The sequence below is a fragment of the Thunnus thynnus genome, chromosome 20 (genome assembly GCF_963924715.1).
Source record: "Thunnus thynnus chromosome 20, fThuThy2.1, whole genome shotgun sequence".
In the NCBI taxonomy this organism is placed as follows: Eukaryota; Metazoa; Chordata; class Actinopteri; order Scombriformes; family Scombridae; genus Thunnus; species Thunnus thynnus.
In genome coordinates, this window is record NC_089536.1 from 15539038 (window position 1) to 15824094 (window position 285057).

At 39.2% G+C, this 285057-nt stretch overlaps 19 protein-coding genes and 1 long non-coding RNA gene across 28 annotated transcripts in view; 15 read left to right on the top strand and 5 right to left on the bottom strand.

Moving 5' to 3' along the window:
- Window positions 1–10994: 10994 nt before the first annotated feature.
- Window positions 10995–19653, bottom strand: mazb (MYC-associated zinc finger protein b (purine-binding transcription factor)). 2 transcript variants are annotated; one of them, XM_067575885.1, is made up of 7 exons: window positions 18553–19653; window positions 18231–18381; window positions 16546–16976; window positions 15734–15981; window positions 14699–14762; window positions 13895–14066; window positions 10995–13299 (listed from the first exon to the last, which is right to left on the bottom strand). In XM_067575885.1, the coding sequence occupies exons 1-7, from the start codon at window positions 18592–18594 to the stop codon at window positions 12956–12958; spliced, it is 1452 nt and encodes a 483-aa protein (XP_067431986.1). In that variant the 5' UTR covers window positions 18595–19653; the 3' UTR covers window positions 10995–12955. The 2 variants fall into 2 exon arrangements, with proteins under 2 accessions (XP_067431986.1, XP_067431987.1); XM_067575886.1 differs by having other exon boundaries at window positions 18562–19647.
- Window positions 19654–20692: 1039 nt separating this feature from the next.
- On the bottom strand, window positions 20693–50684 carry taok2b (TAO kinase 2b). Of its 2 annotated transcripts, XM_067575481.1 has the most exons (20): window positions 50123–50684; window positions 45158–45298; window positions 43691–43762; window positions 43506–43607; window positions 42539–42584; window positions 42297–42393; window positions 41873–41986; window positions 40539–40630; window positions 40258–40351; window positions 39443–39524; window positions 38004–38171; window positions 37202–37408; window positions 36490–36734; window positions 35820–35997; window positions 35570–35698; window positions 35235–35438; window positions 33851–34090; window positions 28512–28724; window positions 25915–26097; window positions 20693–24404 (listed from the first exon to the last, which is right to left on the bottom strand). In XM_067575481.1, exons 2-20 carry the CDS (start codon window positions 45287–45289, stop codon window positions 23469–23471), a joined length of 3534 nt encoding a protein of 1177 aa, XP_067431582.1. In that variant the 5' UTR covers window positions 45290–45298; window positions 50123–50684; the 3' UTR covers window positions 20693–23468. The 2 variants fall into 2 exon arrangements, with proteins under 2 accessions (XP_067431582.1, XP_067431581.1); XM_067575480.1 differs by lacking the exons at window positions 20693–24404; window positions 25915–26097; window positions 28512–28724 and having other exon boundaries at window positions 30531–34090; window positions 50123–50682.
- A 7526-nt stretch (window positions 50685–58210) lies between these two features.
- On the top strand, window positions 58211–61160 carry cabp5a (calcium binding protein 5a). Its single transcript, XM_067575993.1, has 7 exons — window positions 58211–58476; window positions 58932–58981; window positions 59373–59403; window positions 59578–59721; window positions 59925–60034; window positions 60172–60319; window positions 60503–61160. The coding sequence occupies exons 1-7, from the start codon at window positions 58437–58439 to the stop codon at window positions 60529–60531; spliced, it is 552 nt and encodes a 183-aa protein (XP_067432094.1). The 5' UTR covers window positions 58211–58436; the 3' UTR covers window positions 60532–61160.
- Window positions 61161–64174: 3014 nt separating this feature from the next.
- nif3l1 (NIF3 NGG1 interacting factor 3-like 1 (S. cerevisiae)) lies at window positions 64175–68756 on the top strand. Of its 4 annotated transcripts, none has more exons than XM_067576362.1 (7): window positions 64175–64265; window positions 65398–65999; window positions 66175–66331; window positions 67091–67214; window positions 67533–67671; window positions 68010–68093; window positions 68199–68756. In XM_067576362.1, the coding sequence occupies exons 2-7, from the start codon at window positions 65408–65410 to the stop codon at window positions 68381–68383; spliced, it is 1281 nt and encodes a 426-aa protein (XP_067432463.1). In that variant the 5' UTR covers window positions 64175–64265; window positions 65398–65407; the 3' UTR covers window positions 68384–68756. The 4 variants fall into 4 exon arrangements, with proteins under 4 accessions (XP_067432463.1, XP_067432461.1, XP_067432460.1 ...); XM_067576360.1 differs by having other exon boundaries at window positions 64208–64334; XM_067576359.1 differs by having other exon boundaries at window positions 64248–64344.
- Window positions 68757–71966: 3210 nt separating this feature from the next.
- On the top strand, window positions 71967–76638 carry tbx6 (T-box transcription factor 6). Its single transcript, XM_067576033.1, has 8 exons — window positions 71967–72212; window positions 72729–72927; window positions 73018–73285; window positions 73383–73526; window positions 73712–73782; window positions 73876–73934; window positions 74053–74329; window positions 75155–76638. The coding sequence occupies exons 1-8, from the start codon at window positions 72143–72145 to the stop codon at window positions 76410–76412; spliced, it is 2346 nt and encodes a 781-aa protein (XP_067432134.1). The 5' UTR covers window positions 71967–72142; the 3' UTR covers window positions 76413–76638.
- Window positions 76639–77928: 1290 nt separating this feature from the next.
- prodh2 (proline dehydrogenase 2) lies at window positions 77929–83956 on the top strand. 2 transcript variants are annotated; one of them, XM_067575623.1, is made up of 11 exons: window positions 77929–78083; window positions 78528–78763; window positions 78993–79183; window positions 80461–80587; window positions 81113–81184; window positions 81325–81405; window positions 81511–81654; window positions 81794–81960; window positions 82319–82429; window positions 82784–82872; window positions 83389–83956. In XM_067575623.1, exons 2-11 carry the CDS (start codon window positions 78530–78532, stop codon window positions 83568–83570), a joined length of 1398 nt encoding a protein of 465 aa, XP_067431724.1. In that variant the 5' UTR covers window positions 77929–78083; window positions 78528–78529; the 3' UTR covers window positions 83571–83956. The 2 variants fall into 2 exon arrangements, with proteins under 2 accessions (XP_067431724.1, XP_067431723.1); XM_067575622.1 differs by having other exon boundaries at window positions 77930–78083; window positions 78313–78763.
- Window positions 83957–85206: 1250 nt separating this feature from the next.
- eif3c (eukaryotic translation initiation factor 3, subunit C) lies at window positions 85207–95452 on the bottom strand. The gene is made up of 23 exons (XM_067575621.1): window positions 95295–95452; window positions 94228–94341; window positions 94076–94141; window positions 93765–93954; window positions 93463–93588; window positions 93106–93157; window positions 92439–92563; window positions 92104–92234; window positions 91693–91843; window positions 91255–91358; window positions 90764–90905; window positions 90514–90639; window positions 90127–90220; window positions 89568–89755; window positions 89108–89332; window positions 88822–89013; window positions 88236–88407; window positions 87987–88146; window positions 86788–86853; window positions 86588–86675; window positions 86255–86420; window positions 85977–86018; window positions 85207–85647 (listed from the first exon to the last, which is right to left on the bottom strand). The coding sequence occupies exons 2-23, from the start codon at window positions 94323–94325 to the stop codon at window positions 85568–85570; spliced, it is 2784 nt and encodes a 927-aa protein (XP_067431722.1). The 5' UTR covers window positions 94326–94341; window positions 95295–95452; the 3' UTR covers window positions 85207–85567.
- Window positions 95453–99192: 3740 nt separating this feature from the next.
- On the top strand, window positions 99193–109567 carry si:ch211-180a12.2 (uncharacterized). The gene is made up of 13 exons (XM_067576061.1): window positions 99193–99329; window positions 101947–102261; window positions 102394–102687; window positions 102877–103182; window positions 103537–103647; window positions 104388–104549; window positions 106093–106323; window positions 106418–106468; window positions 106578–106832; window positions 106915–107262; window positions 107395–107667; window positions 108708–108983; window positions 109242–109567. The coding sequence occupies exons 1-13, from the start codon at window positions 99278–99280 to the stop codon at window positions 109268–109270; spliced, it is 2703 nt and encodes a 900-aa protein (XP_067432162.1). The 5' UTR covers window positions 99193–99277; the 3' UTR covers window positions 109271–109567.
- A 1353-nt stretch (window positions 109568–110920) lies between these two features.
- On the top strand, window positions 110921–117472 carry si:ch211-136m16.8 (enolase-phosphatase E1). Its single transcript, XM_067576060.1, has 6 exons — window positions 110921–111262; window positions 112815–116504; window positions 116600–116795; window positions 116892–116971; window positions 117051–117142; window positions 117253–117472. Exons 1-6 carry the CDS (start codon window positions 111203–111205, stop codon window positions 117311–117313), a joined length of 4179 nt encoding a protein of 1392 aa, XP_067432161.1. The 5' UTR covers window positions 110921–111202; the 3' UTR covers window positions 117314–117472.
- A 1563-nt stretch (window positions 117473–119035) lies between these two features.
- Window positions 119036–127141, top strand: LOC137172102 (serine-rich adhesin for platelets-like). Of its 3 annotated transcripts, none has more exons than XM_067576366.1 (10): window positions 119036–119232; window positions 119865–122441; window positions 122614–122656; window positions 122912–123061; window positions 123711–123800; window positions 124086–124211; window positions 124333–124446; window positions 125153–125203; window positions 125677–125757; window positions 126400–127141. In XM_067576366.1, exons 2-9 carry the CDS (start codon window positions 119994–119996, stop codon window positions 125712–125714), a joined length of 3060 nt encoding a protein of 1019 aa, XP_067432467.1. In that variant the 5' UTR covers window positions 119036–119232; window positions 119865–119993; the 3' UTR covers window positions 125715–125757; window positions 126400–127141. The 3 variants fall into 3 exon arrangements, with proteins under 3 accessions (XP_067432467.1, XP_067432468.1, XP_067432466.1); XM_067576367.1 differs by having other exon boundaries at window positions 126403–127141; XM_067576365.1 differs by lacking the exon at window positions 126400–127141 and having other exon boundaries at window positions 125677–126018.
- Window positions 127142–129994: 2853 nt separating this feature from the next.
- Window positions 129995–135619, top strand: zgc:123217 (uncharacterized protein LOC641414 homolog). Its single transcript, XM_067576782.1, has 6 exons — window positions 129995–130099; window positions 130790–130804; window positions 130995–131163; window positions 133162–133430; window positions 134421–134569; window positions 134894–135619. The coding sequence occupies exons 1-6, from the start codon at window positions 130045–130047 to the stop codon at window positions 135230–135232; spliced, it is 996 nt and encodes a 331-aa protein (XP_067432883.1). The 5' UTR covers window positions 129995–130044; the 3' UTR covers window positions 135233–135619.
- Window positions 135620–146450: 10831 nt separating this feature from the next.
- aldoab (aldolase a, fructose-bisphosphate, b) lies at window positions 146451–150813 on the bottom strand. Its single transcript, XM_067575542.1, has 7 exons — window positions 150655–150813; window positions 149205–149323; window positions 148527–148793; window positions 148274–148434; window positions 147388–147646; window positions 147045–147244; window positions 146451–146890 (listed from the first exon to the last, which is right to left on the bottom strand). Exons 2-7 carry the CDS (start codon window positions 149314–149316, stop codon window positions 146798–146800), a joined length of 1092 nt encoding a protein of 363 aa, XP_067431643.1. The 5' UTR covers window positions 149317–149323; window positions 150655–150813; the 3' UTR covers window positions 146451–146797.
- A 1973-nt stretch (window positions 150814–152786) lies between these two features.
- On the top strand, window positions 152787–166953 carry LOC137171619 (integrin alpha-M-like). The gene is made up of 30 exons (XM_067575650.1): window positions 152787–152926; window positions 156386–156488; window positions 156696–156793; window positions 157243–157313; window positions 157478–157589; window positions 157928–158052; window positions 158173–158315; window positions 159117–159267; window positions 159758–159908; window positions 160199–160272; window positions 160547–160667; window positions 161339–161475; window positions 161580–161726; window positions 161814–162035; window positions 162152–162285; window positions 162560–162702; window positions 162803–162954; window positions 163087–163212; window positions 164013–164086; window positions 164355–164496; window positions 164606–164704; window positions 164793–164872; window positions 164978–165061; window positions 165165–165234; window positions 165341–165439; window positions 165565–165645; window positions 165796–165906; window positions 166007–166102; window positions 166184–166294; window positions 166538–166953. Exons 1-30 carry the CDS (start codon window positions 152890–152892, stop codon window positions 166628–166630), a joined length of 3387 nt encoding a protein of 1128 aa, XP_067431751.1. The 5' UTR covers window positions 152787–152889; the 3' UTR covers window positions 166631–166953.
- An 868-nt stretch (window positions 166954–167821) lies between these two features.
- Window positions 167822–169318, bottom strand: LOC137171632 (uncharacterized). The gene is made up of 3 exons (XR_010924798.1): window positions 168295–169318; window positions 168077–168186; window positions 167822–167950 (listed from the first exon to the last, which is right to left on the bottom strand). It is a non-coding gene; the product is annotated as an uncharacterized lncRNA (long non-coding RNA).
- A 1469-nt stretch (window positions 169319–170787) lies between these two features.
- Window positions 170788–189157, top strand: LOC137171626 (integrin alpha-M-like). Its single transcript, XM_067575659.1, has 30 exons — window positions 170788–170971; window positions 172748–172850; window positions 173920–174017; window positions 174463–174533; window positions 174687–174801; window positions 175140–175267; window positions 175387–175529; window positions 176315–176465; window positions 176905–177055; window positions 177348–177421; window positions 177668–177782; window positions 183200–183336; window positions 183444–183590; window positions 183679–183894; window positions 184011–184144; window positions 184419–184561; window positions 184666–184817; window positions 184950–185075; window positions 185845–185918; window positions 186213–186354; window positions 186464–186562; window positions 186651–186730; window positions 186836–186919; window positions 187005–187074; window positions 187184–187282; window positions 187408–187488; window positions 187636–187746; window positions 187847–187960; window positions 188046–188156; window positions 188400–189157. Exons 1-30 carry the CDS (start codon window positions 170935–170937, stop codon window positions 188490–188492), a joined length of 3399 nt encoding a protein of 1132 aa, XP_067431760.1. The 5' UTR covers window positions 170788–170934; the 3' UTR covers window positions 188493–189157.
- Window positions 189158–194054: 4897 nt separating this feature from the next.
- Window positions 194055–207775, top strand: LOC137171623 (integrin alpha-M-like). Its single transcript, XM_067575655.1, has 30 exons — window positions 194055–194156; window positions 197513–197615; window positions 197823–197920; window positions 198364–198434; window positions 198589–198703; window positions 199042–199169; window positions 199293–199435; window positions 200205–200355; window positions 200799–200949; window positions 201226–201299; window positions 201570–201690; window positions 202165–202301; window positions 202406–202552; window positions 202641–202859; window positions 202976–203109; window positions 203367–203509; window positions 203610–203761; window positions 203891–204016; window positions 204790–204863; window positions 205133–205274; window positions 205384–205482; window positions 205571–205650; window positions 205756–205839; window positions 205943–206012; window positions 206119–206217; window positions 206343–206423; window positions 206571–206681; window positions 206782–206895; window positions 206981–207091; window positions 207335–207775. The coding sequence occupies exons 1-30, from the start codon at window positions 194120–194122 to the stop codon at window positions 207425–207427; spliced, it is 3408 nt and encodes a 1135-aa protein (XP_067431756.1). The 5' UTR covers window positions 194055–194119; the 3' UTR covers window positions 207428–207775.
- A 6037-nt stretch (window positions 207776–213812) lies between these two features.
- Window positions 213813–235497, top strand: LOC137171628 (integrin alpha-M-like). Its single transcript, XM_067575661.1, has 30 exons — window positions 213813–213979; window positions 216212–216314; window positions 216544–216641; window positions 218613–218683; window positions 218865–218979; window positions 222550–222677; window positions 222843–222988; window positions 223554–223704; window positions 227409–227559; window positions 228376–228449; window positions 228616–228736; window positions 229287–229423; window positions 229523–229669; window positions 229758–229976; window positions 230105–230238; window positions 230538–230680; window positions 230963–231114; window positions 231247–231372; window positions 232170–232243; window positions 232537–232678; window positions 232788–232886; window positions 232975–233054; window positions 233160–233243; window positions 233347–233416; window positions 233528–233626; window positions 233752–233832; window positions 233980–234090; window positions 234188–234301; window positions 234387–234497; window positions 234741–235497. Exons 1-30 carry the CDS (start codon window positions 213943–213945, stop codon window positions 234831–234833), a joined length of 3411 nt encoding a protein of 1136 aa, XP_067431762.1. The 5' UTR covers window positions 213813–213942; the 3' UTR covers window positions 234834–235497.
- A 4937-nt stretch (window positions 235498–240434) lies between these two features.
- Window positions 240435–256609, top strand: LOC137171622 (integrin alpha-M-like). The gene is made up of 30 exons (XM_067575654.1): window positions 240435–240522; window positions 243875–243977; window positions 244185–244282; window positions 244725–244795; window positions 244960–245074; window positions 245404–245531; window positions 245653–245795; window positions 246600–246750; window positions 247315–247465; window positions 247751–247824; window positions 248055–248175; window positions 248805–248941; window positions 249046–249192; window positions 249281–249502; window positions 249619–249752; window positions 250010–250152; window positions 250252–250403; window positions 250536–250661; window positions 251469–251542; window positions 251786–251927; window positions 252018–252116; window positions 252205–252284; window positions 252389–252472; window positions 252602–252671; window positions 252778–252876; window positions 253004–253084; window positions 253235–253345; window positions 253443–253556; window positions 253642–253752; window positions 253996–256609. The coding sequence occupies exons 1-30, from the start codon at window positions 240486–240488 to the stop codon at window positions 254086–254088; spliced, it is 3411 nt and encodes a 1136-aa protein (XP_067431755.1). The 5' UTR covers window positions 240435–240485; the 3' UTR covers window positions 254089–256609.
- A 3740-nt stretch (window positions 256610–260349) lies between these two features.
- Window positions 260350–280946, top strand: LOC137171620 (integrin alpha-M-like). The gene is made up of 30 exons (XM_067575651.1): window positions 260350–260507; window positions 262748–262850; window positions 263080–263177; window positions 265150–265220; window positions 265402–265516; window positions 268039–268166; window positions 268334–268479; window positions 269058–269208; window positions 272974–273124; window positions 274247–274320; window positions 274487–274607; window positions 275158–275294; window positions 275396–275542; window positions 275631–275849; window positions 275978–276111; window positions 276500–276642; window positions 276747–276898; window positions 277031–277156; window positions 277953–278026; window positions 278320–278461; window positions 278571–278669; window positions 278758–278837; window positions 278943–279026; window positions 279130–279199; window positions 279310–279408; window positions 279534–279614; window positions 279762–279872; window positions 279970–280083; window positions 280169–280279; window positions 280523–280946. The coding sequence occupies exons 1-30, from the start codon at window positions 260471–260473 to the stop codon at window positions 280613–280615; spliced, it is 3411 nt and encodes a 1136-aa protein (XP_067431752.1). The 5' UTR covers window positions 260350–260470; the 3' UTR covers window positions 280616–280946.
- A 3848-nt stretch (window positions 280947–284794) lies between these two features.
- Window positions 284795–285057, top strand: part of LOC137171627 (integrin alpha-M-like) — a 13718-nt gene continuing 13455 nt past the window's right edge. Inside the window, exon 1 of the mRNA XM_067575660.1 lies at window positions 284795–284896. Coding sequence (XP_067431761.1) covers window positions 284860–284896 — 37 coding nt within the window. The 5' untranslated portion in view covers window positions 284795–284859. The remainder of the gene's footprint in view (window positions 284897–285057) is intronic.

Sequence of the window (285057 nt, forward strand, 5' to 3'; positions counted from 1 at the left end):
TAGCTTTGATGACATTCAGCACTGCACCCCACTCAAATTCTAATATGTTTACCACACTCCTCGCCTATAAAGAGTATGTACACTTTGTAACTGACATCAGTCTGCAGTTACACTCTGTTGTGACTGTATGCTGATCCCTTGTAAGGTTATTCATTAAAGGACAAAAAGACAACTTGGTCATTGTCAGCTTTTTCCACCACAATCTGTTGTCAGAAGTGGGATCGCTCGACTGAGGGTGTCTGTACCCGGAGTCAAAGGCGACTATAGATCCTGAAGCCAAATCCTCAGCCTCAACCTCCCCACAAAGACGGGTGAGACGGAGGGCCCAAGACCCAAGGCTGGATCACTCAGTGCTGCGATCAACAATCCTAACTGGTGAGAATCTGAAAATTGACTCAGGGAAAAAAAAAAAAGGGTACTAAAAAGATTGAAAATATTAATGGTGAAATAAGAAAGAGATTTTGATCCACCGATCGGGAAAGAGTCCCAACAGTTTTTTTTAACCAAGGTTTAGTAGAAACCTGGAGGTGCACTGATGAGTCCACCTTAAAGAGATTTCACTGTAATCACAATAGTGTGTGGAAGAATTACTACTGGGTAATAAGTTCTGATCACTTTGAAAAAATTGAGAATTTGACAGTAATAAGACACCACACTGAAATTGGTCACATTATTTTGGGTATACTAACATTGCTAGTCAACTGATATTCTTAACAGGTGTACTTTGGAGATTAGTTGAAGACATAACTTAAATCTCTTACTAAATTTTTTTCTTTTAATCTGCCAAAATGGGTAGTGTTAACGGAAAAAATCAAACAAAGGTTAAATATGATAATGTGGACCTGTCCGGTCCAAAAATAAATTTTATGAGAGTAAACTATGGTGATTCATCTGTGAAACAAATAAAAATCTGGATTACTGAATGAGGCTTCCCGAGTACAGCAAGATTCAGCATCAGACGGCTAAATCAGCTGAGAGAAAGACTGCAGGAGAAGGAAAAAGAGACTGAGGATAAAAATGGCAAGAGTAAGTTCACAGCAGATTGGAAAGCTTTTAGTTTATGAATGAAAAGAGCACAAAACAGGGACAGGAGAAAACAGGCAAGGATTCTGAACTCGACTGGATGCCGCCCAGGAGACGCATCAACCTGCCACCACAACAAGATGAACCAGCAGCCCAAGCTCGTCAGACGCCTGATCCACGGCCAAGAGCACCACCGCCATATAACTCTGACTTTCCCCCATCTCCGGTTCCTCTCATCTACCCTGATACATCTGGCTTATGACAACTTTTGGATGAGGACACAGCAACAAAGAATCAACAGGACAAAGCTGCCTCTCCCTCTCATACCAGGTCTGGTCTGGTATTCAAAGGATCTCAAAATCCATTCATCATCCCTATGAATCCATTCATCACCCCCCCCGCCCCCCCCCCCCCATCTCCAGTGAGACCTGGCAGAGGGAAACATGCACCGGATCCTGAATCTCCCCATGATGGAGGTAGCAGGTGCAGATGGACATGCGATGTTAATTCACAGACCATGTAGTATGGAGGATGTTAAACAGGCCATGACTCAACTTTCATCACTATCAGATGGAGGTGGCGCGAAATTTGCCGCTGAACTGATTGTGTTTTGCAGAGAGTTCCGCCCAGCAACCTCTGAACTGAGACGGCTCCTGATGGTAAAGATGGGCAATAATTGGGCCAAGATCTCAGCGGGATATCCAGAGAATGATGTGAGACTGGCTCACCCCGACTGGGCTCATAACGACAATGCAGTCTATAGAGTACACATCAAAGATCTCTGTGAGCGCATCGAAGCAGCATTCCCTGTGAGATTGGACATGAGCAAAATATCATCATGTAAACAAGAAGATGATGAGAGCATTCACAACTACCTGACTGGTCTGACAGAAGTTCACAACACACACAGCGGCCTGACACCACCAGCTGACCTAAATAATAATGCTGTTACAGCATGGGAAGCACATTTGAGAAAAAGCTTCATGAATGGACTGAAACCTCATATTTCCAATATGGTGAAACGTATATGCATCACCTGGGACTCAGGCAAATTAAGCCTCATTGAAGCACATGCTGTGCACGCTGTGAAAATCCTCAAAGAAAGCCAGAAGAGGAAAGGAGAAAAGAAAGAGAACGAGATGCACATAGCTGCATTGACTATGTTCCAAGGACATGCCAGAGGGTGCGGACGTGGCCGTGGCAGAGGTGGACCTAGAGGGGGAGGACAACGCATGACTGATCCAGATGCTTGTTTTCACTGTGGCGAGAGAGGACACTGGGCCAAAGACTGCCCAAAGAAAAATCCAACTTACAAGCACAAGGCCGATTGGGGCGGCAGATCAGGAGGGGGAGGAATCAGCACCTTTGACCACACCGACGCACGATGAGAGACAACCTACACATCAGGAGAGTGATTGCACCACACACACACACATACACACACGTATGCACGCACTGATTGATGATGCTATAGCTCAGTTAGAGAAGAAGCAGGAAACAGCAAACACACAGCCTGCAGGCACATATGCTAAATACTCAACTGATGCTTATGCAGGCATGCCGACACACACACTCCTTATACATGGTAAGCATGTAACATTTCTTGTTGATTCTGAAGCAACACACTCTGTTATTAGAGCTGACAGTTTTTCAACATTTCCAGAGATGAGCGGAAGATGCATGAAGTCTGTAGGGGCATCAGGTGACACAGTTCTGGAAAAATACACAACTCCATTATCATGCACTGATGATGTTACTTGCTCTTCAAACGACTCCGACTCTTCGATTACCTGATCCAAGCCGACCTTTCACCCAGACTGTTGACAAAAAGGGAGGATGCATGACTTCAGTGCTGCTCCAAGACCATGGAGACAGACAGAGACCTGTAGCTTACTTCTCAACTAAACTAAACCCTGTAGCTGCAGGACTTCCTACATGTCTGAGAGCTGTTGCGGCTGCAGAAAAAGCTGTGATGGCTTCCAGAGACATAGTGGGGTATTCTGACCTAACTTTGCTCGTTCCACATGCTGTTTCACTGATTTTGCTCGAACAGAAAACATCTCATCTTTCTGCAGCAAGATGGCTGCGTTACAACACTGTGTTGTTTGAAATGCCTAACATCACTGTGAAAAGATGTAATGTTCTTAATCTTGTGACTCTTCTCCCCACAGAAGGTGATGGAGAAAAACACAACTGTATTGCCACAATAACTGAAATTTGTTCCCCCAGACCAGATTTGTAAGAAACACCTTTCCAGATGTTGAACTGTTCGTGGATGGATCAGCATCACGCAATCCTGACACAGGAAGAAATCAAGTTGGTTACTCTGTGGTAACTGCATATGACACACTCAACCATTTCCTGCTTCACTGTCTGCATAGGCAGCAGAGTTAATAGCTCTCATTGAGGCATGTAAACTGACAAAGGACAAATGAGTGAATATCTATACAGACAGCAGATATGCTTTTGGCATTGTGCATGATTTTGGCACAATTTGGAAACACAGAAACTTTTTGACATCATCTGGCAAACCTATTGCACACCACACTCTTGTGTCACAATTGCTGGATGCTACTGGATTCTACTCCCAAAACAGGTTGCTGTGTGTAAATGTGAAGCTCACATTTCTAACACTGACCCAGTTTCACAGGGCAACGCCAGAGCAGACGCAGCTGCGAAGGCCACGGCACGGCAAGAATTTACAATGTGTGAATTTTTTCTGCAGGATGACTCTGACACAGCCTGAGACTCAGACTGAGAAGACTCAGTGGAGAAACAGTGACTGTGTTTTCAAAGATGGGGTGTGGTACGGCCCCAATGACAAACCATGTTTGCCAACGTATTTGTTTCCTCACTATGCAAAGTTGAGTCATGGGTTGGACCATGCCTCAAGAGGAGGGATGATGGATGCTATATCTCAACACTGGTTCACAAAAGGTTTTACTAAATATGCCCAAAAATGTTGTCAATCATGTGTTATCTGTGCCACAAACAACATTGGCAGAGGTATTCAAACACCACAAGCTGCACGCCCTCCACCAGTAAAACCATTTGATCACTTACAGATCGATTTCATTGAACTAACACCCAGTGAAGGAAAGAAATATTGTTTGGTAATTGTTGACATGTTTTCCAAGTGGATTGAAGTTTTTTCCTACAGCAAAACAAGTGAAAGAAGCAGTACCAACTCAAGCCTCAGGACCTCTTCTGTCCTGCAGGCTGGTGACTGGATAGTGGTGAAAGACTTTAGAAGAAAGCCTTGGCACTCTAAGCAGTGGACGGGCCCATTCCAGGTGCTGTTGACCACACAGACAACAGTAAAGGTCGCTGAAAGAGTCACCTGGATCCATGCCAGCCACTGCAAAAGAGTTCCACCTCCACCAGAGACGGATCGCTGATCTCAGGTGACCAACACAAAGACATCCACTCATAGACCAGGAAGAGAAGTAGAAGTGAGAGTATTGGCATACTGTCCAACAAGAGCAGGCCAGGCTCCAACTAAGTGACATGCTTAGTGAATCTCAGTGTCACCATTGTGGGATCAACGATGGAACCCGAATGACGGCCATGGCATCAATTCAGACATCCTGGATGGTGTGGTTTGTGCGGTTCAATGTGTTTGTATTTTGTGGCTGTTGTTTAATCCTATGTAACAGAAGTTTGATTGTCCGCACGGTTGAAAAATCTGTCTCTCATCAAATGACTCGGCTAACTACTCCTGATTGGATTCCCCCATACCATAATGTTTTAAATCTTGACTGAGGTAACATTACAGATTTTTTTTTATCACTCTATTATGTTTCCTTATTATGTTGCCATATGTAAGGATGATTGTTTATTAATCTTGTGTAATTTTTCCTTAATAAGTGATGAGGTATGATCAAAAGGAGGAAAATGTAATGGAAAAACCACACTTTGTATCCTCTGCATCACACAAACAGTTATTGCATTTTTCATCAACTCATATTGTTTAACCTTGGAACATGTAACCATCTTTGCTCATTATTTTTGACATGGGATCAGAGTAGGGAGTAGCCTCATCTTGGACATGCTACAGTTCTTTTTTAATGAGTTGGTAGCTTTGATGACATCCAGCACTGCACCCCACTCAAATTCTAATATGTTTACCACACTCCTCGCCTATAAAGAGTATGTACACTTTGTAACTGACATCAGTCTGCAGTTACACTCTGTTGTGACTGTATGCTGATCCCTTGCAAGGTTCTTCATTAAAGGACAAAAAGACAATTTGGTCATTGTCAGCTTTGTGTTTTCAGATTTCCACCACAGGTGTTAATCGAAAAATGGCTAAAATGAGTGTGTGTGTGTGGGGGGGGGGGGGGGGGGGCAGACTAACAAATTACCTGTGTAAACGGGGGTGTATTCAAAATACTCCTGTTGTTTTCATAACTTTGAACTCCCCAACCAAATGGAGACTGCTGGGTCTAACTGTATTCAATGTTTACTGAACGTTTACTGAACACACTGAATGTTTACTGAATCAGTGTTTCTCTTATGATTATAACAATGAGAACCCCCGCCAGGCCAAAAAATATTCTTTAATTCCAAAAATAAAAACAAATCAATAGCTGAAAAATCAATTGCTAGGTTACAAGTGCATTATCAGGAGATTTTTGCACTCATTATATAGCTCAGCTAATCATAAAACAAGGTCTGAACTAACGATCATATAATTTATGTTAGCATGCAGTTAAATGTATGCCATGTACTGTCTGTTATGAGGTTTTACTTGTCAATGAATAAATAGTTTTTGGTCTGTGTCTCACCCCCGCCACGCCACGCCATACCACACCTGTTGTCTGTCCATCTTTTGCTTTTACTGTTTGTGAACTGTACCAGTGTTATTGACTTTGAACACTAGCATAACATTAGTTTTCTGGCTCATAACTGAGCCATAGGCTTCTATGAGCTGAGCGAACTAGAAATAGTTCGCGTTTCCGAGTCGTATCTAAGGTTCGTCCTATTTCCTGGAGTAGTGAACATTTCTATTGTGTAAGAACTTTATGGGATGGTAATAATTGTTCCAGGTATTAGTCAAACCCTCAGGCGTCCCCAGAGAAACGGAGTTATGGCTTGTGAAAAATTTTAGATTTTGATTGCAAAACATATGAAAATATAAATTAATGGTCTTAATTTTTTTTTTTGGGGGGGGGGGGGGGGGGGGGGGTGACCATGGCATAAGCGGGATAATGCCCATTATAAAGTAATTTTCTATATTAATGTTTTTTATCGTAATGAGTGAATTGGTAGTAATGTAACATAAAAAATTAGACCTTCCCCAACTTTCTCGGTTGTCTGTAACAGCCTGTGGACTGATTTTTATGTGAAGGACCATAATGAGCACACATTTCACAACAAAACCACAGCATGTTGCTCCCCAGCCACAACCTACTGCTCCCCAGCCGCAGCGCGTTGATCCCCAGCCACAGCTCACTGAGCCTACCGGTGTTTAGAAAACATGGTTGGTAAAAAAAAGTAGGTTTGCAGGTGAAGTCAGGTTTTGGTGGTTGATTAACGCATATTTGCATGTGTTGGGCAGTGTGGTTTTGCTCTCACTGGTCAACGGCCACAGTGCAGCAGAAGCCTCTGTGTGTGTGTCTGTGTGAGTGAGCAAGCGTAGGTACACAGCTTTGCTGAAACACGGTGCAAAAAACAACGTTAGAGATCTTTTATGTAATTATAAGAAGTGTAAGTGAGGAAAAAGACATCACCTGCATTAGTCTCACGCTGCAAGCATGCAAGCGCGAGCACCAGGATGTTGACTGCACCACATTTAATGGCCACAGATGTCACTAATGAGAAGGAATTTCTGATTCCTACATACAGAACCTTTAATGGACTCCCTGTCATCCACTAATCCCTGAAAATGGACACCTTGTCTCTTACATATTTGCACAGCCCTATCATGTGTCATTGACATCAAAGCAAATTCATAGTGCACTTCTTTCTGTTCATCACTGCAGTCAAACAGATTATTAATATTAAATCAATATGAAGTTGCAAATAACTTGGTATATCTCACAGGCCGATGAAGCAGTGTGATGTACAGGTTGTCCTCTTGATCCGTGTATGCATCAAGGGCGTGGAAGTCAAAACCTCCCCAGGTGTAATGGCCAACCACTGAGTTGTTGATTGGACACTGTAAGCATGCAGTCTTCCACACAATTTCCACTGACTGCAGTACTTCACAATATGTATAACTTTAAAAAAAACTGTGATTTCCTCAGCATGCACAAGGTCAAGGATTAAGTCTCCAGTGGTGTATTTGACTCTGTCGTACAGCAGTTGTGTAGTTTTTCAAAGTGTCTCACTCAATTCAGCTGTGTCCTCTGCAATAATCTTTCTAAGCTCAGAGGCTAGTGCACGCAAAGGTATCTATTAAAGAGTATGGGACATCTTCTGAACCAAGGTTTCCAGTTGATTGTGCTTCCCAGCACTGGTGCATTTGATAGCGCCTTGACAGAGTCTTTGCAATATTCTGGTAATTGTTTACAATTGATGAAAGGTGTTTAAAGTACAGGTGTTTGGCCTCGTATCTGAGACACCAATGTGCTCTCAGTGGACCGTGCTGTTTGATTAATCGAGGATAGTGAACCAGAAAGTGAATTTTCGGAGTGAAGTTGTCAGGGAAAAGCTTCTGAAAACTCTTCAGAAATTCTGTGATGAGAGCAGACAGTGGACTCAGCCAACTTGTTTTGATCACAGATGCAAGAACTATGTCACATATAGATCTAAACAGCAAATAGAGACCCCAGTAAGTGTTTTCCTGAGGGACGAAGCTTCTAATAAAAAAAGGTTGAAAAAGGGTCAGTTTTTCAATTGCTTTCCCTGGGATGACACCTTGCTGCAGAGTTGATGGCTTCAGCAAAACAGGCCTGTGAGTGACATCATTTTGTCCAAAGGGGAACTGTTGTAGCTGGTCATTAAACTGTTGCAGTGTTACCAGTCTTTCATGGCTAAGCTTTGGCAAGACTAATTTCAGGATCTGTGGGATGACCCCTTCAAGAATATCATGCATCAAGTCAGGCAGAAAGGATTCAGTAATCTCAAAATGAGGCAGTTTATCAAAAGGGCAGCATCCAGTAATGCCATACAAAGATCTACCATCTGGCACTTGTAAATGTCTATGGTGTCTGTCAGGAGTCGGAGACTGTCAGAGAATACACTCACTTTCCTCAGTTTTGTTACCAATGTCACTGTGGTGGCACAGACAGTAATGGCAGATCTGCCCCCAACTAAAACAAGTATTGAAGCTGGCCAAAGAATGGATTGATAAATCATCAGCACAAATGGAAATCATAGGGCGTTTGAGAACATGGGACTGGTCTTCAAAGTCAACTGATACACCATGGCATTGAAGTTCACAAAGGTCATGAAGAAGGATGCAAAATTGGCTCATAACCATACTTCTGAAGCCATTGGTTTCTGACAAGTACAGCCACATGTATAGTTTGAAGACTGGAACGATACTTCAGAGGAATATTTCCAAGAACAAAGTAGACACTTGAAATTTTGTGAATCTGCTTTTTGGATCCCAAACAATTTACAATTTCAAATTCATCAGTATATAACAGGAGCCTCAACTTTGTCTCAGAGCCATTAAAAAAGGCATGCTGTTGAAATATTAATCCATCTGTGAAGTCTTGAAGTGTTTCTTCGTCAAAAACTGTCCTCCACAACATAATGAAAAACATCATCTCTTTTGAGAATATTTTTCAAAACTTCCAGAATGGGAATGTACTGAGTACATAAATAACTCATAACATTTAATATATGAATATAATCATAGCCTTTTTATTGAATTTTGAGACATAATTTTGGGGAGAAGAGCTTGAGTATTCAACTGACTTCCTAAACACCTACTGTCCAGTAGGCACCCCAAAGAACCACTAAAAAACCGCTGACGAACCACCATTTTTTGTGTGTACTTACACAGAATAACAACTAAACAATCTTCGGAAATATACACAATGAATGACGATATACAGGTGAAACCATTTCTGTGAATTGCTAACAGGATACAAATAGTGCGAAGAAGTGAAGAGATCTGAGATAAATATTAAATGGTAAAAAAAAGACATGTTACTTTATATACAGTACATATAGTAGGTGGTTATATACAGTATAACCCGTTCAAATATACAATAAGGAGTGAAATGTTTTGAACACTTTGTATTTTAACTAAATAAATATGTATAATTTGTGGGTGCAGTGGGTATTATAGTGTTACAGGGTTATTGCACAGTGCCTGAGTTATAATGATTTCATTCTTTTGTAACTTAAATGTGGAACATGGGTCAGTAGAATATCTCCTTTTGTTTAGCTATGTTCAGACAAATTGTATATTGTTCATATCTAGTAGTTTACTCAAACTTTGTGCAGGGAAGCAATAAGAACATAAATCAGCATATATACTAAAGCAAAAATCTTCTAAGTGCATAAACTTGAGCAAGTGAGTCAGCTTCACAGTGGGAGATATACCCTTTCAAGTTATATATTTAATAGACGTGGCACTAATAAAAAATATACCGAAGCAAAGCCAAGGATTCACCATTGGACCATTTATGACTGGTCAGCAATTTTGATCAAGATCATACAAATTTTTGTAACTTTTAATGATGTCATTTAATATTTAGGGAGTGTAGTATAAAAGTCAAACTACATTTCAGTAAGACGAAATTATAAGTATAATTTTCCAGTTTTGGTCAGCAGACATGCAGCTTAGAGGTTGAAAAAGGAGCAGCCTCGTCTCTGGACTGTAAGATGGAATGAAACACTTGGTACATTTGCCATAAATTAGAAGACTATGAAAAGAGTTTTACAACAACTGAAGAGAACATTTGTCTCTAAAAGATGGAGAGTCGATATAAAAGGAAAATCTGCCCAGCTTTGTAACATAATTATTTGACTTATTTTGTGATCAAGTGTTAGAATCAACTCTATTTTGGTGTACCTACTTTAACTTAAGTTAGTGTTTTCTTATATTTCCCAACGTTACCTTCAACAATCTGTAGAGCAATCTGTGCCTGAACCTTTTATGTTCAGTTGTCCTATATAGTAAGAGCAAGATAACTAGTCTGACAAGTAAAGAAATAGTGAGAGTTGTGCTCCTTAACCCGACACTTAGTATGTGTTTCTTTGCAGTCTATTTAGGCTACTGTAGTTAGAGAGAATTAGTTTGTATGATCGTTAAACAGTGGAGCAAAATGATGTATGTAGAAAGACTTCATACTGGGAAAGAGATCTCTGCACACCTTTATTCAGACCGGTGCTTAAGGGAATAAGTAATGACTCATTACTAATGAGTCAACATAAAAAGCAGATCCTGCACACTGTTGATACATGGAAAATTAAAAAACTAAAACTAAAGGCATTTCTTCACTGAAACATAACTATTCAATTAATTCACCACAACTGTTCAAAACGTGAATACATTTACCAAAAGTTTGACAGTGTGGGAGCTGATTTTTTCTCTGATATTAAAAGGCTGACATGAAAACCTTACTCTATGCTTACCATTGATTTCTGTTTAATTGTTGGAAAACTTTCTTGTAACTTTTCTTTCAGCTGTGTCAGGCTTATCTTGATGTGAAGTCACATTGTTCATATTTGGCCAGTTATCAGTGGAGACATTTTTTTTTTTCACAAACAGTGTTCATGTGTTTAAGGATGGATTTGTTTTTCATCTTTTGTCCGGTTGGTCCAAAGGTGCACCTGAGACAAAAACAACTGTGTAACAGAATCACTACATGCAGGTAAAACAACTGGCTACATCCTGAATAACCAGCTGTTTGTGTCGGTACCAATCACTTGGAGTTGCGGATGTGTCAATGACGAAACCGTGGCGTAAACGTAAAGGTGAACAAATCAGCACACAACACAATTCCTGTTTACTCATTTTACTTTAAATTGTCCAAATTACAAAATAATAACATGATCTCTACTTCATCTACAAAATAACATAATATTTATGACTGTAGTAAGCATCATTGATTTTTTTTTTTTTTGCTTTAACAACCTTTTGGACATGCATACTGTTGAGAAATATAAAAATATAAATATAAATACATCCCATTAATATTGTTAATGAATCCATGACTAAGATTTGAAATATTTCATCATAAAAGAATTAAAATGCAGTTGAGTACGATAAGGCATTAAGATGTATCACAAGAGCTGTACAGAATCCTAGAGTAGAGAGGTATTATTTTTTTCTTAGTGTAATGGAGGAAACCTAAAATTAATTTTTAATAATCACTACTTTTCTCAACAGGAAGAACACATTTCCAACGAAAAAAAAAAGGAAGAAAGAAACAACTCTACAGATTTCAAGGTAACATATTAACACAAAACTGAAAAAAGCACTCCAGTACAGATTTGTTTACAGCATACCAAGTGGTGCAGTCAAACTCCCATTGTACTTATTTGCCCGACTTATGACATGATAAGCCCCTCCTCGACACCACGTCACTCACAATATAACTCAAAGCAACCAAAAATATCCAATGGACAAGTGACCATTCTTCACGTGATTAATGTAGAACGATAATGACTTGCGTTCAGAACATTATGTGCTATACAGAGTGTTAAATGACTAAATCTAATGCATAAGTTTCACTCATTGGACTGGTACGTAGAGAAAACAAAAAAGAACTATGGCAATGACAGTTACAATCAAATGAATGGCCAACAATGTTAATTTTTTTTTTTTTGAATAAAATCAACTCTTTTATAAATATTATCGTTTACAGCCAACTAACTTAGTGGAACCGCTTAAAGTTTCTTTTGTCATGACAGCTCCCTAACAATAAGCATGACTGAGCTAGCTTGTTTTCATGCAAAAGGTAGTTTTTCAGGTGCAAGAATTGCCATGTCAGAAGCTGAAGTGTTGATTAGCTGTTGCTGTATGTATGCTGTTGTTTTTTTTTTTTAATGGCCAGACCCAGAGAGGAAGACTCAGAGCAAGAAAATCCAAGAAATTTCAAACCCATTTTGATTTCCATTTTGATCCTCACTGAATCAAACAATTTAAGGTGCTTGACACTCCTGAACGCAACTTTATCCTTATCTTATCTCTGTACCTTTAGGAAATAAATGAACAAGTACATCCCACGACTCCGTACGTCTTTCCTGATCTAGAAACAGCCCTCTAGAAACTTAATAAACTAGCATTACAGCTTCGCAAAATCAAATGTTGATTTTACTTTTGTGAACAAACAAGCTAACATGCTAGAGAAGCCCTGACTTGCGCACACCCAAACACACACACACACACACACAACGTCCCTTCTAATGTATTTTTAGTTTTTATACACTCTCCCCCTTTGTTAGGTTTTCTGAGAGCTATTCTCACTTTACTACTTCATAACGCAAGCCATTAGGATTCTTAGTAAGTGAGCTGCAAAATGGAGGTAAGATCAGAGCTGGTGTGAGATATACAGTACTTGGTGCACTTGCAGAGAGCAGCCAATGCCAGGGAAGAGGGGAGGGGCAGAGAGAGAGGGCAGAGAGGGGAGAGTAATACAGTAGATGCTCACAATACCACAGTTTCATTGGAGTCTTAAATGCACGAGAGCATTCAGGAATATTGAGACGACACATCCATGTTTGTCGTTAGTGTCAATGAACCTACTGCAGCCACACCCGTCCCTCTTTCCACGACTTGAATGTCATCAAGCAAAGTCATTGCACTTCCTTTTTTCTCCTTTTTTTCTGATGCTCCAGCTCTGCAGCTCTGAGGTGATACTGCCCTTGAGTGCTGACTGGTGTTAATCCCCCCACCCCCACCCCCCGCCACCACCACCAATCCTAACCTAACTGAAACCAGATCAGCATCTACACGTACCTTCAACCTTCTCTAACCTTGCCCTCTGTTAAGGGACTGAGGTTATTATTGCTGAGCTCTCTAATGCTAACTGTGGGGCTGTGGCGCTGCAATGCTAGAGCAGTCTGTGACAAGCAGGTCCACCACCGTATTACCAGCGACATAGACAGTGGGCGCTGTCACCATGTTGCTAAGGGAGACAGAGCTGCTGGCACCCACGTTAGAGGTGACGGGACTCGGGGCGCCCTGGCTGTTGGTGTGGGTGCCCATGTGCCCCTGGAGCTGGGTAGGTGTCTTGCAATGGACGCCGCATAAGTGGCAGACGAGTACGCCGCCGGAGGCTGTGCCGCCGAAACCCCCCGGGCTGTCCTTCCACTCCTGGCCATGGTGCTTCTGGGCATGGACACGAAGGTATGTCAGTGTGGTGAAGCCTGAGGTATGAAAGGAAGAAAGAGCGCAAGTGACATTGAGTTATTTCAGCAAGTTAGAGAGATGTCATAACAAAGGTTCATTCAGCCCTAAATCAAAGCTCCAAACTAATTTGAAACCACACAATCAACAATAAAACAAGAAGTGACACACTGACGTCTGAAAGGTAACAAGACAGTTCGACCCCATTTACTGCCAGTATTAACACGTGATCTGTATCTGGATGACGACCCTGATAATGATACCTGACAGAGATCTATTCACAATGCAAGCCACAACACTTCCAGATGTGAATGATCAGATCATGATTCTGATCGCAATGCGTTCTGAGTGCTTTACACCTTACACTAACATGCTTTTTTCCCTTATCCATGTGTTAATATCCGGTGTAAATGAGGTCTCAAAGGCAGAGGATTGAGTCATAAAAACTGGCCACTAAAGGACAAAAATAAAATCTCAAAATGTTTATGTAATGATTTTACACAAAGCTACTGTGCGACAAGACATTGAAATTACAGGTGGATCACAGCATTACTTTCATAATATACTATATATGCTTTTAATGTAAACTAGCAAAAGCAAAGCATCTGTACTTACTGCGGTTACAGAGATGGCAGGCATGGTGTTGCGACTGGTTGTGCACCCTCATGTGATCTGTGATGTAAGCAGCTGACAGGAGCTTGCCACAGATGTGACATGGGACCTTCTCCTCATGGCGAATCATATGCGCACGCAAACGATCCTTCGTAGCGAAGCTGGACTCACAGGTCTGAAGGAAGAAGAGGGAATCAATGAGTGATTATGGAGAAATATATAAAAGTAAAACCCTATGCACACTTATGTGTTCTTTAACAGTTTGAAAAGCTGGAAAATGTGTTAGATAAGTGTCAGATTTATATTATTTTCAGTTTCACACCTTCTCATCTTGTAGTTATTACACTTATTAAGTAGCATCAGCCAGTTTTTAAGACCCAATTTAAGATAACCAATGCTCTGCCACTTTTTTGTGGAAAATAACCACATATGTATGTAATACGCACACATAATGTGCAGTATGTGATGAAGTATATTTGTCATGCTCGTGTAAATATCAGGCTTTGAGCTGATTCATGTCAACATAACAATAACAATGAGATACCTCCTGATTCAAAAAGACATGTACTTCATCCATATCAGTTTCCATGGTAATATTCTCAATGTTCATTTATTCATGTGAACAGATATTTGCATGAGGCAGGTGAATATACAGATGTGAGAGCCATAATGTATAAGACTGTAACCTTGAGTCATCAGGAACACTGTGTGCATGTAAACACGGTCATTGTTAACATGAATGGACTGAAAACAGAAGCTGTGGGGAGCTGCTAAGTGAAGATATTACACAGGGTAAACATTAGGTACCGGGCATTTGAAGGGTCGCTCCGAGGAGTGCACCTGTCTGACATGACTGTTGAGATGGTCGGGCCTGGGGAGAGAAAGAGAGTAAACATATTAGAACAGCATAAAGGATATAGGACTCTGTATTGCTATACAGATTATAAAGCCACCTGAGGCAAATTTGTGATTTGTGATATTGGGCAACACAAATCAAATTGACTTGACTTGAGACCAGGCAATGCTTCAAGTTTTCACACTTAAATTATGTTAAGTGTTAATTAAAAGTCCCTGTCTGATTGTTGGGAACGTGGCTGTACTTGTGTTACGAACCTCTGGAAATGTCGCATTACTTCATCTATCTTTGGCCAGTAATCAGATGAATAAATAAAATATATCACAATAAAAATGGCTGCAGAAATGTAATGTACATAGCCAATGGGTGTTTTTTTTAATGGTTGAAGTGTTAAAAGAGGGTTTTTTGTCTCCTTTAATGCTTTGGATTGAAAGTCGAAGGAGCAGTTCAAAAGAATTGACACGTACACTTATTTGCTTTCTTGCAGAGAGTTAGATGACAAGCAGTAAATATGAAGCAGCTAGCTTAGTTCAGCATAAAAACTAGAAACAGGGGGAAACAGCTAGCTTGGCTCTGTCCAAATGTAACAAAATCTACCCACCATCACCTTTCAAGCTCACAAATTAAAGCTTACGCACGTTTGTTTAATACGTACAAAAACCATAGTGTAAAAACAACAAGTTGTGGTTGTACCAGGGGTTTATGTGCAGGACTGGTGACTTCCTGAAGTCTTGTTGTTACAATGACGCTGCCTGACAACCAGCAGAGACTTCAGGACAGACATGAGACTCGTATCAATTTTAAAACAAGTTTCCTTGTAATTCTGCTTGACACATTTGGTATCTTGGAAAACTTTATGACCTGCAATACTTAAAGTTAAGAAACTCACATGTGCTCGTAACGGCAGACAGAGTGTTGTGTCTGCATTGAGCTTAAATCGATCCTGACAGTAACGTTATTAGACTTGAACCTTTCCATAGTATCACCTTGAGAAAGCCTTGCCACAGTGGGGGCAGACGTAGGGTTTCTCCACCCCACCCTGGTGGGAGCGCACGTGGTGGCTCATGCGGTCCTTCCTTTTGAAACGCTGCTGGCAGATGGGACAGGAGAACGGCTTCTCGTCTGAGTGGGACAGGCGGTGGCGGTTGAGATGGTAGACATCACGGAAGGCCTTCCCACATGTCTCGCAGGCGTGGTTCTTCCTCACCGGGTTGGGGTTGGGGTTTGCGGGCCGCTGAGGAAAAACAGACGAGCGGATAAAACACACTAAAGGGTTTAGATGGAAAATATTTCCAACACAGGATCACACACAGGGGAAATTACACTTATTGTCAACTATTTCAGTATCTTTTGTTGAAACCATGCAAAAATCAGTTTTTACCAATGAAATAAGTGATTTGTACCACAAAGTTGCATTTCGTCCCTTGTTGCCAAATATTCCTAACAGTTGGTTTGCATGTTACTTCTCGCTGAAGTTTTTATCTGCTCTTGCGGTGCTTGTGTTACAGAGAACATGCAGGGGAGCGTGGGGGGCTTCTAGCACGTGTTTTTCAAACTTAAGTCAGGGGACCAGCGCCAAACACTGGGATGGATTTAACTGGTCCCTGAGCTGATTACTGTACACAGACATTTAGTCATTTAACAAAAATAGGAATCAAGTGATGTACAGTAACTGCTTGCATGTTCCAAACAGTAAAAGAAGATGGCTCAACCATCCCTGTGGCCAGGCAGCTTAAGAAACAACATGCTTGAAGGTTTTGGGGTTGACGACAGCCATCTCCACACGGCCCTGACCCACCTGTACTGTCGCCCCTGTGGCCATGACGACAGCAGCAGGAGGCGGAGCATGGGGGTTAACACTAGCCATTACGTTTGGCATGGCTACCCCTTCACCATCCTGACTACCCAGGTGAGGCTGCTGGGCCCCCGCCAGCACGCCGGGAGGGGCGAGAGGGGGAGGTGCGGAGAGGTGTAGCAGGGAGAGGGGAACAGTGGGCCTCTCCGCCCTCCCTCCGGCCCCCACCGCCATCACCGACGGGGCCGCCACCGCCATCGCCACCTGGCCGGCTGCTCCCTCCTTTGCCCCCTCCGCCTGCTCTCTGGCCCTGTCCTTCATGCGTACCCCAGTGTGGACCGACTGGTGCCGCCGCAGGTTGTAGTTGTTCTTGAACTGCTTGTTGCAGATGGCACAGATGTGGGGCACGCGGGCCGGCCGAGACACTGGCTTCACTGGACCAGAGCGAGGCAGGAGAACAGACAGAAAGAGAGAGAACGGTTAGTTTCAATTTCAATCATTTTATAATAAGGACCTATAATATGACATGATTAGAAAAAGAGGTTTATATAATAAATGTTTGGTCATCTAGTGCTGATATTAAAGTATCATGTGACTATTACATGTTAGTCTGAGATGGTCAAGAGATCTTCATACCAGTCAACTTTGTTTTGGTAAATTGCAGGTGAAAACACATCTAAATGTTGGTGCTGAAAGATTAGTTGATTAACAGAAAATTAATCAACAGTTTTTGATAATCGATTTAATCAAAATGCCAAAGATTTACTGTCTTCAGCTTCTGAAAAAAGTTGCCGCTTCTGTCTGTTTTGCATCACTGTGAATCAAATATCTTTCAGTCAGACAAAGCAAGCCTATCTGGGTTCTGGGAACTTGTGATGGAATTTTTTCACAATTTTTTGACATTCAATAGATTAAACACTAACTGATTAATTGCTAAATAATCAAAAATAAACACAAGGAGAGCTGCAACTAACGATTATCCTCATTAGTGATAAATCTGCAGATTATTTTCTTGATTAATCTATGGATTGTGTGGTTTATAAAATGACAGATAACAGTGAGAAATGTCATAATTTTCCAGAGGCCAAGGTGACATCTTCTTCATTTTGCTGTCTTTGCCTGAAAAACACTCAGAAACCCAAATATATTCAGTTGATTAACATTGAGGGTTAAGAAAACCAGCTAATATTCACATTTGAGAGGCTGAAAGCGATACATTTTTGGCGTTTTTGTTTTAAAAATGATTTAAATCACTTATCAAAGTAGTTGCTCATTTATATTCTGTTGATCGTCTAATTGACTAATCAGCTTTTATCCTGAATTATTGCTCATAGTTTCATCTAGTTTGGTTGAGTTTCTTGGATGTCAGTAGGTTATATGTAACTGTGGTTTTTAAATCATTTCAAAAGTGACTGTTCTGAGTGTGGCGACATAAAACTGGTCACATTACCTTTATTAAGCTTTAATAAAGGTAATTACAACTTGTTTTTTCAACAAATAACTACTCAAAGATATTGAGATGCTGCTGAACTATCTCTCACAATCGTTAACCCTCACAAATGTTTCGACTGGGTTTGCATCACCTGACTGACTTTACTGTGGGTCACTGGATTATCTCAATTAGACTTGTGTATCATTTTTTCCATCTCCACAGGTGAGTGTGATGAGTGCAGTGCAGTGTCCCTCACCAGGCAGGGGTTCCTCACTGAGAGCAGCAGTGTCCACAGTTGAAGGAGGCTGTGCTATGTGCTCTGTGGGTGGGGTTTGGGGAGAACTCGTATGCACTGGCATGAGCTCTGATTGGAGGCTCCCCTCCACTTGGTTTTGGGTGGGAGTATTCTGGAGAAGCAAGTAGAAAGGCCATCACCAAATGTAAACACAAGTCACAGCATTATCTTGAGGTGCTACGTTGTAATACAAGATGTGACTGGACACACATGAGAGAGAGGCCTGTGTGTGAGGAGAAATGCGCGCAGTAACATTAAGAGCTGAAAATAAGAGGCTGCTCACCAAGCCTACCTGGAAGAGAAAATTGCTCCAAGCAGCATCCATTTTGCGCCACGACGATGGAGATTATAAAGTCAGCTGCTGATTGAGATCGAGGAGAGCAGCCTTTGCATGGTTTTGATCGGCACACCGATGATTGAGGCGCGCACAGTCGCCTGTCCTGCAGCAGAGACGACGAGCGTCTGGATATTCTTGAAACAAACAAAAAAAAAACGCGAACAAAGTCGGCTGCAAAAACGGTTTTTTTTCTTCTCTCATTGAGGTAGCATAATGCTGTCAATTAAAATGCACGCAGCTGTTGACTAACGCAGGCTGCGGTACACAGGCAGGAGTGGAGCAGGCCAGCTCCAAATAATGGCCTGTTTTTCTTTGACTTTGGTTTCTAAGTTTAATTACTTAAACATTAATCTAACTAAAACGCAACATCACACAACAAACTGCTTTTAAAAAAACAACCCAAAAACCCGCATATTACAGTATTACACTTTAGCAATAAACATTAACCATTCTACGTGAAATAAATGCGTTTTTACGCACGAGAACAAATATGGGTTATAACACGCGTATCTGGTAGCACAGCAGGTCATGCTTTGTTTTTAATTTATGAATCTATTTTTCCGATTTCCCCCAATAGGCCAATCGGGTGTTTGTCGAAGCCTCGTTGTTGGATTCAAGCCCTGACCCCGGCGAGCGGCGCTCTCGCCGGGCCGCAGCCTATCGCTCCACCTCGGCCGTTCAGCTGCGAGGATGTCATCTTTCTTTTTTTATCGCCCGCTCTCCCTCCTCCCTCCCTGTCTCTTTCTTCCTTTTCTTTTTTAATTCCTCTTTCTTCTCCCCCTCCTCTCCTTTTCTCGCACCGCTATGTCCCACTTGCTCTTAAAGGGATAGGGTTTCCTCTTTGGACACCCCCCTCTCATTTCCGTCTCCCTCGGCGGAGCCTGTCCTCTCCCCTTCCTTCCTGGGCGTTTCGGCCGACAGAAAATGCACTTGTGTGTGTATGTGTGTGTGTGTGTGTGTGTGTGTGTGTGTGTGTGTGTGTGTGTGTGTGTGTGTGAGTGTGTGTGTGTTTTCTTTTCTCTTCAGGCCAGCTGGAACAGATCTCCTGCAGCGCAGAAAACAGCCAGAATGACTTTCTATTAACGGCGAAATGACAGACGATTCTTAAAGGGCAGTGCGCACAGATCCTCCCAGTCAGCCTATAATAATGATGTCAGAGTCAGATATAGTACACAGGACGGATAGCAGCTCAGGATGCACAGAACAGATGAGACATAGGTGAGAATAGCTGTTGGCATTGCATATGTGCAGTTAAAAAAACATAAATACACACACACACACACACACACATGTTGTTCTAGGTCACTTTTGGAGCGATTACATAGACTTACATTCATTTCCTGAAGACTTAATCTAACCACAAACATAACCTTAACCACTGACCCAAAAATCAGCGTTTAACCAATTAGGGACACGGTTTTTGTCCCCAGTTGGACAAGCCGTCTCCAATTAACTGGTCTTGAGTCTGAAATTTTGTCCCTGAAAATATATATATATACAGAATATATATATATAGGCTAGTGTTCTTAACCTATTTATACATCCAAATAGTGAGAATTAATGTCAATTAATTGACGAGTCGATTGACTTAAAATTAATTGGCAACTATTTTGATAATCAGTTAATCATTTTTTAAATAAACAAAATCCATAAAATTCACTGCTTACAGCTTCTCAAGTCTTCTATGATTGGAAACTGAATATTTTTGGGTTTATGACTATAAGTGGGACAAATTAAGACATTTTAATATGTCAGTTTGGGCTTTGGGAATATGCATTCCTACAATGAATTGTTTTGTGAAATATCAACAAAAATGCCCCTTAAAACTGACATTATTTTGTCCAACCAATAGTCCAAAACCCAAAGATATTCAATTTAGGATGATTGAAAAAAACAGAGAAAAGCAGCAAATTGCCTCATGAAACAAAGAAATTTTGGGCATTTTTTCGCTATTATTGCTTGAAAATGACTGAAACGACTAATCGATAATCAAAATAGTTGTAAGTTGTTTTTTCTGTTGATAATAAACATCATATTAATTATAAAAATAATGTCATCTGAGTAAAGTACATCAAATCAAGACGAGTTAATGTGTTAATATCAATTTATTATCTTTTTTTTAAATTACTTTTTAAAGCACCCCATTTCTTTTCCAATACATGGTAAGACCCTTCGTCCTTCTCCTCCTCAAGCTTGTAATTGCTTGATTTGAATATTTAATAAGGATTTCAACACCCTGTCCCCCTCCCACCCCCACACACCTCCCCCCACCACAAAAAACTCTGCAAAACACAGATGAGCCTGTTTTGCTTCTTCTTCTTCTTCTTCTTCTTCATCCTTCATCTGGGCGTGATGCAGGGATTGAGACCCCCCCTGCTCTTGCTGACCTCTGACACTTGACAACAACCCGTCTACAAACACTACCACACTGATTTCCCCAACACAAAAACGAGCATGTTGCCACGGTGAGGTCGCCCCGAACCCCGCCAGTCATAGTTTATATAAGGAGTTTATGCATGCACTGAGATTCCAACCAAGCATAAAGTAGTAGGTTATACAGGGAATTGGCTTGAGCTGGTGTTTCTGAGTCATACAAACAGCAGGGTGATTATCTTTTTTCCTTTTTTTTTCCTTTTTAGTAAAATAATAAAAACAACAACAACAAAAAAAAGTCCAGTCTGATCTCCTTCAATTAATCGGCAGCCCACAAGAAGGGAGACAGAAGCTTTTGGGCCTCAGCAGCAACATGTGCACCACGCTCATGAAACACTGATCGGTCTCTCAGTCTGTGAGGACGGGCTGCTCCGGTCACTGCTGCTGTGCCAGCACAAGAGGGTGCACAATCACAGCAGCTCAGTCGAGGCCCATCCTTTTGCTTCTTCTTCTTCTTCTTCTTCTTCTTCTTCTTCTTCTTCTTCTTCATCACACACCTCCAGCTTGCTGCACCCCATCAGCAGTACGATTATCAGGATTGTGCGCATCTCGCTTCTTTTTGTGTGTGTGTGTGTGTGTGTGTGCGTGTGGAAACATATTCCTGAACTGAAAACAAAGAAGTAAAAAGGAAAACCAGCATTTACATTCCAGTGGCCAATTTTAAAAATCAAAGTTTCTTTCTCTCTCTCTTTTTTTTTTGTTTGTTTTTTTACAATACGAGTCCAGAGGAGGAGGTCAGAGTTCACATGAATCAGTGTTGCTTCTTTTTTCCGGTCCCCCTCTCTTCAGTGGGGTGTTTGCTGTTGTAGGAGTGTCTTTTTAAAATTCAGTTGTTTTGTTGTCTAAAAAAAAAAAGTGGCAATATAACTAGACTTTACCACTCGACACACACATACATAAATCATTAACAATTCTTTTTTTTTTTTCTTTTTTTTTTTAACAGCTTTCCAACACCCTCTTCCCTCCCCCTTCCCGCGGTCAAAAGTGGGCCCTTTTCTTCTTCTCGCAAGAAAAATGTGAACATGATTACAACAACAATTACATCAGGATTAGTTATGGTAATATTGACACCTATAGAAAATGCAGTCGGAGTTGTTGCTCTAAATCTTGAATTCAATACTCATTTGAATATATCAAAATTACTATCATTATCTTTGTTACTCTATAAAACCAATGACTCGTTGTGTTTTTAATATTCCCATAAATATGTACAATAAAGATCAAAAACGTGGGACGAGTGACCTTAAATGCCAGTGAAACTTGGACAGGTACGGTACATTTCAAATGTGTTTGGTCATGTTTACAAATGTTTCTATCTCATGCATTGGAGTGACTCCCGTAGACACCTATGTTGTTTAGATACTCAATATGTCATGGATGCCAGAAAGCTTTTTTTTTTTTTTTTTTCCTTTTGAATTTGTACACGTCCACGCAAATATTTCTCCTCATCTCAGCTGCATTTCAGAACAGAGTCTCTCGTCTTTACAAACATTCTGTGTATTCATACTCGGTTTAAATCATCTCGCAGTCATCAAATTAAAAAAAAAAAAAAATTGATGGCACGACATCCCTTTAAGAACCCCTTAAAGGCATTGGTGACGTTCCAAGCAACTTGTTTTTGTGTTTTTTTTTTTCATACACTTAATACAAAAAATATCAACAAAACATCAACAAATATCAGTTGTAAATCAATAAAAAGTGTTTTTCAGTCTCCAGCAGGCCGGAGACTAAAGCAAACCATCTTTTGTGATTCTCCCCCCCCTTTTCCCTTTCTGAAACCCGAGTTACAAGTGCTTGCTAGATATATCTGGACACTACAGACTACATACAAGTACGTACACAATGCAAAAAAAACGTAATTTCCCTTTTTTCCTCCCCCTGTCCTCTCTCTTTCTCCATTCCAGCACAGAACATCATAGAAGAAGACATGGCTGCCGGAGGGAAAAAAGGCTAAATATCCCTTCCTTTCACGCTTCCTATCTCACTTTTATACAGGCGGTAACAAAGATAAAAACATTAAACACAAATCTCCTCCTTTTTTTTAAATCTAAGCTCACCTTAATCCAGTGGTATTACAGGTGGTTACATTCCTCCCTCCTCTTTTATACCTGTGAGAATGGGAGAAAACCTCTCTACCCACCCTGAGTCTAAAGAAGCAGGATGCAACTCAATAACGTGTCAGTTTGTCCTCTCTTTGCCTCTGATGTCGACTGATATCTTTGACTTTCTGTGCATTAAGAGGACAGGGTGATATCCCTAAATCCTCTGCATTTCAGCTACTCTGAAAGTTGAGATTAGCATCAGTCCGAGAAAGGATACAAGGCAAGGTGGCAAACTGAGAGTATTGAGATGCAACCTGTGATAGCTACCTTCCTAAATCACTCCCACCCTTCCTGTTACCACCACATCCGCGCTCTTCCTCCTGCTGTCTAAGAGTAGGAGAGGTGGGAGCCGTTAGAAATGTGAGAAGTGACTGAGGTGCTTCGGCTCAAGACGCCGTCGCTGCCTCCGGCCCCTCCGGGCCCCCCGCCAGACGCCGTCCTCCTCAGAGGCTGGGGGCTGTTTCTCAGGGCCATCAGGCTGGGGGCACCGCGCACACCCAGCCCGCCTCCACCGTATATCCCCCCCTGCGAAGAGGAGGAGGAGGAGGAAGAGGAGGACGGGCCGGAGATGGAAGGAGGGGCAGGGGGCGGGGGAGGTAGCATGGCCAGGGACTGAGAGGAGGAGCGTGAGGGCAGGTGATGGGAGAAGGGCAGGGGGTGTGGGTGGGCCAGGTCGCCGCCGGAGCCTCGCACTCCAGCCCACTCCCGCTCCCTCTCCTTCTCCCGCTCCCGATCCCTATCCCTCTCCCGCTCGCGGTAGAGCTGCGGCGTGCTCTGGTGGTGGTAGTTGTGGGGCAGGTGGTGGCGTTGGTGGTGGGAGGAAGATGAAGAGGAGGAGGAGGAGGAAGAGGAGGCAGAGGAGCGGGACGAGTGGTGCATCTCCCTCCCATCCCGCCCAAGCCCCAGGGCCATTCCCAGGGCGTGGGAGGAAGAGGAGTCACTCCTGCGCTCCCCTGCTCCGCTGCCGCTACTGATGCCGCTGCTGCTGCTGTTGTGGCTGCGGCGGGAGTGCTGCTGCGACGGGGCGTTCTGCGGGTGCATGCCGTGGCTCCAGTGGCCGGCAGAGCGGGAACTGGAGGGTGGGGCATTGGAGTAGCCCTGCTTAGAGTAGGCCTCACTAGGGATGCCTGTCAGCGCCATGTTGCTGAAGCCCAGACGCAGGCTCTCCGAGTCAAAGGCCTCGATCTCGCTGGCCTGCCGCTCCAGGAGGGTGCGGATGCGTTCTGAGCGTTCATTCTGCAGGGACAGCATCTCCTCTTCGATCTAGGACAAACAGGATAACACATATGAAAACACATCTTTTTATTTTGGGGAATTTCCGTGATGTTTAAAAGGTAGTATATAATCAAAAATCAGAAAGGAAATATTGGGAGAGAGGAAGGGATGATGTACAACAAAGGCCCTGGGGGCGTTGCGTTTTATCGACAAGGCAACTATGACAACCCATTAAAAACCATTTTTCCTTTATTTTTAAATTGTGCCAATTTTAAATCCATTTTGGTCGGTATTCTTTAAACCTTCTAAGGACTTTGAACATTTACCAAATCCATTAAGATTTACCATTTGCAAACTCATTAAAGAACCCATTTAATTACTGTAAATAATGAGATTGAAAGTTTACTCCTGATCGTGTGATACGATTGAAAGCTCCAGAACGGCTAATTAGTGAAACTTGTGGTGAGATGTTTTTGTCATCTGCTGTTTCCAGGGTAGAGAATGAACTTTCAGTCTCAACTTACAAAGAGGACATATCAGGCACATTTACAGGTCCATATTTATATATTCTGGGCCTCTACTAGTTTATCTTTGCATGATTTACAGTAAAAAAACAACAACTCCCTATTTATCTTATCCTGGCTCTTTACACAGCCCCTCAGTTCAGCCTCTGTCTGAAACAGGTTGTTTTAGCTCCTGACTCTTTAAGGCCCCCCTCCCGATGAGCCCACTCTGTTCTGATTGGTCAGCTCCCACAAGCTGTGTCTCGGCTGACTTCCCCTGGCTCCGGAGGCTACATAAACAAACAGTAGCAGTCGGATTTCACTTCTTTTTCTCATTCTTTACTCAATATATCAACCTCTCAAACACATCCTTACACTTTCGAGCCTGAATACGATCAGAAATATGCATGTCCAATATGCGATTGGACAACGCAAATGGCCTGTGGAACAACCTTAGTTACAAAGATGGCCATTTGAGGGCATGCACAAACAATCTGATGTCAGTTTGATGGGGAAGTACAGGTAACATTGCAAATGAAGTGTTCAGAGTGGGCTGAAGCTTGGGCTTTTGACTTGCAGGGAGCATTTTTGCATATGTTCACCTCAAGTTTTGGACTTTTGACCCTGTGTTACATAGACTTTCAACATTATAACAGTATATAAATGACAAAATCACAAAAAGCATGATATGTCATGTCCTTTAAACTAACATGGACGAGAAGTCTGCCGGGGAAGATCATGTCATATGATCATAAGCTCCAGAACAGTTACTGAGTGGACCTGGTGGTGAGATTGTTTTAGTCAACTACGGTAAATTATGAACAAAATAGCAGCAGGTTATGCAGAAATTTGAAAGTAAATTGTTGAAGGATCAACATCCAGTGACGTAGGACAGCAAAAAGTTAAGTCAACTGTTACCTTGCTTTGAAAATGAATGACTTCCGTTTTGCAATCTTCTTTGTAAGCCTAAACAGATTCCTAAAACTCACCAAATGCTTTCAGTACACTCTTAAAGAGATTGGCTTTTATAGAGGTGATTGCCAAAGGACTCTAACCCTCTGCTCCAGCAGGGCGCGGCGGATGGACACCCTTTGTTCCAGGTCTTTGACCTCTCTCTCGTGCTGCGTGTCGGTGTGGATCTTGATCTTGCTCTGGTAGGCGTTGAGCAGCTCCAGCTCCTGCTGCAGCTGCATCCGCAACACCTTGTATTCCGCTTCCTGGGTCTCATCCAACCGCAGCTAAGAGATGGAAAAAAAAAGGAGGAAGTGTGATTTTAAAAAATTGGAGGTGGCACAAATGTAAAGGCAACAATTCTGCTTTAGTGTTGACAAGGGCAGAGGAGGAGAAGTTTGGAGAGTTTGACAAAGAAAAGAGAGAGGGTGAGGATCAGGAGTGTGAACTTCAGTTTGGTCAGAGTTTTGTTAAATTAGGGTGAAGTTTTTTATCTGGATATCACAAGTTTGATCAGTCTATGCCTGCATTTATTGTATGTCATATTCAAGAAGATAAAGTTGAGTGAAACATAAACGTGTGTGTATATGTGAAAAATTGTCAAAACTAAAATGTAATTCCTTTCCAGCTTCAGTGCATATTCTGATAAATAATAGGATATGAGAAACTCAAATAATAAAGATATATGGAATAAGTCTGGATAAAACAGTGTAATATTGCATAATGTTGCATAGCAGTTGAACTACTCTGTGACCCGTGTGTGTATGTGTGTGATGAATGTCTTAAAGCTTGTCTCCAGGAAACAGATACAATCTTATTCCAAAAGAAATTCTTCATTTAAATTTTGTTTATACACTTTTTTTTTCTTTGGCTTCAGGACTGAGTTTAATCAGTACCTGGGAAACCTTCCCAAAGAGTCTTTAACCATAGCCTGAGTAGATGTGCGGGCAAACAAGGGCAGCAGGGATTTGGCTTACCGGGCTTACGTAGCACGCTACCATGTGTGGTAATTAAAGTAGCACAGGGCGTTATGTCATTGGAGGGAACAAGACATTTTGTTACGTCCTAGCCTCTTCCTACTATGTTTCATTCATTTAAAAGCCTGGGATTTGTGTGTGTATGAATGAATCCCATGTTATGAGGACAGTGGATGATTTTAAGCTTCAGGGAGTGTATGAAAATTACTGGGGTGGGGAGAGAGGCTGAACTTTATATTTGGCTAGTTAAAAAACAAAACTCAGATTTCAAGCTTAATATGTTTTGCATTGCCCAAATTGTACACTAGAAATTGAATTGCCAAAATTATGGGAAACATAAGAAATGTGCATCCTGTTAAGGAAGCTTTCCAGCTGCTAAACTGAAAACTACAGTCCATCTATACTTTGTCATGCTGTCTGTCCGTACTGTATTTCTGTAATTTTGCTTTCTTGGTCTGTTCCGTACACACAAGATATATTGCATGTCTGTCCTGGCAGAGGGATCCCTCCTCTGTTGCTCTGTGAGGTTTTTTTTCCATTTTCCCTCTGTTTTTTAGGGAGTTTTTCCATATTGGCAACATATCCATGTTGTATTACTGTACAGATTGTAAAACCCCCTTGAGGTAAATCTGTGATTTGTGATAGTGGACTATACCAATAAAAATTGACTGACTGTCTTCTTTGTTGCTCTGTTGCAGTGTGTAACTTTATTTGCCACTTTGTTACCTATGTAAAGTGACTTTGAGTGCCTTTAAAAGCGCTGTATAAATCAAACGTATTATTATAAAAGGGGCATAAGCTTCAGCACTGTAATATTTTCACTTCCTTAGTAGAACATGTAGGGTTGAGGTGAACATTATATTGTAGCCCCAATGACATGATTGTTGTCTTTTGCATATGGCAAAATGCACCTTTTTGGCGCAAACAGAACAAAATCTTTTTTGGACATACATGTAACTATTGATTTTACTGTTAAGTTTCAGTAAATCTTACAAGAAAAATATAAAATAAAATATAACTCTGAGGCAAGAAAAAACCCAAAATACCCTCCCCTGTTCTCTTCACAAAATCAGATTATTCTCCCTTCAGTAAAATGAAAAAATACATAACTCTTTATCCCTTTATGTGACACCACCTCCCACCGTTAATAACTTGTGTACAGTCCCTAAAAGGAAAAGAAATATGCTTATCTTAGGTTACTGCTATCTTCATATCAAACTGTGTGACACTCACAAGGACTGTAGGCCATGTAACATGCCATGAATAATTGGAAAGATAACCTCTGTGCTATTTAAAGATAAAAGGGACTGTTTATAGTCTTATTATGTGGCTCTAGGGCCTGATGTTAAGACTGAACCTCAAACATGTTTTCTTTCTTTTCAGTATTTTAACAGATTGTCATCTGAACTAAGATGTTGAATTTCATTACAGCTGTCATCACTGCTTAGTTTTTCCTCTCCAGACCACATGATAGTGATTTGTCCCACAGATTCAAGGGGAAAGGGGATATTTTGGAAGAGGACTTTGATGATGGTTTTGGTCAAAACTGGGAAATGTGGGTTAAGGTGAACATTAACACTCAGGGACCAGGAGGAGGCTGGTTGGCGGGCAGACAGGAAGGTAGGCAGGCAGGCAGGTGGGCAGGAGGGCCCCGGGCCAGGCACAGCAGTCAGTGGTGGTGTGGTGCGAGTGTGAAGTGAACGACTTCTCCTTGCCTTACTCACAGCCTGTGTGGACAGCATATCATTGATGGAGTGGTCATACTGCTCGGCCAGGATGGCCAGCTTACGAGTCTGCTCATCCTTCAGCCGCTTCAGCACGGCCTTGTGGTCCGACTTGGGCGTGTTCTCCAGCAGGTGGTTGCGCAGGGCCTTGTACTGACGGGTTTGGATCTTACAGGTGTCCTGGAACTGACGCTTAATCTGTAGCTCTTTGGACTGGAGGAGAGAGAAGAAAGATGGAACCAGCTGGGCTAAAGAGCTCCTGTGGTTGAATATGTGAACATGGTGGACACACTGAAGTGTAAAAATCAGGAAAAAACATGTTGACTTTTTACACATTATGCATTTTACACAGTAATTACTCAAATTTAAATTAAATATAAAAAATAATATTAAATGTAATTAAATAAACATTGTTTTTAGAAATTTTGTATTGAGCTGCTATCAGTTTTGTTGGCAAAATATGGAGTGATTCTGATCAGTATAATTACAACTTAAAGTGTAAATACAATTACACCAATTTCACTATTTTATACATAAATCATTTTGTTTTAAATGCATATTTGTGTTGCCTTGTTGCACATTTTACAGAAAGTCAAAGGATGTATACATTTGTAAACTGAATGGAAGTATAAAGCTTTAAGTTGCAACAATAATGCTTCTGATGCTTTCAGATTCTTTCAGTAGCAACTAATAAATTATACTGTATACTTGATTTTAATTCAATGGGACCAAGTCTAAAATGTGTGGTGATTCAGTGTGTTTGATTATTGTGGATTTCTGTAACAAAAAGTGTTAGTAAAATGGGTAAAAACCCAATTATTTATTTTATTGCAATGCAATTTGTTCTTAATAAATACCTTTAAGACAATTTTTAATCATATGGGTACAGGAGTTGAAAATATAACATTACAATTAAATTATGTTTAATGTTTTAATTCCCAATCAACAGTTTTTAACTCTAAATTTAAGAGGTTGAAATAACAGGCCTGTAAGCCTACTTTTAACAAGCATTACTAACTCTTATTTTGCAAGTTTTAAGTACCTTTCTTTTAATATAGTCAAACATTTCTGTGTAATGAGGAGTGAACTTTTTGACTGTAAAAGCTTGAAACAAAAACTTGTCCAGAAGAAAAAATATAGGGATGATTAAAAATTCCTGTTCTTTACTTTAATGAACTCAATGTTAAGCTTGCGATTTGGCAAACAGGAGCAGTATTTAAATAACACAGCCCACTTGTGAGGCCTGTGAATGAATACATACCCATCAGTTCACACCCTGATACATATTTCCACATCATGTATTCTGATATACTGTAGTACCAAAGTCACAGGACCCGCCGGCATCACTTTTGGTGGATGTTAGACGAGGGAGGGGCACGACAGACACAAAAGTGTGTGATGACACAGGAGGAATGATGATGAAATAAAGGATATTGAAATGAATTTTGTATAAAACACTGTAAGACTTTCTGTAAATAAATAAATTGGGGAGAAAGTAAACAAATGAAGACATGGTAATAATGGAAACTCAAATCATAAAAACAAACAAGACAATGATTTTAACACAAAAGAATTTATTTCTGTGTTAAGAAAAATCTTGAAGTAAGACAAAATATGTTTCTATGCTTGTGGAGCACACAGCCATACAGTACGCCAACACTCATGCAGCTAGAATGAGAATAAAAGGACAACAAAATGGCCGCCAAACAGAATGCAGTACTAGTCTTATAAATACTGCATAAATTAAATAGAAAACTCAAGGTGACATAACTCTGTGGAAACACTCAGATGGTGTCACAAAAAAAAACAAACACAAAAAAAAACCCAGAATACAAACATGTAAACATACACAGAGGAACAGGAAAAAACTGGAACACAAATGTAAATCAATGGCAAATAAGTTACATTCAAATAAAACAATAAATGTTGTGAAATGTCTCTTTTAAAGCTAGACTCCCCAAATGCAGGTCACAAAAAAAAATAAAATAAAAAAAATAAAGCAGTGCTCTACTTTTTATCCCCCCCTGGGTCAAAAATACAGTTAAGATTGAGCTTTCCTCTTTTCACTGTATCACAGCCTCCTCTGTAATCCTCTTTAACATCGATGGCTCAAATGTCCTTCTGTGACATGCAGGGCTCTTTATATATATATATATATAAAATCAGACTTCCCTTACAAATGTACACATCTTTAAATCTCTACATATATGTAGGTCACAACTGCAAATTTCTACCTTCATTTGGTTCATTTGACCTCATTTGTTTTCAGTCATCAAATTCACATCGACTTGAGATGCTGCAGTTTTCAACCTGCATCTTTAAAATGTCAAGTTTCTTTCTTGGTCCGACTGATCTGTTCTCCCATATTTGTTTTTTCTTTTTTTGTTGTTTTTTTTTTTTTTTTAAAGGGTCGCTTTGTGACAGTGCAAAATTAAACAGATGTCTGCTCTTAAATCTATCTTCTCTTCATTTGATTGTGAATCTTTCAATCTTTACTTTCACATTCAGTAGTTTTGTCAATCTTTGGACTTTATAAATTTTAGAATTGTCTCAAAAGATTGTCTATATGGCTTCATATAAATTACAATGAAATATTAAATAGGTTTATTATATCATACTTTTACTATTCAAAGTATATCCTGTTTTCTTATGTTTCTACTATAAATTTAAGATATGTTGCCACACAACTGATGATTAACATTCGTGCAAACGGTTGTTGTAACTAGGCACTCAACTGGCTGTAGATTATATGATTATTAATAAGAAAATATCTAAATGTTTACATGGTAAATCATAACTAATTATCACATAAAGCACGATAAAAATAGTTTATCTAGCTAGAATATGAAAGATGATTTCCCAAGCTGTAAATTAAAAAAATTTACAGCAGGTATCATTAGTCTAGATTATCTGTATAGGCTTTATAATCAACCTACATGGCCCCACACTTTATTATTTTGAGTCCTATAAAGTAAGACCTTATTTCAACTCCCACCTCTAAACACAGAAACCATTATTAAATGATATTGCTTGTCCTACAGTGGTCCCACATATTTCTGCACAGCTGTTTATTGCACTTTTATACTGATTGAGAGCTAGTGTTCAGGGTGTTGTTAGTGAAATTATTGGGGGTTTTTCACAGTATTGAGGTTTGGGGAGTGAAATTATAGCCGTGAAGCTATGCAACACTGTAATATTTGTTCTCGGCACTGACGTCACAGTGCAGCCTATGAAATAAGAACAGAAAAACAAACGATTGCACAAACATGGTCTTAAAAATAACCATAAAAATATTTGTCTTACAAATTAAGAGCAAAATAATAAAATTAAAGAAATTTTAAGGAACTTTTACAAAAAGCACAATAATTAAATGTTAAAGCTTCACTGGGTTTGGTACAGTAACCGTGGGTTTAGCTGCATGTTTACGTCCGCAGACCCCCACTGATTCAACAGTATTTTTGGAAAAGCTTCAACAGCCAAAATTCCTTTCAGCCAGAGCACACAGACGTACAGATGTATGTGTGCGGGGTAAAATACACCTCATCTTTAAGAAATGTGACCAAAAACCAGTTTGGGAATTATGTAACAAGAGAGACACGTGGGCCCAAATCAAAAAGACACACAAACAAATGGTTGACAAATGGAACATAAGAACGTGAGCACGATCACGCTCAGACACATAAACCGCCAGCATACTTTTCTCGCTCTTTCTTTCAATTTGTCTCACACTCTTGCTATCTCCATGGCCGAATTTTCCCCCTGACAAACCTTCCTGATGAAGTTCGCCTCAAACCGCACTCCCACCTCGCCTCCTCACGAAAAATCCTCTCCCTCTCCTCCCTCTTCTGTCTCTCCCTCTCTCTCCTCCTCCTCTCCTTCAGTCTCCTCTCTCTGACCTCCCTCGGCAGCAGTCGGGGCAGCCTGCTTGGGAACTCCTTCTTCAAGAGGCCCAGGGTTCTTAATTTGATCCGGACACTGGGCGGCAGCTTTTTAACCACCTGTCTAGCTAGTTTTAACACAATGGAGTTAGCCAGGTCTGCCAGGACCCCAAGGGGCCGTCTACTGAAACGCCTCGCCCAGAGGAGGCCCTTGGCCAAGGGAGAGGTGTTAGTGCAGCGAGCCTGATTCTCTAAAGGCAAGCTCTTAAGGGAGACAGGGATTTTGGACTGGCGTACACCCCAGTTGCGCCCTGCTTTGGGAAACATCTCATAAAGGTTACGCTCTGCCATACCGCCCAGGACTGACTGACACATGGCAAAGAGGGGCCGGGGCAGGCGGAAAAGGAAACGCATGCACAGGCGGTTGACTTTGCGGGGTGCGCGCTGGAGGAAGTCGCGGGCCGGCCTGACAATCAGCACCACCACCAAGTAGAGGGAGAGGAAGAGCGAGGGAGAGCTGAGGAAGGAGGCTGAGATCAAAATCATGGGGATGTAATAAATCCCCAGACTAAGGGAGAGTCCTAGACTGAAGAGGCCGCTGGCCCAAAGGCTGAGCGACAGGTAGGTGGAGAGAGACAGAGAGCAGCAGGAGCGAAGGAAGAGGTAGGAGAAGAAGAGCGCCAAGAGGGCGAGTTCAGCAGAGAGAACAACAGAGGCCACTGAGGGCAGGGGCGGCGAGCGACGGAGGGAGAGGAGGAAGATGGTGAGCAGCAGCAAAGTGAGGTTGGAGGGCTGGGCAGCAGCTGAGAGGGAGAGGAGGAGGCAGATGGCGTGAGAGAAGAGTGACGGGAAAGACGTTTGGGGAGGGGGGGGTGGAGGAGTTGGAAGGGCGGGTATGGGCTCCAGCTCCTCTGGAGTGTCGGGGAAGTAAAACTCAGATAACTCATCGGTGTCTCGCTCGCGGACTCGTCTCTTTTCTGGAGACAGAGAGGAGAAGAGCTCTGACGGACAACCATCGGCTACACCCCTGCCCTCTTCCTCTTCTTCGTCATCATCGGTGTCTAGATGTGCAGTTTTACTATGACCGTCATCATACTCCCACTGAACTCCCTCTACTTCCCTCACCTCTGTCTCTCCTTCCCTGATTTTCCACTCCTCTTTCTCATCCTCTCTGTCTTCTTGTCCCTTCAGTTTACTGTCGTCCTTGTCTACCTCGTCGTTCCTCTCAACCACTGGGACGCTCACACCCTCTTCCTTTTCTACTCTTGTAAAAACCTGTGTTCCTCCATTAAGCTCATCCTCAGCATCAAATATCTCTTTGGCCTTCCTCTGCTTTTCTAACTCGCCATCCACCTCATCCTCCCCTGCGTCCCCCACCCAGCTGCCGCTCAGCCCCTCTGTTGTCTGGCTCTCTCCCTCCTCAGGAGAACCCTGGCTCTGGGTGCTGGTGCTCTCACTCACTTTGAGGCTCTTGGGCTGTTGGCGGACCTCCACGGCATGTTTCTGACGCAGCTCCTGCTCACGCCTCTTGTTATACTCCATCTGGTTGGTGAGCTCTGTCTGGTGTTGCGTGCGGATCAGCTCAGCCCGCGTATGCTGCACCAAACCTAGCTGGCGGAACTCCAGCTCCTGAGTGGACTCGTGGTGGCGCAGCAGCATGGCACACTCCAAGTCCTTCAGAGTCTGCTTCTTGTTCAGTTCCTGGTTCAGAAAAGAAAAGGAAATGAGAAAGAGGCAGGAAGGCTGTTGTAATATTGTGAGGAGAGGAAATTCATCACTGAACAAATTTAAAGATAAATGTGAGGTTTTCACACACAGACTATAATTGGGCTGCCAGCCAACGAATGAGAGGTGTTAATTAAACTCTGTGGTCATTTTTGAGGATGTAGTTGTTGTATTAGAGCGCCTTACATTGAAAGATGTTTATAATTTTTTGCCATTCCCAAAATAAGATTGTCAAGTATTTGTTTCTGCAACAAAGTATAGTTTTGATCCATGAGAAACACTGAAAACTAATTCCACCTTTCTGTCAAACTCTTATTAAAAAGAGCTAAATGCTAATATGAGCACACTAATATGCTCACAACGTCAATGCTAACATGCCAATGTTTAGCAGGTCTAATGTATATATTGTTCAACACCTTATTTTATGGTGTTAGCATGCTAACATTCATTAATTAGCACTAAACATAAAGTACAGCTGAGGCTGATGAGAATGAATTAAACCATATTATTGGACAGCAGTGCATGAATGTCTGAACCAAATTTGATGGTATTCCAATTAATAGTTGTTGAGACATTTCACTCAGAACCATAAATGTTAACCTTGTGGTGGCGCAACAGAAAAACTCAAGGGATCACTAAACTGAGGTAGCAGCTACAGACAAGAACATACAGTATTTATGACAACCTGAAGCAGGTCTCACTCTGTTGGAAAGGCCCAATAACAAGCATATGTTTTTTATTTTACTATGTAATAATATTGTTAACTGAGACTGAAAGAGTGTCTCTGCCTGTGTTGTCAACCATGTGAATCTGCATCACATATCAAACTCCACATTGCTAAAAAGAAAAACTCTAACAGGAGGACAATAACTATACAATACTCAACATGCTTACAAAGACCCTCTATGGTTTGTATCATAAAGATGGAAACTTGACATAAGAGGAAACTTGGAACAGTTATTTAAGTGGCTCTAGGAATCTGGCTGCACATTTCTATGTATTATACAACATCAATTACAGGTTCATTGATTTCTACTGAACTGCCTGCTTAAAATGCATTTTAGGAGAACTGAACTGTTGATCTGATGTTGATATACCCCTCAAAATAAAGGAATGATACCTCTCGGAGCAGATCCTGCTCCAGGTTGTGGCGTGCCAGCAACATCTTCCTCTTGTACTGGCGACACTGCAGCTCATAATACTGCCTCTGCCTCCGCAGCAGGCCTGACTCTTCCTCTGCTTGCAGCTGCTGCAGACACTCCTTCTGGTGCACCAACCACTCCTGTTTCTCCCGCTTTGGCGTTGACTGGTTCTCGTTCAGTTCCTTGAGTGAGAGAAACATGAAAAAATTGCACAATGGTATTAGATGATTTGATATGTCATCAAGCTTAAAGATCAACATTGTCTGTAAAATGTGTAATGGAGCAGAGATGCAAAACAGGAACATATAAGCACCTCTTTGAGCTGCTCCTTGCGCTGTCGATACTGTCGTTTCTGGGACTCCAGCAGACTGGTCAACTCCTTCTTTTGCTGGGCCAGTATGTGCTGCTGGAACTTCTTCTCCTCAGTCATGACTCCTTTAGTCTGGAAAGAAAAACAAAAGAAAGAGCACTTTACCATTTACTGTGAACCACACTTGACTATTCGGGTAAATTTCACATATATTCCTATCTCTTATTCATCCATCCCTCCTCCACTAGCTCACCTCCTTCTCCAGGATAACCTGATGCTTCTTATTGAGCTTTTCTCCCTCCATAGAGAAGCTGTTCCTCTGATTCTCCAGCTCTTTGTCCAGTCTCAGCTGGTGCTCGTCCATCTCTGACTTCAGCTTGTTCTCCAAACCCATCAGCTGCTTCTGGTGCTGTCGCCGCATGCGCTTGTACCTGTGAAGAGAAGCAGGACAGGAAGTTGGATAGAAAGAAGACACCGACACTATTTGACTGAAATATCACTGAGGTAAATCATGAGATGTCTTGTTTATTCACAGCTTTATAAAATGGGTACTGTAAAGCCTTTCCAAACTATGATCACATTCTACACAAATAAACCTGACTGGCTGATTTCTCTTCCTTTTAAAGCAACATTTACTTTTCTATATGTTTATTATACAACATTTTTATACTGTGAACTCTTACACATTCCTGGTCAATATCTTGTACAATTCCATAGCTCTTTTCACTTAGAATATATTTTTTAATGTATTCATGATATTTCACATTTTAACCGTAAATTTGTATTTATATAGTTATATTAAACCTATCTTTTGTGGTATTTTCCTCTTACTTAAGCAAATTTCTTGTATGTGTAAACCTACTTGGCAATAAACCTGTTTCCCATTTCTGACTCTGAACATAAGTCATACACTGCAGCCTTACCCAGACATCTGCTCTCTCAGGGCCGAGCCCTGCTCATGTTCCTGGATCTGACGAGTGACAAGTGAGGCTGTCCTGATGGTGGCAAAGTGGTCTCGGCCTCGACGACGCCTACCCCCTCCCCCTCCCCCTCCGCCCCCTCCCCCTCCTCCTCCTCCACCACCACCACCGCCGCCGCCAGCAGATGAAGCTTCTCGTTGTGAGTCAACCTCTGGCTGATAGGGGTCATCATAGATATTGTCATGGCTCTGTAGAAAAGGTGGAGGAGAAAATAGAAGAGAGAATGTGAGTTTTTAGACGACTAACAAGTAAACTGGGGTTTTGGCAAAGTTTTGCTTCAAAGCACTCAACAAACAAGATTAATGGATCCACTTGTGCAGTTAAACTACAAAAACTTAAATTTTGACACTTTTGTCAGGTGTAGTGTATGTGAACGTGCCACCATGCTTTGTAGCAACACGGTTATATCTACTGTTCATCTGCAAGTCTAAACTGCTGCTGCAATTACTTCGCTTTTCCTGTAGGTGACGCAGATGTGCGTGTGTAGAACTGGTCTGACAATGACAGAACCGCTTCCCCTGCAGTCTGCAGCCAATATATGGTAAAATAACTCCAGTATTGAAGAAAGGTAAGTGTAAAAAAACTTCTAAAAATAAAGAGAAAAGACCAAAGCAAGAGTGCATTGAAACAAGAGACAGAATACATTTGGACTGACCAGGGGCTTGTGTAGGACAGAGCTGTTAGAGGTGACGGTGTGCTCTCCCTCCTGCATCATGGCCATCTCCCCGCTGTCATCTGAGCCGTCTGCCAGGCTGTTGACCGAGCTGCTCTGGGAGCTGGCGCTGATTGACATGGATGGCAGAGAATGGGAGCTTTCCATGCTGTTGACTGTGCCTGTTCGCAACATATACTGCTCCACATCCTGGTTGAGAGGAAAAAGAGGCACTTTAGTCGAATAGGTTACTGGGAACAGTTCTGGGGAAAGATGGTGATTGAGGTTTAGTGTTTAGTTCGGTGTGTGTATTAGCGGTTTTCAAAGTACAAAAATGCTATGAAACACCTTTCTATGCAGACAAACTGTACACTCTAGAAATGTGCAGCCCAACATTTTCTAAATTCCTTCATTTCCTTTTGGGGGGGAACAGCCAACTGGAATTAGATGCTGATGGGAACAAAGCCCTTTGTATGGAGAGGAAGAGGTCCTACGTTCAGAATATTTATCGAGCAATACAATACAAAGGCAGGATGGATTCAATTACCAGCTGTTTTTTTTCTGTGCTGAGCTTCTGAAGGTTTTAGAACCTGCATTTCCAAATTCTCTTCTACGAGAAAAGGGTGAAGTAATGAACAAAACATGACTATATACAGTCTTTTCATTGATGCAAAGGGTTCTTGTTGCACGCTTGTGTCTAGCAGGAAATGCAATACATGGTGACACATTGCACCACTTTGAGGCAATGCAAAACCAACTCTCCCTGCAGCTCTTTCAGCCTCTTCCTCCTCTGATCCATTCTTACCTCTTCCTCATCACCTCCTTCTGGAGCGGGACCGTTGTGGGCCTCATGGAAGAGAATTTTCTTCATTTTCCGATACTGAAGGTTATCCAGCTCGCGGACAGCGTCCTTGGTGCGTGCAATGAGGTCCATCACAACTGTCATGGGACGCTCTCTGCATAGGAAATGGTGCTGGGGAGATGGATGGGTTAAGAGAAGGGGGACAGAAATGGACATAGACAGGGTGAACGATTCAATTATGACAAGACTCTGAAGGTCTGAGCTCAACATCCCCGTATGTTAAGATTAACAAATGTGAAACCTACACAAGAGTTGGGGTGCTAGTTTTGAAGCTGGCTGAATATAGACAAGATGTTGATGCTGAATATTATAATTAGTTTAAAAGAATTTATAGTGACAGGAAGGTGACATTGCTCGCATGCGTTAACTTCAGGCCTATTTTACTGAACTGAGGGGAGTGTGCAGTCTTGTCTCAGCTCAGGAACATTTTTAATTACTCAACTGATAAGAGGGAAAAATAACACTTCCAGAAATTTTCACCAAGCAACTGTGCAATTCTGGAAAATCTGAAAAGTTTATTAAGAATTGTCTATTTGGTGGAGGTGTCTCAGCTGCAAGTCAGTACAACAAATACACACAATACAAATCAGACATTGATAAGATAATAAAATGCATCTTTCTTTCTTTGTTTTTACTCAACTCAACTGACAAAAACATAATATATTAGAGCCTTTAGTTCCTATGATGCTTATGGTAATTATTGTTAGCTTCAGGTGGCTGTCCTGGCTTTTCTAATACAAAGTGACACATCAACTAAATTACTTTGCCTTGCTTGACTTTGAAAGCTCCTTGTTGACAACTACTGTTTATACCTCACACTTGCACCACCACTGACTACTTTGCTGTATCAAAGCAGGAAAATCTGCTTTAAAGTTGAAGAGTAGGCAAATTATTTGTTTTTTCCCCAAACAAAAACAAGCTGATCTGCTTGTTATGTCAGTGCATGCTTGAGCCAAAAGACAAATATAAACTAAGACTTTATAGTGTATTTAAACATCCAACAGTTGATTGTAGCTGGAGAGAAAGGGGAACACTTACATTTTAAAAACAACTGAATTAATTTAGAACATCTAGTGTCAAAACAGAATAAAACTTTATTTTTGAAAACTTTTGAACCTGATTATTGGTCATGAAAACTACACAGTAATATATGACTGTGTATGCAGCCATGTAGATGACTGTTTGTAGAACACAATTTGTGCCCTACACCAAATGTACATTACATTATTTTATTAGAAGATACAAATTATATTTTATTTGCGCAATTTAAACAAATTTCACAGCTCTTCTTACACAAGATTCCCTTTTGTTTGACCATGAAGCCAACGCCATTAACAATGTGAGAATCTACAACATCAAACACTTCTTTTGACGTCTTGTACCTTGAGCAGCACATCAGAGGTAGGTCTGTCCTGGGCGATCTTCTGCAAACAGGAGTCCACAAAATTGCGGAAATAATCCGACCTGAAAATGATAAAAATGTCATTATAAAGGCATCATTGACACTGTCAAATGAAAGCTGCTTGGAAGGGTTGTTCATTTGCAACAAAGATGTATAATTTATAATTTTATAATCTTCTTAAAGCTACATGATTTCTCATGGTAGAATATTCATTTTTGCTGTTATTACAGGATGTCAAAGCATTTCGCTCCACTTAAGACCCTTCAGATCTGTCTATTCTAATTTATGGTGTACTGGAACACAAACTGGTGTGAAACAGTGGTGCGACAGAGGAAGTGTTGTGGGTTTTGTTTACAATGAACTGAAATTATAAAACCCATGTTGTTACCATTCAGTGTGGGCTTTCATGATTCAATAGCACGCTATTGTTTCTTGTCTTCTAGGTGCAACACACTGCAGCTGCAAACTCTGGCATTCATTTCCCAGAGTTTCTTAATTTGTCAGCCAGTTTTCCTAAAAATCCATAAAATTCACCTCCCCCTCCTCGTAAACTCACTGATAATTGTATGTAGAATCATAAGATCAATTCTCCATTCTTTCACAAACATTATGTAGAGAGAGCCTCAATAATATTAGAAGCTCTTTGATAAAAAACAAAAAACAACATTTATAAAACAATCTCAAGCAACATAAAAATGGTCCACACTGCACATAAAATCCTAACTGCAAAATCAGTGTCCAACAAAAGTCTTATTAGCCTAAAAGGAGCATTTAGGAAGTTTCACCATCTCTCACCAGTGATTAGACTGCAACACAGGGCTCTCATTCTGGGCGATGTGGTATAAGGCACTCATAGCATTCATGTTGAACAGAGGAGGCTTCCTTTCCGCTACAGTGTGACAAAGCACAACATAGCGTGACAGAGACAGCGAGTGGCAGATAAAGAGCAAGGAAAAAAAAAAAAGAAGAAGAAGAAGAAGAAGAGAGAGGAGAGAGCAAACAAAGGGGTTGGATGCTTTCAGCTTTGTGAACACAAAAAAAACGCACTTGTGGAGCATTTTATGACCATCTCTTACCCAGCTCTATGCAGGTAATGCCAAGTGACCACACATCCACCTTCCCATCGTACTGACCCTCGTCCATGGCCAGGATCACCTCGGGGGCCATCCTGCATGGAGGAAACAACAAAGCATTCAGCCATTTCCAGCTCTTGTCCTTTGATGCGGGACCAACAGAGAACACCACCTCTGGGTCATTTCCAACGTTTACACCACATGAATAGACATGAACATTACAAGAAGGGTCAGGCTGCCTCATGTACAACGACAACAGTAACCAGCAGCTGCTTATAGTGAAATCTGATGCCCTCCTACACTTGACTGATGACCTGAAACATGTCCGGGTGATGCTGAAATGATTAACTGATTGGCAGTAAAATAATAACATTTATTGGTTCCAGCTCCAACGATGTGAGGATTTGCTGTTTTTCTGTTTCATATATTTGTGAGTAAATATGTGTCAATTAAAACATCACTTTGGGTTCTTATAACTTGAAATGAAATACTTGGGTACCTTGCAGGTCTAAGTCTGAACTCCATTCTGCATGCTTTGAATAAATCTGACTCTCAGGCAGCCGCCCCTTGTTGGGACCCTTTTTCACCTCAGAAGTGTGACGATAAATGAAGTCACAATCAGACACACAGAAGTGAGTAGTTGGATATTTTGAGAGCAGCTGGCTCTTGGGGAAGCTTTTGAATTCTGGCTAAAGAGTGTGATGGTGTTGATGCTGATTTAAGAGACATTTCACAACAAGGTCTGTGGATTATTCCATGTAAACAGAACACTGATTTTAACTTGATACTAAGTATTAGAAATTTAATTTTTAGATGGTTTGAGCAACACAAACATTCACCTCCAATATGTTTGGGTGCAAGCAAACATCTCAGCAGTCGAAATTGCAAAATCTTGGCATAAAAAACAACCTGCATGCTTATAAGCCATTAGTGGTATGAGCGGATTTGTGATTTGGGTTTAAAGGTAATCAATGACATAAGGTTTTCTGGGAAGTCAAAGTATTGATAAAGGAGGAAATAAAAAATAGCACATTTTTAAACTAAGAAAATTGCAAAAGGTGTTAAGTTGTTTTTCCTTTCAATGTGACTTTAAAAAAGCTCCTAGTTTAAGAATATTGTGATATATAGCCAGATTATACTTTAAATTGGTCTTGGTGCATCTTAAGGATATATAGATGATAGACATTTTTTAAAGCGGAAACTATTTGTAACTGATGAATATGGACATGAAGAAGGCGTCACAGTTTGGTGTAATTCCTACAGATTTACAAAGAGCGACTGGTCTCAAACTTATGATGAGGATGATTCTGTTATGGCTGAAAAGCTTGATGTCTTACCAGTAAGGCGTTCCCACGAAGGAGTTGGCTGGTGCAACAATGGAGGCAGAGCCAAAGTCTCCCAGTTTGACCTGGCCTGGCTCTGTTAGCAAGATGTTTCCTGCCTTCACATCCCTGAGAGAGAAAGAGAGAAGTCAGATAATAATAAAGAGAGAGAAAATGATGAGTCAGGAATGTTGTGAGGATGACAAAAACAAACTGGGAGATATATGTATTGTTAGAGGCTTGGGAGTAGCGAGATGAACTCAGATGTGTTGCTGCACAGTAAGTGAGCACAAACACTATTGCATAAGCTTACTGCATCTTAGGCAGCACACTTTGCGCTTTTTCTCCCCCATATTCGTTTTGTCTGTTGTCTGAAGTGTGGGGGAGGAGAGTCGAAAAGATAGTGAGATAAGGAACGGGGGGGGGGGGGGGGGCTTACCTATGAATCATGTTGTGAGAGTGAAGATACACCAGTCCCTGCAATGCACCATGGGTTATGGCAGCTATTTCCACTTCCTGGAGGGGTTTCTTGTGGACTGGGTGAAGACAGATATCAGAGGAGATCAGGCTTTGGGTGTTAGATGACTGCATCTATGCCAACAACCGATCAAGACGTGTAACTCACTCGTGTTTCTTTATTATTCATTTCTCATTTTTGACAAATACTTCTTTCCTACTTACCTTCTAAAAGGTCAGAAGCTGAGCCCAAGCAGTACTCCATCACCAGCTAGGAGAGAGACACAGTGAGTGTTTAACTGTAGGCTATTTTAGGGAGCCTCACCCCAAGAGCACACACGCCGTTAAGGACTTTTTCACACTCGCCCCGTATGGAGAGATTTTTTTTTGGGACCTGAGGTAGTTTTCCCTGAGAGTTCAGTACATTTATATAAGTGTAAAAACTTGTCGAACTGAGGAACAGCACAGAAAAGCGTTCTCATGTCCGCATCAAAATGGAGGTCTGAGGTTTGCTCCAAGTGAGCACTGGAGCATCTGCGGGAGTCTGCAGCAAACTGCTCCACACACTAGAAGTTGATCAACATGACTGGCTGAATATGTCCTGTTAGGGTCATCTGTCATTATGTATAGTAAAAAAACTGTACTGTACATATCAGTGTATGAACACACTTTGATTGGAGCGATTACTTCAATCATTGTGGTGCGAATGTAAGCTCTGACAATGTTTGTTGGGTGAAAACCATCTTATTATGAATCCTTTCTAACAAGTAATGCACCTAGTTTGAAGGTGCTACCAAATGATGTCACTCCCAGACATGTGCCAAGATGGACGCCTCCAGGCAGAAGACAACCTGGAAGACCAAAAATGACCTTGCACAGAGACGTGATGGACAAGCTAGCCACGATTAACTTAACATGTTGCCAAAAATAGTAAACGATACAGAGCTCATTGTAGCTTTATGTCCCACAAGGGATGAAGAGGATTAAGTAAGGAAGTACACTCCCAGGCTAGACTTAAAAAGAAAGTGTACTACTAGGACTTAAGTAACAGCATCAATGAGAAGCATCCTCTGTGCTTACAAAATAATGCATTTCACAAATGTGACATAAATGGCCTGCAGAGCTGCTGTAGATGTTTACTGCACAATCTATTTATAATTAGGATGTGAACCATGTCTGAAAACACTCTCACCCATGCTGTGTGCTCTCTCAGGTAGCAGCCGCGGTACTCCACAGTGTTGGGGTGGCGCAGTTTCTGGAGGAACTTCACTTCCTTGATGATATCCTGCCATTTCTGAAACGTGAGCAGGGTCACGATGATTAACGAGCAAACATGACAATCAATAGATGAAGCATTTAAGAGGTGCCGGCTCCTACCTCATTGGACTGTTTGCCACTATAGGACATCTTCTTGATGGCCACCACCTCATTGGTGCGGATGTCGTGAGCCTAATGTGGAAAGGTTGGGGAAAACAGATGATTAAATTACTTCAAACAGCCTTTAGTTTTCTTTATACAGAAGAAATGTTGCCTTGTACTTTTAAAAAAAATATTTTTTTTTTTTGCAAGTAGCTCATTCCAGTTTAGTTTAAGCATCACTGACAACGCCAATGCAACATATTCTCAAAAGATCCTTGTAGCGCTGAGCTTTATCAGCCATTTTAACATCAGAAATCACCGTTATATAAAACAAAGATTTCTGCTGAGCCTCCTTCCACTCCTGCCCTCTCCCGTCCCTTCATCCATGACTAGCTCCTGTTCACCCTTCATTAAACAGGGCTTTTCATCCACCACTTGTGAGTTGTCCTTTGTCCATGTTTTTTCTCTTCCCTGCCACATTTCCTCTTCAGCTGATAGGTTAATCCACCTTGTGTTCTTATTGGTAGTACCATCATTATCATCTTCCCTCCTGTCTATCAAGAGACATCATCACGCTCCCCCTCGTCTGTCGGGCCTTCTCCTTTGCTGTGCTTACTTTTTTTTTTTTTTTTTTTTGCAAATCAACCTCTTTGCCTCTGGCTACATTCATTACAGTGAGTACATTTCAGTGATGGGATCTCAAGTTAAATGTGCAGCTTTTTCGCATGGATAGTGATATATTCATTACATCTATGGTGTTTTTTTAATTTTTTTAACCACATCAGTAGAGCAGAGTATTGTGACATCAATCTTACAGCGTTAGAGCTGCTGCAACTATCAATCAATATCAGGGCTGCAATCAACAACTATTTCCATCATTGGTTGTGTTTTCATTGAATCAGATATGTTGATTTTTTGAGAAGATACAGTATGTGAGGAACTGACTAATCAGTTTAGCACCAAACGTCTTACAGCGGCTCCGGCTCAAGGGCTTGTGTTCCTTATCACGTACTAGTGGTGTGGAATATGGACGAAAAGCAATACTGCAAAAATCTGAAATCACTAAAGAGTAGAAAGTACCAAAAGTTGGAGAAAATCTTTCAAAACACTTTCAAGATCTTGTCTGCGAATGTATGTTACTGAACAACAACCATTTTTTGTCCTTACTCCAGAATTCAAGAACAAGATCAGCAGAGTTAATTATCAGACACTCATATCCATATTTACAGATGTATTGTCAGCAAAGTTTTAGCTGATAACTAAACTTTACTGACATATTAAAATGACCTGATTGTAATCATTGGTCAGTCACCAAATTTCCATGCCTAATAAATATTAACATTTCATTTTCTTAAATGTTTAGTGTGTCCATATCATTCGGCAAGCTGACAGAGATGAAAGACATATAATTTAGACCTACAGGAGTCGATCAGCATCTTAATTTAAGTTAAGTTAGAGGCTATAAGGCCAAGGAAAGTAACTCACAAAGTAGACTGCTCCGAAGCTCCCATGTCCAATCTCCCTCAGGTCTGTGAAGAGCTTCTCAGGATCCTCCCTGCAGAACAGCTCAGCCACCTCCGGGTCCTTCAGGCTCCCGGCCCGCACACTCGACGGCATGGCCAGCGCCTGGTGAGCACGGAAAGGGACACACTGTGTGAGCGCCTGTTATTTGGAGAGATTACCAACGTCCATGTTGTGTTGGAAACATGAACTGCCCTGGGTATATGGTCCAGTCTGTCACATATTGCAGTCCCAGCGTCTCTCTGACAGTCAGAGAGGTCTTTTCTAACATCACTGATATGTTATTTGGATTTTTAACACCGAGTTACATGCTGTAATGTCAAAGGGCTGCTTGTACTGCTGATCCCACCAAAAATCAACACACCGATCTGCAGCTCAAGGCAGCGCTCACTTTTCCAGCCTATAACGTCGAGCCACTTTGGTTCATGTGTAAAAAAGAGAATCCTGTGCTACATCTGTAATTAAACTGTAAGAACACAAAAATGCAAATGTGATTTGGCAGATGTAGATGAAAAATATCAGCTTCAAATGGCCACCCACCCATTCATCCATCCATCTGTCTCCCTAACAGACATGTAAGGCTGAAGAAGAATACTGGCAAAAAATAAGCTAGTTTTTACAATATATAATGCGTTTAATCTAGAAAGGTCAATACCATTATTTCACCAGATACAGTTTATGTATCTACTAACTTCTATAGCTCCTAATGGAAAGGAGAAGCTGTTTTTGAATACTATTGTCTTTATAGAGAACAGCAGATGTAGATTTCTTTCCTCCAGAAATTCTTTTCTCTTCCTCATTTTAAAGTAAGATTTAAAAATTCTACACAAACTCTTATATTGTACATGTAGTTTGCTCCTGTTGTTTTTTTTATTGTAATCCCCTAATAAAATAGCGTCTGTGCTAGTATCCTGGTGTGTGCTGAAATACTTTTTTGATTTTCTGTAATTTGCCCTGCGTCAGCAGGCACCCAGGAGAGAGGCACTGCTGTGCACAGGGTATCTTCATTTTTTTGTATAAAATGTAATAAAATGTATATAAAATATAAAATGTAATAAAATGTCAATAAATAGTAAAAAAAAAAAGAAGAAAAAAGCCTGTTATAATTTCTCACTGTCAAAGATGATGTCTTCAAATGTCTTCGTTTGTCTGCCCAACAGTCCAAAACCCCAAAATATTCAGTTTGCTACAATGTATGACAAAGAAAATCATCTAATGTTCACATTTGAGAAACTGAAACCAGCAAATCAAAATAGTTGATTAATTTTTCTGTCAATTGACTGATAGACTCATCAAATAATCACTGAAGCTCTAAATGTCATTATATACTAAACAGAACACCTCTCTATCGATGACTGTGATGGGTCCTTCAGGCTCCCTGCACACACATTCAAGACATGGCCACCGACAGTGTGCGCGCACGTGTGTGTGTGTGTGTGTGTGTGTGTAACCATAGGAACTAAATGTAAAATCTCAGATGGACTAATCTGTTTGTCTTTAAACTTAGTTATGACAGCACAACCTGTGCTTGTTTTAATTTTCTAAGAAGCAGCGGAGTGGTTTATATAGTTAACCATGGTCAGTGTTTCCCCTATAATAGTACAGGCCTGGCGGGCCGCCAGGTCAACGAGAACCCCCACCAGGCCAAAAAATATCTTTTTAAATGCCAAATATCCATTCATTTGAAAATCAATAGCGTTTGGGAGCCTCTGAGCAGCACTGTTTCGAAACGCCAGTCAACATCTGCGTCACTGCTCGGGAAACTGCAGGTAGCGTAGCTCTTTTTAAGGAATAGAACAGCGAGTGAGTGGTTAAGCAAGACAGCGGACATCAGAAAAGTGACGGTGAATGTGAGCAGAGCAGACGAAAAGTTTAGCAGTAAGGCCGTATTCAGACCAAATCAGGCGGTGCGGCGTTCAGCCGCAGGGTCAAGCGCAGGTGTGTGGGGGTGTGGGCGTGTTTATTTGTCCTCCAGAACGTAACCGCTGTGAAACAATCAGAAAATAACTTTTTTTGATCTGATTCATTGGCATTCTCTCTACCAGCGCTCCCTCTCTTCATTCGCTCTCTAGCTCACTCGACCACTGCTGCTCTCTCTCTCTTTCTCTCATCTTTTTTTACAGTACAGACTACAGTGTGTCAGTTAATAAATGCTGCGGGGGGGTTAGCTCTGAAGTTAGCAACAATGGGTTAGCCTAACCTGACGACGCTAAACAGGGAAGTAGAGAACGGAGAAACGTGTGGCTGCAAATTTGATGGCTCCAGGTTCTCAAATGTCAGAATTTGCTGCTTTTCATGGTACTTTCATTACAGTAAATAAAAATTTTGGACTGTTTGTCAGACAAAAAAAGAAGAACACTGCGATGGATATTTTTTGCCGTTTTCTGACGTTTTATAGACCAAATTATTGATAGAGAAAATAATTAGCAGATTAGTACACAGGGTGCAAAATTAACTTTTTTTTTCCACTGGTCAAATGGCGAAGTGAATGTTCAAATTTGACCAGCCACTCAATAGATTACCATTCTTTTTTTGGCTGGTGAGTGAAGCAAATCTACCAGCCCCTTGCATATTTTACCAGCTTTTGGCCGGTAGCTGGTGCTAATTGTGCTCTGTTAGTACATAATAAAAAATAATCGTTAGTTCTAGTCCTAGTTGACAATAAAACAAAATATTGTTCAGCCCAAGAGAAATATACCAATGAAAAGTTAGATCATGGTCATGAGGAGAAATCATGAATCCAGCACTAAAGGCTTAAAGAAAGACATCTCTCTGAAAAACAGCAGGAAAAACTTCACAAGATAAAAGTAAACTGCCAACAGGTTTAGCAGGCTCATATGTGCAAACAGAGTGACCAAAATGTTAAACCTTTGTTTCTAAACCACAAGAACCTGTAACCACTACAGAGTTGGATGTCTTTCTGAAAAGCTAATCAGATGTTCCTGACCAACAATGAGTCTTAAATGGAAAAAACAGAGCCAAAGGAGCGGTGTGTGTAATGGGAAGAAGCCATGAGGGCTAACTTAAATACCACTTTAAATTTCTGTAACAAATATGTGGCTAGTGGAAACTCAGATCAGGCTTTTAAAGACCCATCACTGAATTTAATATCATAAAAAGTGATATTCCGATAAAGTACCCCCACCCCCCGCCACTCTCACCCAGTGAGGATCATTTAATATTAACTATCCACCTTATACCATATCTGGTCTGTTATTTTTCCAACATGATACCCTTACAGAGTACACAGCTGTATTCAAGGCTTCCTTAAAATTAATAGAGCCAGCCTGTTCAGCAATGACATTAGACAAGTGATTAGCTCTGCATTAAGAATATATAACCTGCATCATAGCTGTGCTTTAATGGTTTCATGTGGTGTTTTGTTTAGCGTCCTACATGAAGTACATGAAATACACCATGAGACAATTGAAACTTGTCAACTTCCACAATCGACAAGAACAAGTTGACTTCATCTATTACATCAAAATGGCTTGGTTATAGTATTTTGTTTCTAAACTGGTTTATATGACATTTCCATTTCATCCCCATTACAAATCCCTATTAAATACAGTATAAACTTTATTTGGGATTATTAATTTATTGTCCTGGAAAGTCCACACAATATGTTTGCTGTTACCAAAGGCCTGTACAAAACACATACAATTTTACTCATAGTAAGAGCCTTTTAAACCCTATTCCCCATTATTTTGGATGCAAATTCAACCAGCAACATTAAGAAAATACTTATTTGCAAACTATATATATATATGTTTGTTAAATTTAGTAGATTACCATTACAGTCTCCCATTTTAAAAGGAGGGGACAGATACTTAAACTACTCCAAAATATAAATATAGTAATTATACACAGTGTAGCTTGAAAGTGTGGCTGTGCTGCAGACTATGAATATGCTCATTTATGTGATGCATTGACCAGCCTGGCAGGCGATATCAGTATATCATGGAGTCATTGGGATTTTGAAAAAAAAAAGGGGGTGGGGGGTTAATGTGGAAATGCAACACATGCTCCATATCTTAAAGTGGTCTGTATCTACACAGCTTGGCATTCATGTCCTTATTCACAAACACTACAAAATGAAAATACACGTGATGAGACGTTTCTTTCATGGTCAGTTTTGCTGCCGTTAAAGAGGAAGCAATGTGGTTCCTTTTGAAAAATGAGAAGTTCTTTAAATATTGCAACCAAGCCTGAAGCGAGCTTTCAATCCACTTATTACAGGAACCCGATCCATGTCATAAGTCATTCAAGACAAGCAACAAATGCCGTTATGTGGTTTTCGCCAAGATATTAACTAAACTCAATTTTATAGGGCATATTAATGAAAACAAAATACACATTGTCCTCAGCTGGTGAGACAGAGGAGTAACTGTTACAGTTTTGACCAATGTGCAATATAATGTATATTTGTACATGTTGTGGTATATAATGCACACTGTATATATTTTAACTTTAATTCGTCTCTCTCTCCCTCCTCTCTCTTATTATAGACTCTAATTGGAACTAGAGCTTGAAGAAGCCAAATTTTACTGCCTTCAATGTTGCCATCTTCTGTGCATGTGAAAAAAAAGCTGAAAAAAGCTGAATCTTGAATCTTATCTGATGTATGTTTGCTATGAGTATCATGTACAGTGTGCATCTCAGCTGAGCAAGCCGGATGGCTTTTGCACTTGGCTGGTCAATTAGGCTAATCTTTGCTCTGGCTCACCAAAGAAATGCATTCAACAGTAGTCAACAACAACTCCCAAGGCTGACTGGGTGTTCAGGGTGCAGGCCAATGACAATGTCAACGTCTCCAACATCTGCAAATGATGTAGTCCATTATTGCAGCTGGGCTTTTGCCTGCAGAGGAGGATAAGAGAGGCGCACTCGGCTGCTTTAGCACACTGAATGATTTATAACATGTCTTACCGTGGCTTTTGGGATCCACTGTAGCTAGCTGTAGAGCTAGCTGACTGGCCTGGCTGGAAATTATTGGTCTCACTCCTCTTTCCTCGGCTCTGGTGTCTATTCAACACGAATAAACCACATTCTGTCTGTCGATGGTTTTACTCGGACTCCTCTCCATCCTTACGCTCCCAGTTAGTATGGACAGCTAGCACGTCTGCACGACATGACACGAGTAAAAGTGCCAGTCAATTAAAGTGACAGCTAGCTGACTGCCGCCTGCCAGCCAGCAGAGAGAGAGAGTCTCCCACAGAAACCCACAGGCTGGCTTTAGCTGCTGTTAGCAACACCGCTAACTAAATAACGTCACGCCAGGAGCTGCCTGCGACGTTTTCAGTGGGGACTTGATTCATTAATTTCAACTGGTCCGCTCCGTGCTCCACTTTGCGCTGTCATTACGTTAGTGTTGTCGGCGTATTTCATCTCCAGTTCGTGTTATCCCCCATTTTTACTCGACTCTCGTCCGTTTTTTTGTTCAGGACTTCATGATGGCGGAGCGGGGCGGGGAGCCGAAAGGAAAACGGAAGTGCTCTTCTTCGACGTTTCAGAAAGCGGGCAGGCGAACAGCGACAGCGCGCCAAGCTGCTGGTGCAGCAGAAAGCCCCAACAAATACATTACAAAATTGTGCAATTGTGCAATTAATTATTTTATTTGTTTACGATGCAATACAAGTGACAAACATGCAAACCAACAAAAACAAACAAACAAACAAAAACTTATGACACAGCACAAGTCAAGAGGGAGAACTAGACTCAAACAAACCGAAACAAAACAGAAAAAACCATCAGCGAAAAAAAAGAAGGCATGATGTTTGGCTTAGATGTAGGGTAGGTGTGTGTGCTTGTGTGGGTGGGTGAGAAGGTTTGTGGATATCAATAACTAATGTGATTTTTGTAAAAATGGGGAACTAAACATTTATTTCATGAATGTCAGTATACATGAAAAAATTAAGCTGGAAGCCAAACATGTAATACTATGCTATGAAAACAAAACCAGAAAGTTCAATGAACTGTCAATTTATTAACTTTACTGGGGAAATTTCACATCCATAAATCCAAGTTGAGGTCTCACCCATTGTTTGAACCTTTCATGATTAAATTTAGAAAGTATTTTGAGTCTATCCAACTTATAAACAGTAAGAAATGTGCACATGCAGTTAGTATGCTCCAAGTTTATTTTTCAAAGAAATCTGATTTTTATTGCCCACCTTTTCTGTTATTTTATATATATATATATATTTTAAATTTATTTCTATTATTATTACTTTTACCCTATGTCCTGCATGTTGAAAGTATCAACCAACTGAAAGTGAAGTCATTCCTGTTATGTTATTTTTATTTCATTATGATGCCTAATTGTGTTCTGTTATCGTCTTAATGTCACATGCTGTAAGTGATGGTTTCTATAAATAAAGAGATGGGAACAAAATAAAAATAAGTTACAAAAGACAGAATGAGAAACAAGCATACATCATTAACCTTATAATTATCTAAGCTAAGTTTCATATTCATAAGTGTAATGTTGACAACAAAAAAAACTCTCTTCTCAGTTTTCATAAAGAATGTGAGCAGAACTTACAGACCATCTTGCACTGATAAGAAGGCTGTAAAAACAGTTAATGAGCGTATTGTTTTTAATGACTTTATTTAACTATATTCTGCTGTCATATCTATTTTATGTATTTTTGTTTATTCAATATTTTCATTCTTTATTATTATTATTTTAATATTTTCTATTTCTTATGTGTTGTTTGTGAACCCAACTGGCGTTTATTCCCAAGAATGTGCCTCATGTTCATTCATGTACTCAATAAAGTGGAGAGAAAAAAAAAAAAAAAACATCCCCCTGCACTCAAAAATGTGTTTTGTTTATTCTTCCTACAGTTGGATGTTTGAGCTTCACTGTGCAGAATGATGTATGTGCAGAGTTAGTCCGTTGCTGCCAAATCTCTGCAGACTAGCCTGCCAGGGCCAACTTCCAGCTGGAGCATCTTCACCTCCAACTATCCTGGCGTTCAGTGGAGCAATGCCACATACTGGAAAAGAGATCAGTAAGGCCAGACTTCAGAAGAACACATAAAACACATTCCAAAAAGTAAAAACACTTTGTCACTGAAACAGCAGATCAAAATTGTTTTAAGGCTAATAAATCTCATTACTCATTAACAGTTGCACATAGAAAACTTTAGTGAAATGCAGATGAAATGTAGAATCTGAAGTGGAAACTTACCATCAAGCTGAGCATGTGATTCTGGGAAAAAGACAACACAAATGGGTCGTATTAATCTGAGTGGACCATTTTCAAGCAAATACCAAACAAAAACACACTATGTTCAGCTTGTGTTCTCTTACACAGAGAGTAAGTGTGCCACCTTAATAAAAAAAAGTCCTCCTCCACTCAAAAATATGTTTTTCTTCTTGTTCCTTCAGTTGGATGTTTGAGCTTCACTGTGCAGAATGATGTATGTGCAGAGTGTGAGACTAAAAGGCTGTTTTCAAATTCATCTGCTGAAGGTGGAAATTTTCTCTGTGCTTGTTGAAAAACAATTTTAAGTTGCGGGCCTACGAGCATGATTTGTGACATCACAAATGGTTTGGAAGCCAATCCTAAACCAATATTCAACTAGTGACGTGAAAACTTGAAGCCTCCAGTGCACAAACACTGAAAATGGACTTTACAGTGAAGTAGGAGACATCTTATGTCCAGTAGTTAAACTTTTGAGATGAAATATATTTACATATTCATAGATTCTGGGATTTTTAATGAGGGAGAAGATGTAGACGTCATTTTAAGGATTTAAACATGGTAATAACACTTTTTTTGTGGATAAATCCAAATTAGACACAAATGATTATTCAAAGTAGAGTGTTTTATATACAGCTTAAAACATGTCTGGAGGGAATCTTTAAACTCAGCAGTAGCCTCAGTGTTGAATGAAAATAAACAGCTATGGCCACATTTTTAGTAGAATACAATTTGGCAGTGAACAACTTATCACTATCTATCCATGTTCTTTGTTTCAGGGTTTGTCATTTTCACTTTGATGCTTGACTTGAATAAAATTTAAAACACTCAAGGAGAAAAATGTCCCCATGTGAGATATTTTAACTGATTTATATTCTGTTGGGTAGATTAGTCTATATTAAAGCATCATATTTGGTAAATGATCATATCCTTTGTATATAAAAACTGCATCTGCAAAATAAGAAGTCACCGAAACTGTTAGATAAAGAAATGTATCATTTTGACATCTTAAATATAGAAGAGCTCAAGTATAAAGTGGTATAAAATGGGAAATCATTAAGTGGAGTACAAGTACCTCCAAATTGTATTTATAAGTACAGTTATATAAATAAAATAAATACATTTACTCTTCACCACTGATAATCATCTTTCTGCTGAACAAATGAGTTGAACGATGAGTCTGCTTATAGCATGGATGTATAAAGAGAACTGTAAAGAATGTAGTTCTCTTTATACATCCATGGCCTATCAACCTATCAACGACCTCCCCTCCTTGGGCTCTGTGTGTTTGGCTCCACCCCCCATAGCCATATTAAATTAATTTAATTGATATACACTCAAATAGATATAAATTGATATAAATTAATATAAATAGCTAATTATTTAACCCATTTTGCTGTTATTGTGGCTGCCTCTACGGCTACCGCCGCCACAGCATACTATCAAACAAGACTATTATCATTATTACATTATATTATTGTATTGTTATTATTATCATTATTATTATAATAATTATTGACGCCCTGGCTTTTTCTTTCTCCCCTTCCTGTCTCTCTCTTCTTTTCTCACTTTCATTCACTCACCCCCCCTTCCCCTTTCCCACAATCAATCCATATTGCTTAGTTGCTTTCTACATTTAATATCTTTTTCATTGTAATATGATGTTGTCATTGCTGTTGTTTGTCATTATTTTTGTTTGTTTGTTTATTTGCTTGATTTGTTGTTGTTTTTTCCTTTCCACTATGTCTTGTCAACAGTATCACCAATAAAAAAACAAACAAACCTATCAACGACCTGATACTCAACACCTCTGAAACAAAGGAACTGATCATCAGCTTCAGGAAACAGAAAAAGGAACCTGCCCCCTCACACATCAGAGGAGACAAAGTGGAAAGAGTGACTAGCTTCAAATTCTTAGGCACACACATCTCCCACGACCTCACATAGACTATAAACACAACCTCTCTGGTGAAGAAGGCACAGAAACAGATCTACTTCCCAAGGACACTGAGGAGAGCTAACCTGTCCTTCTATCACTGCTCTGTTGAAAGCATACTAACTTATAGCATCTTGCACAGCTGCACTGTGTCTGACAAAAAAAACTCTTCAGAGAGTCATCAAATCAGTACAGAAATCACCAGCACTCAGCTACCTTCACTTGAGGACATATACAGAACCCCATGTCTACATGGGGCCACAAACATTGTCAAGGACTCATGTCACCCAGAAGACCACCTTTTCTCTCTGCTGCCCTCTGGAGGGGGCTACAGGTCTACCAAGACCCACAATTCCAGACTTCTAAAAAATGTTTACCTGTTTTTGCCATCAAAGAACTGAACTGTTGAATAACTCAGTGAAGGACTGTCTAATATCTCCCGGACTAAGTACAACAATAGAATATACCACTGAGCTGAACTCTGTCCATATTTCTGGAACTAAATGCAATATATAGACTATTTTATCAATTCACATTTTTTAAATATATTCATACTTTTTTTTTTTTTTATAGTTATTTATGTGTGTAGTCTTAAATATGCAGTGCATATGTGTGTGTTGATCTGCTGGAGATTCTGCTGCTTGTGTTTTGTTTTTATATATATATATTCTTTATATTGTACAGCTGTGCCATGATAATGAAGGCATTCTATTCTATTCTATTCTATTCTATTCTATTCTATTCTATTCTATTCTATAACTGAATCTAATTTGAATATCACTGTGAAAATGATTTTAAAGGAAAGGTGTTTTCATGATTTGGCTTTCAATATCTTGGCCAAGACATGCTTGAAAAGGAGATATTTAATCTAAACCGGTTAAATAAAGGTTAAATAAAAATATACATACAGCTAGTAGCTATATATCTAAGTTCACTTTCAACACCTGTCCTCCAGAAAGGACCACTAAACTAATACTTTGTCTTTGCACAGATGCACTGGATACGATTGTAATGAAAGTTTTAGGAGTAAATCATGATTGTCTGATACTGATGTAGACCATGTAACTGAAATATAATTGTCAATCTGTGACAAGTTGGGGTGGCTTGTAATGTTTAGGGTAAACTTTATTCAAATAGAGGGCTGGGGTCTGTTCTGTATTCTTCTGTATGAAAGTGAGCAAGACAAGAATTTCTTGAATGAAAAACAAAATTTCTCCAAATTATTAGAAAGTAAACTGTTCTCAATGATGTCATCATAGGAAATGATTTCTACGATGATTCACCGTCTGACAATAAAACACACAACCAGTTCAACTTGACAAAGTGACACTAGAGACGATAGTGACGGAAAATATCTCGACAAATACAAACAAGGCAGGAACCCATCTGTTTTAACAATGTTTGGGATGACAGATTATCATGTAATCCTTGCTCAGAAATAAAGATGCCGTAGATTCCTGTTGACTATTTCATGATGCCTCAAAAAATGAAAACAAACCTGCCTTTTTTTGTAAAATATAAATTCATGATCTAACAGCACTATCAGCTATTTTGCAAACTGCAGTGATTTTGATTTACCAATGTTTATCTACATAGAGATTTGCTTTATCTTTAAAATTGTATATTTGGAAACCAAACAAAGAAATAACCGAGGACTTATCCGACTTATTACTTGCCATAGATGACCAGCATATAATATACAATACAATATACAATTAATCAGTAACTATTTTCAGTTATTTATCAAGCAAAAACTCTGGTTGCAGCTTCTTTAATGTGAGGATTTGCGGCTGTTTTACAGCAGTGTAAATAGAATATATTTGGGTTGTGGTCTGTTGGTCGGACAAAAGAAGACATTTGAAGACATCGCCTTGCACTCTGGGGAATTTACGGATATTTTGTCTTTTTTTGCCATTTTATAGACCAAATGAAAAATAATCTGCAGAATTATCAATAATAATAATCATTAGTTGCAGCCCTAGTGTACTTATTTTGTAACATGCCTTTAATGTAAAAGTATTTTAAAGTTGTTTCATGTCTTTATGTGAGGTTGGTTTGATGGCACACACACATACGTGTCATCACAATCACACATATGTCTTGTTTGGCCCAGCCTTTGCTCTCATAATCCACTCAGTGTAATCTCTATGGTGTGCACTTTTAGCGGACACACCACACACACACACATAACCGATATAATGGCACAACATCGACCACCTTTCTTCTGCACCTTTCTGCACCATCCTCAGTTAATGTTGAAGTTGATGAAGAAAGGACGAGCAGAATCTTAAGCCTTTTACAAAAGGGAGGAGAAAAAAAAAAAGATAATAAAATTGTTACTAGTTCACATTGCATAGCCCAGCGGATTATGCTTCTTATGCAAACAGATTTTTGATGAATTTACATAACAGGGAAGCAGGCAGAGGGGAAAAGGTCAGAGCAGATGATACACACCATACCATCAAGACCCGGGCGCTGAATTGTTTCAGCTCAGCCAGTTAATTCAGACTCAACATTTACATCCTTGTTTCAGGAAGTATAGATTGACCCAACAGAGGACATAATCCTGGACATTGTCAGCAGGTCATTGCATAGAAGATATAATCCTTTTTTTTCACGAAAATGTAACCAATACTCATGCAGATTATCACACACTGGGATATTAGCTGTAATCGGCCTGTGACTCTTTAATACATCAAAAATCTGTTTTATTGCCATGTCTTTGAAAACAATAGGGGCCGAAGCAAAGGACACTTTTGTAGTGTCACTTTCATCTGTTTTGCTATTTGGAGTGCTCAATTTTAATTGTCAATATTAATTTAACGTTAATAACTTGCATAAGCACACTCTTGCTTTTCCCAGTAGGTGTCATTCAGTCGACCCTATAAGAATTTATAAGTGTCCTGATCCAGAAACATTTAACAGGATACAACTGTTAACAGAAATGCAAGAAACACATCTGTTTTATGGGTATTTGTCCAAAGACATGTTTGCATTTCTGCTGCACGTGTGCCTCTACAAAAAGATACATTAAGTGGAATTTTTATCATGACTATAAATACATAAGACTACATATTAACTGTGCTGGAACCTTTTATCATCATTAGGAAACTGTACTTCTGAAGTAGAATATCTGACATTTGAGGAATTGTGAAAGTAAAACATGTCATACTATTATGGTTGGTCGTGTTATTAGATAACTTTGGGGCATTTTTGCATTTATTAGATGGTTGTCAGGTGATGCAGAAAGTGAGAAAAGATTGGGGGAAGCAGAGACATGACAAAATGCAACACAATATTGACTTGGTGTAAAAACCTGGTGAACATATTCAACTGGATTTTAAAAATACTGATTAATGACACTCATTCTGTAAGATGTTGTGCTTTTTAGTGCTAAAACAAAGAGCTGAGGGACAGAAAAGTAACTGTCATCTATTTTAATAATTAGTTATTCAAGGAATCCGTTAAGCAAAAGGTTCCAGCTTCTCAAATGTACAGATTTTGCTGCTTTTCCCTGTTTTTATATCGATGCAACTCAAATTTCTTTGGGTTTTTCAATTGTAAGTCGGTCAAAAAATCTATTTGAAGCAGTCATCTAAGTTTCTAAGAATGTGATGGATTTTTGACAGATTAATTGATGAAGAAAATTGTTGAAGTTGCAGGTGTACAGCTTTTTATACTGTAATTAAAGGGCTGGACTTTCTGCAGTCAACAGGACAAGTAGTTAATTCACAATAAACAAAAGGACAGAAACTTTAAACAAGCAATTCTACCCCGCAACCTGTAAACCAATAGCATCCTATTTCTGTCAGGTTCAGATGGCAGTATAATTTACAATATGATGTCAACACTCACCCTGCTGTCCTCCAGTCACACCACTGACTCCTCCCCGCAAGCAAACAACCCTGGATGCAGCCGCTCCTCCCCTCATACAACCTCTGAGCATCCCGCCCGGCTGGGCACACAGGGTCGCCACACGCTGAGTTGCACGCTGCTGTCCAGACTGAGGAGGGACAAAACTCATAGAGAGGAGAAACAGAGGGAAGAAGAGCTTTTTGCACTGCAAGGTCAACACGTCTCTGCTTCAGAGGTCGTGTATGATGCTATTGGTTGATGACCAGAAATCACCAAACGAAGGTGAGAGCAAACCCCACTTTGTGCTTTTACAATTCTTAATTTAGATAATTCACATAAGAAAATTATGTGAATTACGTGTTCTGTATTTTGCAGATCGCTAATCAGTTTAAATTAGTGGAGAAAAGAATCTTTTTGGAAAAAAATGTTTTAGACTTACAGTTGTTTAATGTAATTGAACTAGTTTATATTTCTAACTGTGCTTCTTAGAAGTGTCATAGTGTCAATTTTCTCCTGAATGCTTCTACAATTTTGAGAAATGTTTTCATAATGTCAGAAAATCAACACACACACACACTGGACATAGTGTTCAACCCCTCAGAGGGAACACAGACGACTCAATCTGTCATAATCCCAATTTTCTGGCTCTGACAAACACCGCCCAGCTCTGTATGGTGTGTTGGAAATGATAAAACTGATGAATTCTTAATACCAAACTCTGTTATTTCCTCTTACAGAAATGAGTTTTGGGGCAGCGTGTATTTTCTTGCGGGGAGGGAAAAACATCGTAAGTACAGCTTTGGTGGCCTTTTCTCATTTTTGATGGGTTTGTGTTGATGTTTGCAAACAGATATGAAGGGCTGATTGGATTATAACCCCGCAGGTAGCAGAATAAAATGAGATACACTACAGAGAGAATGATGCACTGTAGACAAATCTCTCTCTGTGCCTCCAGTTTACTATTGCAATTTTACTATGACATTTTTTACTTGATTGATAGATGAGTTGGTAGCGATTCTTTATATTTTATATTATATGAAAAGCACTACTTTATGTTTTTCATGTTTTTTCCATCTGCTGTTTTTTTTATGATAGCATTGTATTACAGGGCACAATGTGTATTATGAATTTCCATACTACACTGGAGCTGACAAATAGTTTTTTTCTCTTTTGTGCAGTCAAGAGAACTGGCGGATGATGAGATTGACGGTAAGTTAATTGTTTACCTACCTAAACAATCTTACACTTCATCCATTTTATGCACTTGTCCATTCAGCACTAATGTTTCATTTTTAATCCGAATCTTTATATTTTGCATTTTGCCACACAACCTTTATACCGACTGTAGCACCTGACTGTGTGGTCTGCTGTACACTTCTGCAGAGCTACGTGATGCTTTCAATGAGTTTGACAAAGACAAGGATGGGCTGATCAGCTGTAAGGATCTGGGGAACCTGATGAGGACAATGGGTTACATGCCCACTGAGATGGAGCTGATTGAGCTGAGCCAAAACATCAACATGAACCGTGAGTCCTCACTTACACAAAATATATAAAAAGAGTGTTGTTGTTGATTTTTTTTATTCTAACACAGAATGGAATTAATGAAACTCTGAAATCCCACAAACATGAAACTGGGATACACAGGCAGATGATACAGAATCAGCACTAACAAAGAATGATGGATGTTTCTCATTTTCTGTGTCTTTTCTTCTCATTTTTCCTTCCAGTTGGTGGCAGAGTCGACTTTGAGGACTTTGTGGAACTGATGGCCCCGAAGCTTCTGGCAGAAACAGCTGGGATGATTGGCGTGAAGGAGCTCAAAGATGCCTTTAAAGAGGTGAGAGTCAAACATTCAGAAACCAGGATCTTTTTAAAGAAAATGAAGCAGCTATCCAGTCAATGTCAGATTTTACTGACTAGTCCCCCACTCACTATAAAGATAAACAACTTGTTGATTTTTATTTCTCTGGTTAGTTCGACATGGATGGAGATGGAGAAATCACAACAGAGGAGCTGCGTTCAGCCATGACCAAGTTAATGGGAGAGCACATGAGCCGAAGAGAGATAGACACCATCGTGAAAGAAGCAGATGACAACGGTGATGGCACAGTAGACTTCGAAGGTACAAATTGTCTTTCAGCTACAGTGACATAAAGTGCTGCAGGTGAAATTGTCTAATTTATAGAGTTTATGTATCACTTATTGTGATATTCATCAAGTTTAGAACAACTATGATTACAATGATGTTGTTCATACTTTTCACACTGCACAGTTAACTGATTCAACTCTTTTTTCTGCTCTGCAGAGTTTGTCAGAATGATGTCTCATCAATGACGGTCCAGCGGTCCAGGAGAAGTTTGATGGAGAAAGTACCTTTTCACCCCAACAGACATGCAATAATATTAATGCGGTCTTCCTCAAAAGCCCTTTCAACAGATTCACTTGTATATATTTAGCATATACATGTAATATTTTAAAAAAAATTAAAATAAAGTGCTGCAAAGAAGAGTCAAGCAATATAAAGTCATTCTCAAAGAGAATTTTACTGCTATGCAAAGATTAAAAATCTTATAATTTTTGATGTAAGAAAAAGGTTTGTAAACAACTGGAATTATATTGTTTTGTTTGATGATTCGTGTGTAATGTATATACAGGAAGTCATTTGGGATTGTTTTGTTTTTGAGATGTATGAATTGCTAATGGAATATATTTATTCCTAGTTGAATTAATCTGACAGTATTGTATCATTCTTATCACAAATGCAAAATTGGATGTAGAGCTATGAAGCATTTCCTAAAACAGTGACTGTGCACATGTACAGCGCATATACAGTATTTAGCCTGGATTTGCTGTAATATGTTATTCACTGGATCGCATCATTCATTTATGGATGAAAATCCAACATGTTAAATCCTGGTAACCGCCTATCTTTGGCAAAGAGCAAAATAAAAAATATATAAATATGTGTTGGCACAGGAGTTTGTTTTAATAAATGCCAGATGTCCTGTGTGACACCTGAGAGGTAACCAAGGACACTGTTTATCATTCAAAAATCGGTCAGCGTGAATTGGACTTTTGGCTTTGTCACATATGAGATGTAAGACTATGAGGCTGCTTTGTAATTTGGCAAATTCAACAGAAAGTAAAACGACTTAACAATTTACTTATGATACAAAATCTGCAGCAGCACATTTTAATTCAAACCAGAAGTCTTTCTGCTTAAAGAGGTAAACTTATCCAAGTAAAATGCATTTCTCTTTTCAAATGTGGAAGACATTTTCAGCATGACTTCCCTAATAAAACAACTGGTATAATAATACACAACTTGACTGTTGTATAATAACTCAACGCAATGACCTATGCATTTCATCTCTCAAAGAAGGGATTTATGAACCCGAAACATTCTGCTGCATCGTGAGTATAAATGTCAATGATTGAGTAACTTCTCTGCCCTGGCTTTTCGAAGGTTACATCAGGATAAAGAGATTGTGTGACCAAAAGAAGGACCAATGATTTGATAAAACATCATGTCAAAATTCTGACATCACAACTCATGCTTAACAGATTTCTACGTATTAAATGTAAAAAAAAAAAAAAAGGGGGGGGGGGGGGGGGGGTAAAAAGATGTGCTTGTCCCAGAAATCTGCCTTTTAGAGAGCATGGTCTGAGCTGTTCGTTGAAATTTTTGAAATTTTGAACTTCTCTGTACAAGGTGTAAAATGTCAGGATGATTTTAAGAAAATTAGCAGCTTATAAAAAATACGTGACCAGAAACAATCAAAATAATCAGTTAGTCCTGGTTGTTCATTTCCAGATCTGGAAAAGCAGCTTCTGCAAGTTTTACTAGTCAACACAACAACTGAAAAAACAAGTTTGTGTCAAATTTGCACCAGAATTTCTCTTCCCACCCTGATATTTGTCTTCATCTCCAACACTGTGTCGAGCTGATCCAGAGCCAGTAAACAGCTGAGATTAAATACCTGTTTGGATGAGGGAATTTAAGGATGAGGAAAGGAACACGGTGGTGCGTCCTAACAGTTGGGGCACATCAGCCAGACAGATGTTGTTGCATGACAAACCGGGCAGAACTTCAAGCGGACGGACAGATGGGGCACAAGGGCTTATAGTACCAATTAACAAAAGTGAAGCCGTTCTCTCTCTGAACACACAGACCTAATTACTCAAAGCACATCTGTCAATGGCACTCCACAGATTGGATACAACTGTTGCTACAAGGGGTGATAGCTGTGCCAATATGTTTAATGGATACATTTTCTGTTTTTATATGTTGTAAATAACTGCTCTTTTGTTTGGGCAGACAGAAAACAAGAGATGAAAGAGTCATTGATGTTGTTTCTTTGCTCTCATTGCCACATGTTATATATAATGTAAGTGTTATTGGGATGGGCAGGGGTCACATTTAAACTCAGGGGTGTTGTACAGAGAAGTTGATGAAGCTAAAGCAAGAAGCAGATGATGTAATGCTTGTGGCCTGGCCTTTGCCCTGATCCTTTCCTGATCCCTCCAACATCCAGCATCGACCTTTATTGCATTAATCCAGAATAATCTCTCTCTCGGTCGCTCTCTGACTCAATTCCGAGGTAGCCACTCGGCCCAGCAGCTTGCTCATAATGAGAGATGCGGTTTTAACACTTTTTTTTGCAATCATCCCCCACCATTGATAACCCACCACTCTGTTTTTTTCTTCTTCTTTTGTTTGTTTTTGTGTGCGGATTTCATTTATTTATTCCACAAGTCCCAGTAATCCTTCTGAGAAGTGGTGGATGCAAAACCGGGTATCTTCTGTTGAACCACCTGCCCTGCAGGAATAAATACAGCTTATCAAAGTCATTTTGTCTTTTCCTGTTCACATTAATCTCTGTATTTGTTTTATAACATTACATGTGAACAGTGTTATGTAACACCAACAGCTACAGTAATGTTTGCTACCCATTTAAAATGTTTTTTTCTGCTAATTCAGCTTAATACAAAAACTTGTGTCATGTGATTTTTGTCCTGGCACTGTGGGATGCTCGAGTTTTTGTTTTTAAATTATGAGACTACTGACACAATGTTCATCTAAGTTATCAGAAGTGTGAATGAAAGGACTAATCATCTGTTTGAAAGGATTACGGCAATTTTTGATGTATTAGTAACAGTCCAATTACAATTTTAAAAAAACATAATCTAAGAATTTAATTTAATGGAGAATTAAAGTTTATTAATTTGCTCCTGCAAAACATGATTTAAGTGTCAATAGGCAACAGGAAGTGATGGGAATAAGAATTTAGTGTCATTACAGATCACAAAAAAGAGGAGCCTGATCAGAATCAGGGCTCTATATCAAACTACATTGAAACCATTTGGGAAAGTGTGTTTTCTTTCTTTGCATATCTTGTTTATTTGTGATACTGTCCAGTCATGGTTTTGCAGATAAATAGAAAGTAGTATTGTATCTCAGAATGTCATGCATCACAAGTTAGGTGAAGTATATCACTGTGTCATAAAGACGTGCCAATATTTAGCAGTTTCACTAACATGTAATATTTCAGTTGAGACTTGAGACTAATTGCATTTTAATGGGGTTTTATGTTTCCATCCAGTCAAGAATAAAAATGACACAGAACATTTGTAGCTTTTGGCTGGAAAAGAAAAAAAAATATTGTAAAAACCACAAAATATTAGAAATGAGCCGCTTTGATGTAAAAAAATATGGGTGAGGCGGATGAATAACTGGTTTCTATGGTAACCCTGGAATCACTTTTGCCATGGGAACAGTCTCATTATCGTACATACAGATATTTTTTTAATCAAAGTTGTTTGTTTGTGCATTAATTGTTGTTGTTTTTTTTTGTTTGTTTTTTTTACAGCAGTCTTGTAATCTGCAGATTTAAATGAGTCCTTTTAAAATGTTAGTTAAATGTTAAAATGTTAAATGTTAGGTAGATTTTAGTTACATCTGGTGTTTCCGCTAATGATAATGTTACCATAGTGACATTTCAACTGTCCAATCAAAAGCGTGGGAGTGAGAGACGGAAGACGGAAGGGGATTTTTTACAAGTTCTCCAGTAAGTGCAATTCATCCTGTCACACCGGGAGAAATGTGCTCTGAAACATAGCTTTCTCTTAAGTGCAAGGCAAGCGAAAGTATGATAAGTTCACTCATGCAGCTGTTATGATGTTTACAACGTGTTTTTTAAATGGAGCAGTGTCGGTTTAGTGTGTAGCTAACGTTAGCTACAGCTAACGTTAGCTCTGCTGTTAGCTGCGTGTTGCCTGCAGTCAGTGCTTCAACTCTAGTAGGTCATGTTGAACTATAAATAAGGTTTGAAATTACGGCTCAGAACTTCTTTCAGGGTTTCAGGACGTCCAGTTTGGAAAATTCACCAAACCTGAATCAGTTTAAAGGAGACAATTTTTCACCAGTTGGTTTTAATGTTCTGTCTGAGTAGTGATGAAAAGCTTTTTGGAAATATTGATAGTTTGCACTCCTTCTTTAAGGAACAGGTTTCACAATTTACAGATTTATTTAATTATTTTTATTACTGTGTAATCTGTAAAATGCTAACAAAAAACTGTGAATGCATTTTAACAATTTCCAAAAACTCCAATGTGACATCTTCAAATTGCTTGTTTTGTCCAACCAAAACACAAAACAGCAAAACAAAGTCTCACATTTTAGAAGCTAAAATCTGTGAAGTTTTAGGGCTACAACTGATTAATTGATCATTTTTATTATTGATTAATCTTCAGATTATTTTCTTGATTAATTGATCAGTTGTTTGGTCTATAAAACAGCAGAAAACATTGAAAAATGGCCAGCAATGTCATTAAATGTCTTGTTTTGTGAATAACTGAACCGAAATTTACTATATTAAATTATCATATGTTAAGTTAGCCACAATGTAAGACAAGAAAATACAGCAAATTCTCCCATTTGAGAGACTGCAACCATCAATTGTTTAGCTTTTTTGCTTGAAAACTGACCAAAATGGTGAATTGATCAAAATAGTTAATTTTCTGCCGTTGCAGCTCTTATATTTATGCTTTTACATTTCTGACTAACTGATTAATGTTTCAATACCAGTTGCACATAAATGAGACATGAATCTGACACTCATGTAGAATGATGACCTCTGGATGATGTATTATTCAGTACACTTGTCCTCTTCAGTAATTCTTTTTCTTTTGTCCACACAGGTCTCCACTGATGTTGACTGGATGTAGAAACCTTTCTTGGACATTTTTATTTCTCACCTACAGACGTGTTCGTACCAGGAGGAGCTTCATCTCACAGACTTCTCTCTGCTCCTCTACCTCAACAGTTTCGTCCATCCCTCTGACTCAACCTTCACCCACTAACGGTCACAGCTTCTTCCCTCTACATCCACCCGTTCACTTCTTTCCCACCCGCCGCCTCTCTCATTCTGCTCTTTGTCCCGGTCTGATGGAGCTAAAGGAAGTTCTCCAGGTGTTGGAGCAGCTGGCTCCTCTGTCGCTGGCTGAGTCATGGGACAACGTTGGCCTGCTGGTCGAGCCGAGCAAATCTCGACCTGTTAAAACCATCCTGCTAACCAATGACCTCACAGATGCTGTCATGGAGGAAGCAGAGAACATGAGCTGCGATCTTATAATATCATATCACCCTCCGCTTTTTCGGCCAATCAAGCGCCTGGTTCAGAAAGACTGGAAGCAGCGATTGGCCATCCGGGCTGTGGAGGCCGGGATGGCGGTCTTTTCCCCCCATACTTCATGGGATACTGTTAAAGGAGGAGTAAACGACTGGCTGGTCGGCGGACTTGGTAAGAGGTCATTCTGAATGGAAAATGTGTCACATAGACGTACAGTGTGTCGCTTGCATATTTAATGAAGTTACACTCGACACTAAACCACTGGCTGACTATTCTGACCAAATGCCCTCCATCTGGTCCCCTGAGGGTTGTTTTTCCAATTCTGTTTTCTTTCTTTGACTCTCAGGTAGCGGTCAGGTGTCTGTGCTGAATCAGACGCATGGCAGTGCCTCCCACAGTCACAAACTGGAGTTCACAGTCAGGAGTGCCGAAGAATTAAATGGTGTTATGGAGGAACTGAAGGCTTGTGACAGTGGAACAACACTACAGCATTCAGTCAGCAGGTCGTGTTCATGTTTTTATGAACTAACAACATGTTTTAAAGGATTTCTGTATGAATTAGCATGTTGCTTGATGATCATTTCAGCCTCCAACCACAAAGTGTAAACTCTGCTACTCACTACCGACAACATACAATAAGTCTAGATTGATTTTCTTTTTTCTTCCATTAATTTCAGTGCAGCTTGAAGTCAACTTGCAGAGACAATCACAGCGATAGATAGTCTGCCTTCTTTTCTATATGTTTATCATTTTCATAACTTTATATTTTTGTGTGGTTATGCAGCTGTTAGCAGTTAGACTGATGTGAACACTCGTCCTTAGTGTTTGCAAGTGCTTGTGCAAAGGTCAGCTGACAAAAACTTTTAAGAGAAATGACTAGATTAAGAAATGACCCACTGCAAGGTTTGCATTTTTCACAATGTCATGTTTGCTCATTGTCTTCTGCCAACTTTCAAATCTTGGACCCAGTTTCATGAAAGCAGGTTTTTACAACAGTCCCTGTTATCTGCTCCTTTACACCACTGTGATAACATATCTTTGCCAACACACTAAAAGTTGGAAACTCTAATGTATTTATTTATGTATTTAAAGCAAGTTTCAAGTCCTAAAGTTGACTTTTATAACACTCTGAATTAGATAGAACTTAATGGTTTAGGGTAAGTTATGGTATGTATTGGAACATGCTAAGCAGCGAATACACAAGTATGACCGTGATGACCTTGATGCACTGGTGTATAATACTTGATTTGCCCTTGTAACAGACCCAACAGCAGTGGGATCCATGTCAGCTTAACCTGCTGTGACTCAGCACTGACCCCCAGTGTCCAGACTCTGTTACGACACAGCGCCTCCTGCCAGTCCCTCAGTATCCTGAAGTTAGAAAAGGTGCAGCGTCAACACATCACTGTCAGAAGATGAACTGAAACACAAACAATAAATTGTTTAGATTTTATTTTGAGTTTCATTCACTGAAAACCATTTGTAGTTATACATGTATAGTTAAAAGTTACTGTAGAAACACAAGAAGGGCAATAAAAATATTCCTTTAAGGTGGAAAGTTTAGTAGAAAAAAAAAAGAAGTGAAACTATACATTGGTCCCTTTTTAAAAGCTACCCTTTACATTTTTATAAAGCCATGGATAGTAATAGTGAAATATATGCTGACATCCTGTTTTTAAACGTTCCACCTTACTTTTCCCACAGCCCCCTCTCCTGGGACATGGTCAAGGACGACTCAGTGTTTTGGACCAGCCAGTAACTGTGGCAACAGCCATCCAGAAAATGAAGTCCCACTTGGGGTTAAGTCACCTCCGTTTGGCTCTGGGAGTGGGACACACGCAAGGTGAAGATGCACAGAAACACAAACAATAGGCTATTATTATTATTATTGTTATTGTTATTATTATTATTACATATTATCATTATTATTATGGCATTATCAGTTAAAATGTTTTTTCTTCTGAAATACTGGATACTTTCACCTCTTTAGGCCTCTAAAAATCCTGTAAATCCTGTAGTTTGTCTGCTTCTTTCACAAATTAGCACATATAGCAAGTCCAAAGAGAGCTTTGAATGCCCCTTAACTCTTGTTGAAATATTTGTTGAAATGGTCCTGAGATGTAAATGTGTGTGTGTGTGTGTGTGTGTGTGTTAGTAAATTACTATTTTTATATTTGCCAGAGTCCTCTGTGTGCACTGTGGCTGTGTGTGCTGGATCTGGGGCCTCAGTACTGAATGGAATCAGAGCAGACCTCTACATCACAGGTAAAAAGTTCAGTCTTTATACAAAACAATTATATTTACCTGTCATCACTTATTTGTTGCTGTTTGATTACGCATGCAGAGGTCATGATTATATCCGTTGTTTAGGTGAGATGTCCCACCATGAAGTTCTGGACGCTGTGGCGAAGGGAACCAGCGTCCTCCTCAGTGACCATAGCAACAGCGAGCGGGGTTTTCTGGCCATGTTCAGAGAGAGACTGGCAGTGCGTCTTCCCGACAGTGTAACGGTGGTGGTGTCGAAGGCTGACAGAGACCCTCTGGAGGTTGTCTGACCAACTCTGAGCTGCAGTTGCACTCGCTAAAAACAGAGTCTTTTGGATCAGTTTCCAATAACATTACAAAAGTGATGACTGTTTTTCTTACAGAGTGATTCAAATGATTATGTGTATGTGACTGCATAAAGAAACAGATTGTCTGCGCAAGCTCTGTTATATAAAGGTCTGACAGCATCAAACTGCTTCATGCTGTGATGAAAAGTGCTTCCTTGATACAAGCTGTACTATTAATCATGTATTTCTGGCAAGGACTTAATAAAATTGGGTCCTGCTTGATCAAAAAAATGGACTGTATGCATGTTGGGTAAAACAAAATATAATCAGCCCATAAATGCACAGTGAGAGCCAAAAATAAAGCAAGTAATCAGAATGCATGTGGATTTATTTATGGATAACACTTATACCATCTACACTTATAAGCTATCATAACATTAAATTATCATCGCTACTCATCAAAGAGCAAATCAAGTGTTTTCTGACCTTTAGACCTCAGTGAGCAAACATAGGTGCACATCAAACCACTTAACACATACATGTCAAAGAGCAGGGCTGTGGTAATACCTAATGCACTGTCAGTACCTGCCCCCGCTGTAGTAATGGTAAAAAAAACAAAACAAGTAACAATCCTCATTATCGGCTGTTACAGAGTTTGCTGGCTGCAGCGCCTGCCACACACCTGTCAGTTCGTAAAAACATTAAGAGATGTTGCACACACCTCGCTGCCCCTATCAAGGTAATGACCTTTCTCTCGGCATGGTGTTCACACCTCCACTTCCCCTCATTCCCCGCTGGCTTTTATCCCCCGCCATAACACACACACACACACATACACAAATGGAGAAGGAAAACAACAACTAGAACAACATTTATACTTCACTCCTGTTAAATGACTCCAGCTGCCACTATTATACTGGCAACAATGTCTACGAGCAGGTAGATTTGGGTCCTGTTTGTCAGATTTTTGTCAGTTTGAGAGTTCTCTTTCTGAAGTATTGATCCTTCGAAGGAAATTAACCACACAAAGTAAAAGCCATGTGATTGATCCTGTTTGATCATTCAAGTAGTAAAAGCTCTATGATTTAACAGTAATCCACTACAAAAGAGCCTCCATGGTCCTCCAAAAAGCACCATATCATTGTTGCCAGTTCTTGCATATTAAAATCTCTCATGAGGATTTTTTTGCAGCCAACAAGTTCAAGTTTAAGCAGCAGAAGCAGAATGGGGAACCGATTGAGAACAATATGTAAATGAACTGCCTCAAAATTAAGTTTTTGAGAGACAGTAGTGAGGAAGAGCAATGCTGTTTGTCCTGTTCTCTCCCTTTTTAATTATTTAGCTGCTTTAGTTGAAGACATCTCAAACTGTATTGCAACTAGTGGTGGACTGTAAATAAGCACACCTACTTAATAGAAGAACAACTTTGAGTTATTATACTTCAGTTACATATTTCCATTATATACTACTATATACTTCTACTCTACTACATTTCAGTTGTAAATATTGTACTTTTCACTCCACTACATTTATTTAAAAGCTAAATAAGAGTTTTGTAATTAAATGATACATTGCTATAGGTTAACCAGACAGTACATTAAAGGACGGTTCACAATTTTTCAACTCTGTCTTAAAACAATGGTCAGGTGCCCAAATGAACATTGCCACAATTTTTTTTTTGCTGTCATTATTCCTCCTGTTCATACTGACCATTAGAAGATCCCTTCATAATGCACTTACAATGAATCCAATATGAGGCTTCACTTGCCCAGATTAGTCAAATGAAATCAATATCTTTCAAAGTTAGTTTCTTTTTAGTGCCAAAGTCCCTCTTTTTGTTATGATCCTTCCACTACAGCTCAACAGGGAAACACTGTCTATTGAGACACAAAGAGGGATTGTTTTTTACTAAAAAGACTGTAACTGTAGAAGATATCCACTTTGTTTGATTAACTCAGACGGCTGAAGCCTCATATAATTTACAGATAAACTTTTAATTACATTTTTGCTCAGTACAGTGACTGGATTTTGGTCCCCATCACTTACATTGTAAGTGCATTTGGAGGGGATCTAATGGTCAGTATGAACAGAAGGAATGATTACAGTGAGCAAAACCTGTTACAATGTTCATTTGGGAACCTGACTAGTGTTTTAAGACAGACTTGAAAAACTGTGAACCGTCCTTTAAGTCATTAAAATGAGCTCCCTCCAGCTACAATTCATCAATAATCCACTGATATAATAAAAAATGACATAACACTAACATGAGTGCTTCTGCTGCATAATGAATACTTTTACTTTTGATACTTAAGGTACATTTTGTTAATAAAACAAACAATGTACTTTTGCTTAAGTGACATTTTGAATGCAGGTCTTCTGCTTGTAATGGAGTATTCTCACATTATGTTGTTGCTACTTTTACTGAAGTGAAGGATCTGAATGTCCACTGCTCATAGTATCCAACTGACTGTCTGGTACAACCAACAGACGTTTGTCTGTGTGGTCTGAATTCTGTGTTTTATTGTGCTTAAACTATAAATATCCGTCTGCTCACCAAACTCTCTCTCAGACGACAGAAGAAATCTTTGATGAATTGATTCATTTAACAGTTCTGCTCCTAAATATTCCAGAAAATATTGCCCACATTTAACTGTAATACTGAGATTATGTCTTATTTCAAACCTCTGATATAAACTTCTAGATACTCGTGTTTGTTATATTGGCCAAATTGCAGCCATCAGCCAAACTGTCTTCCTCTTCCACCTTCATTCAAGGCCTGACTCCCTGCTGAGAAAGCCTAACAGGCAGACTGCTGAGAGGAAGAAACATGTCATCAAGTCGTCAAACAGCCACAGGGGACCTGCCAATAAACTACTAGATTTACGTGTATGATTATGTAAGAGAATTCAAAGCGGAATAGCATGCATACCAGTTTTACTTTGCTTTTCCTTTACTCAAGCAAAAGTAGCAATGGCACACAATAAAAATGCTCAATTTGAACTGTGTCCTGTATTTAAATTATTAATTAAGTACAAGTACAGAAATATTAGTGAACTTTAAGTATCAATTTTTGATGCATTAATGTGTAAGCAATGTTTTGATGTTGTTGCGGGTTGAGGTGCAGCAGATTTCAACCACTTTTATGGTGGGTTGTTGGTTAGTTTAACTCCTAGAAAGCAAGGTGTCATATTTTATAAGCTGATCATATGTTTTATATTTAAAATCTTACTGTATGGAAGTAAAAAGTGCAATATTTGCCTCTGAAATGTAGTGAAGTAGAAGTATAAAGCAGCATAAAATTAAAATGCTTAAGTACAAATAAGTAAAGGTATTTATTCCACTTCTGCTGACACAAATAGCACAAATCACATCTATGTTCCTTCCAGACACTGAAACAAACCCAGATTTTCTTCTGTCACCTCTTGATATGATTGTTTGTGTTTGTTGAGAAGGCCGTGTAGGGCAGAGAGGGGATAGTGTGGAGAGACAGGGAGGCAAATGAAGAGCTGTGAGAAAATGGGGCCATTTGGCCTTAATGTGTGAACCCTCAACACACCTATTTAACAGAGCAAATCACCACTGTGGGCATTTGGAGCTAAAGACAGCAGAAGGATCGGAGCAGAGATATAGAGGCAAGAAGTCTGCAGTGCAACAGGAGAGTAATATTCAGAGAGAAAGAGACAAAAAGAGTTAAGGAGTGACATGTTACTGTGTTGCAGCAGGTAAAGAGGACGAGTACAGAGACATACACAGATAAGCAGGATGCTTAGCGTGGAGATGTTCCCCAGTTTGGCTCTGGGACCTCAGAGGATCGGAGACTGCTTCTACAGAGGTAAGAGAGTGTGTGCATGCATGTGTGTGAGTGTATGTCGGTGAAAGAAAACATGGGATTTAATGCTTTTAAACATTGTTGCTTTTAAAAGTCTTCCGAGATTTTAATTAATGTTGGACTTTTCAAATGGACTCTAGTTCATTCTTGCTCCTCAAGCTCTCTCTCAGTGCATCTGTAATAGAAGCTAATAACTATCATTTTGCAAAGTCAGGGGGCATGAAGGGTTATTTATAAGCAGCTCTCAGATTAGCGATGCTCTGAGAAAACTTTTGGAGTTAGAGAGTTGTGGCTGGAAAACTTTACACCTTCAGAAATGTCATTCATTTAGGTTGTATGATTCATTTAACAAATAAAAGGCACTGAAATTTTACACAAGTATACTAAAATTTCATTTTGCGCAGCCAAATTATCTTAACTGATTGAACATTGATTGGTTCATTTGTTTGTAGAACTGACTTTTTGCTGTATATCTGCTATTCATGTTAAGTTTTACTTTGGATTTCTCTGCTCCCACAGACCGGGAGCCCCCCTCCCACATGCCGCTGTTCCCTCCCACCTGTGATGTGGCCCAGAGGCTTCTGGCCCCTCCCCCTGTCCCCAACGAGCCCGCCGCCAAAACCCAAAAAGATGAGGTGAAGATGGAGCTGGAGAACGCGTCTTTATGGAAACAGTTCAGCTCAGTGGGCACAGAGATGATCATCACAAAGAAGGGCAGGTGAGGGAATAGAGTGAATAGATATGTATGGCTGCCGACCTTTGACCTTTGATTCCTCGCATACTCACCTCTCAGTTCACCTCCTCTTAGGCGGATGTTTCCTGGGTTGAGGTTGAAGCTGTCGGGCCTGAATCCAACTCTTCGTTACATCCTTCTCCTGGACATCATCCCCGTGGACAACTCACGCTATCGTTTCCAAGGCGGTGGTTGGCAGGCTGTTGGCGGGGCCGAGGCCAGGCTACCAGACCGGGTGTTCATACACCCAGATTCCCCTGCCACTGGTGCTCACTGGCAAAGCCGCACCATTTCCTTTCACTACGCCAAGCTCACCAACAACACACTGGACTCGCAGGGACATGTAAGTACTGCAGACTGATTGACTAATCGTAGAGACAGTACATCACCTCCACTGGTAGACTTCAGCATCAACCTCTTTTTATGTCTGTTATTTGCAGATCATCCTCCACTCGTTGCATCGCTACCAGCCCAGAGTTCATGTGATTGAAGCCAGAGACGTGCTTAGGTGGGGCGGAGGGCAGCACTCCTTCGTTTTCCCTGAGACCCAGTTTATCACTGTCACTGCCTACCAGAACAACAAGGTACCACAATATTACATTTATAAATTAAGAAATAGACTAATCTTTCAGTATGGAATGACTTGCAATGTGTGCAGTTCAAGATTAGACTACATTTCTACATTGTATGCAAGAGATAAAATATAAGAGAAGACAGAAGAAGAAAAATAGTAGATTCCAACTTGAAAATTTTTGTCCTTTGTTTTCAGATCACAGAGCTGAAGATCAACTCTAACCCGTTTGCTAAAGGCTTCAGAGAGGATGGCATGAATAGCAAAAAGTAATTCACGATAAATACGAGCACAGAAACACGCACATTTCACATCAGTGCATACATCATGGGAAGGTTTCTAACATATTTTTCTCTCTGCAGACAAAGAGATGCAAGACAGAAGCGCAAAATCTCTGCCCTGACAGAAACTTTGGATATAGGTAAGTGGGTTTACCAGACTGATGTCACTTTAAATCAGTCGACTGAACAATATATTTGACGTTACTGTTACTTCTTCTTCTCCTAAAACATCTCCACTTCTTTATCCGTCTCCCTCAGTGAACTGTGATCCATGTGACTCCACTCAGCTTTTGCCGCAGCCCGCGGCCAGCACAGACCTCCAGGCCCTCGCTCTGGCCTCTCTGCCGCCACTGCCTGACCCCTCCTGTGGGTATAGACCAGAGGACGCCCCCTACCAGGACACGCTTGTTCCAGAGCAGCCTCTGGTCCTTGGCCAGGCATTCATGCATTCATCCCAGATGCCTGTCAGCATCTCCATGACCAGTGGGATGCAGGACACACCGGGAAGTGAGGTCACAAACAGTATCATTGAAAGGTAGGTGTGCAGAAAAAGGAGAATTTTGTCTTGTCAGCCTAAATTCAATTACTTTTTGGTAGATATACAGAGTGATACATACATACATGACCAGTGTAAATACTGTGACTCACATATTTTATGTCATGCAATTTTATTATTTATGTCAATTTAACACCTTTACAATGCGTATTACTTGCATATTAGCATATAAAAACTGCACATATTACACTCATACCTAATATTAAAGGGAGAGTTTGACATTTTGGAAAAAGCACTTTCTTTCTTGCCAAGAGTTAGATGAATAGATCAGTACCACTCTCATGTCTGTGCACTAAATATGTAGCTATAGCCAGGAGAAGGTAAGCTAAGCTAGCATGGCTTGGCCAATAAAAAGTTCTAGCTTGTAACACCCCGTAAAACCACAATTTGTCATTTTTACAAGGCAGTCTTTGCACAGGTTAAACAAACAAGATATAATGTGAGTTTAAGAGGTGCTGGTGGATGCATTTTGATACCTTTAGACATAGCCAAGCTAGCTGTTTCCCCTCTGTTTCCAGTCTTTATGCTAAGCTAAGCTAATTGCAAGAAAGCAGAGAAGCGTATTTCCCAAAATCTCAAGCTACTGTGAGCTAAAATAGTTGTATTCCATTGAAAACAAAAATTATTATATATTCGCAGCATGTTGTGGATTATTAATCATTTAATCATTTAATCCATAAAATGTCAGTATAGATTAGTATAGGAATGATTCTTTTTTTATGAAAGTTGTTTTTCATTCAACAAATTAATCCATCAACTAGTCATTTAAGTTTAATTATTTATTATTTCTCTTCTCCTTCACAGATCAGACACTATGGGTGACCCTGCTTACACCTCCAGCTTCCCTGCTGCTCCGGCCAACTCCTCCTCCTTCCCTTCAGCATCTCTTCCTCAGTCAGCCTCCTTCTCCTCCCTCCCTGACTCCTCGAATACATCCGATCCTCAGCCCTCCATCCCTCCCATTGACTATCCCTCCACCCTCTCCTCCTCTCCCACGCTCTCCTCCGCCTCCTCCTCTCCCTCGCTGCAGCAGACCTCCTTCACCTTCCCCACCCCGCCCCCTTCCAACTCCTCCTCGCCGCAGCCACTCCTTTCCTCCTCCTCCCCCTCCTCCAACACCTATCACACCATCCCTCCCCCCAACCCAGAGATGATCAGTCCCCACACACCCACTGACACCTCTTTTCCTCCCCCCTCTTCCTCATGTCAGTCAGGGCTGCAGGATCAAATGTCAGCTCATTCTCTGCTCTCCCAAGGCGAACCTATCACTAGTGGAAATAATTCACCCAATGATCAAAGTTCGGCAGCATTTATTTATCCAAACATCCTGCCTGCAAATCCTGATCCCGCTCCAGTTCATGCTCAACCTCTCCCCAACCAAAACCAACCACTGGCTCCCACACTGCCCTGTTCTCTGCCCACTCACGGTGCTTCTACATCTTTCCCCTTCCACTCTGTCCCACCGCACATGCAGAATCTGTCATTTCCAAACGTGTCTCCCAGCTCTGCCCACCCCACCCTACACCTCCCAAATCTGAGCCACCAAGCCCAAGCTCCCGCCCTTGCTGCTGCCTTCCCTCCCCCCTCCTCCTTCACTCATCCTTCATCCTCCCTTCCTCACCCTCCTTTCCAACCCTCCTCTTGCTTGGCTGTCTCCTCTTCTTTCCAGCAGTCCTCTGCTCCCTCGTTGCCACCAGCAACCCACCCTCAAAACCTGCCTAATGCCCCTGCTGCCTCCTCCACCTCCTCCACCTCCTCGTATCCTTCTGTTGAAATAGGCACCATCCCTCAGTTCAACCCCCCTGCACCCTATCGGCCAGAGATGATGCTGCACCACCCGTCCCTTCTCCCTCAGCTTGATCCGTCCCTTCCCTCCTGTCTTCCCTCCTCCGCTGCTCCCCCAACTCTCTACCCTGCCTTTTCATCCTACCCTCTCCGGCTTTGTCAGGACCCTCACTCATCCCTCCCCATCCCACTCAGGCATCTGTACAGGCAACACCAGCATGGCCATGCTCACCCTCAGGGGGCCTACCTGGACATGAGCGCAAGAGCTATGTTTTAAAATAAAGCAATGTTGATGTTGATGAAATTTTTTGGATAGCGCTTTTAGGGGTATTAGCAATGAGTAGCATTAGATCAAGTAGCCCACTGTTCTGTCAGAGTGTGTGTGTGTGTATGTGTGTGCATGCGTCTTCCCAGGAATACAGCAGAGAAACAGACTGATGAAATTGATCTGTATTTGTAAATAGTTGTGGAAGATTTTCTTTTAAAATATCCATTCCAGTGTGAAAAATTAAAAAAAAAGTCTCATCTTTCAGCTTCTGTGATTCAATTCTTTTCAACTGAAATATTAACATTTGTTAAGTGAGTGTTTAACAATGTGACCCTCTGTTTTTGCAGTTTTGTGAGAGGTATGTGCTATGTATGGACTATTTCTTGGCTGATATTGCTCCAAATTCTGGCACCCATTAAACCCATTAAACTGTAACCCCCCCACCACCCCCACACACAGAAATCACAACTTCGGTTTTTGTATGGATTAAACAAACGAGATGTGACTTTACTACACATCTGAGAGTAGTATTAATCTTCTCATCATCTAACTCTCGGCAAGAAAGTGAATCTCCTAAAATGCAGAACTATGCCTTTAAACATCTGGACTAAAAACAGTCAAACTATGACAGAGAGCTGCATCTTCCTTCACCCTTCTCTTCTCATCTCCTTGATGAAAGAAAATACTTTGACTCATTTTCATGTCATTTACCCGTTTTACCTGATGCTGTTTTTGACAGCAGACCACATGAAGTAAAAGCTTTTTTTAAAAGGATTGTTTTGATCGCTTTGGACCTTCATGTCTGCATGACCACTTGAGGATCCTAAGCCCCCCGAAATGAGAAGCAGTTCAGCCTCTGTCAGTTTCAAGGATCAATTTGTGAACAAAAATGAGTATTTCCAGGCCTGGTTGGTTAGCAGTGCCTGCATAGCAAAGGTTTGAGTGGCCTGTGTGTGTTAGAGGACTTTCAGTCTATCAGGTCAGAGATGACAATGATGGTGGCAGGCAGCAGTTAATCATTTCCTTTCCTGCACTGTTTGGTCTTTTTGGTGTAAGACATTTGAACTAAACCCCTCTCAAAATATAACCAACCTCTCCAGAGCATTTATTGTGTGTCTACTTATCTTTCTGGGTCACTGAGGGATTTTTGTATTAAACAAGTACTTTGCTTTAGGTTATGCGATGTTGTATAAGCATTAATAAAACCTTGGATTACAATTCAGCTTTAGCTCTGCTTCAAAATTAATTATAATGAATATAATTATAATAAAGCATAATTGTAACTGTGATTTTAAACACAGTGAGATGAAGACTGATAATTGTATTTGAATGATTTAGATGGGTGTAATATCTGAATCTTTAGGCGCTGGCTAGAATTCCCTTTTACAGCCAGATTTATTTAAATGTGGTGGCAAAAAGCAGATCCAACATAACAAATGATTTTACACATGGTATAGGAAGCTTTTAATGTCCATTTGGTTGATGTCCAAGCAAGGGAACACTTGTGGGTTGATGCTAAGGGTCAACTTGATGTTTACTCAAATCTCAGAGTAGTCACTTATTAACCAGTGAGTAAGCCAAAAGATGATGAATTCTACTGATCCACACACAAACCCTGAAATTACACCTGCTCACCTTTTCATCATATAGGTCATATGAGTGCCATTCTCAGGACGTAAGGTAAGGTGTTACTACTTATTTCAACGACAGAAATGACTAGAATTTGATTTACATTGTCCTGACTTTTACTTATTAATCTCCTTAAAGGTGTTTCGTAATATATTTGTGTTGCTTATCTTTCAAAAAGAAGTTTTTCCTTTAAGTGACACTGTCGTTGTCACTCTTCATTCTTGTCACTTTCACGGGAAGCAGGTAATTGCATGCACACTTATTTCTCCTTTTCCTACAGATTCTGTCTAGAGCTGACACCTCAGGCTATGATAATGGATCGTTGCATTTCTATTTAACACACATGTCAGATATAGCTACCTCAGCAGTCAGCACACACTTAAAAAAAACAACAACAACAACAAAGGAAGATTAACACAGACATTTTGCACAATTCAAACTCCTCCTGCATGCAGAGTCAATAACATACAAGCACTCAAACACACTCTTCTCCAGGGATGATGATGCTGTGCTGTCGTTTGCGTCCCTCACTTCCTCACCTCTTGTCGCTGAGGCTGCTGGGTACAGCGTCCTCCAGGACGGTGGCTGCCAAGGCGCCAGACCTTCTCTCAGCGACTCTGGCCTTTGAGGATCCCAGCGCCTTCAGGGTGAAGAGTTGGGGCGAACTGCTCCGTGCTCTGAGCATCTTCCGCTTCTGCTCCTTCCCTGTGCTGGTTAATCACTGTGGGAAGGTGAGACTTGAATATGTAACTCATGGTCACTGTCTGGAGGAGATGAAGTCAATAAGATTGCTGAGTGAATGGAAAAAAGCCTTAGCGATGCATGGCTGTAATCTTGCACACTTTTTACGTCTGTCCGATTTAAATAATGTATAAAATTAGACCTGACTGTAGGTGTGAAGACCAAGTCACACACCTCACCTCATGAAGCTCCAGCCCCCTTTCCTTCCTCTTCTTTCAGCTGATGTCAGTAGCACGCACTCTACTGGGCAGGAGGGGGTTCTCCTTGCTGCTGCGACCCACGGTGTATGCCCAGTTTGTGGCCGGAGAGAATGAGAGTGAGATCTCTCAGTCCATGGAGAAGATGAGCTTGCTGGGACTGAGGCCCATGCTGGCGGTACCTATCGAGGAGGATCTGGGAGAAAGCATCGGGTATGGCTCATTTTTAAAGCCCCCCTCCACTTAAAAAATGTGTTTTGCTTATTGTTACTTCAGTTGGGTGTTTGAGTAGTCACTGTGCAGATTTTGACACTAGAAAGCTGTTTTCACAATCATCTGCTGAGGAGAGAAAGTTTCTCTGTGCTCTTGTGTACTTTCAAGCATAATTTGTGACATCACAAATAGTTTGCAACCAATCCTTATCCAATATTCAACTTACACAAGTGTGAAACTTGAAGCCTCCAGTGCACTGAGAATGGACTTTTCAGTGAAGTAGGAGACATCTTGTGACCCGTAGTTTCACTTTTGAAATTAAATATATTTGCATATTCAGAGATTCTGGAATTTTAATTAGGGAGAAGAAGTAGATGTCATTTTATGGATTTTGATGAGATAATTAAACTAAAAACCACATTAGAAACAAATGAATATTGAAAATAGAGTATTGTATTTTCATCTTAAAACATGTCTGGAGGGGTCTTTAAAGTCTAACATAGTGTGTGTAGACTCATAATACTTTCTCTGTATTATGATGTTAGAAATAAAAGGTTTTACTGTTGGGTTCTGAACTGCAAAACACAACATTTCAGAGAATAAATCAACAAAATAAAAACATGTAAAAAAATACACACAAAGTAACAGGTGGATGCACAATGATTCCACAAAACAAGTGAGAAACTTCACTATATGAATGAATAAAACAGAAAACATGACAAGAAACAAACAACAACAAAAAAAAATCTAAAATATATTTGCACATCCTAACTTGATGCTGTCAATTTTACTCTCAGAGAACAAGAAGTAGTAACTATGACAGTAATGTGGTTTCACCCTCCTGGGATTTATTGCATTTACCAAACTTTGATGTGTGGTTGTGAAATAATGACAGGATGAAACATACACGTGTCTGCTTGTGTTGTAGCTGTGGCAGCTGCCAGCAGTCCTGTAAGAGGGCAGGAATATGAAATCAGGAATCACCACTAGCAGAAAGACATTCTGCATGCTGTTTCAGCAGTAGCTCAGCTGCTGCTTTCTGAAACTATGTGCAGCCAGGATGTTCTGCACATTGCAGCAAAAAAGTTTGATTTTCTACCAAATGTTTGTGATGTGTTTGGGATTCACCCACAGTGTGTAAGATTTGATGTCTGGCTCTCTATCTCTCTGAACATTTAGCCAAACATTAAAGTACTTCAGCTTCACTGGAAACGTGCAAACTTCAGATTTGATCCAAAAGTGTGTTACAGCCTCGTGTTGCCGTTTGTCACCTCCAGAGAGAAGAGATATGATGACAACATGGAGGCCATGTTGGAATGTGTGCGAATGTCCCACAGCAACGCCTGGAGCAAAGACCCCATGATGCAACTGAAGATCACAGCCCTGCTCAGCCCAGAGCTGTGTGTAAGTGCTTTCTATCTCAGAGTCATCACTCATAATGTCTATAGGAAACAACTCATATATTTACTGTAAATAAGATGTAATTATACAAGAAATGTCAAGAAAGACATTTTAAATTAATTAATTAACTTTGAAATGTAAATTCTTGCCCATCTGGGCTTTAGATTTAGATTTTTTGTGACATTAATGACATTTACCAGGATATTTTATGATATTTTAGAGCATTTTGGTTGTAAGGAAAACAAGTTGTATAAGTTCCAGGTTTCTGGGGCCATGTGAGAACCTGACACATGGTGTACGGCAGCTGAACCAAACAGTGTCTGAATGTGGTTCAAATACATGAGAAAAAAAGATAAGGATACACATCTTGAGCATGTGATGTCACACATGCTGTTGCAGGTTGTTTTTGAGTGCTCTATGTATTGTGTGGTGTACATAGTTTTTCCCCTCACGGCTATTGTGTCTTTTAACTTAGTGCAGATATTGTGTATTTGCTCTCATTGATGAATCTGTCCGTTCTGTATCAAGGTGAAACTCACCACCCTCATTGCAAAACAACCATATGACGTGAATCTCCTTGTCAGAGCTATGGATGGAGAGGTACGTCCACAGTCCAACTCAATAACACAGTTTTTCAAATGAGTTCCTTGCTTGTTGCTCATTTATTAATTTACAATGTGGATGAGGGTGATTCTGATGTGATATGACCTCTGACCTTTGCCTGAAACTTCCTCTTTCAGCCGATAAACTTCCCTGGTTTAAGTGAAAGTGAAGCTGCACACTTCCTGTGTGGCCTGCAGAGACTCAACAGGATAGCAGAGGTACAGGCGTGAAGGAGAACAGCTTCACTGTGATGTTAGTATTTTAGTTCTCAGTTTTGGATTACTTGAATTATTGTCACTAGCTATTTATTTGGTGTTTCTTAGGCCAGTGTCAACAAAGTTCGAGTCCTGGTTGATGCAGAGTACACCTACATGAACCCCGCCCTCTCCCTTGTAACCATGGCGATGATGAAGAAGTTTAACAAAGATGGTGCCTGGATCTGGAACACATACCAGTGTTACCTGAAGGCAGCTGTCTTTATTTCTCTACTCATTTTTTTTAAAAATATCAGAGCAGAATACTGTAATTAGTATTATTAAGTAAATATTTTCTAAAAAAGATAAAGAGGAATGATCAAATACTTCCCTTTCTGTCTGTGTGTGTCAGGAGTCCAGGTCTCTCCTGTTAGAAGCTCTGCATCTGTCTAAGAATGAGGGTTTCTGTTTTGGAGTCAAGTTGGTGCGAGGAGCCTACATGGACAAAGAGAGGAAGCTGGCGGAGAAAGAGGGTCGCCTAGACCCCATCCATAAGTGCTGGGAGGATACCAATGACAGGTGGATAAGTGGCAGGGATCATAACTATCAAATAAAACTAGAAACCAATTTGGACAATTTTACCAGTCCCCTTATATTAAAGTCTTTTTTATCCAGTTTAAAATCCCCCTCTACTCAAAATAAATAAAGTAATAAAGTTGATTTGAATGAGTTAAATTAACTTTTTTGTAGACAAAACATATTCGACACAATTTATAATTCAAAGTAGAGTAAAATGAAATGTCTTAATGCATGACTGGATGGGATCTTTAAAATCAAATCAAGGCTGGTAGCAAATAGTAAACTCGACCCTCTGGAAAACACACAGATCATTTCTGACAGTGAAACCCATTTACTCTGTTCACTTGTGTTTGTGCAGTTATAACGGCTCGCTGGATGTGATGCTGGACGTCATCACCCAGAATCCTGAGCGCTACAGGATCATAGTCGCCACGCACAACGAGGAGTCAGTGAGACGAGCCGCCAAACGGTTAGACCGTGAGAATGTGAAAATGAAAATGAAAATTAATTTAAAAAACATTAAAATTGCTGCTAAAACTATTATAGCCTAAGTGAAAGAGAAGGACCTGATGAGTCATGTAGGTTGTAACTATTCAGCTTCAAGCAACTGAATGCCAAAATAACACCAATAAATAAACAGGCAAACATTGGCTGTAGTCACTGGTAGCAAGTCTCCAGTAATTCATAGTTTTTTCTTTTGTTTTGTTGTCAAAGTGAAATTTGTGTTTATCTATCTATCTATTAATGACCATACCATCATTTCATTGTCACTTGATGATGTATTTAATATGTATCACTATGTATCACTAATATGTATCTTCAGGATAGAAGAACTGGGGATAGACAAAGATGGAGGTTCAGTGTGTTTTGGCCAGCTGCTGGGCATGTGTGACCATGTCTCCCTCACTCTGGGTGAGCTGTGCTTAATTTTTTACATTCTCAGTGTTTAGTTGAAGCCTTTATCCAGAACAAACTACAACACATGATCAATAAGAAGTTCAGTGTCTTATTCCAGGACAGCTTGACATGTGTTGTAACATGCCTGTTGTGGAAAATGAACCTGCAAATGAAAAGTTCCCACCCAAAATCATGAAGTGGAGCTGCACTGAATTGCAAAGCCTTATATTTCCCCTGTTTAATTTGCTCAAAGCTAATTCTGGTGTTAGGTGTGTATGGGTGGGAAACAATGGGCACACATGGGCAGCAACAAAAAAACCTTAAGTAATAAATTAACTGCTGTGTCTTATAAAACAGTAAGGAGTGTGTGGGAAGCTGGACTGAGTGGGCTGGTTTTTAAACATAAATCTGTTTTCTGATGGATCACTGCAAAATGTCTGCATTATATTCAACACTTTTCATAACCTGTCTTTGTCTTCATCTTTTCTCTTTTATTTTGCCTCCTCATGTCACCTCTCCACCTCCCTCCAGCTAAGGAGGGTTATGCCGTGTACAAGTCAGTGCCATACGGCTCAGTGGACGACACCCTCCCCTACCTGGTGCGACGGGCTCAGGAGAATCGCACTGTGTTGCAGGGAATCCGCAAGGAAAGGGATCTACTGAGGCAAGAGCTCCAGAGAAGACTCCATCTGAGGCTGAGAGGAGGCAGCTAATGGGCCACCAGCACAGAGGGGTAACAGAGAAGAGAGATCAGTATGAACTCGCCCGCTGAACAACTGAACACACACAACTTAAGGATCCTAATCAGGACATTAAGTAGAATCAGAAAGCCGCATGGGAATACTGTATCAAAGAAAAGATCAAATCCATGTACACTTGCATAAAAGCTATTGCCTACTGTATACTGATGAAGAACTGAAGCATGAAACTATTCAGTGGTTTGATGACAACTGAGAGCAATAATTGCAACAATATATGCTGTTTGTTGGAAAAGTTGTAGAAAAATGTGCATTTAAATTACTTTCATTATAATTTTTTCTGCTGTACATCACAACTGTCAATATCTTATGTTTTTGTAGTAATAAAATACTTATTTTCATTTTTGCCTGCTGGGCTGAAACAACACTTACTGCAAACAATTAAAAATAGAGGGAAACTGTTAATATTGCAAAGCTGCTCAGACTGATTGTCTGCACTTTAAAAAAAAAAAACTGGATTGAAGTTCTTAATATCTGAGGAAATGACAGTAAAACCTGATATTCATGTTTTTTGCTGTAGCAGGAAGTGTCTCAGTCTGATGGCATGATGACTACATTTTGTCAGTTATCCGTATCACAGCAGCTCTACACAACAGTGAAAGCTGTTTTGACAGTTTTTGGAGAGGTTGAAAGTGGGTCTTTGTTTTAAAATGCAGTTTTAATTGACAGATTCCAATCAGTTGTCAAAAGCAAAAACTTGCCAGAGCTAGTTAAGCTGCTCTGAAGTAACAACTGATTAGTAAAAAGAGGAGAAGAAGAGTCAGTAGTGGTGAAACAGTGACATGTCTGATGGTTGACGGTTAGTCATTCCCTGGGACACACTGATATCTGACCTGTTAATCTTTCAACTCTTCTTGTGTGTTTACTGATATTCAGCAAACTGGTCTTTTTTCCTTTAACATTCTCAGAAATATCACTCAGTTCTCAGGAAGAATGTATTTGTCAAAGCCTTTCTTTGGAGGCTAAAATTTGTCACTTTATTAAAGCACAAACTCTGCTTGATAACCTCACAACGTGTCAGGGAATAATTTCTCTTTAAAGACATCTGCACATTTTATTTCTCCCTTTCTACCAGTGCTCCCCTCAGATCAACCAGTCTGTATGTAATGTTAAATGTAAATGGCAGAGAATGTTTGGTCTCCACATGCTACAGTTTAAATATGAGTAAAGTCCAATAAAACATTATTCAGAACCAGATTGATCACTCTCACCTCTGTAAAAAGTCACAAAATACATGGGAATTACTTCAAATCTGAGTTTAGTTGTGAAAATGCAAAGCTAAGAACTAAATGGCATTCATAAAGAGTTAAGTAAAGACAGATCCTGACCTTTCTTGCTGAGTTTTCTCAGTTCTTTCCCTGTTTTTTGATCTTAATTACTAATTCTGATGGGACATATGAGTAAGAGACCCTCCTACTGTTTCTACATGAATTTACTAGGTCTGTACTTGACATAATGATTTCTGAATGTATAAAAGTTATGCTGGGTGGCTTTTGGGATCTAATGTTTATTTTTCACTGATGTATTAGTTGTTAGTAGAAGAGTGGGGTCTTTTTATCGTCACAATTGTCCAAAAAGAAGGCTCAAAACACACTTTTTATTATTGTTTATTAGATAGATTATTGATAACAATTCTTGACGTGTTTGTCACCTGACCGAACTGCCAAAAGCCCGTTACACCGCAATGCCTTTATTATACCATCTTCTACTAGCAATAACTTTAAAAGTTCTTCACATTTATCCAAAGGAGATGGCAGCACTGAAATGTCACACTATGCAGTTGCAGTGAGCAAGGCTTGTACTGCGATGACTTGCAGCTGAAAACAATTTCGAGTCAAATGAAGCTGACCAGCACACAGCCAAGTGCCAAGCAAAGAAAACCAGGTGGTGGTTGTCGTTATGGAATGAAGACTAGCTCAAATTGGGGGGACTGGGATCCACACGCTCAAAGCTCAGTAGTTGCTTTGGTTTTGATTTCTGTAGCCGCCTCGCTGGTAGCCCCCTTGTTTCTGCTGGTAACCACCTTTCTGATCTGTGGACGTGCAAAGATTGTTCATCAGTATCAACATGGCAACATTTAATCAAATAATAAAAAACATAACTTTACTGAGGATTCTTTTTGAAACTTTCAAATGTAACAATTTAAAAATAACTTGTCCTATATCTAACAATTTTAATACATTAAAAATAAGTAAGTAAATGCAAATAAACTCAGTCAGCATCATCACTACAGCAATGAATACATGACAAAACAGCCTCAGCAGAGGATCAGAGGCATGTTGGCTTGAGAAGGTCATCATGTGGTCAGAAAGGTTTTTTTTTTTTGCATCTGAAGAACAACCTCAGCGTGGCTTTACATACCTCTCTGGTAGGATTGCTTCTGTTGGTAACCGCCTTTCTGATCTGTAATGCAAGGGACAACCAGTCAGCATTGTTTCTAAGAAAGCACAGCTCAGCCTGGAATAGCAACAGAAGCATGTGAGATGTTCCAGGAATACAAGGTGTGGCATTCACAGCTTTAGAGAAGTACTTTAATGTGACCTTCGGTCATTGACAGACAAGGTGAACAACATGCAAACACATGTGGTAAACACAGTATAAGGCATACTGTGAGGGAGAAGCATGAGGTCTTAACTCACCTCTGTTGAAGTAGCCACCATATACGCCCTGCTTAAGGTCAAAGACGCGCTCGTTATTCTCCACCAAGCTGCCCAGTTTCTCAGCCAGCTGCAGGGCCATGTTCTGCAGGGAGGTGGGCTCTGTGCGGTGCATCACCACTGTCTGTGTGGGCTGGTCGAGTGATGCCTGTTAGGAAGAGGACAGAAGTGCATTTAATTAAAAAAAAAAAAAAATACACAAAAAGAAACTAAATGTGTACAAGTGAAAATTTCATTGGGACATTTATTGCTGTTTCATCTACTTATAATTGCAATTTAGTCCTGACAGAGTAGCAGAGAAGCCATGAAACTTACCATCAACTCCTCGTTGATGATCATTTTGCTGATGATGCTGTGAACTGTGGGTATCTCCAACTCAAACATCTCAGATAGTGTCTCCATGCTGGAGGAGAAAAATTGAATTTGAATTAAAACCAGTTGGCAGAGACAACATGACAGATCATCACAGATCGCATGCATAAAATCTCCTTTAAAAACTTCCATCTTGTCCTTACCTGATGGAGTCGTACACACTGCTGTACGTGAACAGGTAGGTTCTCAGTGACTCCTCTTGGATCTTCCTACAGAAGACAACAGCAATTTCAGTCAGACAGTGCATAAATATAGTACTGTGTAAGGCAGTGTTTATAAAGATTTAACTAAATTAATCGAGAAGCTATGATATAACTATAAATATTGCCTCGCGGTTGTATGCCTCCACCAACCAGTCAAGTTGCAGTTTACATCCATGTCTGTCCAGACTCATTACTTGTTGTGAAGACTTGGAGGGAATTTAATAAAAGGCATTAAGTGTATGTTTTGGCAAAATGGAGACTATCACTATATTGACATGCATGATTCCAGTGAATAACTTCCAGTGAGAAACATGCTGTCTTCATTTAGAAACTATATAGGAGTACAGAGGACTGATAAGAGAGCTTCGTCACATAGTGCAACGATAATCACCTGAAGTTTACTATCAGCAAAACCAATGAGCTTGTGGTGGACTACAAGAGGAACAGGAGGCTCCCTGTCCTGGTTGTCATCCAGGGAGAGGAAGTGAAAGAGGTAGACTCATACAAGTATCTTGGGAAAGCAAAATGCGAAGATGCTACAAATACTAAAATGTGAATGCTTCACACACATCTTCAACCCAGCAGCACAGAAGAGCTACACAATCACCACAGTTTCAAGATGGGCACCCAAAATTAGTGTCACTAATTCAGTATCCGACCAAATGTGAAATACGGTCACAATCGTTATGACGTTGAATAATGGCCAGAAAAGTGTTTTTGCAAAACATTATGATGTCACAGTGAAGTTGACCTCTGACCTTTTGGATATTAAATGTCATCACTTTCATTCATCATTTTATCCTATTAGACATTTGTGTGAAACTTTGTCATAATTAGTGTATGAATTCTTGAGTTATGGCCAAAAACGTGTTTTGTGAGGTCACAGTGAACTGGACCTTTGACCACCAAATTCTAATCAATTCATCTTTGAGTCCAAGTGGATGTTTGTGCCAAATTTGGATTCCCTCCAGGCGTTCCTGAGATATCTCATTCATGAGAATGGGATGGAACATAACGCCTACGTGTCGATGGCAGCCGGAGGAGTTATGTTTTCGAGTATCAGGTAAAAATCGATAAGAATGACAAGCATGCACATTTATAATTGAATTACTCAATGAATGATAATGATAAACACTAACCTGACAAGCATCTCGCGTACTCGCTGTGTCTCAGGAAACAGGTCCCAAACCTTACTGTTCATCTTCTCATTGATGATGAATGAGTGGCAGGTACGCCAGTCTCCCATCTTCATGGCCTTGCTGGCCGCCACCACATGCTCCCTCATGCTCTCTGGGGGTCCTGGAGGACAACGAGAAAACGACAGTTATCTCCTCTGGTTTCTTCTTTGGATTGAAGTGTAAAGCATTGTGAGGTAACATGTTGCATACCCAGCAGTGGCTGTCTCTCTCCCACTCTGAGCTGGTGATGGAACTGCTTGCTGATCATCCTGCGGCGGGCATCGAACTCATGGGCGGCCATGTAGGGGATTTCCAGCAGCATTGCGGACACCAAGTACACACACTCCAGCAGCTCCAGGTTGATGTGCATGTGGAATGGCACCTGTGACGGATGTCAAAGCCACGTTTTAATAGCTGCTGTCAACTTCTGTAAAACCTGAATTGAAGTCTGGAGAGTTTAGATCAGACTACTTAAGAACACATCAGGTCCCAACATGTGGTAGCTCTGCTGAGATTTTCATTGTGATAGTTCATAACCAGTTGGTTTGGTGGACAGTTCTTGCAAAGCTATCTTGCACTTACTTGAGCCTAAAGTGCCCTTTCTAACCAATACAACTGATTGTACTGTGATGAAGAAGCTCTACTAAATTCTTTCTGGGTGAGGTCATCTGTCACATCAAACTCGAGTTATTTGGAATGTTTGATGAAACGCAGCTCGTTACCAACATGAAAAACACACCTAACATGATTGTTGTTGATGATGATGATATGAGTTTACTGCTTTTTTAGGACTTACTTGTCTCCTCTTTTCAATCTTCTCCTGCTCAGCGTTCCTCTCCTGCATGTTCCTCATGAGCAAACCCTGACCTAGGAGCTCCTTGGCACGGCCAGAGGACTGGATGTCAAGCAAGGCATTGTGGGCATCTTTAATCATGCCCTGGCGGAAAGCACAGATGCCCAGCTGGACCATGGTTCTGTTGTACAGAATCTAGGAGAAAAAAAAAAGTTCACTTTTGCGTTAATCATTAGAAGTTAATATATTATATTATTTTACTGTGGTGGCTTTGTGTTTGCCTGCCTACCTGCACGGGCGGGTCAGCGTGCTGGATGTTGTCCTGCAGGTGGCTCATCAGCATCAGGTCGCGGGCCTGGTACCAGCGTGAGTGCAGAGCGTGGTGGTAGATGTGGCAGAGGATGGCGCAGGTACGGATACGGTCGGTGCGATCCTTGGCGTAAATGAACTTGCAGAGACGGTCCATGATCACAGCGCTGTCCTCGCCCTCACTCTCCTCCTGGTCCTGCTCGGACTAGAAGGCAATTGGGAGACACGTCACACTCGGCTCATGACATGAAACTGTATGCACATATAAACAAATTCAAAAATAAAATAAAAAAAAAAACGACCAAGTCAAGGAATTATTTATTTAGTTTTAGTTTTATTTAGTTATTTCTGTCAATGTCCACCAATTAAAGAAACTACTTTTTCCTTTTTGCTACTTGAATAAAGTGTCTTTCTCGCTCACAATTCTGTGCTTTTCTTACCTTGGATTCTCCCTGGAGGCCCAGGCTGCGCCGGTGGGCCTTGTAATCAAACTTGTAATAGGTGTGCATGATTCTGCGCAGGTAGACGCGACAAATCTCCTCTGTGCTGCCCTTGTTCTCCAAGTAGTCCAGCAGCCTGTCAATGATGCCACAAACTCGGCCCTCATCTTTCAGATTGTCGACGTATTCTGAAAGGAGAGTGGAGAGGAAAGCAATGAGCTACTAGAAATAATACAGCAACAGAATTATGGGATTCTTGCATTAACAATTTATTTTTCTACTTTTGGGGTGCTATTCTATCCATTATTCAGACATTCATAATTCACTTTCACTGAGAGCCCATGAATGTGAGTGCAGCGGCGGATCAATGAGATCTGCCTACCTCCTCCAGCTCATCTTCAGCGTTCAGCTGCAGCCGGCCCTGTCTGTGTCAAGATGCTTGATGTCTCATAATGACAAATGCCGGTTCACTCGATTTGCATAAAATCAAACCGGCTTAAGCTTGTACCGGAATCCGCCCCAACCCTAGATCCTGAGTCTGTTTTCGGGCATAACTCACCTTGTGAGTGGGGATCTGTGTTTTGCATGATCTTGGTAAACTCTTCATCCATCCTCTCCACCAGCGTTAAGATGCAACCACGCACCCTGAACGGCTGACAAACACACAAAGAAGCAAAGCAATTTATATTTTTGTTATTGAAACTGTACTCCTGGGATTAGAAGACTAAAAATATACAAATGATACTTGCATTGAAGTAAAATAATACAGACATAAAAAATACAGACATTAAGACACTGACAGGGATTCAGTTTTGGGCGAGTCTCCCATCAAACAAGACAAACTGCCACCCAAAAATAAAAGCAATGTAAACTGAAAGCTAAAAAACAAACAACCCCCCCCAAAAGCTAAAAAAGGACATTATGTTAAGAAAATAGGATGGGATACCTGATCTGAGATGGCAAGGTTTTCACTGTCCTCTGCAATGTTCTCCCCGATGAAGATGTTGTTGTTTTCAAAGAGGATGTCCAGCAGCTCGTCGATACAGTCCAGGCACTTCTTCCACATGTCCGCCTGATTGGGACACAAAGTCTGAATGACTCCATTTGAAAACACCAGGATCAGAATCCTGTATATTAATTTCCCAGACTTTCCCAGGTATAAGCCCAGATTTTGTAACATTTAGAAAAACTCCTACCTTCATGAAGGCCGCCAGGTTGGGGTTATAGTCATAGAGGGAGGCGATGATGTTGAACCTAATCTTGACCAGGATTCCTTGGCCCAAGTTATTCTCATTAGCAATGGCCGACAGAGCATGCAGCAGTTCAATCTGGGCAGCTCTGTCATAGAGGTAAAACAAAGGAGGGGGGAGAAACAGTTAAGAGAATGTCATGAATATCTAATATATCTTCTTAAAAATGCCATTTTAAGAACTATAGTTTCTATATTATTGTTATCCTTTAAGAAGTTTGTAACCAATCAGATATTTCCGCACTACATATCATAAGTTTGCTTGAACAAAGCCTTTTCCACATATGTTCTTTTGCAACTTACAACACTTGAGAAAAAATTACAGACATGAGAAGGTACAAAAGGGTGTGTGTGGGACATGAGATGGCAACATGACACATGCTTCACGGATTCATTTCGAGTGGAATGTGCAGTCTTTGCTGAACGATGCTGTGTTACCTGTCTGTGCCCTTTTTGCCTCTTGCCTGCAGGATCTCATTCAGCTTCTTCACCACCACTGCTGTGTTGATCTCTGTGCCCTTTGCAAACATCTTGGGCTTCTCCTGAGAGATTGAATACATGACAAAACAATGTCAAGATTAAACATAATGTGTTGATTCACATTATGTGGTTGTTTCTTTTGAACCAACCTGTTTATAAATATCGTTTGGTGTTACTTTTAATGACTTGCACAAATATATTTGACAATTATATAGCTCATTACACAAATTTAACTTCAATGCCCTGAGAAAAAAAGGCTTTTTTTCTGGGCCTGAAACAGCGTTGTGATAATCACACTCTTGGATGAGGGCACCATCTATGGTTCTATATTTTTTCAGCAAAGACAATCATGACAGCAATAAATCAAAAAGGCTTTCATTATCATCACTTCTTTACCTTGACCAGAGGGACTCCTCCCTTCACCTTCTCCCAGCCTCCCTCAACCTCCTCGCCGCCCTCTTCCTCAGCCTCCTCCTCCAGCCGCTCTTTCTTCTTGGGCTTCTTCTTTTTCCCAACCTTTTCACTGCTCTTCTCGGGCGCCTGGGTTCTGAAGAGAAACACAGAGTGTGTGTTGATATGGTACAATTTACAATTTATTTAATGTACTGTTTAGGGAAAGTAATTGCTTGACTGTCCGTAACTTACTTGCTGCTAGTTAGTCGATCAATTTATTGAATTTCCATAAAACCCCACAGTCTAAGTGATGCCAACAAAGTGCTTATTTTGTCCGACAAACAGTCAAAACCCAGGATTTAGAAATATTCTCTGTTGTAAACAAAAACCAAAGATGTGCAGAGGAAGACTCACTTCTTGAGGAAGACCATGGCCAGAGAAGCGCTCTTTCCTTCTCCTTCATCAGAGCTCTCGCTGCCACTGTCTACGGTGTCTGAGCCCCAGTCTTCGTCATCCTCATCATCATCACTGGAAGACGACTCATCCTGTCAGAGGGAGACAGAACTCCAGCACATTAGCTCCTGCAGTAGTTCATTAATATGAGTATTGGGTCTTTTGTGCAACATTTCTTTCTGTATTTTTATAGACCTGCAGCTAAACAATTTACATTGTCTATTCATTTGCTAGTTATTTTCTCAATGAATCAATCATTTGGTCAATAAAATGCTGTAGTCATGCTGGCCACTTACCCCGGATCCCTTGGCAGACTTGAGGAACTTGCTGGCCTCTGAGGAAGCCTCAGGCTTTTTCTTCAAGAAGGACTTGGCTGACACTCCATCATCACCGCCCTCACCATCGCTATCAGATGAGGAGCCTTGCAGAACAAAAAAATGGGGATGAGATGATGAGCGCATTTATTCAACACAATCATTATTATGTCCCACCTGTGATCTTAACATGAGCATAAAAATACACTTTTATTCAATTGTTTGTGACAGAGTTTAGTCCAGAATGAACAGCTGCTATTTGGAATATAGTATTTAAGTTTTCTTTTAGGGATGTAAATAAATACATTCTTCATGTGATTTTTTGAGATGATAAGTCTAAATGCTGTTACCATCTTTATAAATGCAGCTGCTTTCACAATTTGTAATGTGAACACTTCTCCCATTTGTGAACAAATACAATCTTGATACACAAAGCTGTGCTTAAACTTGTATGATTAATGTATTATAATGTGGTTCAGTGCACTTCAAGATCCTTAATGGCTTTAAGCCTATTCTATACATAAATGTATTTCCTCCATCGACTGGTGTTGGGATGAACATTTGAACTTTGCAGTTTGTTTACTTTCTTGTACACTTTTATTGAGAATGTGGTAATGTAATATTAAACACGTATAAACAGCAAGCTTACCAGAATCCTCGGGCCCCTTCTCCTCCTCTTCATCTGCAGACTCCTGTGGGTTCTAAGACGGAGACAAAGAGAGAGAGAAGACATTGAAAATTTTATTTTAACTTTGTTTTCTCAGGATCCTCTTTTGCAGCAATGCCCTGATGCACTAACAAGTCAACAATTACACCTAAAAGCTGCCCAGTAAAACTCCAATCTTATCCAACGCTACTGGAGAGGTTGTGGGTTAAGATTTATCCTGCAGATGGAAGCAGCTGACTTTTGGTCACAACACTGACTTCAATTCAGAATTGTAATTCATATCTCTCAACCGGCAACTTTTGAAACACAGGGACACAGAGAGGAAATATCCTTGCTTACCTCCTTGTAAGCAGCGATTTCTGTCTCGTAATCCCTGTTGTACTTGCGGATCTTCTGACGCAGTGTACTGAGAGCTTTTGCGTTGTTTTTGTTCATTTTCTTCTTGCCCTCTTTGTCCTCCCAAAGCTGAAAATAAAATATGTGTTAATTGTGTTGCTTTAAAAAAAAGAAGAAAAGTGTTGACTGGGAAATTAGCGTGTCAGACTGCACTCATTAAGATGATCAATATTCTTTTGCTGCAAACCCCCCCCCCCCCCCCACTACATTATGATATTAAAATTCAGTTCATAAAGACTTCTGACCTGGTTCAGATAGTCCTCCAGGTCGGCCAGGAGACGGATATAGAAAGAGGGAACACCCTCTTTATCCACTATATTCTTGCTTTTGAGGAACGCTCGACATAACTGCTCAAACTCCTCCAGACATTTGGCCATATCTCGAATCTTCATGGCATTGCGGATAGTCTTGATGAGATTGGTCAACTCCTCAAACCTAAGATTTAAGAATAAATGCATTCAAAACAAAAACTGACAAGACGATCTGTGCAGTGTTAGTGACATGTTGCTTAAAAGATACCTTGACAAGTTGGCATTCAACAAACAGCCTCACTAACCTTTTGTCTTTGGCGCTGCGCACCACTCTCTTGGTGTCCTCTTCATCATCACTAAGCAGCAATGACCTATGAAAACAATATTGACGTGTGAGATCACTCCAAACAGCAGAATTTCTGATGTAATGATGGTAGTAAGCATAAATGGCACTGACTGCTTGAAAGTTGTCCCGGGTGCTTTAGGGGTGATCTCGTCGGCGGATGAGGACTCCTCTGACTCGCTGTCAGACCCGGTGGCGAAGAAACGAGACATTGCTGTAGCTGTCAATCTGCAAAGATAAAATGACATGAGTTAGGCATTGTATGAAAGAGATGACATAACATCAGTCCACATCTGAGATCTGTGAACATTTGAATCTATAGGAAACTATTTTGCTTACTATTACTAATTGGACATGAACGAAAACTTCATTTTCAACGACCAGAATCACTTGATGATGCTCATGAACGAATGATAAAATGACATGCCTCAATTAAAATAAACCTCCAGTTATAAGGTGGATTTTAACTTTCCCATTCATGGTACTGGTGCTGTGTAATGCATTTGAGAAGCGCCACACAGTGTAATTACCGTCTATCATATGGTTAATGGAGTACGATTGTATGGCACCACCGTGTGTTGCTGATGTGAGAGATATAACGGAGGCATTAACATGACTTCTAGTATTTTGTCTAGCAAGCTTTTATTTAGCTTGCCAGCGTTAGCCTCAATGTCACTATGCACCTAACAGTCAATAATAAACGGGCTACTTCACTCTGCCATGGCAGCGCACACGTTAAAAACTTTTATACAACAATAAACATCGTTTAGCTATGCAAGATGCCAGCGTCCGTGTGTGCTAATCGCTACTTAGCGACACTGTGGAAGTTAGCTTTGACAGATGTAACGACACTGTGGAAGTTAGCTGACAGATGTATAGCAAGTAACGTTAGCCATTAAAACTAAACACCCAACTGTAGCTGCAACTACAACTCTTACAAGTTTTAATTTTCTAGAAATTTAGATAGCGTGGGCACATGCCGTAGCTTATTACTTATCCAGCTATCGCCGAATTAACGTTTTATCTGATAATACAAGGCTAACACTCACTGGCTAACTAACGTGGCGCTGATGCTAAGCTAATGCTAACATGTCGTTTGAGGGGGAGCGCCGGGCCTCCCCGCATGTCTGACCGGTAAATACACGTCGCTGAATAATCGATTATTATTGAAACAGACTCACCTAACGTTACGTCCTTGTGAAGGTTATTCTGTGGTGTGTCTGTCTACTTTGAATCGTTTTAAAATCCAGTTTTGCTGTAACAGCGGCCACGAATAAAGGCGTGCTGCAGCCTTGCCGGGCACTTGCGTCAGGAAAGGAAGTGACGTGTAGATCAACAAAACATAGGATTGTTCCACTTCGCGGTAGATCTGTATACTCAGCAGCGTTGTCCTTCTTCTTTACATTTATTGGCGGATTGCAATACCAAATTATAGGTGCATACCGCCACCTACCGGAGTATGTAGAACTAGATCAGTTTACAATAGCCTACTCAAAAAACAAAACAAAACAAACAAAAGAAAAAACTACTATATTCTGTTAAACAATCCGGTGTTTACTAAGAATTCTCCTAGTATCCCTTCCAATCCCCATCCCAGTTTGGAGTCTCTCACCCTTTCTCCCTAACCCTAACTCTTTCTTCATTATATTTGACACAATGCATTAATACGTGTTCAGCATTTTCAGTTATATTACAACGCGTGCATGCTTGTGAATTTACTTTTCCAAATAGAAATAGTGTCTTATTTAATCAATCTGGATAGCACTACCTCCTCTCTTATATTTCTTCCTTTAACACTCTGTGCTCAAACTGTTTTTTGTGTCCTATAGTATGTTCTGTCCTTACTGTCCTCATCCCACTTTTTCTACCAAAGTTCCAATAATTTCTTTTTAATTAGTGCTTTACCTTCTCCTTTTCCAAATGTCCATTATATGTCTCATATCTGATGCTGTTTTTGCCGTACTATCCGCAAATTCATTACCCTTTAATCGCATATGTGCAGGTACCCAACAAAATTATACCACTATCCTCATTCTCTGAATTCTAAATTGACATTGCAAAATTTCAAACAATAAATCTTCTCTGATTGATTCCATCATCTCAGCTGTATAAACTGATAACTTGTCTGTAATTCTATTTGCTATATGAATCTGAAATTGTGGGATGCAGACTTCTGTTCCCACATGATCTTTCTGGTCTTTTGAGCCATCAGTAAATATCTGTAAGAAATTATAAAAATTATTCCTTATATACTGGTTTGCACAGTATCCTATTTCGTTTCCTACCTGATTGGTCTTTAGCTCCATAATACTAAAATCAATGTTAATCTTCGGAAAGAGCCATGGGGAAACATTACTTACGGGAGTGGGGGAATTAAAAAAAAAACAAAAAAACCTTTCCTTTAAATCTATTATACTCCCAACATTTGTTTAGGATGCCATTCCCACATCCTCTGAGACGAATCTAAAAAGTTAATGCAAGTTTATCTCTTCTGAGCTCTAGAGAGGTTTCTCCCAATTCAGCATTCCTTGGAGTTGACCTCTTTGCACCAATACAAAGTGTCAAAGCTTTGTTTTGCATACAATCAAATTTATTTAGGTGAGAGTTGACTGCTGCCCCATTACAAAACAGCAATAATCGATTGCTAATCTCATTAATGCTTTATGTATATCAAGTAATGCCTGCTTATCTGCTCCCAAGTTGTATCCAGAAATAGCTCTAATTAGATTCATTACTTTTTTACATTTTGTTTCACATAGTAGATCGTGGTATCCTCTAGTGGATTGGCAGGTGTATTACATGATTTGGTGTGGTACTGGGTTGATGAACCGCCAGGTTTACAGCAGTAGATGGCAGAACATACCATAGGTTGAATGCATCCTTTGGTTTTCTTTTGTATTGAGGTTATTCATCTTTGGACTGAAAATGTTGTTCTTTGCATCATGAATAGTTCTAGTGTGAGTAGAACATCTGAGGTTTGATTAACCTGCCAATCTGTAAATGTCCTTTTGAAAAAGACAGTTCTTCACCCAGATTGCAACAACCATGTGTTTTCATCTCTTCAAATACACTACAATGATTTACATTAATTTCCTGCAAACTTACACTAACCCCAACCACTTCTTGCCGAACCCTAACATTAACCTAACCCCACGCCCTTAACTTTGAATCAGGTCTTCACCCTAAAATGTAATGGTTTACATTATGGGAACTTGCTTTTTGTCCCCAAAAGTGAGGCAAGTCACCACAATGTGACATTCAACATGAGTAATACCTGCTCTACTCCTCTTGTTGGCGTCATCATAACTGCATTGGCTGGTAAACAAACCAACAACCAGCATCCACCTCTCTCTGTTACACATCTCTAAGGGAAACACATTCCTCAAATATTGTATGTATATTGTAAATGTATGTACACAACTTTGTAAATCAATACAGCTTTCAACAACTGTTTTTTGTGACATTCAACCCAAAGCACTCCCCAATACTATTGCTTCCTGTTCATATCAAATTTCAGATTATTTTTCTTAATTTGAGTGTAATTATTGAAATGGTTAAAGTGAAGTAAATAGTATAGCTTGGAAACTGTATCAGCCCAACTGTTAAGAAAAGGTTTTTGAGATTTAAGTGTTTTAAAACATATGAGTATGTTTTTTTTTAAGTAGTGGACCTCTAAAGTCTTGATATTTCTTTTAGAAGTGTGCCCATACATAAAGTGAAACTCCCAGGAAGCACAATTATTATTACATTATTCTAATTCATCAATGTAAGCTGTAAATTTCTTTTTGAGAGACAAATGAAAGCTGCCTTTTTGAGTGACATTTCAGATTTACTTGTGATGGAGCAATCGAATCCTTCAGCTGAAGTTAAGTTGTTTAAGTTACATTCAAACCATATAATGATACTCCTTGCTGCAGATGCCCAACCCTGTTAGTCTCATTACTTCTTTACATAAATTTTAATTGAAACATGACAATAAGATGTAGGTCAAAGTGAATTTCAGACTTTAAGGACGTAATCAGTGAACAGAATCAGTTTGTTTAACCAGTTCCTCTCAACTCAGATATATATTGGCATTTTGACATTGATGCCATGATTATACATATTGAGTCAAGGCACCAAGGTCATGAAAAGATCTTCACAACATCAATCCCTCATGTCCCTCCTCTTCTCTGACCCTCCGGAGGTGCACTCAATCTTTCACCCTGATGAAAGGAACAAGAGTGTCAGAAAAAGAAAGAAGAGAAAACAAGGCATTGAATCGGTAAGAGCTGTGTGTGAACACAAAGTACCAAACACAAACAGGGAAATGGAACACATAAATCACTTCTTTTAACCCCTTTTAAGCCTCACCTTTGTTTCTACCTAAAGCAAAGCATAGCAGAGAGGGAACAAGTTAAAGGAAAACTGTCAGATACGACACTTCAACTCCGACAAATGACTGTCAGTGACACAGATACCCTGTGTGATCCCCAAACAAGAACTGAATTTGATGTGTGTTAAGACTAATTAAAGTGCGAAGTCAAACAATCAGCCAATCGAGTTAATGAATATTCAGAGGGGGTTGATACGGACAAAATACCTTTTACTTGAAACATCAAGCACTTGTTCTGGCTAAACATTAACTTCAATCAGAGGGACGATCATAGCAGGAGCTGACTGAGAGATAGTGGGCCTGTTCAGAGGGGGAATAAAAAAAAAAAAAACATTCTCTTGATTTTATCCTCTTTCACTCCAAAATGCAACACCACACTAACTTTTCCCCACATAGAAAAGACTTGTAGTCTTGCCTGAGTGTTTGCCCACATAAGCTCAGCAGGATTGCCCTCGCTGTTTGTTCATGGCAACACTGCACCAATGTAAAGTAGCCCCAAAACGCTGGCCGGAGGCCCATCTGAATTTTAAGTGACCGGTTCCTGCACTTGTGTCCTAACACATCTCCCTCTTCTTTTCCTCTATTTCTCGCTCTATCAGTCCTCTAGGGCTCGCTTATTTAGGAGGACTTACACATATCAAGGGCCTCCTTTCACTCCTGTGAGGCCCAGGGACAATATTTCTTATTTCCCATCTGGCAGGACAAACCCGCCCACTGTCACCTCATAGCTCTATATAAGACAGCAAAAGGGCCTGATGATAAGAACTTGGTCTCAAGACAAGCCTGGCCATGCGGTGTAAAGTCCTCGTCTATGTCGTCCTCCTGACTCTCATAAAGCATGGTGAGTATTGTGTCATTACGCTTACAGGCCAGCTACAAAGGCTGAATTTGCTGTTTCTTCACCTAATGACCAGTTTTGCACAAGTTTGAGCTGAACAGGTGAAATTGCAAATATTGATGCAGAGCTATCTCAGATGGATTTTGAAAGAAGGATGTTTTAGGTAACATTGCAAATCATTAGTTTGTGTTGATCTCATACTGGAGTACTGGGTAGGAGTTAAAAGAATTGTGAAAGTGATCATATTAAGACATGTCAGTAACAACATGCACCTGACCTTCAGAGTGTATATAAGGACCAGTGAGCAGGTATTGCAACATAATGTACACAGTGTGATATGCTTGGCCAACATGATAATGCATACTGTGAGATGTTGGAGATTTCGCTATACCATTTATATTGACATTGTGAGCAATGAGGCAAATCAGTGAACAGGCCTGCTTAATGCCAGTATTGGATTTATAAGATTTTTGCATAATGAAGTGTCTTAATATGTCAGGTATTGATTCAACCAAGACTACATATTCCAGTCAGGTTATTATACAAAATGTCTCTCAATTGAATCTCTAAAGAATGTACTTTATCTCAATATATATGATGACATATGGCACATGATTTTGAAATGTAAATTTATTAGGCTACATATACAGTGATAAAGATTTTATTCATGTCGTCAAACCTCGAGTGCAAACTAATACTCACATGTACTAAGAATAATTACCAAAGCAATTGTTTAGATCACTTTGAGTAACTGTTTAGGAGTGAAGTCATTGTTAAGGTTGTTAAGTTGACACTCTTCTCTATACACTTTACTTTACTTATACTGTGTACATTAGATAACGATAATTACAATTTCACCACCTGTGAAAAGTATATTCAGTCATATCATTCTTTCACTTTTAAATAATTTGGACTCAAATGTTCTGAATGCTTTAAATACTTTATATTAATCACCATCTCGATCAGCTTGGACCACAGTGTGAATTTGAAAAAAAAATTGTTTCCTCTTTTGGATTATTTATACCTTTACAGACGAAACTAGACAGCCACCCCCCAAAGTAGAGCATTAGTCATGTCTCTCATTGTTTTCCTTCCTGTCAACCTGCTATGATCGGCCCATCTATCACTCATAACAATAGGTGCAACACGATAAACACTTGATGAAGAAAGTTTTCCATTGCTTGGCCTTATACCTGCCGAGAAGTATTTATTGTACTAGTTACTAATTAATCTGATTGGCGGACAGACCTGACTGAAAGGCTTCATATTTACTCTGATTCAAGGAGGTAGACTGAGGTTATTGATTTACGATTAGGGGTGAAAAGAAAGAATGTGAGGTGGAAAATTTCATGAAACTCAAAGGCTCTGTCTCAAAATTCCAACATCACTCTTTATTCAGGTTTATGACATGCCCATTTAAACAATACTATTTGCCCACACTGATACAGATATTTGTTATTGCAGTTGTATTGTAGTTTGTTTCTGTAATGTTTTGTTCTAAACAGCATCCCCTGTGGCTACAAGTGGAAATTACATCACAAATCGGCATGTTGTGTTTACTTCTTGTTTTACTTTTCTGATAAAAACCAGTGATATATTTATTTGTGATCTGTTACAGTGTAACAGTAGCTAAAGCAGAGACACAGTTAGCAAAGTGACTCAGTAATGTCAGTTACAGCCATTAGCTTCTGCTCATATCAGACCAAGTAAGGCTGAACCACCGAAACCCCTGTATGCTGTTAATGTTTTGCGCAAAGCTGGGTTTCATTTCTCATGAATTTTTGACATTTTAATTTGAGGAAGATTGAGTCATTTCATCTTTCACAAGATGATATTGTTTGACAAGTGCTACATAATGCTATATATGAGGTTTTGAGAGTACACACATGTGTGTGGACATTTAAACAATACACACATATGTGATTGGCTTTCCACTACATTTCTGAACCTGGCTTAAAGGGTTTTGTGCCAATTCAACCACAACCGCATTAGTGTGGTTTGACACTGATGTTGTGCGATTAGACCTGCATGCAGTCAGCTCTGGTATTATGCGGACTGGCTCACTTGGAAGGCTTACAAGGAAACTTAAAGCTGCTCTAATCAATATTTTCATATTAACTATGGGTCACATGACTAGGCTACATGTAATGTGTAGTGACAAACTGACATTATGAGAGTTAAACAGCAACATCTACCTTACAATAGCTAACATTAGCTACCATTAGCTACTGGTCCTGAGTGTTCCTGCCATGAAAGTTCCTGTTTTGAGCAAAGTGGGGTTTCATTTCTCATGAATTCAAATTTAAATTTGAGAGAGATTGTGTTATTTCTTCTTTCATGAGGAGAAAATGTTTCAAAAGAGCCTCACAATGTTATAGATGGCTTAAACTACATGTTAGCTTGACTCAGCTTATGATATTTGTAAAAAAAGCAAAACTGTTTAAGCCGTCCTTTGTACTGAGAGGACATCTAATATTAAAGGAACATTTCACCAAAAGTTCACACAATCTCGTCACTATAATCTTACCAACGTGCCTGTGTTCACGGAGTGTCAATGACTACTTTTCAGTAAAAGCTATTTATTTCTTCTCCATCTACAACTTTCTTTCTCTGCTTACAGTGTCTCCAACTGAAATACATGCCAGCCCAAATACAAATGCGACCCTCCCCTGCAATGTGACATTACCTCCCTCTGAAATAGACAAGTCTCTCATCGAAGTCAGCTGGATAAGCAACGGCTCTGACATTGCCTCATTCAGAAAAGCAGTGACCCGAATAAAGGAAGGCTTCAGCTGGAACACCAGTGATTTCGTCAATGGGGACTTTTCACTGACCATCCTCAGAGCCAGTCTAAGCCTGCAGGGAGTGTATGAATGCACAGTCAGCGAGAACTCCACAACACTACACTCCAGCAATGTTACATTTAGTATCCTTGGTATGTCTTTGCTCAGTTGTGATTTGATTTGAGCTCTAAGTACTCAGCTGAACCTAAAACGGGCACAAAGCTGGCTTTTTATCTCTCTCTCTCTCTTTTTCCCTCCATTTTCCTGCTTCTCTCCCTCTTTAGCTTCCCCAACTCTCTCAATCCCTGAGCAGTGGGTGGTGTTAGAGACAGAGAGCCAGCTTGAGTGCCATGCAGATGGTTTCTACCCTCCTCCTGTCTCTTTCTCCTGGACCAGAGATGGACAAGTGATTAACCCTGCCTACCAGGTAGACGGTGAACAGACTGCAGTTGGGTACTACAGGGCTGTGGGCAACCTAACTTTCTACCCTTCCCGTGAGGATCAGAATGTGACCTTTGGCTGCAAAGTGTTGCACAGTGGCAGCTATCAAGAGCTGGAGTTTCAAGTCAATATCACCTGTGAGTGACACAAAGACACATTACATCATTTTCTGTGCACAGAAATCATCATCTGTTATGAGTCACATACCCTGCATTTTTCTTCAATTGCAGACCTAGAAGGGGCACTTCAGATAATCACTATGGTACACATTTAATTAATGAAGCTATGACACAAGATTTAATTATTGTTTCCCCGTCTCTCTTCAGATCTCCCTTCTGTTAAACTCTCTACCGTGCCCTCGTCCTCCAACAACATTCCTCTCACACTTTACTGTGACGTGGAAAGTTTCTACCCAGAGGAGGTGTCTGTGTCCTGGTTTCAAAACGGCACGGTCCTCCCCGAACCTCCCGGCACTGAGCAGAACCCTGATGGGACCTACAGAACCAGACGCTATTATACTTTGACTCCTGAGCAGAGGGAGCAAGGTGGGAAGGTGGAGTGTGCAGTAAACCAACCTGGGGTGAAGCAGCCAGCTCGTAGCTCAATGTACCTGAATGAAATGGTTCCCCGAGGTGAGATTTTAATATGATGATTTGACAAGACCCATAAGACAGGATTTGTGACATTCTCATTAGCAGAGACATTTTTCTTGGTACAATTCACAAGATCATATCCATCTGAGACATGCAAACACTTTTGGTTTTTGAATGACAGTTTGATGGATAAGTCAGTAAAATCAGATGCTGGTCTGGAACAGTCTGACAAAAAGTGCCTAATGACCATCTACTGCTGTCCTACTTTTGCAGGCAGTTGCACAATTTTTTGCAACTTGTTCATCTTGTCACAACAGTCTTTTATAGTAAATACCTTGTAGTCAAGTCTAGGACTCCTGCTTATGTGTCTTGTCTCGGTCTGTTCTCCCACAGATGAGGCTCCAGTGTTGACGAAATCAGCCAAAGCATCTGTGGCTATGATGTGTATTTCTCTGGTGCTCGTCTTCCTCCTCTGCTTCGGCTTCTCTTGGAGGAGAAGGGATGGTGAGTTAGAACCTGCTGTGCAAATTAAGGCAGTGGTACAGTTTCTAGCATTTTCGGCTTGTGACCCTTGTGACCCTTGATCACAGGGTATGTCCTTAGAGATGTTTCCTTCTTTGATTGTTTAATTCGGCTTTTTGGAAGCCTAAAAATGAAAAAGTATCCAATATTTCACAAGAAACAAAATGACAGAGAAGCAAGAAAATACAACATATATAATATAATAAATATACTGTAATTTTGTGTGAGAGATTTTGACCTTTCTTAATCATCTTGTGTCACCTCTGATTCAACTTTGGACTCCACGCTGACCCCTGATCCCCGCGTTGATCCCCACTGGTATATGCCAGGAGATCCACTGATATTTAAAGAAATATAAGTAATTCCAAAAAAAGACAGAGGCATTATTGCAGTTTCAAGCTCAGGTTTTACTTTGACGGCGTAAAGTAAAGCCAAAAGCTTGAAACCGCAACAATGCCTCCTTTTTTGAGGTACTTCTGCTCTTAACTGGTACATCACATTTTCCATATACTACCATATTAAGTTCACTAAACTGTAAACACACAGAGTTATACACAATGGGTTTCAGAGCAGGTTATGAGGAATTTGTGCTTTGGATTGGATTTCTCAATTGATCTCAAAACAATGTACCAAACCTTTTATTTATTGCACAATAGCTGCCCCTCTTTCCTCCCACTGACTCTTTTATTTTCTTTATCTCCACTCTTTGTCTCCTCACTCAGAGAAACAGAAATCTCTCAGTGTGTCAGGAATCATCCTCCCTCCACATGTGATTGTCGGTCAAAAGGGCAGGGTGACAGTGAGCATTGAAGGCAGGAGGGTGGACCGAGTCCAGACTGCATGGTTCCTCAATGACACCCCTATCTCCGACACCTCACTCACAGGTAGGAGATCCTTTACACATCCAGATAACTAGACGTTACTGGTGAATAATTATTTAACCTCACTGACCTGGTTCAGTCATTACAAACTCACGCCAAACAATGTTCAAACTCACAGAACATAAAATTTTATTGGAGATCGTCACAGTTAACAGATGTTTCAGGCTGAACTTAGAGGAAACGTGTATCAAATGATGCACAAGACATTTAGAACAAAACTGTTTTGGTTCTGTTTGGTTCTGATTTCTTACTTGTTAGATGAGAAGACTGGTACCACTCTCATGTCTGAATTGTAAGTATGTAGTCAGAGCCAGCAGCCTGTTTGAGGAGTTTGGCTTAGCACAAAGACTGGAAACAGGGGGAAACAGCTAGACAAACTCTGCCCATGACTGTAAAGTTACCAGTCCCAATCAAGAAATGAAAGTGCGGCGCACAACCCCTCATAAAACCACGACTTTTTCATTTTTATGTTTTGGTGTTTGTACAATCTAAAGGATAGGTTCACAGTTTTTCAAATCTGTCTTAAAACAACAGTCAGGTGCTCAAATGAACATGGAAACAGGTTTTGTTGCTGTAATCATCCCTCCTGTTCATACTGACCATTAAAAGATTCCCTCCAAATGTGCTTACCATGTAAATGATGGAGGGACAAAATCCACGGTCAACGTTTTGTGCAAAAATATATATTTAAAAGTTGATCTGAAGATAATATGAAGCTTCAGCTGTCTGAGTTAATCAAAACAAATGGATATCTTCTACAGTTGCAGTCTTGTGTCTCGATGGACAGTGTTTTCCTGTTGAGCTGTGATGGAAAGGTTGTAACAAAAAGTGGGAATTTGGCACTAAGAAGATTGTAACCTTGAAAGATGTCCACTTGATTTGACTAATATGGATGACTGAAGCGTCATATTAGCTTCAAATAAACTTTTAATAAGTTTTTGCACAGAGGGAGGCTTGTGGATTTTGTCCCCCATCACTTACATTGTAAGTGCATTATGAAGGGATCTTCTAATGGTCAGCATGAACAGGAGGAATGATTACAGCAAGAAAAAATGTGTCAATGTTCATTTGGACACCAGACTGTTGTTTTAAGACAGAGCTGAAAATTTGTGAAGTTATCCTTTACACAAATGAGAAATATTGTGTTAAATGTGAGCTTTAGAGGTGCACATTCTCCATAGAGAACTCTCAGCAAGAGCGCGAATAAGTGTATTTCCAAAAACGATTCCATTAAAGCTACTTAAGGGAATGAAAGGGGGAAACTGGATTTAAATGATTAATAAATACAGGGGCTAGGAAATAAAATGTGTTAGAATTTATTTTATAAGAATACAGTGAAATGAATGATGGGTACATTGAATGTTTTTTATTTGTATTGCAGCTACTCCTAAAGTGTATTGTGTTTTCTCTTATACACTTTAATTCTGCTAACAATTTACAACCTTACAAATACCTTACAAAGGAACCTCCAAAGCTAACTTTAACTGCCTCTATAACCCCTTAACTACCATCCATCTGCCCTACGGTCTAACCCTCACCTCCCCAGTATCAGAGAAAGGTCCTCTCCTGCCCTCCAGAGCACAGATGGGTTACTACAAGCTGCACACTGAAGGGCCGCTGCACTCCTCCGGAAGTGGCACTCAACAGCTGATCTCCTCGCTCACCTTCATCCCCCAGATTTCAATCCACAAGGGGGCTGTTTTCAAGTGTCAGGTGTCCTACGCAGGCAAGGAGAAGATTGTGGTTGAGAGGGTCTCTGAGAAGTTTACAATTCTGTGTAAGAAAAGATTTTGTGTTATTCGCGTTGCCTCTATCATTCTATGATTTTAACAAATTCTGCAAGAGACATATTTGTATATTTTCTCTCTCAGCTGCTCCAGAGGTATCAGAAATTCAGCTGGCAGAGACACCAAATGACCCTGGTAAGGTTAACAAAAAAACCCCAAAACAAATTATACTAGATTCCCAGACATACAGATCTGAACATATCTGGCTATAAAAAGCCGCATCCTTGCAATTTCTGTCCTCCAGATGTCATCAGTCTGACTGTCCAGGCGTCCCAGTTCCACCCGGACGTCATCACCTTCCGCTGGTTCTGCCAGGGAGGTGAGCTGAGCCCTGTGGCTTCCCAGGCCTCTTCCTCCCCACGACCAAATTCTGAGGGCTTCTTCTCAGCCTCCAGCCAGTGTAAGCTCCCCCGAAGTGAACTGGAAATGGGGGGCACCAAAGTGTGGGTCAGTGTCCACCACATCGCCCTGAAGCAGCCGGTGACATGTGAGACCAGAGGTAAGAAAGAATAAGGGAAAGAATGAGTATTCCATTTAATACTGAGAAATAAGTGATTAATTCTCCACTTTATTCCAAATAGGCTTCATCAAGAGGCCATGTGTGTCCGAGATTGTCCGCTCCACTTCCTCCCCAGATCAGGCTTTGACCCTGGGATGTGAAATCACAGATTTCTACCCTCCGGACATAACAGTCACCTGGCTGAAGCTGAGAGAGGGAGAGCGAGATGACAGAGAGGAGGAGGTGATCGAGGGAGGGGAGATGTGGGGCCCCATGCAGACACATCCCAGACTCTTCAGGGCTACAGCCATTCTGATGAGGAGGCCAACAATTCAGGAGAAAAAGGAGAGAGGAGGAGGGATTGTTTGTAGAGTGGAGCACTGTTCCCTACAAGAACCTATTGAGAGACACTGGAGAAATGCTGATATTGGTATGAATGATTGTAGGCACTTTTACTGCTAACAGCTAGCTTTCTGTGTTAGATGATAGATAGATAGATAAAATCATACAGGTTCCTACAAGTTTATACTTAATACTTTGTATCTGTGTTTCATTCTCTTAGTTGCTCCCTCCATCCCTGCATCCATTTCGGTGTATTGGAGCAGCGAAGGAGTGGGTGTGTTCTCTCTCCTGTTGAAGGGAGGTCACCCCAAGGTTAAATTACTCTGGGCAGCAGGTGGACCCACCCTCTCACCGCTGGTGTCCAATGAGACGGAGGAGATAGGAGACGATGGGCAGAGGGAGCTGAAAAGTGTGTGTGCCCTGGAGAGGTCTACACGCCCACCAAGTCGGACAGACAAACAGCTGGAGAAACGGAAGAATGGACATGCAATAAGTAACTGTCATTAATATATTCATATGTATGCTTTTAAAGATTGGCAGTTAGTGCTCAGGGCCCATTTTCCAGTCAGCCTCTATTTCACTTGCCTGTTTCACTTGTCTCTCTAAAAACTGAAACATGATGCTGATTTTTCTATACATAGAATGTCTAACATGAACTGGAGTCCTCTGCTATACTGGTGAATATTATTTCAGAAAATCTTAATTTTTAAAAGAAATAAAACAAAAATTGCTCAATAAAACACAGAATTGCTCAAAATACTGTCAAACTCTGAGAAAAATCTTGGCTTGGGTTTGAAGTCTGTATATTTATAACGTGAAGCCTACATTATAAACCGGGGGCATGGTGTTTAAAAGACATGCCTCCAGTTTGTATTGCAGGTAGGGAAAGTCTAATGAAACATGGTGTTCCTGTTGCACTATGGGAAGTGTAGGAAATATTTGACCCATAGGGACTTAAAAGTCAAGATCTCTCAACTTCTGTTGCATCTGTTTTTACAGTTCTTTTGATGAGCTGTCCCTCGCGAGTTTCTTAATTTTATGTAGGTGGAATAGTGAATTGCCAAAGTACCCCTTTACATAATTTTCAAGAGGGTGGAGGACTCATTTACATTCTCCTCCAGCAGTCTTCCGAAATTGTCTGGTGTGCAAAACTGATTGATTGATTTGTAATTGTTAAGAGATGTGGAATATCCTTTGTGCTGAAAGTGGAAACTCAACTCACATCGTCATCCCACTTCCTTCTGAAACATCTTTCTGCAAATTACTGAATTTGGTGTGTTGGTGTTGCACTCCTGCAGACACTCTGACTTCACCGATGAAATATGAAATACTTCAAATGCATACTGTCTGTCGTAGAGGAGGGGTATGATAAGCAGAAAGCCAAATTCAAATCACGCTCTGTAAAGTGTATACATAACATTAATCCTCCTTACTCTGTCTTAAAACGTACACTTCTTTTAGATTTTATTCTGTTCACAACACTGTGCTATTACAGGTGATGTCTTATCATTTTCTTTTGGTGTTTTGTTACAGAAACAAAAGCTGCCGTCACAGACCCCGACACTCAAGGAATAGATTACATCGATGAAAAAGTGGATGGAGAGAATAACAACATCGACAGGGATGAGGAAACAAAGTCAGATTTGTATGAGGACAGTGACGAGGAACGGGAGGAAGACTCGGGTGCACTGCACATCAACCGTGTCAACTTGACCAAAGGTCGCAGAGAGAATGAGAGGACACGTCTGAGAGTGTGTGTAGAGATCACACACCCTGCACTCAAGCTTCCTGTTTACCGAACCTGGACAGGTAAGACACTGCAGCACCATGAGCAACACCCACAACTCACTCCTGTATACAAACAGAGACAAAGATTTTAGGCACTAAATAAATTTAGTGAATATAGCATCTCATCTGCAACTTGAATGCCTTTTTTGCATGCACAAAATGCACACAGTCAGTCTTATTGGTTTTTATAACCAGTGGGGCAGGAATAAAGTAAATCTGCCACTAAACAGGAAGTTTCATGTTAAGTTCTTCAAACTGACCCTCTGTCCTCTCTTTTAGAGCCCAATGAGGAAATTGCATCTACATGAAAACCCTGACGTCCGCCAGAGTGCGTGTCTCTTTGTTTAATACATCTCATTTAATATATCTAATATATATCTTTATAGTAAATATAAAGTAATAGTCATGTTTTAGGCTCTTTTATGTGATCAACAAGTGTGGTTTCGCATGCAACATTTGTGCTCTTTATTTATTACCTCATGTTTTAATGTCATTCTTACTTCTTCTTCCAACCTCTTGATTTTGACAAATGTTCATATTTTTGTATAAAGATGTTTTACAATAATAATCCAGTTATGTGGATCAGCATTTGAAAATAAAATCTAAATACATTTTTTGGGAGTGATGTTTCTTTGGATTTTGTCTTTGTCTTAAATGAAAATGAGTCACTGTGTCAAGGGGAGTTAATGTAGGTGTACTTCTCTTTTGTTAAGTGTTGCGTGCAAAACAGATATGTGTTGCTGGTCAACCACGGGATCTGAAATAAGTTCTCATTTCGAAATATACTTCTGTTTTTGTTTCTTTTTCTTTGCACCCAGACCACAGGATCGTCACCTCATAGTGTTGCATAGAGAAGGTGCTGCATGGTTATACTGAGCAATGAAGATGTTGTTTAGTTTAGAAGTTAAATTCTACTGTGCAGGACGTCTAACACGGCTATGTAATGTTGAAAATTAGAAACAAATTAGAAATTAGATTTGTGTAGGCCTAGCTTGTGTTGCAACTTTAATACATATTTCAAGCAGTGTACTTTCTACCGTATGCTATGATTACACAGTGATGCTGTAAAATCCATACATACTCATCGGCTGTCATGGAGATACAGTTTGTATCAATAATCTTGTAGTAAATATTATGATTTCAGCCAAAATTATAGGTTCAACAATTATGATTCTACATGAATACAAAAATTTGCAACATATCTAAACTACCGCAGTACATATCCAGCTTACTGAACTATTACTCCAGTAGCTATAACACTAAATCATCAGAGAAAATCCTCCTCATGGTCCCAACCACTCGAACAGAGCCGGGTAAATCTGCCTTTTCCTTTCACGCCCTGCAAGCTTGGAATGAGCTGCAAGGCACACTTAACTTGATATCTTTACTGGAATCTTAACCATCTCTTGACTTGTTTAAAAATATCTTAAAATCAGTTTTTACAGAACAATGTTTTTAGCTCCTGATCCCTATATGTTTTGTGTTTTTTTTTTTTTTAATGACTTTAGCTGTCTTCATATGTATTTCTATATAAAACCTTTTTATTTTTTTTCTGCTGCCATCTTGACCAGGCCTCCCTGGCAGAGACACTGTCTCTCAATGGGACCTTTCCGGCTAAATAAAGGATAAATAAATCTAAAAGAAGGGTCTTAACTGACCAATAAAGATTTAAGAGACTTAATTATAAGGGGTTGCCTTGAGGACTGAGATCTGTTTGTGTGTTTGCTTGGGGAAGTTGGTCTAATGACAGCCTCACCATTACAAAATTATTTATGAAGAAATGTTCCAAAATGGGAGCTTTCCACCATGATTGTTACTAATGTGAGGAATATATGCATCAACCCCGTACTGTGAGAAAGCAGATCTATTTTAAAAACAGCGGTTTGTCACCCATCAGCTCAGAAACCAGCACACTGTTGTGGCTTGACTTATAAGAAGCTGTGTGTGCGCACATCCGCAAACTGCAACACACGGATGTAGATGCTCTGGCGACTCATCTGTGTTAATCACCCTCTTCCTCATAATGATGCACCGGGCATTTGTCCGTATAAGGAACTGAACTATGACTATCATCATAAGTGGTGTTGAAACCATTTGTCGCGTTTTGACGCAGATGTCAACTCCCTGGGCGGTTTCAGGTTGATGGTAAATTGGACGCTTGGACTGAGCTGGTCTGATTTGTCAACACATCCAGAGAAAAAGTCAGATGGTCAAAGAGTCAACAAGGAGGAAATCTGACGATGGATCCGGACAGTCCCAGTCCCATTACCAGGGTTGAGAGGACTTTCTGGAGCGTATGGGTGAGCCGCTGTAATATCTGAACCAATGCGTCTAATGAGATAAATGATGTATTAGATTTTAATCAGTGAAATGTGGATGTTAAGTCATCTTTCCCGTCTCCCTCCACCTCTCTCCTACCTCCTCCCCCTGCGCGCGCGCACACACATAGCTACGCACATAGCTAAACACACACACACACACACACACACACACACACACACACACACACGCACACACACACACACACACACACACACTGTACATTGATATTTCTTTCTCAACCAAGTTCAGATTTGCTTCCTTGGCACAAATATAATTAGGTAACTATTTCCAAAGCACGTTACCCAAGGTTTTAAATGTACACAATAGGGCCAAAAGTATGTGGACACTTGAACAATACATATATGACTGGCTTTCCTCTAGATTTTTTAAACTAGCCACAGGGAGACTGATGTTGGCCAATAAGCCTCTGGTATTATGCAGGGTGACTAACTTTGGGGGTTTACTGGGATACTTAAAGCTGCTCTAATCAATTTTTTTGTTAATAATGGGTCATATGACTACATGTAATATGAAAGGTGTCACCAGTAGTGACAAACGAGAATTGCTTTGCTTCCGACAACTTCACTGTTTTGGTTCCCTCTCATTGCTCTCATCAATCCTGTTTCCAAAGAAAAGCTCTCATAAAACCACTGTTAGCTAGCCTGAGGATCAGACTAACAAAATCTGTGACAAGCTGATGAACATAGTAGAGAAATGAGCAGTTTAAGAGCCAGATATTTCCATCAGGAGTTGGTGGAGAAGCAAAACTGAGCAAAAAGGAGAGTGAACTTTGGTCTTACATTGGACAGATGGCTGGAAGACTAATTATAATGAACGCTGGTGTTGCTGCTGAATGTGTAAACAGGGAACTCTTGGATAATACATTCATCATATTAACTTTATAAGTTGATAAACAGTCAGTGTTGTGCATAGACTACAGCTTGTTACTTTGCCCCCAGTTGGTCCAAAAAAATATTAAATGAAACACTGCAGATTACCATCATTAATGTTATTATTTATATCTGCTGTGAAAAACATGTCTCTTCATCCCAGTGGTGTTGGTTGTTGTTGTCAGAGCAAATCTTTCCCGTTTTCTTTGTGGACCTCACTTTGTGCACGGGGACATTGTCATGCTGGAACAGGAAAGGAAACTGTTGCTGCAAAGCTGGAAGCTCTCTATTGTTTAAATAGCCTCATATGCTGTATGCATAAAGATTTTCCTTAAATGGAAGTAAGGGCCCTACCCAAAACCACGAAAATCAGCCTTAGACTGCAGTACAAAATAGTATATGTCCACATACTTCTGACTATATATTGTAAGTATGATAATTAAGAATTTTTCAAGAGAAATACAACAAATAGTATGCACATTAATACGTGATTAACTATAGTGAAATAAAGTAAGAAAGTATATTACACAAGGCACATATTATTTAAAAATTAGAAAAGAGAACATATAAACCAAATGTTGATAATTCGATAACAAATAAATCAAAAGTCTTCTTCTCTCTCTCCCTGTCTCTTTCTCAGTACTATATAACTGGAGCTGTGAACAGATTCCTCAGACCAGAGCCCGTTGACATAGTCAGAAATGACCCAAACTCCTTCCAGGAATCCGCAGTTGACAGTGAGCCTGCTAACTGTTGTCTCACAGAGGGGGACACTTGCAGAGGGGAAGTTGATGAAGAACAGCCTCTTGTGGCAGCGTCTCTGCTCAGCTCATCTCGGCCACTTGTTGCCTGGGAACACTGCACCACAGAAATCGACTTAGGGCCAGATGAAGAAAATATGCAGGATAAAACCCTACTGAGTAGAGGTGCTGAGGGCAAAGCATCTGAGGAAGGTGAGTGCATGAGTAAGGGACAGTTTACCAAAACAGGAAATGATGATGCATGCTCGCTCATTGCTAAAGATGCAGGAACAAGAGAAGACGAACAAGAAGAGAATGAAGATCGGAAATTGGACACTCTTGGGCACGATCGATATGAAAGACATGCAAACACCGTGTCACAAAACCTTACGGATGATGCAATGAGTGAAGACACGGAGGGAAGTGGAAGAAAGGCTGGTGCTGAAGAGGAGACTGATGGGGCAATGACACAACAGGATCAACAAAAAATGGATGAAATGGTGACAAATATCCAAATACAGGAAGAAGACAGTAAAATGCAGGGTGAGGTTGAGCACGATTTCAAATACTCACATGCTGTTTGCAGCATGGAGGCAGAAGAAACTGAGGTAAACTTGAGTCTAGAAGAGGAGGATAACACACACATAGAGGCGGAGACAACGGTGACACCTGAAGAAGTAGAAAACAGTGATGGTGTATTACAGCTGGCCACTGAAAATGAAAACAACAGACAAGCTGAAAATCTGCCCTCTGTCTGTGAAGAGTTGTCAGATGTTGACAGAGATTTTGAAGGAGACACAAGCGTGGTCTCATCAGACACTGCGCTAATGGCTTACGACAAAAGTGGCATTGTGTCAGAGGATGATCAAATAGTTGTTGGACAAGAGCAGATGATGCCTGATAGAGGTGAAGAATATGCATATGATAAAGCTGAGGATCAGAAAGAGGAGGAAGATGAGAGCGCAGTGGATGAAGATGAGCATAGTGCTGTTATTGAGGAAGAAAATGTCAATGAGTTGGCAGAGACGTCAAACAACCAGACAACAGATGAAGTCCCAGAGCAGGAAAATGACGTAGACACAGTAACAGACGACAGTCAAGAAGACATTATAACTGCATGTGTTGGATGCAGTGAGGACCTCACACAGATCACTACAACAGAGCTGCACAAAGCTGAATTCACAGACAGAGAACAAGAGCATGTGGCTGAGGATACTGAAGTGCAAACAAAAACAAGAGAGACAGATGATATGGAAACGAAAAGCCACGAGACAGTGATCGATGGAAAATCTGATGTAGACAGGAATAAAACTGAAGCAGAACAGGAGAGGCGTTTCAGTGCAAGTGACAACAATGAAGGTTGCATGGAAATAGCATGTGCAACCGCCGCAGTTACAGTAAAACCTGATGGTGAGGTTGGACAGGAAATAAGTGGAGAGTTTAAAAATATTCCCCCGGGTATATCTGAAGGCCGGGCTGTTGTGTCGCAGGAGCTAAATTCTATAACATGCGAGGAAACCCAAGAGGGAGTTCCTGAGTACAACAATGAGCCTAGGCCATATGAAAACACAATACAAAGGATCCTGGAAGGAGGAGATGACGAGGAAATTCAGACCACCCAATTACCAGAAGTGGTGGAGAGTGAGGAGCCAGAGATCCTTCAGAACAGTGGCAGCAGCAGTGGGGTTGACTATTTATTGTTGAGGGAGCGTATGGAGGAGGAACACGACTCAAGACTTACAACAACAGAGGAGAGTAAGAATATCTTTGATGAGGATGTTGGGATACTGAGCATTACTGATGCACAAGAATCAGAGAAACCACTTGCTGAACCAGTAATTCAAGAATCAGGGCACTTATTTGTGCAAGAGGAAGCAGAATTATTGGACAGCTCAATGAAGATGGGGATCTCAGAAAAGGAATTTGAGACACACGTTGGCTCAGCAAATGATAGGACGACAAAAGAGCAACAAGATGTGACTGAAGAGTTTTTGGTTGAATTTGAAGTAGATGAAGGTTTATGTGATTCCAGAGAAGCTGACGCTGCTGGAGTTGGTCATGAGACAACAGGAGCAGATGAGGATGTGGCTGATGAAACTTTAAAACTTCTTGATGCTGAAGAACAGAGGATAAGTTTCTATGATGAATCTGTAAATGCTATAAACTCCACCAGCGGGACCTTCAGTTTCCTAGGAGATATTGCTGAATCCGGATTCCTGAAACAGTCAGTTGAGACGGAGCCTAAATTACTTGAGGATTGTACTGCGGAAATACAGGATGCAACAATTGAAATGCAAGATGCAGGGATAGATATGGAAGAAACAAGCTATGGGTTTGAGGCGGAGGTAGCAGAAGATGAAACGCAGAACAAAAATGAGACGGAAATATTAAATCTTCAGGTGGTGGAAATGGCAACTGAGCTAACCACAAACACTGATGAAAAAGAAACTCCTATTGCAGGATTGGAATCATCTACACATATAAAAGCCGAGCTACAAGTTAAGACGTTGGAGACAGAAGTTCAAGTATCAGGTGAAGCACTGGGGGAAGTATTAACAGACACTGAAACAGCTGAAGATTCGATGGGAGCTGAGTTAGGACCAAAACATTTGACTACAATGTCAACAGAAGAACTGGAAAAGCATGAATCAGGTGGGAGTTACGCTGAAGAGACAGGTAGCTCAGTAAGTGGACGTCCAGATGTGATCGATGAGGAAATCCTTGACTTGTGGATACAGACTGCATTGTCAGAGGAGACTGTTGGCACAAAACAACAGGAGCAACAAATGGACACTGAAAGCGAGCCATCAAATGAGGAACAAGAAGAAATGCAGTCAGAGAAGGAGAAGGAGCAGTTGGGGGAGTCAAATTCACTGGGATCTGGATTAGTGGGTGACACAGAAATATCTTCATCAACAGCAGAGTCAGGAATTTTGGACCAATCTCTTGGTGATTTGGGAACAGAAAACAGTGAAACTCAGCTACTGAAATCATCTAGCACTGAATCATTTCAAGGCACAGATGACATGTTGGCTAGTATGTCAGAATCAGCAAACGTCTCTGAACTGTCTATAAAACAACCTGCATCTGAACCCCAGGATTTATTGATAGAAGTAACAGCTGAGGCAGGGCAATCGTATCTGAAAGAGGAGGAATTGATCACTGATCAGGAATCAGATAAATTGCAAGAAAAAACAGTAGAAGAAAGAGTTGAATCAGTTGAGATGGGAGCTGCATCACAGAGAGAGATTGATGCTGAAGTAAGGAACCCTGAAGATGAAGATGATGATGTAGAGCAAACAAACGTTCAAGACGAGCCCCTTGAGACAAACGTGTCAGACTCTCTAAATGAAATCGGTTCAGAACAATCTAGAAATGACTCAGAGGCTTCGTTAGAGGAGGGAATTGTGTCAACAGATTCTGATTTACAAGATGAAACCTGTGTTGAATCAGAGAAAAAGTTAGCAGAGCTGCCCTCACTGGACAAACCACAGGCCCTGTGGTCAGAAGACATCGCTGAATCATCATCTGGGCTGGACGGGGCTGAGGTGGCAGAACAGTCGAGGACAAAGTCTGAGGATCAGATGGAGGTATCATTTCTCAGTTAACATATTTAACCATAAAAATGTCTCAATAAAGTAAATATGACAGTATTCATAACCTACACTTTTTTCCGTCATTGCAGGTAGATGTCCCTGTGTTGGACTTCACCCCTCAAAAGTCAAGGATTGCTGTGAAAAACCCTAACGTGAGACCGCCAAAAGATCCCCGCTCCCTTCTGCATATGCCTTCAGTAGAACCCATGCCTTCTACACGTCTGCCAGTCAAAGTGCCTGCAGGTGTGCCTTTGGGAGGCTTGGGCATTGGAATAAAACTGCCCGGTAGGTCACTTACAACATGTGGAAAGCCACTATCTTGTGTCTTTTATGACCAGTTATTGTTCAAAGTCAGTGAATAATACTCATGTTTGTTTTTAGGGCTTGGCACTGGTTTTCCTGTTTTAAAAAAGACACCAAGGGTTGTGAGAGATGAAAATAACCCTGAAACCTCATCACAGGTACTATTGATAACCTTTGAATGCTACTTTTATCTCGTGTGGAAGTATATGCATCATTAAAATGTCACAATATCTACAGGAATCTGAGACAAAACCAGAGGAGAAGGATGACACTCCCAAACAAGATGAGGCACAACAAAAACCTAAATGGATGCCACCAAGACAACCAGGGTAAAAAAAAGAAGACAGACAAGCTGTCAAAGTATTGACATTGTTTTATTCAGCACAAGAAATGCATCTTGTGTTCAGACATTTCTTCATTCTCTGTGTTTTCTCCGCAGATTTGGAAATCCACTCATGTCTGAGCTCAAGACCAAACTGAAGAAAACCACAAAAGAGTGAGAGGAAGATGAATTGTAATGCTTTGTGTAAATATCTGAATGTATTATTACAAATGATTTCTTTTTGGTGTATTTATCAAACTGAATATAGTAATGAACTGTTTATCATTTCAATATATTGCGCTGTTTAACTTTTGTAATAAACTGTAACTGAAAGCAATGGTGTTGTCATGCTGTGCAAAATGTGGTTATACCTGGCTTCTTTGGGCTTTTAGCACACACAATCATCATTGCATCAAATCTCAAACAGAAAGCAATACACAAGAGGTTAAAAAAAGAGGAAAAGCACAGCTTTTGTTGGTAAAAGTAATTTGCTGTTGAAATGCGAATAGAGCCCGTTAAACCACCACACAGATTGAGGAAATAATTACACTCTATGTTGGTAGATAGACATTATTGAAAAGAGATGCTGACAGATGTTGCTGAATAAATGTCTCAACATAACTGATAATGCTAAAGAAAACTAATCTGATAGAGAGTGAGGTGATTTCTACAGTCTTGGGCCCACATGATTGTACATTAAACTGAAAGGAGATAATGAAATGACATGGAAATAACTAAGTTGAACATTTCTACAGGGACCTGCAATTTATACGTCCTACAAATTGATAACAAATTAAAAGGAGGAATGACCTTGATTCTTCCAAAAGATGCTTGTTCTCCACTCAATTATGTTTTTCCTTTAATTTGCCATCCATACTATAATAATAATCAATATGAATGTAGTTTTACTCTGCTTCACAACATGACCATGTCCAATTGTAACGATTTTTTCAATAAGTAAAACACAAAATTGCGAAACATTTCTATGTTGGTATTAGTATTAATATTTTGATGACAGAGACACTTATTGGTGAATATGTCATCTTCAGTTTATAACCTTCATTTCTAACAGGGAGATCTATGGGATTGGAGCACACAAACAGAATTAACTGAAGTTGGCTGGGTTCATGACTGCATGTGTGTGGAGGAGCTGAAAGCATTGATACTTTGGATGTGCTCAGAGCCTCAAACATACTCCATTATGCAGCCCATGATCAGGGGATGTGTGTGAGCTTCAAAGCTATTTATGTGCATCAGATGGGAATTCAGGGTCATTACATTGAGCAAAAGTGAAGAAAAATTTTTTGAACCGATTTGTGGATTGTGGAAAGTAAATAGATAGTAGAATAAGAGAGAAAAGATTACGATAAATAGTATTTTACAGTTTGCACAGGACAGAAATAACATGATTTTGTTGTGTTGGAAAGACAAAACTACTTCACTTTATTTAATGATCAAATATATTATTCTCTTCCCCTAGAGAAGTTGTCATTGGAAAGCAAAAATTGTGGACATGCTTTGTAAAATTTTTAGTCAGCTTCTATCTCGTATTTGGAAAATGCAAAATGCAAAAAAGAGTTTTTTTTGTTTTTTTTTAAAGCTTTGTTGTAAATTGTTTATAAACGAAGCACTGTTTTCTTTTGTGTGTGTGTGTGTGTGGGGGGGGTGGGGGTATTTTGCTGTTTGTTTGTTTATGGCCTGGGGTGGGGGGGATTGTGATGAAATGTGTGGACTGCATTGCTTATAGTATCTACAGTTTGATGAAATGGAAAATAATAATAGTAATGAAAAATATATTGCAGAAATGATTTTTTCATAACAGTAGGTGGGAGTATTACCACCATATTGCATGGATAAACACACGAAGAAGAAGCTCTCAGCTGTGATTGGTTGGAATTTTCTATCCAATGAGTGAAGAGAGCTGACATTCAAACTAGAACGGCGCTTTGGAGGTGGCGATAGTATGACTTTTCTTGAGGTTATTTTGGCATTTAGTTAACAATAGAGGATGTATCTTTAATTCAACAGAGCCTAAACTCTAAAAAAGCCCGATATAACATAACACAAACCTCCACCAAGCAGTGCCAGTTTGGACGGGTAAGTCAGTGTCAGTGTACCAAACTAGCATTGGAAAAGAGTTAGCAACGTAAGTGACATTGCAGCGAAATGTTTTAATAAGTTTAAATTTCCTTTTCTTTAACCTTTCCAGTCAACGTTGGTTAATGTATTTTTAAACTCCCATGGTGTGTACTGTTGTTCCGTATTGTGTATGTTACCTAGGCCGTCTGCGACACCTCGTTGCTTGCTAAAGTTTATGTTTTCGACCCAACAAAACTCAAAGTGATGTTAGCTACTGTTAATTAACGTTAGTCAAACAGCCAATATACGCAACGGTCTGTTAATGGTTTTAATTCATAGTATACTGAAAGTGCTTAATGTCATGACGTGGTTAGAGGTCATCAGTTGGCTTTATTTTATGATTAGAAACGGTTCGTGTTTTGATTTGTCTACTTGTACCCGCTTGGCATTTTTATAAAGTAGTCCATACATAAAAAGGTAAACAGTAGCGTCAGTTTATGCTTCAAATGCCACTGACATAATACAGTGCTAAAAATATTTTAATCTCAGAGCTGGAAACAAATATGACATATTGGACCAATGTAAGTTTACATGATCTAGTAATGTAAGAGTAAAGATGTTTTGCATTAATTAAATCATTTCATTCACAGGCTGCAGGCACTGAGAATCTGAGAAGATCTGAACAAATATTTGCCAAGGAGTCTGAGTATTGTGCCCTGTCTCAAAAAAAACAAGACACTCCGGTTTATTTTGTGTGAAAGCACAAGAAATAGTCTAGCATGGCCGAAAAGGCAACAGCGCAGACCTCGTGTATTCAGGAAAGTCATGAGGCCGATGAATGCCTTGAAAATATTCCACCCGGAGCCACCGCTGCAGCTCGGACTTCGAAACCCAAGGTCCAAGGAGGAGATGTGGAAGGATATTCCTCTGCACAACCAAGTAGAGAAAACAAGCCTCTCTCTGACATGTGTACCTTTGCAACTCCAGCAAGAAACAAGGGTGGAGTCCAGGCAAATTCACAGATCACTGGTCTTACACCGACTTTAAAATACTTTTATGATATATATAAATTGAATGAAAAACATATTGGCATGAAATGTCCATCTCCAGAACCTTTAAAACACGGAAACAATCCTCGTCAGACTGTGCCTTTTTTTCCCTTTGGCAACACCACAGCAAATTGTCAAAAAACAACCAGAAGTGCCACCCAACATCCTGACTCAGATTTCTCCAGTAGCCATTCTGGGCGGTCAGTTGGTGACACACACCCTCGTGTGCAATGGCTGGATGAGGAATACTTCCCAGAAATTACTCTCCTTGATGTTACATGTGATTCCACAATGGAGCTGACTAGTAATGGACTAGCTTTTCCTGACGGTGTGTCTGTGACACCAGTATCTGCAAGGGAGTTGGTCAGGAGGCCAGAGCAGGTTGCTGATATGAATCCAAACTCTAAGACGAGTTCTACTTTAACCCCAAAGATTGAGATAAGTTCAGTGCTGTTGTCAGGAGGGGAATTATCCTCCTTGGAGGTCACTCAGGATATTTCACCAGTGGATAGTTTGAAAAACAACAAACTGTCCTCAGAGCTCAGTGTACAAATCATGGCAGAGACTAGCAGATTGGACAAGATTCAAATTTCAACTGAAGAGTTGTCAAGCACTCTTAATGGCAATGTCACCCACACCATAAGCTCATTTAGTGAACAATCTGACAAGTGTGCAGAGGGAAACACGGTGAAAGCTTGCTTGGAAGTAACTCGGGATATTTCTATGGAAAGTGTTTTGGAAAACAGCAGGCCTTCACTGGAGCTCAGTGGAAAAGACATGGCAAGGATTCAAACACCGATTGAGGACACACTCACTACCCATCCTGCTAATGTTACTCATGACATAAACTCCTCTCGTGACATGTCTGCTCAGTGTGCTGCGTCACAGTTCTCAACTTCAGGTATGCAGTGTAACACCAGTTCAAAGCTTGTCTCGTCTGAGCTTCCTGTTGAACCTGTTGAGACCACTGATCCTGTGGAAGCTAACAATGAAGAGCTGCTCACCAGCCATGATGCTGAACTAACCAGCAAGGTGGCACAGCCACTCTTAAAAACAACTAGATCTGTGAACAGCACGTTTACCACTCTCCAGCCCTCCCAGCTGAGCACCTCCACCGATTTAAACACTTCTGCTCAAATGTCCTGCCTTCAGAATAAAACATTGGATCTTCCCCCATCAAATGTTAGCAGTCCCACAGTGGAGAGTGAGGCTACAGGTCAGGCATGTTCAGTCCCTAAAAACACAGCTGAACCTTCCTTTGATATGAGCCAGGATTGCGCAGCTGTAAAGGCAAGCAGTTCGAGTGATGTTCAGAATGCCACTTTTGATAGGCATTCTCTTCAAAAATCCAGTGGTAATACCATTTTAGGGGAAAATGGTGCGGCAAGCTTTTCCCTCCAGAACAACACTTTCGACAGTAAACCTCTTCCTAAACAGAATGGCACAATAATTTTGTCAGAAACTAGCTCAAGTGACGGTCACCAGAACACTTTAGATAAGCCCTCTCCTCCCGAGGTCTGTAATGCAACCACTAGTCCAAAGGACAACAAGTCTGAAGTCCACTCTCCTGAACTGTCAAAACATAGTGGGACACCAGCTGGTACAGACACTAATGCCAAGATGGATGACCCTCCTGAGAGTACCTTTGAAACTAATCCTGCAGCAGAGGTAGCCTCTGGAGCTGGTCAATGTGAGACCAAGGATGATTCCTCATCAGGTCTTCCTATGGCAGATGGATTTTCTGACTCTTTGGGTCATCAAAGCATGCATATGGACAACAACAAAGCAAACACATTCAATTTGGATGACACCCTAGATTTGAAGTCAGACTATTTGATTACTTCAACCCCAATGACTAACTGCAAAACTGTCAACTTGAACATTGAACGAGATGAGGGCAAAACAATAGCGGCACAGAAAAAACTGTATGGTCCCAGTAAGCCATTTGGTCAGGTGCCGCCAGACGTGCCATCGAACATTGTGTGTGACCGAAAGACATTCTTGACACAGCCTGCCGCTAAATCCCTATTGCCGTCCTCGAAAACATCGCAGCTGTTGAAATACAAGCCAGCCTCCATACTTCCAGGACGGTTTGAGCTATCAGGTCTGCCCATGACGAGACAAAGAACTAAAGTTGAAGCTTCAAGAAATGCAGCTGCCCCTAATGCACCCCAGCAGGTAGGATTAAAAATGTTTCCTCTTTTCTCTATCTTCTGAGTGTAATGTTCAGAGTATCTGCTAGTTAATGACATAGATTAAATTAACTCTAACCTTTGTAACTGACACAAGTTTTGCCTGAATCTATTGATAACGGCCTATATGTGACCTCATCTGTTTTTGTGTATTTAAGACCACAGGAATATCAAGCTCCTACAACTTACGTGCTGCAACAGGTAGGCAGTGTGTGTTCTTGTTTTTAGAAAAGGGTTGGTAGATTGTGAGGGGAATTGTAAGCATCAGTACACTCTATGAACTAAAGTTAAAAATTAGTTTCATGTAATATTTTTATACAAAGGTTTTAGTTTTGTTTTATTTTACTGAATTTTTTCTGTTCTTAGCTAAAATTAAGACTGAAGTTAAGTATAATGCTGTGTGCGCATAGTATCCACAATACACACAGTCTTGTCTTCCCTCTGTATGAACATTAGAATCCAAGCTGCCCAATTCTGGCTTGCGGAAAACGCAGTTGAGTGGCATACCGTCAGGCATCCAGAGATTTGCACCAGGTCTCAGGCCGCCATCAGCAAGAAGCAACGCCCCAGCTTCCTCAAATATTGACAAACTACGTGGACCTACAGGTACATACACAGTCAGACTTTATGTTTTGACTGTTAACTCTGGTCTTTAGTTGCAAGTATGAAAAATAAATCTGACAATACAGAGTTCAAATTGGGTCTGGCTGTATGTATGTGTGATATTTATATGTAATTGTCTTTTTGAACCCTGAAAATAATCATGAAATGGAAAAGAAACAGCTAGCAAAACACCTTGAGAGTACTGTTGTGTAGCTACATCACCGTTTGTTTACCTGTCTTCTAGTAATATATTATGGTTATTTTGTGAAAAGATTAAAATATTAGTGATTTTACCTTTTTTAACTACAAATGGTTCAAATGAGGACTAAAGATGTTCCATCTTGACCTTGAAAAAAAATCTGATGTAATCTATTTTCAGTTTAAATATGACTAAAAATGTTTATGCTAAGCTAACTGGCTGTATCTTCATGTTTAACAGACATATCAGGATATTGATCTTTTCATGTAACTCGTTAAAAAAAAAAAATCAAATAAATGCTTTAATGAGGACTGGGAGCCCATGTGAGCTGTTGTCCGCACTGTGGAATTAATCACTGATTAGACTGTCTTGTCCGACATGAATACTAATTGAATTGAATATATTGTATCTGCTTTCTTTCTTTCTTTTTTCTTTTGTTAAACACACAAACAGCTACTAACCCTGTGATGAAGACTTCACAAACAAAGAAGCACCTCTTAACCAGAGGTGAAACTCTGCCAACAGCGAAGAAGAAGAAGCTGGGTAAATACTGAGCTTTTTTTTTTACCCCCAAACACTGCAAAGGAACACTGTAATCATTCAGATTGGTTGTTGCCATTGGGCTTTTCTTTTGTTTCTTTTTAAGATGTCTGTGGTTATAATATCCACAAAAGCTAACTGATGACACCTTCAACCAAAACTGTACAAAACCTATTGTAATTGTGTTCAAAATTTGGACTTTTCTAAGCTCATTAAATAGAGATGACTTACCTATTCTTGCACCTTACATCTGAAAATGTCCTCAGGCTCTTTATCTCATCCTTTCAGATGCTCCCTTGTCGTCTGGTTGTGTTGAAGCCTCAACATCTGTGTGTAACGTTGCAAACACAGCCAAAACCCTGAAACTGCCTACAACCGGTCAGAGAACTTTGACATCTAACATCCAAAGAGATGGTAGGTTTGGATTTTATAATATTATTTTGTGATGCCAAAATGTACTTTCTATGCCACTGGAGGGATTTATGGGTCCAGTGAATTCAGTAACATTGACTTTCTGACTTTTCCGATCCTGCAGTGCCAGCCAGCACAGCTGAAAAGTCAACCTCTTGTGATGCTCCTAGTCGAAACAAAAGCCTGAAACAGCCTGCAACTAGCCAGAGAGCTACACTAGCTAAAGCCCAGGGCCATGGTAAGTTGGGAGTGCTGAGATGCCAAAATGGACAGCTGTAATAGGACTTTTATGGTAGGCTCCATGTACAGGCTGACTATCTGCATTTTAAGATCTTGTAGTTAGGTGTCTATCTTTAGACTCTTTAGAGCTCTTTCTTGCTGATATTTAATTTAATCAAACATGTTTTATTTAGCAGCCATTTTACAAGCCATCACAATGTTCAGTGATGGCTCAAGATGTTAAAGTACAGTCCTTGATCCGAATCTAAACAAGAGTAGTCCTGCTTTCACTGCTGCAAATTCTTTTGAGACAAGGACTAACTATAAACAACAACTAAATAAAGGGTTTTCATGTTTTCTGATGCTACAAAACTCTTGTTTACATCAGTTTTGCTTGTCTGTGTTAGAGTGACACAAACATAACATACTCTATATGGCAGTGTCATTTATTTAAATTATGGTAAGATGAACACATCTGAGTCAAACTGCTACAGTATGACACAGTAGAGACCAGTTTAAGATTTAAGATTAAAATAAATTCTGTGGATAATTACAACTGACCAGCATCGCCATCCATGACCACATAGGAAGCAGCATTATACTTATGATAGGGAAGTTATAAATCTGGTAGTTGCCCATGTTAACCCAAGTCGGATGTACAGTAAATGGAAAAAAAGTAATATTTATTTGTCCTCAGTAATGCGATAAATAAAATTGTATTGCAGGTTGTGCCAACTGCATCGTGCTTGAACAGCAAATACAGAGACTGAAAGAAGGTATGACTCGTTCCTATGGATTCATCTTATTTATTGCAAATTATTTGGAAACATGCTGCAATGATCTGGCTTTGAAAAGAATATCATCTGTTCTGTACCACTCATCAAATAGTTACCTCAGTAATGAGTACATAGGGGAATAGTTGGGCTCTGAATGAAAGAATTGGAGGTGTTTACTATAAACTCATGTTTTAGTTGGATTATTAGGTCAGAGTAATGTTGTGTAATGTCTTTCCTAACAATTGTTATGTAATATTGTTTAACATATCAACAGGGATACAGCAGTTTGGCTATGAAGGCAATGTTGCTATAGCTTGAGTCCAGAGTAATTTAACATTGTAAAACAATTCAACCATATTCTAAAAATCACCACCTTTTTCACCTTATGTCAAGATCCTAGTGTAGATTCATTTTGGTGCAAGCTTAAATATTTTAAATCTTTATTAATGCATTTTCCCTTTTTTATTTTCCAGAGCTGCTAAAGCACACTAAACAAGAAGAAGAAGGCTGATGTTAATTATTATATAATCCAAGGAAGAATTTTCAATCCCGGGGTGAATATTTTTATTTATTTTATGATTTTTCATTAATAAAAATCTTAATTTGTTTTTCACTTGTCAATGGATGATATTAAAATGCTAATATGTAACACTGATTTACTGATTGAAGTCAGTTTTTTTAACATGATGTACTATGTTTTGTTATGAGGTTCTTCAGAAAAGAATACTGGCTGTTGTAATTTGGTCCAATGTTATGCGCCCATTTAAAGATTTTATCATATGTCTCAAAAGGCACACAATAAATGAAAAATGGATGATCTTGTATACTGAATTCAATATGATGCCCAGTGGAAAATGGGATAGGGGGAAACCCTCACAAGCCCAATTATTGATTGAACCACAAATACCTTACAATGCTTTAAAAATGTTTCACAGGTTTATGTATTAGTGTCATGTGGAATTATCACTTTGTTATGTTATATGTGCATGTATACATGTCCAGGGACAACAGTTAGAAAAAAGCATTGTTCTATATCTGGTGCAATACAGTTATTGTACACTGTCCCTGTTTTAAATTAACCAATAAATTAAAATGAAATGAGTTACGCTGAAGACACAGGTAGCTCAATCATTGGATGTCCAGATGTGATCAGTGAAGAAATCCTTTACTTATAGATACATTTTCTGCGTTGTCAGCAGACTATTGGCACAAAACAACAGGAACAACAAATGGATGCTGAAATAGAGCCATCAGATGAGGATTTCACACGCAGTTAGAGAAGGAAAAAGAGCAGCTGAACAGAAATATCTTCAACAGCAGAGTTGGCTTCTTTTGACTGATCTCTTGGTGAATGGGGAACACAAAACTGAATGAAACTCAGCTATCGAAATCAGTAAGCACCAAGTTAATATGTACAACATTAAACATTATACTGCTATTACTGCTGCTTTCTGGCACTGCTGTTGGGAGAAGCCTTGCAACATTTAACTGTTCTTGGATATAATGACAAAGATCATTCATTCAACAGTTCATTTGTCATTTCAAGGCATAGATGACATGTTGGCTAGTAGTGATTTAAAAGATGTCACTGATCCTGCAAGCCTTAGATTCTCGGGCAGGGAGTTCCAGAGCTGAGGGGCCCTGACTGCAAAAGCCTGGTCACCTTTAGTCTTAAACTGGGACTTAGGAACAGCCAACATAGCCCTGCCTGAGGATCTGAGGCCACGCTCTGGCTCATATGGGAGCAATGTAGCTGGGAGCTGAACCATGAAGTGCTTTAAATGTGATCAGTAAAATCTTAAAATGAATCCTAAAACTTACTGGTGACCTAAAGGCTAAAACAGGGCTGATGTGATCTTGTCTTCTAGTATTTGTTAAAAGCTCATCAGCTGCACTTTGTACCTGCTGAAGGTGTGAGATCATTTTTTTGGCTTAACCCTGAATACAATGAATTACAGTAAAATAACTGATATGAAATAAAAGCATCTAGAGATTAGACGGAGAAAGAAAAGACCTGATTTTTGAGATGCTCCTTAATTGATAAAAACATGATTGAACAATGATTGTAATTTGTTTTTCAAATTAAAGGTCACTGTGAAAGGTTTCTGGCTGCAGGTTTGATATTTGTAGACAAGGATTGTAGACAAGTGCCAACCCACTTTTGAAGGCCATCCTATAGGATAGAGTGATCACAGTGTTAAATGCAGAGCTCAAATCAAGAAGAATTAATCACCAATCAATCACCAGCATCAGCCGTAAGTAAAAGGGTGTTTGTCACTTTGATGAGAGCAGTTTTGGAACTATGATGTGCATGGAAACCTGATTGAAATTTGTCAAAAATGTCATAATTATTCATAAAAGAAATCAACTGAGTGGACATTCTTCTCTTAAACTTTTGATAAAAATGGTAATTTAGGGTCTAAAAATGGGTCTAAAAAATTTTTAAATTGGTAGGATCAAGGTTAGGTTTCTTGAGCAGTGGGTGCACTGCTGCATGCTTAAGGCAAGAGGGAACACAGCTGGTGAACAGAGAGCTATTTACAATAGATAAAATAATGGGACCAACACTGTTAAAAACCTCTGAGAAATCTGGCAGGCATAAGATCTGAAGGACTCGATGAAGGCTTTAATTTGACCTTAATGACCTTAATTGTGTCCTTTAAAGTGTACAATGAAAGGGCCTCAAAGTTATGGCACAAGGCAGAGGGGTTCCAGTGTGGAGAAGAAGGGTCACTGGTGGCATGACCAATCTAGAGTTTTATTTAATTTATTTTGTTTGTGAAGAGGGATAAAAATTGCTCACAGATCATGGGGGTGGCTACAGTTTGTTGGCTAGGAGGATTAATTACGGATTCAATGGTTTGAAAAGAATTCTGGGGTTATGACGGTTTCCCTCTGTGCTATGCTTTGCTTTAGGTAGAAACAAAAGTGAGACTTAAAGGGGGTTAAAACAGGTGATTTATGTCTTCCATTTCCCTGTTTGTGTTTGGTACTTAGTGTTCACACGCACACTGACAAATTCTCTCATTTTCTCTACCCTACGGTAAAATGTTCAACAATTTGCATTCAAGAACAGATTAAATAAACTGATACTGTTTACAGATTACATCTTTAACGTCTGAAAATCTTTTTGTCATACCTCAGTTAAAACTGACGTAAAGAAGTAATGAGACTAACAAGGTGGGGCATCTGTAGCAAGGAGAGTCATTGGCTTGAATGTAACTTAAACAATTTAACCTCAGCTAACCTCATCAGTTGGGCTGATACAGTTTCCAAGCTGTATTATTTACTTCACTTTAACCATTTCAATAATTACACTCAAATTAAGAATGATCTGAAAATGACATAGACATTTGTCTAAAATTTTGATATGAACAGGAAGCAATAGTATTGGGGAGTGCTTTGGGTTGACTGTAAAAAAAACAGTTATATTCATTTACAATGTTGTGTACATACATTTACAGTATACATACAATATTTGAGGAATGTGTTTCCCTTTAAGATGTGTAATAGAGAGAGGTGGATGCTGGTTGTTGTTAGTTTACCAGGTATTTCAGGTTAGTAGCCAACACAGTTATGACAAAAGGAGTAGAGCAGGAAGTGAGTGTGTGTAAAAGGTATTACTCATATTGCAAGTATGAATGTGTTTATACAGTCACATGGTGGCGACTCAGCTCACTTTTGAGGTCAAAAAGCAAGTTCCCTTAATGTAAACCATTACATTTTAGGGTGAAGACCTGATTCAACGTTAAGGACGTGGGATTAGGTTAATGTTAGGGTTCAGCAAGAAGTGGTTGGGGTTGGTGTAAGTCTGCAGGAAATTAATGTAAGTCAATGTAGTGTATTTGAAGTGATGAAAACACATGGGTGTTGCAATCTGGGTGAAGAACTGTCTTGTTCAAGAGGACATTTACAGATTGGCAGGTTAATCAACCTCAGATGTTCTGCTCACACTAGAACTATTCATGATGCAAAGAACAACATTTTCAGTCCAAAGATGAGTAACCTCAATCCAAAAGAAAACCAAAGGATGCATTCAACCTACAGTATGTCCTGCCATCTGCTACTGTAAACCTGGTGGTTAATGATATGGTCAGGCATTTAAGCAGTGTTAGTTTGATATAATCAAATAGAATTATCTTTATCCAAAGAAAGAAATTCATTAGTCAGAGGTTCACAAAAACACACAGACGCAATACAAAATTACATAAAGTAAAACAACAGAGACAATTCTTAAAAGCAACAATACCAAAAATTGAATAATAAAATAATAAATTAAAATGCATGACAATAAAACTTACACATATTCACCAGTCACAAACGGTGCAATAATGCAGATAGCCATCATTACAGACGACACAAGAATGAGAAGAATGTTTAACAGGAAAGCTGCATCTTATAGTAAAAACTGTTACCAACTGTTTCTTATTCTAAGAGAATAAAGAATAGAATAACTATTGGCTGGTTATGTAAGACAATAAAGAAAGCCATGCACGAATTCTGTTCATTCCACTTTTTCAATGTTTGTTTTTCATCAAATGTATAGAATCTGCTGGAGTCATATAGTAATAAATCCAACAAAAGGCCTGCTGTGCATTGGTATCTAGAAATAAAGATTTTACAATTTCATGCAGACAGATTAATGGCTATTTTGAGACATTACAGTACATGGGGGCTTTAGTGGACTGGGTTGGTTAACATGATGCCTCAGGTATCAAGAAAAACAGGTTTGGAGAGGGAGTGGTAATGGTAGTGGTTTATTAACAGAGCATGTGTCATGGGACATACAGTAAAGCAACACTCTGCACTTGGTGAAGGAAAAAAGCTGGTGACAGAACAGTATGGCACTCTGGACTGCATGGACACTCTTGATGTATACAGTCCTAACTGGGCAGGGTGAGCCTTTACACTGAATCTGTTAGGTACACCTGTACAATCTATCGCAAACCAACACATTAGCCCTGCAATAAATCCTCTGTTTTCAAGCTTTTAGTTTCTGTGTTGGAGCTGTTGATTCAATGTTATGGTCATTTTTGAGGAAGTGGTTAGTGGCGGTGTTGCTCTAGACTGTAATATGTTGAAATGTCTGTCTTACATTTTTCTTTCCTTTTATAACAGTACAGAATATAAGAAACACCTCTAAATATGATGTGAATATAAGCTTTATGAAGCTTATTGAATGGCAGGTGTATTTTACAATTACATATATGTGTGTATTTATGTATTTATATATAAAACTGGAAAACATTAGATTCCCCCTGTTTTCTAAAATGGTTAAATTAGATTATACTATTTTATTATACAAATTTAACAGCTACATTAATTTCGGAGGCTTTTCTTTGACTATTCTATTTTGTAGAAATTTGAACCTATATATCAAGAGATATCTGTATCATTCATTTTTTTTTACAGGAGATTGCCCATCTTCCCCTCTTTATTGATTTATTAAATACGAAAACTGAGAATAACATATTTTTAAAAAAATGGTTAAAGTAATTACACACACACACACACACACACACACACACACACACACAAATTGAGGGATACAGATGAAAGTAAATTTCTCACTTCTCTTTCCTACAGGGTCAGAAGCTCAGGGTAAGTACAGTCACATTTTATATATTTCATACAGTCATGTAAATACTCTTGTTGATCAAGAAATGCACTGAATCTATGACAGAACTAACCCTAACTACAGCTACAAATGAGAAACAGTTTTAGCTGCACACATGAATCATCCTAACTTTACTGTGTATCTACTGACAAACAGTCATCTATGTTCTCTCAGATTGCGGAGTGGCACCTCTGAACACAAAGATAGTGGGTGGTGAGAATGCCACAGCTGGGTCATGGCCCTGGCAGGTCAGTGTGCACCTTACTAATGCGAGGGCTCACATCTGTGGAGGGACACTTATCAGTGACCAGTGGGTACTCACGGCAGCCCACTGCATCATAACGTAAGACAAATTCATAAAACCCTCAAATTCCCTGATATTTTTCTCTTTTGTTCTTGCTTCATTTCCTGTGCTTACACTTCTCTCCTGAACTCACTATGGATCCGTCTGTTTACAAAAATATAGACCTGAATCTGATTGGACTGGACAGAAACCTAAGCCTGAATGAACCAAAGTCCAGAAAAAGTGTAGAACAGTCACCATTTGCATCTGTTGCCTTATAAAGCTCTGTACCAGATGGGAAACCCTATGATTAAGAAAAGATTGCCTCTTTATTGTAGCTAATATTATTATTACCTATATTATTATATTATATAGCATTACAGGAGTCTAACTTTTCTCTCTTAGAACAGTATTGTTTTTTCCATGGTAGCAACACACAAAAAAAGAGCACACAAATATGTAAATGCCTATAATGAAATTTGCAGGTATATTCTTACAGAAAGAAAATCTATAGCCAGCATGTCTTCAATGCTTTTAAAATAACATTCAAGTCACTAATTTGTTGCATTTTTACTGTTGTCTGTCCTCGTAAGGCCTGCGCAGGGGGCTAAATGTACTCCTAATTAAGATTGAGGACAGCAGATGGCCAGAACTAGAAAACAAATTCAATAAAAAAGTAGATATTACAGAAAGATTACAATCACAAAAAGATGATACCACAAAAACAGTTAGAGCAAGGGCATTGGAAAATTAATTAGCTTAGCTGGCACAGTAACAAGGAAACTGGGTTCACAAAAATATAGACAATCAGTCAGATTAGTCCCTACAGGAAATACAGCATGGTATTTTCTTTAGTAAACATACACTGAGTCCACAAGAGTAAAAGTAAAAACAGTAAAATACATAACAGGTTAGCCCAACAATAATTGACAGTTACCTTGGTTAACATTAATTCTTCTGGTGTTACATCAACAGTCACAGAACAGCAATAACCAAAAGAGGACATATTTGAATAACTAACACTGACACTTGGGGGATGGAAAACAGATACTTGTCAGTATTTGCTTGGTCAAATATCTGACAAAATTAACTGGCAATGAACTGTGTCAGTTAGGGTAGCTACAAGCAACAGGGGACCTAACCGAAACCAACTGCTGGTGGAGGAATACACTGCATGACTGAACACACAATGCTACTCTGACTTTTTCTTGCGTTGAGCTCAGTATCTGTTGATTTTGTTCCAAATTTTGCATAGACCCACAACTGGTAGCAATTTGAGTCTGACCTAACCTGAAATGAATGAGAACTTGAATAAGTGCACTTGAGACATGTTTCAGGACAGCTCAGATCATGTGTGTTTCTTGTTTTGGGTTAGGGCTCAGACTGTGGGTGTGGCTTAGACTCTTGCATTTTGTCTTCTTGTACTTAATTGAGGAACTGAAATTTAACAGCCAAACCACCAGTCTGCAGATTTAAACTTAACCATATATAGTCTGAATAACTTGAAAACAATACACAGCGCGACAGCTAAAACAAACGCCCCCTTTGTGTATAGCTGCCAAAGACACAGCCACACTGAATCACCCTCACATATATGACTAATACCTCATCTCACTTCTGTGCTGTGTCTGAGCAGGCACTTCTGAATTTCAAAGTTACCCAATACAACTGGAGTCTACAAATTACTCAACATACTGTCTCTACATCTCACGCTCTTTGATGCATGGCCAAGCATGGCCAACTAAACTCAAGCTTGTTCTGATTGACATATAATGGTTTGGCGGGAAGTTCAACTGAATTCTCAGCTATTCAGCCACATTCATTGTTTATCTAACTCAGTGAGAATGTGATCATTGAATTGTCCTTGCCCCTGAACACACACTAGTTGACTGGACCACAGTGTTCTTCATCAAAAAGCATTTTTTTCAATTGTGCTCATATAGGGACCATTGGATAAATACAGAAAATATGATATTATTTATATCATAAATTAGGCAAAAGATGTAATCAGCATTCACTGACTGATTTAATAAATTAGAGTCTTTTTTTTAAATCTAGAATCTCTCCTGGTTCATGGACTCTTTACTTCGGAAGACTGACTCAGACTGGCACTAATGTTCATGAGGAATCCCGCACTTTGACCCAGATTATAGTCCATCCTGACTACAACAACACCTTGTATAACAATGACATTGCCCTGATGAAGCTGAGCAACCCTGTCACTTTCACTGACTACATCAGACCTGTCTGCCTAGCAAGTAACTCCAGCCAGTTCCACAACTCTACCCCATGCTGGGCCACTGGCTGGGGCAGACTTGGAAAGGATGGTGAGTATCCTGTCAAGTTAGCTTTTAATGTCTCCCTTTAAAATGTGTTGTTGTTTAGCTGATTTGTTGAATTAAGTTTCTTCTTGACAGTTAATCCTCCACAACCAAACCCATCTTTCTCTACTGAATTTTTGCCAGGTCAGCACGGGCTGTACTGTCAGATAAACACATCAGTATTAATTTATGGTGCAGGAACTACCGTACTGCATTGTTCTTGTTTTGTTTACCTCAGGGCAGATATGAAACAAGTTTAAGAGTTTACAAATGTAATTACAATCTTTCTCATTACTGTATTTCATTACATTTTTTTTTATTTATTTCATTGTCAATTTATTAAGTGATTTATTTATCTAGTTGCCTATTTTATTTATGTATGACCATCTAGTCTTCGATACCATTCTGCTAGCGTGATGAAAAATCATCAATTAACAATAAAGTAATAAAAGTTACTTTTTTGAGAAAAAGTAAAACCATCATTTTTATTTATTTTCAGCCAATGGAGCGTTTCTGGAGCAGGGAAGACACCTGTTTTTGTTTTTTGTAAATTAAATTTTTTGTCATTTTGGAAACACAGTACATTTATGAAACTGTACTGATGATGTTTGAATTCTTCTTTCCATAGTCTCATTGCAAGTTGTTGTCAGTGCACTAATACCTTCTGCAGTATACCAAAAGATTCTCACAGATGCAGAACAATCAGACATTATCTCTTTGAGTGATTCATTAGGTTTTCTGTTGAGAGAAAATTCACTCAAATCCAGCCTTCCCCAAAAAAGATATCCCCTCAAAACTGTGCAAAAAAAGGAGGAAATAAATAGTGTGTTGCCTCTGCAACACGTGTTGCTGTTAAAAAAAGAAGAGCTATGGAACCAATTTTGTCATAATTTTGTGTTTTTATCATTTTATTTGTAAGACATAAATCTTGTGATAAATAATATTTCGGAATTTCTGAACCTGAATGATTAAAGGATTTCCCTCTCTCTCCCACAGAGCCGATGGGAGCCTTTGAGAGACTGCAGGAGGTTCAGATTCCTGTGATTGGAAACAAGCAGTGCAGTTGCAACTATGTCCAAGTACCATCTGCAAACATCACTAACAACATGATTTGTGCGGGTCAAGAGAACAAAGGAACATGTCAGGTTAAATAATAACCTATTGTTGTAATTTCTGAAGTAGCAGGACCGACTTTTTTTAAAAGTTTTTTCCTTACTTGACAGTCCCAGAACATGAGAAGAAACTCCTAACACATGCAGTTAAAATACTTCTCTGGTCTTATGTTCTGGTCTGTTCTTCATTGATAGTTTTAGCACCACAATGTATGCGTTGGAGATAACAAAACTAAAACTTTTATATTTTGCTATTAAAATGTTATTGTAAGTGAGATTGTGTGGTTTGCAAGTCTTATTCGGTGCATGTTACCAGTATTATCAATCAACAGTTCGTGTTTTGCCTTTCCATTTCAGGGGGACTCAGGTGGACCTTTGCAATGCAAACAAGGCTCAGTATGGATCCAGGCGGGCATTACCAGTTTTGGAGTACCTTGTGCCCTGGCTGCTTTCCCTGAGGTCTACGCTCGAGTGTCCAAGTACCAGACTTGGGTCACAGATCAAGTGGCAGGGGCAAAGGTTAACTTTGTGACATTCAACTCCAGTGGTGCCGACCAAGACAGCAGCTTTGTTTGTCTCAGCACTGCAAACACAACGGCTCCAACCCCGTCCAACACAGCATCAGCCATTGCCACTGAACTGTCATTTGTTGTCATCTTGCTGACTTTGTTCCTACAGCACATTTTAGCTCTGTAGCACAGTTTTGCACTAACAACTTGTACAAGCTGCACTATTAACTTAACATTACTGTTGCAAAAAATCTTTTCTGTAAGGAGTAGCTAGGGGCGAAGTACAAGTGTGGTGAAGTACAAGTATTAAGTAGCACAAAATGGAAAGCACAAGCACCTTAAAATTGCACCTGCTAAAAAAGTTTCTCCTACTACCTACTAGGCAACATGGAGACACTCAGCAGGTCAAGGTTATGGGTATATTGTGGTAGATCTGTGATGTTGTGTCAACCTATCTGGTGGGGGAAGGAGAAGTATAGACCAGAATATCTTCTAATAAGTACCTTACAAGTCCACCCTTTCCTGCAAACACTGTTCTCATATGATTTTTCAGACTTCCAAGATGAAAATGAAAGATAGCAGTGCAGCAAGGTTCATCAGTTGCGTAATATGTCTGAGATGTTTACTTTTTGTGGGATGATGATGTTATTTTGACTTTTATAATACAAATTATACATTCAACATTATAAGATGGAGATTATCTTTATGGATCCCTGGGGGAATTGAGTCACTGGAGAACATGACATGCATAACATAAAGTTCATACTGTGTAATAGGGATGTGCAGAGAGCCCAGTGTTTGTATTTGTATCTGTACTTGTTGAGGCAGCAAAATTATTTGTATTTGTATTTGTATTTGAATAAAAGTGGAAAGAAGGTTAAAAATCCCATTTTTGTTTTTATTATGCTTTTAATTTTAGAAAATGAAAGTGTTACAATAAGTGTTCATGAATAAACTACCTTACAAAGAAGGTCTCCACACTGGGTCTCGAACTGGAGTCTCCCAGATCATCGATGACTGCGCTGACTACTGAGCTAACACTTTACTTTTCTTCCCAAAAACAAAAATTTTAAAAATATTTGTAGGAAACAAATATTCGTATAAAACTCATTATTTGTGCTTTGCCGAATAATGTATTTGTATTCAGGCACACCCCTACTGTGTAATAAACTGATATTAATGTAGGCCTAGTTAAAACACTACAAACATCCAATAGAATACTTCAGCTTGGCTTTACATTCATGAAAACATATCTATGTAGCATCAAGAATTTAAAGTCAGTTATCGAGATGGTGACTACAAGTTACTAGGTCTGAGAGTTTTCATAATGTTAATTAGGCTTTCAAAGGACAAGAAACACAGTCTTACTGAATAAGGCCCACAGGCATACCATCATAATGTTGGGTCTCACTAGCTGACCACATGTTTCAAGACTAAGAAACAGCAGGAGTCCTCAAGAAACTCCACCCATGGATCCAGGTTATCAAAACTAGAGATCCCCCTCTTATCTCTCTCTTTCACCTCCAGCTGCTGAAGGAGCAGCTCTCAGCTCCTCTTTTCTCCTCACAGCTCTCTGCTCTCTTGTGTGGCCTACTCACAGCAGACACACACAGAACTCTTTCTTTACGGCAGAAGATGTGAGAGCCTGCCTAAGACTCAGAAACTAAGTTTTCTAGTGCCTGCAGCTACCACACAAGTCTGCTGGCTGGTTTACAAGAGTTAGTTGCCACTAACTCTACACAAAGGACTGGACCTGGGACCTCTGACCTGCACGACTGGAGCACCAGACCTACAAAGCAAATTCTGCATCCTTTCAGCTTTGGAGCCAAATTCTTCTCAGCCTGTCTCTTCCATGGATTCACCAGCTAAGAAGCAGAGCACCACAAAGCATCTCTTTCTTCATTGACTGGTAAAATTTGGGCATAGCCTAGCAACATAGTGAAGCATAGCACAGCTAAGCAAGAGTGTCTAACTTAATCAATATACTGTATATGTATTGAATTGGCTAAGGTTATTCATTGAGCTATCGTTGTGATGTCCTTGTTGTTGCATAGTCAGGTTATTGCATAGCCACACCACTAGGTTAATGTTAGCATGCTTAACACATGTTACATCCAGTAACTAGGCCTTGCATGCAACTAACCTCTTCCTAACCTGACACCTCGATCCTACACCAATTGGCCTTGAACAGAGAACCACACAGTTAAGAGGTTTAAACCTACTTTTGCAAACTTTGGTTCAGGCAGCACATGTGGTTCAAGACACCACATGGTCTGGCCTTTTGTCCCTCTGGTTCTCTTTGTCAGCCCTATTGTCTGCATGCCATGTGCTCAGTCACCAAGTGACTGCAGCCATCTTGCCATTGACTTTTCCACACACACTCACACACACATACACACTCACACACATACACTTGTATATAGGTACACTTAGCTACCTTAAAATTGTGTGTTTTGCTGTTTTACCTTTTGTTAAATAAATGCTTTTGGATATACCTGTTGTCTGTTTTCATGTTGCACAAGAATGAGTTTTGCCAACCTCTGCTCTGCAAAGAACTCCAAAATCCTTCAACCTTAACCAGCTATTGATACGGTAATTTTGTTTATAGTTATTAAGTTAATTGTTAATAAAAGTTTCAAATTGATAGATTAGGACACTTTGAGACTGAATTGGCTATCTTTTTCTCTGACTCCAGGGTGGTGCCCCGTTATTATTAATTCTTATTAATAATTTTATTGATTTTAATAATTAATGATTATCTTTGATAAGTTAGTGCATGTTAAAATCTGTTAGTGCATGTTAAAATCTGTTGTGCACACTAGAGCCACTAGACGGTGCCGTAGCTACCACTCTTCTACAAGAAGCTACCCCCCATAGTGTAGGCCACCTCATTATTTGGTTAGGCTAGTGTACTGCCCAAACTACACTACAAAGTGTCTGCCATGCAACACCATAGCCAACCACATTGTTTTGTTGTAATAGTCAACTGTTTAATCTAACCCTCCATTCCAGGGACAACAATGGAGAACCCCTGAGTAGAGCAGTTTATTTCTTCCCTAGCACAGAGCCTAGAACCTGGCTACCCAGAATTCATCAGCAGGTTGAATTTCAGTGAGTGTAGGAAAGAGATAGACTCACTACTCAAAGATAGGAATGATGCACAGACCGCATCCAAAGACCCATTATTATGCTTGCCTCTGAACTTCCTCAGGCAAACCAGCCTTGCCTGTCAGAGCAAAGCAGCCCTAGAAAAGAAGATAGATTTCCTTAGAGCGCAAAATGCTTGCCTCCTCGACCAGGTTCAGACGACCAATAAGAAATCCATGCGCTATTTAGAAGACCTGCACTCAGTTAGATCTCTGCTCACACAAGGAGGGATTGTTAAGGCTTAGGTCAGAACGTCCTGCCCCACTACAGTCATTCAGCCAATGTGATTCCAGTTACTCCAATTCACACTCCTCCCATAATGAAAGGTTAACTCCCTCTCCACTCAGTAGATGGGAACAATTCCCAACCGACCCTAAGTTCTTGGGAATTAAGTCAGCTTCTCAACCTCCACTGAGAGACAGAGCTAACAGCCACCTGACTTCCCATCTCTCTGAAACAGACACTGAAGAGAGATGTAGTTTATCCTCTAGAAGATATTCTGCCCAGTGTTTTTCTCAGCCACCACTATTCATTCATCCGTGCTCATCCTTCTGAAGGGGGGACTATAACATCCCAGAACTGTTCAGCCTCTCCTCTGCACTCATTCTATGGAAAGTGATAACAGTTGTTCAGCCCCTGCCCTTCAATCGGAGAGAATTGTAGCACGTGATGCACATGTCCATGATAGTGCTAGTTTAGTCTTGTCTTCATCAGAGATGAATTCACAGTGTCCCCGCCTTAAAGTGCTTGAGCTTATAGCTAAGGACATTGATCATTTTGACCCAGACAGCTGTAATCACCACACTGAAGATTACTTTAGAGAACTAGAGTACAATCTAGTTGACCTGCCCCATGCAACCCAAAGTGAGAAAGTTAAACTTGTGTGGAAAACCAGCTCTAAAGCTGTACACAAGTTTATACAATCACAACCTTCCAGAGTCAGAAATGACTACCAAGAGCTCCGTCAAGCACTAGTAGAAGAATTCTCTTTTCCTGCTGACGAGACCACATCAATGGTTGCAGCCCTCCAAATTAAAGATTCCCGTTGTGAGCATCCCAGGGATTATTACCAACATTTGAGGCATGCGTACTTCCAGGGCAAGAATGCACCAGGCTTAGAAGAAAACCCCACCTTCAAGTCCTTATTCTATCTATCTTATTGCAGAACCTTCATCCATGCGTACGCACTCACGTTGTATTTATGACGCACCAAGGTAACCCCTCACTGCGTGAGATAAGAAAGATGACACAGGTGGCTTGGGAAACTGCTGTCACTTACAAAACAGGAGGGAAAACAATTGAGCCTGCCAGCTCAAACACTGAAGCGTCATACAGGTCTGCTGCCTCAAAAGATCACCCTTATAACAGTCCAAAGGGGGTTGACAAAAGGCAGCATAGGGACACTGAGCATAACCGCCATGTCCACCAACTGTGTTGAGATTCAGCATTCACACAGTAGAAGCTTTAGAAGGCCATACGCAGAGATTCTGGCCCAGAAGTGTGACCAGACAATGGACAGATCAGATGATGACCACAGCATCTCTGACCACAGTTCAGTACATGGTCACCATCTATCAGACAGTGACAGTGCCTCTGACTGTCTCTCTCCCTCTGGCTACACGGAGCATTACAGCCCTGAGCCACAAGTTAAAAACTTAAGGCACAAGAGCTCTAGAGCTCACTTCTCACGATTCTAGATAACAACACAGTCCACCCCTGTGCTGACAGTAAGCCAGATACCAGTGTCTTACTTTTCCTGCAGTTACATAAGCAAACTTGGGTTTGTTAGCAACAGTAGCAACCTCAGTAATTCTGAACTCAGTAATAGCCAGACAGCCTGCTATTAGTTGAGAAAAGCCTAAATTATAATTCAGCTCAGACACCACTGGACAATTGGATCAACTCCTTGGTAGTATTTTGTCGATAGGACTATGCAAAACTTTGCAAAACACTAGCTCAAGAAACTTATTATGTACTTTCAGAAGTAGTCATACACATGTCCTCACCCACCACAAGTTTAGGACATTAACATAGTGCCAAACAAAATGATACAGCCATTAAGACTTTGGGATTTTTGGAAATGCGATGACATCCTTCTGCAGCAACACCTGCCTGAAGGACAAAATTGTAAAGTCTGCCAAGATCAGACTACTACACTGAGTACTCAGTATTGTCATCAGATCCAATGAGTGAAACAACAAACACTCTTGGACACTCCAGAAATGGCTTTATCATTTTAGGTGTCACTCTCTCTGCATCTCATAACAAATTTACACCACTAACATTCCTGTTCTCACTAACCCCAAGGAGTAATGAGAAACAGATTGTGTATTTAGGACTATGCCTTTGATGTTTTCTGTCATATTTTTGTTTTGTAACTCTGACTGTTCTTGCTTAGCCAAGATTGATAGTGTCGACCACTGCCCAGACATTACAAACTTGAATGAACTGACAAATGAACTATTTCAACTGTGGACATACAGTACATGTATGTTTGTGCTCCCAGGATCACACGTCAGGTGCAATCCTGGGACCAAAGGGGGGATGTGGAACTGGTCAGCCAATACCTGGCTGTGTTTCATTCTATGGTTACCTAAGAGGTTGGTTGAATCATAGATAACCTGGGGCAAAGATGAGTGTCTACGACCCATGATCAGAATGTTTTGGTTAATTGGCTCAGAATCTGCGATGTCTGAGGAAAGGTATCCTAATGGCTTTGAGTTTAAGGATGCCTTCCACTTCTGTTCACAGTGCAGACAACAGTCTCTGTCTCAGTCTGCTCTTTGAGTATGACTATAAGGGCAGTTTTGATTGATTTGACCACTCTTTCCCAAACCCCACTGAAATGGGGTGTGCTGGACCTAGGTGAAGGAGAGTAGCGTCATGGTCCTGGATGATGTGTTTAGTCAGTGCATGATGTGTGTCCAATCCGGTGGGATGGATGGCATTGATATCTAGCTGTTCCGCCTGACGTAGTCTTCCTCCTACTTTAATAAGACCAGTGGTTTCCTCATATTCAGGAGCCAGTGATGCCAGACGACTGTTGGAGGGCACAGTCTGTTGGATTTAAGACATTAAAACTCTTTTGGGAAGGATTCATGTTCATGCCAAAAGGAGGTTCTCTGCAGCTATAGAAACTGCTACATATGGTGCTGTACTGACTGAGTGAGGGCCCAACCCCATGCAGGTATCTAGCTGTTGCACTGACAAGCTCCCTCCAGGTGGTGAACTTACTGATGTCTGGAAGCTTGGGCATGGGACCGATAGTTATCTGACTGCAAAAGGCAGATTTTTTTTAGCTCCATGCAGTCTTGCTCAGAAGCAGAGACTCTTTTTTTGGGGCCACTCTGGACGTGGTATGCACACAGGAGATTAACACCTGCTTGGTGCTGTTCTCCATCCTTAAGTAGATTATAGAGCCATATGCGTGTTCGGAGGCTTCGCAGAATATGTGGAGGCTGAAGGTATTATGTGATCCATCGATACTATAACACTTGAAGATTTCAATGTGTTCAACAGTTGGTAGTTCTTGCTCCCAGGAGTGCCATTTCTCTAGCAGCTCAGGTGGATGGATCACATTGTCCCAGCTGGTATTCCCTATCCAAAGGTCTTGAATGAGTACCTAAGGGGTTGAAGAGGCAGGCAAGGACCTTGTACACATTCCACATTGTTAGTTAATATCTCTCTATCTTCTGAGGTCGGTAGCTCAGGGAGTCTTGGAGACAATTCCAATGCAGCCCCAGTGTTAACTCCTGGAGGTCTGTGCTATGCTGTGATAGCCACAGCTTGGTGCTAAAAGATCGGGCCTCGGGTGGGAGATGCTCAAGGACCTTTGGTACAATGGAGGCCCACTGGCAGATTTCCAATCCTCCCATGGATAACAAATGGCATAGAACATTGATGAGATGTTTTGCTTCCTCAACTGAATGGGTGAAGGCAATTGTCCACATAGAACAACTACTCCACAGATTTCTCCAATAGGGAGTCACAGTGTATATTGTGCAACAGGGGTTGCAAGTAGTACCAAATGGCAACACCTGCAATTAGTAGATGGTTGGTTCCTCACTCTACTGCATATCTCTCCACAGGAAACGAGGCATGGGATTTTCAGCTGGCAAAAAGCAGATTTGATGGAACATGCCTTTTATGTCACAGCTGATGGTGACAGCATGCTAGCGGAATCTAGACACCGAGGAGTGATGGCCCTAATGTAGATCCTGGCAGAAGTAGATTGTTGAGTGACTGTCCCTTGTGTTGGAATGAGCAGTTAAATACAGTCTGGTCCTTGTTGTTATGTGACACCACATAGTGAGTTATATACCAGGATTAAACAGACTGTTCTGCTTCTTCAGGTGTCACGCGTGCTGCATACCCTGCCTGTTCTGGCTTCCTCATCTAATTGTAATACCGATCAGCACATCGGGGATCCTTGGCCAAATTCCTTTCTATGTTGCGGAGGCTATGCATTACTGCATCCTTCTGAGCCTGAGGGGAAGTGCTTCAGCATGTCAAAGCAAAGTGGCAGCATAATGATGCACACCATTAACTTCAATCAGAGAGGTGGAGGTTTCCAGGAGTAGCAGAGCTTTCTGGTCTTACTTTGATCATGTGGTGAGCTTCTTGTTGATGTAGGGGTGTAGGGGAGATTGTCTACCTGCCAGAACCGTTCTACATGCTAGAGCAGCTCTACCGAGGGAGAGATGGTGGAGATGTGCATACATTGATGCTGTGAATGTAAGGGATCATCAAGGATTGTTGGGCCTTGGAGAGTCCAGCCAAGTCTGGTGCATATGATGACAGGACTTCCCTGAGGTCCAGTCTGCACAGATTGGATAGAGGTGATCGGATGAGGCAGATCTGAGCCTATCAGCAAGTGGTTGTGCGTGGTCAATCTGTGGAAAGGGTAGTTGAATGAGGTACTTGTATCAGGTTTGCATGGAAGCCACAGGATAAGTGTGTTCAGCAATGCCCTAGCTTTTTGCAGTGAATGCCCTGTATATCTGATATTTCTTAGCTGGTCTCTGTATGGAAGACACCACCAGACTAACAGCAGCTCCATCAAGTTGCACAACCTCTTGATGCATAGTTTGGACTGCAAGAGTTTCTGTGGAAGGTTCAGTTGTTTGATGGCTTGAGGCAGGATGATACTCCTCCCTGACCCATCATCTAGAACCACATAGATCTCAAGTCTTGAGCATGACCTTGGTTGAATGGTTTGGTCTGTCCAGATATACCTTTGTGGTAGGTGCAGAGACCCTGAGTATGCTCCTCTGCTTATGCTGAGCTACCTCATAGGGTGGTGAGATGTTGCTCTTTACATACCTTTCAGGGTTATTTGAGTGTACATGCATCTGATGCATGGGTCCAACCACACCTCAAACAAAGCTGTCCGTCCTGGATCCACTTAAGCACCTGCTCTGTGGTTAACTTCTTGAACTCATCATATGCATTCAGGAAATGGTCTTTCTTATTACAATACGCTTTCAGCTTAAGAGTGGACCTAGTTTGGCCCGTAGGTTCTGAGTTGCAGGGTCCGTCTCCAATGCTATAGAGGAAGGTAGAAGGCTTCTCCTTTGGCCTGGTAGATGGATCTTGGTCTTTTCTGCACCTCACTGTGATAAAGTGCAGCTGCCCTGCTGGGTATATGTTTAGCCTGTGATTTCATCTGCAACCATGCATCCAGATCAGGTAAGGTGTATGTCTGGTCTGTGCTGCTCTGAAGGATACCACGGTTCAGGCAGTATTCAACAAAGCCTTCTCAGTAAGTGGGTGGCATCTTGCTAAACAGCCGGTCTGCATGGGATCCACATCTTAGTTCATAGCTATTTTGTCTTTAAATGGATTTCAACATTCCCACAGAGTGTACAAAGAGAGGGCAAATGTGTCAAAGGCTTCTGCATCACCAAATTTCAGAGCAGGGGAGTTGAGGATTATACCAAGCTCATATTTCACAAGCTGGCGTGGTTGTCCATATTTATCCTTATTTATCCTTTATTATTTGTCCTAGAAGAACCTGATACTTATATTGCTCAGTGAGATGACTATGTTGGTTCAATAAATTGTCTAGACCCATTTTTAGGATAGCAAAGTCACTCTAACAGCCACTATCAAAGTAGGGCAAACTTAGTTTCAGAATCCTATTGTGCCTTGGTTACAGGTTTGGCTATGAGCAATAATGTTTAATGTTCAATCTCTGACTCATAAAGGTGGTTGGGGGGGCTCTGTGTCATTAGGGTCCATATCTTCGGTTGGTAACTCAATCGGGCTCAAAGGACCATATAATGAAGGATGAGGGATCCTCCAATGAGGTTACTGGTTCGAATAGATGAAGATTATGGGTGTACGAATCCAGGCAGAGAATCACAGGAACAGGCCTACAGTTTAGCCCTTTGTTGGTCAACCAATTTCCACTCTTGCTGTATCACTGTTACATTTACATGTAACCAGGTGCAGGACTTTACACATGTGGTTGTGGTTCTGGAAACAATAACGATAAATGATAACTAGTAAGTCTGTATCCAACAAGTAAACTTACTCAGTACGGGTATAAACTACCATAAAGCAAACACAAATTATTATCAATAAGGCCATTAATAGAGCTTGTCCATGTGCTACTGCTATACAGATGACCTCAACTCAAAATGGAAAATTTGGTAGATTATTGCTTCAGTAAATGACAGATTGATAAAGGGATTATTAACATAATGTCTAGCATACCTACTAACAATATCCTAACTCAGTTAGCTTAGATGAACAGAACAATCAGTAATTCACTAGTAGAGAAATCTAGAAACATCAATTATTTACAGTTTAGTCAGTCCAGTGCTACATATAGCTTTTAGATATGAGGTAAACAGGAATTGTTGTCCAATACTGACTTTCTGGCATTCATGCATGATGTTTCAGAAGCAAAGTCAGCGAGAGCATATGTCCCTGGCCAAAGCTAGCTCCTCCATAGCACTAATTATGATGTGGTTACCACCCTGACTCAGCACTGTGTGACCAGTAGAGGGCAGCATAAGTCTACCAGTGTCTATATTCAAGGGGCTTTCTCACAGACTAATTGTTGCATCTTTAGACACAACAGCTGTATGCCTCCTTATGGTGAAATTTCCCATCCTGTGGAACACATTGCTGCTGAGAACAGCCAGCAGCACTTAAATATACATTATTTAATAAAAAATCATTAAATAAAATATAAGCATTCAGCACATGACACTGAATTAACTTAATACATGCATGGCTGTAACTGCATAAAAGAACACGTGCAATGGATGTGTGATGAATAAAACATAAGAGACCTGTTTATCCATATTTCGCCACAAATATTACGGTTTTATTATGTACATAACACTACTGGATTGACATCTGAGTAGTGCATTAAGTGGATTAATGCACAATGAATTTACGATTATTGAAATCCATTGTGCATGACAGCTGACCAAAGCTGTTTTCCATTCACAACTTTTTACAATGAACTAACGTTAACGTATATGTTAGCTACCTTTTAAGCCAACCGTAGATGAGTGTTTCATATTCTTCATTCTGGGTGGTGTATTGACAAGCAGACGTTAGCATGCAGTTACTTTAGCTAATGTTAGTTTTAGAGTGTTGGATAAAGTTTAACCTGTTAGGGACACTAGATGAAAAGTCAGGGGCCCATTAAAGCCATCATGATTCATCCTCTGGGGACATTGAATAAAAATACAAGGCAATAATCCACTCTACATGTCAAGTAATGCTATCTCAAAGTCAAAGATCATCTACCTGACATTGCTATCCCTAACCCCACTGCTAGCATGACTTAATATATGTTTTCTTTTAACATAACCCCATGTTTTCCAAAATAATTAATAGTATACTATTCTATGCTCAGTGAGGGGCACAGGGCAGCTGTTTTCATTTTTAATTTTTTCATCTCACTGTAACAAAAAGTCTAATTTTAAAGTTGAGAATCATCTATATACTTTATTTACTAAAGGAAAAAAGGAAGGAAAAGGAACTTATAACAACACATTTTGAGAAACAGCTAACTATAATTTAAGTTCCTCATAGTGTCTACGTTGTCCTTGTTCTTTAGTCAAGTAATATTGTTTTACTTTTAATGTATTCATGAGGGGAAAAAGTACCTCTGTTTTATACGTAAGTTTTTGTATTTTTCTTTTGCTGGTACTTCTCTCAGAGTATTATGTTTTCAGGCTAGAATGGCTGTGGCTTGTTACTGTTGCAATGACACAAAAAGGACATAAACCAACATGTTAGGGTAAATACTTTATTCCATGGTATCAGCATATATCATATACTGCATTTGGTGGAGTCAGACCAAGGAAAAAAAGTAAAAGTTGTCTAAAAACAGTGTGGGAAACAGGTGTTTAAAAATAAAAGGTAAGGGAATGGAGGCAGAACATTTTCAGTTTCATGTTGCTGTGGCAACAACCGAAAAGAAGACTTTTTTAATCTCCATCTCTCTCCTTCACTTTCTACCAAGATGCTGTTTAAGTGCTGATGTTCAATAGCAGTAAGACAGTTTCACAGGCATAACCTTTCCATACTGATGTAATAATATTGGGGAGGTGATGGAAAGGAAAATGGTGAGTCTCCATGCTTAATAAGCGTGGTTAGCCACGAACAGTGACTCTCCACCAGCAGCGCTGGCTCCAGAGGACACATATTTGCCCTCGCTGGCCTGGTGGTTGGCCTGTAAGAGGAAAAAAGGCCAGTATTATTGAATGCACAATTCAATACTGTACCACTTACTTTGAGACTAACAGTTACAGAAATCTCAGCTGCATTGCCATATATTAACACACTTTACTTTGTTATATTAACATTTTAATTACATTCACACGTACCAGAGCTCTCTTAATGAACTCTTCCTGGCATGCCTTTCCATTCTCCTTCTTGCCACCCCAGGCTTTGAGGGCAGAGGCCTGCAGGGCACGACCGTATGAGAAGGTCAGGGCCCAGGGCCTGTGCAGAGGGCACTGGTTCATGAGGTTCAGGTTGACGGAGGCCTCCTCCTCACTCTGGCCACCAGACAGGAAGGTGACACCTGCAAAGGAAGAGTGTAAGAGTTTAGCAATGCCCCACTTTAGGCATTTGAGTAAATGTCATACACAATGAAGAATTCAGCATTTTATAACGTTAGTGTACATGTCAACAAGAGAATATTATCATTATGTGCATCCAGCTCACCAGGGACTGCAGGGGGCACAGTGCGGCGCAGGGCAGTAACAGTTGCCATGGCAATCTCCTGGCCGGTGTACTTGTGTGAGCAGGAGTGTCCGGCGGTAACCATGTTGGGCTTGAGCAGGGTGCCCTCCAGGTAGACATGGTGGTCGGACAGGGCCTTGTAGACAGCAGCCAGCACCTTCTCAGTGATGTACTGGCAGCGCTTCAGGTCGTGGTCACCATCGGGGAGGATCTCAGGCTCAACAATGGGGACAATGCCATGCTGAGGAAGGCAAGGATTGTGTTAGCAACACAGGCAAGTTGATAAGAAGGAGGCTTAAAATAAGAATCACAGTGAGGACATACTGTATATATTACTTAATATGTCTTCATTGTTTCAGTGTTTTCTAAACTGTGTCCACATTTGAAAACAGACAAGAGGTTTCATGCTCCCTAATCAGCATTATTATCTACAGTATACTGAACTTTCTATGCAAAAATAACAGAAAAATAACTTTTCTTTCAATAGTGCAAAACATTAAAATGTGGTGGCTTGTTTTGAAAGTTCAAATGGTTTAAATAACTTATTATGACCCCTCAAAACCCATGCAGCAAGTGAGTGACATAATATATGCCACATGAAACAAAAAACACCATTGATGCTGCTTTTTTCATGATATACTAAGTGGATGTAATAGAAGGTGATATAGCTTTTGGGAATATCAACAAATCATTTGAAGTGTCTTTTGAACTGACATTTCTGTGTTTCACATTTGCAAAGCAAACAGATACATGGACTGTTAAAGCGACATTTTTTTCTACTCATAATTTACACAGGTCTGTGTTTGCCATGTAGTCCTTTAAAGTTACAAAACTATACACTACACTCATTTGGTCTGTTGGTTCTTACCATCTGGCAGATGCTGGCATAGCGGGCCAGGACATTGGCATTCTCCAGGATGGCCAGTTTTGAGGGAGTGTGGGAGGTGATCTTCAGCACACAGCGCCACTTGGCAAAGTCAGCACCATCCTTCTTGTACTGGGCGCAGCGCTCATACAGTCCATCGAGACCTGTGCAAAAAAGGGAAGGACACATTGGATAAGTTAGGTACAGGTAATCAAAAATGTTGCTCTCTTTGTGTCTAAATCTGCTCTTGTCTCACCCTGGGTTGTTGTCTCGCCGTTGGTTCCGGCCAGAGGGACAACACCTTTGTCAACCTTGATGCCCACCACCATGCCTCTCTCTTTGAGGTATGCGGGGAAGGTCTTGCCACTATCGGTCTTCTGGTACATGGTCTCGTGGAAGAGGATGACGCCACCAATGCATGGCTTGACGCGGTCATCAGCGGTGAAGAGGAGCTGGCGGTACAGCCTCCTGTTCTCCTCAGTGTTCTCAGCGTTGATGCTCTGGAAGCGCTTGGCCACGCTGCCTGCAGGTTGTGGAGACAGATAAGATAGATGAAATCTGGATCCAATTGTGGACTGACGTGGTGTGTTTGTGCGAGGATTTGCAGATGGTTTCAAAGTTTTAAGTCTGACCAACCTCTGCAATTAGGCTATGACATTAACAACACATATCAAGATAGTAATTTCTCATCAATATGATAACACTGTGCCTAAAGAAATTGTTCTGAGAAATGTACATTTTAGCCACTCATAGTCATAATCTAACTGTATTCATTATTTCACACAGATTTTGAATAAATCATCATTAGGACACTATATACTGACTCTGTTGATGTGTTTTTAGACTTTTAACCTGTTACAATCTGTTACACTTCCTTTTCAGATGAATGACCGAGTAATGATTTTTTCTACCTACAGAAAAATAATTAATTTACCGGTGGACTCATCTGCGGCGAGGATTCCCTTGCCGGGAGCCACAATCTTGTGAGCGATATCGCTGAGCTCCTTCTTCTGCTCAGGAGTGAGGAAGGGGAATGCGTGAGGCATCTTGACACTGTGTAGAAGGAGGAGGAAGACAAAGGATGAGATAAATAGGTAACATTTTCATAGGGAATACTCAGGGTCAAAATTATACAGAGGTGCAAGGGCAAAAGTTCAACAACATTCAGGTTGCAAAGTTTGACATTTGAGAATGTGGTCTTCTGAATACGTGAGAACCTGACTGATGGAAGTAGGACAGAACATTAGTTTGACTCTGTGGGAGAAGTGGTTAAACGAGATCCTGTTTGTATGGTTTGACTCTTTCCTGTCTGTCTGTATGTATGTCTGTCAGCCTAAAAAAAATCATATGAGCTGGTGTCCTGATAGTGTGACTGCAGTTGTTGCAGCTATAACTGTTGCAGCGACATAAGGCACTTTATGTGCTGGGGTTGCACATTATCCCCCAGGCACAATATGCAGTGGCATAGCGGATCCAGTGTCAGAGACCCTTCCACCCTCCTCTGCCCCACCCTGCATATATCTGACCCCCTTAAAAAATCATGACAAGCATGTGGTTGACCTATTCCATTTTCTAGCCTCTTATCCCCGACCCTTCCCTTCCTCTTCACAGCCCCCTTCCCTCCCCATTCCTCTTCCCTGCTCTTCTATTGCATTCCTCTTTCACCCTCCCCCCCACCCCATGTCCCCTGGCTGTGCCTCCCCTATCAACAGGCTGAACTAAATATACACAGTGTACTACTGTAAAGCAATGGGAGCACTATGGCTCAGTAAGAAGGCGTTATATAAAAGAGAATTGTGCAATTCACACCCTACTGTTCAGAAGTCATGTATTCTACAGCAATATTAATAACCAGCAAGCCTGGACCAATTTAGACACATGGTTTTAGTAAGAACAAACCACTGAGTCAACACCGCCTACTCAGAGACAGTGCAATGGAAACTTGCATTAGAAAAAAGAGGGTCAATGCAACCGCCAGTGATGCACTGATAGCAGATGAGCTAAAGTATTCAGTCATGGAAATAAGTGCGTTGTGTAAATACATAATGCAGAGGGAGAATTGTCATGCATAGCGTGGATGAGAAGTGCAAATAGTGAATAGTGAATGTAGTAGGGAAAATATTTTGTAATGTCTATTTTAGTGTATCAGAAGTAAATGAGAGGAAATGTGTCTTTGGGTGAAATGTTTCACTCATATGTGTCTCATGACACTCTAGCTGTCACAGTAACCACAACTTTGCTCGAGCTATGAGAATAGGTGAAGATTTTCACCTCTAGTGTGTGAGGAAAGCCATGCACCTCTTGCTATGAACAAAATATTCAAAAGGTAGCACAAAAGTCAACTGAAGTCATGTATTTGTCAATCGAGTTTTCAGTTCTTTTACCTTTGAGGTTAGGAGGAGTGCTGGGAGAAGAGAGAGGGATGGTAGAGATCCGGCCTTCGTCTGCGACACCCCTTCAGCCCGCTGGCCCTTGTATTTATCCTCCCATTGTGACCCCTCACATTTCAGCTGCCCAGCTATAAAAAGAACAGGACGCAACCAGAGACAGCTCGTGACATTCAGAGAGACTGGAGCTGGAGTAACGTGGTGGTGAGCAGCCAGTGAAAGGGCAAAGAGTGTTTCAGTGACTAGTAGAGAAAGCAACAGAGTGAGGGACAGAGAAGATGGGAGGTATAGGGAAAAGACAAGAAATATGAAGATGAGAGTGAAGTAGATGAGAATGAAGTATAGCACAAAATAGATAGATAGATAGATAGAAAGACAGATAGATAGATAGATAGATAGATAGATAGATAGATAGATAGATAGATAGAGAACATTTCCCAGAAATATTTGAATGAGGGAATTAGCTTCACTTTGACGTCAGCGTCCGCTATAAAATTATGCATATTCCATTCACATACTGGCACCCTGTAGATTCTAGTTTTAAGCATTTTTTCAGCTTTGTATTGTGACAAATAGAAGCATAGATCTTATAGATAGCATAGCATAGATAGCATAGATCTTAGATATTGAAGTGTCAGTTAATTTTGCTGAATTTGCTGTCTCAACAGTAAAGAGCATCTCAGCACCCAGAGGTCATTTGAAAACGTATCTAGAGGAAGATAACTCTGAAGTGCGGTGTATATAGTATGTACTAACAGCACGCACACACGCACACACTCTCACACAGGGGCTTGCAGAGCATGTGACAACACTGCTAACCTGCCCTTAGAAATCCAATCCAGACATCAACACAGTGTGCTGATCCTTGACCTTTTGATGACCTTTCTCAATCCTCTTTGCTTGGCATTAAAGGGTCAACTGGCAAGCTTTGCAAAGGTTGCACAAGCACACTGTCAAGTTGCACAACGCCTTATATATCAGTTTAATTTTCTTACTCAGATTGCTCACCAGAAAACAGAAGACACACCGTGTGAAAGGATGTGAAATTTTGCACCATACATGGTCAGAGCATTGGGTTTTTAGGGTTGAGGTAATTCACTGGTATGCAGTAGCAGCAAAAGAGGCTCACTTCCTTAAGTGGCCTCAGTGAGACAATGTGCATAGTTGTGATAAGAAGAAGAAGAAAAAAACTTTTTTCCAGATGAAGTTGTGATGAAACTAATTAATGAAGAAGAATGAGATTCTGATATAGCAGACTTTTATTTGTTTCCTTAGATAGGTGAAATACCTGTGGCACCGTAACACAAAACTTTAGAGTCATTGTACATATAGTAGGTACCTCCAAAAAACATCTATAATGTTTTTAAATGTCAAAAATACAAATAAACAGCCAACAATAGAGACAAAGTTATTTATCAGATATTGAATCCAATTATGATCCACCAACTCATGCTGTCTGCCTCTATATGGCACACTACGCCGATGCACGCAGATGGGATGAGAGCACAGAGGAAGTCCAGCAGGAAAGGAGAAATGGACCTTTTTTAGATTTTTTCCTTCATGAGAAGGATTGTCTAAACAGTGCCTTTGAAGGTGTTTATCTGCCCATGGTGAAGTTGGACCACATAGTAAAACTTGGTGTGTTTGTAATATGAAATTTAAACTTCCTCTCTCCTTGGCTGATGTCAGAAGGAAATCAAAGACATCAACAGCACTGTTGGAGAAGGGAACCATAAAAATATCTCAAGAAAAACGTGCCATTTGCGTTGGCATTTTCCATCACTTTAAAGTGATGAGAACTTGTTCAAGTCTGAAAACACTTTCGTGGTCTGAATAAAACCTCCTCACACTGGTATCTGACATCCTCTTGTTTTTTCTCAGTGACAAATGTAGTGCAATGCCTGCCAACAAGAGCTGTGGTTTGTGGTAAAGTTTTTTTTTGCTATTTATCATTTTAATCATTATTCATCAGACTTACATCAGAATGAGCATCAGTACCCAAAACATCATTCTGGATTTAATCTAGTTTGTGTATAATATATATATATGTATGTATGTATATGTGTATATACAATGTGCTCACATACAACAGAAAGTGTTTGTCGACATTGTAACCCCTCCTACCCCCAAAGTTTTGGTTACCTTGGCTTTGAACACCTTATTGTTTCTGCATTTTACTTTCGACATCTCCCTCCAAGTCATACTTTTAGTGGTTTTCATGGGAGTAACACAATGGACTGGAAAATATCTACAACATTATTCTTCTCAGGTGAGACAAAATGTGTGTGTGTGTGCAGGGGGGGGGGGGGGGGGGGGGGGGGGGACTGCACAGATTTGTCTTTGTCTCAATCTACAAAATACAACTTTACTTAACTTTTAGGTCTCAGGGTTCAGGAGCTCAGACAAAGTGCTTCATATGGCGTTAATTACACCTAAAACTTATACTAGTTCCTTTTCCCCCCACACACATTTCTTATCAAATCCATTCTTTTCTTATATATACCTACTCATCCTGTGCAGGCTTGCAAGGCGGACTGAAGGTGGTGTTTTTCAGAGGGCTGACACATAAAGACAGACACCCTAAATTATTATGTTTGAATTCAAATTGAATTGTTAATACTGCAACAGACATTACTCAGCTCTCGAACGTTAACATGATAGCATTTGCTGAATGTATACAACTTGTGAAACATATCAGACACCAACGCAACACATCCTACTTATCTATCTCACTCATCAGAAGGAAGCTGATGCCAATTTTCAACAGTTTTTATAGTACACTGTATCTAATGTGACAAGTTGCCATGTAGGAGGGCAGTAACAAACTTCCTGCAAACCCCTTGGTGATATATATAATACATATATATGCTATATATATATTACAATATGATCAAGGCTTGTAAAAACACAACAGAATTGGATGACATGAACTAAATGATAGGTAACTATGAACAGGTAACAGGTTAACACTAACAAATAAAATCTACAATATAGTATTTTCTGTAATTGTCTTCCTGAATCCATAAAGGCCACAGTAGAAAAAGCAGAACTTGAGGGTGATGATAAAATTATTATTATTTTTTTATGCATTTACTGGGTTTTTTTGTTTTATTTTTGAAAGACTGTAACATTAAAAGTATGACATGATGTCATTTTAGAACATTTTGAAATTTAATGGCTACCAAAATTAATTCATATGCATCTGCAAGTGTCTGCCTGAGGTTCAACAGATCCATTAAAGGAAGTTAACCATTTTAAAGCTGTTGGCCATGAGTATATATTTTGTCAGATGGTCAAAGAGTTTATACAACTTTGACCAAAGAGTTTATACAACTTTGACCATCTTAGAAAAAAAGGTGAAAAGAAAGACCTTATTTTTGCAACATTTATAAAAATATATCACTCAATGACAGGATAACCCTTGATAAGGCAAATATAGATGCTGTGTGAAGTAGTGCACTGTGTCTTTATATTCAAGTCTTAGTATTTATCATGTATAGTAATTGAGTCACTATGTTTAGAATTTAACTAGACTAGGTCAAAACCTAGTATATGGCTGGTGTATGGGTGTGCAAAATTGTGGCCAGTTTGTTACAGGGATAATCAGTGGTAGTGTCTGTAATGTGAATTCCTGGATATTATATATTCATCTGGAGGCTGTGGTGGAAATTATAAATGACATTTTTGGCAGCATTGGGTTCAAATGGTATTTTAATGCTGTTGTTCATCGTTTGTGGTGCGAAAACGTCAGAGAAATAAAACGTGTGCGTCCTGGTATTAGTTCAATTAATTCAATTATAAAATCTAAAAAAGCACTGCTGGGCGTCTCTCCTGCCAGCTACGCAGCTCCACCGTCAGCAAGAGAGTCGATCACACTGGCGGTAGAGGAGGAGACGCTGTTATGTGTCTGTTATGACTGACACATACAGCAGAAGTTCAGCCGACTTTTCTGTATTTCATGCCGCAGCTAGGGGCTCAGAGCAGGAAGCAGTCGCTCTGCGTCACGCTGCAGAAATGTCATTATTCCAGTAAAACACAGACGGAGGAGGGGAAGGGGCGGGAGCAGGGCGGCCGGTTGGGGGAGGGGGGCATATAAACTGAAAGACACATGGTGTACATTTTGATTTATGGTATAAAGCTGCCATGTATTGTATTATGGAAGATAAACTGCCATCCAGACATACAGAGCTGATACAGATAATTATATGTATTGTATGTTTAAAACTGTGGAAAACAATTTTGTACTGTGATACAACAAACTGTAATCGAAAGCATCACAGTAATTAAACAGATACTTGCTGACCTCAGGAGGAGGAGGAGTCTGGATAAATCTCAGCGCTTCCCCTGGATCATTTTGGATTTATGAACTGACAGCACTGAACTCTATGCACCTTATGGATGTTTTGCACTTTGGCACTGGTTGCACTTTGTGTACTCTATATGTAATTGTTACTTATTCTGAATTTAATACAGATCTTTTAAAAATGTAATACTACTCCTGTGCGTGGGCGTGAGTGGAACAAGTAGGTCTATCTACAGACTGGCAGTATCTTACACAACACACCCACTTTACTACATGACACACCCACTTGGTTAGGTTTAGGCATGAAGAGTGAGATGTTTAGGGTTAGGCCATGTTTGCACCTGGCATTAACATGTGTCTTGGGTGATCTGATCACAAGTGGACAGCTCTAAGCACAGGTGTGAACTCACCCAAGACGCATTGAGGATGCACTGAGATCTGATGGCTTAGAGATCAGGGGGGCATGTCATGTAGTGAAGTGGGTGTGTTGTGTAGGTCAGCAAGACTGCAGATAAACCATCGATGTAATATAAGAGCTGGACACCGGACTAAAAATGGCATCCATTCAGTCCTATAGGAACTGCTCGGCTGGTGCATATGCCAAAAAAAGTTTCTAGCTTCTGGGTTTGCTTCTGTGTTGTGTGGCTCACTGAATATGTGCAGAAGTGTTTCCCCCACTGACCCTGCCCACGAGTTCCCGCTCGGCCCATAGACTTTACATTGTGATGATGTCACAAATCATTTAAATTGCTTTTCTTGCCATGAGGAAAGTTCATAATAGAAAGAGTCATAATTGACCTTCTTTGCAGTTTAAGGTGTCCTGTGAACAGTTTTACAGACATCTCTTTTACAAAGGTGGTCTATTGGGAAAATGCTTCTTGGGCCGCAGAGGGATTTTTCACTGCACTACTGCAAGTGGCCACAGGGAAAAATTGGCTGAGACAAGGAGACTGAGCAGCGGTGCCTATCCAGCTCTTTTTGTACATCCATGAGATAGACCCCTCTTCAGTGGAAGCTATAAATTACCTCTAATGATGTAATAGAAAGCTGTTGCGCCGATTCATTTTGAAAAAGCAACAGCCAATGGGGAAACTCCAACACTAGGCCGGTTGACCAATGGTGCAACTCCATCACTCACTCAGTCACTCACTCACTGCATGTGTAGGGCTGTTCAAGCCCTACTGTTGCAGTCCATCCAAAAATTTCTGACTTTTGCACCCTCTAGTGGTAGTAAAAAAACAACTCACACACTACACCTCATATACTGTATAGACTGAAAGTAACACAGACTGTACAGATTTTCACAAGGACTGGCTCCTCTACCTACAAATAAAAACTTGAGATTAATTTGAAAAATACTATAACTGTACACATGGTGGCTTTAAATCAGATAAATTGTGTGGTTCTTCCTTCTTTATTCCTCAGTGTTACAAGCTGCACTTTGTTTCAATGTCGATCCTGTGGCTTGGAAGTCCTTGAGTCACTCTGCTGCAGGTTTTGGATACCAGGTGGTGCAAAGACAATCAGAGTAAGTAGTGTGGTGGAGCATGGGTCTACAGTAACCATATCTGCTGCTTCACATCTGCTATGATAGGGTTTTTTCCAGCTCGCATTGCTGTCATATGTTAGTTTCACAGTAATGAGGTCATAAGCATGCAGCATTTCTTAATAGATAAAATGTGGGATTTATTGAGCTACACTGTACTCACCTGATTTTTGGGTTTTATTTCCTCAGTTTGCTGGTCAGTGCCCCCCTTGCACAAAATTCATCAAGTCAGAGAGGGAAAATATTTAATTGCTCCACCGAATCCTGCAGGGAAGTATCAGTACGAGGTGAGCAACTACTCATTTCAAAATGCTTTATTGATTCTTTAGCTTTTGTCATCTGATAGATATTGTTTCAGGGGATTTATAAGACAGATACCGAGGCATCTTTCTTTATCCTTACTGGCTTACTTGCCAACTGATTGAATGAAAAGTTATTCTACTTGTTCCCATAACAGTTCCTTTTGTTTTTGTTTAGGACTCAATAATTGACAAAATGACATGTTGAGATGGAGATTATATTCCATTTTGTTGGAAAATGGTTATATAAGCATAAAATATGCATAGTTGTGAGACACTGCTGTACAGTCTTGACTGGGTAATGTTGTAATAGTTATCAGATCAGATAGGGAAAGAGAAATATTTTACTAGTGGTGGCTGTGGTTTGGTCACTGAGAATGTAGTTGTGTTGTATCTTGATAATTTTAACATAACTGATGGCTGATGTTTTTATGCAGTGCCAGAATTTGCAGTCAACATGTCCCTTGGTTTGACAATGACAAGTGATCCCACCACACAAAACACTCTGGTAAGTTGGTAAAGTGCAAAGATTTACATGTCATTGATAATAAAAATGCAGAGGTTTGTATCTCTACCAGTAAATCCATTTTTTTCCCCAGCTTGAACATGTATTGTTTAAGAAACAGCAAAATAATCATCTGTCAATCAGGACTTGGTCTTATCTCTTTTCAGGCATGTGGTCCAACCATCCCAAAGGACTGCAAAAGTATCACACTGTATAGTGGTGTATGCTTGCAGTTATCCAGTTATGATCATGTTGAACACCCTATGAATTCTTCTGAAGGTACACAGGTTGAGTTTTTTTTACAGTCTCAAAGGTAGTGATAAAAAAGGTCTGGTGATATTTGAGCACCACTGCACACACTTATCACTTCATACACACAACCCAACATGCATATTGGTAGAAATCTGAGCATTGGATTATTTGTATTATACTGCAACACGTTGCTAAGTGGCTTTTCTGGAGTGATCAGCACAACAGTATGCCTGAGCACTGGAGCAAGCAGACAGATGATATAGCAATGTGTAATGTTCACAACAGAATGACATAAATGTTTTAAATCACTGTGCTTAAGAGGAAACTGTATATAATTATTCAGATGTATTTCTCCTTTTTGACAGAATGTCGAACCCAAGAGATTGCATTTCTGTTGGATGGCTCAGGCAGCGTAGATGCAGAGGATTTTGATAGAATGACGACTTTTGTGAAAAATCTGGTTGGATCATTTCAGGGACAGGATACAAAGGTAGGATTGTACTCAAAATATACCTCAGCCCTCCATGTAACTTGTGTGATTATTTGACTGTTGAATACATATCTCCATTTATATCCATACATATTTCCATTTTTTCTTCTTTTTTTCCAGTTTGCCATTGCCCAGTTCTCCACAAATTCCACCATCCATTACTACTTTGACACTTTTGATACTAATATCTCGGAATCTCAAATTGATGGAATAAGACAGTTAATTGGAGAGACTTACACAGCTAAAGCCATCGAACACGTTGTGTAAGTGCCTTCATGATGCTAATGTGTGACACCATCCTCAGAAGTTAACAATGTGTTTTTCTTTGATTTTAGAGTTTTCCTATCGTGTTATGATATGTTGTTCATATTGATTTTCAACAGTCATGCCAAGTTTGATACAAATCAGCAGCATTACATCTAAACTGGCAAACTTTCAAAACTTTTTCAAAGCATTTCTATAAATAAATACTTCAAAATCTACTGTTACCAATTATACCAATTATAACACAACATATAATAGAGAAATTTTAAATCAGCTCAACACATTATACAGAAAAATAATCATTTAGAAGTACAGTACTTACAGTACTTAAAGTACATCTCACACCACTCACTATTATATTTATTGGTTAATCTGGGAAATATTAAATTGGGGTTTGGACACCTGAGGGATTCTTCTGCCTGCACACTGTTGAGAGGCAACAAGACAGCAATTAAATGGCACAACTAGTGGTATTAAGCCATGAGAGTTTTGGTTTTATTTGTCTGGGATCTGATATTTCTGCCTCAATGGAGAGTGTATGGGATTTTATTTTCTGTGCTCACAGCACTAAAAAGTTAAAAATTCACCAGCAACATGTTTTCAGAAACAATGTCCATGTTACTCAGAAATCTCAGAGAGACATCTCAAAGCTTGTATGAATAAAACCAAAACTATTTGCATGACTTGATGCTACTGAGGTAAGTGACAAGTGATTTCTTAACCTATAAAGGCATTTAATTTTCTTTCATTAAAAATGTACCACAAGAACATGTATTAAAAGTGGATTTTTCTTTTGACAGCAACAATGTCTTCTCGGCAAGCAGAGGCTCCAGGTCAGATGTGAAGAAGATTTTAATAGTCATTACAGATGGAGCATCTAATGACTGGGATGATTTGCCAAATGCAGTAAATTCAGCTGAAAAGAAAAAGATTGTTCGATTTGCTATTGGGGTAAGTTGCATTTATACTGTGTTGTGTTAACATGTTAAAAAGTTAAAGCACATCTGACTAACACATCACATACAGCTCAGGTGACAGCAGCTACCTATACTCTGTTTTCTGTGGGATTTAAGAATGAAATGTCACAAAATGTTATTTGTCCACATTAAAGGCACAATCTTTCTTTTTTTGATCATATAAATTAAAATTGTACTCTCGACCATAATTGAGGAGTTTCAGGTATAGCTGGAAAATTGCCTTTTGTGTTTCTGAAAATAGTTTATACTTTCTACACTCCAAAATTTACAGGCATTATCGATAAACAAACCTTTAACAGCACTGAAAAAACAAATGACTTAATGCTGCATGCTTGCATACTAAAGACATGATGATCAGTTTGAGAGTCAGTAATATAAATGGAGCCAATATTTTACTTTTGTGCATACAAATTGATTTTGTTGTACAGTACAACACCTCAAACATGTTTTCTCAACATCCCTAGGTGGGGGGTGCATTCACAAATTACAGAGCAAAACAGGAACTGGACACCATTGCCTCTAAACCCTCAGCAAACCACGTGTTTCAAGTATCAAACTTTAGCACTCTTGAAAAAATACGGCAGAATTTGCAGGACAAAATCTTCTCTATCGAAGGTACATATGTAACCTTATCATGACAGCTTTACATCTTTTTTGTGTTTTATTGTGATATTACTGTAAAAGTTATAGTTCCAAAGTAAACAATTATTATGTCATTTATTAGGAAGTGCCATTTTAAACTGAACTGCCAGTCATTAGAAGTGACATGGGCAATATTAGAAAATATAGACTTACTGTTTTAATAAAAAAATACATAAATATCTTGGCAAATACTTTTAATTACAACTCAGAGCTATAATCAAATTTCAAATCTGTATACTAACTCATTTATGTTGCTGTTACAGGATCTCAAACTGGTGGAGAGTCACTGAAAATGGAAATGGCTCAAGTGGGATTCAGTGCAGCTTATGTGCCTGGGGTAATTAAAAACACCGGACAGTCACTGGACAGTATAGTCTTAGAAACACAGACACACACAGATACACACACACACACACACACACACACACACACACACACACACACACACACACACACACACACACACACACACGTCTGTGTGTCACTCCTTGTGGCTGAAAAGCATATAGCTATAAAAGGTCCAGATGATGAATGTATGATGCATTTAGCCTTTTCCTTGGCTGATGTTTTGTGCCAAACACATTTTCTATACATTTCTGTCTAAATTGCAGGGGATTCAGATGGGTATTGTTGGTGCCAACCAGTGGAAGGGAGGTTACCAGAAATATACAAGCACAGGCCAGAAGTGGATCTCCTATGAGCCTTCAAATATGGAACCTGACAGTTATCTGGGTAAGAATATTATAGTATATGCAATGGTGTATTTACACTGCTGTACTATAATCCTTCCTCCCATCTTTTGAAAACACAAGAGTTTGGAAAAGGGACAGGAAAAAAGCAAATGAGGAATAAGGAGTGAAAACTTTACAGCAACATATTTGATATCACATATAATGCCAAAAAGGACATTTTTTTATTTTTGATTTTTTTTGCAAAAGAAGATCCCACACTTTAATGTCTTCAAAATAAAGAAAATACATCAATCACCAAGTGATTCCATCAAAGGGGAAATCAAGAACCAAATACCACACCCAGTACTGATCATGTTGATGGATCTTATATGATTCAAAGTTGTGCAGATGCCAGTAAGATATCAACAAATCCTGAAGATGCAGCTTGTATAGATATTGTGATGGTTTTTAAAATGTGTTCAGGGAAGACCAAAGTGAAGGCTCCTCATGGTCTCCAGATTTAAATGCACACAAGAAAAGCAAAGAATATTCTGAACTAGAAGCATCCTGCAAGGAAAAGTGTGTAGGGGGTGACCCAAAGCAAGTTTTTAAATGTTAAATCAAACAAAGAACAAATAATGCTTATTTGTAATTAATAGCTTGCTGAAATGTGTAATTTTAAAGATTGTTCCTAGCCTTTGGATACTAATAAGCTTGACTCTTTAATTCTAGGTTACTCCATGGCAGTCGCCAAAACGTCAGGTGGCACACTGACAATTGTAGGTGCTCCAAGATATCAACACAGAGGAGTTGTGATTTCAGTTTTTGAAGACAGTTATAACCAAACAATTGATCCCGTTGCTTGGCAGGTGTGTGTTCATGATTAAGACAATATAAAGAATTAATTTTTTTAATCTTAAATTAAAGGTTGTTGTTTTTTCACTTTACTAATTGTTTTTTGTTGCTTACACAGTTTCGGATTGGTGAATATTTTGGTGCAGTGGTTTGCGCCATGGATGTGGATCGTGACACGTACACTGACCTAGTCCTCATATCTGCCCCTATGTACATGGACAGTGATAGAGAGGGACGAGTTTATGTTTGCAGCTTATCAAATGAGGTAAATGACCAGATTATCCAGAATCTATTGGATTTTTTCAATGAGAATTCAAACATCGACTCTCATCCTTTTTTCTATTTCCACTAGAGAGTTGAGTGTCGCTTCGATAATCCATTAGTGCTGAGAGGGGATGCATCTGACCAAGGAAGGTTTGGGTCTTCTCTCGCTGTATTGCCTGACCTTAACAGTGATGGTCTCAATGATTTGGCAGTTGGAGCACCTTTGGAGAATGGTGGTCAAGGTAGCATCTACATCTTTCACGGCGAAATAGGAGGAGGAGGAGGAAGAATTCATCCTACTTACTCACAGGTGAGAGAGAGCAAAGATGCAACAAGAGGATTTAAATGATACATATGGCTTCTTGTTTAATATACAATTTAGACAAAATTTATTTTTTATTGATTAAAATGTTTTCATTTACATAGAGAATCGCTTCCTCTGAAGTCCAGCCAGGACTGAAATTCTTTGGCATGTCGATCAGTCAGTCGTCTTTTGACCTTAGTAACGACAGTCTGCCTGATTTAGCAGTGGGTTCAAAGGGAACCGTTGTCTTACTCAGGTAAGATGCTCCTGTCACACATTATTACTCTCAAGTGTAATTCTACCATTTGTGTTCATTTGTGTCAACGTAATCATACAACCATAAGGTTTATAACCATGAAGTCTCCACCTTTCACAATAACACAATTTTAAGTCTCTTGTTACTAATTTAGGACAGAACTGTTCACCAATAGCGGATTGTATCAGGCAGCTAAAATAAGATATACTGGTTGTCATTTTGGTATACTGCTTTACAATTTTCATATGTATTTTCCTACTCTGTCCATATCCAGATCAAAGCCTATAGTAATGGTAGATGCTGCGGTGACGTTCAACCCAAACAAAATCCAAATTCAAAACTCAGACTGCTCAAAACCACTGAACAACACAGCTACAATCTGCTTTACCATGACCAGACGCTCTACAGTAGATAAAGGTCACTGATTCTCTTCGCTGTTTCTAAACCACAGACCCACTGTCCATCCATTTAGATATGTGTGTACATGAGTAACCTTTAAATGAAACTCTAATTCCAGCTACAGCAACGATTAATTATACTTTAAAGCTGGATGCCACACGTAAGGTCCCAAACAACCGAGCTTACATCAGGGAGAAACAACGAGAGGAGACCGGATCAATAACTCTTGGCTTAGAGAAACGATGCTTCGGTGTCAACTTCCACATTAAGGTGAGTTGTTTAAAACCTAATAACATCAGGAAAACCCACTACAATGCACACAGCTTCAATGTGAAAAACATAATTTTTGATATAACCAACCTTCACTACCTTGATATTCATAATAGTACCGTCCTCTCACAGGCCTGTCCAGAAAATGCTCTGAATCAACTTAACAATGAGCTCCGATTCACCTTTGATGGTTTGCCTTCTGACAAAAAACTCAGCCCCAGTCTGACCCAACAGGCTCAGACAACAACCTTTCATCCTGTAAGTAATCTTTAAAGACACCCTCGTTTATCGGTCGGTTTTATTCATACTGAAGGTGTTTTCAAACCTATATTCATTTGCTCTGGTCCAAATCAGTGGATGAGTTGGTAAACTTGGTGTGCTTTCCCGTTGGTTGGATTTCCAACTAAAAAGCATCACTACAAGCCACGAGAGAACGTTCACTCCTCTCATTGCTTACATGTGTCTGGGGTGGGAGCAAGAACATAAACACAGAAGAAACTCCTGAAGAATGTTTGGCAACATCATCATGTTCCCACCAAAAACAAACCACTCCAGAGTTTGTTTGGGACTGGACCAAGACCATATCCTCAAAGGGTCTCGGTATGGTTATTTTGGTCCACACCTGAGTATGATTACTGTGCTCAGATCTGCCCAGAAGAATCACATCAAGGGAGAAAATTTACCAGTTCGATTCATACTATTCACATGTGGTCTTCACTGACTGTCAGAATTTTAACTGAAGTGAAGATTGAACAATAAAGGTCAGGGTTTGTGAAGTTAAGAAAAACAACTTGACTTTCTGATTCATGTTTGTCACATGTTGACAATACTTTTTGTGATTAATTACATGGTTGCCACGTCATGACAGATATCACCACATACTTGAGCATTAGCTGCTATGTGGAGAGCTCTCCAGTACTATGAAATGCTCAGGAATCGTCCGTCAAGCTTTCTGAATAATGTTCAGTTGTAATTCTGATTGTTTGTCATGTCTGTCTTGGCCGTTTGCTCTTACACTTTCTGAACATACATGGTTTACTTCATACTGTCTTCCACAGTTACAGTTTGAAATCAACTGCGGCAATGACAACAACTGTACAGATAACCTGAAAGTGGATTTCAACTTCACCAGGCGAGTCTGAGTTTCAAATGTGAAGCCTGACTTAGGTGTGTGGATCTACTGTTTTATCTGTGGATTTACTATTGGTGGGCAGGTGACATGTTTAACTTTTCTCTTTGCACTCCCAAATTGGTCAGCATGCTCTTTTAATTCTACTCTTTCAGCAGAGCGGTATGTGTGTTACTCTTTTTCTATGTGATGGACTAAAGTTACATGCACCTGTACTCTCCCGTGTTTTTTTTTCCGCCCTTCACTTTTCCATGTTCTCCTAATCTATCAGTTCCTCAGAGGTTAAAGTAGGCATTGATGAATTGCTGGAGGTCACTGTGTCAGTGGAAAACAGGGAGGAAAACTCCTACAACAGCCATGTCATTCTCACGTACCCACCTGGGCTCTCCTACAGGAAGGTTACAGGTCTACAGGTGAGGATCAAGTCTGTTTCAATTCAACTCTGCTCAGCTGCTCTCTGAGGTTATGCAGTGATTGTGGATTATGTTTGCTTTTGTTTAATTAATTTATTTTTTAATAAAGGGAAGAATTGAGTGCAAATCCTTGGACAGTGGAGCTGGCTTATCTCAGGGAAAGACAGACTGCACTATTGACAAGCCTATTTTCAAGAGCAACGCTAAGGTTTGTAGTGTGTACAGAAGCATCTCATCTCACTGCAGCTGAGCCGAGAGAGGAGACAATCTGATCTCTCTCATTCTTTTCATTTTAGGCGCTCTTCATTGTGTCCTATGGGATCGAAAGCAACAGTCAACTTGACAGGAAGTTATTCATCACTGCAAATGCCACCAGGTACTGTTGTGTTCATCTTCCAGCCTATAAGCACATCACTGTACATGTGTGTATGTGACAATTATTATTATTATTCATGTGTACAATTAATTTCACCTCTCTTAGTGGGAACGAGCACTCCAAGTCAAGTGAACTTTACAAAATGAAAGGGATTGATGTGAAGTACAGCATTTTTATGACAATTGAAAGGTTTGTGTTCTATGTGATTTAATAAGTTTAAAAATATTTTAAAATAATTTAAAGTGACATTGTAAAGCTCAATGTCTTTGAAACATTCAATGTTTCTGTTCAGTTCCCTCAGCTACAGCAATTTCACTCACGGCAAGAGTAATTTGCAGAAACCAGTCCAACAATCAATTAAGGTAAAAAATCTTATCCTAACATAATATCCTTTTTAAAAAGGTTAATTAACTTTTTTCAGACTTGACTTTAATGCTCAGTTAGTCTTTTTCTTTTCTCCCCTCTTAGGTTATAAATGACATCAGAGCACTGAATTTCACTGTAGTGATCAGGGTGCCAGTAAAGCTTGGTGATAAAGACATCTGGGTGGATTCGAGCAGTTTGCAGGTAATATGTGGGAACTCATTGTTACTGAAACCCCAGAAGTCTCAAATGTAGCTGTTTTTATGCACCTAAAGCCTTGTGGATGAATTTGTTCTCTGTTAAACTGACATGAATCAGCTCTATTTCAGATTCCAGACTGCCAAAGAGACAAAGATGAAAAACCCACTGTCACAAATTTTGTTGCTCAGATACAAAAAGATAAGTCAGTGGTAAGTATCAGAGGCTCTACCATCTGTACATGGTGGAATTTAATCTAATCATATATAGATTTAGAAATGTATGGTATTTTAGTGCATTACACAACATGAGTTTTCCCTGTTTCCAGCAATAAATTTAGGCCTCCTTTTAATCACCCACAGGACTGCTCTGTAGCCAGTTGCAGAGTGTTCAAGTGCAATCGATTCACGGGAACTCTGGAGAGTAAAAAGTACACAATCTCTGCCAACCTTAGTTCTGAATGGATAAAGCAGGTAACTAATGTGTGTGTATTAAAAATAATAATGTTGTAATGAAAATGAACAACCCTAAAGATTAAATTAAATGTCTGACTCCCTTGTTTTTCTTACACAGATTGGACTTGATTCTGCCAAATTCCTTTTGACCAGCACGGCCAGTCTGGAGTACGACAGAAACCAGTACATCAACAACAATCCTACCATTCACAAGGTACACATTGGATTTGTTTATTTGTGTTTGAAAAGAGCTTGCATGGAGATCTGATCCAAAATCTGTCACTGCACATCTCAGATTGTGGCAGAGGTAGAAGTGTATCCTGAACCAGACTTCACCAAAGAGATTGTTGGAGGATCTCTGGGAGGGTTGGCTCTGCTGGCTTTACTCACTGCTGGCCTGTACAAGGTGAGATACTTTACATGCACTATATCAGTTTATTACACAGCATCATGGAGGCAATACAACAATTTGAGGTCTGGTATTGGGCACCCTTTATCACAAAATACACCCAGTTACAAAACTTGAATGTGGCATATTTATATTTTCATTATTCTCTCATTTGGTTTGGTTCTTTTTATGTTTTTATTGTGCATCTCTAATTCAGGATTGCAGTGTTTTTATATAACTTCCTTTGTTTTGTACTCTCAGGCTGGATTTTTCAAGAGTAAATACAAAGGGATGATTAATAAGGGGGAAACAGCTGATCTGAGGGATGAGGGAGGCGAACCCACACCAGAATAACAAACATAAAGTTAGTTGATGTCCCACAGACAAGCTGATATAAGCCAGAAAACACCAAAACTGTCCCAACATCTACACTGGCTTTGTTATCTTGGATTAGTTCATCTGTACCATAAATTGTTGTGCGTTTTTGTCCTAAATAGAAAATATATAAATATGCTGCCATTATCATGAATACACATTTGAATAGAAAATATATTTGTGTGAAAATTTTCATTTCATTATCCTTAAAAAGAGCTTGTGATCCATACATAGAGCGGCAAGAGTTTTAGAACTTCAAAACTGATTTTGTAAGCCACATTTTGAACTGAATAGCTTACTGTTGGTCTATAATTAAATATTTGCAAACCATGTGTTAATTTGTACATTTTATTTTAAGTGAAAAATTATTCAATACAGTATAATCCTTTGGAGTCTGGGTGTCATCACATGATGTACTGTAAAACTACTGAAATACACAGTGGAACGTTAAGAGTGAGCACCTTACTTGCTTGAGATATATTTTATGTATTTTGATGTATATAGATGTATTTGATATGACTTTCACTGACAATGTGAGATGCCTTGTTTTTAATTACATTTTAAAATGTGCAACGTTGTGTTCTGAATGCATGTAAAAAGATATATTTGATGCTTCATCAATTTTTATTTCATATGTGATTAAAATCACAGTTTTTTTTTGAAAATTGACCTTATACAAAGCTGATCATGACAATTTTACGTAGGAAGAAAACAAAGGTATAAATGAGTATTGAGCATAAATAACATAAAGGTTGTCCTTCATTTAAGCGGATTCAGTGGAACATTTTGGAAATGACATTGTCTTTTAAAATAATTCATCATATTACAGAAAAATATCTTTTATTGTTAAAAAATAAAAAACATCTTTGGCTTTATGATGCAACATTTTCTTCAACATTTTTCTTCTATTTGACCTGCGTTACTGTATGTGCATTTACAGAATTTAAGTGAGTCTTATGAGGAGTGTTTAAAGTGGTCAATCAACTTGACTTTTAAGTGCAATAATGAATTGCTTCAAGCATCCCTTTGACAACAGACCTAATAGCTTGACAACAGGAACATAGAGGTAATGGGTAAAAAGAAGGACAGGAATGAGGACATGGAGAAACCTGCTGCTCCTCCTGTGGCGGCAGGAGAAGGCATGTTGCCCACTGTCTCCTTTAAGAATGACCCGAATCTTGAAGTTTTGGCAAAGATCTGAACATCTGCACAGAGAGATTTGCTTCCACCTGTTGATACAACAGCCACCTGGAACCAAGATGAATCTGACTTGCATAGCAGAGGGCCACCCTGATCACCCTGTAAATGTAAAAACAGATAGAAACATGATCATCGATCATCCAAAGCTGAAAACTAACATCTACAAACTTCTGACACAATGAAAAACAAAATTTAGAAACTGGTGGATGGGAAAAATTATTTTACCTGCTTATTGTCCATGTTATATGTGCAAATGTTCTCTGAGTTAGAAACATTCCCACAATTTGTTACTCGAGTTTCAAGGTCGCGAAGACTTGTGCCAGCTCTGTCAGTGCCTAAAAAAATCCCTTTTACTCATGTGAATACAAACAGTGAACAAAGTACAAAGTAACTCTCAAAGATCTACTGAAATTAAACTTCTCATGCAAGCAATATGAACTTACCTGTGCTCTTGCTCCCCGCCCCCCAGCCTGTCACCCAGCATTGACTTCCAGCAGTGAAAGATCTGGCATTGCTAATGTCCTCTAGGGATGTGCAGAGAGCCCAGTATTTGTATTTGTATCTATATTTGTTGAAGCAGCAAAATTATTTGTATTTGTATTCAAATAAAAGTGGAAAGAGGCTTAAAAATCCCGTTTTTGTTTTTATTATGCTTTTTAATTTTTAGAAAATTAACGTGTTACAATAAGTGTTCATGAATAAACTACCTTACAAAGGAGGGCCCCACGCCGGGTCTCAAACTGGAACTACTGCTCCGCTTAAGCAGCTAGATTATAAAGTAGTAGGAGGGGCTCAGTGAGGCACTCTGATGACATTCATCAGGCTCAGCCTACTGTACTCATAGAGTCCAATAGAGGGTGGAGCCTGTGTGAGATAGAATGAAGGTTACAATGTTGTAACCCTAGTTTTATAAGCACAGGCGGAGCCCTCAACCTATGGACTGCTTATATAGTGTGCAAGACACACATAATCGGCAGGCACGTCCTGATTGGCCGGCTACATACAAGCAAATTTCAGCGGGTGATTGCGTGCGAGTGATAGGAGGAGAGTATTACCCATAGAGTCCATAGAGGGCTCTGCCTGTGCATATAGAACTGGGGTTACAATATCATAACCTTTGTTTCCTGCTCTTGGAGTCGTGAAGGTTAGAGGTGATTCAGCATTCGTTTTCCAATTAAATACAACTGTCTTTAAATTAAAGTAATCACAAAAATGAAACTGAACTTTGATTGATAAATTATGATATGGTATGTGAAAGAAAGATACATAATGACAAAGATTAAATGTCAAAGCCCTCTATAAATGTTCAAATAAATCTCAATGCACCAAGAAAATTAATAAAATAATTTAGTATGTAAAGATGGAATATATTGCCCAGGACAATAACTTCTCTAATAATAGTTTTTCTGAGAGAAAAATCATGTAAATTACAAATATTGATGCTAATTAAAAGGGAAAGCTTTTGGATGCTGATATGTTCATCTATTGGAGGAAAACATTGAAAGTAATAGTAAAAGTAGTGAAGTTTCCATGTTAACCAGTAGCTTACTTTATTATGTTACATAAAAGATCTCCAAATGCGTGATAACTATTAATGAGTTAAAATAGATATTATACAAATAACAAAACCCATATTTAAATCACTGCCACAAAAACAATGAATTATGTGGAGGCTCACACATTTTATTGTAGGTAAATCAATACTGTATATGACATTTAAAAACATATAGGATTAAATAATAGGCTGCTCTTATATATTAAACTACTTTGACAACATCTGCAGCTCAACAAAGAGGTTGGTCCGATCTAAGTGTGACTTTCTTGCAGATAAAAGGCTCGCAGAGTGAACACACAGATCCATTTCCTCAAAGCCATTTTGTGACTCGGCAAAGGTTGCACAAGCACACTGTCATGGTCCATAATGCCTTATAAATCAGCTTCTTACAGAGAGAGGCTCAGAAAATTTGCACTATATATGGTCAGAACATTTGGAGTGAGAAGTAGCAGGAAAAGAGAATGAATTAATTTTCTGAAGACAGGCTGTAGTCTAAATGAGACAGTGTGCAGAGTTGTGATGAGAAGAAGAAGAAGAAGAAAAAAACTTTTTTCCAGGTGAAGTTGTGATGAAACTAATTTAATCAAAAAGAATGAGATTTTAATATGGCAGACTGCTGTTTGTTTCCTTAGATAGGTGAAAAACCTGTGGCACCATAATATAAAACTTTAAAGTCATTGTACATACAGTAAGTACCTCCAAAATACATCTATAATGTTTTAAATGTCAAAACTATGAATAAACAGACAACAATACACACAAAGTTATCTATCAGACATTGAATCCTATTATGTTCTACCAACTCATGGTGTCTGCCTCTATATGACACACTACAAAGATTTCTGACGCACAGATGGGATCAGAGTGCAGAGGAAGTCCAGCAGAAAAGGAGAAATGCATCTTTTTATTTTTAGATTTTTTTCTTCACGAGAAGGCTTGTCTAAACAGTGCCTTTGGGGGCGTTTGTCTGCCTGAACAAACTAATCAAACTAGGTTGTTTGTAATATGAAATTTAACCTCCTCACATTGGTGTCCAACATCGTCTTATTTTTCTCAGTGACAAATGTGTTGCCACACCTGCCAACAAGGGCTGTGGTAATGTTTTATTTTGCCATTTATTATTTTAATCATTATTTATCAGACTTACATCAGAATGAGCATCAGTACCCAAAACATCATTCTGGGTTTAATCTAGTTGCCCTGAAACTAACTTGAAAAAAATTTGCCTCTACTTCTTAGAAGTGTTAGATAGGTGACACACACACACACACACACACCCATATATATATATATATACACACAATGTGCTCATGTACAACAGAAAGTGTATAGTGTAAAGTGTGAATAACCCCTCCTACATAAAAGTTCCTCTAACTGACTTGTCTTGTCAGTCACCATACCATTTCTGCATTTTGCTTTCAACGTCTCCCTCCTTCATAGCTTCATTAGTAGAAATAGTTTTCATAGTTTAATTTGTACAACTCAGAGAATAAGTCATACTTTTAGCATTTTTCATGGGAGTAACACAATGGACTGGATAATATCTACCACATTATTCTTGTCAGGTAAGACAAAATTTGTCCATCCTGATTTTGTTTTTCATTGTCCCTTTATGAGTTTTTGTGCCGGTAGTGAAAATAGGATCCTGCCATTTCATTTAATATCTTATTTTATATACATCTTGAGCAGCTATGTTTCTATAACATACTGTAATCATAATAACTTTTATAATCATAAATTATCGTTTTATTTTAAAAAACACAAAGAATAATAGATCAATAACTGTAATCACTATCTATCACTGTAATCACTATTTCTCCATAATATCTAGAAAAAACATTAAAATGATCATTTTTACATCTATGGTTCATCCTTTGTGAGTCAAACTTCCTGCCTCAGTATGTGACCAACTCAGTCTTAAAAATAGCTTCACCGATACTGCGCAATCATCTAATTTTTTTTTTTTATAAATAGCCACACAGTGCCACTAATTATAAAACTAAATACTGGTTCATTGTCCCCCACCTGTGTCTTGTCTAACTGATTATAAGAGCCTCAATTATTCTAAATTCATCCATTTATTTCTTATATATACCCACTTATCCTGTGCAGGCTTGCAAGGTGGACTGAGGGCATTGTTTTTCAGAGGGCTGACACATAAACACAGACATCCTAAATTATTATTATGTTTGAATTCAAATTGAATTGTTAATACTGCAACAGACATTACTCAGCTCTCGAAAGTTAACATGATCATATCTGCTGAATGTATACAACTTGACGTGAAACATATCAGACACCAACACAACACATCTTACATATATCTCACTTATCAGAAGGAAGCTGATGTAAATGTTCAATAATTTTTATAGTACACCGTATCTAATGTGACAAGTTGCTATGTGGGAGGGCATTAACAAACTTCCTGCTACCCCCTTTATGATATTTTCTGCTAGTGGTGGTTTATTTCAGTTTGATATATATTACAGTACGATTGAGACTGTGTAAAAACACAACAGAATTGGATGACATTAACTAAATGATGGAGCAGGTTAACATTAACAAATAAAATTTACAATATAGTATTTTCTGTAATTGTCTTCCTGAAGCCACAGCAGAAAAAGCAGAACCTGAGGATAAAATTGATGATGATAAAATAATTATTATTGTTTTATGCATTTACTGGGTTTTTTGTTTTATTTTGAAAGACTGTGACATTAAAAGTACATGATGCAATTTTGGAACATTTTGTAATATAATGGCTAACAAAATCTATTCATATCAATCTGCAAGTGTCTGCCGGAGGTTCAACAGATCCATTAAGGGAAGTTAACCATTTTAAAGCTGTTGGCCATGAGTACATATTTTGTCAGGTGGTCAAAGAGTTTATATAACTTGGACCATTCTTAGAAAACCTCATGTTTTTAGAAAACCTCAAAAGGTCAAAAGTAAGATCTTATTTTTGCAGCATTTAAACAAAAGACAGGATATCCCCTGTGATGGCAAATATAGATGCTGTGTAAAGTAGTGTACTGTATTTTTACATTCAAGTCTTAGTATTTGTCATGTAGAGTAATTTGTTCACATCCACTATGTTTAGAATTTAAAAAACAATCTGACTTTGGCACCTGCCAGTGGTTGTATAAAAAAGACAACACTTCATACACTACACCTCATATACTGTATAGACTGAAAGCAACACAGACTGTGCAGATTTTCACCAGGACTGTCTCCTTTTCCTGCACATAAAAACATGAGAATAATTTGAAAGATACTATAACGGTACACATGGTGGCTTTAAATCAGATAAATTGTGTGGTTCTTCCTTCTTTGTTCCTCAGTCTTAAAAGCTGCACTTTGTTTCAATATTGATCCTGTGGCTTGGAAGTCCCTGAGTAACTCTGCTGCAGGTTTTGGATACCAGGTGGTGCAGAGACAATCAGAGTAAGTGTGGTTGATCATGGGTCTACAGTAACTGTATCTGCTGTGTGAAATATATATTTAGATTGAATGCTGGCATACACAGGTCTGGCCTTAGTCTTCTGTCAGAAAAACTGCGGCAATCCAGGAGTTCAGTCAACGATCTTTAATAATGTCCCACATGAGTAAAAGCAGATGTGTACACTGAGTGCTGTATCCAGTATGGATAAACAGCCAATCATCAAGTTTTGAAGTTGTGGTTATCTGAAGGAACATAAGCAACAACAAATATATAATTGGGTTCAAACTGTTCTGGATAATCAAGAAAATAACTACCATAATAGCTTACTCTGCTGCAAACAGTCAGCTTCACCGTTGTATAAGCAGTACTCCAAATGACCACAAGGGGTCTCTCTCGACCGCAACTAGGGATTTACAGCACACTGTTGTATATCGACGCTGAGAGCAGCATAAAGGGAATGCACAACAAGCGACGTTTACATTGAACATTTACTTTACTGGCTAGTCACACCACCTATTTGTGACAATCTACTTGAAATTACATTCAGAACAGAGAATATAAGTTCTTAACTAGAGATCTTAAAACACTAAAACTACTGAAACAGTCTATTAATGAACCGTATATATTTGTAAGCTATTTTTTAACAAGTCTGATATTAACATAATTATCAATAATGTGTAGTGATGCATAAGTTAACACTTACAGTTTAATTCAGGCACAATAGAGAAATCACTGATGACTGTTTGGCACACATTCACTCAATCTTCCTTAGGAACGACGGCTGAATTTGTGAGTTGAACATGTCAAGTGACGTTACAGTCCTTTGGATCCGTTTGATAATCGTGCCTAGACTGCCCGATGGTGAGGAAGAGCAGGGAAATTTGCACATGCTGCTTCAGATTTGCTATGATAGGGTTTTTTCCAGCCCGCATCTCTGTCATATGCCAGTTTCACAGTAATGAAGTCATAAGCATGCAGCATTGCTTAATAGCAAAAATGTGGGATTTATTTAGCTACACTGTACTCCCTGAACAGGCGCTCTCACCTGATTGTTGGGTTTTATTTCCTCAGTTTGCTGGTCAGTGCCCCCCTTGCACAATATTCAGAGAGTCAGAGAGGGAAAATATTTAAGTGCTCCACCAAATCCTGCAGGGAAGTATCAGTACGAGGTGAGCAACTACTCATTTCAAAATGCTTTATTGATTCTTTAGCTTTTGTCATCTGATAAATATTGTTTCAGGGGATTTGTAAGACAGATACTGAGGCATCTTTCTTTATCCTTACTGGCTTACTTGCCAACTGATTGAATAAAATAAAGTTATTTTACTTGTTCCCATAACAGTTCCTTTTGTTTTTAAAAATTTTTGGACTCAATAATTGACAAAATGACTTGTTAAGATGGAGATTGTATTCCATTTTGTTGTAAATTGGTTATATAAGTATAAAATATGCATAGTTGTGAGACACTGCTGTACAGTCTTGACTGGGTAATGTTGTAATAGTTATCAGATCAGAAATATTTTACTAGTGGTGGCTGTGGTTTGGTCACTGAGAATGTAGTTGTGTTGTATCTTGATGATTTTAACATAGCCGATGGCTGATGTTTTTATGCAGTGCCAGAATTTGCAGTCAACATGTCCCTTGGTTTGACAATGACAAATGATCCCACCACAAAAAACACTCTGGTAAGTTGGTAAAGTGCAAAGATTTACATGTCATTGATGATAAAAATGCAGAGGTTTGTATCTTTACCAAATCCATTTTTTCAGCTTGAAAACAGAAAAGAGAACAGTAAAATAATCATCTATTAATCAGGACTTGGTCTTATCTCTTTTCAGGCATGTGGTCCGACCATCCCAAAGGACTGCAAAAGTATCACGCTGTATAGTGGTGTATGCTTGCAGTTATCCAGTTATGATCATGTTGAATACTCTGTGCCTTCCTCTCCTGAAGGTACACAGGTTGAGTTTTTTTTACAATCTCAATGGTAGTGATAAAAAAGGTCTAGTAATATTTGAGCACCACTGCACACACTTATCACTTCATGCACACAACCCAACATGCATATTGGTAGAAATCTGAGTATTGGATTATTTGTATTATACTGCTTCACATTGCCAAGAGGCTTTTCTGGAGTGATCAGCACAATAGTGTGCCTGAGCACTGGAACAAGCAGACAGACAATATAGCAACGTGTAATGTTCACAGCAGGATGACATAAATGTTTTAAATCACTGTGCTTAAGAGGAAACTGTATATAATTATTCAGATGTATTTCTCCTTTTTGACAGAGTGTCAAACCCAAGCAGACATTGCATTTCTGTTGGATGGCTCAGGCAGCGTAGATTCACAGGATTTTTATAGAATGAAGACTTTTGTGAAAAATCTGGTTGGATCATTCCAGGGACAGGATACAAAGGTAGGATTGTACTCAAAATATACCTCAGCCCTCCATGTAACTTGTTTGATTATTTGACTGTTGAATACACATCTCCATTTATATCCATACATATTTCCATTCTTTCTTCTTTTTTCCAGTTTGCCATTGCCCAGTTCTCTACAGATCCCACCATCCATTACTACTTTGACACTTTTGATACTAATAACTGGAAATCTCAAATTGATGGAATAAGACAGTTAACTGGATGGACTTACACAGCTAAAGCCATCAAACACGTTGTGTAAGTGCCTTCATGATGCTAATGTGTGACACCATCCTCATAAGTTAACAATGTGTTTTTCTTTGATTTTAGAGTTTTCCTATCGTGTTATGATATGTTGTTCATACTGATTTTCAGCAGTCATGCCAAGTTTGATACAAATCAGCAGCATTACATCTAAACTGGCAAACTTTCAAAACTTTTTTAAAACATTTCTATAAATAAATACTTCAAAATCTACTGTTACCAATTTAATTATAACACAACATATAATGGAGTAATTTAAAATCAGCTCAACACAATATACAGAAAAATAATCATTTAGAAGTACAGTACTTACAGTACTTAAAGTACATCTCACACCACTCACTATTATATTTATTGGTTAATCTGGGAAATATTTAATTGGGGGTTGGACACCTGAGGGATTGTTTTGCCTGCACACTGTTGAGAGGCAACAAGACAGCTATTAAATGGCACAACTAGTGGTTTTATTTGCCTGGGATCTGATATTTCTGCCTCAATGGAGAGTGTATGGGATTTTGTTTTCTGTGCTCATAGCACTAAAAAGTTAAAAATTAAAAAAAGTTAAAAAGCAACATGTTTTCAGAAACAATGTCCATGTTACTCAGAAATCTCAGAGAGACATCTCAAAGCTTGTACGAATAAAACCAAAACTATTTGCATGTCTTGATGCTACTGAGGTAAGTGACAAGTGATTTCTTAACTTATAAAGACATTTCATTTTCTTTCATTAAAAATGTACCACAAGAACATGTATTAAAAGTGGATTTTTCTATTGACAGCAACAATGTCTTCTCGGCAAGGAGAGGCTCCAGGTCAGATGTGAAGAAGATTTTAATAGTCATTACAGATGGAGCATCTAATGACCGGGTTTATTTGCAAAATGCAGTAAATTCAGCTGAAAAGAAAAAGATTGTTCGATTTGCTATTGGGGTAAGTTGCATTTCTACTGTATAAATATGTGTTGTGTTAACATGTTAAAAAGTTAAAGCACATCTGACTAACACATCACATACAGCTCAGGTGACAGCAGCTACCTATACTCTGTTTTCTATGGAATTTAAGAACTCTTATTGTACACATTGTACACTTAACCATAATTGAGGAGTTTTAGGTATACCTAGAAAATTGCCTTTTGTGTTTCTGAAAATAGTTTATACTTTCTACACTCCAAAATTTACAGGCATTATCGATAAACAAACCTTTAACAGCACTGAAAAAACAAATGATTTAATGCTGCATGCTTGCATACTAACGACATGATGATCAATTTGAGAGTCAGTAATATAAATGGAGCCAATATTTTACTTGCATACAAATCTATTTTGTTGTACAGTACAACACCTCAAACATGTTTTCTCAACATCCCTAGGTGGGGGGTGCATTCACAGACCCCAAAGCAAAACAGGAACTGGACACCATTGCATCTAAACCCTCAGCAAATCACATGTTTCAAGTATCAAACTTTGGCGCTCTTGAAAAAATACGGCAGAATTTACAGGACAAAATCTTCTCTATTGAAGGTACATATGTAACCTTATCATGACAGCTTCACATCATTTTTGTGTTTTATTGTGATATTACTGTAAAAGTTATAGTTCCAAAGTAAACAATTATTATGTCATTTATTAGGAAGTGTCATTTTAAACTGAACTGCCAGTCATTAGAAGTGACATGGGCAATATTAGAAAATATAGACTTACTGTTTTAACAAAAAAAATACATAAATATCTTGACAAATACTTTATAATTACAACTCAGAGCTATAATCAAATTTCAAATCTGAATACTAACTAATTTATTTTGTTGTTACAGGATCTCAAACTGGTGGAGAGTCACTGAAAATGGAAATGGCTCAAATGGGATTCAGTGCAGCTTATGTGCCTGGGGTAATTAAAAACACCAGACAGTCACTGGACAGTATAGTCTTAGAAACACACACACACACACACACACACACACACACACACACACACACACACACACACACACACACGTCTGTGTGTCACTCCTTGTTGCTGAAAAGCATATAGCTATATAAGGTCCAGATGATGAATGTATGATACATTTAGCCTTTTCCTTGGCTAATGTTTTGTGCCAAACACATTTTCTATACATTTCTGTCTAAATTGCAGGGGATTCAGATGGGTATTGTTGGTGCCAACCAGTGGAAGGGAGGCTACCAGCCTTACACAAGAACAGGCCAGAAGGCCTATGATTCTCCGAATATGGAACCTGACAGTTATCTGGGTATGAATATTACAGTACATGCAATGGTGTATTTACACTGCTGTACTGTAATCCTTCCTCCCATCTTTTGAAAACACAAGATTTTAGGAAAGGGACAGGAAAAAACAAATGAGGACTAAGGAGTGAAAATTATGATTCAAAGTTGTGCAGAAGCCAGTAAGATATCAACGAATCCTGGAGGCGCAGCTTGTATAGATATTGTGATGGTTTTTAAAATGTGTTCAGGGAAGACCAAAGTGAAGGCTCCTCATGGTATCCAGATTTAAATGCACACAAGAAAAGTAAAGAATATTCTGAACTAGGAGCATCCTGCAAGGAAAAGTGCATAGGGGGTGACCCAAAGCAAATTTTTTAATGTTAAATCAAACAAAGAATAAATAATGCGTATTTGTAATTAATAGCTTGCTGAAATGTGTAATTTTTTTTTTATTTATTTATTTATTTATTTTCTTTTTATTTGCCATTTTCATATACATTCTGCTTACAACTGGTACACAATGACGTATTCTTTTCTCCATTCCTAATATTATAATATTATTCATTTAAACATGACAGTCTTCCTTAGTTTTTTACTTTGGATCCAGATAGAGAACAACTGTGCCTACTCATACATATCAAGAGGAAAAGTAAAATAAAATAAAATATAGAATATATTATTCATATACCTATGGCTATATGTCCATACATGGATACAAATACCCATGTCCAGAGCACAACAGTTATTCACAATCTTCCATATCTCGTGGCCAGTTGAATTAACAGAGTTCTATCATGTGATCGATTTTGCAGATATTGTGAAATAGAATAAAATTTAAAAAAAAAACAAACAAACAAACCGAAAGAAAACAAAACAGAACCTTTCAACATCTGTAGCTATGAAATATGAACTAGGGGTCTTTGTTCCTATGACGTACATCTCAAATAAAGTCTAATCTAGTTGGTTTTATGTACTCTATCCAATTTTCCCAAATTCTTTCAAATCTGTCCCTCTCCAGTCTCACAGAGAAAGTTAACTTTTCCATCCCATATACATTGTGCATAACCTCAACCCAGTCCTCGACCTTAGGTACCTCATTCTTCAACCACTTTCTGGTAATCGCTTTTTTACTTGCAATCAGCATTGTTCTGTAAATATATTTGTCCCCAAATCTTGTTAAATCTATGCCCAATATCCCCAAGTATAACACCTCAAATGTAAGTGGAAGATTTACCTTCAATACTTTATCCATACACTTTTTAAGCTCCTGCCAGTAGGTGCGAATGGAGGGACAACTCCAGAACACATGGAAGTGGTCAGCTTTCTCAGCTCCACACAATCTCCAGCACTTTGTACGGTGATACTTTGACTGTGCTGGTGTTCTAAAAAATCTTATAATATTCTTCCACCCATGTTCTCTCCAAGATAAAGAACAGGTTGTTCTCCATTGCTGTTCATTTATCTCTTCCCATTCATCCACTGATATAACAATATTTGCATTCCTCTCCCACCTCTCTTTTATATACACTGTGTCTGTTCCCTTTAAGTCCTCCACTGCCTTATATAGTCTTGAGATAAGCTTCGTTCCCAATTTTGATTCATATGTTGCAGTAAACATCTCAATAATTTCTGTCCTCCTCCCGTTTATGACCCCCCTCATTGTTTGCTCCAGATAGTTCCGTAATTGCAAATACCTATATTGATCCGAATTTGTTAGGTGATATTGGTCTTTTAGCTCCTGAAAACTTTTAATTTTCTTCTTACTTAAGAGCTCCAGGAATATTGTAGGTCCCCTTTCCCAATTTTTAAAACTCTTATCTATTCTATTTGGCATGAATTCAGAATCAAACTCAATCCATCTTAATAATCTACTTTGAGTTTTCAAGTCGTTTTCCGCAATTAATTTGAACCAGATCTTCAATGATATATCCATCCATGGGTTTGCCCCTTCTCTAATGTGCTTTCTCAGGTTACTGTCCCCTATTATAGCCTGTATTGGGACCCCATCTGTTGTGCCGACCTCTATCTCTTTCCATCTCGCTGAGTAGTAAGGAATGTATATATTCAACAATGTTTTTATTTGTGCAGCTTGGTAATAGCTCTTCAGGCATGGAAGTCCTAACCCTCCTTTGTTTTTGGGTAACTGCAGCGTTCTGTACCTGATCCTCGGTCTTTTCCCCTGCCAAATGTATCTAGAGATCATTTTATTCCATTCCCTAAATTCATCTTCTTTTAACTCCACTGGTAGACTCTGGAACAGGTATAAAATCCTCGGCAGTACATTAATTTTTATCACCTCCACTTTTTGTGTAATGCACATATATGGTATCAGGTTCCACCTGTTAATATCTGATTTAATTCTACTAAGCAATGGGTCGTAGCTGATGGACTTCAATTGTCCTAAGTCTTGAGGTAGATTAACTCCCAAATATTTTAATGATTTTGATTCCCAATTAATTTTGTAATTGTCCCTAATCGCTTGGCCTGGTCTATAGTTGAAAGTAATAACCTGAGTTTTTTGTATATTTATCTTATAGCCTGATAAATGACCATAGTCTGTGAGGGTTGTCATAAGTGCAGGGAAGGACGTATCTGGGCTTGTTAAGTACATTAATATGTCATCAGCAAATAGAGCTATCTTTTGTACCCCTCCCCCTATATATTTTCATTGTGTTTTATCCAATTGCTTAGAGGTTCCAAAAATATAGCAAAGAGAAGAGGACTCGCTGAGCAACCTTGACGACAGCCTCGTTCTAGTGTGAAAAACTTTGAAAGACTCCCATTGATCCTGATCCTAGCTGTTGGTTTATTATACAGGGCCTTTATGACTTTAATAAATGTCTTATGAAAATTGAACCGATCCAGCACTTTATATAGGAAGTCCCACCCCACCGAATCAAAAGCTTTTTCTGCATCTATTCCCACCACTACTGTCTCTATTTTATTTTTGATTACATGTTGCATAACATGTAGGGTGCGCCTGATATTGTCTTGCGTCTGTCTTTGTTTTATGAATCCCGTCTGGTCTAAATGTATTATTTCTGGCAGAATTTTTTCTAGTCGTCCGGCTAAAATGGCTGTAAACAATCTATAATCTTGGTTAAGGACGCTAATAGGCCTATAACTGGAGCATTCCTGCTCATCCTTTCCCTCCTTCAGAATTACAGAGATGATGGCTTCTCTCCATGAGTGAGGAATTTCCCCCTCCTTCAACACCCAGTTAAATGCCTTCCGCAGAAGTGGGATTAATGTTACCTTAAATATTCTGTACCATTCTGCCGTATATCCGTCTGCACCCGGGGACTTGTTGGCCTTAAGATTTGAGATTGCTTTATTAACTTCCTCTTCTGTAATTTCAGCAGTTAAAGCCTCATTCTGTTCTTCTGTTACATTTGGTAAATTTAAGTTCTCCAAAAATTGATCCATCTGGGTTTTATCACTAGCTTTCGGTTGGGCATATAGGTTTTTATAATAAGTTTCAAAGCATCTTTGTATTTCCTCTGTTTTATCCACTGTTGATCTTGTATGCGGATCTCTTATTTTGTAAATGTTATTTTTTGCCAGCTGTTTTTTCAGTTTATATGCTAGCAATTTTGTTGACTTACCCCCCACTTCATAATATCTTTGTTTTGTAAATAACAGTTTTTTTTGGATCTCCTGTGCGTAAATCTCATTTATCTCTGCCCTCTTTCTTTTTATTTCCTGATATATGTCCTCTTCCAATTTATCTTTATGTTCTCTTTCTAGCCTTTTTAGATCTGATTTTAATGTGTCAAGTTGTAGCTGTCTCATCTTTTTTAAGTATGCTGATTTGGCTATTAGCTTCCCTCTCATCACGGCCTTACACGCATTCCACAGTACAGACGGAGACACTTCACCATTGTCATTATCCTCTATATATGTCTGAAGTTCCTTCACTATTTCCTCCTTTGTGTGTCCTCTTAACATGTTTGAGTTTAATCTCCAGATTGTTGTTTTTTTCTCGCTCGCCAGACGTAGTGTTAAGTAAAGAGGGCTATGGTCTGATAGATCCCTTACTCCTATATCACATTTTTCTACCCTACATCTATCTTTATTATACATCAGGAAATAATCAATCCTTGTGTGTATGTTGTGTGGTGGTGAATAGTAGGTGTAATCCTTACTTGTGGGATTCAGATCCCTCCAAATGTCTACAATTCCCAGTTCAGACATCATCATCTTAATTTTTTTACTGATTGCACTTTTTTGTATCCCACCTCCTGAGGCATCCAGCTGTGGGTTTAGCCTCTGGTTCAAATCGCCTCCCGCAATCAAAATACCCTCTGCCTCTAGTGTCATCAAATCAAACATCTGTCTATAAAACTTCCAATCCGAGCTTGGTGGGGCATAGATGTTAAAAAAAGTTACCACCTCCCCCTCAAGTTTCCCCTTAACCATGATGTATCTACCCTCTTTGACCCCCGTCACAGATATCTTTTCAAATGAGATCTTCCCTGAAATCAAAATAGCCACCCCTCGCCGGCGTCCTGATTTGTAGGAGGCAGAGAATATTTGGTTGTAGCCATTTCTTGTCAACTTTGCATGTTCCTTCTCTGTCAGATGAGTTTCTTGTAATAAAATTACCCCTACCCCTTCTTTTTTCATCTTACTAATTATCTTACGCCTTTTGATTGGGTTAAGTACACCATTTACATTATATGAGGCTACTTTAATGCAGTTCTTGGATGTTGTCATCGATCTCAATACAGGTGTTGTCCACCTGTATTGTGTCTCTCTCCTATCCTCTCCGTCATATTTACCCCCCTATAGCTACTGAAACAGTAATGAACATTAAACAACTTATAACAAAGGTTTAACTTAAGAACCTTTAAAGAGAATACTAAAAGAACTTCCTTTGGTGAGGTCTGTCTATTGACCTTCTTTGAGCTCTGGTGTTCAGTCCGCTCTGAGGGATGAGCACTGCTCCCTAGGGGCAGAGGGCCCTCGCTGCTGAAAACAGCATCGTTCATAAGTTCGCAACTGCATTTAGTGCTTCCCCGACGTCCTTGGCTTGTGAGGTTATGAATTTAGCGACTAAAATCCGTATAAAACGCTGTAGTCTTATCAAAATTGAGTATACACATCTCTCACCTCGTAGGCTAATGTTATTTCCTGGAAACAGTCAAATCTTAACCTTTTATAGTGTTGTTTCATCGGGAATCCCGGTCTTTCCTGAAGGCTTGCCCGTCTTCGCACTACCCGACGACCACATTAGTTTAATCCGCTCCGTCCAGTTTTCCTCCAGTGTCACGACCTCCACCTGGAGCCCTCGGGACGAAATGTGTAATTTTAAAGATTGTTCCCAGCAAAGATAATGGTGATGTTATGTAATTAACACTTAAAAAATCAGTAAAAGATACAGTTTGTCCTTAGTTGGTCAAACCTTTGTATGCTAATGGGCTTGACTCTTTAATTCTAGGTTACTCCATGGCAGTCGCCAAAACGTCGCGTGGCACACTTACAATTGTTGGTGCTCCAAGATATCAACACAGAGGAGTTGTGATTTCAGTTTTTGAAGACAGCATTGAACAAAAAATTGACCCCGCTGCTTGGCAGGTGTGTTTTCATGATTAAGACAATGTAAAGAATTATTTTTTAAATCTTAAATCTTAAAGGTTGTTGTTTCCTCACTCACTACTAATTGTTTTTTGTTGCTCACACAGTTTCAGAGTGGTGAATATTTTGGTGCAGTGGTTTGCGCCATGGATGTGGATCGTGACACGTACACTGACCTAGTCCTCATATCTGCCCCTATGTACATGGACAGTGATAGAGAGGGACAAGTTTATGTTTGCAGCTTATCAAATGTGGTAAATGACAATTTTATCCAGAATCTATTGGATTTTTTCAATGAGAATTCAAACATCGACTCTCATCCTTTTTTCCTATTTCCACCAGAAAGTTGAGTGTCGCTTCGATAATCCATCAGTACTGAGAGGGGATGCATCTGACCAAGGAAGGTTTGGATCTTCTCTTGCTGTGCTGCCTGACCTTAACAGTGATGGTCTCAATGATTTGGCAGTTGGAGCACCTTTGGAGAATGGTGGTCAAGGTAGCATCTACATCTTCCACGGTGAAACAGGAGGAGGAAGGATTAGTCCTACTTACTCACAGGTGAGCGAGAACAAAGAAGCAACAAGAGGATTTAAATGATACATATGGCTTCTTGTTTAATATACAATTTAGACAAAATTTATTTTTTATTGATTAAAATATTTTCATTTACATAGAGAATCGCTTCCTCTGAAGTCCAGCCAGGACTGAAATTCTTTGGCATGTCGATCAGTCAGTCGTCTTTTGACCTTAGTGACGACAATCTGCCTGATTTAGCAGTGGGTTCAAAGGGAACAGTTGTCTTACTCAGGTAAGATGCTCCTGACACACATTGTTACTCTCAAGTGTAATTCTACCATTTGTGTTCATTTGTGTCAACGTAATCATACAACCATAAGGTTTATAACCATGAAGTCTCCACCTTTCACAGTAACACGATTTTAAGTCTCTTGTTACCAATTTAGGACAGAACTGTTCACCAATAATGGATTGTATCAGGCAGCTAAAATAAGATTTACTAGTTGTCATTTTGATATACTGCTTCACAATTTTCATATGTATTTTCCTACTCTGTCCATATCCAGATCAAAGCCTATAGTAATGGTAGAAGCTGAGGTGACATTCAACCCAAACAAAATCCAAACTCAAAACTCAGACTGCTCAAAACCACTGGACAACACAGCTACAATCTGCTTTACCATGACCGGACGCTCTACAGTAGATAAAGGTCACTGATTCTCTTCACTGTTTCTAAACCACAGACCCACTGTCCGTCCATACTTGTATGTATGTACATGAGTAACCTTTAAATGAAACTCTAATCTGTTCCAGCTAGAGCAATGATTAATTATACTTTAATACTGGATGCCACACGTACGGTCCCAAACAACCGAGCTTACATCAGGGAGAAACAACGAGAGGAGACCAGATCAATAACTCTTGGCTTAGAGCAACGATGCTTCAGTGTGAACTTCCACATTGAGGTGAGTTCTTTAAAACCTAATAACATCAGGAAAACCAACCACAATCCACAGAGCTTCAATGTGAAAAACATAATTTTTCATACAAGCAACCCTCACTACCTTGATATTCATAATAGTACCGTCCTCTCACAGGCCTGTCCAGAAGATGCTCTGAATCCACTTAACAACGAGCTCCGATTCACCTTTGACGGTTTGGCTTCTCACAAAAATCTCAGCCCAAGTCTGGCCCAACAGGCTCAGACAACAACCTTTCATCCTGTAAGTAATCTTTAAAGACACCCTCATTTATTGGTCAGTTTTATTCATACTGAGGGTGTTTTAAAACCTGTATTTGTTTGCTCCGGTCCAAATCAGTGGATGAGTTGGTAAACTTGGTGCATTTTAAAAAAAGCATCACTACAAGCCACAAGAGAATGTTCACTCCACTCATTGGTCACATGTGCCTGGGGTGGGAGCAACATAAACACAAAAGAAACTCCTGAAGAATGTCTGGCTACGTCATCATGTTCCCACCAGAAACAAACCACTCCAGAGTTTGTTTCGGACAGGACCGAGACCATATCCCCAAATGGTCTCTGTGATTGTTGGTCCACACCTGAGTACGATTACTGTGTTCAGATCTGCCCAGAAGAATCACACTAATGGGGAAAATGATCCAGTTCAATTCATATTTTTCACATGTGGTCTTCACTGACTGTCAGAATTGTAACTGAACTGAAGATTTAACAATAAAGTTCAGGGTTTGTGAAGTTAAGAAAAACAACTTGACTTTCTGATTCATGTTTGTCACATGTTGACAATACTTTTTGTGATTAATTACATGTTTGCCACATCATGACAGATATCACCACATAATTGACCATTAGGTACTATGTGAAGAGCTCTCCAGTACTATGAAATGCTCAGGCATCATCATGCTTTCTGAATAATGTTCAATTGTAATTCCATTCATTTGTCATGTCTGTCTTGGCCGTTTGCTCTTACACTTTCTGAACAAACATGGTTTACTAAATACTGTCTTCAACAGTTACCTTTTGAGATCAACTGCGGCAATGACAACAACTGTATAGATAACCTGAAAGTGGATTTCAACTTCACCAGGTGAGACTGAGTTTCAAATGTGAAGCCTGACTTAGGTGTGTGGATCTACTGTTTTATCTGTGGATTTACTATTGGTGGGCAGGTGACATGTTTAACTTTTCTCTTTGCACTCCCAAATTGGTCAGCATGCTCTTTTAATTTTTTACTCTGTAAGCATAGCATTTGGCATGTTACTCTTTTTGTATATGCTGGACTAATGTTACATGCACCCGGACTCTCTTTGTTACAATTTCATCTTTGTGCAATGTTTTTTTTTTCCTACCTTCACTTTTCCATTTTCTTCTATTCTATCAGTTCCTCAGAGGTTAAAGTAGGCATTGATGAACTGCTGGAGGTCACTGTGTCAGTGGAAAACAGGGAGGAAAACTCCTACAACAGCCATGTCATTCTCACGTACCCACCTGGGCTCTCCTACAGGAAGTTTACAGGCCTGCAGGTGAGGATCAAGTCTGTTTCAATTCAACTCTGGTCAGCTGCTCTCTGAGGTTATGCAGTGATTATGGATTATGTGTGCTTTTGTTTAATTAATTTATTTTTTAATAAAGGGAAGAATTGAGTGCAACTCCTTGGACAGTGGAGCTGGCTTATCTCAGGGAAAGACAGACTGCACTATTGACAAGCCTATTTTCAAGAGTAACGCTAAGGTTTGTAGTGTGTACAGAAGCATCTCATCTCACTGCAGCTGAACCGAGAGAGGAGACAATCTGATCTCTCTCATTCTTTTCGTTTTAGGCACTCTTCATTGTGTCCTATGGAATTGAAGCCAACAGTCAACTTGACAGGAAGTTATTCATTACTGCAAATGCCACCAGGTACTGTTATGTTCATCTTCCAGCCTATAAGCACATCACTGTACATGTGTGTATGTGACAATTATTATTATTATTCATGTGTACAATTAATTTCACCTCTCTTAGTGGGAACGAGCACTCCAAGTCAAGTGAACTTTACAAAATGAAAGGGATTGCTGTGAAGTACAGCATTTTAATGACAATTGAAAGGTTTGTGTTCTATGTGATTTAACAAGTTTAAAAAGATTTTAAAATAATTTAAAGTGACATTGTAAAGCTTAATGTTTCTGTTCAGTTCCCTCAGCTACAGCAATTTCACTTACGGCAAGAGTAATTTGCAGAAACCACTCCAACAATCAATTAAGGTAAAAAATCTTATCCTATCATAATATCATTTTTTTAAAAAAGGTTAATTAACTTTATTCAGACTTGACTTTAATGCTCAGTAGGTCTTTTTCTTTTCTCCCCTCTTAGGTTGTAAATGACATCAGAGCACTGAATTTCACTGTGGTGATCAGGGTTCCGATAAAGCTCGGTAATAAAGACATATGGGTGGATTCGAGCAGTTTGCAGGTAATATGTGGGAACTCATTGTTACTGAAACCCCAGAAGTCTCAAATGTAGCTGTTTTTATGCAACTAAAGCCTTGTGGATGAATTTGTTCTCTGTTAAACTGACATGAATCAGCTCTATTTCAGATTCCAGACTGCCAAAGAGACAAAGATGAAAAACCCACCGTCACAAATTTTGTTGCTCAGATACAGAAAAATAAGTCAGTGGTAAGTGTCAGAGGCTCTACCATCTGTACATGGTGGAATTTAATCTAATCATATATAGATTTAGAAATGTATGGTATTTTAGTGCATTACACATACGTTTTCCCTGTTTCCAGCAATAAATTTAGGCCTCCTTTTAATCACACACAGGACTGCTCTGTAGCCAGTTGCAGAGTGTTCAAGTGCAATCGATTCATGGGAACTCTGGAGAGTAAAAAGTACACAATCTCTGCCAACCTTAGTTCTGAATGGATAAAGCAGGTAACTAATGTGTGTGTATTAAAAATAATAATGTTCTAATGAAAATGAACAACCTTAAAGATGAAATTAAATGTCTGACTCCCTTGTTTTTCTCTCTCAGATTGGACTTGATTCTGCCAAATTCCTCTTGACCAGCACGGCCAGTCTGGAGTACGACAGAAACCAGTACATCTTCTTTTCAGTGCGGTCAAATAACAATCCTCCCATTCACAAGGTAATTATACATCGGATTTGTTTATTTGTGTTTGAAAAGAGCTTGAATGGAGATCTGATCCAAAATCTGTCACTGCACATCTCAGATTGTGGCAGAGGTAGAAGTGTATCCTGAACCAGACTTCACCAAAGAGATTGTTGGAGGATCTCTGGGAGGGTTGGCTCTGCTGGCTTTACTCACTGCTGGCCTGTACAAGGTGAGATACTTTACATGCACTGTTTCAGTTTATTACACAGCGTTATGGAGGCAATAAGACAACCTGAGGTCTAGTATTGGGCACCCTTTATCACAAAATACACCCAGTGACAATACCTGAATGCGGCATCTTTACATTTTCACTGTTCTCTCATTTGGTTTGGTTCTTTTTATGTTTTTATTGTGCATCTCTAATGCAGGATTGCAGTGTTTTTATCTAACTTCCTTTGTTTTGTACTCTCAGGCTGGATTTTTCAAGAGTAAATACAAGGAGATGATTAATGAGGAACAAACAGCTGATCCGGGGGTTGAGGGAGGCGAACCCACGCCAGAGTAACAAACATGAAGTCAGTTGATGTCCCACAGACAAGCTGATACAAGCCAGAAAACACCAAAACTGTTCCAACATCTACACTGGCTTTGTTATCTCGGATTAGTTCATCTTTACCATAAATTGTTGTACCATAAGTTTGTCCTAAATAGAAAATATATAAATATGTTGCCATTTTCATGAATAGACATTTGAATGGAAAATATATTTGTGCAACCACTTTCATTTCATTAACCTGAAAAAGAGCTTGTGATGCATACATAGAGCGGCAAGAGTTTTAGAGCTTCAAAACTGATTTTGTAATCCACATTTTGAACTGAATAGCTTACTGTTGGTCTACAATGAAATATTTGTGCTGATATCCCTGCAAACCATGTGTGTTAATCTGTAAATTTTTTTAAGTGAAAAATAATTCAATACAGTATGATCCTCTGGAGTCTGGTTTTCATCACGTGATACACTGTAAATCTGCTGAAATACAAGGTGGAACACTTAAGAGCAAGCATCTTACTTGCTTGAGATAAACATGTATTTGATATGACTTTTATTGACAATGTGAGCTGCCTTTTAGAATGTGCAATGTTGTGTTCTGAAAGTATGTAAAAAGACATATTTGATGCTTCATCAGTGTTTATTTCATTTGTGATTAAAACGAGTTTTTTGAAAATTGACCTTATACAAAGCTCATCATGACATTTTTATGTAGGAAGAAAACAGAAGTATAATTGAGTAGAGCATAAATAACATAAAAGCTGTCCTTCATTTAAACAGATTCAGTGGAAGATTTTGAAACAGACATTATATTGTTATAAAAATATAAATATCTTTGGCCCTATAATGCAACATTTTCATCAATGTTTTCCTCTATTTGACCTGAGTTACTGTAAGTGCATTTACAGGATATAAGTGTGAGGCTATAAGTGAGGCTTATGAGGAGTGTTCTGTAAGAATTAGTGCACTCAAATATCTTTATGATTTTATGGGGGGGGGGGGGGGGGGGGTCTAACGACACATATTATGATATACACACATACTAACATATTAATTGTTCTTACATGAAATCTAAAACTATATTTGTAAGTCTATGGGTTTTACAGTCCTCTGTTCTCTTTGATCTGACTGCAAACAGCAGGGGTCCATGCTATTTGAGTGTGTGTGTGTGTTCTGGTAAATGTCTGTGAGTGTCTGTATGTCATTGGGGCATGGCATATTGTGCTGGTTTGCCCAGTGATCAGTTCTTGGGTTGGTCATTCAAGTCCTGAGAATCAAAATCCACAGTGGGATTAAAGTTGGTGCCAGCCCAAGGTTGTTTAGATGGTCTGGTCAGTGAGGAGTTTGGTCTGTGAGGAGTTTGGGACTCTCACTTATCAGCATTCTTTGGGGATTGAAGAAAGAGCTGGTCTGTCACCTGAGGCTTGTGCGGTCTGCCTTCGAAACATGCAGGGACTACACCCTACAGTTTAAAGCTGTCGATCAACTTGACTTTTAAGTGCAATCATGAATTACTTCAAGCATCCCTTTGACAAAAGACCTAACAGCTTGACAACAGGAGCATAGAGGTACTGGGGAAAAAGAAGGACAGGAATGAGAAACCTGCTGCTCCTCCTGTGGCTGCAGGAGATGTCATGTCGTCCACTTTCTCCTTTAAAAATGACCCGAATCTTGAAGTTTTGGCATGATAAAAAAACAGAGTTTAGAAACTGGTGGATGGGAAAAAGTAGTTAACCTGCTGAATATCTATGGTATACGTGCCAGTGTTCTCTGAGTTAGAAACATTCCCACAATTTTTTACTCAGGTTTCAAGATCATGAAGACTTGTGCAAGCTCTGTCACTGCCTAAAAGAATCCCATTTACTCATGTGAATACAAACAGTCAACAAAGTACAAAGTAACTCTCAAAGATGTATGGAAATTAAACTTGTCATGCAAACAATATTAACCTTACCTGTGCTCTTGCTCCCTGTCCCCCAGCCTGCCATCCAGCGTTGTCTTCCAGCAGGGAGAGATCTGGCATTGCTAATGTCCACACACACAGGCTGGATATAATCACTGTAGCTGACTGTTTTAGACAGCTGCAGCAGCGCAATATTAGAACGGGTCATTTTGGTCACTGTAATTTTCATAACAGCCTGAGACCGTTGAGATCTCAAACTCCTCTGAGCCATCCACTAGTTGCAGGCCAAGAAACACACTCCAGTCTCCAATGTTTGGATTAGGGCTGTAGGGAAATAAATCCAGTCCACTCCGCAGCCCTGTTGAAGATGGCGGAGAACTTGTTGGTGTGGGTCTCAGAACACCTCCTGTCTGTGAGAGTCCTCCACATTCCGGGTCTGGAGAACAGGGGCATCGACCTCATGTTGAGAGGCAGCCTTCTGCCAGATGAGTGGGTGCTACACCCTGAGGTGGTGTAGCAGATTTGGGACTGGTTCGGGAGAGCGGAAGTGGACCTGTTTGCCAGTCAAAACAATACCCACTGCCCGCTAAGGTTCTCCCTGACACTGCAAGACGATCCACCCTTGGGGATGGATGAGTTTGCACACACGCCATGGCCAAAGAGGCTGCTTTATGCCTTTCCTGCTCTTCCTCTCATTCCCCTGCTGCTGGAGAGAGAGAGACAAGAGTGGCTGTTGGTCATCCTGATAGCTCCGGACCACCATTTGGTGCCATGGTATGCAGAGAGACCCAGATGTTGGCGCGCAGCCCTGGTCTATCCTGCAAGTGTGGGGGGCTCTGTCCCAGGAGGAACGCAACCCACATTAGGCCAACCTCTCCAGGCTTGGCTCCTGAGAGGAACAGGCTGATGCGGGCTGGACTGTCTGCACAGATGCTGCAGACCAAGAAGGGGATTCACCATTGCTTGCTACAAGGCAAAGTGGTTGGGATTCCAATGCTGGTGTGAGGAAAGGAGACTGTACCCCCTGACGTGCAGTGGGAGAGGTTCTCTCCTTTCTACAATATCTGGTGGAAAAGGGGCTGTCTCATGCCACTGTTTAAGTGTATGCAACAGTTGTTTCCTCCTGTCATGAGGGTTTTGGTGACAGACCTGTTTTCGCCCACCCCCTTGTGAAATGTTTTTTGCAGGGGGTTAGGAGACAACGGCCAGTGATGCGTGTGTCTCCACCCCCCAATGGGAACTGCCAGTGGTTGGCTTTGAGAGTGCATCTCCCAAGTTTACAGGCTGATGAGTAAGGACCTCCTGCTGCGGTCTGAGCACATTCCACACATGCCATAGCAGCGTCAACAGCCTTGTTCAGTGGGGTGAGTGTCGAGGACACATGCATGGCCGCGTCCTGGTCTATGCCTTGTCCATTCATAAGGTTCTATTTCTTAGACATGACAGGCTCCTTTTCAAGGTCCGTGCTCACAGGTGTGACTCAGGACTTGTGAAAAGGGTGGTGTGAGTGTCAGCTGTGGTACACCTGACCCCCCTGGGAAATTATACACTTGCATTCTCCTGTGATCAAAGATGACTCAGGAAATGGGGTGTGCAGGGTGTTTGGTGTATGATCTATGACCCCTGCGAGGTTAGGCCATGTTTTCACTCAGCTCAGGTCCATGTTAACTGGACTGGGTTGGGCCCCCTACTGCTCCACTTAAGCAGCTAGATTATAAAGTAGTAGAAGAGCCGCGGCGGCTAACCTTTATCCAGTCAGACTCAGTGAGGAAGTCTGATGACATGTTGCGGCAAGGCATACGTTGATCGGACTCTGCCTACTCTACCCAAAGAGTCCAGTAGAGGGCAGAGCCTGTGTGAGATAGAATGAAGGTTATGATATTGTAACTCTAGTTCTATAACCACAGATAGAACCCTCTACCTATGGACCCTGTCACCCCTTTCCCATCCGCTGCTTATAGAACTAGGGTTACAATATTGTAACCTTTGTTTCCTGCTCTGGGAGTCGTGAAGGTTTAAAGGTGATTCAGCATTCATTTTCAAATTAAATACAACGGTCTTGAAATTGAAGTAATCACAAAATCAAAACAGAAATTTGATTAATAAATTATGATATGGCATTTGATAGAAAGATACATAATGACAAAGAAATTTTTTTTAAAAAAAGGCTTGCCGGAGCCAATACACAGATCCATTTCCTCAAACCCATTTTGTGACTGCACAGGTTGCACAAGCACACTGTCAAACACGCCTTATATATCAGTTTAATTTTTTTATAGAGAAATGATGTGAAAATTTGCACCATATGTGCTCAGAGCATTAGGCTTTTGGGGTGAGCAGTAGCAGTAAAAGACATTCACTTAATACAGTAGGTACCTCCAAAAAACAATGTTTTTTTAAATGACAAAACTATGAATATTATATATCAGTTTAATTTTCTTACTCAGATTGCTCACCAGAAAACACAAGTCACACCGTGTGAAAGGATGTGAAATTTTGCACCAGACGTGGTCAGAGCATTGGGTTTTTAGGGTTGAGGTAATTCACTGGTATGCAGTAGCAGCAAAACAGGCTCACTTCCTTAAGTGGCCTCAGTGAGACAATGTGCATAGTTGTGATAAGAGGAAGAAGAAAAAAACTTTTTTCCAGATGAAGTTGTGATGAAACTAATTAATGAAGAAGAATGAGATTCTGATATAGCAGACTTTTATTTGTTTCCTTAGATAGGTGAAATACCTGTGGCACCATAACACAAAACTTTAGAGTCATTGTACATATAGTAGGTACCTCCAAAAAACATCTATAATGTTTTTAAATGTCAAAAATACAAATAAACAGCCAACAATAGAGACAAAGTTATTTATCAGATATTGAATCCAATTATGATCCACCAACTCATGCTGTCTGCCTCTATATGGCACACAATGCCGACACATGCAGATGGGATGAGAGCACAGAGGAAGTCCAGCAGGAAAGGAGAAATGGACCTTTTTATTTTTAGATTTTTTCCTTCATGAGACGGATTGTCTAAACAGTGCCTTTGAAGGTGTTTATCTGCCCATGGTGAAGTTGGACCACATAGTAAAACTTGGTGTGTTTGTAATATGAAATTTAAACTTCCTCTCTCCTTGGCTGATGTCAGAAGGAAATCAAAGACATCAACAGCACTGTTGGAGAAGGGAACCATAAAAATATCTCAAGAAAAGCTTGACTTTTGCGTTGGCATTTTCCCTCAATAGCATCTACAACTGTATGCCCAGTGAGCCTTCTTGCTTGAATTTAAAGTGATGAAAACATTTTCAAGTCTGAAAACACTTTCGTGATCTGAATAAAACCTCCTCACACTGGTATCTGACATCCTCTTGTTTTTTCTCAGTGACAAATGTAGTGCCATGCCTGCCAACAAGAGCTGTGATTTGTGGTAAAGTTTTTTTTGCTATTTATCATTTTAATCATTATTCATCAGACTTACATCAGAATGAGCATCAGTACCCAAAACATCATTCTGGGTTTAATATAGTATGTGTATAATATATATATATATATATGTATGTATGTATATGTGTATATACAATGTGCTCACATACAACAGAAAGTGTTTGTCGACATTGTAACCCCTCCTACCCCCTCCTACAAAGTTTGGTTACCTTGGCTTTGAACACACCTTATTATTTCTGCATTTTACTTTCGACATCTCCCTCCAAGTCATACTTTTAGTGCTTTTCATGGGAGTAACACAATGGACTGGAAAATATCTACAACATTATTCTTCTCAGGTGAGACAAAATATATGTGTGTGTGTATGTGTGTGTGCACAGATTTGTCTTTGATTTGTCTTTGTCTCAATCTACGAAATCCAACTTTACTTAACTTTTAGGTCTCATGGTTCAGGAGCTCAGACAAAGTGCTTCATATGGCGCTAATTACACCTAAAACTTATACTAGTCCCCCCATCCCCCGTCCCCCGTCCCCACACACACACACATTTCTTATCAAATCCATTCATTTCTTATATATATCCTACTCATCCTGTGCAGGCTTGCAAGGCGGACTGAAGGTAGTGTTTTTCAGAGGGCTGACACATAAAGACAGACATCCTAAATTATTATGTTTGAATTCAAATTGAATTGTTAATACTGCAACAGACATTACTCAGCTCTCGAAAGTTAACATGATAGCATTTGCTGAATGTATACAACTTGTGAAACATATCAGACACCAACACAACACATCCTACTTATCTATCTCACTCATCAGAAGGAAGCTGATGCAAATTTTCAACAGTTTTTATAGTACACTGTATCTAATGTGACAAGTTGCCATGTAGGAGGGCAGTAACAAACTTCCTGCAAACCCCTTGGTGATATATATAATACATATATATGCTATATATATATTGCAGTATGATCGAGACTGTGTAAAAACACAAAAGAACTGGATGACATGAACTAAATGATAGGTAACTATGAACAGGTTAACACTAACAAATAAAATCTACAATATACTACAATATAGTATTTTCTGTAATTGTCTTCCTGAATCCATAAAAGCCACAGTAGAAAAAGCAGAACTTGAGGGTGATGATAAAATTATTATTATTTTTTTTATGCATTTATTGGGTTTTTTTGTTTTATTTTTGAAAGACTGTAACATTAAAAGTATAACATGATGTCATTTTAGAACATTTTGAAATTTAATGGCTACCAAAATTAATTCATATGCATCTGCAAGTGTCTGCCTTAGGTTCAACAGATCCATTAAAGGAAGTTAACCATTTTAAAGCTGTCGGCCATGAGTATATATCTTGTCAGATGGTCAAAGAGTTTATACAACTTTGACCATCTTAGAAAAAAAGGTGAAAAGAAAGACCTTGTTTTTGCAACATTTAAACAAATATATCACTCAATGACAGGATAACCCTTGATAAGGCAAATATAGATGCTGTGTGAAGTAGTGCACTGTATCTTTATATTCAAGTCTAGGTATTTATCATGTATAGTAATTGAGTCACTATGTTTAGAATTTAACTAGACTAGGTCAAAACCTAGTATATGGCTGGTGTATGGGTGTGCAAAATTGTGGCCAGTTTGTTACAGGGATAATCAGTGGTAGTGTCTGTAATGTGAATTCCTGGATATTATATATTCATCTGGAGGCTGTGGTGGAAATTATAAATGAAATTTTTGGCAGCATTGGGTTCAAATGGTATTTTAATGCTGTTGTTCATCGTTTGTGGTGTGAAAACGTCAGAGAAATAAAAAGTGTGCGTCCTGGTATTAGTTCAATTAATTCAATTATAAAATCTAAAAGGGCGTCTCTGCTGGGCGTCTCTCCTGCCGGCTACTAAGCTCCACCGTCAGCAAGAGAGTCGATCACACTGGCGGTAGAGCAGGAGACGCTGTTATGTGTCTGTTATGACTGACACATACAGCAGAAGTTCAGCCGACTTTTCTGTATTTCATGCCGCAGCTAGGGGCTCAGAGCAGGAAGCAGTCGCTCTGCGTCACGCTGCAGAAATGTCAGTATTCCAGTAAAACACAGACGGAGGAGGGGAAGGGGCGGGAGCGGCGCGGCCGGTTGGGGGAGGGGGGGCATATAAACTGAAAGACACATGGTGTACATTTTGATTTATGGTATAAAGCTGCCGTGTATTGTATTATGGAAGATAAACTGCCATCCAGACATACAGAGCTGATACAGATAATTATATGTATTGTATGTTTAAAACTGTGGAAAACAATTTTGTACTGTAATACAACAAACTGTAATCGAAAGCATCACAGTAATTAAACCGATACTTGCTGACCTCAGGAGGAGGAGGAGTCTGGATAAATCTCAGCGCTTCCCCTGGATCATTTTGGATTTATGAACTGACAGCACTGAACTCTATGCACCTTATGGATGTTTTGCACTTTGGCACTGGTTGCACTTTATGTACTCTATATGTTATTCTGAAATTCAATACAGATCTTTTAAAAATGTAATACTACTCCTGTGCGTGGGCGTGAGTGGAACAAGTAGGTCTATCTACAGACTGGCGGTATCTACACAACACACCCACTTTACTACATGACACACCCACTTGGTTAGGTTTGGGCATGAAGAGTGAGATGTTTAGGGTTAGGCCATGTTTGCACCTGGCATTAACATGTGTCTTGGGTGATCTGATCACAAGTGGACAGCTCTAAGCACAGGTGTGAACTCACCCAAGACGCATTGAGGATGCATTGAGATCTGATGGCTTAGAGATCAGGGGGGCATGTCACGTAGTGAAGTGGGTGTGTTGTGTAGGTCAGCAAGACTGCAGATAAACCATGGATGTATTATAAGAGCTGGATCCCCCACTGACCCTGCCCACGAGTTCCCGCTCGGCCCATAGACTTTACATTGTGATGATGTCACAAATATTTAAATTGCTTTTCTTGCCATGAGGAAAGTTTTACAAATATAAAACCTCCATGGATCAAAAGTTCATAATAGAAAGAGTCATAATTGACCTTCTTTGCAGTTCAAGGTGTCCTGTCAACAGTTTTACAGACATCTCTTTTACAATGGTGGTCTATTGGGAAAATGCTTCTTGGGCTGCAGAGGGATTTTTCACTGCACTACTGCAAGTGGCCACAGGGAAAAATTGGCTGAGACAAGGAACTGAGCAGCGGTGCCTATCCAGCTCTTTTTATACATCCATGAGATAGACCCCTCTTCAGTGGAAGCTGTAAATGATCTCTAATGATGTAATAGAAAGCTGTTGCGCCAATTCATTTTGAAAAAGCAACAGCCAATGGGGAAACTCCAACACTAGGCCGGTTGACCAATGGTGCAACTCCATCACTCACTCAGTCACTCACTCACTGCATGTGTAGGGCTATTCAAGCCCCACTGTTGCAGTCCATCCAAAAATTTCTGACTTTTGCACCCTCTAGTGGTAGTAAAAAAGACAACTCACACACTACACCTCATAGACTGTATAGACTGAAAGTAACACAGACTGTACAGATTTTCTGATTTTCACAAGGACTGTCTCCTTTTTCTGCAAATAAAAACATGAGAATAATTTGAAAGATACTATAACTGTACACATGGTGGCTTTAAATCAGATAAATTGTGTGGTTCTTCCTTCTTTATTCCTCAGTGTTACAAGCTGCACTTTGTTTCAATGTCGATCCTGTGGCTTGGAAGTCCTTGAGTCACTCTGCTGCAGGTTTTGGATACCAGGTGGTGCAAAGACAATCAGAGTAAGTAGTGTGGTGGAACATGGGTCTACAGTAACCATATCTGCTGCTTCACATCTGCTATGATAGGGTTTTTTCCAGCTTGCATCGCTGTCATATGCCAGTTTCACAGTAATGAAGTCATAAGCATGCAGCATTTCTTAACAGATAAAATGTGGGATTTATTGAGCTACACTGTACTCACCTGATTTTTGGGTTTTATTTCCTCAGTTTGCTGGTCAGTGCCCCCCTTGCACAATATTCATCAAGTCAGAGAGGGAAAATATTTAAGTGCTCCACCGAATCCTGCAGGGAAGTATCAGTACGAGGTGAACAACTACTCATTTCAAAATGCTTTATTGATTCTTTAGCTTTTGTCATCTGATAGATATTGTTTCAGGGGATTTGTAAGACAGATACTGAGGCATCTTTCTTTATCCTTACTGGCTTACTTGCCAACTGACTGAATATAATAACGTTATTCTACTTGTTCCCATAACAGTTCCTTTTGTTTTTAAAAATGCTAGGACTCAATAATTGACATGTTAAGATAGAGATTGTATTCCATTTTGTTGTAAATTGGTTATATAAGCATAAAATATGCATAGTTGTGAGACACTGCTGTACAGTCATGACTGGGTAATGTTGTAATAGTTATCAGATCAGATTGGGAAATATTTTACCAGTGGTGACTGTGGTTTGGTCACTGAGAATGTAGTTGTGTTGTATCTTGATGATTTTAACATAGCCGAAGGCTGATGTTTTTATGCAGTGCCAGAATTTGCAGTCAACATGTCCCTTGGTTTGACAATGACAAGTGATCCCACCACAAAAAACACTCTGGTAAGTTGGTAAAGTGCAAAGATTTGCATGTTATTGATGATAAAAATGCAGAGGTTTGTATCTTTACCAAATCCATTTTTTTCAGCTTGAAAACAGAAAAGAGAACAGTAAAATAATCATCTATTAATCAGGACTTGGTCTTATCTCTTTTCAGGCATGTGGTCCAACAATCCCAAAGGACTGCAAAAGTATCACGCTGTATAATGGTGTATGCTTGCAGTTATCCAGTTATGATCATGTTGAATACTCTGTGCCTTCTTCTTCTGAAGGTACACAGGTTGAGTTTTTTTTACAATCTCAAAGGGAGTGATAAAAAAGGTCTAGTAATATTTGAGCACCACTGCACACACTTATCACTTCATACACACAACCCAACATGCATATTGGTAGAAATCTGAGCATTGGATTATTTGTATTATACTGCTTCACATTGCCAAGAGGCTTTTCTGGAGTGATCAGCACAACAATATGCCTGAGCACTGGAACAAGCAGACAGACAATATAGCAATGTGTAATGTTCACAACAGGATGACATAAAAGTTTTAAATCACTGTGCTTAAGAGGAAACTGTATATAATTATTCAGATGTATTTCTCCTTTTTGACAGAGTGTCGAACCCAAGCAGACATTGCATTTCTGTTGGATGGCTCAGGCAGCGTAGTTGCAGAGGATTTTGATACAATGACGACTTTTGTGAAAAATCTGGTCGGATCATTCCAGGGACAGGATACAAAGGTAGGATTGTACTCAAAAAATACCTCAGCCCTCCATGTAACTTGTTTGATTACATTATTACTGTTGAATACACATCTCCATTTATATCCATACATATTTCCATTTTTTCTTCTTTTTTTCCAGTTTGCCATTGCCCAGTTCTCCACAAATCCCAAAGTCCATTACTACTTTGACACTTTTAATACTAATAACTGGAAATCTCAAATTGATGGAATAAGGCAGTTAACTGGAGGGACTAACACAGCTAAAGCCATCGAACACGTTGTGTAAGTGCTTTCATGATGCTAGTGTGTGACACCATCCTCAGAAGTTAACAATGTGTTTATTAGATTTTAGAGTTTTCCTATCGTGTTATGATATGTTGTTCATATTGATTTTCAACAGTCATGCCAAGTTTAATACAAATCAGCAGCATTACATCTAAACTGGCTTTCAAAACTTTTTCAAAATATTTCTATAAATAAATACTTCAAAATCTACTGTTACCAAATGTAATTTAAAATCAGCTCAACACATTATACAGAAAAATAATCGTTTAGAAGTACAGTACTTACAGTACTTAAAGTACATCTCACACCACTCACTATTACAATTATTGGTTAATCTGGGAAATATTAAATTGGGGTTTGGACACCTGAGGGATTCTTTTGCCTGCACACTGTTGAGAGGCAACAAGACAGCAAGTAAATGGCACAACTAGTGGTATTAAGCCATGAGACTTTTGGTTTTATTTGCTTAGGATCTGATATTTCTGCCTCAATGGAGAGTGTATGGGATTTTGTTTTCTGTGCTCATAGCACTAAAAAGTTAAAAATTCACCAGCAACATGTTTTCAGAAACAATGTCCATGTTACTCAGAAATCTCAGAGAGACATCTCAAAACTTGTACAAATAAAACCAAAACTATTTGCATGGCTTGATGCTACTGAGGTAAGTGACAACCTTTTATTTCTTAACCTATAAAGACATTTAATTTTCTTTCATTAAAGATGTACCACAAGAACATGTATTAAAAGTAGATTTTTCTTTTGACAGCAACAATGTCTTCTCGGCAAGCAAAGGCTCCAGGTCAGATGTGAAGAAGATTTTAATAGTCATTACAGATGGAGAATCTAATGACTGGAATGATTTGCAAAATGCAGTAAATTTAGCTGAAAAGAAAAAGATTGTTCGATTTGCTATTGGGGTAAGTTGCATTTATACTGTATGAATATGTGTTGTGTTAACATGTTAAAAAGTTAAAGCACATCTGACTAACACATCACATACAGCTCAGGTGACAGCAGCTACCTATACTCTGTTTTCTGTGGGATTTAAGAACTCTTATTGTACACATTGTACACTTAACCATAATTGAGGAGTTTCAGGTATACCTAGAAAATTGCCTTTTGTGTTTCTGAAAATAGTTTATACTTTCTACACTCCAAAATTTACAGGTATTATCGATAAACAAACCTTTAACTGCACAGAAAAAACAAATGATTTAATGCTGCATGCTTGCATACTAAAGACATGATGATCAGTTTGAGAGTCAGTAATATAAATGGAGCCAATATTTTACTTTTGTGCATACAAATTGATTTTGTTGTACAGTACAACACCTCAAACATGTTTTCTCAACATCCCTAGGTGGGGGGTGCATTTACAAAAGACACAGCAAAACAGGAACTGGCCACCATTGCATCTAAACCCTCAGCAAATCACATGTTTCAAGTATCAAACTTTGACACTCTTGAACAAATACGGCAGAATTTACAGGACAAAATCTTCTCTATTGAAGGTACAAATGTAACCTTATCATGACAGCTTCACATCATTTTTGTGTTTCATTGTGATATTGTTATAGTTCCAAAGTAAACAATTATTATGTCATTTATTACGAAGTGCCATTTTAAACTTAACTGCCAGTCATTAGAAGTGACAATATTAGAAAATATAGACTTACTGTTTTAACAAAAAAATACATAAATATCTAGGCAAATACTTAATAATTACAACTCAGAGCTATAATCAAATTTCAAATCTGTATACTAACTCATTTATGTTGCTGTTACAGGATCTCAAACCGGTGGAGAGTCACTGAAAATGGAAATGGCTCAAGAAGGATTCAGTGCAGCTTATGTGCCTGGGGTAATTAAAAACACAAGACCCTCACTGGACAGTATAGTCTTAGAAACACACACACACACACACACACACACACACACACACACACACACACACACACACACACACACACACACACACACACACACACACACGTCTGTGTGTCACTCCTTGTGGCTGAAAAGCATATAGCTATATAAGGTCCAGATGATGAATGTATGATGCATTTAGCCTTTTCCTTGGCTGATGTTTTGTGCCAAACACATTTTCTATACATTTCTGTCTAAATTGCAGGGGATTCAGATGGGTATTGTTGGTGCCAACCAGTGGAAGGGAGGTTACCAGAAATATACAAGCACAGGCCAGAAGGGGATCTCCTATGAGCCTTCAAATATGGAACCTGACAGTTATCTGGGTAAGAATATTACAGTACATGCAATGGTGTATTTACACTGCTGTACTGTAATCCTTCCTCCCATCTTTTGAAAACACAAGAGTTTGGAAAAGGGACATAAAAAAAGCAAATGAGGACTAAGGAGTGAAAACTATGATTCAAAGTTGTGCAGAAGCCAGTAAGATATCAACAAATCCTGAAGACGCAGCTTATATAGATATTGTGATGATTTTAAAATGTGTTCAGGGAAGACCAAAGTGAAGGCTCCTCATGGTATCCAGATTTAAATGCACACAAGAAAAGCAAAGAATATTCTGAACTAGAAGCATCCTGCAAGGAAAAGTGTGTAGGGGGTGACCCAAAGCAAGTTTTTTAATGTTAAATCAAAAAAAGAATAAATAATGCTTATTTGTAATTAATAGCTTGCTGAAATGTGTAATTTTAAAGATTGTTCCCAGCCTTTGTATACTAATAAGCTTGACTCTTTAATTCTAGGTTACTCCATGGCAGTCGCCAAAACGCGGTTGGGCACACTGACAATTGTTGGTGCTCCAAGATATCAACACACAGGAGTTGTGATTTCAGTTAATGAAAACAGTCTTGACCAAACAATTGATCCCTTTGCTTGGCAGGTGTGTGCTCACAATTAAGACAATGTATTAATTTAATATTTTTAATCTTAAATTAAAGGTTGTTGTTTCCTCACTTTACTAATTGTTTTTTGTTGCTTACACAGTTTCAGATTGGTGAATATTTTGGTGCAGTGGTTTGTGCCATGGATGTGGATCGTGACACGTACACTGACCTAGTCCTCATATCTGCCCCTATGTACATAGACAGTGATAGAGAGGGACGAGTTTATGTTTGCAGCTTATCAAATGAGGTAAATGACAGTTTTATCCAGAATCTATTGGATTTTTTCAATGAGAATTCAAACATTGACTCTCATCCTTTTTTCCTATTTCCACCAGAGAGTTGAGTGTCGCTTCGATAATCCATTAGTACTGAGAGGGGATGCATCTGACCAAGGAAGGTTTGGGTCTTCTCTCGCTGTATTGCCTGACCTTAACAGTGATGGTCTCAATGATTTGGCAGTTGGAGCACCTTTGGAGAATGGTGGTCAAGGTAGCATCTACATCTTCCACGGTGAAACAGGAGGAGGAGGAAGAATTCATCCTACTTACTCACAGGTGAGCGAGAACAAAGAAGCAACAAGAGGATTTAAATGATACATATGGCTTCTTGTTTAATATACAATTTAGAAAAAAATAATTTTTTATTGATTAAAATGTTTTCATTTACGTAGAGAATCGCTTCCTCTGAAGTCCAGCCAGGACTGAAGTTCTTTGGTATGTCGATCAGTCAGTCGTCTTTTGACCTTAGTAACGACAATCTGCCTGATTTAGCAGTGGGTTCAAAGGGAACAGTTGTCTTACTCAGGTAAGATGCTCCTGTCACACATTATTACTCTCAAGTGTAATTCTACCATTTGTGTTCATTTATGTAATTTATGTATAAGGTTTATAACCATGAAGTCTCCACCTTTCATAGTAACACAATTTTAAGTCTCTTGTTACTAATTTAGGACAGAACTGTTCACCAATAGCGGATTGTATCAGGCAGCTAAAATAAGATTTACCAGTTGTCATTTTAGTATACTGCTTTACAATTTTCATATGTACTCTGTCCATATCCAGATCAAAGCCTATAGTAATGGTAGATGCTGCGGTGACGTTCAACCCAAACAAAATCCAAACTCAAAACTCAGACTGCTCAAAACCACTGGACAACACAGCTACAATCTGCTTTACCATGACCGGACGCTCTACAGTAGATAAAGGTCACTGATTCTCTTAACTGTCTCTAAACCACAGACCCACTGTCCGTCCATTTAGATATGTATGTACATGAGTAACCTTTAAATGAAACTCTAGTTCCAGCTAGAGCAACGATTAATTATACTTTAACGCTGGATGCCACACGTAAGGTCCCAAACAACCGAGCTTACATCAGGGAGAAACAACGAGAGCAGAGTGGATCAATAACTCTTGGCTTAGAGCAACGATGCTTCGATGTGAACTTCCACATTGAGGTGAGTCGTTTAAAACCTAATAACATCAGGAAAACCCACTACAACCCACACAGCTTCAATGTGAAAAACATAATTTTTGATATAACCAACCTTCACCTTGATATTCATAATAGTACCCTCCTCTCACAGGCCTGTCCAGAAGATGCTCTGAATCCACTTAACAATGAGCTCCAATTCACCTTTGATGGTTTGCCTTCTGACAAAAAACTCAGCCCAAGTCTGGCCCAACAGGCCCAGACAACAACCTTTCATCCTGTAAGTAATCTTTAAAGACACCCTTGTTTATTGGTCGGTTTTATTCATACTGAGGGTGTTTTCAAACCTGTATTCATTTGCTCTGGTCCAAATCAGTGGATAAGTTGGTAAACTTGGTGTGCTTTGATGAATTTCCAACTAAAAAGCATCACTACAAGCTCATTGCTTACATGTGTCTGGGGTGGGAGCAAGAACATAAACACAAAAGAAACTCCTGAAGAATGTCTGGCTACGTCATCATGTTCCCACCAAAAACAAACCACTCCAGAGTTTGTTTGGAACTGGACTGAGACCATATCCTCGAGGGTCTCGGTATGGTTATTTTGGTCCACACCTGAGTACGATTACTGTGCTCAGATCTGCCCAGAAGAATCACATCAAGGGAGAAAATTTACCAGTTCGATTCATACTATTCATTCACTATTGTCTTCACTGACTGTCAGAATTTCAACTGAACTGAAGATTTAACAATAAAGTTCAAGGGTTGTGAAGTTAAGAAAAACAACTTGACTTTCTGATTCATGTTTGTCACATGTTGACAATACTTTTTGTGATTAATTACATGGTTGCCACATCATGACAGATATCACCACATACTTGAGCATTAGCTACTATGTGGAGAGCTCTCCAGTACTATGAAATGCTCAGGAATCGTCCGTCAAGCTTTCTGAATAATGTTCAGTTGTAATTCTGATTGTTTGTCATGTCTGTCTTGGCCGTTTGCTCTTACACTTTCTGAACATACATGGTTTACTTCATACTGTCTTTCACAGTTACAGTTTGAAATCAACTGCGGCTATGACAACAACTGTATAGATAACCTGAAAGTGGATTTCAACTTCACCAGGTGAGGCTGAGTTTCAAATGTGAAGCCTGACTTAGGTGTTTGGATCTACTGTATTATTTGTGGATTCACTATTGGTGGGCAGGTGACATGTTTAACTTTTCTCTTTGCACTCCCAAATTGGTCAACATGCTCTTTTAATTCTACTCTTTCAGCAGAGCGTTTGGTGTGTTACTCTTTTTGTACATGCTGGACTAAAGTTACATGCACCTGTACTCTCTCTGTGTTTTTTTTTCCTCCCTTCACTTTTCCATGTTTTCCTAATCTATCAGTTCCTCAGAGGTCAAAGTAGGCATTGATGAACTGCTGGAGGTCACTGTGTCAGTGGAAAACAGGGAGGAAAACTCCTACAACAGCCATGTCATTCTCACGTACCCACCTGGGCTCTCCTACAGGAAGGTTACAGGCCTGCAGGTGAGGATCAAGTCTGTTTCAATTCAACTCTGGTCAGCTGCTCTCTGAGTTTATGCAGTGATTGTGGATTATGTGTGCTTTTGTTTAATTAATTTATTTTTTAATAAAGGGAAGAATTGAGTGCAACTCCTTGGACAGTGGAGCTGGCTTATCTCAGGGAAAGACAGACTGCACTATTGACAAGCCTATTTTCAAGAGCAACGCTAAGGTTTGTAGTGTGTACAGAAGCATCTCATCTCACTGCAGCTGAACCGAGAGAGGAGACAATCTGATCTCTCTCATTCTTTTCATTTTAGGCGATCTTCATTGTGTCCTATGGGATTGAAGCCAACAGTCAACTTGACAGGAAGTTATTCATCACTGCAAATGCCACCAGGTACTGTTGTGTTCATCTTCCAGCCTATAAGCACATCACTGTACATGTGTGTATGTGACAATTATTATTATTACTCATGTGTACAATTAATTTCACCTCTCTTAGTGGGAACGAGCACTCCAAGTCAAGTGAACTTTACAAAATGAAAGGGATTGATGTGAAGTACAGCGTTTTTATGACAATTGAAAGGTTTGTGTTCTATGTGATTTAATAAGTTTAAAAATATTTTAAAATAATTTAAAGTGACATTGTAAAGCTCAATGTCTTTGAAACATTCAATGTTTCTGTTCAGTTCCCTCAGCTACAGCAATTTCACTTACGGCAAGAGTAATTTGCAGAAACCAGTCCAACAATCAATTAAGGTAAAAAATCTTATCCTAACATAATATCCTTTTTAAAAAGGTTAATTAACTTTTTTCAGACTTGACTTTAATGCTCAGTTAGTCTTTTTCTTTTCTCCCCTCTTAGGTTGTAAATGACATCAGAGCACTGAATTTCACTGTGGTGATCAGGGTGCCGGTAAAGCTCGGTGATAAAGACATATGGGTGGATTCGAGCAGTTTGCAGGTAACATGTGGGAACTCATTGTTACTGAAACCCCAGAAGTCTCAAATGTAGCTGTTTTTATGCACCTAAAGCCTTGTGGATGAATTTGTTCTCTGTTAAACTGACATGAATCAGCTCTATTTCAGATTCCAGACTGCCAAAGAGATAAAGATGAAAAACCCACCGTCACAAATTTTGTTGCTCAGATACAGAAAAATAAGTCAGTGGTAAGTATCAGAGGCTCTACCATCTGTACATGGTGGAATTTAATCTAATCATATATAGATTTAGAAATGTATGGTATTTTAGTGCATTACACATAAGTTTTCCCTGTTTCCAGCAATAAATGTAGGCCTACTTTTAATCACCCACAGGACTGCTCTGTAGCCAATTGCAGAGTGTTCAAGTGCAATCGATTCACGGGAACTCTGGAGATTAAAAAGTACACAATCTCTGCCAACCTTAGTTCTGAATGGATAAAGCAGGTAACTAATGTGTGTGTATTAAAAATAATAATGTTCTAATGAAAATGAACAATCCTAAAGATTAAATTAAATGTCCAATTCCCCTGTTTTTCTTACACAGATTGGACTTGGTTCTGCCAAATTCCTCTTGACCAGCATGGCCAGTCTGGAGTATGACATAAACCAGTACATCTTCTTTTCAGTGCGGTCAAATAACAATCCTCCCATTCACAAGGTAATTACACATCAGATTTGTTTATTTGTGTTTGAAAAGAGCTTGAATGGAGATCCGATCCAAAATCTGTCACTGCACATCTCAGATTGTGGCAGAGGTAGAAGTGTATCCTGAACCAGACTTCACCAAAGAGATTGTTGGAGGATCTCTGGGAGGGTTGGCTCTGCTGGCTTTACTCACTGCTGGCCTGTACAAGGTGAGATACTTTACATGCACTATATCAGTTTATTACACAGCATCATGGAGGCAATACGACAATTTGAGGTCTGGTATTGGGCACCCTTTATCACAAAATATGCCCAGTTACAATACTTGAATGTGGCATATTTATATTTTCATTATTCTCTCATTTGGTTTGGTTCTTTTTATGTTTTTATTGTGCATCTTTAATTCAGGATTGCAGTGTTTTTATCTAACTTCCTTTGTTTTGTACTCTCAGGCTGGATTTTTCAAGAGTAAATACAAGGAGATGATTAATGAGGGGGAAACAGCTGATCTGAGGGTTGAGGGAGGCAAACCCACACCAGAGTAACAAACATGAAGTCAGTTGATGCCCCACAGACAAGCTGATACAAGCTAGAAAACACCAAATCTGTTCCAACATCTACACTGGCTTTGTCATCTCGGATTAGTTCATCTGTACCATAAATTGTTGTGCGTTTTTGTCCTAAATAGAAAATATATAAATATGTTGCCATTTTCATGAATAGACATTTGAATGGAAAATATATTTGTGCAACCACTTTCATTTCATTAACCTGAAAAAGAGCTTGTGATGCATACATAGAGCGGCAAGAGTTTTAGAGCTTCAAAACTGATTTTGTAATCCACATTTTGAACTGAATAGCTTACTGTTGGTCTATAATTAAATATTTGCAAACCATGTGTTAATTTGTACATTTTATTTTAAGTGAAAAATTATTCAATACAGTATAATCCTTTGGAGTCTAGGTGTCATCACATGATGTACTGTAAAATTACTGAAATACACAGTGGAACGTTAAGAGTGAGCACCTTACTTGCTTGAGATATACTTTATGTATTTTGATGTATATAGATATATTTGATATGACTTTTATTGATAATGTGAGCTGCCTTGTTTTTAATTACATTTTAAAATGTGCAACATTGTGTTCTGAATGCATGTAAAAAGATATATTTGATGCTTCATCAATTTTTATTTCATGTGTGATTAAAATTACGTTTTTTTTTTTTAAATTGACCTTATACAAAGCTGATCATGACAATTTTATGTAGGAAGAAAACAAAGGTATAAATGAGTATTGAGCATAAATAACATAAAGGTTGTCCTTCATTTAAGCGGATTCAGTGGAACATTTTGGAAATGACATTGTCTTTTAAAATAATTCATCATATTACAGAAAAATATCTTTTATTGTTAAAAAATCATCATCAACATCTTTGGCCTTATGATGCAACATTTTCTTCAACATTTTTCTTCTATTTGACCTGCGTTACTGTATGTGCATTTACAGAATTTAAGTGAGGCTTATGAGGAGTGTTTAAAGTGGTCAATCAACTTGACTTTTAAGTGCAATAATGAATTGCTTCAAGCATCCTTTTGACAACAGACCTAATAGCTTGACAACAGGAACATAGAGGTAATGGGTAAAAAGAAGGACAGGAATGAGGACATGGAGAAACCTGCTGCTCCTCCTGTGGAGGCAGGAGAAGGCATGTTGCCCACTGTTTCCTTTAAGAATGACCCAAATCTTGAAGTTTTGGCAAAGATCTGAACATCTGCACAGAGAAATTTGCTTCCACCTTTTGTTACAACAGCCACCTGGAACCAAGATGAATCTGACTTGCATAGCAGAGGGCCACCCTGATCACCCTGTAAATGTAAGAACAGATAGAAACATGATCATCGATCATCCAAATCTGAAAACTAACATCTACAAACTTCTGACATGATGAAAAACAAAATTCAGAAACTGGTGGATGGGAAAAATTATTTTACCTGCTTATTGTCCATGTTATATGTGCAAATGTTCTCTGAGTTAGAAACATTCCCACAATTTGTTACTCGATTTTCAAGGTCACGAAGACTTGTGCAAGCTCTGTCAGTGCCTAAAAAAATCCCTTTTACTCATGTGAATACAAACAGTGAAAAAAGTACAAAGTAACTCTCAAAGATCTACTGAAATTATACTTCTCATGCAAACAATATGAACTTACCTGTGCTCTTGCTCCTAGTCCCCCAGCCTGTCACCCAGCATTGACTTCCAGCAGTGAAAGATCTGGCATTGCTAATGTCCACTAGGGATGTGCAGAGAGCCCAGTATTTGTATTTGTATCTATATTTGTTGAAGCAGCAAAATTATTTGTATTTGTATTCAAATAAAAGTGGAAAGAGGCTTAAAAATCCTGTTTTTGTTTTTATTATGCTTTTAATTTTTACAAAATTAAAGTGTTAAAATAAGTTTTCATGAATAAACTACCTTACAAAGGAGGGCCCCACACCGGGTCTCAAACTGGAGTCTCCAAGATTATAGATGACTGCGCTGCTCCTGGGCTAAAACTTTACTCACCACCTCATGGCAGACAGACCGCATTTACAAATTAGGAAAATGTACGTCATGTAGCAGGTGGATGTGACTCTCCTTGTTGAGACCTGCTGATAGATACAGCAGAGCAGAGGAGAGAGACTGAGATAGCAATATAACCGACCTGTGTGCTGGTATTTGACGTTTTTTTTTCTTCCTGAAAACAAATTATTTTTAAAATATTTGTATGAAACAAATATAAAAAAAAAAAACACTATTTGTGCTTTGCCGAATAACGTACTTGTATTCGGGCACACCCCTAATGTCTACACACACACTGTAGCTGACTGTTTTAGCCAGCTGCAGCAGTGCAATATTAGAACTGGTCATTTTGGTCACTGTAATTTCCACAAAGACCTGGGAAATCTCAAACTCTTCTGAGCCATCCACTAGTCATGGGTCCAGAAACACACTCCCCCCGACAGTTGGATTGGGGCTCTAGGGAGCATAAATGGCACCCTTAGAAATAAATGTCCATTTATTAATGTCTTATATAAATATAGAATACAAAGATCCTGCATATTTACGCAGAGAAGCACTGGGCATAAGTAAGGACAAAGTTGTCAGCAATGAGGGTTCCTCCACAAGTGTAGACCCCATTTTTGTGGAGACTCACAATCCGGGGCCACATTCCCCCAGGTACAACACCACCATCACCTACTGCATGACTGTTCATAGGAACAAGACCACACACTGACCGTTTATGAGAAAATGCAGGAAATTAGAGACAAAAAAATACACATGCACAAGAACAAAGTAAAAGATGGAAAAATTCACCTTCAAAGAATTATTTTCGAGCTGATAAAAGACACTCACTTGCCGGACTAGTTATAATTTGGGTAGGTGTACTTGGTCTTGTTGTTGGTGAAGCTGGAAGGTGAGGACACATGTAGCTGCTGTCAGCATCCAGCCCACTGGAGGTGAACTGGACAAAGCCTGGCTTATCAGATGTGATGAAGGAGTTGATCAAGGAGTTGAACTGGACACTCGGCAGAGATTGGGCCGAGCACAGCCAAAACCAAAACTAACAATTCCAGACTGGACCCAGATGGAGCCTTGCCTGTTCACCATTGGACCTCCTGAGTCAACCTGAGGAAAACTTGAGTGTTATTATGTCTCACTCTGCTGTGATGAGAGCGAACCGGAACTCGAGATCGATCTCATCTGGCTCAACCTGCCTTCGTTTTGCTTCCTCTCCCGGACATCTGTCAGTGTGTGGAAGTGTCCTGGAAGGAGCTGCTGAAAACAGACACCAGTGGCGGGACTGGTTTCCTTCCTGAGAGTGCAGGGCCACACAGAGTCAAGTTGTTCCAGTTTGCCCCCCCTGAAAGAGGCCCTTGAGGCCCTACTGATTCCCCACTCGATGGGCTGGGCAGCGAGCAGAAAACCGCAGCCTCCGCTCATGCAGGACAGAGACACACTGGACTATTTTGAGAAAATATTCTGGCTGGGTGTGTGGCGAGGTGCATTGCTGCAACATCACAGCGAGAAAGAGGGCATGAGCACCATCAACACCCGCTGCTTCAACCACTTCAACGGAGACTCTGCAGCACCGGCCCGCACACGACCGTGGAGTGCAGTCCCCCGCTGAAGGTCAAAAACTATTCAGATAGAGGCATTTTGTCCTTCACCCCGTGGGGACTGTACCTCCTGTGGCCAGTATGTGCGTTGGCATGTTATGTTGAACACACATCTCCCTTTCAGTGCACTGAACAACTGTTTGTGTGCTTATGGAGAGGGAGTGGCTTGTAAAGCCCTATCCAAGAAGCGCCTAGCTAGTTGGCTTTGAGAGTGCATCTCCCAAGCTTACAGGCAGATGAGTAAGGACCCTCCTGCTGTTGTCTGAGCACATTCCACACATGCCATGGCAGCGTCAATGGCCTTGTTCAGTGTTCAGTGTCGAGGACATATGCATGGCCGTGTCCTGGTCTATGCTTTGTCTGTTCATAAGGTTCTACCTCTTAGACAATCCGGGCTCCTTTTCAAGGTCCGGTTTGTGAAAAGGGTGGTGTGAGTGTCAGCTGTGGTGCACCTGATCTCCTCTGGGCATTTATACACCTGCATTCTCCTGTGATCCAAGATGACTCAGGAAATGGGGTGGACGGAGTGTTTGGTGTATGACCTATGACCCCTGTGAGGTTAGGCCATGTTTTCACCCAGCTCAGGTCCATATTAACTGAACTGGGTTGGGCCCCCTACTGCTCCGCTTAAGCAGCTAGATTATAAAGTGGTAGGAGGGGCTCAGTGAGGCACACTGAAGACATTCATCAGGCTCAGCCTACTGTACCCATAGAGTCCAATAGAGGGTGGAGCCTGTGTGAGATAGAATGAAGGTTACGATGTTGTAACCCTAGTTCTATAAGCACAGGCGGAGCCCTCAACCTATGGACTGCTTATATAGTGTGCAAGACACACATAATCGGCAGGCGCGTCTTGATTGGCCGGCTACATACAAGCAAATTTCAGTGGGTGATTGCGTGCGAGTGATAGGAAGAGAGTATTACCCATAGAGTCCACTAGAGGGCTCTGCCTGTGTGTATAGAACTGGGGTTACAATATCATAACCTTCGTTTCCTGCTCTTGGAGTCGTGAAGGTTAGAGGTGATTCAGCATTCGTTTTCCAATTAAATACAACTGTCTTTAAATTAAAGTAATCACAAAAACGAAACTGAACTTTGATTAATAAATTATGATATGGTATGTGAAAGAAAGATACATAATGACAAAGATTAAATGTCAAAGCCCTCTATAAATGTTCAAATAAATCTCAATGCACCAAGAAAATTAATAAAATAACTTAGTATGTATAGATGGAATATATTGCCCAGGACAATAACTTCTTTAACAATAGTTTTTCTAAGAGAAAAATCATCTAAATTACAAATATTAATGCTAATTAAAAGGGAAAGCTTTTGGATGCTGATATGTTCATCTATTAAAGGAAAACATAAAAAGTTATAGTAAAAGTAGTGAAGTTTCCATGTTAACCAGTAGCTTACTTTATTATGTTACATAAAAGATCTCCAAATGTGTGATAACTATTAATGAGTTAAAATAGATATTATACAAATAACAAAACCCATATTTAAATCACTGCCACAAAAACAATGAATTATGTGGAGGCTCACACATTTTATTGTAGGTAAATCATTACTGTATATGACATTTAAAAACATATAGGATTAAATAATAGGCTGCTCTTATATATTAAACTACTTTGACAACATCTGCAGCTCAACAAAGAGGTTGGTCCGATCTAAGTGTGACTTTCTTGCAGATAAAAGGCTCGCCAGAGTGAACACGCAGATCTATTTCCTCAAAGCCATTTTGTGACTCGGCAAAGGTTGCACAAGCACACTGTCATGGTCCATAATGCCTTATAAATCAGCTTCTTACAGAGAGAGGCTCAGAAAATTTGCACTATATATGGTCAGAACATTTGGAGTGAGAAGTAGCAGGAAAAGAGAATGAATGAATTTTCTGAACACAGGCTGTAGTCTAAATGAGACAGTGTGCAGAGTTGTGATGAGAAGAAGAAGAAGAAGAAAAAAACTTTTTTCCAGGTGAAGTTGTGATGAAACTAATTTAATCAAAAAGAATGAGATTTTAATATGGCAGACTGCTGTTTGTTTCCTTAGATAGGTGAAAAACCTGTGGCACCATAATATAAAACTTTAGAGTCATTGTACATACAGTAAGTACCTCCAAAAAACATCTATAATGTTTTAAATATCAAAACTATGAATAAACAGACAACAATAGACACAAAGTTATCAATCAGATATTGAATCCAATTATGTTCTACCAACTCATGGTGTCTGCCTCTATATGACACACTACAAAGATTTCTGATTTTATTTTTAAATTTTTTTCTTCACGAGAAGGCTTGTCTAAACAGTGCCTTTGGGGGCGTTTGTCTGCCTGAACAAACTAATCAAACTAGGTTGTTTGTAATATGAAATTTAACCTCCTCACATTGGTGTCCAACATCGTCTTATTTTTCTCAGTGACAAATGTGTTGCCATACCTGCCAACAAGGGCTGTGGTAATGTTTTATTTTGCTATTTATTGTTTTAATCATTATTTATCAGACTTACATCAGAATGAGCATCAGTACCCAAAACATCATTCTGGGTTTAATCTAGTTGCTCTGAAACTAACTTGAAAAAAATTTGCCTCTACTTCTTAGAAGTGTTAGATAGGTGACACACACACACACACACACACACACACACACACACACACACACACACACCCATATATATATATATACACAATGTGCTCATGTACATGTGAATAACCCCTCCTACATAAAAGTTCCTCTAACTGACTTGTCTTGTCAGTCACCATACCATTTCTGCATTTTGCTTTCAACGTCTCCCTCCATCACAGCTTCAGTAGTAGAAATAGTTTTCATAGTTTAATTTGTACAACTCAGAGAATAAGTCATACTTTTAGCATTTTTCATGGGAGTAACACAATGGACTGGATAATATCTACCACATTATTCTTGTCAGGTAAGACAAAATTTGTACATCCTGATTTTGTTTTTCATTGTCCCTTTATGAGTTTTTGTGCCGGTAGTGAAAATAGGATCCTGCCATTTCATTTAATATCTGATTTTATATACATCTTGAGCAGCTATGTTTCTATAACATACTGTAATCATAATAACTTTTATAATCATAAATTATCGTTTTATTTTTAAAAACACAAAGGATAATAGATCAATAACTGTAATCACTATCTATCACTGTAATCACTATTTCTTGATAATATCGAGAGAAAAAAATTAAAATGATCATTTTTACATCTATGGTTCATCCTTTGTGAGTCAAACTTCCTGCCTCAGTATGTGACCAACTCAGTCTTAAAAATTGCTTCACCAATCTTGCACAATCCTCTAAATTCTTTTTGGACATTACATGAGGTAATTCAAAACGGCACAGATTTGTCTCAATCCACAAAATCCAACTTTACTTAACTTTTAGGTCTCATGGTTCAGGGGCTCTGAAAAAGTGCTTCATATGGCGCTAATTACACCTAAACCAAAATACTAGTTCATTTTCCCCCTGCTTATGTCCTGTGTAACTGTTTATAAGAGCCTCAATTATTTTAAATTCATCCATTAATCTCTTATATATACCTACTTATCCTGTGCAGGCTTGCAAGGTGGACTGAAGGCATTGTTTTTCAGAGGGCTGACACATAAAGACAGACATCCTAATTTATTATTATGTTTGAATTCAAATTGAATTGTTAATACTGCAACAGACATTACTCGGCTCTCGAAAGTTAACATGATCATATCTGCTGAATTTATACAACTTGTGACACCAACACAGCACATCCTACTTATCTATCTCACTCATCAGAGGAAGCTGATGTAAATGTTCTATGTGGGAGGGCAGTAACAAATTTCCTGCTACTCCCTTTGTGATATTTTCTGCTACTGGTGGTTTATTTCAGTTTAATATATATTACAATACGATGTAAAAACACAACAGAATTTGATGACATGAACTAAATGATGGGTAACTATGAACACGTTAACATTAACAAATAAAATCTATAATATAGCACCTTCTCTAATTGTCTTCCTGAAGACATAAAGGTCACAGTAGAAAAAGCAGAACCTGAAGGTGTTGGTCTCAGGATGATGAAATCATTATCATTATTTTGTGGATTTACTGTTTCTTTTTTGTTGTTGTTGGTGGTGGTGGGTTTCTTTGAAAGACTGTGACATTAAAAGTATAACATGATGCAAATTTGGAATATTTTGAAATGTAATGGCTACCAAAATTAATTAATATCCATCTGCAAGTGTCTGCCTGACGTTCAACAGATCCATTAAAGGAAGTTAACATGGTTATCTATCACACAATCTCTTTCAACCATTTTAAAAGCTGTTAACCATGAGAAACTATTTTGTCAGGCGATCAAAGAGTTTATATAACTTGGACCATTTTTTCAAAACTTCATGTTTTTAGAAAACCTCAAAAGGTCAAAGATGGTAAATGGACTGCACTTATATAGTACTTTTCTAGTACTCCAACCACTCAAAGCGCTTTACACTGCATGCCAACATTCACCCATTCACACACACATTCATACACTGATGGCAGTGGCTACCATGGAAGGTGCCAACCTGTTCATCAGGAGGGGAACCTAACAGATTCACACACACTCACACACTGATGGCACAGCCATTGGGAGCAATTTGGGGTTCAGTATGTTGCCAAAGATACTTCCACATGCAGACTGGAGGAGCTGGGGACTGAACCACCAATCTTCCAATTAGTGGACAACCCGCTCTATTTCCTGAGCCACAGCCGTCCCCACAGATGGCTGTAAAGAAGACCTTATTTTTGCGACATTCAAACAAAAATATCACTCCATGACAGGATATCCCCTGTGAAGGCAATTAGACATGCTGTGTAAAATAGTACCCTGTATCTTTACTTCAAGTCTTAGTATTTATCATGTATAGTAATTGTTCAGAGCCACCGTTTAAAATTCAAACATTCCTACTTTGGTACCCTCTAGTGGTTGTATAAAAAAGACAACACACACTACACTCATTTATAGACTGAAAGCAACACAGACTGTACAGATTTTCATAAGGACTGTCTCCTATTCCTGCAAATAAAAACTGAATGCCATGAGAATAATTTGAAAGATACTGTAACTGTACACATTGTGGCTTTAAATCAGATCAATTGTGTGGTTCTTCCTTCTTTATTCCTCAGTGTTAAAAGCTGCACTTTGTTTCAATATCGATCCTGTGGCTTGGAAGTCCCTGAATAGCTCTGCTGCAGGTTTTGGATACCAGGTGGTACAAAGACAATCAGAGTAAGTAGTGTGATGTGGTGGAACATGGATTTACAGTAACCATATCTGCTTCTTCACATCTGACTATGATAGGGTTTTTCCAGCTTGCATCTCTGTCATATGCTAGTTTCACAGTAATGAGGTCATAAGCATGCAGCATTTCTTAATAGATAAAATGCGGGATTTATTTAGCTACACTGTACTCACTGAACAGGTGCTCTCACCTGATTGTTGGGTTTTATTTCCTCAGTTTGCTGGTCAGTGCCCCCCTTGCACAATATTCATCAAATCAAAGAGGGCAAATATTTAAGTGCTCCACTGAATCCTGCACGAAAGTATCAGTACCAGGTGAGCAACTACTCTGTTGAAAATGCTTTATGTAAACCATTCAAATTTAAATGATAAAAGCTATTTTGCCACCGAAGATTTTGTTATCCTTCACAACACTTACATGGAAATTGAATTAGGAGGGGATCTCTAATATAGCCAGTATGAAGAGGAGGAATGATTACAGCAAGACCTCTCTCGATGTTCATATGTTCTGGTGATAGCTGTGGTTTGGTCACTGGGTAATGCTTTAGATTACAGCCTGCAATGTACAGGGTAATTACTCCGGAGTATCGGTGTAATCTTTTGTACTAACGGTGTATCAGTACAGTATATACTAATACATATACGTAGGTACATGGGAACAAGATATGAAATTATGTAATAAGGGGCTAACAATTTTGGATCTTAAAAATAATATATACTGTAGTTATTTTTTAACTTATTTTAATATTACAGGGTACGTATGACCTACTGAGCAATAATCTGGAAGTTTGAGAGGAACTTAGAGCGAATTTTACTGTAGTTGTTATCTAACTAACAGGTTCCTATTCTATTATTGCAGGGTACAGTATGACCATAAAACTGAGTAAAAATCTGGATGTTTTGGGAAAGATGGAGTGATGACTTCTGCAGCATTTAATAAATATGATGTGATTTTATTCCAAAATGACCTTATTACCAACAAACAAGCAAACTACATTGTTCCTTTATAATTTTGGGGTACCTAAATAACTATGGGGTACATCTGTGCATTTACCTCGGAGCAAAGGTCCAAGGGACAGTGTATTGTCATGTATACTGTCGGCCTCTGAAAACTCTCAGCTGTTGTTCACCTCACCAGCAAATTTCAGTACTGGTTGCTTGTTTATGGCTATGTGGCCCTGTCTGCCATCAGCAGACAGAATTCACCTGCCCTAGATGTTACTCACTTTTGTTTCAGTATAAACACATGTTGACAATTTTGAAGTCGTTAAAATGTTGAAAGTCTTCTTCCTGATAGTTCCCCCCTTGTGACATGTAGTTACAGGGTAAGCACAGGAAACGCCAGCTGTAATCTTTAGTGTACATTGTATGCCTTGTATCATATTAAAAACAAAATCTTACATCCTTAACATTTAATTAACATACTTCTTATTTCAAAATAAATTATAAACCTTCGAGTAACGAATAGCATTGAATTCTTTATTTCTTTGTTTTTCTTGCATTGCTTCCTCAATTTGTTCTTCTTTTTCATCTTCAAGTCCTGATGATGACAGAGTTGTGGTTGAGATGAGGGGAAAGAAGCTGATGCACGTTAGCCTATGTTGATCCTATATATCTCTTGACCATAATTTATAGTCTGAGATATCTGGATTTCTGACAGCTACGATGTCTCCCATTTGATGAGAAGCCATAAGAATCAAACTGTTTGTCACTCAGCCACAAAGCCATCATTGCTGGCATTCTAGATTTGAATAAATACAATATTAATGGGCTACGTAAGGCTATACAAGAAATATAGCTAACTAAAATCAGTGTCTTGTTTCTAGTTTGTCAACAAACCATTACAAATGTGTGGCACAATAATAACGGAAAAGTTGAGTTTTATTGCCAATTATCTGGTGGGAAAAGCTTGCAACAAATAAGGTATGAAGTCAGAAACATGGGCAATTTTTCCCTTTTCTTTGATTTTACTGGCAAAGCCTAAATGCAGCAGGACATTTTTGATATGTTGCTAACTGCCAGCAAAGTCATCAAAAGTTAATATAATATCAGTATTAGTAGTATATCAGTAGTAAAGTAATTGTTACCTCTTTTTCCACTTCACATCTTCTTCCCCAGTACCTACATATTGGTACGTACTTTATTGATTCACCTTTAGTACAGTAAGATTACACCATAAGTCCGGAGTAATTATGCTGTACGTTGTGGGCTGCAATCTAAAGCGTTACTAGTCACTGTACTAAATGATGATTTTAACATAACTGATGACTGATGTTTTTTATGCAGTGCCAGATTTTGCAGTGAACATGTCCCTTGGTTTGACAATGACAAGTGATCCAACCACAAAAAACACTCTGGTAAGTTGGTAAATGGCAGAGATTTGCAGTTCATTAGTAATATAAATGCAAAGGTCAGGGAAAATTCTTTTAAACTTTTCTTTGTCTTTCTACCAGTGAAACAATTTTTGTCTGCTTTGAATTTCATGAATGCACAGAAAAGTTAGAAACTTATTATTGACTTGGCCTTGTCTCTTTTCAGGCATGTGGTCCAACCATCCCAAAGGACTGCAAAAGTATCACCATGTACAACGGTGTATGCTTGCAGATAGACAGTTCTGGTGGTGTTGCGGATCCTGTGCCTTCTTCTCCTGAAGGTATTTATGTTGAAATCTCACTATTTCAAAAGCATAATAAAATAGTGGTGAAAAATGTCTGATAATATTCTCATATCACTGCACACACTCTAAAACACACTATCATCAAAATAACACATGCACACACGTACATGTGTGTACTTTTTAGCACACGTGCGTGTGGACTTGAAACAGCCCTACCACATGCATGCAAATACGTTTGTCTGCTTCTTTATCTTTTTCATCAACAAAACCAGAGTGAATCCAGGTGGGGGCAACAAACGCAGAGATTGACAAGTGGCTGATGGTATGCCACTAGTGGATCAGTGCCATATGCCAATCCCTTGAGTGTATGCCGATGATGAATATCCTGATGATAGAATCACAGATCACAAGGATCTCAGGTTGACCATTAAGACATTCCCCATCGTATATGACAAGGTTACTAGGATTTTTAACAGAAATTTTCACTGCATTAGCTGCGGTAGAAGGTCCCTCACCACCTATGGGGTCCCCTACCCAGGGACGCTTGGTCTTAGGCAGGGGGGCCTGTCTCACTGGACAAAGGAGTAGAGATAGGACATTTCCTCGTTAATGATGTGAATTGGTCACTTGTACTACTAGCTGCAAGCAGAGGAAATGAGCTATCTGCAAGCTTGGCCAGTGGAGCGAAATGGTTTCTCAGGGGGACTTCATTCTCTGGGTCGAAAAAGGGGATAGAGAGCCTTCTCTTTCCCTTTACCACTCAAGACCAGGCTGCAGGCTGCAAGAAGCACAGCTGAGCCTACAACCCAATTGCCAGTATAAAACATTGGCATTGTAAGTTTCTGCAAACCATAGATACACTGAATCTCTATATTTCAATCGAATATTTTGCGTGTAATTAAAACTCACGTTAAATGGCCGTTATAGGTTGAATAATTATGTGTTATGTTGTGACAACACTGTGGTTAATGTCTGGTTAGGCTTAGGCACAAAAACCACTTGGTCAGGGTTAGGAAAAGATCATGGTTTGGGTTAAAATACCCAGTTTTGTTGCCAGAAAAACCACTGCAAATGTCCTGACATCTCGCTAAAAATACCCGGTTTTGTCAGTTGAAATGATGCAACCAACTTTCTAGCCAACCGCCCAACCTTTCTCCTCCTAATATGAAAGTCAACTTACATAGATATCATCTGAACTACGTGACTTTCCCTGTGATACATATTATAGAAATGTTAATCTGCTACGTATTAAACGTATAGAAATGTAGAGATTCAATGTAACTGTGGTTTGCAGAAACATACAATAGCAACATTTTATTCTGGTGACTGGGCTGGAGCTTGACGTTGCAGGAGGTCATCAATCAAAGTTTCTATTGATTACAACTCACTTTTGATATGGATGAGCTCAGTGGCCGACACCATTATGCTGACCGTCATGTTCGTCTTCAGTGTTGAATAAACAGCAATTAGCATGTGAGGCTGCTACTGCTGGGCCACAGGCCGACTGTGAGGCTGCTGCTGCTGGGCCTCGGGTTAGCTTGTGGCACAGGTCCAAAGACTGGGCCTGCTGTAATAGATCAGCCTCTGGTAAGCAGGTTAAAAGCCATGGTTTCCTCCCGGTTGGTGGTGACAGACAGCTGAAATTCTCCTAAACTGCTCACAGGTGGCAGACTCAGGCAGATGGTGCTCTGCAGTCAGCCATCAGCCTCCCCCAGCCAGGACACCCTTAGTGCTTGTTGTACAAGAGGTATACTCCTCACCCAGACAGGGCCAACTCTAGTCATATTGGTGCCCTAGGCAAGTTTAGGATTTGTCGCCCCCCCTCCGGTTAAACAACCCTACATAAAACACATAGAAATAGATGTGAGAGCTGAATACATCAACAAGACAAAAACAAGAAGACAACAACAAGATTAAAAAGTATGTTGGAAATCAACTTATAGTAGCTTCTTTATTAACACTCTTCCACTATCAGGCATGTCATTGGTAAAATTTCTAAAAAGCTTAAAAAATAATAGTATTACCAGTACCGGTCGCCAGCCTCGCCATCACACACACACTCTCACTTCACTTCACTTTAATTCAGTTCAATTCAACACATACAGTATATCTTATGCATGTATTTGTGTGTGTGTATATGTGTGAATGCATGCGCATGCTGTGTGTGTCTAGGTCATTCACTGTCCCTCCGGTTGGGGCATGTTGATACATATTGGGCAGCAAGATATGCCCTCTCTCTCTCACACACAGCTGCACACTCACTACGCACACAACATATGCACTGAGCTATCCCTTAAAGGATCTACACTACTTGTATAACAGCGATCAACCTGACCGACACCTCCCAAAAGAAAAAATTCTCCTTGGATCTATACAAATCTCGTAGGTGACCTTAAAACAGCAAATTTTGCAACAAGGTGACAGAGGGTGGCATCTGGCCCTTTACTTTGGTATTTTTCAAACTGGACAGTATTTTCCCATCTTTTTGTGCCTAATTGTCTAATGGGGATGAAATTTTCTGAAATTGGTCTAGTATTGAGCAAGAGCACTTCAGCCAGCAGTTGCTAAACAGGCTGCAATGTAATCCTTATGCCCTGTCAATGTATGTCCACTAAAAGTGCTTGTTTTGCCAATGACAGGATCAGATTATTATTATAAGTGTCTGACAACATAATGGAAAGGATCATACAGAGAAATAAAATGTTTTTTCTTTACCTTTCACTTGATCCGGTTTGTTTGTTATTGTGTCTAACCAAGTCTCGCTCGAGGACAAGTCTTGTTTTGAAATCTCAAAAGAGTTGAGTGTTCCCACCCTGACTGTTGTTGATAAGTTGATAGCTACATAATATGTTACACAGTCACAACAAATGTGACACTCAAAAAATGCAATATGAATAGGCTACGTACATTATACACACACACACACACACACACACACACATATATATATATATATATATATATATATATACACACACATATAACCATTCATGTTACTGTGTGTAAAAGCCAACTGCAGATGGATATTTTTTAAGAAATAAATGCAAATGCATATATTGAGATCAAGAATATTTATAATTAAAGTTAAATCCTTGACAAATTTAGGAACACCTATAGAAGGATGTCCAAATATATTTTCCTATTATTATTAATTGTGATAAAATAATTGGATTCAAACACAACCCACATATCACTTGATCAGCTTGCTACTCTTGTTAAATTTGTTTTTTCATCAAAGATTAAAATATGTCCAACAATCTAAAACAACTCTTATTAAATTCAGCATCAAATGTGATTACATTTACAGTAGTTAAAACTTGCACAATAAGTAATAATTTGTGTGAAATTAAAAGTAATACAAAAATAAGGTATCATTGATATAGTCGCCCAGATAATGGAACACTGAAAGACTGGTGGGGGACATTAAAAGGGAATTTTGTGTAGGTATGTAGTTCATTCATAGTTCATTTATTACGAAGCCCAGAATCAGTTTGTTGCATGTATGTATGATATGATATATGTGGACAAATGTTAAAATTATTGATCAAGTTACTTCAAGGGAATTTTTTTAGGATTATTCTAATTCATGACCCATCTCTTGTGCAGAGTGCCGAATCCAAGCAGACATTGCCTTTCTGTTGGATGGTTCAGGCAGCGTGTCAAATGAAGATTTTCAAACCATGAAGAATTTTGTGAAAGATCTGGTCGGCTCATTCCTGGCAGGAGACACACAGGTAAAGGATAGAGTTCCCACTGCCTGTAAAACCACACAGAAACCATAGAACCTCAGATAATTTTTTTTGTGCAGTGTTGAAAGAAAATATAATTTCACAATTGTTTTACATGACGACTTGACTGTAAAATACTTATGCTCTACGATTTTTTGCCTCTTTTTGCAGTTTGCTGTTGTCCAGTTCTCTAGATTACCCAACATCCATAACTTCTTCAATGATTTTTTCCGATATGGATCATGGGAGTCTAACATTGATGCAATAGTACAACGAGGGGGAGGAACTTATACAGCTGATGCCATCGAATATGTGGTGTAAGTGCTGTAACTGTAATTATCATGTTAACTTCCTGTCTGGACTTCCTGTCCAGTCAGAAATGTCTCAGGGATTAAACTATGAAACCCAATCTATCTATGCTGGGCCAAGTAATAGTGGTTTTCAGTTTGACACAGATGTACAGTATACCTTATTTTTCCACATGCAGTCCTGCAAAAGAATACACTATAATTTTTACAGTGAATTTGAAAGCACTAAGCACTGCGTAGACTTTAAACATTTTAGATTTAGGCAACTGCTAGTTGTGTGTCAAAAAAGACACTGTGGTAGACAAAACAGCATGCCACTCTTTTGAAGGTGTAGTTTATGATGTTGTGTATTGAAGTAAGTCTATCCAAAACATTTTGACATTTGGAAAGACATTTTGAAACACAAACAAAGTGACAATATTCTCTGTAATGTGGATAGAAATACTGAAAAAAAGATAAGGCATCCTGAAATATCAATTAATTTTCCTAACCTACAAAGCCACGTAATTAACCTAACAACAAAATGTACTGTAAGAAGCTGTACTGAAATTAGACCTTTTTCTTTTTTTGACAGTCGAAATGTTTTCACACCAGAAAAAGGTTCCAGATCAAATGTGAGGAAAGTCTTGATAGTCGTTACTGATGGAAGATCTCAGGACCAGCAAAACTTGCCATATGCAGCAGGCTTAGCTGAGAATAAAAAAATTGTTCGTTTTGCTATTGGGGTAAGTTGTTTAGTTAATTCAAATGTGCTGAATGTTGTGTTTTATTCATTTAAACATGACATACAGTTCAATTTACAGTGAATACTATATTTCTGTGAGTTTTATTTTGGCAGTGTCACATGATGCTATTTGACTACGTTAAAGGCCCAATCCATAATTTCTCTGATAAATTTGATTATACTCTCATAAATTTGATTATACTTTCTTATATAACTGAATAACTATAGTTCTGAGAGTAACATTCAAGTGGTTAAAACCAAGTTGGTGAGTGTGTTTGCCTCTAGATTTTCCCCTAACCTGGATGCTGACACTCTACGTAGTTATTTGACTGAGAAATTTGGCAATAAATCAGTGACATGCCCAAAAATTGACTCAACCTGGAACAGATTCAGCTCGTTTCAGGTCACTGCAGAATGCAATGAAGTTGCTGATATGTACAAGCCACAACTTTGGCCAGCTGGGACTTATGTCCATCGTTATTATGAGGCTCGTAGACTCAGAGCTAACGACAGTGAGGCCTGTGGATCAGCAGGGGGAGCTGGTCTGCAGCGCTTTGTGAATACACCTGTGTCTCTACATGGGAGCCATAGCCTAGTATATGCCCAGTCAAACGTAAGCAGCTAGTAAAGATGGCATAATATGAACTGAACTAATCTAAATGCAAATCAGTGTTGTATCATATAATGCACGAGGGCTGCGTGTTGGCCACAGTGATGCAGACAAATCTCGCCGTGTGGTTGTGGACAAGCTCTTGGAGATCTGTGATATATTGTGTGTTCAAAAGACATTCTTAGCTAAACAAGACTTGGAAAGTCTAAATTCTTTACATAAAGACTTTTACGGGGCTGGTGAGTCTACTACTGTCCTTAGCAGCAAAATAGTTCGAGGCAGAATTCCAGGTGGAGTCGCCATTTTATGGAATAAGAAATATGATCAGCTGGTCAATGTGGTTAGATTAGACGTTGATTGGGCTATTGGAGTAGAGTTTAATTGTAAGGACAAAAAGTTCATCATTTTGAACATTTATACACCATATGAGTGTTACCAAAATGAAGGGGAATATCTCAATAGATTGGCATGTGTAATGTCTTTCATTCAAGACTGTACTTCCACCTGCATCTATGTTGTTGGAGATATGAATGCTGATGTCTCTGATGTTAATTCTTTATTTGCTAATCACTTAATGCAGTTTTGTTCTGATGGTGGTTTGATCATTCAACTTCATGGCTTGATCACTGTATATGCACAGCTGATGCACATAACACTCTAGATGCCATGGAGATTAATTATGATCTGGCCACTACGGACCACATACCCTTTTCTATGTTGCTAAATTTTGGCAATATACCTGTTCAATCGGCTGTTGATAGCAACATAGGTGCAGGGAAATTAAACTGGTCTAACTTAACACAAGAGAATCTTAAAGAATACATTTCTCAAACTGACACCTTGTTGGGAGGTGTTGAACTACCAAAAGATGCTACTGTTTGTTGTGATATGAATTGTAAAAACCTGCAACATAGTAATGAGTTATGTTTTATGTATGATTCCACTGTGGAGTCTCTCCTTATGTCCAGCAAGCCTTTTTATAAACATAAGTCTGATGTGTACCATGCTAAACCGGGTTGGAATGACTATGTAAAAGAGCTCCATGCTGAGGCTAGAAGGGCTTTTAAAGCATGGGTAGAATTGGGTAGAAATAAACATGGTCCCATATTTGAACATAAGAAACGTGCAAATGCTAATTGTAAATATGCCCTTCGATTTATTAAAAGGAATGAGAATACAATGAGATCTGATTCACTTGCGAGGAAGTAAAAAAACTCTACCCTTTGCTTGCTATTTGTTTTACTGGGTTATTAGTCCATGGTATTCTATCTGACTCTATTTTATCTGTTATACTGGTGCCTGCCATTAAAGATAAAGCTGGTAAACTAAACAGCTCGGAGATAATTTTAAATATGCCCTTCAATTTATTAAAAGGAATGAGAGTACAATGAGATCTGACTCACTTGCGAGGAAATTGCAAAATAATAGCCCTAATGACTTCTGGAAAGAAGTCAGAATAATGAATAATTGTAAAACATCGCTACCATCAAATATTGATGGAGTAAGTGGCTCAGAAAAAATTTCTCAGCTGCGGTAGAAACATTACTATGATCTGTTCAACTGTGTTAAAAGCAACTTGTTTAGTGTGGGCAAAATAGGCAATAACGAAGAGGTGATTGTCACCCCACAAGAAGTCCAAGATGCTGTCATGAAGCTAGGAGATAATAAGGCATCTGGTATGGATAATATAACTGCTGAACATTTAAAACGTGCTAGTAAAAAACTCTACCCTTTGCTTGCTATTTGTTTTACTGGGTTATTAGTCCATGGTATTCTACCTGACTCTATTTTATCTGTTATACTGGTGCCTGCCATTAAAGATAAAGCTGGTAAACTAAACAGCTTGGAGAATTACAGGCCTATAGCCTTCGCCATAATTTTATCCAAAGTGTTGGAGAGAACGCTACTAAATAGGCTGGAACAGTACATCCTGACTTCTGACAACCAGTTTGGCTTTAAACGTAAACATGGCACTGATATGTGCATTTTCGCTTTAAGGGAGATTTTAGATAAATACAATAGGCAAAATTAAAAACAATTTTTATGTGTTTTATTGATGCCTCTAAAGCCTTTGACTGTATAAATCATGAAAAACTATTTAATAAATTACATGAAAGAGGTGTTCCTAGATTTCTAGTTAGAATCCTGATTTTTTGGTACGCTCATCAGACGATGCAACTTTATCAGATGATAGGGACATTTACAAACAGTGTCGAAACTTGTACGCACAAGCAAACATGTTGGCTCGTAAATTTAGTATGTGTTCGGTGACTGTGAAGATCTCTCTTTTTAAAGCTTTTTGTACCCCACTATATACGGCCCACCTGTGGCGGTGCTACAGAAAAGGCAGCATACAGAGACTCACAGTGGCTTATAATGACAGTATGAGGCTGCTGCTTAAAGCTCCAAGAAGCTGCAGCGCAAGCCAAATGTTTGTTAATGTTGGAGTACCCACCTGCTCTGCTGTAATACGAAATCTTATATATAGATGTATGTGCAGATTATCTGATTCCGCTAACAATATTGTTTCAGCTTTGACCAAACCTGAAATGAGTTCCGTCAGGTTCTCATCTAGACTGTGGAACCATTGGCGGTATAGCCTAAATGCAATTGCCTGATTATTGTGGAATGCCTTTTGTTTTTTGAGATTGTTTATTAATTTATTCTTTCTTGTTTTTTGTGTGTGTGTGTTTTATACTTTACACTTTGTATTTCATTGTGCTATGGACCCTCCATGAGTTGTGTCTTTAATAAAATGTGAATTGAATTGAATTGATATAGTTATAGAAATTGGGCTTTGTGGTTTTTAGCCAATTATAAATCAAATATAGGTCAGCTTGGCTCAAGTTTACAAAGACTTGAGATGTGAAACAAACTTTTACAGAATCAGAAAACTATTGTCTTGGATTTAGTTTGTGTCTAGTGTTAGCTTGTGTATTAAAGACCTGTCAGTCAGATTGAGAGTATACAATATCAATGGACTCAGTCTTTCACATACATGTGGATAAAACATTTATCTTATCAACTGTATTTTAAAAAATAAACAATTCAATTCTGTTGCACAGTCTAACACCTCAAACATGTTTTCTCAACAGGTGGGGGATGCATTCACAAAGCCTGAACCAAAACAGGAACTAGAAATCATTGCATCTAATCCCCCAGAAAACCACATGTTTCAAGTGGAAAACTTTGGCGCTCTTAAAGCAATACGGCAGAATTTGCAGGAAAAAATCTTCTCTATCGAAGGTACGGATGTAACCTTACCATGATAGCTTAAAATATTTCTTTCATTTTAAGTTGAAATTTAAGTAAGTGTTCTAGTTCCAAAAAAGTAAACATAATGAATAGTTTTCCTGTCATTCATTAAAGGGGTTCATTTCAAGTTACATTAGTAACATGGACAATATTAGAAAATACAGACCTCCTGTTTTAACATATGAAATGAGTCATTGGCAAATAATTGATAATTACAACTTGGAGCTATGATGAATTTTCAAATCTGTGTGTTATATTAGTCTGAGCATGAATTTATTGTAATGTTGTCTCATTGTGTCTGCTCTCTGTAAATCCACTGTATTAAAATCCAACCAATCGCCAGAATAGAAAATTGGCAATGAACGTTTCTGCAAACCACAGAAACGTGGAAACGGGAAGCGGACATTGGTTTTGAGGTGGACTCGTACCGTACTCTGCTGATTTCCAATTTGCTGCTAAGAAATTCAGCTCATATAGATTGTATGTGAACTACGTCAATTTAGAAATGTTGAGATGATACGTTTTGTTGACATTTTGATATGATACGTATTGTTGAAATGTTAATATGCTACATTTTGTAGAAATGTTGAGATGATACGTTTTGTTGAAATATTAATATGATACGTATTACACGTGTTGAAACGTAGATATTCAACGTTTCTGTGGTTTGCAGAAACGTAAACTGCCAACGTTTTATTCTGGCGACCAGGCTGTAAAGACTTCTTTATGGAAATTTGGAATTTAACTTGTTGCATTGTATAATGCTGCATTCAGAAATGTTTGTGCTCATTTATGTTGCTGTTACAGGTGCGAAAACTGGTGGAGAGTCACTGAAAATGGAAATGGCTCAAATGGGATTCAGTGCAGCTTATGTGCCCAGGGTAATTAAAAACACCAGACATTCACCAGATAGTATAGTATATAGATAGTATGAAAAGTATATAGTTAAATAAACCCCAAATGATGAATGTATGATGCATTTAGCCTTTTCCTTGGCTGATGTTTTGTGGCAAATACATTTTCTATACATTTCTGTCTAAATTGCAGGGGATTCAGATGGGTATTGTTGGTGCCAACCAGTGGAAGGGAGGCTATCAGCAATACACAAGCGCAGACCAGAAATGGATCTCCTATGATTCTTCGAATATGGAACCTGACAGTTATCTGGGTAAGAATATTACAGTACATACAATGGTGTATTTACACTGCTGTACTGTAATCCTTCCTCCCATCTTTTGAAAACACAAGATTTTGGGAAAGGAACAGGAAAAAAACAAATGAGGACTAAGGAGTGAAAACTATGATTCAAAGTTGTGCAGAAGCCAGTAAGATATCAACAAATCCTGAAGACGCAGCTTATATAGATATTGTGATGATTTTAAAATGTGTTCAGGGAAGACCAAAGTGAAGGCTCCTCATGGTATCCAGATTTAAATGCACACAAGAAAAGCAAAGAATATTCTGAACTAGAAGCATCCTGCAAGGAAAAGTGTGTAGGGGGTGACCCAAAGCAAGTTTTTTAATGTTAAATCAAAAAAAGAATAAATAATGCTTATTTGTAATTAATAGCTTGCTGAAATGTGTAATTTTAAAGATTGTTCCCAGCAAAGATAATGATGATGTTATGTAATTAACACTTAAAAAATCAGTAAAAGATACAGTTTGTCCTTAGTTGGCCAAACCTTTGTATACTAATGGGCTTGACTCTTTAATTCTAGGTTACTCCATGGCAGTCGCCAAAATGCGGTTGAGCACACTGACAATTGTAGGTGCTCCAAGATATCAACACAGAGGAGTTGTGATTTCAGTTTACAAAAACAGTCGTAACCAAAAAATTGATCCCTTTTCTTGGCAGGTGTGTGCTCACAATTAAGACAATGTAAAGAATTAATGTTTATATTAAATTGAAGGTTGTTGTTTTCTCACTTTACTAATTGTTTTTTGTTGCTTTCAGTTTCAGATTGGTGAATATTTTGGTGCAGTGGTTTGTGCCATGGATGTGGATCGTGACACGTACACTGACCTAGTCCTCATATCTGCCCCTATGTACATAGACAGTAAAGGAGAAGGACGAGTTTATGTTTGCAGCTTGTCAAATGAGGTAAATGACAGTTTTGTCCAGAATCTATTGGATTTTTTCAATGAGAATTCAAACATTGACTCTCATCCTTTTTTCCTATTTCCACCAGAGAGTTGAGTGTCGCTTCGATAATCCATTAGTGCTGAGAGGGGATGCATCTGACCAAGGAAGGTTTGGGTCTTCTCTTGCTGTATTGCCTGACCTTAACAGTGATGGTCTCAATGATTTGGCAGTTGGAGCACCTTTGGAGAATGGTGGTCAAGGTAGCATCTACATCTTCCACAGCGAAATAGGAGGAGGAGGAAGAATTCATCCTACTTACTCACAGGTGAGTGAGAACAAAGAAGCAACAAGAGGATTCGAATGATATGTATGGCCTTTTGTTTGCCACTGTATTTAATATATAATCTAGACAAAATGTAGTTTTGATTGATTCAAATATTTTCATTTATGTAGAGAATCGCTTCCTCTGAAGTCCAGCCAGGACTGAAGTTCTTTGGTATATCGATCAGTCAGTCGTCTTTTGACCTTAGTAACGACAATCTGCCTGATTTAGCAGTGGGTTCAAAGGGAACAGTGGTCTTACTCAGGTAAGATGCTCCTGTCACACATTATTACTCCCAAATGTAATTCTACCATTTGTGTTCTTTTGTGTCAACATAATCATACAACCTTATGGTTGTATGATTATGGTTGTTCCTTATGGTTGTATTATTACGTCCACCTTTCACGGTAACACAATTTTAAATTGGTAACAAGACCTTGTTACCAATTTAGGACAGAACTGTTCACCAATAATAGATTGTATCAGGCAGCTAAAATAAGATTTACCAGTTGTCATTTTGGTATACTGCTTTACAATTTTCATATGTACTCTGTCCATTTCCAGATCAAAGCCTATAGTAATGGTCGATGCTGCGGTGACCTTCAACCCAAACAAAATCCAAACTCAAAACTCAGACTGCTCAAAACCACTGGACAACACAGCTACAATCTGCTTTACCATGACAGGACGCTCTACAGTAGATAAAGGTCACTGATTCTCTTCACTGTTTCTAAACACAGACCCACTGTCCATCCATTTAGATATGTGTGTACATGAGTAACCTTTAAATGAAACTCTAATTCCAGCTACAGCAATGATTAATTATACTTTAAAGCTGGATGCCAATCTGCTTAACTATGACCAGAAACTCTCGAATAGATAAAGGTCACTGATTCTCTTAACTGTTTCTAAACCACAGACCCACTGTCCATCCATACTTGTATGTGTGTACATGAGTAACCTTTAAATTAAACTCTAATCTGTTCTAGCTAGAGCAACAATTAACTATACTTTAACACTGGATGCCACACGTAAGGTCCCAAACAACCGAGCTTACATCAGGGAGAAACAACAAGAGGAGAGTGGATCAATAAGTCTTGGCTTAGAGAAACAATGCCTCAGTGTGAGCTTCCACATTGAGGTGAGTTGTTTAAAACCTAATAACATCAGGAAAACCCACTACAAACCACACAGCTTCAATGTGAAAAACATAATTTTTGATACAACCAACCTTCACTACTTTGATATTCATAATAGTACCCTCCTCTCACAGGCCTGTCCAGAAGATGCTCTGAATCCACTTGACAACGAGCTCCGATTCACCTTTGACGGTTTGCCTTCTGACAAAAATCTCAAGCCAAGTCTGGCGCAACAGGCTCAGACAACAACCTTTCATCCTGTAAGTAATCTTTAAAGACACCCCCATTTATTGGTCAGTTTTATTTCACACTAAGGGTGTTTTCAAACCTGTATTTGTTTGCTCTGGTCCAAATCAGTGGATGAATTGGTAAACTTGGTGCATTTTCCCGTTGGTTTGATTTCCAACCAAAAAGCATCACTACAAGGCACAAGAGAACGTTCACTCCTCTCATTGCTTACATGTGTCTGGGGTGGGAGCAAGAACATAAACACAAAAGAAACTCCTGAAGAATGTTTGGCTACGTCATCATGTTCCCACCAAAAACAAACCACGCCAGAGTTTGTTTGGGACTGGACCGAGACCATATCCTCAAATGGTCTCGGTGCGGTTGTTTTGGTCCACACCTGAGTATGATTACTGTGTTCAGATCTGCCCAGAAGAATCACACTAATGGGGAAAATGAACCAGTTCAATTCACACTTTTCACATGTGGTCTTCACTGACTGTCAGAATTTCAACTGAACTGAAGATTTAACAATAAAGTTCAAGGGTTGTGAAGTTAAGAAAAACAACTTGACTTTCTGATTCATGTTTGTCACATGTTGACAACACTTTTTGTGATTAATTACATGGTTGCCAGGTCATGACAGATATCACCACATAATTGACCATTAGGTACTATGTGAAGAGCTCTCCAGTACTATGAAATGCTCAGGCATCATCATACTCTCTGAATAATGTTCAGTTGTAATTCCATTCATTTGTCATGTCTGTCTTGGCCATTTGCTCTTACACTTTCTGAACAAACATGGTTTACTAAATACTCTCTTCAACAGTTACCTTTTGAGATCAACTGCGGCAATGACAACAACTGTATAGATAACCTGAAAGTGGATTTCAACTTCACCAGGTGAGACTGATTTTCAAATGTGAAGCCTGACTTAGGTGTTTGGATCTACTGTATTATTTGTGGATTCACCATTGGTGGGCAGGTGACATGTTTAACTTTTCTTTTTGCACTCCCAAATTGGTCAGCATGCTCTTTTAATTTTTTACTCTGTAAGCATAGCATTTGGCATGTTACTCTTTTTGTATATGCTGGACTAATGTTACATGCACCCGGACTCTATTTGTTACAATTTCATCTTTGTGCAATGTTTTTTTTTCCTACCTTCACTTTTCCATTTTCTCCTATTCTATCAGTTCCTCAGAGGTCAAAGTAGGCATTGATGAACTGCTGGAGGTCACTGTGTCAGTTGAAAACAGGGAGGAAAACTCCTACAACAGCCATGTCATTCTCACGTACCCACCTGGGCTCTCCTACAGGAAGTTTACAGGCCTGCAGGTGAGGATCAAGTCTGTTTCAATTCAACTCTGGTCAGCTGCTCTCTGAGGTTATGCAGTGATTGTGGATTATGTGTGCTTTTGTTTAATGTATTTATTTTTTAATAAAGGGAAGAATTGAGTGCAACTCCTTGGACAGTGGAGCTGGCTTATCTCAAGGAAAGACAGACTGCACTATTGACAAGCCTATTTTCAAGACCAACGCTAAGGTTTGTAGTGTGTACAGAAGCATCTCATCTCACTGCAGCTGAGCCGAGAGAGGTGACAATCTGATCTCTCTCATTCTTTTCATTTTAGGCGATCTTCATTGTGTCCTATGGGATTGAAGCCAACAGTCAACTTGACAGGAAGTTATTCATCACTGCAAATGCCACCAGGTACTGTTGTGTTCATCTTCCAGCCTATAAGCACATCACTGTACATGTGTGTATGTGACAATTATTATTATTATTCATGTGTACAATTAATTTCACCTCTCTTAGTGGGAACGAGCACTCCAAGTCAAGTGAACTTTACAAAATGAAAGGGATTGATGTGAAGTACAGCATTTTTATGACAATTGAAAGGTTTGTGTTCCATGTGATTTAATAAGTTTAAAAAGATTTTAAAATAATTTAAAGTGACATTGTAAAGCTTAATGTCTTTGAAACATTCAATGTTTCTGTTCAGTTCCCTCAGCTACAGCAATTTCACTTACGGCAAGAGTAATTTGCAGAAACCAGTCCAACAATCAATTAAGGTAAAAAATCTTATCCTATCATAATATCCTTTTTTTTTAAAAAAGGTTAATTAACTTTATTCAGACTTGACTTTAATGCTCAGTAGGTATTTTTCTTTTCTCCCCTCTTAGGTTATAAATGACATCAGAGCACTGAATTTCACTGTGGTGATCAGGGTTCCGATAAAGCTCGGTAATAAAGACATCTGGGTGGATTCGAGCAGTTTGCAGGTAACATGTGGGAACTCATTGTTACTGAAACCCCAGAAGTCTCAAATGTAGCTGTTTTTATGCAACTAAAGCCTTGTGGATGAATTTGTTCTCTGTTAAACTGACATGAATCAGCTCTATTTCAGATTCCAGACTGCCAAAGAGATAAAGATGAAAAACCCACCGTCACAAATTTTGTTGCTCAGATACAGAAAAATAAGTCAGTGGTAAGTATCAGAGGCTCTACCATCTGTACATGGTGGAATTTAATCTAATCATATATAGATTTAGAAATGTATGGTATTTTAGTGCATTACACATACGTTTTCCCTGTTTCCAGCAATAAATTTAGGCCTCCTTTTAATCACCCACAGGACTGCTCTGTAGCCAGTTGCAGAGTGTTCAAGTGCAATCGTGTCATGGGAATACAGGAGCATAAAAAGTACACAATCTCTGCCAACCTTAGTTCTGAATGGATAAAGCAGGTAACTAATGTGTGTGTAAAAATAATAATGTTTTAATGAAAATGAACAATCCTAAAGATGAAATTAAATGTCTGACTCCCCCGTTTTTCTCTCTCAGATTGGACTTGATTCTGCCAAATTCCTCTTGACCAGCATGGCCAGTCTGGAGTACGACAGAAACCAGTACATCTTCTTTTCAGTGCGGTCAAATAACAATCCTCCCATTCACAAGGTAATTATACATCGGATTTGTTTATTTGTGTTTGAAAAGAGCTTGAATGGAGATCTGATCCAAAATCTGTCACTGCACATCTCAGATTGTGGCAGAGGTAGAAGTGTATCCTGAACCAGACTTCACCAAAGAGATTGTTGGAGGATCTCTGGGAGGGTTGGCTCTGCTGGCTTTACTCACTGCTGGCCTGTACAAGGTGAGATACTTTACATGCACTGTTTCAGTTTATTACACAGCGTTATGGAGGCAATAAGACAACCTGAGGTCTAGTATTGGGCACCCTTTATCACAAAATACACCCAGTGACAATACCTGAATGCGGCATCTTTACATTTTCACTGTTCTCTCATTTGGTTTGGTTCTTTTTATGTTTTTATTGTGCATCTCTAATGCAGGATTGCAGTGTTTTTATATAACTTCCTTTGTTTTGTACTCTCAGGCTGGATTTTTCAAGAGTAAATACAAGGAGATGATTAATGAGGAACAAACAGCTGATCCGGGGGTTGAGGGAGGCGAACCCACACCAGAGTAACAAACATGAAGTCAGTTGATGTCCCACAGACAAGCTGATACAAGCCAGAAAACACCAAAACTGTTCCAACATCTACACTGGCTTTGTTATCTTGGATTAGTTCATCTTTACCATAAGTTGTTGTACCATAAGTTTGTCCTAAATAGAAAATATATAAATATGTTGCCATTTTCATGAATAGACATTTGAATGGAAAATATATTTGTGCAACCACTTTCATTTCATTAACCTGAAAAAGAGCTTGTGATGCACACATAGAGCGGCAAGAGTTTTAGAGCTTCAAAACTGATTTTGTAATCCACATTTTGAACTGAATTGCTTACTGTTGGTCTACGATGAAATATTTGTGCTGATATCCCTGCAAACCATGTGTGTTAATCTGTAAATTTTTTTAAGTGAAAAATAATTCAATACAGTATGATCCTCTGGAGTCTGGTTTTCATCACGTGATACACTGTATATCTGCTGAAATACAAGGTGGAACACTTAAGAGCAAACATCTTACTTGCTTGAGATAAACATGTATTTGATATGACTTTTATTGACAATGTGAGCTGCTTTTAAAATGTGCAATGTTGTGTTCTGAAAGTATGTAAAAAGACATATTTGATGCTTCATCATTGTTTATTTCATTTGTGATTAAAACGAGTTTTTTGAAAATTGACCTTATACAAAGCTCATCATGACATTTTTATGTAGGAAGAAAACAGAAGTATAATTGAGTAGAGCATAAATAACATAAAAGCTGTCCTTCATTTAAACGGATTCAGTGGAAGATTTTGAAACAGACATTATATTTTAGAATAATTCATCATATTACACAAAAATATATTTTATTGTTATAAAAATATAAATATCTTTGGCCTTATGATGCAACATTTTCTTCAACATTTTTCTTCTATTTGACCTGAGTTACTGTAAGTGCATTTACAGAATATAAGTGTGAGGCTATAAGTGAGGCTTATGAGGAGTGTTCTGTAAGAATTAGTGCACTCAAATATCTTTATGATTTTATGGGGGGGGGGGTCTAACGACACATATTATGATATACACACATACTAACATATTAATTGTTCTTACATGAAATCTAAAACTATATTTGTAAGTCTATGGGTTTTACAGTCCTCTGTTCTCTTTGATCTGACTGCAAACAGAAGGGGTCCATGCTATTTGAGTGTGTGTGTGTGTGTTCTGGTAAATGTCTGTGAGTGTCTGTATGTCATTGGGGCATGGCATATTGTGCTGGTTTGCCCAGTGATCAGTTCTTGGGTTGGTCATTCAAGTCCTGAGAATCAAAATCCACAGTGAGATTAAAGTTGGTGCCAGCCCAAGGTTGTTTAGATGGTCTGGTCAGTGAGGAGTTTGGTCTGTGAGGAGTTTGGGACTCTCACTTATCAGCATTCTTTGGGGATTGAAGAAAGAGCTGGTCTGTCACCTGAGGCTTGTGCGGTCTGCCTTCGAAACATGCAGGGACTTCACCCTACAGTTTAAAGCTGTCAATCAACTTGACTTTTAAGTGCAATCATGAATTACTTCAAGCATCCCTTTGACAAAAGACCTAACAGCTTGACAACAGGAGCATAGAGGTAATGGGGAAAAAGAAGGACAGGAATGAGAAACCTGCTGCTCCTCCTGTGGCTGCAGGAGATGTCATGTCGTCCACTTTCTCCTTTAAAAATGACCCGAATCTTGAAGTTTTGGCATGATGAAAAACAGAGTTTAGAAACTGGTGGATGGGAAAAAATATTTTACCCGCTGAATGTCCATGGTATACGTGCAAATGTGTTAGAAGCGTTCCCACAATTTGTTACTCAAGTGTCAAGTTCTCAAAGACTTGTGCCAGCTCTGTCAGTGCCTAAAAAATCCCATTTACTAATGTGAATACAAACAGTCAACAAAGTACAAAGTAACTCTCAAAGATGTATGGAAATTAAACTTGTCATGCAAACAATATTAACCTTACCTGTGCTCTTGCTCCCTGTCCCCCAGCCTGCCATCCAGCGTTGTCTTCCAGCAGGGAGAGATCTGGCATTGCTAATGTCCACACACACAGGCTGGATATAATCACTGTAGCTGACTGTTTTAGACAGCTGCAGCGGCGCAATATTAGAACGGGTCATTTTGGTCACTGTAATTTTCATAACAGCCTGAGACCGTAGAGATCTCAAACTCCTCTGAGCCATCCACTAGTTGCAGGCCAAGAAACACACTCCAGTCCCCAATGTTTGGATTAGGGCTGTAGGGAAATAAATCCAGTCCACTCCGCAGCCCTGTTGAAGATGGCAGAGAATTTGTTGGTGTGGGTCTCAGAACACTTCCTGTCTGTGAGAGCCCTCCACATTCCGGGTCTGGAGAACAGGGGCACCGACCTCATGTTGAGAGGCAGCCTTCTGCCAGATGAGTGGGTGCTACACCTTGAGGTGGTGTAGCAGATTTGGGACTGGTTCGGGAGAGCGGAAGTGGACCTGTTTGCCAGTCAAAACAATACCCACCGCCCGCTAAGGTTCTCCCTGACGCTGCAAGACGATCCACCCTTGGGGATGGATGAGTTTGCACACACGCCATGGCCAAAGAGGCTGCTTTATGCCTTTCCTGCTCTTCCTCTCATTCCCCTGCTGCTGGAGAGAGAGAGACAAGAGTGGCCGTCGGTCATCCTGATTGCTCCGGACCACCATTTGGTGCCATGGTATGCAGAGAGACCCAGATGTTGGCGCGCAGCCCTGGTCTATCCTGCAAGTGTGGGGAGCTCTGTCCCAGGAGGAACGCAACCCACATTAGGCCAACCTCTCCAGGCTTGGCTCCTGAGAGGAACAGGCTGATGCGGGCTGGACTGTCTGCACAGATGCTGCAGACCAAGAAGGGGATTCACCATTGCTTGCTACAAGGCAAAGTGGTTGGGATTCCAATGCTGGTGTGAGGAAAGGAGACTGTACCCCCTGACGTGCAGTGGGAGAGGTTCTCTCCTTTCTACAATATCTGGTGGAAAAGGGGCTGTCTCATGCCACTGTTTAAGTGTATGCAACAGTTGTTTCCTCCTGTCATGAGGGTTTTGGTAACAGACCTGTTTTCGCCCACCCCCTTGTGAAATGTTTTTTGCAGGGGGTTAGGAGACAACGGCCAGTGATGCGTGTGTCTCCACCCCCCAATGGGAACTGCCAGTGGTTGGCTTTGAGAGTGCATCTCCCAAGTTTACAGGCTGATGAGTAAGGACCTCCTGCTGCGGTCTGAGCACATTCCACACATGCCATAGCAGCGTCAACAGCCTTGTTCAGTGGGGTGAGTGTCGAGGACACATGCATGGCCGCGTCCTGGTCTATGCCTTGTCCATTCATAAGGTTCTATTTCTTAGACATGACAGGCTCCTTTTCAAGGTCCGTGCTCACAGGTGTGACTCAGGACTTGTGAAAAGGGTGGTGTGAGTGTCAGCTGTGGTACACCTGACCCCCCTGGGAAATTATACACTTGCATTCTCCTGTGATCAAAGATGACTCAGGAAATGGGGTGTGCAGGGTGTTTGGTGTATGATCTATGACCCCTGCGAGGTTAGGCCATGTTTTCACTCAGCTCAGGTCCATGTTAACTGGACTGGGTTGGGCCCCCTACTGCTCCACTTAAGCAGCTAGATTATAAAGTAGTAGAAGAGCCGCGGCGGCTAACCTTTATCCAGTCAGACTCAGTGAGGAAGTCTGATGACATGTTGCGGCAAGGCATACGTTGATCGGACTCTGCCTACTCTACCCAAAGAGTCCAGTAGAGGGCAGAGCCTGTGTGAGATAGAATGAAGGTTATGATATTGTAACTCTAGTTCTATAACCACAGATGGAACCCTCTACCTATGGACCCTGTCACCCCTTTCCCATCCGCTGCTTATAGAACTAGGGTTACAATATTGTAACCTTTGTTTCCTGCTCTGGGAGTCGTGAAGGTTTAAAGGTGATTCAGCATTCATTTTCAAATTAAATACAACGGTCTTGAAATTGAAGTAATCACAAAATCAAAACAGAAATTTGATTAATAAATTATGATATGGCATTTGATAGAAAGATACATAATGACAAAGAAATTTTTTTTTAAAAAAGGCTTGCCGGAGCCAATACACAGATCCATTTCCTCAAACCCATTTTGTGACTGCACAGGTTGCACAAGCACACTGTCAAACACGCCTCATATATCAGTTTAATTTTTTTTATAGAGAAATGATGTGAAAATTTGCACCATATGTGCTCAGAGCATTAGGCTTTTGGGGTGAGCAGTAGCAGTAAAAGACATTCACTTAATACAGTAGGTACCTCCAAAAAACAATGTTTTTTTAAATGACAAAACTATGAATATTATATATCAGTTTAATTTTCTTACTCAGATTGCTCACCAGAAAACACAAGTCACACCGTGTGAAAGGATGTGAAATTTTGCACCAGACGTGGTCAGAGCATTGGGTTTTTAGGGTTGAGGTAATTCACTGGTATGCAGTAGCAGCAAAACAGGCTCACTTCCTTAAGTGGCCTCAGTGAGACAATGTGCATAGTTGTGATAAGAGGAAGAAGAAAAAAACTTTTTTCCAGATGAAGTTGTGATGAAACTAATTAATGAAGAAGAATGAGATTCTGATATAGCAGACTTTTATTTGTTTCCTTAGATAGGTGAAATACCTGTGGCACCATAACACAAAACTTTAGAGTCATTGTACATATAGTAGGTACCTCCAAAAAACATCTATAATGTTTTTAAATGTCAAAAATACAAATAAGCAGCCAACAATAGAGACAAAGTTATTTATCAGATATTGAATCCAATTATGATCCACCAACTCATGCTGTCTGCCTCTATATGGCACACAATGCCGACACATGCAGATGGGATGAGAGCACAGAGGAAGTCCAGCAGGAAAGGAGAAATGGACCTTTTTATTTTTAGATTTTTTCCTTCATGAGACGGATTGTCTAAACAGTGCCTTTGAAGGTGTTTATCTGCCCATGGTGAAGTTGGACCACATAGTAAAACTTGGTGTGTTTGTAATATGAAATTTAAACTTCCTCTCTCCTTGGCTGATGTCAGAAGGAAATCAAAGACATCAACAGCACTGTTGGAGAAGGGAACCATAAAAATATCTCAAGAAAAGCTTGACTTTTGCGTTGGCATTTTCCCTCAATAGCATCTACAACTGTATGCCCAGTGAGCCTTCTTGCTTGAATTTAAAGTGATGAAAACATTTTCAAGTCTGAAAACACTTTCGTGATCTGAATAAAACCTCCTCACACTGGTATCTGACATCCTCTTGTTTTTTCTCAGTGACAAATGTAGTGCCATGCCTGCCAACAAGAGCTGTGATTTGTGGTAAAGTTTTTTTTGCTATTTATCATTTTAATCATTATTCATCAGACTTACATCAGAATGAGCATCAGTACCCAAAACATCATTCTGGGTTTAATATAGTATGTGTATAATATATATATATATATATGTATGTATGTATATGTGTATATACAATGTGCTCACATACAACAGAAAGTGTTTGTCGACATTGTAACCCCTCCTACCCCCTCCTACAAAGTTTGGTTACCTTGGCTTTGAACACACCTTATTATTTCTGCATTTTACTTTCGACATCTCCCTCCAAGTCATACTTTTAGTGCTTTTCATGGGAGTAACACAATGGACTGGAAAATATCTACAACATTATTCTTCTCAGGTGAGACAAAATATATGTGTGTGTGTATGTGTGTGTGCACAGATTTGTCTTTGATTTGTCTTTGTCTCAATCTACGAAATCCAACTTTACTTAACTTTTAGGTCTCATGGTTCAGGAGCTCAGACAAAGTGCTTCATATGGCGCTAATTACACCTAAAACTTATACTAGTCCCCCCGTCCCCCGTCCCCCGTCCCCACACACACACACATTTCTTATCAAATCCATTCATTTCTTATATATATCCTATTCATCCTGTGCAGGCTTGCAAGGCGGACTGAAGGTAGTGTTTTTCAGAGGGCTGACACATAAAGACAGACATCCTAAATTATTATGTTTGAATTCAAATTGAATTGTTAATACTGCAACAGACATTACTCAGCTCTCGAAAGTTAACATGATAGCATTTGCTGAATGTATACAACTTGTGAAACATATCAGACACCAACACAACACATCCTACTTATCTATCTCACTCATCAGAAGGAAGCTGATGCAAATTTTCAACAGTTTTTATAGTACACTGTATCTAATGTGACAAGTTGCCATGTAGGAGGGCAGTAACAAACTTCCTGCAAACCCCTTGGTGATATATATAATACATATATATGCTATATATATATTGCAGTATGATCGAGACTGTGTAAAAACACAAAAGAACTGGATGACATGAACTAAATGATAGGTAACTATGAACAGGTTAACACTAACAAATAAAATCTACAATATACTACAATATAGTATTTTCTGTAATTGTCTTCCTGAATCCATAAAAGCCACAGTAGAAAAAGCAGAACTTGAGGGTGATGATAAAATTATTATTTTTTTTTTTATGCATTTATTGGGTTTTTTTGTTTTATTTTTGAAAGACTGTAACCTTAAAAGTATAACATGATGTCATTTTAGAACATTTTGAAATTTAATGGCTACCAAAATTAATTCATATGCATCTGCAAGTGTCTGCCTTAGGTTCAACAGATCCATTAAAGGAAGTTAACCATTTTAAAGCTGTCGGCCATGAGTATATATCTTGTCAGATGGTCAAAGAGTTTATACAACTTTGACCATCTTAGAAAAAAAGGTGAAAAGAAAGACCTTGTTTTTGCAACATTTAAACAAATATATCACTCAATGACAGGATAACCCTTGATAAGGCAAATATAGATGCTGTGTGAAGTAGTGAACTGTGTCTTTATATTCAAGTCTTAGTATTTATCATGTATAGTAATTAAGTCACTATGTTTAGAATTTAACTAGACTAGGTCAAAACCTAGTATATGGCTGGTGTATGGGTGTGCAAAATTGTGGCCAGTTTGTTACAGGGATAATCAGTGGTAGTGTCTGTAATGTGAATTCCTGGATATTATATATTCATCTGGAGGCTGTGGTGGAAATTATAAATGAAATTTTTGGCAGCATTGGGTTCAAATGGTATTTTAATGCTGTTGTTCATCGTTTGTGGTGTGAAAACGTCATAGAAATAAAAAGTGTGCGTCCTGGTATTAGTTCAATTAATTCAATTATAAAATCTAAAAGGGCGTCTCTGCTGGGCGTCTCTCCTGCCGGCTACTAAGCTCCACCGTCAGCAAGAGAGTCGATCACACTGGCGGTAGAGGAGGAGACGCTGTTATGTGTCTGTTATGACTGACACATACAGCAGAAGTTCAGCCGACTTTTCTGTATTTCATGCCGCAGCTAGGGGCTCAGAGCAGGAAGCAGTCGCTCTGCGTCACGCTGCAGAAATGTCATTATTCCAGTAAAACACAGACGGAGGAGGGGAAGGGGCGGGAGCGGTGCAGCCGGTTGGGGGAGGGGGGGCATATAAACTGAAAGACACATGGTGTACATTTTGATTTATGGTATAAAGCTGCCGTGTATTGTATTATGGAAGATAAACTGCCATCCAGACATACAGAGCTGATACAGATAATTATATGTATTGTATGTTTAAAACTGTGGAAAACAATTTTGTACTGTAATACAACAAACTGTAATCGAAAGCATCACAGTAATTAAACAGATACTTGCTGACCTCAGGAGGAAGAGGAGTCTGGATAAATCTCAGCGCTTCCCCTGGATCATTTTGGATTTATGAACTGACAGCACTGAACTCTATGCACCTTATGGATGTTTTGCACTTTGGCACTGGTTGCACTTTATGTACTCTATATGTTACTCTGAAATTCAATACAGATCTTTTAAAAATGTAATACTACTCCTGTGCGTGGGCGTGAGTGGAACAAGTAGGTCTATCTACAGACTGGCGGTATCTACACAACACACCCACTTTACTACATGACACACCCACTTGGTTAGGTTTGGGCATGAAGAGTGAGATGTTTAGGGTTAGGCCATGTTTGCACCTGGCATTAACATGTGTCTTGGGTGATCTGATCACAAGTGGACAGCTCTAAGCACAGGTGTGAACTCACCCAAGACGCATTGAGGATGCATTGAGATCTGATGGCTTAGAGATCAGGGGGGCATGTCACGTAGTGAAGTGGGTGTGTTGTGTAGGTCAGCAAGACTGCAGATAAACCATGGATGTATTATAAGAGCTGGATCCCCCACTGACCCTGCCCACGAGTTCCCGCTCGGCCCATAGACTTTACATTGTGATGATGTCACAAATATTTAAATTGCTTTTCTTGCCATGAGGAAAGTTTTACAAATATAAAACCTCCATGGATCAAAAGTTCATAATAGAAAGAGTCATAATTGACCTTCTTTGCAGTTTAAGGTGTCCTGTCAACAGTTTTACAGACATCTCTTTTACAATGGTGGTCTATTGGGAAAATGCTTCTTGGGCCGCAGAGGGATTTTTCACTGCACTACTGCAAGTGGCCACAGGGAAAAATTGGCTGAGACAAGGAGACTGAGCAGCGGTGCCTATCCAGCTCTTTTTATACATCCAGGAGATAGACCCTTCTTCAGTGGAAGCTGTAAACAACTTCTAATGATGTAATAGAAAGCTGTTGCGCCGATTCATTTTGAAAAAGCAACAGCCAATGGGGAAACTCCAACACTAGGCCGGTTGACTAATGGTGCAACTCCATCACTCACTCAGTCACTCACTCACTGCATGTGTAGGGCTATTCAAGCCCCACTGTTGCAGTCCATCCAAAAATTTCTGACTTTTGCACCCTCTAGTGGTAGTAAAAAAGACAACAACTCACACACTACACCTCATAGACTGTATAGACTGAAAGTAACACAGACTGTACAGATTTTCACAAGGACTGTCTCCTTTTTCTGCAAATAAAAACATGAGAATAATTTGAAAGATACTATAACTGTACACATGGTGGCTTTAAATCAGATAAATTGTGTGGTTCTTCCTTCTTTATTCCTCAGTGTTACAAGCTGCACTTTGTTTCAATATCGATCCTGTGGCTTGGAAGTCCTTGAGTCACTCTGCTGCAGGTTTTGGATACCAGGTGGTGCAAAGACAATCAGAGTAAGTAGTGTGGTGGAACATGGGTCTACAGTAACCATATCTGCTGCTTCACATCTGCTATGATAGGGTTTTTTCCAGCTCGCATCGCTGTCATATGCCAGTTTCACAGTAATGAGGTCATAAGCATGCAGCATTTCTTAACAGATAAAATGTGGGATTTATTGAGCTACACTGTACTCACCTGATTTTTGGGTTTTATTTCCTCAGTTTGCTGGTCAGTGCCCCCCTTGCACAATATTCATCAAGTCAGAGAGGGAAAATATTTAAGTGCTCCACCGAATCCTGCAGGGAAGTATCAGTACCAGGTGAGCAACTACTCATTTCAAAATGCTTTATTGATTCTTTAGCTTTTGTCATCTGATAGATATTGTTTCAGGGGATTTATAAGACAGATACCGAGGCATCCATCTTTATCCTTACTGGCTGACTTGCCAACTGATTGAATGAAGTAAAGTTATTCTACTTGTTCCCATAACAGTTCCTTTTGTTTTTAAAAATTTTAGGACTCAATAATTGACAAAATGACATGTTAAGATGGAGATTGTATTCCATTTTGTTGTAAATTGGTTATATAAGCATAAAATATGCATAGTTGTGAGACACTGCTGTACAGTCTTGACTGGGTAATGTTATCAGATCAGATAGTGAAATATTTTACCAGTGGTGGCTGTGGTTTGGTCACTGAGAATGTAGTTGTGTTGTATCTTGATGATTTTAACATAACTGATGGCTGATGTTTTTATGCAGTGCCAGAATTTGCAGTCAACATGTCCCTTGGTTTGACAATGACAAGTGATCCCACCACACAAAACACTCTGGTAAGTTTGTGAAGTGCAAAGATTTACATGTCATTGATGATAAAAATGCAGAGGTTTGTATCTTTACCAGTAAATCCATTTTTTTTTTCAGCTTGAACATGTATTGTTTTAAAAACAGCAAAATAATCATCTATTAATCAGGACTTGGCCTTGTCTCTTTTCAGGCATGTGGTCCAACCATCCCAAAGGACTGCAAAAGTATCACGCTGTATAGTGGTGTATGCTTGCAGTTATCCAGTCATAATCGTGTTGGACACTCTATGCCTTCTTCTTCTGAAGGTACACAGGTTGAGTTTTTTTTACAATCTCAAAGGTAGTGATAAAAAAGGTCTAGTAATATTTGAGCACCACTGCACACACTTATCACTTCATACACACAACCCAACATGCATATTGGTAGAAATCTGAGCATTGGATTATTTGTATTATACTGCTTCACATTGCCAAGAGGCTTTTCTGGAGTGATCAGCACAACAGTATGCCTGAGCACTGGAACAAGCAGACAGACAATATAGCAATGTGTAATGTTCACAACAGAATGTTTTAAATCACTGTGCTAAAGAGGAAACTGTATATAATTATTCAGATGTATTTCTCCTTTTTGACAGAGTGTCGAACCCAAGCAGACATTGCATTCCTGTTGGATGGCTCAGGCAGCGTAGTTGCAGAGGATTTTGATACAATGACGACTTTTGTGAAAAATCTGGTTGGATCATTCCAGGGACAGGATACAAAGGTAGGATTGTACTCAAAATATACCTCAGCCCTCCATGCAACTTGTTTGATTATTTGACTGTTGAATACACATCTCCATTTATATCCATACATATTTCCATTTTTTCTTCTTTTTTTTCCAGTTTGCCATTGCCCAGTTCTCCACAAATCCCAAAGTCCATTACTACTTTGACACTTTTGATACTAATAACTGGAAATCTCAAATTGATGGAATAAGACAGTTAATTGGAGAGACTTACACAGCTAAAGCCATCGAACACGTTGTGTAAGTGCCTTCATGATGCTAATGTGTGACACCATCCTCAGAAGTTAACAATGTGTTTTTCTTTGATTTTAGAGTTTTCCTATCGTGTTATGATATGTTGTTCATATTGATTTTCAACAGTCATGCCCAGTTTGATACAAATCAGCAGCGTTACATCTAAACTGGCAATCTTTCAAAACTTTTTCAAAGCATTTCTATAAATAAATACTTCAAAATCTACTGTTACCAATTATACCAATTATAACACAACATATAATAGAGAAATTTAAAATCAGCTCAACACATTATACAGAAAAATAATCATTTAGAAGTACAGTACTTACAGTACTTAAAGTACATCTCACACCACTCACTATTATATTTATTGGTTAATCTGGGAAATATTAAACTGGCGTTTGGACACCTGAGGGATTCTTTTGCCTGCACACTGTTGAGAGGCAACAAGACAGTAATTAAATGGCACAACTAGTGGTATTAAGCCATGAGAGTTTTGGTTTTATTTGCCTGGGATCTGATATTTCTGCCTCAATGGAGAGTGTATGGGATTTTGTTTTCTGTGTTCATAGCACTAAAAAGTTAAAAATTCACCAGCAACATGTTTTCAGAAACAATGTCCATGTTACTCAGAAATCTCAGAGAGACATCTCAAAGCTTGTACAAATAAAACCAAAACTATTTGCATGGCTTGATGCTACTGAGGTAAGTGACAACCTTTTATTTCTTAACCTATAAAGACATTTCATTTTCTTTCATTAAAGATGTACCACAAGAACATGTATTAAAAGTAGATTTTTCTTTTGACAGCAACAATGTCTTCTCGGCAAGGAGAGGCTCCAGGTCAGATGTGAAGAAGATTTTAATAGTCATTACAGATGGAGCATCTAATGACCGGGTTTATTTGCAAAATGCAGTAAATTCAGCTGAAAAGAAAAAGATTGTTCGATTTGCTATTGGGGTAAGTTGCATTTCTACTGTATAAATATGTGTTGTGTTAACATGTTAAAAAGTTAAAGCACATCTGACTAACACATCACATACAGCTCAGGTGACAGCAGCTACCTATACTCTGTTTTCTGTGGAATTTAAGAACTCTTATTGTACACATTGTACACTTAACCATAATTGAGGAGTTTTAGGTATACCTAGAAAATTGCCTTTTGTGTTTCTGAAAATAGTTTATACTTTCTACACTCCAAAATTTACAGGCATTATCGATAAACAAACCTTTAACAGCACTGAAAAAACAAATGATTTAATGCTGCATGTTTCTGAAAATAGTTTATACTTTCTACACTCCAAAATTTACAGGCATTATCGATAAACAAACATTATCAGGCATTATCGATAAACAAACCTTTAACAGCACTGAAAAAACAAATGATTTAATGCTGCATGCTTGCATACTAAAGACATGATGAGAGTCAGTAATATAAATGGAGCCAATATTTTACTTTTGTGCATACAAATCGATTTTGTTGTACAGTACAACACCTCAAACATGTTTTCTCAACATCCCTAGGTGGGGGATGCATTCATAGACCCCAAAGCAAAACATGAACTGGACACCATTGCCTCTAAACCCTCAGCAAATCATGTGTTTCAAGTATCAAACTTTGACGCTCTTGAACAATTACGGCAGAATTTGCAGGACAAAATCTTCTCTATTGAAGGTACATATGTAACCTTATCATGACAGCTTCACATCATTTTTGTGTTTTATTGTGATATTACTGTAAAAGTTCCAAAGTAAACAATTATTATGTCATTTATTACGAAGTGTCATTTTAAACTGAACTGCCAGTCATTGGAAGTGACATGGACATTATTAGAAAATATAGACTTGCTGTTTTAACAAAAAAATACATAAATATCTTGGCAAATACTTTATAATTACAACTCAGAGCTATAATCAAATTTCAAATCTGTATACTAACTCATTTATGTTGCTGTTACAGGATCTCAAACCGGTGGAGAGTCACTGAAAATGGAAATGGCTCAAGAAGGATTCAGTGCAGCTTATGTGCTTGAGGTAATTAAAAACACCAGACAGTCACTGGACAGTATAGTCTTAGAAACACACACACACACACACACACACACACACACACACACACACACACGTCTGTGTGTCACTCCTTGTGGCTGAAAAGCATATAGCTATATAAGGTCCAGATGATGAATGTATGATGCATTTAGCCTTTTCCTTGGCTAATGTTTTGTGCCAAACAGATTTTCTATACATTTCTGTCTAAATTGCAGGGGATTCAGATGGGTATTGTTGGTGCCAACCAGTGGAAGGGAGGTTACCAGAAATATACAAGAACAGGCCAGAAGTGGATCTCCTATGAGCCTTCAAATATGGAGCCTGACAGTTATCTGGGTAAGAATATTACAGTACATGCAATGGTGTATTTACACTGCTGTACTGTAATCCTTCCTGCCATCTTTTGAAAACACAAGATTTTGGGAAAGGGACAGGAAAAAACAAATGAGGAATAAGGAGTGAAAACTTTACAGCAACATATTTGATATCGCATGTAATGCCAAAAAGGACAGTTTTTTTGTTTTTGATTTTTTTTGCAAAAGATGATCCTATACTTTAATGTCTTCTAAATAAAGAAAATACATCAATCACCAAGTTCCATCAAAGGGAAAATCAAAAACCAAATACCACACCCAGTACTGATCATGTTGATGGATCTTATATGATTCAAAGTTGTGCAGAAGCCAGTAAGATATCAACAAATCCTGGAGGTGCAGCTTGTATAGATATTGCGATGGTTTTTAAAATGTGTTCAGGGAAGACCAAAGTGAAGGCTCCTCATGGTCTCCAGATTTAAATGCACACAAGAAAAGCAAAGAATATTCTGAACTTGAAGCATCCTGCAAGGAAAAGTGTGTAGGGGGTGACCCAAAGCAAGTTTTTAAATGTTAAATCAAACAAAGAATAAATAATGCTTATTTGTTCCCAGCCTTTGTATACTAATAAGCTTGACTCTTTAATTCTAGGTTACTCCATGGCAGTCGCCAAAACGCGGTTGGGCACACTGACAATTGTTGGTGCTCCAAGATATCAACACACAGGAGTTGTGATTTCAGTTAATGAAAACAGTCTTGACCAAACAATTGATCCCTTTGCTTGGCAGGTGTGTGCTCACAATTAAGACAATGTAAAGAATTAATATTTTTAATCTTAAATTAAAGGTTGTTGTTTCCTCACTTTACTAATTGTTTTTTGTTGCTCACACAGTTTCAGATTGGTGAATATTTTGGTGCAGTGGTTTGTGCCATGGATGTGGATTGTGACACGTACACTGACCTAGTCCTCATATCTGCCCCTATGTACATAGACAGTGATAGAGAGGGACGAGTTTATGTTTGCAGCTTATCAAATGAGGTAAATGACCAGATTATCCAGAATCTATTGGATTTTTTCAATGAGAATTCAAACATCGACTCTCATCCTTTTTTCCTATTTCCACCAGAGAGTTGAGTGTCGCTTCGATAATCCATTAGTACTGAGAGGGGATGCATCTGACCAAGGAAGGTTTGGGTCTTCTCTTGCTGTGCTGCCTGACCTTAACAGTGATGGTCTCAATGATTTGGCAGTTGGAGCACCTTTGGAGAATGGTGGTCAAGGTAGCATCTACATCTTCCACAGCGAAATAGGAGGAGGAGGAGGAAGAATTCATCCTACTTACTCACAGGTGAGTGAGAGCAAAGATGCAACAAGAAGATTTAAATGATACATATGGCTTCTTGTTTAATATACAATTTAGACAAAATGTATTTTTTATTGATTAGAATGTTTTCATTTACATAGAGAATCGCTTCCTCTGAAGTCCAGCCAGGACTGAAGTTCTTTGGTATGTCGATCAGTCAGTCGTCTTTTGACCTTAGTAACGACAATCTGCCTGATTTAGCGGTGGGTTCAAAGGGAACAGTTGTCTTACTCAGGTAAGATGCTCCTGTCACACATTATTACTCTCAAGTGTAATTCTACCATTTGTGTTCATTTACGTAATTTATGTATAAGGTTTATAACCATGAAGTCTCCACCTTTCACAGTAACACAATTTTAAGTCTCTTGTTACTAATTTAGGACAGAACTGTTCACCAATAGCGGATTGTATCAGGCAGCTAAAATAAGATATACTGGTTGTGATTTTGGTATACTGCTTTACAATTTTCACATGTATTGTGTCCATATCCAGATCAAAGCCTATAGTAATGGTAGATTCTGCGGTGACATTCAACCCAAACAAAATCCAAACTCAAAACTCAGACTGCTCAAAACCACTGGACAACACAGCTACAATCTGCTTTACCATGACCAGACGCTCTACAGTAGATAAAGGTCACTGATTCTCTTCACTGTTTCTAAACACAGACCCACTGTCCATCCATTTAGATATGTGTGTACATGAGTAACCTTTAAATGAAATTCTAATTCCAGCTACAGCAACGATTAATTATACTTTAAAGCTGGATGCCACACGTAAGGTCCCAAACAACCGAGCTTACATCAGGGAGAAACAACGAGAGGAGACCGGATCAATAACTCTTGGCTTAGAGAAACGATGCTTCGATGTGAACTTCCACATTGAGGTGAGTTCTTTAAAACCTAATAACATCAGGAAAACCCACTACAACCCACACAGCTTCAATGTGAAAAACATAATTTTTGATATAACCAACCTTCACTACCTTGATATTCATAATAGTACCGTCCTCTCACAGGCCTGTCCAGAAGATGCTCTGAATCCACTTAACAATGAGCTCCGATTCACATTTGACGGTTTGGCTTCTGACAAAAATCTCAAGCCATGTCTGGCCCAACAGGCTCAGACAACAACCTTTCATCCCGTAAGTAATCTTTAAAGACACCCTCGTTTATTGGTCGGTTTTATTCATACTGAGGGTGTTTTCAAACCTATATTCATTTGCTCTGGTCCGAATCAGTGGATGTGTTGGTAAACTTGGTGTGCTTTCCTGTTGGTTGAATTTCCAACTAAAAAGCATCACTACAAGCCACAAGAGAACGTTCACTCCACTCATTGCTTACATGTGTCTGGGGTGGGAGCAAGAACATAAACACAGAAGAAACTCCTGAAGAATGTCCGGCTACGTTATCATGTTCCCACCACAAACAAACCACTCCAGAGTTTGTTTGGAACTGGACCAAGACCATATCCTCAAAGGGTCTCGGTATGGTTATTTTAGTCTGCACCTGAGTATGATTACTGTGTTCAGATCTGCCCAGAAGAATCACACCAAGGGGGATAATGATCCAGTTCAATTCATACTTTTCACATGTGGTCTTCACTGACTGTCAGAATTTCAACTGCACTGAAGATTGAACAATAAAGGTCAGGGTTTGTGAAGTTAAGAAAAACAACTGACTAGTTGACTTTCTGATTCATGTTTGTCACATGTTGACAATACTTTTTGTGATTAATTACATGGTTGCCAGGTCATGACAGATATCACCACATACTTGACCATTAGGTACTATGTGGAGAGCTCTCCATTACTATGAAATGCTCAGGAATTGTCCGTCAAGCTTTCTGAATAATGTTCAGTTGTAATTCTAATTGTTTGTCATGTCTGTCTTGGCTGTTTGCTCTTACACTTTCTGAACAAACACGGTTTACTTCATACTGTCTTCCACAGTTACAGTTTGAGATCAACTGCGGCTATGACAACAACTGTATAGATAACCTGAAAGTGGATTTCAACTTCACCAGGTGAGGCTGAGTTTCAAATGTAGGTGTGTGGATCTACTGTTTTATCTGTGGATTTACTATTGGTGGGCAGGTGACACTTTTCTCTTTGCACTCCCAAATTGATCAGCATGCTCTTTTAATTCTACTCTTTCAGCAGAGCATTTGGCATGTTACTCTTTCTACATGCTAAAGTTACATACACCTGGACTCTCTTTGTGTTTTTTTTCATTCCTTCACTTTTCCCATTTTCTCCTAATCTATTAGTTTCTCAGAGGTTAAAGTAGGCATTGATGAACTGCTGGAGGTCACTGTGTCAGTGGAAAACAGGGAGGAAAACTCCTACAACAGCCATGTTGTTCTCACGTACCCACCTGGGCTCTCCTACAGGAAGTTTACAGGCCTGCAGGTGAGGATCAAGTCTGTTTCAATTCAACTCTGGTCAGCTGCTCTCTGAGGTTATGCAGTGATTGTGGATTATGTGTGTTTTTTAATAAAGGGAAGAATTGAGTGCAACTCCTTGGACAGTGGAGCTGGCTTATCTCAGGGAAAGACAGACTGCACTATTGACAAGCCTATTTTCAAGAGCAACGCTAAGGTTTGTAGTGTGTACAGAAGCATCTCATCTCACTGCAGCTGAACCGAGAGAGGAGACAATCTGATCTCTGTCATTCGTTTTGTGTTAGGCGCTCTTCATTGTGTCCTATGGGATCGAAAGCAACAGTCAACTTGACAGGAAGTTATTCATCACTGCAAATGCCACCAGGTACTGTTGTGTTCATCTTCCAGCCTATAAGCACATCACTGTACATGTGTGTATGTGACAATTATTATTATTACTCATGTGTACAATAATTTCACCTCTCTTAGTGGGAGCGAGCACTCCAAGTCAAGTGAACTTTACAAAATGAAAGGGATTGATGTGAAGTACAGCATTTTTATGACAATTGAATGGTTTGTGTTCCATGTGATTTAATAAGTTTAAAAATATTATTTATCCAGATTTTAAAAAGATTTATTTAAATAATTTAAGCTGACATTGTGAAGCTTAATGTCTTTGAAACATTCAATGTTTCTGTTCAGTTCCCTCAGCTACAGCAATTTCACTTATGGCAAGAGTAATTTGCAGAAACCAGTCCAACAATCAATTAAGGTAAAAAATCTTATCCTAACATAATATCCTTTTAAATAAGGTTAATTAACTTTTTTCAGACTTGACTTTAATGCTCAGTTAGTCTTTTTCTTTTCTCCCCTCTTAGGTTATAAATGACATCAGAGCACTGAATTTCACTGTGGTGATCAGGGTGCCGGTAAAGCTCGGTAATAAAGACATCTGGGTGGATTCGAGCAGTTTGCAGGTAACATATGTGGGAACTCATTGTTACTGAAACCCCAGAAGTCTCAAATGTAGCTGTTTTAATGCAGCTAAAGCCTTGTGGATGAATTTGTTCTCCGTTAAACTGACATGGATCAGCTCTATTTCAGATTCCAGACTGCCAAAGAGACAAAGATGAAAAACCCACCGTCACAAATTTTGTTGCTCAGATACAGAAAGATAAGTCAGTGGTAAGTATCAGAGGCTCTACCATCTGTACATGGTGGAATTTAATCTAATCATATATAGATTTAGAAATGTATGGTAGTTTAGTGCATTACACAACATGAGTTTTCCCTGTTTCCAGCAATAAATTTAGGCCTCCTTTTAATCACCCACAGGACTGCTCTGTAGCCAGTTGCAGAGTGTTCAAGTGCAATCGTGTCATGGGAATACAGGAGCATAAAAAGTACACAATCTCTGCCAACCTTAGTTCTGAATGGATAAAGCAGGTAACTAATGTGTGTGTAAAAATAATAATGTTTTAATGAAAATGAACAACCCGAAAGATGAAATTAAATGTCCAATTCCCCTGTTTTTCTCTCTCAGATTGGACTTGATTCTGCCAAATTCCTCTTGACCAGCATGGCCAGTCTGGAGTATGACAGAAACCAGTACATCTTCTTTTCAGTGCAGTCAAATAACAATCCTCCCATTCACAAGGTAATTACACATTGGATTTGTTTATTTGTGTTTGAAAAGAGCTTGAATGGAGATCCGATCCAAAATCTGTCACTGCACATCTCAGATTGTGGCAGAGGTAGAAGTGTATCCTGAACCAGACTTCACCAAAGAGATTGTTGGAGGATCTCTGGGAGGGTTGGCTCTGCTGGCTTTACTCACTGCTGGTCTGTACAAGGTGAGATACTTTACATGCACTATATCAGTTTATTACACAACATCATGGGGGCAATACAACAATTTGAGGTCTGGTGTTGGGCACCCTTTATCACAAAATACGCCCAGTTACAAAACTTGAATGTGGCATCTTTACATTTTTATTATTCTTTTATTTGGTTTGGTTCTTTTTAAGTTTTTATTGTGCATCTCTAATGCAGGATTGCAGTGTTTTTATCTAACTTCCTTTGTTTTGTACTCTCAGGCTGGATTTTTCAAGAGTAAATACAAGGAGATGATTAATGAGGGGGAAACAGCTGATCTGAGGGTTGAGGGAGGCGTACCCACACCAGAGTAACAAACATGAAGTCAGTTGATGCCCCACAGACAAGCCGATACAAGCCAGAAAACACCAAAACTGTTCCAACATCTACACTGGCTTTGTCATCTCGGATTAGTTCATCTGTACCATAATTTGTTGTGTGTTTTTGTCCTAAATAGAAAATATATAAATATGTTGCCATTTTCATGAATACACATTTAAATGGAAAATATATTTGTGCAACCACTTTCATTTCATTAACCTGAAAAAAGAGCTTGTGATCCATACATAGAGCGGCAAGAGTTTTAGAGCTTCAAAACTGATTTTGTAATCCACATTTTGAACTGAATTGCTTACTGTTGGTCTATAATTAAATATTTGCAAACCATGTGTTAATTTGTACATTTTATGTGAAAAATTATTCAATACAGTATAATCCTTTGGAGTCTGGGTGTCATCACATGATGTACTGTAAAACTACTGAAATACACAGTGGAACGTTAAGAGTGAGCACCTTACTTGCTTGAGATATATTTTATGTATTTTGATGTATATAGATGTATTTGATATGACTTTCACTGACAATGTGAGCTGCCTTGTTTTTAATTACATTTTAAAATGTGCAACGTTGTGTTCTGAATGTATGTAAAAAGATATATTTGATGCTTCATCAATTTTTATTTCATGTGTGATTAAAATCACAGTTTTTTTTTGAAAATTGACCTTGTACAAAGCTGATCATGACAATTTTATGTAGAAAGAAAACAAAGGTATAAATGAGTATTGAGCATAAATAACAAAGGTTGTCCTGCATTTAAGCGGATTCAGTGGAACATTTTGGAAATGACATTGTCTTTTAAAATAATTCATCATATCACATAAAAATATATTTTATTGTTAAAAAATATAAACATCTTTGGCCTTATGATGCAACATTTTCTTCAACATTTTTCTTCTATTTGACCGGCGTTACTGTATGTGCATTTACAGAATTTAAGTGAGTCTTATGAGGAGTGTTTGAAGTGGTCAATCAACTTGACTTTTAAGTGCAATAATGAATTGCTTCAAGCATCCCTTTGACAACAGACCTAACAGCTTGACAACAGGAACATAGAGGTAATGGGTAAAAAGAAGGACAGGAATGAGGACATGGAGAAACCTGCTGCTCCTCCTGTGGCGGCAGGAGAAGGCATGTCGCCCACTGTCTCCTTAAAGAATGACCCGAATCTTGAAGTTTTGGCAAAGATCTGAACATCTGCACAGAGAGATTTGCTTCCACCTGTTGATACAACAGCCACCTGGAACCAAGATGAATCTGACTTGCATAGCAGAGGGCCACCCTGATCACCCTGTAAATGTAAAAACAGATAGAAACATGATCATCGATCATCCAAAGCTGAAAACTAACATCTACAAACTTCTGACATGATGAAAAACAAAATTCAGAAACTGGTGGATGGGAAAAATTATTTTACCTGCTTATTGTCCATGTTATATGTGCAAATGTTTTCTGAGTTAGAAACATTCCCACAATTTGTTACTCGATTTTCAAGGTCACGAAGACTTGTGCAAGCTCTGTCAGTGCCTAAAAAAATCCCTTTTACTCATGTGAATACAAACAGTGAACAAAGTACAAAGTAACTCTCAAAGATCTACTGAAATTAAACTTCTCATGCAAACAATATGAACTTACCTGTGCGCTTGCTCCTAGGCCCCCTGCCTGTCACCCAGCATTGACTTCCAGCAGTGAAAGATCTGGCATTGCTAATGTCCACTAGGGATGTGCAGAGAGCCCAGTATTTATATTTGTATCTATATTTGTTGAAGCAGCAAAATTATTTGTATTTGTATTCAAATAAAAGTGGAAAGAGGCTTAAAAATCCTGTTTTTGTTTTTATTATGCTTTTAATTTTTAGAAAATTAAAGTGTTAAAATAAGTGTTCATGAATAAACTACCTTACAAAGGAGGGCCCCACACCGGGTCTCAAACTGGAGTCTCCAAGATCATAGATGACTGCGCTGCTCCTGGGCTAAAACTTTACTCTCCACCTCATTGCAGACAGACCGCATTTACAAATTAGGAAAATGTACGTCATGTAGCAGGTGGATGTGACTCCCCTTGTTGAGACCTGCTGATAGATACAGCAGAGCAGAGGAGAGAGACTGAGATAGCAATATAACCGACCTGTGTGCTGGTATTTGACGTTTTTTTTTCTTCCTGAAAACAAATTATTTTTAAAATATTTGTATGAAACAAATATAAAAAAAAACAAACACTATTTGTGCTTTGCCGAATAACGTACTTGTATTCGGGCACACCCCTAATGTCTACACACACACTGTAGCTGACTGTTTTAGCTAGTTGCAGCAGTGCAATATTAGAACTGGTCATTTTGGTCACTGTAATTTCCACAAAGACCTGGGAAATCTCAAACTCTTCTGAGCCATCCACTAGTCATGGGTCCAGAAACACACTCCCCCCGACAGTTGGATTGGGGCTCTAGGGAGCATAAATGGCACCCTTAGAAATAAATGTCCATTTATTAATGTCTTATATAAATATAGAATACAAAGATCCTGCATATTTACGCAGAGAAGCACTGGGCATAAGTAAGGACAAAGTTGTCAGCAATGAGGGTTCCTCCACAAGTGTAGACCCCATTTTTGTGGAGACTCACAATCCGGGGCCACATTCCCCCAGGTACAACACCACCATCACCTACTGCATGACTGTTCATAGGAACAAGACCACACACTGACCGTTTATGAGAAAATGCAGGAAATTAGAGACAAAAAAATACACATGCACAAGAACAAAGTAAAAGATGGAAAAATTCACCTTCAAAGAATTATTTTCGAGCTGATAAAAGACACTCACTTGCCGGACTAGTTATAATTTGGGTAGGTGTACTTGGTCTTGTTGTTGGTGAAGCTGGAAGGTGAGGACACATGTAGCTGCTGTCAGCATCCAGCCCACTGGAGGTGAACTGGACAAAGCCTGGCTTATCAGATGTGATGAAGGAGTTGATCAAGGAGTTGAACTGGACACTCGGCAGAGACTCCTGGTAGATTGGGCCGAGCACAGCCAAAACCAAAACTAACAATTCCAGACTGGACCCAGATGGAGCCTTGCCTGTTCACCATTGGACCTCCTGAGTCAACCTGAGGAAAACTTGAGTGTTATTATGTCTCACTCTGCTGTGATGAGAGCGAACCGGAACTCGAGATCGATCTCATCTGGCTCAACCTGCCTTCGTTTTGCTTCCTCTCCCGGACATCTGGTAGTGTGTGGAAGTGTCCTGGAAGGAGCTGCTGAAAACAAAGACACCAGTGGCGGGACTGGTTTCCTTCCTGAGAGTGCAGGGCCACACAGAGTCAGGTTGTTCCAGTTTGCTCCCCCTGAAAGAGGCCCTTGAGACCCTACTGATTCCCCACTCGATGGGCTGGGCAGCGAGCAGAAAACCGCAGCCTCCGCTCATGCAGGACAGAGACACACTGGACTATTTTGAGAAAATATTCTGGCTGGGTGTGTGGCGAGGTGCATTGCCGCAACATCACAGCGTGAAAGAGGGCATGAGCACCATCAACACCCGCTGCTTCAACCACTTCAACGGAGACTTCAACGTTGGCATGTTATGTTGAACACACATCTCCCTTTCAGTGTACTGAACAGCTGTTTGTGTGCTTATGGAGAGGGAGTGGCTTGTAAAGCCCTATCCGAGAAGCGCCTAGCTAGTTGGCTTTGAGAGTGCATCTCCCAAGCTTACAAGCAGATGAGTAAGGACCCTCCTGCTGTGGTCTGAGCACATTCCACACCTGCCATGGCAGCGTCAATGGCCTTGTTCAGTGTTCAGTGTCGAGGACATATGCACGGCCGCGTCCTGGTCTATGCTTTGTCTGTTCATAAGGTTCCATCTCTTAGACAATCCGGGCTCCTTTTCAAGGTCCGTGCTCATGGGTGCAACTCGGGACTTGTGAAAAGGGTGGTGTGAGTGTCAGCTGTGGTGCACCTGACCCCCTCTGGGCAATTATATGCCTGCATTCTCCTGTGATCCAAGATGACTCAGGAAATGGGGTGGACGGAGTGTTTGGTGTATGACCTATGACCCCTGTGAGGTTAGGCCATGTTTTCACCCAGCTCAGGTCCATATTAACTGAACTGGGTTGGGCCCCCTACTGCTCCGCTTAAGCAGCTAGATTATAAAGTAGTAGGAGGGGCTCAGTGAGGCACTCTGATGACATTCATCAGGCTCAGCCTACTGTACTCATAGAGTCCAATAGAGGGTGGAGCTTGTGTGAGATAGAATGAAGGTTACAATGTTGTAACCCTAGTTCTATAAGCACAGGCGGAGCCCTCAACCTATGGACTGCTTATATAGTGTGCAAGACACACATAATTGGCAGGCGCGTCCTGATTGGCCGGCTACATACAAATGCAAATTTCAGCGGTTGATTGTGTGCGAGTGATAGGAAGAGAGTATTACCCATAGAGTCCACTAGAGGGCTCTGCCTGTGCATATAGAACTGGGGTTACAATATCATAACCTTCGTTTCCTGCTCTTGGAGTCGTGAAGGTTAGAGGTGATTCAGCATTCGTTTTCCAATTAAATACAACTGTCTTTAAATTAAAGTAATCACAAAAACGAAATTGAACTTTGATTGATAAATTATGATATGGTATGTGAAAGAAAGATACATAATGACAAAGATTAAATGTCAAAGCCCTCTATAAATGTTCAAATAAATCTCAATGCACCAAGAAAATTAATAAAATAATTTTTTTGGATGCTGATATGGTCATCTATTAAAGGAAAACATAAAAAGTTATAGTAAAAGTAGTGAAGTTTCCATGTTAACCAGTAGCTTACTTTATTATGTTACATAAAAGATCTCCAAATGTGTGATAACTATTAATGAGTCAAAATAGATATTATACAAATAACAAAACCCATATTTAAATCACTGCCACAAAAACAATGAATTATGTGGAGGCTCACACATTTTATTGTAGGTAAATCAATACTGTATATGACATTTAAAAACATATACGATTAAATAATAGGCTGCTCTTATATATTAAACTACTTTGACAACATCTGCAGCTCAACAAAGAAGTTGGTCCGATCTAAGTGTGACTTTCTTGCAGATAAAAGGCTCGCCGGAGTGAACACGGAGATCTATTTCCTCAAAGCCATTTTGTGACTCGGCAAAGGTTGCTTTATATGCTTTATATATCTGCTTCTTACAGAGAAAGGCTCGGAAAATTTGCATTATATATGGTCAGAACATTTGGAGTGAGAAGTAGCAGGAAAAGAGGTGAATTTTCTGAAGACAGGCTGTAGTCTAAATGAGACAGTGTGCAGAGTTGTGATGAGAAGAAGAAGAAGAAAAAAAACTTTTTTCCAGGTGAAGTTGTGATGAAACTAATTTAATCAAAAAGAATGAGATTTTCATATGGCAGACTGCTGTTTGTTTCCTTAGATAGGTGAAAAACCTGTGGCACCATAATATAAAACTTTAGAGTCATTGTACATACAGTAAGTACCTCCAAAAAACATCTATAATGTTTTAAATATCAAAACTATGAATAAACAGACAACAATAGACACAAAGTTATCAATCAGATATTGAATCCAATTATGTTCTACCAACTCATGGTGTCTGCCTCTATATGACACACTACAAAGATTTCTGACGCACAGATGGGATCAGAGTGCAGAGGAAGTCCAGCAGAAAAGGAGAAATGCATCTTTTTATTTTTAGATTTTTTTCTTCATGAGAAGGCTTGTCTAAACAGTGCCTTTGGGGGCGTTTGTCTGCCTGAACAAACTAATCAAACTAGGTTGTTTGTAATATGAAATTTAACCTCCTCACATTGGTGTCCAACATCGTCTTGTTTTTCTCAGTGACAAATGTGTTGCCATACCTGCCAACAAGGGCTGTGGTAATGTTTTATTTTGCTATTTATTATTTTAATCATTATTTATCAGACTTACATCAGAATGAGCATCAGTACCCAAAACATCATTCTGGGTTTAATCTAGTTGCCCTGAAACTAACTTGAAAAAAATTTGCCTCTACTTCTTAGAAGTGTTAGATAGGTGACACACACAAACACACACACACACACACACCCATATATATATATATATATATATATATATATATATATATATATATATACATAATGTGCTCATGTACAACAGAAAGTGTATAGTGTAAAGTGTGAATAACCCCTCCTACATAAAAGTTCCTCTAACTGACTTGTCTTGTCTTGTCAGTCACCATACCATTTCTGCATTTTGCTTTCAACGTCTCCCTCCTTCATAGCTTCATTAGTAGAAATAGTTTTCATAGTTTAATTTGTACAACTCAGAGAATAAGTCATACTTTTAGTATTTTTCATGGGAGTAACACAATGGACTGGATAATATCTACCACATTATTCTTGTCAGGTAAGACAAAATGTGTACATCTTGATTTTGTTTTTCATTGTCCCTTTATGAGTTTTTTTGCCAGCAGTGAAAATAGGATCCAGCCATTTCATTTAATATCTTATTTTATATACATCTTCAGCAGCTATGTTTCTATAACATACTGCAATCATAATAACTTTTATAATCATAAATTATCGTTTTATTTAAAAAAACACAAAGGATAATAGATCAATAACTGTAATCACTATCTATCACTGTAATCACTATTTCTTGATAATATCAAGAAAAAAAAATTAAAATGATCATTTTTACATCTATGGTTCATCCTTTGTGAGTCAAACTTCCTGCCTCAGTCTTAAAAATTGCATCACCAATCTTGCACAATCCTCTAAATTCTTTTTGGACATTACATGGGGTAATTCAAAACTACACAGATTTGTCTCAATCCACAAAATCCAACTTTACTTAACTTTTAGGTCTCATGGTTCAGGGGCTCTGAAAAAGTGCTTCATATGGCGCTAATTACACCTAAAACAAAATACTAGTTCATTTTCCCCCTGCTTATGTCCTGTGTAACTGATTATAAGAGCCTCAATTATTTTAAATTCATCCATTAATCTCTTATATATACCTACTTATCCTGTGCAGGCTTGCAAGGTGGACTGAAGGCATTGTTTTTCAGAGGGCTGACACATAAACACAGACATCCTAAATTATTATTATGTTTGAATTCAAATTGAATTGTTAATACTGCAACAGACATTACTCGGCTCTCGAAAGTTAACACGATCATATCTGCTGAATGTATACAACTTGTGAAACATATCAGACACCAACACAACACATCCTACTTATCCATCTCACTCATCAGAAGGAAGCTGATGTAAATGTTCTATGTGGGAGGGCAGTAACAAATTTCCTGCTACTCCCTTTGTGATATTTTCTGCTACCAGTGGTTTATTTCAGTTTAATATATATTACAATACGATGTAAAAACACAACAGAATTTGATGACATGAACTAAATGATGGGTAACTATGAACACGTTAACATTAACAAATAAAATCTATAATATAGCACCTTCTCTAATTGTCTTCCTGAAGACATAAAGGTCACAGTAGAAGAAGCAGAACCTGAAGGTGTTGGTCTCAGGATGATGAAATCATTATCATTATTTTGTGGATTTACTGTTTCTTTTTTGTTGTTGGTGGTGGTGATGGGTTTTTTTGAAAGTCTGTGACATTAAAAGTATAACATGATGCAAATTTGGAATATTTTGAAATGTGATGGCTACCAAAATTAATTAGTATCCATCTGCAAGTGTCTGCCTGACGTTCAACAGATCCATTAAAGGAAGTTAACATGGTTATCTATCACACAATCTCTTTCAACCATTTTAAAAGCTGTTGACCATGAGAAAATATTTTGTCAGGTGGTCAAAGAGTTAACTCTACTTAACTTGGACCATTTTTTCAAAACCTCATGTTTTTAGAAAACCTCAAAAGGTCAAAAGATGGTAAATGGACTGCACTTATATAGCACTTTTCTAGTCCTCCGACCACTCAAAGCGCTTTACACTGCATGCCAACATTCACCCATTCACACACACATTCATACACTGATGGCAGTGGCTACCATGGAAGGTGCCAACCTGTTCATCAGGAGGGGAACCTAACAGATTCACACACACTCACACACTGATGGCACAGCCATTGGGAGCAATTTGGGGTTCAGTATGTTGCCAAAGATACTTCCACATGCAGACTGGAGGAGCTGGGGACTGAACCACCAATCTTCCAATTAGTGGACAACCCGCTCTATTTCCTGAGCCACAGCCGTCCCCACAGATGGCTGTAAAGAAGACCTTATTTTTGCGACATTCAAACAAAAATATCACTCCATGACAGGATATCCCCTGTGAAGGCAATTATACATGCTGTGTAAAATAGTGCCCTGTATCTTTACTTCAAGTCTTAGTATTTATCATGTATAGTAATTGTTCAGAGCCACTGTTTAAAATTGAAACATTCCTGACTTTGGTACCCTCTAGTGGTTGTATAAAAAAGACAACACTTCACACACTACACTCATTTATAGACTGAAAGCAACACAGACTGTACAGATTTTCATAAGGACTGTCTCCTATTCCTGCAAATAAAAACTGAATGCCATGAGAATAATTTGAAAGATACTGTAACTGTACACATTGTGGCTTTAAATCAGATCAATATTGTGGTTCTTCCTTCTTTATTCCTCAGTGTTAAAAGCTGCACTTTGTTTCAATATCGATCCTGTGGCTTGGAAGTCCCTGAATAGCTCTGCTGCAGGTTTTGGATACCAGGTGGTACAAAGACAATCAGAGTAAGTAGTGTGATGTGGTGGAACATGGATTTACAGTAACCATATCTGCTTCTTCACATCTGACTATGAAAGGGTTTTTCCAGCTTGCATCTCTGTCATATGCTAGTTTCACAGTAATGAGGTCATAAGCATGCAGCATTTCTTAATAGATAAAATGTGGGATTTATTTAGCTACACTGTACTCACTGAACAGGTGCTCTCACCTGATTGTTGGGTTTTATTTCCTCAGTTTGCTGGTCAGTGCCCCCCTTGCACAATATTCATCAAGTCAGAGAGGGAAAATATTTAAGTGCTCCACTGAATCCTGCACGGAAGTATCAGTACCAGGTGAGCAACTACTCAGTTGAAAATGCTTTATGTAAACCATTCAAATTTAAATGATAAAAGCTATTTTGCCACCGAAGATTTTGTTATCCTTCACATCACTTACATGGAAATTGAATTATGAGGGGATCTCTAATATAGCCAGTATGAAGAGGAAGAATGATTACAGCAAGACCTCTCTCGATGTTCATATGTTCTGGTGATAGCTGTGGTTTGGTCACTGGGTAATGCTTTAGATTACAGCCTGCAATGTGCAGGGTAATTACTCCGGAGTATCGGTGTAATCTTTTGTACTAACGGTGTATCAGTACAGTATATACTAATACATATACGTAGGTACATGGGAACAAGATATGAAATTATGTAATAAGGGGCTAACAATTTTGGATCTTAAAAATAATATATACTGTAGTTATTTTTTTAACTTATTTTATTATTACAGGGTACGTATGACCTACTGAGCAATAATCTGGAAGTTTGAGAGGAACTTAGAGCGAATTTTACTGTAGTTGTTATCTAACTAACAGGTTCCTATTCTATTATTGCAGGGTACAGTATGACCATAAAACTGAGTACAAATCTGGATGTTTTGGGAAAGATGGAGTGATGACTTCTGCAGCATTTAATAAATATGATATGATTTTATTCCAAAATGACCTTATTACCAACAAACAAGCAAACTACATTGTTCCTTTATAATTTTGGGGTACCGAAATAACTATGGGGTACATCTGTGCATTTACCTCGGAACAAAGGTCCAAGGGACAGTGTATTGTCGTGTATACTGTCGGCCTCTGAAAACTCTCAGCTGTTGTTCATCTCACCAGCAAATTTCAGTACTGGTTGCTTGTTTATGGCTATGTGGCCCTGTCTGCCATCAGCAGACAGAATTCACCCGCCCTAGATGTTACTCACTTTTGTTTCAGTATAAACACATGTTGACAATTTTGAAGTCGTTAAAATGTTGAAAGTCTTCTCCCTGATAGTTCCCCCCTTGTGACATGTAGTTACAGGGTAAGCACAGGAAACACCAGCTGTAATCTTTAGTGTACATTGTATGCCTTGTATCATATTAAAAACAAAATCTTACATCATTACCATTTAATTAACATACTTCTTATTTCAAAATAAATTATAAACCTTCGAGTAACAAATAGCATTGAATTCTTTATTTCTTTGTTTTTCTTGCATTGCTTCCTCAATTTGTTCTTCTTTTTCATCTTCAAGTCCTGATGATGACAGAGTTGTGGTTGAGATGAGGGGAAAGAAGCTGATGCACGTTAGCCTATGTTGATCCTATATATCTCTTGACCATAATTTATATTCTGAGATATCTGGATTTCTGACAGCTACGATGTCTCCCATTTGATGAGAAGCCATAAGAATCAAACTGTTTGTCACTCAGCCACAAAGCCATCATTGCTGGCATTCTAGATTTGAATAAATACAATATTAATGGGCTACGTAAGGCTATACAAGAAATATAGCTAACTAAAATCAGTGTCTTGTTTCTAGTTTGTCAACAAACCATTACAAATGTGTGGCACAATAATAATGGAAAAGTTGAGTTTTATTGCCAATTATCTGGTGGGAAAAGCTTGCAACAAATAAGGTATGAAGTCAGAAACATGGGCAATTTTTCCCTTTTCTTTGATTTTACTGGCAAAGCCTAAATGCAGCAGGACATTTTTGATATGTTGCTAACTGCCAGCAAAGTCATCAAAAGTTAATATAATATCAGTATTAGTAGTATATCAGTAGTAAAGTAATTGTTACCTCTTTTTCCACTTCACATCTTCTTCCCCAGTACCTACATATTAGTACGTACTTTATTGATTCACCTTTAGTACAGTAAGATTACACCATAAGTCCGGAGTAATTATGCTGTACGTTGTGGGCTGCAATCTAAAGCGTTACTAGTCACTGTACTAAATGATGATTTTAACATAACTGATGACTGATGTTTTTTATGCAGTGCCAGATTTTGCAGTGAACATGTCCCTTGGTTTGACAATGACAAGTGATCCAACCACAAAAAACACTCTGGTAAGTTGGTAAATGGCAGAGATTTGCAGTTCATTAGTAATATAAATGCAAAGGTCAGGGAAAATTCTTTTAAACTTTTCTTTGTCTTTCTACCAGTGAAACAATTTTTGTCTGCTTTGAATTTCATGAATGCACAGAAAAGTTAGAAACTTATTATTGACTTGGCCTTGTCTCTTTTCAGGCATGTGGTCCAACCATCCCAAAGGACTGCAAAAGTATCACCATGTACAATGGTGTATGCTTGCAGATAGACAGTTCTGGTGGTGTTGCGGATCCTGTGCCTTCTTCTCCTGAAGGTATTTATGTTGAAATCTCACTATTTCAAAAGCATAATAAAATAGTGGTGAAAAATGTCTGATAATATTCTCATATCACTGCAGACACTCTAAAACACACTATCATCAAAATAACACATGCACACACGTACATGTGTGTACTTTTTAGCACACGTGCGTGTGGACTTGAAACAGCCCTACCACATGCATGCAAATACATTTGTCTGCTTCTTTATCTTTTTCATCAACAAAACCAGAGTGAATCCAGGTGGGGGCAACAAACGCAGAGATTGACAAGTGGCTGATGGTATGCCACTAGTGGATCAGTGCCATTTGCCAATCCCTTGAGTGTATGCCGATGATGAATATCCTGATGATAGAATCACAGATCACAAGGATCTCAGGTTGACCATTAAGACATTCCCCATCGTATATGACAAGGTTACTAGGATTTTTAACAGAAATTTTCACTGCATTAGCTGCGGTAGAAGGTCCCTCACCACCTATGGGGTCCCCTACCCAGGGACACTTGGTCTTAGGCAGGGGAGCCTGTCTCACTGGACAAAGGAGTAGAGATAGGACATTTCCTCGTTAATTGCCAGTGGAGCGAAATGGTTTCTCAGGGGGACTTCATTCTCTGGGTCGAAAAAGGGGATAGAGAGCCTTCTCTTTCCCTTTACCACTCAAGACCAGGCTGCAGGCTGCAAGAAGCACAGCTGAGCCTACAACCCAATTGCCAGTATAAAACATTGGCATTGTAAGTTTCTGCAAACCATAGATACACTGAATCTCTATATTTCAATCGAATATTTTGCGTGTAATTAAAACTTACGTTAAATGGCCGTTATAGGTTGAATAATTATGTGTTATGTTGTGACAACACTGGTTATGGTTAATGTCTGGTTAGGTTTAGGTACAAAAACCACTTGGTCAGGGTTAGGAAAAGATCATGGTTTGGGTTAAAATACCCAGTTTTGTTGCCAGAAAAACCACTGCAAATGTCCTGACATCTCGCTAAAAATACCCGGTTTTGTCAGTTGAAATGATGCAACCAACTTTCTAGCCAACCGCCCAACCTTTCTCCTCCTAATATGAAAGTCAACTTACATAGATATCATCTGAACTACGTGACTTTCCCTGTGATACATATTATAGAAATGTTGATCTGCTACGTATTAAACGTATAGAAATGTAGAGATTCAATGTAACTGTGGTTTGCAGAAACATACAATGGCAACATTTTATTCTGGTGACTGGGCTGGAGCTTGACGTTGCAGGAGGTCATCAATCAAAGTTTCTATTGATTACAACTCACTTTTGATATGGATGAGCTCAGTGGCCGACACCATTATGCTGACTGTCATGTTCGTCTTCAGTGTTGAATAAACAGCAATTAGCATGTGAGGCTGCTGCTGCTGGGCCTCGGGTTAGCTTGTGGCACAGGTCCAAAGACTGGGCCTGCTGTAATAGATCAGCCTCTGGTAAGCAGGTTAAAAGCCATGGTTTCCTCCCGGTTGGTGGTGACAGACAGCTGAAATTCTCCTAAACTGCTCACAGGTGGCAGACTCAGGCAGATGGTGCTCTGCAGTCAGCCATCAGCCTCCCCCGGCCAGGACACCCTTAGTGCTTGTTGTACAAGAGGTATACTCCTCACCCAGACAGGGCCAACTCTAGTCATATTGGTGCCCTAGGCAAGTTTAGGATTTGTTGCCCCCCCCTCCGGTTAAACAACCCTACATAAAACACATAGAAATAGATGTGAGAGCTGAATACATCAACAAGACAAAAACAAGAAGACAACAACAAGATTAAAAAGTATGTTGGAAATACATTATATACACACACACACACACACACACATACATATATATATATATATATATATATATATATATATATATATATACACACACACATATAACCATTCATGTTACTGTGTGTAAAAGCCAACTGCAGATAGATATTTTTTAAGAAATAAATGCAAATGCATATATTGAGATCAAGAATATTTATAATTAAAGTTAAATCCTTGACAAATTTAGGAACACCTATAGAAGGATGTCCAAATATATTTTCCTATTATTATTAATTGTGATAAAATAACTGGATTCAAACACAACCCACATATCACTTGATCAGCTTGCTACTCTTGTTAAATTTGTTTTTTCATCAAAGATTAAAATATGTCCAACAATCTAAAACAACTCTTATTAAATTCAGCATCAAATGTGATTACATTTACAGTAGTTAAAACTTGCACAATAAGTAATAATTTGTGTGAAATTAAAAGTAATACAAAAATAAGGTATCATTGATATAGTCACCCAGATAATGGAACACTGAAAGACTGGTGGGGGACATTAAAAGGGAATTTTGTGTAGGTATGTAGTTCATTCATAGTTCATTTATTACGAAGTCCAGAATCAGTTTGTTGCATGTATGTATGATATGATATATGTGGACAAATGTTAAAATTATTGATCAAGTTACTTCAAGGGAATTTTTTTAGGATTATTGTAATTCATGACCCATCTCTCGTGCAGAGTGCCGAATCCAAGCAGACATTGCGTTTCTGTTGGATGGTTCAGGCAGCGTGTCCAATCAAGATTTTCAAACCATGAAGAATTTTGTGAAAGATCTGGTCCGCTCATTCCTGGCAGGAGACACACAGGTAAAGGATAGAGTTCCCACTGCCTGTAAAACCACACAGAAACCATAGAACCTCAGATCTTTTTTTTTTTGTGCAGTGTTGAAAGAAAATATAATTTCAGAATTGTTTTACATAACGACTTGACTGTAAAATACTTATGCTCTACGATTTTTTGCCTCTTTTTGCAGTTTGCTGTTGTCCAGTTCTCTAGATTACCCAACATCCATAACTTCTTCAATGATTTTTTCCGATATGGATCATGGGAGTCTAACATTGATGCAATAGTACAACAGAGGGGAGGAACTTATACAGCTAATGCCATCCAATATGTGGTGTAAGTGCTGTAACTGTAATTATCATGTTGACTTCCTGTCTGGACTTCCTGTCTGGACTTCCTGTCCAGCCAGAAATGTCTCAGGGATTAAGCTATAAACCCAATCTATCTATGCTGGGCCAAGTAATAGTGGTTTTCATTTTGAGACAGATGTACAGTATACTTTATTTTTCCACATGCAGTCCTGTAAAAGAATACACTATAATTTTTACAGTGAATTTGAAAGCACTAAGCACTGCGTAGACTTTAAACATTTTAGATATAGGCAACTGCTAGTTGTGTGTCAAAAAAGACACTGTGGTAGACAAAACAGCATGCCACTCTTTTGAAGGTGTAGTTTATGATGTTGTGTATTGAAGTAAGTCTATCCAAAAACATTTTGACATTTGGAAAGACATTTTGAAGCACAAACAAAGTGAGAATATTCTCTGTATTGTGGATAGAAATACTGAAAAAAAGATAAGGCATCCTGAAATATCAATTAATTTTCCTAACCTACAAAGCCACGTAATTAACCTAACAACAAAATGTACTGTAAGAAGCTGTACTGAAATTAGACCTTTTTCTTTTTTTGACAGTCGAAATGTTTTCACACCAGAAAAAGGTTCCAGATCAAATGTGAGGAAAGTCTTGATAGTCGTTACTGATGGAAGATCTCAGGACCAGCGAAACTTGCCATATGCAGCAGGCTTAGCTGAGAATAAAAAAATTGTTCGTTTTGCTATTGGGGTAAGTTGTTTAGTTAATTCAAATGTGCTGAATGTTGTGTTTTATTCATTTAAACATGACATACAGTTCAATTTACTGTGAATACTATATTTCTGTGAGTTTTATTTTGCAGTGTCACATGATGTTATTTGACTACTTTAAAGGCCCAATCCATAATTTCTCTGATAAATTTGATTATACTCTCATAAATTTGATTATACTTTCTTATATAACCGAATAACTATAGTACTGAGAGTAACATTCAAGTGGTTAAAACCAAGTTGGTGAGTGTGTTTGCCTCTAGATTTTCCCCTAACCTGGATGCTGACACTCTACGTAGTTATTTGACTGAGAAATTTGGCAATAAATCAGTGACATGCCCAAAAATTGACTTAACCTGGAACAGATTCAGCTCGTTTCAGGTCACTGCAGAATGCAATGAAGTTGCTGATATGTACAAGCCACAACTTTGGCCAGCTGGGACTTATGTCCATCGTTATTATGAGGCTCGTAGACTCAGAGCTAACGACAGTGAGGCCTGTGGATCAGCAGGGGGAGCTGGTCTGCGGCACTTTGTGAATACACCTATATCTCTACATGGGAGCCATAGCCTAGTATATGCCCAGTCAAACGTCAGCAGCTAGTAAAGATGGCATAATATGAAATGAACTAATCTAAATGCAAATCAGTGTTGTGTCATATAATGCACGAGGGCTGCGTGTTGGCCACAGTGATGCAGACAAATCTCGCCGTGTGGTTGTGGACAAGCTCTTGGAGATCTGTGATATATTGTGTGTTCAAGAGACATTCTTAGCTAAACAAGACTTGGAAAGACTAAATTCTTTACATAAAGACTTTTACGGGGCTGGTGAGTCTACTACTGACCTTAGCAGCAAAATAGTTCGAGGCAGAATTCCAGGTGGGTCGCCATTTTATGGAATAAGAAATATGATCAGCTGGTCAATGTGGTTAGATTAGACGTTGAGTGGGCTATTGGAGTAGAGTTTAATTGTAAGGACAAAAAGTTCATCATTTTGAACATTTATACACCTTATGAGTGTTACCAAAATGAAGGGGAATATCTCAATAGATTGGCATGTGTGATGTCTTTCATTCAAGACTGTACTTCCACCTGCATCTATGTTGTTGGAGATATGAATGCTGATGTCTCTGATATTAATTCTTTATTTGCTAATCACTTAATGCAGTTTTGTTCTGATGGTGGTTTGATCCTCTCTAGCAATGTGCTTATGTCTGACAATAGCTATGCATATATCAGTGAAGCTTGGCATTTAACTTCATGGCTTGATCACTGTATATGCACAGCTGATGCACATAACACTCTAGATGCCATGGAGATGAATTATGATCTGGCCACTACGGACCACATACCCTTTTCTATGTTGCTAAATTTTGGCAATATACCTGTTCAATCGTCTGTTGATAGCAACATAGGTGCAGGGAAATTAAACTGGTCTAACTTAACACAAGAGAATCTTAAAGAATACATTTCTCGAACTGTCACCTTGTTGGGAGGTGTTGAACTACCAAAAGATGCTACTGTTTGTTGTGATATGAATTGTAAAAACCTGAAACATAGTAATGAGTTATGTTTTATGTATGATTCCATTGTGGATTCTCTCCTTATGTCCAGCAGGCCTTTTTATAAACATAAGTCTGATGTGTACCATACTAAACCGGGTTGGAATGACTATGTAAAAGAGCTCCATGCTGAGGCTAGAAGGGCTTTTAAAGCATGGGTAGAATCGGGTAGAAATAAACATGGTCCCATATTTGAACATAAGAAACGTGCAAATGCTAATTTTAAATATGCCCTTCGATTTATTAAAAGGAATGAGAATACAATGAGATCTGATTCACTTGCGAGGAAGTAAAAAAACTCTACCCTTTGCTTGCTATTTGTTTTACTGGGTTATTAGTCCATGGTATTCTATCTGACTCTATTTTATCTGTTATACTGGTGCCTGCCATTAAAGATAAAGCTGGTAAACTAAACAGCTCGGAGATAATTTTAAATATGCCCTTCAATTTATTAAAAGGAATGAGAATACAATGAGATCTGATTCACTTGCGAGGAAGTTGCAAAATAATAGTCCTAATGACTTCTGGAAAGAAGTCAGAATAATGAATAATTGTAAAACATCGCTACCATCAAATATTGATGGAGTAAGTGGCTCAGAAAAAATTTCACAGCTGTGGCAGAAACATTACTATGATCTGTTCAACTGTGTTAAAAGCAACTTGTTTAGTGTGGGCAAAATAGGCAATAACGAAGAGGTGATTGTCACCCCACAAGAAGTCCAAGATGCTGTCATGAAGCTAGGAGATAATAAGGCATCTGGTATGGATAATATAACTGCTGAACATTTAAAACGTGCTAGTAAAAAACTCTACCCTTTGCTTGCTATTTGTTTTACTGGGTTATTAGTCCATGGTATTCTACCTGACTCTATTTTATCTGTTATACTGGTGCCTGCCATTAAAGATAAAGCTGGTAAACTAAACAGCTTGGAGAATTACAGGCCTATAGCCTTCGCCATAATTTTATCCAAAGTGTTGGAGAGAACGCTACTAAATAGGCTGGAACAGTACATCCTGACTTCTGACAACCAGTTTGGCTTTAAACGTAAACATGGCACTGATATGTGCATTTTCGCTTTAAGGGAGATTTTAGATAAATACAATAGGCAAAATTAAAAACAATTTTTATGTGTTTTATTGATGCCTCTAAAGCCTTTGACTGTATAAATCATGAAAAACTATTTAATAAATTACATGAAAGAGGTGTTCCTAGATTTCTAGTTAGAATCCTGATTTTTTTGGTACGCTCATCAGACGATGCAACTTTATCAGATGATAGGGACATTTACAAACAGTGTCGAAACTTGTACGCACAAGCAAACATGTTGGCTCGTAAATTTAGTATGTGTTCGGTGACTGTGAAGATCTCTCTTTTTAAAGCTTTTTGTACCCCACTATATACGGCCCACCTGTGGCGGTGCTACAGAAAAGGCAGCATACAGAGACTCACAGTGGCTTATAATGACAGTATGAGGCTGCTGCTTAAAGCTCCAAGAAGCTGCAGCGCAAGCCAAATGTTTGTTAATGTTGGAGTACCCACCTGCTCTGCTGTAATACGAAATCTTATATATAGATGTATGTGCAGATTATCTGATTCCGCTAACAATATTGTTTCAGCTTTGACCAAACCTGAAATGAGTTCCGTCAGGTTCTCATCTAGACTGTGGAACCATTGGCGGTATAGCCTAAATGCAATTGCCTGATTATTGTGGAATGCCTTTTGTTTTTTGAGATTGTTTATTAATTTATTCTTTCTTGTTTTTTTTTTTTGTGTGTGTGTTTTATACTTTACACTTTGTATTTCATTGTGCTATGGACCCTCCATGAGTTGTGTCTTTAATAAAATGTGAATTGAATTGAATTGATATAGTTATAGAAATTGGGCTCTGTGGTTTTTAGCCAATTATAAATCAAATATAGGTCAGCTTGGCTCAAGTTTACAAAGACTTGAGATGTGAAACAAACTTTTACAGAATCAGAAAACTATTGTCTTGGATTTAGTTTGTGTCTAGTGTTAGCTTGTGTATTAAAGACCTGTCAGTCAGATTGAGAGTATACAATATCAATGGACTCAGTCTTTTACATACATGTGGATAAAACATTTATCTTATCAACTGTATTTTAAAAAGTAAACAATTCAATTCTGTTGCACAGTCTAACACCTCAAACATGTTTTCTCAACAGGTGGGGAATGCATTCACAAACCCTGGAGCAAAACAGGAACTAGAAATCATTGCATCTAATCCCCCAGAAAACCATATGTTTCAAGTGGAAAACTTTGGCGCTCTTAAAGCAATACGGCAGAATTTGCAGGAAAAAATCTTCTCTATCGAAGGTACGGATGTAACCTTACCATGATAGCTTAAAATATTTCTTTCATTTTAAGTTGAAATTTAAGTAAGTGTTCTAGTTCCAAAAAAGTAAACATAATGAGTAGTTTTCCTGTCATTCATTAAGGGGGCTCATTTCAAGTTACATTAGTAACATGGACAATATTAGAAAATACAGACCTCCTGTTTTAACATATGAAATGAGTCATTGGCAAATAATTGATAATTACAACTTGGAGCTATGATGAATTTTCAAATCTGTGTGTTATATTAGTCTGAGCATGAATTTATTGTAATGTTGTCTCATTGTGTCTGCTCTCTGTAAATCCACTGTATAAAAATCCAACCAATCGCCAGAACAAAACATTGGCAATGAATGTTTCTGCAAACCACAGAAACGTTGAATATATACGTTTCAACACGTATAATAAGTATTATATCAACATTTCTACAAATGTAGCATATTTACATTTCTACTCATTGGATAATTATGTTTTATGGTGTGACAACGCTATGGTTAAGGTCTGGTTAGGTTTAGGCACAAAGACCACTTGATTAGGGTTAGGGAAAGATCATGGTTTGGGTTAAAATAAAAATCAAAAATAAAATAAAAACAGCCGATGTCTCACTAAAAACTTCCAGTTTTCTCACCAGAAAAACGGCTGCAAATGTCCTGACGTCTCGCTAAAAATACCCGCTTTGTCGGTTGAAACAGGAAGCCGACATTGGTTTCGAGGTGGACTCGTACCGTACTCTGCTGATTTCCAATTTGCTGCTAAGAAATTCAGCTCATATAGATTGTATGTGAACTACGTCAATTTAGAAATGTTGAGATGATACGTTTTGTTGACATTTTGATATGATACGTATTGTTGAAATGTTAATATGCTACATTTTGTAGAAATGTTGAGATGATACGTTTTGTTGAAATATTAATATGATACGTATTACACGTGTTGAAACGTAGATATTCAACGTTTCTGTGGTTTGCAGAAACGTAAACTGCCAACGTTTTATTCTGGCGACCAGGCTGTAAAGACTTCTTTATGGAAATTTGGAATTTAACTTGTTGCATTGTATAATGCTGCATTCAGAAATGTTTGTGCTCATTTATGTTGCTGTTACAGGTGCTAAAACTGGTGGAGAGTCACTGAAAATGGAAATGGCTCAAATGGGATTCAGTGCAGCTTATGTGCCCAGGGTAATTAAAAACACCAGACATTCACCAGATAGTATAGTATATAGATAGTATGAAAAGTATATAGTTAAATAAACCCCAAATGATGAATGTATGATGCATTTAGCCTTTTCCTTGGCTGATGTTTTGTGGCAAATACATTTTCTATACATTTCTGTCTAAATTGCAGGGGATTCAGATGGGTATTGTTGGTGCCAACCAGTGGAAGGGAGGCTATCAGCAATACACAAGCGCAGACCAGAAATGGATCTCCTATGATTCTTCGAATATGGAACCTGACAGTTATCTGGGTAAGAATATTACAGTACATACAATGGTGTATTTACACTGCTGTACTGTAATCCTTCCTCCCATCTTTTGAAAACACAAGATTTTGGGAAAGGAACAGGAAAAAAACAAATGAGGACTAAGGAGTGAAAACTATGATTCAAAGTTGTGCAGAAGCCAGTAAGATATCAACAAATCCTGAAGACGCAGCTTATATAGATATTGTGATGATTTTAAAATGTGTTCAGGGAAGACCAAAGTGAAGGCTCCTCATGGTATCCAGATTTAAATGCACACAAGAAAAGCAAAGAATATTCTGAACTAGAAGCATCCTGCAAGGAAAAGTGTGTAGGGGGTGACCCAAAGCAAGTTTTTTAATGTTAAATCAAAAAAAGAATAAATAATGCTTATTTGTAATTAATAGCTTGCTGAAATGTGTAATTTCAAAGATTGTTCCCAGCAAAGATAATGATGATGTTATGTAATTAACACTTAAAAAATCAATAAAAGATACAGTTTGTCCTTAGTTGGCCAAACCTTTGTATACTAATGAGCTTGACTCTTTAATTCTAGGTTACTCCATGGCAGTCGCCAAAACGCGGTTGGGCACACTGACAATTGTAGGTGCTCCAAGATATCAACACAGAGGAGTTGTGATTTCAGTTTACAAAAACAGTCGTAACCAAAAAATTGATCCCTTTGCTTGGCAGGTGTGTGCTCACGATTAAGACAATGTAAAGATTTAATGTTTATATTAAATTGAAGGTTGTTGTTTTCTCACTTTACTAATTGTTTTTTGTTGCTCACACAGTTTCAGATTGGTGAATATTTTGGTGCAGTGGTTTGTGCCATGGATGTGGATCGTGACACGTACACTGACCTAGTCCTCATATCTGCCCCTATGTACATGGACGTTGATAGAGAAGGACGAGTTTATGTTTGCAGCTTATCAAATGAGGTAAATGACAGTTCTATCCAGAATCTATTGGATTTTTTCAATGAGAATTCAAACATTGACTCTCATCCTTTTTTCCTATTTCCACCAGAGAGTTGAGTGTCGCTTCGATAATCCATTAGTGCTGAGAGGGGATGCATCTGACCAAGGAAGGTTTGGGTCTTCTCTTGCTGTATTGCCTGACCTTAACAGTGATGGTCTCAATGATTTGGCAGTTGGAGCACCTTTGGAGAATGGTGGTCAAGGTAGCATCTACATCTTCCACAGCGAAATAGGAGGAGGAGGAAGAATTCATCCTACTTACTCACAGGTGAGTGAGAACAAAGAAGCAACAAGAGGATTCGAATGATATGTATGGCCTTTTGTTTGCCACTGTATTTAATATTTAATCTAGACAAAATGTAGTTTTGATTGATTCAAATATTTTCATTTATGTAGAGAATCGCTTCCTCTGAAGTCCAGCCAGGACTGAAGTTCTTTGGTATATCGATCAGTCAGTCGTCTTTTGACCTTAGTAACGACAATCTGCCTGATTTAGCAGTGGGTTCAAAGGGAACAGTGGTCTTACTCAGGTAAGATGCTCCTGTCACACATTATTACTCCCAAATGTAATTCTACCATTTGTGTTCTTTTGTGTCAACATAATCATACAACCATAAGGTTGTATGATTACGTCCACCTTTCACGGTAACACAATTTTAAATTGGTAACAAGACCTTGTTACCAATTTAAAATTGTGTTACCGTGAAAGGTGGACGTAATCATACAACCTTATGGTTGTATGATTACGTCCACCTTTCACGGTAACACAATTTTAAATTGGTAACAAGACCTTGTTACCAATTTAGGACAGAACTGTTCACCAATAATGGATTGTATCAGGCAGCTAAAATAAGATTTACCAGTTGTCATTTTGGTATACTGCTTTACAATTTTCATATGTACTCTGTCCATTTCCAGATCAAAGCCTATAGTAATGGTCGATGCTGCGGTGACCTTCAACCCAAACAAAATCCAAACTCAAAACTCAGACTGCTCAAAACCACTGGACAACACAGCTACAATCTGCTTTACTATGACCAGAAACTCTCGAATAGATAAAGGTCACTGATTCTCTTAACTGTTTCTAAACCACAGACCCACTGTCCATCCATACTTGTATGTGTGTACATGAGTAACCTTTAAATTAAACTCTAATCTGTTCTAGCTAGAGCAACAATTAACTATACTTTAACACTGGATGCCACACGTAAGGTCCCAAACAACCGAGCTTACATCAGGGAGAAACAACAAGAGGAGAGTGGATCAATAAGTCTTGGCTTAGAGAAACGATGCTTCGATGTGAGCTTCCACATTGAGGTGAGTTGTTTAAAACCTAATAACATCAGGAAAACCCACTACAACCCACACAGCTTCAATGTGAAAAACATAATTTTTGATACAACCAACCTTCACTACCTTGATATTCATAATAGTACCCTCCTCTCACAGGCCTGTCCAGAAGATGCTCTGAATCCACTTGACAACGAGCTCCGATTCACCTTTGACGGTTTGCCTTCTGACAAAAATCTCAAGCCAAGTCTGGCGCAACAGGCTCAGACAACAACCTTTCATCCTGTAAGTAATCTTTAAAGACACCCCCATTTATTGGTCAGTTTTATTTCACACTAAGGGTGTTTTCAAACCTGTATTTGTTTACTCTGGTCCGAATCAGTGGATGAGTTGGTAAACTTGGTGCATTTTCCTGTTGGATTGATTTCCAACCAAAAAGCATCACTACAAGGCACAAGAGAACGTTCACTCCTCTCATTGCTTACATGTGTCTGGGGTGGGAGCAAGAACATAAACACAAAAGAAACTCCTGAAGAATGTTTGGCTACGTCATCATGTTCCCACCAAAAACAAACCACTTCAGAGTTTGTTTGGGACTGGACCGAGACCATATCCTCAAATGGTCTCGGTGCGGTTGTTTTGGTCCACACCTGAGTATGATTACTGTGTTCAGATCTGCCCAGAAGAATCACACTTATGGGGAAAATGAACCAGTTCAATTCACACTTTTCACATGTGGTCTTCACTGACTGTCAGAATTTCAACTGGACTGAAGATTTAACAATAAAGTTCAAGGGTTGTGAAGTTAAGAAAAACAACTTGACTTTCTGATTCATGTTTGTCACATGTTGACAACACTTTTTGTGATTAATTACATGGTTGCCAGGTCATGACAGATATCACCACATAATTGACCATTAGGTACTATGTGAAGAGCTCTCCAGTACTATGAAATGCTCAGGCATCATCATGCTTTCTGAATAATGTTCAATTGTAATTCCATTCATTTGTCATGTCTGTCTTGGCCATTTGCTCTTACACTTTCTGAACAAAATGGTTTACTAAATACTCTCTTCAACAGTTACCTTTTGAGATCAACTGCGGCAATGACAACAATTGTATAGATAACCTGAAAGTGGATTTCAACTTCACCAGGTGAGACTGAGTTTCAAATGTGAAGCCTGACTTAGGTGTTTGGATCTACTGTATTATCTGTGGATTCACTATTGGTGGGCAGGTGACATGTTTAACTTTTCTCTTTGCACTCCCAAATTGGTCAGCATGCTCTTTTAATTTTTTACTCTGTAAGCATAGCATTTGGCATGTTACTCTTTTTGTATATGCTGGACTAATGTTATATGCACCCGGACTCTATTTGTTACAATTTCATCTTTGTGCAATGTTTTTTTTTCATTCCTTCACTTTTCCATTTTCTCCTATTCTATCAGTTCCTCAGAGGTCAAAGTAGGCATTGATGAACTGCTGGAGGTCACTGTGTCAGTGGAAAACAGGGAGGAAAACTCCTACAACAGCCATGTCATTCTCACGTACCCACCTGGGCTCTCCTACAGGAAGTTTACAGGCCTGCAAGTGAGGATCAAGTCTGTTTCAATTCAACTCTGGTCAGCTGCTCTCTGAGGTTATGCAGTGATTGTGGATTATGTGTGCTTTTGTTTAATGTATTTATTTTTTAATAAAGGGAAGAATTGAGTGCAACTCCTTGGACAGTGGAGCTGGCTTATCTCAAGGAAAGACAGACTGCACTATTGACAAGCCTATTTTCAAGACCAACGCTAAGGTTTGTAGTGTGTACAGAAGCATCTCATCCCACTGCAGCTGAACCGAGAGAGGAGACAATCTGATCTCTCTCATTCTTTTCATTTTAGGCGATCTTCATTGTGTCCTATGGGATTGAAGCCAACAGTCAACTTGACAGGAAGTTATTCATCACTGCAAATGCCACCAGGTACTGTTGTGTTCATCTTCCAGCCTATAAGCACATCACTGTACATGTGTGTATGTGACAATTATTATTATTATTCATGTGTACAATTAATTTCACCTCTCTTAGTGGGAACGAGCACTCCAAGTCAAGTGAACTTTACAAAATGAAAGGGATTGATGTGAAGTACAGCATTTTTATGACAATTGAAAGGTTTGTGCTCCATGTGATTTAATAAGTTTAAAAATATTTTAAAATAATTTAAAGTGACATTGTAAAGCTTAATGTCTTTGAAACATTCAATGTTTCTGTTCAGTTCCCTCAGCTACAGCAATTTCACTTACGGCAAGAGTAATTTGCAGAAACCAGTCCAACAATCAATTAAGGTAAAAAATCTTATCCTATCATAATATCATTTTTTTTTAAAAAGGCTAATTAACTTTATTCAGACTTGACTTTAATGCTCAGTAGGTATTTTTCTTTTCTCCCCTCTTAGGTTATAAATGACATCAGAGCACTGAATTTCACTGTGGTGATCAGGGTTCCGATAAAGCTCAGTAATGAAGACATCTGGGTGGATTCGAGCAGTTTGCAGGTAACATGTGGGAACTCATTGTTACTGAAACCCCAGAAGTCTCAAATGTAGCTGTTTTTATGCAACTAAAGCCTTGTGGATGAATTTGTTCTCTGTTAAACTGACATGAATCAGCTCTATTTCAGATTCCAGACTGCCAAAGAGACAAAGATGAAAAACCCACCGTCACAAATTTTGTTGCTCAGATACAGAAAAATAAGTCAGTGGTAAGTATCAGAGGCTCTACCATCTGTACATGGTGGAATTTAATCTAATCATATATAGATTTAGAAATGTATGGTATTTTAGTGCATTACACATACATTTTCCCTGTTTCCAGCAATAAATTTAGGCCTCCTTTTAATCACCCACAGGACTGCTCTGTAGCCAGTTGCAGAGTGTTCAAGTGCAATCGTGTCATGGGAATACAGGAGCATAAAAAGTACACAATCTCTGCCAACCTTAGTTCTGAATGGATAAAGCAGGTAACTAATGTGTGTGTAAAAATAATAATGTTTTAATGAAAATGAACAATCCTAAAGATTAAATTAAATGTCTGACTCCCCCGTTTTTCTCTCTCAGATTGGACTTGATTCTGCCAAATTCCTCTTGACCAGCACGGCCAGTCTGGAGTACGACAGAAACCAGTACATCTTCTTTTCAGTGCGGTCAAATAACAATCCTCCCATTCACAAGGTAATTATACGTCGGATTTGTTTATTTGTGTTTGAAAAGAGCTTGAATGGAGATCTGATCCAAAATCTGTCACTGCACATCTCAGATTGTGGCAGAGGTAGAAGTGTATCCTGAACCAGACTTCACCAAAGAGATTGTTGGAGGATCTCTGGGAGGGTTGGCTCTGTTGGCTTTACTCACTGCTGGCCTGTACAAGGTGAGATACTTTACATGCACTGTTTCCGTTTATTACACAGCGTTATGGAGGCAATAAGACAACCTGAGGTCTAGTATTGGGCACCCTTTATCACAAAATACACCCAGTGACAATACTTGAATGTGGCATCTTTACATTTTTATTATTCTTTCATTTGGTTTGGTTCTTTTTATGTTTTTATTGTGCATCTCTAATGCAGGATTGCAGTGTTTTTATCTAACTTCCTTTGTTTTGTACTCTCAGGCTGGATTTTTCAAGAGTAAATACAAGGAGATGATTAATGAGGAACAAACAGCTCATCCGGGGGTTGAGGGAGGCAAACCCACACCAGAGTAACAAACATGAAGTCAGTTGATGTCCCACAGACAAGCTGATACAAGCCAGAAAACACCAAAACTCTTCCAACATCTACACTGGCTTTGTCATCTCAGATTAGTTCATCTATACCATAAATTGTTGTGCATTTTTGTCTTCAATAGAAAATATATAAATGTGTTGCCATTTTCATGAATACACATTTAAATGGAAAATATATTTGTGCAACCCTTGCAACACCTTAATTTCATTATCCTGAAAAAGAGCTTGTGATCCATACATAGAGCAGCAAGAGTTTTAGAGCTTCAAAACTGATTTTGTAATCCACATTTTGAACTGAATAGCTTACTGTTGGTCTATAATTAAATATTTGTGCTTATATCCCTGCAAAGCATGTGTGTTAATTTGTACATTTTGTTTTAAGTGAAAAATTATTCAATACATTATGATCCTTTGGAGTCTGGGTTTCATCACATGATACTGTACAACTGCTGAAATACAAGGTGGAATCCTTAAGAGCAGGGACCTTACTTGCTTGAGATAAATGTGTATTTGATACCACTTTTATTGACAATGTGAGCTGCTTTGCTATTAAATACATTTTAAAATGTGCAACGTTGTGTTCTGAATGTATGTAAAAAGACATTTGATGCTTCATCAATTTTTATTTCATATGTGATTAAAATGAAAATTGACCTTATACAAAGCTGATCATGACATTTTTATGTAGAAAGAAAACAGAGTTATAATTGAGTAGAGCATAAATAACATAAAAGTTGACCTTCGTTTAAATGGATTCAGTGGAAGACTTTGAAACTGACATTATCTTTTAAAATAATTCATCACACTACAGAAAAATATATTTTATTTTTTATAAAAATATAAACATCTTTGGCCTAAAAATGCAACACTTTCTTCAATGTTTTCTTCTATTTGACCTGAGTTACTGTACGTGCAAATACAGAATATAAACAAGGTTTATGAGAAGTGTTTAAAGCTGTAAGTCAACTTGACTTTTAAGTGCAATAATGAATTGCTTCAAGCATCCCTTTGACAACAGACCTAACAGCTTGACAACAGGAACATAGAGGTAATGGGTAAAAAGAAGGACAGGAATGAGGACACGGAGAAACCTGCTGCTCCTCCTGTGGCGGCAGGAGAAGGCATGTCACCCACTGTCTCCTTTAAGAATGACCCAAATCTTGAAGTTTTGGCAAAGATCTGAATGTCCATGGTATACGTGCAAATGTGTTAGAAGCGTTCCCACAATTTGTTACTCAAGTGTCAAGTTCTCAAAGACTTGTGCCAGCTCTGTCAGTGCCTAAAAAATCCCTTTTACTAATGTGAATACAAACAGTCAACAAAGTACAAAGTAACTCTCAAAGATGTATGGAAATTAAACTTCTCATGCAAACAATATTAACCTTACCTGTGCTCTTGCTCCCCGTCCCCCAGCCTGCCATCCAGCGTTGACTTCCAGCAGGGAGAAGTCCCAGGAGGCACGCTCCCCACATTAGGCCAACCTCTCCAGGCTTGGCTCCTGAGAGGAACAGGCTGATGCAGGCTGGACTGTCTGCACAGATGCTGCAGACCAAGGGAGGGATTCACCATTGCTTGCTACAAGGCAAAGTGGTTGGGATTCCATTATTGGTGTGAGGAAAGGAGACTGTACCCCCTGACGTGCAGTGGGAGAGGTTATCTCCTTTCTACAATATCTGGTGGAAAAGGGGCTGTCTTATGCCACTGTTTAAGTGTATGCAGCAGTTGTTTCCTCCTGTCATGAGGGTTTTGGCGACAGACCTGTTTTCGCCCACCCCCTTGTGAAATAAGGACATCCTGCTGCGGTCTGAGCACATTCCACGCATGCCATGGCAGCTTCGACAGCCTTGTTCAGTGGGGTGAGTGTCGAGGATACATGCATGGCAGCGTCCTGGTCTATGCCTTGTCCATTCATAAAGTTCTATTTCTTAGACATGACAGGCTCCTTTTCAAGGTCCGTGCTCACAGATGTGACTCAGGACTTGTGAAAAGGGTGGTGTGAGTGTCAGCTGTGGTACACCTGAATCCCCTGGGAAATTATACACTTGCATTCTCCTGTGATCAAAGATGACTCAGGAAATGGGGTGTGCAGGGTGTTTGGTGTATGACCTATGACCCCTGCGAGGTTAGGCCATGTTTTCACTCAGCTCAGGTCCATGTTAACTGGACTGGGTTGGGCCCCCTACTGCTCCACTTAAGCAGCTAGATTATAAAGTAGTAGAATAGCCGCGGCGGCTAACCTTTATCCAGTCAGACTCAGTGAGGAAGTCTGATGACATGTTGCGGCAAGGCATACATTGATCGGACTCTGCCTACTCTACCCAAAGAGTCCAGTAGAGGGCAGAGCCTGTGTGAGATAGAACGAAGGTTATGATATTGTAACTCTAGTTCTATAACCACAGATGGAACCCTCTACCTATGGACCCTGTCACCCCTTTCCCATCCGCTGCTTATAGAACTAGGGTTACAATATTGTAACCTTTGTTTCCTGCTCTGGGAGTCGTGAAGGTTTAAAGGTGATTCAGCATTCATTTTCAAATTAAATACAACGGTCTTGAAATTGAAGTAATCACAAAATCAAAACAGAAATTTGATTAATAAATTATGATATGGCATTTGATAGAAAGATACATAATGACAAAGAATTTTTTTAAAAAAAAAAGGCTTTCCGGAGCCAATACACAGATCCATTTCCTCAAACCCATTTTGTGACTGCACAGGTTGCACAAGCACACTGTAAAGCACGCCTTATATATCAGTTTAATTTTTCTATCGAGAAATGATGTGAAAATTTGCACCATATGTGCTCAGAGCATTAGGCTTTTGGGGTGAGCCGTAGCAGTAAAAGACATTCACTTCATACAGTAGGTACCTCCAAAAAACAATGTTTTTTTAAATGACAAAACTATGAATATTATATATCAGTTTAATTTTCTTACTCAGATTGCTCACCAGAAAACACAAGTCACACCGTGTGAAAGGATGTGAAATTTTGCACCAGACGTGGTCAGAGCATTGGGTTTTTCGGGTTGAGGTAATTCACTGGTATGCAGTAGCAGCAAAAGAGGCTCACTTCCTTAAGTGGCCTCAGTGAGACAATGTGCATAGTTGTGATAAGAGGAAGAAGAAAAAAACTTTTTTCCAGATGAAGTTGTGATGAAACTAATTAATGAAGAAGAATGAGATTCTGATATAGCAGACTTTTATTTGTTTCCTTAGATAAGTGAAATACCTGTGGCACCATAACACAAAACCTTAGAGTCATTGTACATATAGTAGGAACCTCCAAAAAACATCTATAATGTTTTTAAATGTCAAAAATACAAATAAACAGCCAACAATAGAGACAAAGTTATTTATCAGATATTGAATCCAATTATGATCCACCAACTCATGCTGTCTGCCTCTATATGGCACACTACGCCGACGCACGCAGATGGGATGAGAGCACAGAGGAAGTCCAGCAGGAAAGGAGAAATGGACCTTTTTATTTTTAGATTTTTTCCTTCATGAGACGGATTGTCTAAACAGTGCCTTTGAAGGTGTTTATCTGCCCATGGTGAAGTTGGACCACATAGTAAAACTTGGTGTGTTTGTAATATGAAATTTAAACTTCCTCTCTCCTTGGCTGATGTCAGAAGGAAATCAAAGACATCAACAGCACTGTTGGAGAAGGGAACCATAAAAATATCTCAAGAAAAGCTTGACTTTTGCGTTGGCATTTTCCCTCAATAGCATCTACAACTGTATGCCCAGTGAGCCTTCTTGCTTGAATTTAAAGTGATGAAAACATGTTCAAGTCTGAAAACACTTTCGTGGTCTGAATAAAACCTCCTCACACTGGTATCTGACATCCTCTTGTTTTTTCTCAGTGACAAATGTAGTGCCATGCCTGCCAACAAGAGCTGTGATTTGTGGTAAAGTTTTTTTTGCTATTTATCATTTTAATCATTATTCATCAGACTTACATCAGAATGAGCATCAGTACCCAAAACATCATTCTGGGTTTAATCTAGTTTGTGTATAATATATATATATATGTATGTATGTATATGTGTATATACAATGTGCTCACATACAACAGAAAGTGTTTGTCGACATTGTAACCCCTCCTACCCCCAAAGTTTTGGTTACCTTGGCTTTGAACACACCTTATTATTTCTGCATTTTACTTTCGACATCTCCCTCCAAGTCATACTTTTAGTGCTTTTCATGGGAGTAACACAATGGACTGGAAAATATCTACAACATTATTCTTCTCAGGTGAGACAAAATATATGTGTGTGTGTATGTGTGTGTGTGTGTGTGTGGGGGGGGGGGGGGGGGGGGGGGGGATTTGTCTTTGTCTCAATCTACGAAATCCAACTTTACTTAACTTTTAGGTCTCATGGTTCAGGAGCTCAGACAAAGTGCTTCATATGGCG

Excerpts from the sequence above, each read along its gene's own strand:
- mazb (XM_067575885.1), bottom strand. The coding sequence starts at position 18,594 with ATGGATGCTGCTTGGAGCAATTTTCTCTTCCAGGTAGGCTTG. Across the intron at positions 18,382-18,552 it reads TTCTCTTCCAGGTAGGCTTG|AATACTCCCACCCAAAACCA; the intron begins GTGAGCAGCCTC and ends TTGCTTCTCCAG. Across the intron at positions 13,300-13,894 it reads CTGCCATCTCTGTAACCGCA|GCTTCACCACACTGACATAC; the intron begins GTAAGTACAGAT and ends TTCATACCTCAG.
- taok2b (XM_067575480.1), bottom strand. The coding sequence starts at position 45,289 with ATGCCGTCGAGTGTGCGGGCCGGGAGCCTGAAGGACCCGGAGGTGGCT. Across the intron at positions 38,172-39,442 it reads CCTCTGATGTGCTGCTCAAG|CACCATTTCCTATGCAGAGA; the intron begins GTACAAGACGTC and ends CCATCTCCCCAG. Across the intron at positions 34,091-35,234 it reads AGCAGGATCTGCTCCGAGAG|GAACTGAACAAGAAGCAGAC; the intron begins GTATCATTCCTT and ends TTTCTGAACCAG.
- cabp5a (XM_067575993.1), top strand. The coding sequence starts at position 58,437 with ATGATGCTATTGGTTGATGACCAGAAATCACCAAACGAAG. Across the intron at positions 58,477-58,931 it reads CCAGAAATCACCAAACGAAG|AAATGAGTTTTGGGGCAGCG; the intron begins GTGAGAGCAAAC and ends TTCCTCTTACAG. Across the intron at positions 60,320-60,502 it reads TGGCACAGTAGACTTCGAAG|AGTTTGTCAGAATGATGTCT; the intron begins GTACAAATTGTC and ends TCTGCTCTGCAG.
- nif3l1 (XM_067576362.1), top strand. The coding sequence starts at position 65,408 with ATGTTGACTGGATGTAGAAACCTTTCTTGGACATTTTTATTTCTCACC. Across the intron at positions 66,000-66,174 it reads CTGGCTGGTCGGCGGACTTG|GTAGCGGTCAGGTGTCTGTG; the intron begins GTAAGAGGTCAT and ends TTTGACTCTCAG. Across the intron at positions 67,215-67,532 it reads GTATCCTGAAGTTAGAAAAG|CCCCCTCTCCTGGGACATGG; the intron begins GTGCAGCGTCAA and ends CTTTTCCCACAG.
- tbx6 (XM_067576033.1), top strand. The coding sequence starts at position 72,143 with ATGCTTAGCGTGGAGATGTTCCCCAGTTTGGCTCTGGGACCTCAGAGG. Across the intron at positions 72,213-72,728 it reads CGGAGACTGCTTCTACAGAG|ACCGGGAGCCCCCCTCCCAC; the intron begins GTAAGAGAGTGT and ends CTGCTCCCACAG. Across the intron at positions 73,935-74,052 it reads GACAGAAACTTTGGATATAG|TGAACTGTGATCCATGTGAC; the intron begins GTAAGTGGGTTT and ends CGTCTCCCTCAG.
- prodh2 (XM_067575623.1), top strand. The coding sequence starts at position 78,530 with ATGATGATGCTGTGCTGTCGTTTGCGTCCCTCACTTCCTCACCTCTTG. Across the intron at positions 78,764-78,992 it reads TGGTTAATCACTGTGGGAAG|CTGATGTCAGTAGCACGCAC; the intron begins GTGAGACTTGAA and ends CTCTTCTTTCAG. Across the intron at positions 80,588-81,112 it reads TGCTCAGCCCAGAGCTGTGT|GTGAAACTCACCACCCTCAT; the intron begins GTAAGTGCTTTC and ends TTCTGTATCAAG.
- eif3c (XM_067575621.1), bottom strand. The coding sequence starts at position 94,325 with ATGTCTCGTTTCTTCGCCACCGGGTCTGACAGCGAGTCAGAGGAGTCC. Across the intron at positions 93,955-94,075 it reads CGCAGCGCCAAAGACAAAAG|GTTTGAGGAGTTGACCAATC; the intron begins GTTAGTGAGGCT and ends CTTAAATCTTAG. Across the intron at positions 86,019-86,254 it reads TGGTGGCTACTTCAACAGAG|ATCAGAAAGGCGGTTACCAA; the intron begins GTGAGTTAAGAC and ends CTTGCATTACAG.
- si:ch211-180a12.2 (XM_067576061.1), top strand. The coding sequence starts at position 99,278 with ATGCGGTGTAAAGTCCTCGTCTATGTCGTCCTCCTGACTCTCATAAAG. Across the intron at positions 103,648-104,387 it reads CTCTTGGAGGAGAAGGGATG|AGAAACAGAAATCTCTCAGT; the intron begins GTGAGTTAGAAC and ends CTCCTCACTCAG. Across the intron at positions 107,263-107,394 it reads CTGGAGAAATGCTGATATTG|TTGCTCCCTCCATCCCTGCA; the intron begins GTATGAATGATT and ends TCATTCTCTTAG.
- si:ch211-136m16.8 (XM_067576060.1), top strand. The coding sequence starts at position 111,203 with ATGGATCCGGACAGTCCCAGTCCCATTACCAGGGTTGAGAGGACTTTC. Across the intron at positions 116,972-117,050 it reads ACCCTGAAACCTCATCACAG|GAATCTGAGACAAAACCAGA; the intron begins GTACTATTGATA and ends CAATATCTACAG. Across the intron at positions 117,143-117,252 it reads ATGCCACCAAGACAACCAGG|ATTTGGAAATCCACTCATGT; the intron begins GTAAAAAAAAGA and ends TTTTCTCCGCAG.
- LOC137172102 (XM_067576366.1), top strand. The coding sequence starts at position 119,994 with ATGGCCGAAAAGGCAACAGCGCAGACCTCGTGTATTCAGGAAAGTCAT. Across the intron at positions 122,657-122,911 it reads CAACTTACGTGCTGCAACAG|AATCCAAGCTGCCCAATTCT; the intron begins GTAGGCAGTGTG and ends TATGAACATTAG. Across the intron at positions 124,212-124,332 it reads ATCTAACATCCAAAGAGATG|TGCCAGCCAGCACAGCTGAA; the intron begins GTAGGTTTGGAT and ends CCGATCCTGCAG.
- zgc:123217 (XM_067576782.1), top strand. The coding sequence starts at position 130,045 with ATGGCACTCTGGACTGCATGGACACTCTTGATGTATACAGTCCTAACT. Across the intron at positions 131,164-133,161 it reads GCAGCCCACTGCATCATAAC|AATCTCTCCTGGTTCATGGA; the intron begins GTAAGACAAATT and ends TTTTAAATCTAG. Across the intron at positions 134,570-134,893 it reads AGAACAAAGGAACATGTCAG|GGGGACTCAGGTGGACCTTT; the intron begins GTTAAATAATAA and ends TTTCCATTTCAG.
- aldoab (XM_067575542.1), bottom strand. The coding sequence starts at position 149,316 with ATGCCTCACGCATTCCCCTTCCTCACTCCTGAGCAGAAGAAGGAGCTC. Across the intron at positions 148,794-149,204 it reads CGCCGCAGATGAGTCCACCG|GCAGCGTGGCCAAGCGCTTC; the intron begins GTAAATTAATTA and ends CACAACCTGCAG. Across the intron at positions 148,435-148,526 it reads CGGCGAGACAACAACCCAGG|GTCTCGATGGACTGTATGAG; the intron begins GTGAGACAAGAG and ends TTTTTTGCACAG.
- LOC137171619 (XM_067575650.1), top strand. The coding sequence starts at position 152,890 with ATGGACTGGAAAATATCTACAACATTATTCTTCTCAG. Across the intron at positions 158,316-159,116 it reads AAAGCCATCGAACACGTTGT|CAACAATGTCTTCTCGGCAA; the intron begins GTAAGTGCCTTC and ends TTCTTTTGACAG. Across the intron at positions 165,062-165,164 it reads ATTTTTATGACAATTGAAAG|TTCCCTCAGCTACAGCAATT; the intron begins GTTTGTGTTCTA and ends GTTTCTGTTCAG.
- LOC137171626 (XM_067575659.1), top strand. The coding sequence starts at position 170,935 with ATGGACTGGATAATATCTACCACATTATTCTTGTCAG. Across the intron at positions 177,422-177,667 it reads GTGCAGCTTATGTGCCTGGG|GGGATTCAGATGGGTATTGT; the intron begins GTAATTAAAAAC and ends TCTAAATTGCAG. Across the intron at positions 184,562-184,665 it reads ACGCTCTACAGTAGATAAAG|CTAGAGCAATGATTAATTAT; the intron begins GTCACTGATTCT and ends AATCTGTTCCAG.
- LOC137171623 (XM_067575655.1), top strand. The coding sequence starts at position 194,120 with ATGGACTGGAAAATATCTACAACATTATTCTTCTCAG. Across the intron at positions 197,616-197,822 it reads GTGGTGCAAAGACAATCAGA|TTTGCTGGTCAGTGCCCCCC; the intron begins GTAAGTAGTGTG and ends TTATTTCCTCAG. Across the intron at positions 202,302-202,405 it reads TTGATCCCTTTGCTTGGCAG|TTTCAGATTGGTGAATATTT; the intron begins GTGTGTGCTCAC and ends TTGCTTACACAG.
- LOC137171628 (XM_067575661.1), top strand. The coding sequence starts at position 213,943 with ATGGACTGGATAATATCTACCACATTATTCTTGTCAG. Across the intron at positions 229,424-229,522 it reads TTGATCCCTTTTCTTGGCAG|TTTCAGATTGGTGAATATTT; the intron begins GTGTGTGCTCAC and ends TGTTGCTTTCAG. Across the intron at positions 229,670-229,757 it reads TTTGCAGCTTGTCAAATGAG|AGAGTTGAGTGTCGCTTCGA; the intron begins GTAAATGACAGT and ends TATTTCCACCAG.
- LOC137171622 (XM_067575654.1), top strand. The coding sequence starts at position 240,486 with ATGGACTGGAAAATATCTACAACATTATTCTTCTCAG. Across the intron at positions 245,796-246,599 it reads AAAGCCATCGAACACGTTGT|CAACAATGTCTTCTCGGCAA; the intron begins GTAAGTGCCTTC and ends TTCTTTTGACAG. Across the intron at positions 252,473-252,601 it reads ATTTTTATGACAATTGAATG|TTCCCTCAGCTACAGCAATT; the intron begins GTTTGTGTTCCA and ends GTTTCTGTTCAG.
- LOC137171620 (XM_067575651.1), top strand. The coding sequence starts at position 260,471 with ATGGACTGGATAATATCTACCACATTATTCTTGTCAG. Across the intron at positions 276,899-277,030 it reads ATGTGAGCTTCCACATTGAG|GCCTGTCCAGAAGATGCTCT; the intron begins GTGAGTTGTTTA and ends CTCCTCTCACAG. Across the intron at positions 278,670-278,757 it reads TTTTCAAGACCAACGCTAAG|GCGATCTTCATTGTGTCCTA; the intron begins GTTTGTAGTGTG and ends TTTTCATTTTAG.